Genomic DNA, 247,500 nt, shown 5'->3' with positions numbered 1-247,500 from the left:
GGCTGACTGGATTATGAAAATACAGTACTGAAATGCCATGGAGTCAGTTGACATATTAATTGAATCACTCTGTTGTCAGGTGTCTTTACTCTGACACAGTTTTAGATGCCAATTTGAGTTGACAGATTATAGTGGGAAGTGTCTTAAATAAGATGAATAATGGCATTGTCATTGAACTGATTTCACTTAATAAATCATCAACAGTACCTCTATATGGTGTTCAACCCATCAGTTTAGTTTATTTATCTGTTTAGGGGCAGTTCAACACAGACTGCGTTTTGGTTATAGCCTACTACATACATTTCTCAGCACAGAGCTAGTTTAGAGGCAGAAATCTAATTAGTAAAGCAAGTTAGCATACTTGATTGGCAAAGAAGTAACCCTGGTCAAAATATGAATATCAAAATATAAATAGCAATGATGACCTTCTTTGTTCCATTCAGTCTGACCATGGCATCCATGATCTTGGAGGCTCAGCAGGCTATAGCTAGTTTATGTAACCTAGCTACTAGTAGCCTATAGTGTTTCTATAAGTAGGCTAACAAGTGAGCTACACGTCATAACATTGTCTACCTCTTCTCTGCTACAAGCCAAAAACACTGTGCTTCTTTGCTCCGCCCATTAACTCAACCAGTAATTTCTGCCTCCAATTAGCTCTGCCTCTGACAAATGTTTGCTTAAAGCCCAATGTCCACCAGCTGCGGTACGGGTGCCGGAACAGACGCTCACCCATCATGTAATAGATGGGTAAGGCATGTGGTATAGGACAATCGACCATCAGCGTGACATCACGACAACATAAAAGTAGTTCCGGGTGCCACTGCAGCAAAAACTAGTATGAAATAAAGCTGAAAAGCTGTGCTAACAAACGTTAATATCTCAACAACTATACATCACATCACTTCTTTTGACATTGTGAGTGAGAGCAGAAGTAGCTAAAGGGTCCCATGTTTAATATGTGGTATTGTCGAGTTCCTGGCTCCATGTCCATAGGGTCCCATTATAAAGATTGAAAAAAGTATAAAACATAAACTGCGATTTCTCAACAAAACAAAAGATCAATTAAAGCTGAATTAAGGTGATAGAGTCCTAAAAGTGGTGACTTGTTTAAAGTTTGAATGGAGTATGAAGAAGTAGTTATAGTTCAAAGAGGGCATACATGGTTCCACAATGAACCGCTGTTTAAAATGAACGGCAGTTGCAAACAGTTTACAAACATGCTGATCCATCCTATCGGAAAAAAGACGCGCCTGTTCTATTTTTAGCGGATCCGCATGCGTCTGACAAGATGACATTGGTGGGTCTGTTGTGGCAGCTGCACGGAGCTGTGCCACAGCTGCACGGAGCTGTGCCACAGCTGGTGGACATGGGCCTTAACTCAAACTCTACTTCAACACATATTTGTTGCATGTGTACCATGAGACTAAAGTGTCAGGTTTTCATTGTGTCTGTGTTTGGCATGTCAGTGAATCAGTTCATTTCAATAATGCCTTAACGGCGTGAGTGTCCAAAATGAACAATCTGGCTGAAGCAGTTTAGCAGACGTACAATGTAGAGCAAACCAAACAACACAGAGAAATGGCATCACAAACACGTCTCCTCCACTCCTGCCTGTTGCTCGCCGCCCCCATCAGCTCCTCCATTCTCATGCCAGACCACTCCTTGATGTCATCAATCCAGCGTCTTGGAGGGCGCCCCCTTCTACTCGTTCCTCCAGTCATGCTACATGTTGCTGTGTTTATGAGGCGATGGTCGTCCACGACGCGACAAATGTCCCCAAAGAGACCCATCTTCCTCCTCATTCAGATTTGCCGCAGTCTACTTTCAGGTTTCACTCTGTTTGTCACTTCTGTGTTGGTCACCCTGTGGTGCCACTTGATGTTTAATATGCTCCGGTAGCATCTCATCTCGAAAGCATCCAGTCTTCTAAGATCGTCTTTGTCCCGAGTCCATGTTTCGCATGCATATAATAGCACACTAAAGACACAACTGTTTATTTTCAATTTAGTTCCTGTACTCATGTCCTTACTATTCAGTATCTAGTATCTTGTTGAAGCCAGTGAGGGTGCCCGAAGCCAGTGCAATTCTGCATCTAATCTCCTTGCTACAATTATGAGAAATGGCTAGGCTGCGAATATTTGGTTTATAATCAACAATAACTGAATGGCTGATTGCAATGAAAGCATCTGTCTGTAGTGTAGATGGCCCTAGTCTATTCTTCATCCCACTGATTGGAGATATATTAGCCTACATGTTAATAAGATGGAAATTGGATTACGCCTCCTCTTAGGGACTTGAAAGCGCTGAAAGAGAGTTTTTTTTTTTTATGCTGTTTCACTGCCCACCCGCATGTCTGTGATCGTGTTAAGAGGGTGTGTGTGTGTGTGTGTGTGTGTGTGTGTGTGTGTGTGTGTGTGTGTGTGTGTGTGTGTGTGTGTGTGTGTGTGTGTGTGTGTGTGAGAAAAGAGTGACATCTCCATCCGCTCTCTGCTATCCGGCTGCAGATAGAGTCATTAGCCTCCTTCCTCCATCTGTCCGTCAATACAGGCTCCATTAGGCCCAGCCACGGACGCTCACATCCATCACAGCCACAGACATTTCCTCTTTTTCCTGCACTCACACTTGTCCTTTCATTAGCTTGAGGCCCAGGTAAAACACACACTCTGAAAACAGCGGTCACTGGGCCGCCTGGTTGGACTACATGTGGGGGGGGGGGGGGGGGGGGGGGGGGGCTGTTCCCTGAATCCCTGCCTTCAAAGTCCATTCCTGTGATGGATTGGAGGTCATTGGCTCATATTTCATCACAGATTTAAGCCCTCTCATTTGTCGGTAGGACCAATCTCACTGATGATTGGGTTTCTGATGTGCTGCAAGGTCTTTAGTGCTTAAAATGATGTAGTGCTCAAAGATCTAAAGACTTTAAAGCAGTGATACTCAACTGGCGGCCCGCGGGCCACATGCAGCCCACGGGCGCCCCCTGTGTGGCCCGCGATAGAATTGCAAAAAATAATAATAATAATAATTTTACAGTGCACCTGAACGCAACATGCAAGATACCCGCTGAATAAGTGTCCAAATGTTCATGTCATTCTGGCCAATACTCCTGCCCAATACTTATATAGCATTTCAGTCTGGAATATGGAATATCTTTCAATAATCTATGATTTAGCTGCTAAATTGTCAAATACCGCCGTCTGCTCGCTACCCAGGCACTTATGTATGTACTTAACCTAACTAACTATCCGGTGTGCACAACATTGTCAGACTAAACTCCGGCTGACACCCCAAAAACCTACAATCCGCTACAATCTGATTGTTTATTAACTGGCCTCTGGCCTTCTATCATTTCACGAAAGTGGCAAGTGGCAAAGCAAGTTGAGTATCCCTGCTTTAAAGTGACCGTTCACCCCAAAATCAAAAATACACAATTTTCCTCTTACTGGTAGTGCTATTTATCCGTCTAGATCATTTCGGTGCGAGTTTGCCCGAGTTTTGGAGCTATCGGCCGTTAGGGTTGTGCGAAATTTAGAAAATGTCCAACCGGCCACCATCAGCCCATCAACCGGCCATTACCAATATATTCGCACATGTGCATAAGGTAAAAAAAAAGAAAAGGGGAAAAAAGTGGGGTATTATGCTTTTATAATCAGGTACAGCTTTTGAACCGATGATTTAGGAATTTACTTGTTTGCTTTTCTGCACCAATCGATCCGATAGCAACCAAAGATGGCTTAATAGACAGGTCGCTCAGCTGACATTTGAAAAAACTGAAACAATCTGATGTTCGCTTGCTCCTTCGCATTGATGCATCCAGTTAGGAAACGGTGTCTGCAACCCCAACCCGAAGCAACCTAAGACGGTAGGCTATCTGGCATTGGCAGGGTCACTCTTGGCTTTTAAACTCGTAAATGTGTTTTCTCTTGAAGCGGTCTGTGTTTCTGAGCTGAGCTGAGCTGTGCTGGGCACAGACAGCCACACACACAGTCACACACACACACCAAGTCCCCCAGCCCCTCCCCGCTGCTGCTGCTCTATCTCTCCTTTTTAACACCAGTTCCTATCCGTGCAAAGTTTATGGGAGTGGTCATTTGGGTTCAGCAGGATAATCTTCACAAACGTGAATCACTTTTATGACTTTTGAATGCGTTTTTTAACGCGACTTTTAGAAAACGCTTCAAAAGGCATAAAAGTGATTCACGTTCGTGAAGATTACCCTGCTGAACCCAAATGACCACTCCCATAACTTTTGTTAACCACAGACCTTATTTTATGCATTTAATTGAAATCCCCATTCTAAAACCCCATTGACTTTTCCCCATAAGATCCAGGAAGTCCGGGACTTCCGCCTTCCGCCTACAAAAATATGTCATCCCTGCGGTGCGGTACTTTATTGCTGTTTAGTTTTTCACATGTATTTTTTGGGGCACTTTGGACACCAAAGCCGAGTGCCACCCAGTTCCATTGTATTCAAGAGAAGGCAGACGTCTCTATGACAGTCTGATATCTCCAAAACTCGGCAACTTACACCAAAACGATCTAAATGGATAAATAGTAGGGATGGGCATCGAATTTCGAATTTTCGAATAATCGTTGTTATTATCAAGGTCGACTTTTATTATTGAAATTCGAAATTCGAGAGAAAAAAAAAAAAAAAAAAAAAAAAAAAAATTTGAGTGAAATGTTGCATTGTCTCCCCTGATTCTAAGTATAGTCAAATCGCTATAAGCATTTTAAGCAAGGTTTATGGAAAAATGAATGGCGGATGAAATCCCATGAAGAGGGAGAGGGGGTGACTTTGGCACCCCTTTGGCACTCAGACCTGAGCCTACTAAATATTTAATGAACCACAACCACTCATGATTGTCAAAACTGTTTTTTATTTTCGAAAATGTCAATGTAAAAAAAATTAAAAATGTAAAAAAAAAAAAAAAAAAAAAAAAAAATCTTTTTTTACATTTTTTTTTTTTTTTTCGAAATTCGAATTAAATTCGAATTTGGCCAGCGAATTTCGAATAGTGTTTTTGCTAGAAATGCCCATCCCTAATAAATAGCACTACAGGTAAGAGGGAAAATATGTATTTTTGATTTTTTTGTGTGTTTAAACTGTCCCTTTAAAAAGCTCTACTTCCTTCATTACAGCCTGAAATGTTAATGAGGGCTCTGTGTTTTGGTCCCATGCTGTCTTCATACAAATCACTTTTCATCATGTTCTCATCACTGCTGCATGGTTGTTCGGGGATGTATAAAAAAGATTTGTAGACCCTATAAGTCGATTTCGAGCATCTTATAACCAAGTTACAAGCTTGCTGCCTTGATGATGATATGCCCCTTACACAATCGTTTGCTGTGTGTGTGTGTGTGTGTGTGTGTGTGTGTGTGTGTGTGTGTGTGTGTGTGTGTGTGTGTGTGTGTGTGTGTGTGTGTAGCTCGTTGCAGGAGCAGAAAGAGGACCTGCGGAAGCGTCTCTCCTACACGACACACAAGCTGGAGCTGCTGGAGAGTGAGTTTGACTCGACGCGGCAGTACCTGGAGACCGAGCTGCGCCGCGCACAGGAAGAGCTCGACAAGTTCACCGACAAACTGCGCAGGTACAGTGGAGACGCACAGGGGCTGTTTAATGGGGCATTCCTTTTGTATTTGGAACTAGGGATATCCCAGTTGAGTGACGTCACACCCGAGTTATGTGTGTTCCATTTAAACAGTTGGAAAAACCAGCCAGGGTTAGCTCTAGCCAGGCTAGCCATTGTTAGCAATAACAGTTGATAAACAACGCATTTCGCGGTATTTTGCACTGATGTCCACAGATAGAGGTTAGACAGTAGGCTACTGTGTGTGACTGATTTAATGAGGCACAAATAAGACAGAAGTGCTAGTAATTATTTACTACCACTTTAACTACTGTTGAAGTGCGGACCTGCCATCTTGGACTTTGTGGTCAGGGCTGGTGAGGCTCCCCCGAGATCGGCGTAGGAAATATGAGGGCGGTATGGGTGCGTTCTTGACCTTTGAACCGTGAAATCCCCAGTTCCCAGTACAAAACGAATGCCCCATTATGGGCAGCATGGAACAGGCATCAAAGTGACAGACAGGGTCAGAGGTTAGGGAAGTGGTTTTGTGAAGGGACTCTGACTGGAGGATCCCTGGCTTCAGTCCCAGGATGGGTTTAGTTGAGAAAATGTGCAATGGTGAAGTGAATTTAGGGCTTCAGACAGTCCCGTGTCTGAGCAAGAGCTAGTCTCTCAAGCCAGTCTATCTCTTCAGGCGTGGACTGCATAATCGGGCACGTCGAGCAAATGCCCGGTGGCCTGGCCTGGCCTGGCCTGTAAAAAAAAAAAAAAAAAAAGTGCCCGCAGTCAGGCCACTCACTGAACAGCAGGCCAGGCGCCGCCTACTGGTTTACTAGTGGTTTTATTACTTTATTCAGGGTTAAAGTGGGTGCATCTCATTGTAAAATTGGACTCGGCCCAAATTGGGCTTCAAACGGCCCAAATCTGGCTTCAAACGGCCCAAATTGGGCTTCAAGCGACTCAAATTGGGCTTCAAATTGCCCAAATCTGGCTTCAAACGGCCCAAATTGGGCTTCAAATGGCCCAAATCTGGCTTCAAACGACCCAAATTGGGCTTCAAACGGCCCAAATCTGGCTTCAAATGGCCCAAATTGGGCTTCAAACGGCCCAAATTTTTCGCCGCCGCCCTTCGGATGCCGGCACGCGTGTCGGCCTGTATCGGCCTGGCCTGCTTGGTATAAAATGACCGGCCTGAATTATGATCCCAGTCCGCCCCTGTATCTCTTCCATAATCTTCAAATACTCCAGTCTGTACTTTAGCCCGTTAAAATTTGGCCAGAGGAAGTTGTCATCTTCCAAAGAAAAAAAATGCTTCAGACTGGAGGAAGTTTGATGGTATTCGACCAGTCACGACACATGTAAACAATGGTTTGACCCATAGACATAAATGATATGGACGTATCTATGCCATTAAATTTAGTTTTCCTGCCGGAGTTCAAACGGTGGGTGTCACCATCTAGATTTTTCGTCAGCAGAGTGGGAGGGAATGGGTTGAGTCCTTCCGCACCTCACGTGAGATGGGAGTTTCCCAGAGCCGCAGCTCCGCCTGCTATTGGTCCGTGATCGGCAAGCTGCATGATCACTGGACAGGCGATCTGTCAATCACCCCCTTCTCTATCATCTATTTTACTCCAAACGGGCGAGTTATATAAAAATCGCCCCCCTACAGTTGTTATGAAAAGGTGAAATTAGCTATATAGACCCAAACCGTGTTTCGCTCCTAACTGGAAAGATGTTTAATCATGTTACAAAGTGGGGCATTTTAACATGGGGGGAATGCCTACTGCCCCGACGCCTAGTGGCCATTCAAAGAACTACAGCTTTTCAATTCACTTTCGCATCATCAGAGGGAAGGGGGTGGGCTTGCCCACTGGTTTGACCAAGTAAAACTATTTTTATAAGCATTTTACAAAATGTCTATGGGAAAATAAATGGCGGATGAAAATCTCTGGTACCATGCTGAAGCAGTAAGTGACGTTCACTTTGGCTCTCTATAAGTTGTTCCTATGTGACTGAAGCAACAATGTTCACACACTCAATAAGATGTTCCCATGTGACTGAAGCAACAATGCTCACACTCAATAAGATGTTCCCATGTGACTGAAGCAACAATGTGCACACACTCAAAAAGATGTTCCCATGTGACTGAAGCAACAATGCTCACACACTCAAAAAGATGTTCCCATGTGACTGAAGCAACAATGTGCACACACTCAAAAAGATGTTCCCATGTGACTGAAGCAACAATGTGCACACACTCAAAAAGATGTTCCCATGTGACTGAAGCAACAATGTGCACACACTCAATAAGATGTTCCCATGTGACTGAAGCAACAATGTGCACACACTCAAAAAGATGTTCCCATGTGACTGAAGCAACAATGCTCACACACTCAATAAGATGTTCCCATGTGACTGAAGCAACAATGCTCACACACTCAAAAAGATGTTCCCATGTGACTGAAGCAACAATGTTCACACATTCAATAAGATGTTCCCATGTGACTGAAGCAACATTGCTCACACACTCAAAAAGATGTTCCCATGTGACTGAAGCAACAATGTTCACACATTCAATAAGATGTTCCCATGTGACTGAAGCAACAATGCTCACACTCAATAAGATGTTCCCATGTGACTGAAGCAACAATGCTCACACTCAATAAGATGTTCCCATGTGACTGAAGCAACAATGCTCACACTCAATAAGATGTTCCCATGTGACTGAAGCAACATTGCTCACACTCAATAAGATGTTCCCATGTGACTGAAGCAACATTGCTCACACTCAATAAGATGTTCCCATGTGACTGAAGCAACAATGCTCACACTCAATAAGATGTTCCTATGTGACTGAAGCAACATTGCTCACACTCAATAAGATGTTCCCATGTGACTGAAGCAACATTGCTCACACTCAATAAGATGTTCCCATGTGACTGAAGCAACAATGCTCACACTCAATAAGATGTTCCCATGTGACTGAAGCAACAATGCTCACACTCAATAAGATGTTCCCATGTGACTGAAGCAACATTGCTCACACTCAATAAGATGTTCCCATGTGACTGAAGCAACAATGTTCACACTCAATAAGATGTTCCCATGTGACTGAAGCAACATTGCTCACACTCAATAAGATGTTCCCATGTGACTGAAGCAACAATGTTCACACACTCAATAAGATGTTCCCATGTGACTGAAGCAACATTGCTCACACTCAATAAGATGTTCCCATGTGACTGAAGCAACATTGCTCACACTCAATAAGATGTTCCCATGTGACTGAAGCAACATTGCTCACACTCAATAAGATGTTCCCATGTGACTGAAGCAACAATGCTCACACTCAATAAGATGTTCCTATGTGACTGAAGCAACATTGCTCACACTCAATAAGATGTTCCCATGTGACTGAAGCAACATTGCTCACACTCAATAAGATGTTCCCATGTGACTGAAGCAACAATGCTCACACTCAATAAGATGTTCCCATGTGACTGAAGCAACAATGCTCACACTCAATAAGATGTTCCCATGTGACTGAAGCAACATTGCTCACACTCAATAAGATGTTCCCATGTGACTGAAGCAACAATGTTCACACTCAATAAGATGTTCCCATGTGACTGAAGCAACATTGCTCACACTCAATAAGATGTTCCCATGTGACTGAAGCAACAATGTTCACACACTCAATAAGATGTTCCCATGTGACTGAAGCAACATTGCTCACACTCAATAAGATGTTCCCATGTGACTGAAGCAACAATGTTCACACACTCAATAAGATGTTCCCATGTGACTGAAGCAACAATGCTCACACTCAATAGGCACTGCTGCCCCAAATGGTGCCTTATGTATCACCGCCTATGATCTGATCAGCAGAATGAGATGGGTGAGATTTGTTTGTGAAAACAGCTCTCACAAGTGCAATAAGCTGAAATCCTGGCATGTAAATGACTTCTGAATTGTATACTGCTGAGGCTGCAGATATGCATATTTTGTGTCTGGAGAAGTCTCAGTCAGAAGTGTATGTATGGACACACTATTGTCTGCAAGTGAGCAATGTCATTCTTTGTGTCCTTTAGAATACAAAACAGCTACTCAGCACTGCAGAGGATCAACCAAGATCTGGAGGAAAAGATCCACAGAAATGTAAGTGTTCGACTGAGACGTCTGTGTCTGTGTGTGTGTGTGTGTGTGTGTGTGTGTGTGTGTGTGTGTGTGTGTGTGTGTGTTTGTGTGTGTGTGGGGGGGGGGGGCTCTTTGGCTGTGAGGGGGGTAAAGGAATGGTTCACCCAAAAATAGAAATTCTGTCATCTACTCGCCCACATGCCAGCAAATCAATCCGCTGTAGTTCAGATTGTCACACAATATAGAGTAGGTCATTTTGGAACTGTGAAGAGTTGGTCACTGACTTCAGTTGTTTTGGAGAAGGCTGCTATGAAGTTGTGCTGACAACCTCCCTGTGTGTTATATGAACAAACTTCACCTGTGTTTTCAACTGGCATGAGGGGGAGTAGATGATGACTGTTGCTGAAGGATTCAGCAAAATCTCCATATTTGAGAGTAAACTGTTAGAATTCTACACACTGTATAATTTTCATGCAGTGAGAGTGCCCTCTAGGGGTTGAACCCCACTTTTGCAGTTGGGTCTGCCAAGTGGCTGATCTTCAGTTTATTTGTTTATTAAAAGGATCCCCATTAGCTGACGACAAGACGACTGCTAGTCTTCCTGGCGTCCAAACACATTACACATTACATTACAAGCTATAGTAAAATGCAATAGCAAAATGCAAGCAATAGTAAAATGCAATAGTAAAATGACAACAGTAAAATGATAAGAAAAGTTCAGTTCCGCTTACATCATCAAGAACCCCTTTCCCACCCAGAGTCAGAGCGGGTTGATAGGCCATGCATGTCCTCCAGTCTTGAAGAATGAAGCCAATGTGGAAGCTACCCCAGGTTGAGACTTTATTTGTATTTTTGTTTAAATCCCAAGTAGAGGCAGGTCTGCCAGAATTGTGGGGGCTTAGTTCCCATTTAGACCACCTGTAGACACAAAAGAAGAAGCACATAGCCTACCCTACAGTAAGCTAGTTCCCGTTTAGTCCATCTGTAGACACAAAAGAAGAAGCACATAGCCTACCCTACAGTAAGCTAGTTCCCGTTTAGTCCATCTGTAGACACAAAAGAAGAAGCACATAGCCTACCCTACAGTAAACTAGTTCCCGTTTAGTCCACCTGTAGACACAAAAGAAGGAGAAGCACATAGCTAGCTACAGGTGGACTAAACGGGAACTAGCTTACTGTAGGGTAGGCTATGTGCTTCTCCTTCTTTTGTGTCTACAGGTGGTCTAAACGGGAACTAACTTACTGTAGGGTAGGCTAGTTCCCGTTTAGTCCATCTGTAGACACAAAAGAAGAAGCACATAGCCTACCCTACAGTAAGCTAGTTCCCGTTTAGTCCACCTGTAGACACAAAAGAAGAAGCACATAGCCTACCCTACAGTAAGCTAGTTTGCGTTTAGACCACCTGTAGACACAAAAGAAGAAGCACATAGCCTACCCTACAGTAAGCTAGTTCCCGTTTAGTCCACCTGTAGACACAAAAGAAGGAGAAGCACATAGCTAGCTACAGGTGGACTAAACGGGAACTAGCTTACTGTAGGGTAGGCTATGTGCTTCTCCTTCTTTTGTGTCTACAGGTGGTCTAAACGGGAACTAACTTACTGTAGGGTAGGCTAGTTCCCGTTTAGTCCATCTGTAGACACAAAAGAAGAAGCACATAGCCTACCCTACAGTAAGCTAGTTCCCGTTTAGTCCACCTGTAGACACAAAAGAAGAAGCACATAGCCTACCCTACAGTAAGCTAGTTCCCGTTTAGTCCACCTGTAGACACAAAAGAAGAAGCACATAGCCTACCCTACAGTAAGCTAGTTTGCGTTTAGACCACCTGTAGACACAAAAGAAGAAGCACATAGCCTACCCTACAGTAAGCTAGTTCCCGTTTAGTCCACCTGTAGACACAAAAGAAGGAGAAGCACATAGCCTACCCTACAGTAAGCTAGTTTGCGTTTAGACCACCTGTAGACACAAAAGAAGAAGCACATAGCCTACTCTACAGTAAGTTAGTTCCCGTTTAGTCCACCTGTAGACACAAAAGAAGGAGAAGCACATAGCCTACCCTACAGTAAGCTAGTTCCCATTTAGTCCATCTGTAGACACAAAAGAAGAAGCACATAGCCTACCCTACATTAAGCTAGTTCCCATTTAGTCCACCTGTAGACACAAAAGAAGGAGAAGCACATAGCCTACCCTACAGTAAGCTAGTTCCCGTTTAGTCCACCTGTAGACACAAAAGAAGAAGCACATAGCCTACCCTGCAGTAAGCTAGTTCCCATTTAGTCCACCTGTAGACACAAAAGAAGGAGAAGCACATAGCCTACCCTACAGTAAACAAGCTATAGAGATGGCGGTGAAAGCTTTGAGAACCTATTTGAATATGAATGGCCTGCTGTTGGTACCACTGACATTAATTATGGCTTAGTACAATTGGCTGTCCTCCTTCCAGTGGCAGAGTGATAGCGAGCCCATTGTTTCCCAGTGCTCCGCGCCACACTTCATTTTGCTTTTGTCCGTGGAAAGATACAATTAGCTCCGCAAGGCAACACCATATGACCATCATGCATCTTTGCTCTTGAATAGACAGCTGAAAATATTCACCGACTGGGCATGTCGTCCTCGTCATCACAATGAGATGTTAGGTACTGATAGTAGGGAACTGAAGGTCGTCCGGCCTTTCATGAAAAGAAAAAAATGATTGTCGTTTAGAAATAAAGGCAGACAGCTTTTTTTTCTTCTGGTGAAGCGTTCCTCATCAGCTCTTATTGATTCATTTCACGTTTGCCTACTTCCAGGGTGAAAGAGTTTCCGAGTAAACTCTCTCTGTAATCATAAAGCTTGTTTACTCTAGAGTCCCAGCAAACTCATCTGACCTCCTGGCCCTTCACAACTATAGGGAGTGTAATTACAAGACAGATAAAAGCAGTGATATACTAAGGGCTAGCGCTAACTCACAACGCACTGTTCTAAGGTGCTGGCGGTGCAGTAAAGTTAGAAGAGATAAGAGAAAACTTTTGCAAGAGTTTTCTGTAAAGAATACAAGAATACAAAAGAATATTGGCCTGAATCACACACACACTCATTGAGACCCTGTAGATTTGCCATATCTCCCTAAATTAATTTCTAGTGTTGAGTATGGACACTGGCAAGAAATCTCTGAATTTAAATTTAAGAGCGATATAATAGAGCTGCAACGATTCATTGATTAGTTGTCAACTATTAAATTAATCGCCAACTATTTTGATAATCGATTAATCGGTTGGGGGGAAAAGTAAAAAAGAAATCTCTGATTCCAGCTTCTTAAATGTGAATATTTTCTGGTTTCTTTATTCCTCTATGACAGTAAACTGTATATCTTTGGGTTGTGGACAAAACAAGACATTTGAGGACGTCATTTGGGGCTTCTGACCAACATTTTTCACCATTTTCTATCTCACTATTACTACATACAACTACAATGAATTTCATTGGGAAAATAATCGACAGACTAATCGACAATAACAATAATCGTTAGTTGCAGCCCTACAAAACATCAAAGTGTCTCCTAAACAACAATGAGCACTGAGCAGCACTCAGTCCATAGCAAGCTGGAGTCACCAATGATGACTCAACAAAATTGAACCACCTCCACTCCTACCAGCCACTAAGAAGAGGAAATTTAGTTCAGATAAGTGCACAGTTTACTGACATCAAGTTACACGATTTCTGGAGAATTAAGTTGTCAAAACCAATTATCACCTCCTGCCACTAGGGGCTGCCAAAGTGCCTAATTGTTCATAACAGGTCGTTTTTTGTCATTGCCCTCAGTCCCAGCATCATGATGATGAGAAACGAGCTCTGAGCAGAGAGATCATCGTTCTCAACAACCATCTGATGGAGGCGAAGCTCACCATCGAGAAACTACAAGAGGACAATGTAAGAACCGCTGAAGGTTGATATGTTTAACTACAAGAGGACAATGTAAGAACCGCTGAAGGTTGATATGTTTTGAAGTTTGAAGGTTGTCAGAACCGCTGACGGTTTCCTTCAACTCCAAAATTAATTTATCTCTTTATTGTCATCTCCAGAGAACCAGACCATGCATTTCAGTTTCACATTGTTTCTAGACGGCTCTCCAACTGAATAAGACAGAACAAAAATGGAATTATGAATCAAAGCTGACACTGGATAAGCTTTTACTCATGCTTTACATAAGCGGTAATTGCAAAACTGATGATCATCACATATCAGCACTTCAGCATATCTTTGCTCCTAATTATGTATCAATTGATGCACAAAAGCAACCATTGTCACAGTGCGCAGCTAGACAACCTAGTGTAGACATGAAAATGTAGTTCTTTGGAGAAAATCTTAGACGCAAAGAAATTCAAGTTTCTGAAGGTGCAGGTAAAGTGATGTCATGCCAGTGGAGATGAGGGGGGAATTCACCAACACAAGTAGGATCTTTGTAACAATTGGGACAAGTAGTATTCCTGATGTCTTCTACTGGCCATGTTGTAGGCTATCTCAGACAACATGCTGAGTAGTATTCCTGATGTCTTCTAACATGGGCCATGTTGTATCTCAGACAACATGATACGTAGTATTCCTGATGTCTTCTCACGGGTCATGTTGTATCTCCACAGGAAGTGTACAGAAAGGACTGTAACCTGGCTGCTCAGCTTCTCCAGTGTAACAAGTCACTGTATGTGGCCCAGCTCTCTGAGGTGAGCCCTGAATCCACGCCATTCAGCTTGTATTCAGTGTTGAATTCAGTGCAGCTCAACTCTTCTCAAAAAATGCTCTGACCTTTGAATACCCATGTACGAGACAAGTGCTCGGAAAAGAAACTTGGCATAATAAAGGAGAAAATTATGTGGAAAGGTATGTGATTGAGGCGGAGCGGGGTGTGTGCAGAGATGCAGTTTTAGCTCATAACTGAAGATGGGGAGAGACTCGGCTATCTTGACTGCAGCAGGAAGGTCATTCCACCACCGGGGGGAGCCGGGAAGATAAGAGTGGAGCCCAGGTGGAGCGATGATGACTAGGTCGCTGCAGAGAAGGGCGATAGCAACTATTCTGTTATTTCCAGGCAGAGCTGCTATGGAGGCACAACTCATCTCATTGCTTAAACCTCAGTGCCAAAGTATCAGGTTTTCTAGCTAAGATGAAACTAACTGAAGCCACATTACTGTAAGTTAATTAGGTGAGCTAGTTAGCGTAACTGACCTTCCAAGTCTGACCCTTCTTTGCCATTCAAATTTGACAGTTGCTGGTTGCTAACTTGCCCTCCAAAGAATTGTGGTTCTTTGGCCCCGCCAACAGAGTTTTAACTCAACCAATGAGATTATTGTCTGCATTCGACAATGATTTTAAAACTGAAGTTAATATTTTTGATTTAATATCTCCTAGCTAGACTAAGGTACTAAACTAATAAGGGAACATCTTTACCTAGATTTTCAATACTGTAAGCAAACTTCCCATCCTGAAATCTCTTTGACAGGGGACTGAAATGAGATGTGGGTTTGCACTTCTGCTGACACCCAATCAGTACATCACCATGACATCACCATGACATCATCATGACACCCATCAGTACATCAGTGAGACAGTATTATAAACTAAGCCAAGGCTCAGGAGTCTTTCTCAGAGTCAGAGTGTAGTTTTTATACTGATCTGTAGCGGCTCATCAAAAGAGTTGGAAGATGATTAAGCATGCCATGGAATCTGTCAAACTATGTGACGGAATGCAGAGAGAGAGAGAGAGAGAGCGAGCAGACTGCAGCCTGGCCATGACAAACCTCTGTTGTTGCTGGTGAAGAGAGATGAGTGTCTTAACACCAGGGCAGCTTGGCTCCGCTTTCCGCTCTATCGGCCCTCTGCCTTGTGTCTCACCCACGTGACAAGACCCACTTTTAAGGCAAAAAAATGCCTCCACGCATTTCTCCCCATATAGCAGAATGGAAATATCCATGCAAACTGCATCAGTTGCGTAAGGCTCATAAAACAACCCCCCTACGCACAAACACACACACACACACACACACACACACACACACACACACACACACACACACACACACACACACACACACACACACACACACACACACACACACACACCCTCAAAGCATATTGGCTGCATGCGTGCACTCTTGCAGAGTGAAAAAGAGTGAGATGGCTCTGTAGACTTATTGCCAAACATAATGGGGGTCAGAGGCTATACATGCACTGTATGTCCAGGCTGCGGGTCACTGTATGTCCAGGCTTCGGGTCACTGTATGTCCAGGCTGCGGGTCACTGTATGTCCAGGCTACGAGTCACTGTATGTCCAGGCTTCGGGTCACTGTATGTCCAGGCTTCGGGTCACTGTATGTCCAGGCTGCAGGTCACTATATGTCCAGGCTATGAGTCACTGTATGTCCAGGCTGCGGGTCACTATATGTCCAGGCTTCGGGTCACTGTATGTCCAGGCTTCGGGTCACTGTATGTCCAGGCTGCGGGTCACTGTATGTCCAGGCTACGAGTCACTGTATGTCCAGGCTTCGGGTCACTGTATGTCCAGGCTTCGGGTCACTGTATGTCCAGGCTGCGGGTCACTATATGTCCAGGCTTCGGGTCACTGTATGTCCAGGCTACGGGTCACTGTATGTCCAGGCTGCAGGTAACTGTATGTCCAGGCTGCAGGTCACTGTATGTCCAGGCTTCGGGTCACTGTATGTCCAGGCTGCGGGTCACTGTATGTCCAGGCTGCGGGTCACTGTATGTCCAGGCTGCGGGTCCCTATATGTCCAGGCTGCGGGTCCAGGCTTCGGGTCACTGTATGTCCAGGCTGCGGGTCACTGTATGTCCAGGCTGCGGGTCACTGTATGTCCAGGCTGCGGGTCACTGTATGTCCAGGCTGCAGGTCACTGTATGTCCAGGTTGCGGGTCACTGTATGTCCAGGCTGCAGGTCACTAAATGTCCAGGCTGCGGGTCACTATATGTCCAGGCTGCGGGTCACTGTATGTCCAGGCTGCGGGTCACTGTATGTCCAGGCTGCGGGTCCCTATATGTCCAGGCTGCGGGTCCAGGCTTCGGGTCACTATGTCCAGGCTGCGGGTCACTGTATGTCCAGGCTGCGGGTCACTGTATGTCCAGGCTGCGGGTCACTGTATGTCCAGGCTGCAGGTCACTGTATGTCCAGGTTGCGGGTCACTGTATGTCCAGGCTGCAGGTCACTAAATGTCCAGGCTGCGGGTCACTATATGTCCAGGCTGCGGGTCACTGTATGTCCAGGCTGCAGGTCACTATATGTCCAGGCTGCGGGTCACTGTATGTCCAGGCTGCAGGTCACTAAATGTCCAGGCTGCGGGTCCAGTGAGTGGAAGGTAATCGAAAGCATATTGATGGATGATGCTGCAGCATTTTGAGAAGTGTAATGGCTCTCCAGCTCCTGAAGTAGCCAAGTCTTTTGTTTGGCTGCCAAACAAACAGAGAGGGGTACAGATATATAATGATGAGAGGGTATATAATGATGGGCTTGAATATGTGAACGCCACATAAAAGCTCATTGTGATCGGCTACAAAACAAGCACGCTGAAAAATGTGTGGACAGTAATTAAGTGGCATTTAGTTTGGTCAAAGTTGCAATATAATTGTTGTTATAGAATGTCTATTCAAGTTCTCTGTGTTAGCTTGGCTTTCTTGTATCTACAACGTTATAATTACGGTAGCTTGCTTCTCATTGCCATGCCAATTAGCAACAACTGACTAGATTCCTGTTGCTGATGTGCTGCAGTTGGCCTAATGCTTGTTGCTATGGAGAGGCAGAGACGATGGCTGGGGGCTTTTGAGGTTTTTGAGAAATGCTCAGAATAGAACAATGCCTTTCCCTTCTACACAAGGCTATTCAGTTTGCCTTCTCTGATGTAGCCTATCTCTGATGTATCTGCTTCTGTTCCTGAGGCTCTTGTTGTTTGCCATGTGAGAATGTCACTGACTGTTTGAGTTTCAGGTAGTCACAGTCAGAATCACTTCATTCATCAAGTATGGCATTAGCACATAGGAGAGCGATTTCCTTGACACACAGTACATAGAGGGAACAGGAGGACCTCTATGGAGTACAAAGGCACAATTCAATACACATGTGAGAGTATAGTACAGTATAGTATATACTCTCCTACAGTATAGTAACTATACCGTATAGTTACTATATGGTATCGCCCTACATGCATACAGTGTGGTAAGTATTTGCAGCTACATGTATAAAGATGTCGGGTGAGTAGTGCATTAGTAGTAGTAGAATGAAGTAGAATGAGATGCATTGAATAATTAAGGAGCAAGACCTGTATATGATTGGTGAGGCTGTGAAGTGACATAGTCATAGTAGCGTTTCCTCCCTCTCTCTCTGTCTCTTCCAGCTGCCTGCTGACTTCCAGGAGCGAGTGACCCTGCACATGGAAGAGTCTCCACTCTGTCACACCTACTCCGACTCCGTCCCCGCCTCTCTCATCGCCAAGGTGCTGGAGAAGCCAGATGAGGCCTGCAGCAGCAGCCAAGCCTCCCGCTCCCCCAGCCCCCAAACCCAGGACCACGGCTTCCTCCTGGACAGCATGGGCAGGCGGGGGCCCCTGGGCCTCCGGGCACCCTACAAATCGGACCTGTACAGCAGCGACACGGCCCTCTACTGTCCCGATGACCGGCACCGCGAACGGAGGCCTAGCGTGGATCTCCACGGCCAGAGGAAACTGCTGTACGGGCCCCAGATCTCCACGGACAGCAACCCGGAAGAAGGCTCGGTGGGTCTGAGGGCCGGCTTCTCCCAGGAGCACTTCGCTAAGTTCCCCCCCGCGCTGGGCGCCGGCTCCAGCTCCTACTCCAGCTTCAGCGGAGGGGGGTCGGAGGACAAGGGCAACGGGCCGCCCAGCAGCGTGGCTTCCTCCCCCCGCCACCACTCCCTCTACATGGAGTGGAGGGATGCAGGGGACTACGAGAGAAAGAGCGACTCGTCCTGGGAGGGAGAGTGCCCAAGAGGCTTTGCCGACGCCCATCCCTTTCAGCAGGCGGAGCTCAGCCACCAGCAGAACGGCAGCTCCCCCGTCTACAGCCGCACCATGTCCTCCTGCTTCAGCGAACCCTACGAGCCCCTCCCTCCCTCCTCCTCCCCGAGTGTCGCCTATGGAGACAGTCGTCGCGGCAGCACGCTGGCGCCTGAGGAGGAGGAGCTGATTGGCCGATGGAGGCAGCTGAGCGTGGAGGACCTAAGCGCCCACTCCTACCGCAGCCCCGGCCGGGCTTCGCCCTACAGCTTCTCAGAGCAGCATTTCTCCGTCCGGCCCGCCAAGATCCGACTCGGGCCACTGTACAGTAGCTTCCAGGAAGGAGCCGACTACTACCACGGTGTGGGCGTCGTGGACCAAGTGTGGGTGGCCACCAGCCCCAGTCCCGAATGCAGCCAGGCCCACCTGTACCAAGCCAAGGAGGATAGCCAGGAGTCGGAGCACAGCCTCTACCACTCAGGGAGCTCCAAAGAGAGGGAGGGCAACGTGGCAGCCAGGGGTCCCAGCCCCATCAACAGCTCCACCGAATCTCTGAACAGGTCCCTGGAGGACCTGATGCAAAGCCTGCCTGTACAGGAGCGCCATCTGGAGGACCTGATGCAAAGCCTGCCTGTACAGGCTCCGCCCCCACCGCCACCACCCCCTCCCCCCCCTCCTCCTCCGTACAACCACAAATTTGGCTCACTGGGACTCTCCAGGAAGGACAGTCTGACCAAGGCCCAGCTGTATGGAACACTTCTGAACTAAGAGACTTTCCACTCAGATATTCTTTGATAGAATAAGAGATCCAAGGTCCTGGTAAGGTCATGGTAGGTCAAGCTATACCTTCTAATAGCACGATGATTCATAGAGAACGGTTGAAATTGTAGCCAGGTGCCCTGGAAATACAATCAAAGTGACAAACATTATCATTCACATGTATTTATTGCTGATTTTCTTTTAGGTTTTGATTGTATGGCAATGGTTGGTAATGGTTTTCAGTATGGTTTTCAATGAATGTCTGAACAAGTGAGTCATGCCAAAAGAATCGGGGCAATAGGAAAAGGATAACATTTGTAAGAACGTATTCATTAATATGTATTTACATTTCAATTTCCAATGTACAAATATATACTTATAACTCTACAAATTCAGTGATATATTTTGTATGTAGCTGTTAGTAAGAAATACACCCAAAACAATCAAATGAATGCAAATCTTCTTCATGAACCTGGAACTTGTATATACGCAAATTGAAATGAGAGAAACTGCCAAGCCTATATGAAAGAACTCAGAGAAATATTTTAATTGAGAATTGATGCCCGTATAAACTGCACATTGATTTGTTTCAGTCATTTTTTAAATCACAGGCTGACACAGTGCTGCTGGCCATGTGAGGTTTTAACTATGAATGTTTTTAACATGGCAAGACAACGCAAAACAATTTGAAATGAACAATGTGGAACATACATACATTTTGTTTATCTTCTTTTGATTGAATTTAATCTATGGATGGGTGTGTTATTTTGTTATTGATGGAACTTTTTGAGATGTAAAAATCTTAGTTAAACGTCTTAGCAGTCAATATTCATTTGTTTTGGTTTTTTGCTCTGTATCCCATGGCGAGGTTTTCCTGCCCCATTCTACCTCAAATTTGGATGCCCACCCCATTAAGCCACTGCAACCCTGTTTCTATGACAATGCATGTTTATATATTTTTGTTGTTTTGTTCACTTAATAAAGCACAAATGATGCATATATGCTCAGAGCCTTGGGGGGAGTGTTTCGGTGTAGCTGTGTGGGGATTTAAACTGTGGATGTATGTCCTTATCAACTTGTTACATTCTATTTACTCGGGAAGTGGGCGGATTCAATGGTCTGGAACCAGGCAAAATAATTCTATCTATTGTGGCAACATCTGATCAGTAGTTTTATCCCAGAATTTAGGATTATTTTTTACATTTTTGTTCAATCTTTAGTGGAGACAGAAAAGACAATGTTGAGAGGGGTTTAGAGTTTAGAAATAGGTTAGTAGGTGAAAATTGTGTCAACATCAGCATCCTTAAAATGCAAGGTTATATGGCTACTGTAGTTCAAATTAGTCACCATCAGGAAAATACTAGCAGGGAAATGGATGCTGTGCAATAATGAGTTTGTGATATCAAACTGTCACACATAATCTCAGCTAATACTTCTAGATTCAATCTCAGCTAATACTTCTAGATTACATTTTAGCTAATACTTCTAGATTAAAGTGGTTATACCCCTATTTGTAAGAGGTACACTGAATATACAGTATGTTGTTGCACAAACACTTGATAGTGTTTCAACACGCCGCCTCTGTTACTACTGTATATATGAGTCAGGCTGTGCGTTATGCACTCAATGGGTAGGGCATTGGCGACTCTTTCTATTTGAATTTCCCATTGAAATTGCAGCTACAGCTAACTTCCTCCCTTCTTCCTGCTGAGATGAGGGGGAGCCACAGTGCTGCGGCACCTCACTGATCGCATTGCCATTGTCAACTTGAGTGTTCCTGCCTCTCCAGACACAGCAGAAGGCATTTACACTTCAAACGCATCAAGGGCGGAAACTGGATTACCAGCCGCCCTCCTTTCCACACTGCAAAATACATGCTAAACTATGCACAAGTTTAGCATTCAAATACAACTGCTGAACTAGATAGGGGTATACTTTTCCAATTCCAACCATTGAAGATTTGCACAGCACAAGCAATAATGTGACGTCTCAACAGAATGAAATGTGACAGCTCATTGATGAATGCTTCAATGCTACGAGGAGATCACCTCTCTCTTTGATCTTAATATGTGTGAGTCTTGGTCAGATCACTGTTAAAGAAAGCAGTGCTAATCTAGGTTTTCTAGGCCTATTTATACTCACAGCCCATCTGGGCACTTGCTGTGCACCGTCCAATGCTACTGGCAATCTCTTTTCATGTCTGTTTGCAATAAAACATCTACTGATGGCTAGCACTACACCATCTCACTACCAGCGCCTCCATCAGCATGCAATATTTCTAGTAAAAATAAAAGTGCCACACATTTATTAATCGTCCACCCAAGCTGCACTGATTCATAACCACATGGCTCTGACATAGCTCCTTCTAACAAGAATCTGTTCTGAGATGTGCATGCCATTTAGAGACCACTAAAAGACCATGGTGAACACCCTAAAAGAGGACTGCAGAGCTGCAACAACTGGGGAGCTGCGGACCCTGATGGAAGCACGAGACATGTGGAAGGTCCGACGCCTGAGTCGACTGAGTGAGTGGTATGCATCACTTTTACAACATCATTAGCAAAGCAGGAATACACTTATTTTAGCTTTATTAATTTGTACACAGTCAGATTCCTCTAATCTGAGACTCCTGCCTCTGTTAAACAGATCAGTGCATGTAGTTAATAGAAAAATAAAGTTTGTCTCCCGCAAAAAAAACCTTTGTGGAGAGTGGAAGAGAGCAAACCTTAAAAAATCCCACAGCAACACTGGTCTTTGTAGTAGAATTTTTTTTAAAAGCCTTTATTTTAAACATGGCTATAGATTAAAAAACACCAACATGTTTCTGCTCACACAGGAGCCTTCATCAGGGAGTAAGAGGACATGTGAATCTAAGACAGCCCTTATGTAGACAATCAGCAAGATTACATCATTGGATGGCCATCCAATCAGAATTCCACAATTATGCAAATAGGGAAAGAGAAAATAGTCATCTTGGTGCTTAAAGGTACAACAACCCAATACAGGTCAAGAACCATATAGAAAAGATCACATGAAAGTTTAAATAGGAATTGCAACAACATTTACAGCTGGCATCGACTTATACCAGAAATAACCAAAGCATCAGCACATGTGACAATATTTATCACTGAAACAGATGTTTAACACCAGAATTAGCCAAAGCGTCAGCATAGAAACAATGTGGAGCATATTTGCTCTTTTAGTCAAAAAGAATGGGTATCCAATAAAATAAACAAAAAATAAACAAAAATGGAGAACTTCAGACTTTAAGAAGAGGAGATCCATTTGGAAACTCCTTCAAAGGAAGGGGGAAAAGTCAAGATCATCATTCAGACCAGGAAAAGTAGTGGCTTTCAAAGTGACTATCCAAAATGTTTCTCTTTGAAGGAGGTGTTTGACTCTGTCTCCACCCCTGACAGACTTCGGGATGACTTCAATGGCCATAATTCTTAAAGAGTTACAATTAGCATGTCCAGCCTCTTTATAATGCTTGGCCATAGGATAATTAGGATTAAAGGTTCTTATTGCATATTTGTGTTCATGCAATCTGTCCTTCAGCCTGCGTTTGGTGCGGCCTATGTAGAAACACCCACATTCACATTCTAATCTGTAAACAACATGAGTGGTGTTACAGTTGGCAAAGCTTCTGACCTGGTAGGTTTTCTGAGTGAAGACATCTATGAAGCTGTTAGTTTTGACAATGTTATTGCAATGGTTGCAACCACCACACTTGTAGTTTCCCACAGGGCGGCGAAGCCAGGAGGACTCATTGGGAGCAATGGCTGGCAGGTAGCTTCTGACCAACTTGTCCTTCAGCGTAGGAGCCCGTCTGAATGACACTGCTGGAGGATCAGGAAACACATTTTTTAGGACAGGATCACTTTGTATGATGGCCCAATTCTTTTTGATGATGGTTGTGACACTATGGGCCATGGTGCTGTACTGGGTGGTGAAGTATATCCTGCCTGTGTTAGTGGGACGAGAGGATTTTTGAAACAGGTTTCTTCTTTCAAGTGATTTAGCCTTTAGATCAGTGCATGTATTCAGAAGTTACAGGACTGATGGCTGTCTATAGGAGACTTTTTTAATTACTATATTCAGTTTAACTCAAAGATAATATATGATATGGCTGCACCACTGCAAATTATTTAGCTAAAGCTAATATTTAGTTGTAGTTAATCAAACAATAGATAGGCTAGCTACATATGCCTTCACTCGCCTTGCCCTGCTAGGTAACAATTACATTATAATATTATAACATCCCGACAACACACAGGCTGCACAGTCTATATTAGCAGCTGAGAGGCTAAGTAGGGGAGGCTATCTGTCCGATTCGTTGCCACCAATCAAACACCTAGACTGAGGCTGAGTTTTGCATGTTTATTTTGCGCAGCAGTCCTTTGCATCAAACAATGCAGTATGCATACTTGAAACAATGCAGATTGTGTCAAAACAAAGCATGAAACAAAACAGAAAACAGAATAATAAGGACTCCCTCTCCCCTATTCCAAACTGCTGACTGACTTTTCAGCATCCTGCTACCAACACACACATGATCTGCCTGTATTATGCTTTGGTACTTGCTTTGTGTTTGTAAAGGTGGGATTCACCACCAGGTCTCCCATAAAAACACAAAGTAAAGATAAGATCCTTCCTCCCTCCTTTGATCTCACTTGAACATGCAGCTCCAGAGAGAAATGGCAGCTCAGATGAGAATGAACTGTAAGAGTTCAAGACAACAGTGATTTTCTAGGCTATGTGCTTTATTCTCTGGCGTGGGATTGAAAAATGTATGTCTGTTTTATATACCGGGAGCAAGGCGATGGCAGTAAATCACCAAACAAATGATTTAAGTTTGTTCAAAATCTGACCACTATAATAAGGCGGCTGGGTGTTGCGCTACAGCAACTGCACGCTAGAAATGAGCGCGTGAAATGACTAGTACAGTATATGTAAAAGCCCACATGGTTAAACATCATGATGGCAGGCTAACACAAATACTAAATAGGCATTTAGATTTGCTTTACTGATGATCTGAAAACGCAGTGCTTAGCCTTGCCTCCCTGTGTGTCTTCTCTAGGGAGCCAAAATGTCAAACACCCAACAGTTGATGAGGATGCTCTCTGTGAATCATCACTTTAACAGACCCATACTGTACCTGTCATTGAAGAACAATTCATCATCATCTCGCCACAATGTACACTCACTCTCAGCACTCTCACTCACAAACACTTCATTTATATACTCTTAATTTAAGAGTCTTAAAGGACCAGTGTGTAGGATTTAGTGGCATCTAGCGGTGAGGTTGCAGATTGCAACCAACTGAATACCCTTCCCCTCAATCTTCCCTTCCAAAGCGGATAGGAAAACTCATGAAAAACACAAAAGGCTCTCTCTAGAGCCAGTGTTTGGTTTGTCCGTTCTGGGCTACTGTAGAAAGATGACGGGCTGCATGGAAGAGGACCTGCTCCTTATGTAGATATAAAGGGCTCATTCTAAGCTAATAAAAACACAATTCTTATTTTCAGGTGATTATACACTAATTAATACATACTTGTGAAAAATAAATATACCATTTCTGCCAATAGAGCTCTCTAAATCTTACACACTGGTCCTTTAATGAAAGCCAGAAAAACATAATCTCCCATCACACCTTAATGGATTTCATTGGCATAATTTGTCAAACATAAGATAAATAAGGAGTCAATTGAAAAGTATGTCCCCGAGGTCGCAATGTGTCTTTTTTCCACCAGTGTCTCTCTCTGCTTTAGTATCTTGCTCCTGGATACCTCGGCACACTAAACACACCCACAGCATAAGGCTCTGCTTACTGAGTGAGCCCAACCATTCTCTCACTCAGGTCCCACAGTCTCTTGGCTGCCTGCTCGTCCATAGCTTTGGCCATCAGCTCCTCCTCCTCACAGTTGGCAAAACACTTCCCTGACTGTCCCTCCACCTCCGGGGAGCAGGCCAGGTAGAGGGGAGTCTGGGCCCCCTCCAACGGGCTCTTGAAAAAGGCCAATGAGGCGAGGTAGAAGAGGGGTTTAGCCAGCAGGGGGATGTGAACATGCCTGCCCAGCCTGGTCCTCACGATGCCCGGGGTGAGGGCGTTGACCGTGACCCCGGTGCCCTCCAGACGGCGGGCCAGTTCAAGGGTAAACAGCAGATTGGCCAACTTGCTCTGGCTGTAGCAGGAGGCCTTGTTGTAGCTATTTTCACTGTTCAGGTCATGGAAGTTGATGTGGCCATACTTGTAAAGCTTGGAGGAAACCACCACGATGCGGCTGGGGGCGGACGCCTTCAGGAGGCCCAGCAGCAGATGAGTGAGGAGGAAGTGGCCCAGGTGATTGACACCTAGCTGCATCTCAAAGCCCTCCTCCGTCTTGGTGTATGGACACTGGTAGATGCCTGCATTGTTGATGAGCACGTCAATCTTGGATTCCTCCTGATGGGGACACAGATTGAAATCAGTTAAAAACTCATCTGTCAATTTCAACTTTACAACATACCTACAGCACAGGTAACTAGAGAGCATTTGGGTGTGAATGTTTTAATGAGTTAACTAAAGTATTATAGTACAGAATATTACGTATAGTAGTAGTATGGTATAATATATGGATGGGATGGACAATATTTCACAATACAATGTGACAATATGCATCATGGGGCAGAAATATAATCTTGATATATATATCACAAATGAGACAGCTTGCCCCATCACGATTTCACAAACTCTACACCCAAATTATATTTACACTTTTAAGTTTTTACATTGTTAAATTGTTTACATTATATCAAGCCAGTGCCATTCCTAGAAAGATTTGCCGCTCAGACATAAACATAATCCAGCACAGTCAGACTTTGTTGTCATTGAACATTTATTTATTCCACTGTATTGTGGTTGCATTGAATCGTGTACCTCATCGACTATCGAATCGTGAGCATGTGGTCCCATCCCTGATGTAATACAGTACAGCAGCAAATATTGTGTTATACATTGATTATAATAGCAAGGGCAGGGTATCAACATTTGTCCACAGGCCACAATGACTCATAATTAAAAGAAAATCCCAAAAATTCAGTAGTTGTAAGCCAACTCAATTATATAGGACTGAATACAGCTTCGAAATTATCGAAATGATTTCTCCACCTCGATTTTAACCCATCACACCTATCCGAGTTGCTCCAAATGTCGGTAGCATTAGCTGTGGAGTGAGGGGGGTAGCTCTGCATTTCAGAACCACTGACAGCTCCCACGCAACTGAGGTGATCAACAGTGTCCTTTCTACTGTATGTGTGACAATGGCTGGAATGAACTAGAGATGGTCATTTCAAAAGCTGTTAACTGTTACAGCACAGCAGTAACTTTTAACACCTTCAACATAGCATCACCCTCTTAACTCACCTCACTAATTTCTTCACAGAATTTGCGGATTGATCCACATGAGGCGAGGTCGAGGTGTTTGATGACCACTTGGCCGTGCTCGGGCCCCGCTTGTTTCTGGATGTCCTGGGCTGCTTCCTCGGCGCTCCGCTCGTCCCGACAGGCCATGATGACCCGGGCCTGGAGTTTGAGCAGCTCCCCGGCAACGGCCTTCCCTATCCCGCTGTTGGCTCCGGTCACTATGACCGTCTTCCCCCGCATCGCGTCAGCTGGATACCGGAGCAGCTGTGCGGCTTTCTGCCGGGGAAACAACCGGCGCATGATGAGCAACACTCCACCGCCGACAACAGCGGCAAGAAGCACCGCTGTCGACATGAAGCAGGTACCAGTCAAGTGTAGTCAGCAGCCTGGGTACAGATATCACATGGGTGGCAGGACGGCGGCACGGAGTGAGATATTTACAACAGGTTTTGTGGTGTTTCGTTGTTGTACAGAATTACCCTGGAAGTACTTGATGATGGTAATGACGCTTCTTCTTCTTCTCTCGATTTAATGGCGGATCGCAAACAACTTAGGTGCATACCGCCACCTACTGTATTACTTTTTCTAACAATTTCAACGTGCCAACTAAAAAAAAAGTAAAAAATAAATAAATAAATGCTGGATTTCAACTGAATTTTCGACTAACTACTGTAAATAAACCAAATAATTCTCACCCATTCCCATTCTGCTATAACTTTTCTATTTCTTAGATGTTTGAGAGAGCTTAAAAGCATCTCTCAACAACTTCTGCACCGGCCATCTCCAGAAACCTCCACAACATCCAGAAATCTCCTCGCTGTATCCACTATTATATCAATTTTCTCAGACTTCTTTTCCACTCCAGCAGTGCAATTAATTATCATAGCCAAAAATGCCAGAAACTTCACTTGATCTTTACAGAAACATAATTCATCATGCCTCCTGGCTGCTTTGACCTCTTTAGCTCCTTGTCTCATTTCCTCACGCATAGGCTTCCTTCTTTGCCTCCTTGATTCTCTTTGGGCAGTTGTCCTCCCATGCTGCATGCTTACCTTTGCAAAGAAGACTATCTCCTTCCCACACTCTCCAAAACACTCCTTCTCTCCACACTTACCACATACAACAAACTCACTCACACATCGCTCCAAACTTCCAACCATTTTGACACTGTAGTGGCTTAGGAACAAACTCCCTCACTGGGTATGACACATGATCCCAAAAAGCTTTATCAGGTAAATACTCCAAATCAAAATGCAGTATGACAGATTTAGTCTCATACTTCTCATCAACTATTTTATCAAATCTTCTCATTCTAAAGGTATCTGTTACTACCTTACACTCAGTAAATCCCCATGTATCTACTCTACGGGAGACACCATCCACCACACCCTTTATTGGTGCTTTCTTGTTCAATCTGAAACAACTGACTGGAAAAATAGCCCAATCCCCAGACCTGAACCCCATTGGAAGCCTCTGGAATGTGATCAAGAGAAAGATGGATGGTCACAAGCCATCAAACAAAGCTGAGCTGCTTGAATTTGTGATGTGATGCGATGCGATGCGATGCGATGCGATGCGATGTGATGCGATGTGATGTGATGTGATGTGAAAGACTGGTGGAGAGCATGCCAAGACGCATGAAAGCTGTGATTGAAAATCAGGGTTATTCCACCAAATATTGATTTCTGAACTCTTCCTAAGTTAAAACATTAGTATTGTGTTGTTTAAAAATGATCATGAACTTTGTTTTCTTTGCAGTATTTGAGGTCTGAAAACACTGCATCTTTTTTCTGATTTTGACCATTTGTCATTTTCTGCAAATAAATGCTCTAATGACAATATTTTAATTTGGAATTTGGGAGAAATGTTGTCAGTACTTTATTAGTAGTTTAAACAAAAATGTTCTTTTTACTTTAACACATAGTAAAATCAGAGAAACTGATAATTTTGTAGTGGTCTCTTAATTTTTCACACACACACACACACACACACACACACAGTTAACAACTTTCTGTTAACCCTCGGGACACTTTAATTCATCATACACATTTAGCTTTTTGGACGTTTGTGTCCCACATGTCATTATGTCCGGTCCAAGTTGTTACTTCACTTCCTCTTAACAGCTTCCAGTTGGGTAATACCTCCCGTTTATTTCAGCCTTTGCTTAAGTTCCTGTTATTTTGTCAGCTAGAACAGAGGGTTAGTGGGAGAGAAAATCTGTGGTCGCCTACAATGTATTTCATAGTCTGTGATTAAAGACAGGGTAAAGGCCAATTTAACACATTTGACATGCGCAATTACGCACCTGGAGAGTTCATTGCTGTCCTTAGATTTGTATGGGCTGTGTCTTATACACGATAGGCTAATAATAGCCTTCATTGTGCTCTGGTCATACGGGATATTAGAATGTATTTGCTTCCAGTTCTGTGTATTCTCAACGAGATCCCAGCTTTCTATACAGGTAAATATATTTTTTTGTTTGTGGGTAAAGCAGACCTGAAAATGCAGATATAATAGCCTAATGCTGTGTGGCTGTATAAAAATATCAAAAATGCTTCAGGTTTGTTTTGGTTTCATTATCAAAGTTGCAGTGTATGTGTCGATGGGAGCCACGAAAAGAAAATAGCCCAATATTGTATGTGATAATTTAGAAGCAGATTAAAAGAGATTTCTTGGGTGTAAAGTGTCTGTTAAACAATTTGCTAGGTTTGAATTGTAATTTTATTTGGTTTGTCTCCTTTTGGGTACGTTACATTATTATTTTGTGTGCAGATCTCTCTATTAGTAGGCTAATAAATGTAGAATGATACCTGTTATTGCCAGATAATGTATTGAAATCAGTCCGATAATGTAATAATATTTCCTGTAAGATGTAATTATATTAACTGGTAATTAAATAGGTTAAAAAAAATCAACTGATGATGATGTGTCATATATATCAGAATCAGAATCAGAATCAGAAAGACTTTAATGATCTCCGGGGGGAAATTGGGACAAGTTACAGTTGCTCGCACTCCGGCATGAAATATCCACATAACACAACATGGCATAACACAGTATCACACAGTATCTCCCTAAACTTAAACCAGTCAATACAATAAAATGCAATAGAATAAAATAAAATAAAATAGAATAAAGTAGAATGTACAGTACGTGTCAAATTGCAGTTATTACACACTGGAATTAAATGAAATCAACTTGCACATTACGTGTGACGTAACTAAGGCACAGCTATCCTATCAGCTGACTCAGTCTCAGAGAGACTGAGTGTCTCCGAGGTGCTCTTCTTAGTGAGGCGTTAAAGAGTCCAATGGCCACAGGCAGGAATGATTTCCTGTGCCTCTCTGTGGTGCATCTGGGTGGTATCAGCCTCTCACTGAACGTGCTCCTGTGTTTGACCAGCACGCCGTGGAGTGGGTGAGAGTCATTGTTCATGATGGAGCGTAGCCTGGACAGCGTTCTCTTCTCCGACACCGCTGTCAGAGAGCCCAGCTCCAGCCCCACAATGTCCCTGGCCTTACGGATCAATTTGTTGAGTCTAACGACTCTAAACAACAAACTGAAAACTTCACCATCAAATTCATTTTGATGTTTTAATTGGTTTGGTGGATAATTCTTGCTGGGATGGTCTTGTTAACCTTACTTAAGTGATGTCCCCATGGGATGTACTGTGTTGTAACGGTCCGATGTGGTCCATGCCACGTCTTGTGGAGGGGACCTCCAATAAGGGGGACATTGCACTTACTGCTGGCCGCATGTTGACAAAGTGGCATTTGCAACAGGCGACACACCACTTCTGCAATCTGCACAAATGCCCACGCAGTAGAAGCAAACCACGAGCCTGTTGGGTGTCTTATGCTGCTCTCAGAGACCAGCTAGGTGTTTTCTCCTGCTCTCAGTGACCAGCTAGCTGTTTTCTCCTGCTCTCAGTGACCAGCTAGGTGTTTTCTCCTGCTCTCAGTGACCAGCTAGGTGTTTTCTCCTGCTCTCAGTGACCAGCTAGGTGTTTTCTCCTGCTCTCAGTGACCAGCTAGCTGTTTTCTCCTGCTCTCAGTGACCAGCTAGCTGTTTTCTCCTGCTCTCAGTGACCAGCTAGGTGTTTTCTCCTGCTCTCGGTGACCAGCTAGGTGTTTTCTCCTGCTCTCGGTGACCAGCTAGGTGTTTTCTCCTGCTCTCGGTGACCAGCTAGCTGTTTTCTCCTGCTCTCGGTGACCAGCTAGCTGTTTTCTCCTGCTCTCAGTGACCAGCTAGGTGTTTTCTCCTGCTCTCAGTGACCAGCTAGCTGTTTTCTCCTGCTCTCAGTGACCAGCTAGCTGTTTTCTCCTGCTCTCAGTGACCAGCTAGCTGTTTTCTCCTGCTCTCAGTGACCAGCTAGGTGTTTTCTCCTGCTCTCAGTGACCAGCTAGGTGTTTTCTCCTGCTCTCAGTGACCAGCTAGCTGTTTTCTCCTGCTCTCAGTGACCAGCTAGCTGTTTTCTCCTGCTCTCAGTGACCAGCTAGGTGTTTTCTCCTGCTCTCAGTGACCAGCTAGGTGTTTTCTCCTGCTCTCAGTGACCAGCTAGGTGTTTTCTCCTGCTCTCAGTGACCAGCTAGCTGTTTTCTCCTGCTCTCAGTGACCAGCTAGGTGTTTTCTCCTGCTCTCAGTGACCAGCTAGCTGTTTTCTCCTGCTCTCAGTGACCAGCTAGGTGTTCTCTCCTGCTCTCAGTGACCAGCTAGGTGTTTTCTCCTGCTCTCAGTGACCAGCTAGCTGTTTTCTCCTGCTCTCAGTGACCAGCTAGCTGTTTTCTCCTGCTCTCAGTGACCAGCTAGGTGTTCTCTCCTGCTCTCAGTGACCAGCTAGGTGTTTTCTCCTGCTCTCAGTGACCAGCTAGGTGTTTTCTCCTGCCTCTCAGTGACCAGCTAGGTGTTTTCTCCTGCTCTCGGTGACCAGCTAGGTGTTTTCTCCTGCTCTCAGTGACCAGCTAGCTGTTTTCTCCTGCTCTCAGTGACCAGGTAGCTGTTTTCTCCTGCTCTCAGTGACCAGCTAGGTGTTTTCTCCTGCTCTCAGTGACCAGCTAGCTAGGTGTTTTCTCCTGCTCTCAGTGACCAGCTAGCTGTTTTCTCCTGCTCTCAGTGACCAGCTAGCTGTTTTCTCCTGCTCTCAGTGACCAGCTAGCTGTTTTCTCCTGCTCTCAGTGACCAGCTAGGTGTTTTCTCCTGCTCTCAGTGACCAGCTAGGTGTTTTCTGCTGCTCTCAGTGACCAGCTAGCTGTTTTCTCCTGCTCTTAGTGACCAGCTAGCTGTTTTCTCCTGCTCTCAGTGACCAGCTAGGTGTTTTCTCCTGCTCTCAGTGACCAGCTAGCTGTTTTCTCCTGCTCTCAGTGACCAGCTAGGTGTTTTCTCCTGCTCTCAGTGACCAGCTAGCTGTTTTCTCCTCCTTTCAGTGACCAGCTAGGGTGACTACTTATACCGTAACCTGCTCCGGAGCAGGTTAGCCCTGCAGCATCCGTTAACATGGTAATCTGCCCAGATTAAAAGTGAAACACCTTCGTGAGACTGAAAAGCCAGGGTTGAACCCAAAGTTAGTCCTCGCTCCGTGAGATAGGCCTCTCGGCATATGCATTTACAATGGGCCTTTTTCACAGCCGCCATTTTGTGTCTAAAAGGCAGGAAGTAACACAGGTGCAACCAAACATTAATTAGGGTTTCCAACTCAACTTCCAATCCATTTAGGTGTTCCAGTGCTGGGGCCCTAAAATGATTTGGTTGCACATGTGTTTACCCTGCCTTTTAGACACAAAATGGCGAAATGGCACTTCCCACTTCTGCCCTTTTCCAAGGACTCCCAGGATATCCACACCTTTTTTCTCATTTGCCCTTCTTTTCTATCTGTGTTGTTTGTTTGTTTTTCTTTTTGGTTTGTTGTCCCTCTCACCCTCCTTTACTCTGTCTTACTCTTATTCTGTAACCTGTGACATGTCAGTGATGTCGTCTTTATGTCTTTGTTACTCAAAATGTGTCAAATGTTGTAATTGTTTATTGCACAGTTAAAAATAAAGAATAAAACAAGTTATTGCATTATTTTCTACAGGCCAACATGAGCAGACATGCAGTGTTAGTATTACCCCCAAAGATCCATACATTGAAATGGGATCAGATGTCAGGATAACGTGCCAGAGTCCCTGCAACCCCGGAAATATCTTCTGGACATTGAACACTGTCCGTATAAATGACAGCCTGTCAGAGACCATCAACTCCTCATATACGGTCCTGCAACTGAGGAATTTCACTCAACATACTGCTACATTGCTTTGCTGTAGCGTTCTTACTCAACACGTCCTGAAAGGGACCACCATCACAACATACTGTAAGAGAAGATTCTGCTACTTCTAACATATTCTGGCACTCGATATCATGCTCGATAAGGCTGTAGATGCTGGCAATGAGATGAGATCTGTGATTCGCTCTCATTCTGCTCTCTTTGTGCTTCCTCTGGTCACTTATACTGTAATTAGGCAGCAGAGTGTCTCCTTCCATTGTTACGCTGATGATACCCAGCTGTTACTCTCAGTCAAGCAGTTCAAATTAAATAAATTCTTCTTTGCACAACTGCTTAGTGGATATCAAGGATTGGATGGCAAAAAATATTTTACAATTAAACTCAGACATTATCAGTCCTGACTCTGAGCATGCACCAAACTCGACAGCATAGTAAAAAGCTTGTTGTGTCTTGTTTTTTCCATTTCAGGAACATTTTGCAAAATTAGATCCATCCTCAAATTAAGTGACACAGAGAAGATTATACGTGATTTGAATTAATCTTGCCTTGACTACTGCAGTGCTTTAACTTATAGTTGCCTTAACCAGAAAGTGTAATGCCTGCACAAAGTGTTCAGAATGCAGCAAGGCATTTAACTAAAGCTATAGAGATGGGACCATATTTCCCCCATCTTAGCATCTCTTTACTGGTTGCCTGTTCATTTTAGAATTGATTGCAACTTTTAATTTACATAGCTTGGCCCTGATTTATCTTTCTGAATGTTTGATACATATCAGCCTTTGTGCAGCCTGAGATCCTCAGACAGGAACCTTCTGACTGTCCCTGTGTGTCCAGGTTAAAGACTAATGCAGGTTTGACCTTTCCTGTGTCCAGGTTAAAGACTAATGCAGGTTTGACCTTTCCTGTGTCCAGGTTAAAGACTAAGTCATGCAGGTTTAACTTTCCCTGTGTCCACGTTAAATACTAAGTCATGCAGGTTTAACTTTCCCTGTGTCCAGGTTAAATACTAAGTCATGCAGGTTTAACTTTCCCTGTGTCCAGGTTAAATACTAAGTCATGCAGGTTTAACTTTCCCTGTGTCCAGGTTACATACTAAGTCATGCAGGTTTAACTTTCCCTGTGTCCAGGTTAAATACTAAGTCATGCAGGTTTAACTTTCCCTGTGTCCAGGTTAAAGCCTAAGTCATGCAGGTTTAACTTTCCCTGTGTCCAGGTTAAATACTAAGTCATGCAGAGACATGTGACATGCAGGCTTAACTTTCCCTGTGTCCAGGTTAAAGCCTAAGTCATGCAGGTTTAACTTTCCCTGTGTCCAGCTTAAATACTAAGTCATGCAGGCTTTTGGCAGTAGAGCTATGGGCTTTGGATCAACCTGCCTGAGGACTTAAGGCTGGCAGAGACATAAACATCTTTTAAAGCTTTTTTTTTAAATAATCTTTGGCTCTTATTGATTCATCTATCTCTGTGTTACTATTCTTGTTATTCACTCCATTTGTTGCATCCCTGTGGCCATTTATTTACGTTATTTTATTTCAATATTTATTGTAACTGCTTTACCTCATTGTCCTTCCATTGTATTGATCTGACTATGTCAGTTGCTCTTTGTCTTTTGTCTTGTCAGCATTTCATAACTCTGTTTTGAAAAGTTCTATATAAATAAACCTCAACACCTGTATTATTATTTCAATTTCCATCAACAGCAAAACCCAGCAAAATATCCTGCATCTTGCAATATAATAGTACTTCATGGCCAGATGACCTGACATGTAACTGGGAGCATCAGATCAATCCCCATTATCCCCCATTGAAAATAAACTACACTTTGCATGCTGGATGGTGAGTTTCACATTATCTTTAATGCTGGAACATTTCTTCTGCCCTTTATTTATTTATTTATTTGTTTCATATAAGCTGTGACTTCCTTTCAGTGTCAAATGCGAAAGCCCTATGAAGGGAACCTGCAACTCAACAACAACCTCATGCAGATTCAAGTATGGACCAATACTTACCAGGGAAACCAAAGTGATTGTGACTGCTAAAAGTGCTGTCTGGGAGGCTGAGTCAGACCCTTATACATTTTACCCTTATCAAATATGTAAGTTATGAAGAAACAAAATATTCCTTCAGTTCATTTTCAATTCATGGTTGTGACATTACATTCAATTACAGTACATTTTACTATCCTGCCATGCTTATTTTCCTTCAGTGAAAATTCCCCCTCCAGAGATACAGCTAACTGCACTGTCCACTAACCATCTACTACTGGTAGAGTGGGACCGACCTGCCCAAAGCCAAGAGGTCATTCATTGTGAAGTCAAATACAACAAGGTATGATCCCTCTTTGATCACCCTTTGTGCATCTTTGTCACTCACTATAGTAGAAACGTGACTTATAGGAAACAAGGTATTGTCAGCAACAATATAATAATGATAATCCTAAATCTAATAACATATACTTGAGAGCCAGATTAAAGAGAGCAAGTAAGATTTCTGTATTGCCTGATTTTTACTCACAATTATTCTGCCAGGAGCTGAGATTTCTGCCTTTTAAAACGTACGTTCTGGCCCGTTCTCCAACTGGAGTTCCAAGACAGAATCAGGACAGTCATCTCTATTGTGTAAATGTGTGACTTTATTGTTTGTACCAATTACAGGCCACCATAGTTCAAGGAGAAGAGGGGGGCTATGCCAGATACTTGTTTAGGAGGAGACAAGTTATTTCAGTGTTGTTGCAATTCCTACTGGTCGCCAATATAGATAGATAAAAGTCAGAGATGATCACATACATTTTTCTGTTTGCCTTTCTATTTCAAGGCTCTCAATGAAGGAACGCCTACGGTAAGGGAGACAACTTTTCTTTCCCTGAGAAAATATCACATTTTAATGAAGCGTGTTTTGAAACTTGTCAAATGACAAAACTGTGCTATTAGTATGAAGGATCACCCCTGGCCCTTAGTGGACCATCTATAGCAGTGGTCCCCAACCACCGGGCCGCTGACCGGTACCGGGCCGCAACGCATTTGGTACCGGGCCGCGAGCCAGTAAATTGTTTTTTTTAAATAAACATAAGCTATAATATTATAGGCTGTGTGTGGTAGTTGAAACATAGTTTCAAGTTGACGTTTATTTATGTTTGTAGTTAAAACAAAAACATAAATACTGTATAGGCTACATACAGTACAACACAAAAGGCTGTTATTTACCCTTTGTCGCCACCTGGTGAGGCCACCTGGTGAGTAAATATATATGTAACTAAAACCAGTAAAATTGACAACCGGTCCGCAACTTTTTTTTTCCATGTATCTACCGGTCCTTGGCACAAAAAAGGTTGGGAACCCCTGATCTATAGGACCTGCTCCTCTGTTCCTCCTACTACTACAAATTGACTGATTCTCACCAAAGTCTTTCTTTTTTTTCGATTTATTACCCAGTGGGTGCACAAGTCTATGAATGGTGAGGAGAGCAGAGGAAATGTGGCCATTGTGGAAGTGGAATCCTGCACTAACTACACGGTGTCAGCTCGCTGTGCTGTAGACAAGGGCCTCTGGAGCGACTGGAGCCGGAAGAAAACGGTCCTGTCCAAGCTGAACAGTAAGAACACTGAAATCCAAACTGCTTGCGTGTTGAAATGCTGGGTCTTAGGAGGATTTTGGATCATAGAAGTTCTTTGATGAGAAAACATGTTGAATAACAAGCATTTTTCCCAGGAAACATTTTTGATTTTAAATGTGTTCTGGTATCAACTGACTAATGTGATGGATATGGTTTATTTTTATGTTGCCCCATGGGCTGGGATTTGCTTGCAAAAGCCAGATGTACGAGCAAATTAAAAGCATGTTCTTGATAGACTGCCTGGATAAAAACAAGTGTTGGCTAAAGGAGATATCAAGCCACATTTCTATTCTTCTTTCTTTCTTTCGATTAGACCTGACGTGGCTAAGCATTTCATATTGTTAATATTCATGATACATTACGTGCATTTGTGCAATGATTCTAATCACATATTGAATATACTCTGATCCTTTATAGAGAGCACTCTCAAGTTGGGCCTGTGGAGAAAGGTAGCTGAACCAGACAGCAATGGATTGAGAAAAGTTCATGCCATGTGGAGGGTAAGAACACCATCCTCCAATTAACTAATCCCCAAGCTTCATTTCCTAATCTTCCAAACCGACAGGAGATGCTTCTTACAGTACTTCTGATCTAAAGTGCTTCAAACTTCTCATGCAGGAGATTCCAGCAACGTGCCAAGGTGAATTCCACTACACTATTCACCTGACTCCCTACAAGCAACGCAGATCTTTCATAAATGGAATGAATGACATGGCTACGTCTTGTGGCTCTTCATCTTGTGACATTCATGTGACCCGAGATGCACAGAGAATCTATCTCTCAGTCTCCAACAATGGAAGCCTGGTTGCAGAGGAATCCATTTACGTTCCGGCCATTGGAGAGAGTGAGTGTTGTGTATTTGTTTTCATAGTGGCCATTGGAGAAAGTGAGTGTTACTGTATGTACATGTATTTCTTTTCAGTTGTGGAATGTAGATTTTAATTTTTATGGAATGACGCTTTGTCCTGAAACATGAAGGCAATGTGGTTCTCTGCACCTGGTTTTGCCTGTGTGTGTGTGTGTGTGTAGGCCTCCCTGAGGTTAGCCACCTACAGATCACAACCCGTGACGGTGAAATTCAGGTCAGCTGGAAGGCTCTGGGTCAACCTGTCAGTGGCTACATGATCGACTGGACCCACGATGGAGTCCGGTACTTCTGGAAGGAGAGCAAACATAGTAACACCACACTGCTTGGTAGGCTGGAGAAGAGAAATGAAATGGTGGATGGTGGACAGAAAGAGGGAGGGTAGGATGAACGACCCTTGTGGTATCTGAGTCAACCCTCTGTTGATTTGTGACTATGACTCAACTCGTTTGACCGCCAGATCACTTGATATAATATCTTGTTTTCGACCACCATAATGAGCATGGAGATAAAGCGCTTTAAATGGCTGCACTGAAATAGACTTTTAAAAGCCACTGCTTTGTAACACCTGAGCTAGAAAGATTTGATTATCGTTGAGTCATCTTTGAAATTTGATCATTTTTGAGAACTCACAAGGCTAAAGAGACAGAGTGCTCTACCAGCTGCTTGATTCTCTTCAGCCAACGTAGATCACTAAGCAGCAGCACCAAGTGGCTTAAAATGAAGCTTTCAATGTGTTTTCACAGTCACGTACTACTTTAGTGAATTCAGAACAACAATCTGCCCTTTCTTACAGACCTCCTGGATTGTAAGGCATACAACATAACAGTAACCCCACTCTATGATAACAAGACGGGGCTTGGGACACAATATCTTGAGATCTGCTCCAGAGTAGGAGGTACACAGTTCCTCAGCAATTTTTTATGATTTTGAAGAACAGTATATATGTTTGACCAGTCTGAGTTTAAAAACATGGTCTTGTCTCCTTGTAAACTTAGCTCCAGATGCCATCTCCTTGAAAATTGTAGCTAAGGACAAAAGTGCCCTTGTGAGCTGGAATATGGAGTCACAGAAGCCGTGCAGCGGTGTAGTCATCAACTACAGAGTCACAGTCTTCAAACAGACTGAGGAAGTCCACAGTAAGTCCACACACAGCATCTGTTTTGAAAATGATCTGCTCAACAGGTCGATGACATTTCTTTCCTTTTACAATGTATTGACGGCAAACTATGATGTTTTCCTTCCTAGATGAAACTGTCAATGGCACAAAGCAGGAAGTCTTGTTGAAAGATCTGAAACGCGGCACCCATTACATTGTCCATGTCACGGCCATGGCCTCTACTGGAAATACCAGTAGCATTATATATTTTGAAACCAAAAGATATGGTGAGTAAAGTCTGATAGAACTACTGAAATATAAAGTCACGTTACTCATTGCAAGCCACATCTTGAGTGCACCTGGTGTAATGTGCTCATTAGAATGCTTTGCTCTAAACGGCATACATTTAGCATGCCTCACCAAGTTCCCATGAACATCATTGTATCCTCTGGTAGATCCCAGTCTCATCACAGCACTCGGTGTCTGTGGAGGGATCGTCATCTTTCTTGTGCTGTCTCTTGGATTAGGCTGCGCTGTTCAGTAAGTTTCAATCATTCATTGTCAATGATAAAATGATATGGATTGATTTGAAATGACATTTGGGACATTTCTTTAAGTTCCCCCCACAATTTTAACAACCCTGAACCCTATGCAGAATCCGAGCTGAAAGATGTTGTCTAGTGATGTTTTGAATCTGTTTCTTAGGTGGAAGAAATTCAGGGAGAACAGGGTGCCCAACCCTGGTCTCAGTTCTTTGGCGTTGTGGCCTTCCCAGAGATATTATAAGGTGAACTCAGTGATGCTTGGACACCCACATTCACTTGGCTGATCAGATTAATCAGTTATATAGGTTGTGGTAGGTAGGTAGCTAGTTTTTATTGTCCTCCAGAGGAAATTCTTTCCACTGTCAGGTGCAGCTAGGCTAGGCAACTTTGGTAAAAAAAAAAAAAGACAAGAATTTTAAAGTACACAACAACCTCCCCCCACTCCAGACAAGGCTTAGGCATGTGCATGAGAGGCGCAAACTGAATAATGCCCAAACCTTTTATGCAAAACACATCTCTGTCTGTTCTATCTAGTTGTAGACATTGCCATTATTCTGCAATATGCATGACTGACTGGTTTGAGCTGAAAGCTTCCCTACTAACCTGGTGCTAGCGACACCTACTGTTGTTGTCGGCATATTAAATGGAATATCCTTTCCTATCCCTCTACACATGATGCACGGGTAGGGGTTGCCCGCCTTTTTTTTTTATCTACAGATGACTGGAAGTCTTAATTGTCCACGTTTATGAACAGGGGTGTTGGTGTACATGGCCATTGTCTGCTTTTTACCTCCACAACCAACAGTTGCCATCTTTCTGGTTCACCCTCGCTGTGTATGTGCATGTTCACGTGTTCCCACAGGTCTTCCCGCCGTTCAGTAATCCATCCGAAAGCCTGGCCATCTGTGAGAGGGTTTACACTTGTGAGCCGGATGCTGCAACCGCGTGCACCGCTCCAGCAGACACAGACTGCAACGATAATGCAAACGTTAGCAGCGCTCCAGCAGACACAGACTGCCACGATAATGCAAACGTTAGCCCAACCAGTGAGCAGAGGGAGGACAAGACCCGCCGAGCCTGCCCCGCTGCTCCGGGCGCACAGGAGGAGAGGCCGGTCGAGCCTGCCGGAGAAAGCGCAGGGCTGCTGGTGTCAGGGAGCGGCCCTCTCAACCCCTATCGCAGCCAGAACGCTGTGCAAGGCAAGGCTGAACCGTTGCCTGCCTATGTGACTTTGGAAATATTTGAACAGGGCGAACCAGGGCAGGTGAAGGGCATGGAAAGAAACACCAAACAAACATGTTGTGTAGGTACGGATGCTAGCTGGTCAGTTTCAAATCACGTTTTGCAAATATAGAACAAAATCCGGACATGCTTTGCAAATACAGAGTACCGGTAATGTTAAAATACAGTAAGTTAAAATACACTAAGTTAACTTTATGGGCCCGTCATCCCAATTCCAAGGGCAATTTTACAGTTTTTGTGGGCAATTTGCCCTGAGCCCCCGCTAATTTCCTTCCCTGACTAGCACTATTGGCACTATTGGTTGTTACATGCCAGGGGCAGAGGTGTGGCGTTGCACCTAATTGGGAGTAACAATAAAGAAATGATAAGTGTTGTAGCTTAATCACTAATAGTGTGTAATAGTCTGTGATATTTCATATAAATATATTTCCATTTGACTACTTTCTATTGCCAATCAATAACAATAGCATCCTACAATAGCCAACAATCAAATCATCCAACAATCCTCCAACAATGAACAACCAGTTTACAACTTGCATCTTTATAGTCAAACCCTGTATCATAGCTGCTTTACTGGGTTACATTCAAAGGCTGATATATTATCCACATACTAAGACAGAGCTGTCATGTACGATAGCAACACTGGTTTCATTTAATTCAAATGTTCAAAGTCAATAAAAAGGATTAAGGATCCCCCCCCCCCTTTTTTTTTAAGCCCTGGTTTGTTTAGCAATGGCACTTTTGGTAAATGTTGAGGATGTGGTTTTGATGTTACAGATGTGTTTTTTAAAAACAGGTTCTGTATTTGTTATTAAGTTTCTGGTTTGTGTTAAATGTTAAAAACAGTCATAAACTGTTTGAATGTGGTATAAAAGCTGTGATGCAATTCAGATGTACATAAGCTAAATAGTGTATATGAAATGTTATCCAGCAAGTTATTAAATATGCCAAATGATAATGTATGAATGGGGTGCTAGTATTTATTGTGCAGCTCATTACATCAAACCATGTTCTCATATAGATGCATGATCAGCAAATAACTTTATAGTCTCAGACAATGGCTAGTTCGATAATAAGCTCTCCTTACACCTTGTTTTTTTTTTTTTTTTTTTTTCCCCGGTTTTTTATCCCATTTTATCCCCCATTAGTGCTCACTTGATTTCTCAATCCTGGTTGCTACTCCATCCTCTGCCGATCTGGGGAGAGCCGAGACTGGCTCCATGCTTCCTCCGAGACATGGGCAGTCAGTCAGCCGCTTCTTTTCACCTGCCAGAGGAAGCTTCACCGGTAGGACATAGCACGTGGGAGGTTCACGCTATTCCAACCAGTTCCCCTCCCTCTGAACAGGCCCCCTTAACGACCAGAGGAGGAACCACATTAGCAACCAGGATATTGCATGTTTTTGTGAAGGGGGTTCCTATATGAAGGAAACCCCCGGGAGGCACGGGGAGAACATGCAAACTCCACACAGAAAGGCCCTTTTGAGGACATGCGGACGGGCACGCATTCCTCGAACCCACGACCTTCGAGCTGTGAGGCGATAGTGCTTACCACTGCACCACCGTACCTCCTCCTTACACCTTGTTAAGACCAAATCTTTATTTGCATTTGATTTTTCCCCCAAAGCGGTTTTATTTCCAGCTCAAATCATAATACAAAAGTATACAAATTAAACTATTCGCAGAAATTAGCTGAGGTCTCTAGACCATATTTCAGGCAGAAGGCCATTCGTGCATAATCTAATCCGATCACCCCTGACGTCAGTCAAGTTCTAGTATGACGTGGTCAGTCAAAGTCTTAGTATGACGTCCGTAATGACGTCAGTCAATTCTCATATATATAGCAAGGAGCTATTCATGACCAAAGAAAGCCGTCTTGAATTGTGTATCTGCCGCTAGGTGGCAGTAAGACGCTCGTAAGCATCTACACTGCAGAGATCATTCATAACAAGAAGAAGGCTAGCTAGTGGCTAGTTTAGCCAGCTAGCGCGCTCGTTACAGTAATAATAACGTTATGCTAGCTAATTGCTGACATAAGGACAGAGAAAACAGACTCAAACGATAACATAATTTCTCGGGTGCTGATCTACTGGGAGTCATAACAACCTATGTTTGTAGTAATTGTTTGTCAGCCCGTCAAAAGTTTGATCGGGCCCAAACTTGCTGGATGATTCTCCTGAAATTTTAAGGCCCTGGATCCACGGTGCTTTGGTAAACCACAGCCGCGGGAGAGTATCGGTTATTGCGGTTTTATGAAATAGCAGTCAACGTCAACGATTCACTAACATACAGCAAAAACCCTTGTGGACATGTCACATACCGGACCCCCTCCTCGATGGCGGAATTGTCCCAGAAGAGGACAACCTGTGGCAGGTAGCGTTAAGACTAAAAAACTACCGTTAGCTAACGACCAGCTTGTTATGGTGTGCTGCGTTTGCCCTGCTGTGCTGTGTTCTTGTCACAATTTCACATTTAAATTGGTTTCGATGAGGATTTCCTCAACACGTTGTACAGTACGAACTAGGACTAGCAGCAAGCTCAAATTACATTACGTTAGATTTTTAATGGAGTTTGGTGTAACGCTCTCTTCATGAGTCAAAGAACGAGTGCTGTTGTTTATGTTGCCTAAACGCTAGCTAGCCAAGCAGGCTATGGCTTAATAGCTTAGCTAACTCTATGCGTTGCGTGTTTGTGTCGTTATTAACAGTAACATTAACTTGAAAGAGGATGCCCTTAGCGTAGCCGTGTCGTTTATTTTTTTCCTCCTTAAATCATTAGCAAAGAGCAACGACGTTACTGAGATAGCCCCGTTGTTGCATTGTCACGTGTCAAAACAAACCTGGCGTTAGCCAGAGCACACATCATTTTAGTTCGTCCAGATAGCTTTTCAGTTCCAGGATACTAGAGCTGAAGTCTGGGATCACTGAAGCCTGGACGTGTTAACGTTATGCTACGGTCTACAGGCACCTATGATAAATGCCGATGGGTCAAGACAGAGCTTTATTATTATTATAAGAAGTTACCTTGTGGCACTCCCACTCACAGAACATGTTCATATAGGGATAGACGATACAGCATCCTTCCAGTTGCAGCAGTTACTGTATGACCTGTGTGCTCCCATCCATGTACAAGATAGTCACTTTGGTTATGAGAAAATTAAACTAACTGCATCAACTGCTTTCAACATGCTTTCAGAGCCAACCCCTATACGAGGCATATAAAGTCATTGCTATGTTTATTTTAAAACAACCACAGCATGCACGTTAACCTTCATAATCTCTGAATTTCTTTCCAACCAGTCGAAAACAGGATTTCCATTTAGGCTACCTTACATCCAAACTATAATGTATATATGAAATTTGAGGTCAGACATTTTTGGAACTCTGCTGTCTCCGTCACCTTCTCTGACAGCTTTTAGGGTGCAGCTAAAGAAGGGACTGATTGTGGCTGGAGCCATGGGCTGATATGTTTATTATCCAATGATGGTCTATACTTTTTTATTATTATTATCTTCTCCTGTCCTTCCTTACATTTTCTCTGTTTAGAAATGTGCTATTTGCTTAGCAATAGTTTATTTTATTTCCTTCTGAACTGCTTATGATGGGAGAGGATCTGTACAAGCCCTCTAGGCTTCCATTCTCTCCCAGCACTAGCTAATATTCTCTGTACTTTTGATTGTTTTCTTTTCTGCTTGTGCTAAATAAACTCAACTAAATGCACACATTTAGTTGACTTGTACTGCACAGTCACGTGTATGTATTCCTTTTCTGAAAGGTTTTTACTTCTTAAATGTTAACCTAAGGTAGATATGTATTTTGCCACGGCACTCATCTGAGAAATGTACCCTTTTATATTAAATTAAATTTGGCTTCACATTATTACTGTCAATATAGGGTTTCTAATGATGCATTTTTGCTGTGTATTGTATTATTGACATGTAAATAGAGCCCGACCGATACTGGATTTTTTTTGGGGCCGATACCAATATTGGGGAGTAATAATGCATTTATTTTATATAGCGCTTTTCAAGACTCAAGACGCTTAACAGTAAAACAAAAGACAAGCAACAGGCAGCAGACACAGGCAACAGGCAACAGATACAGGTAGGGATGCACCGATATGAAAATTTTGGCCGATGCCGATAACCGATATTAACATTGCTGTTATGGCCGATAACCGATATTTACCGATGTCGATATGATCTGTATAAAACCACATTTTTATGATCATCACATTTTGTACATACTGAAAAACACATGTTAACACTGAATTTGAAAAAGTTATGCATTTCTTTATTTGCAAAGCCTTTGGAAAAGCCCATAAATAATAGATTTACTGCATTATTTCATATCAATGTGAAGAATTTGGCTGATAATGATAACCGATATTAACATTGCAACATCTGACCGATACCGATATGACCGATATGTTAAAAAATGACCAACATCGGCCGATACCGATATGATTGCCGATATATCGTGCATCCCTAGATACAGGGGACAGGTACAAATAACAGTGGCGGTTCAGGGCAAGGTTGTATGGAGAAGCAGAGGAGAGGAAGAGAACAGGAGGGAGGGGTGGGGCGGAGGGTGATGGTTTGGAGGAGGTGGTCAGGGGTAGGGGAGGTTCTAAGCTTGGGAGAACAGATAGGTTTTAAGTCGGGTTTTGAAAGTGGGGGGTGAGGGAGAGTCTCGGATGGTCTGGGGGAGGGAGTTCCAAAGTCGGAGTGTGGCACGGGAGAAAGCACGGTCACCAAAGGTTTTGAGTCTGGATGGGGGGATGATGAGGGTGGCAGTAGAAGAGGATTGGAGTGTACGTGAGGGGCGATGGGGGATGAGGAGGTCAGTCAGGTAGGGGGGGGGGGGGGGGCTAGGCTGTGGAGGGCTTTGAAGGTGAGGAGTAGTAGTTTGAAGTCGATACGTTGCTTGACGGGGAGCCAGTGGAGAGAGTGGAGGACAGGGGTGATGTGATCGCGGGACCGGGTGTGAGTGAGCAGGCGGGCGGCTGAGTTTTGGACCATCTGGAGTCTATGGAGGGAACGGGAGGTGATGCCTGTGAGGAGGGAGTTGCAGTAGTCGAGGCGGGAGGAGATGAAGGCATGGATGAGGGATTGAGCAGCAGGGGGGGAGAGGCAGTGTCTGACTTTAGCGATATTGCGGAGATGGAAATATGAGGTTTTAACAACAGAGCTGACGTGGGGATCGAAGGAGAGGGTGGGGTCCAGGATGAAACCAAGGTTGCGAGCCAGGGGGGAGGGGGTGATGGTGGAGTCGTCAATGGTGAGGGTGATGGGTCCAGTTTTATTGAGGGTGGATTTGGTGCCAATGAGGAGGAGTTCCGTTTTATCACTGTTGAGTTGGAGGAAGTTGTGGGTTAGCCAGGTTTTTATTGCAGTTATGCAGTTTTCGATGTGAGTGAGGGGTGGGTTCTGGAGGCATTTGGTGGTGATGTAGAGCTGAGTGTCGTCGGCGTAGCAGTGGAAGTCCAGGTTGAATTGACGGATGATGTGACCAAGGGGGAGTATATAACAGATGAAGAGCAGGGGGCCGAGGACTGAGCCCTGGGGGACCCCCTGCAAAACAGAGGAGAGGGTGGAGGAGTGACCGGAGAGGGAGATGAACTGTTCTACATGTAAATTAAGGAACCCCCCCCAATATATTATTTTGCAATTTCCAGAACATAGAAAACAAAAGCAGGCTCAGACAAAAAACTAAAACATACCTATATCATCAACATTCATGTTACAGCGTGGCACTACCAGCCGCGTCAAGTGCTTATGTGCTTGTGAGAGATGTGCGTGGGATCCCATTCAGGGGGTCCAGGAAAAGTCAGCTGAGCGAGTTACTTGTCGCTCTTAACCTCGTCTAATTAGGCTAGAAATGGGTCCCACTTAGTTGTGAATTTCTTAACACATTCACTGCCAGCCGTTTTTTCAATACTGTAGGTACCTTCTGCCAATGTTTTTTTTTTGAGGATTCTGGCTCATCTTTCAAGAGCCGAGGATTCTTTTCTGCTAAGATTTTGTGAACACAAATTATCTCAAAAGAACTAATAGAATGTGTGCTTTCTCTGTCTAAAATAGTTAGTTTGTAGAGTTAGTAGTTATGTAGGCATTAGCAGTAGAATACAGCATGGTTTCAGCGTCTGAAAATTTAAGCTGAGATAAATGGCTTTTTGTGAAATTCGATAGAACAGTCACTTTAACCATTTCTTTTTGGCGTAAGACGTCAGACATACAATAGTTTTGAACAGTAATTTCCTCCATAGCAGCAGGAAACCCCCCTCTCCTTCAAACTCCTCCCTCCGTGTGTGTTCTCCCTCTGTGGCTGCAGCGGTACAAGCGAGGCTCTGCCTGTCTGTGCTGCCTGGCTGCTGGCGGCTGCTCTTTGGGCGAGTCTGCATGGGGCTCGTTCGTTTCGGTTGTGAGCTCAGCTTGAATGAAGCTGCGTGCGATTGTGGGCTTTCTGCCGGTGTTTCAAAGTGTGTTGCACCCATAATCTATTATGCAAATTTGCAATCCCCCACCACCAGCTCCCAGCGCGATAATGCGCGAAAGCGAAAGCGTTTTCGCCAATCCATTTTACAGTATGAGAATGGTTTCCTCGCACGTTCCCCTGCAGTTTTGGCTTGGCTTTTTCTACTCTGGAGAGCACTGTCGCCACTTAGTGGGTCGGTGGAATGGGTTGTACACGTTCGGTGGCTCCCATATTTATATAGGAGATGTAAAGATCAACGTCCCACCGTCAAATTCTTTTTTTTTTTTTTTTTGACGAGTTGAGTCGTCATTGGCAGTCAACCGTTGGTTTCTGCTTGACGAGTTGACTCGCCAATGGCAGTGAACGTGTTAAGTGAATTGGTCCTCAGGAACCGGAGTCTCTCCATATGTATAACCGAGACCGTGTCCGTCAGCCACAGCTGAAAAGAAGGTGGAGAGGGGGACTTCCGCTCCTTCACTATGAGTCTCTTGGCGACAGTCATCCCCTGCATCAGAGACTGTTGTACAGCCGTAGGGAGGAGCAGAGAGGATTCTGAGCAGCCGAAGATGGCGAGTTCCGCCTCCGGCTGAAGGGCCTAAATTAAGGAACTGGTTCTTCATCTTGATAGCCATCCTTGCGGGTTCTTGAGGTTTGGATCTTGGATGCTAGAGAATCACTGTTCCATAATTATGTGTGTATCTATTCCCTGCTAGGTAAATTCCTGCCAATGAAAACAATGTTGGGTCCCAGATATGATGACAATGTTCCAGAGGAGAACCGGTTTCATCCAAGCATGCTGTCAGACTATTTAAAAAGTCTCAAGGTAAGTAACCCATGATGAAGACATACATACTTTGGCAAGTGCAGATCACCAACATTTAAAAAATGTCAAAACCATGTCACATTGAGGTGTCTGCTTTGTTGTCTTTCTTCAGGTGAAAATGGGCCTGCTGGTGGACTTGACCAACACTAGTCGCTTTTATGAGCGCGAAGACATTGAAAAAAAAGGGATAAAATATGTCAAGCTTGCGTGTAAAGGGTATGAATGAATTACCTCTCAGTTGGGTTTATAATAATTGCATTGTTCAGTGATGAGTTGCTGGATGAAATTTTAGGATATTTTCTGTCATTACAATAATGTCATCCAATTCAATCCCATGTGATTTCAGCCATGGAGAATGTCCTTCGACAGAGGTCACAGACAGCTTCATCAGGCTGTGTGGAAACTTCATGGAGAAGAATCCCACAGAGTTAATCGGTAAGGAGACCACAGCATAACCAGGCCTAGACCGTTCTGTGACCCAGTCACAGTATATGCATGTACCCCTTCTGTCCCTGTCACTTGTGTATGTTTGATTGCTTGTTAGGTCATAGGCTGAACAGGCATACCTTTTATGTCCAGCAGGGGGCACCCTTACTCCACAATTGGACCGATTCAAATAGCAGCAGGGTGGCATATTATCTTTTTAACCTTTATTTAGTTGAGGAGGTGAAGAAAAGTTGATGATTTTTCTATGGACCCTGCCTAATCAACACAGCTCTAGTTTGTTAGTTTATCTTGCTCATTATGCAGTGCTTTCTGTCTTCTCATGTTCTTTGTGTTTTATAACAGAAGAGCTAGAAAAAGAAAAGACATGCTCCTAAAGAGAAAATATTTGATTGTGAAAGTGTAAGACCCAGGTGCTACATTCCTGCAGATATCCAAGCATACAATGTAGATGTACAGACAACCTTTTTTACTTCTGCTGCCAAACACCCCTCAACTGCATTTAGTGCTTTAATTGTGTTGCTCTCAAATGGAAGCCCATTCATTTCAAATGGCACAATCTGTCACTGGTGATATGCTTTGCATTGTGCTGCAGGTGTTGACTTTATTTAACTTCAACATTGTGCTTACAGTATGCATGCTTTGGTAAGAGAACCAGGAATCCAGTACAGGAAGATATTATAGTACATCAGTATTGTTAACATTAAGTATCACTGTACAGAAATCTCTACTACACTGTGATCCTCCACTCACAATGAATGAGAGCTTGACTTTGTGGACTCTCAACATGGTTGCAATGTGTTATATATATTTTTCCTTAAATTTTGAATGGTGTTTTTTTGGGGTCAATATTACAGATAAAAACAGTTGGTCTGACGGTTGGACATGATTTAATGTCACTGGTTAGTAGGGCAGAATCTCTGTTCTCTTCTTCCCTTACTAGCCTGGTAACAGCGACCGGAGTAAATACGCATCATCTAATAGTGTTTTTCCATTTGCAAATTACGTGACTGACGAGCTTATAAGCCAAAAGTATAAAGGCACTCCAAGTAGACTGCATTCAGGATGCTTTTGAGCAAGTGTTATTTGGGCCTTGAATAGCATTATGTTCCCTTTTGACACCATTGATGGAAATGCTAATTTTCAAGCTAGCCAGGGGAACCGTCTAGACAGACTCATCCTGAAGCAGAAGTATAACTTATTCAAATTAGTGATTTTGAATGGCAGGGTTTGAATTATTAGATGATTATACTGCTAACAGAAGACATCATGTGTGTAAAGTTATGTATCTCTAGATAATGCTAATTTCCCTAATCATTGCTATCACTGCTACTGGCACACCCTCTGTCAAGGTCTCAACGCTATTCTGGCTCAGCCATAATTTTTTTTCTCTCTTGCTCTCTGTTTTCATTCAGCTGTAGGAGTTGGTAAGGAAGTGGAACCCAGCTGTCTTTCTCTTCCTTTTCAGTGGGACATGTTCTTAATGTTCTGCAGTGCCACCCAATGCCCTGAGGCAGCCTGGGGGACACCACCCAGGCTACTCGGGTCGCGCGTTCAGTTCACACACACATGGGAGAAGTTACCGTGGAAGGCTTTCTGCCAGAAAGGGGTGACGCAGAACAGAGGAATCGCCATGCGATTCTTCAAACATGGTCCATTGCATTTTAGTTTTTCTTTTAAGGATGTTGGTTGTTATGGTTAGGGCTAGGCAAGTAAAACAATTTGGTTAAGGTTAGCATTAGGGGTTGAAAATGTTCATCTCAATTTGTGGTTTGCGCCTGTGGTTTAATGGCTAAGGCGCTTGCCTTCCAAACTGAGGACTAGGGTTTGAATCCCTGTCAAGTCACGTACATTTTTAACAAGCGTTTTTCTTATTTGAAAATGTTAAATTACATCCCAAAGATTGGTTATTAGGGTTAGGCAAGTAAAACAGTTTGGTTAGGGTTAGGTTGTGGTCGTAGTTAAATACAGTAAGAAAACCCTAACCCCAACCTTAACCAAGTCCTTGCCTAACCATAACAACAAACATCCTTAAAACAAAAATAAAAATGTAATGAAACATTGTTTGAAGAGTTGTATTGGCGATTCCTCTGTTCCGTGTCATCCCTTTCCGGCAGAAAGCCTTCCAGGCTAACCTCTCCCATGTGCCGTTCACACTAAGGACAGCAGAGCGTGCTGTGATTCAGACCAGAGCAGCTGCTGCCCACGCCGCTGAGTTGTAAATTAAGTGTCATTTTAGCACTGTTGCTGCTCTGTGATGAGTCTTTGTCTCCTCGTCCTCGTCCTCCTCAAGCACAGGTCCAACTCCAAAGTAGACAGCTGAGGTCAATCCAGTGTTTCCCCTACCATTCTACAGGCCTGGCGGGCCCGCCAGGCCAACGACGCCCCCGCCAGGCCAAAAAAGAAAATAGCTGTTGTTTTCTGCTCTCCCCAAAATTTCAATAAAACTTTATGGCATATTATTACAATACAACAATACTGGTGTTGACAGTGTTGACAGTAATAGAAGATGCCAAATCATTCAAAAATATAAGCATTTTACTTTTAGGAGCATTGTGCCAGCGTGCAGCGCTGTTTTCCGAAACGTGTCAACGTGTGTCCGTGCCTGCGAAACGCACATCCCATAATACAACTGTTCACATTGCATCCCCCATAATAGTATCATGATACTTTGGATGCCATTGAGAACATAGATGCAAACAGGTTAGCTAAAAGTTTAGCGTTGCCAGCGAGGGCCCCCACCCTTGCGGTCGGGGTACGTTTCGAAATCCCTCCAGGCCTGACATTTTTTCTAGGGGAAACACTGCAATCTGATCACGAAAAAGAGAGCATTGCGCTCAGTGAGACTCCCCCTGTATAAATAAAGGTAAAAAAAAAAATGATCATGTTCTATACCACACAGGTCCAACTCCAAAGTAGACAGCTGAGGTCAATCTGATCACGTTCATCCGCTGACTGAAGCTCACTCCATCTTCATTAGTGGCATGGTGGCCAGACTAACCTCTCATGCTGCCTGCTGGTTGTCAGGGAAATGTACCAGTCGCATGCGTTTACTTTGTCGCCGCATTTCCAGAACACTGCTGTGCACCTGGTTAAGAATGCCCTGTCTGTGAGACTGAACACTGCTGTGCACCTGGTTTAGAATGCTCTGTCTGTGAGACTGAACACTGCTGTGCACCTGGTTTAGAATGCTCTGTCTGTGAGACTGAACACTGCTGTGCACCTGGTTTAGAATGCTCTGTCTGTGAGACTGAACACTGCTGTGCACCTGGTTAAGAATGCCCTGTCTGTGAGACTGAACACTGCTGTGCACCTGGTTTAGAATGCCCTGTCTGTGAGACTGAACACTGCTGTGCACCTGGTTTAGAATGCCCTGTCTGTGAGACTGAACACTGCTGTGCACCTGGTTTAGAATGCTCTGTCTGTGAGACTGAACACTGCTGTGCACCTGGTTAAGAATGCTCTGTCTGTGAGACTGAACACTGCTGTGCACCTGGTTAAGAATGCCCTGTCTGTGAGACTGAACACTGCTGTGCACCTGGTTAAGAATGCCCTGTCTGTGAGACTGAACACTGCTGTGCACCTGCTTAAGAATGCCCTGTCTGTGAGACTGAACACTGCTGTGCACCTGGTTTAGAATGCCCTGTCTGTGAGACTGAACACTGCTGTGCACCTGGTTAAGAATGCTCTATCTGTGAGACTGAACACTGCTGTGCACCTGCTTAAGAATGCTCTGTGAGACTGAACACTGCTGTGCACCTGCTTAAGAATGCTCTATCTGTGAGACTGAACACTGCTGTGCACCTGCTTAAGAATGCTCTGTCTGTGAGACTGAACACTGCTGTGCACCTGGTTAAGAATGCCCTGTCTGTGAGACTGAACACTACTGTGCACCTGGTTAAGAATGCCCTGTCTGTGAGACTGAACACTACTGTGCACCTGGTTAAGAATGCTCTGTCTGTGAGACTGAACACTGCTGTGCACCTGGTTAAGAATGCCCTGTCTGTGAGACTGAACACTACTGTGCACCTGGTTAAGAATGCCCTGTCTGTGAGACTGAACACTACTGTGCACCTGGTTAAGAATGCTCTGTCTGTGAGACTGAACACTACTGTGCACCTGGTTAAGAATGCCCTGTCTGTGAGACTGAACACTGCTGTGCACCTGGTTTAGAATGCTCTGTCTGTGAGACTGAACACTACTGTGCACCTGGTTAAGAATGCCCTGTTTGTGAGACTGAACACTACTGTGCACCTGGTTAAGAATGCCCTGTTTGTGAGACTGAACACTACTGTGCACCTGGTTAAGAATGCTCTGTCTGTGAGACTGAACATGCTTAAGAATGCCCTGTCTGTGAGACTGAACACTGCTGTGCACCTGGTTTAGAATGCTGAATGAAGTCTGTCAGACTGTCAATTTGTATCAACGTCAGGAGGATTGGTTTTCATAGCTACCTGTTGCTCTTTCTTGAAATGGGGAAAACAAACATGAGTGCATTTTTTGGTTTCTGCCCTCGGCGGTGTGTTTGGTCCCCGCAGGGATTCAGTCTGTGTTTTGCAGATAAGTTCTACTCATTTCAAATTCAAAAAGAAGACGAGTATCTTCCTAGCTTTTTGCTTTCCTGTGCGCTGCAGCCGCTGCTCGTCCCCTCTCCACCCCCCTCTGTGTTTCATCGCTCTGGGTCTCTGCGGGCTGCTGATGCCTGTGAGACAGATGCTTTTGACTTGGATTTAAAGCCAAGCCCCCCGCGGCACCCCAAAGAGAACTGAGTGTGCCTGGGAGACTGTTGAGTGTCTGACTTGATGCCCAGTATGCACAACAAGACTTCAGTCTCTCTCCAGTCTCCACCTTAGTGCATCTCAAAAGAGGACCGATGGATTTCGAAGGGGAGCACATCTGATAAGACGGTGCAAAATCACACAGGGCTGCTGAAATAATCATGGCTCCACATTATGTCATGTTAACTTGATTGCACGAGAGGCGGTGAGGATGATGGATGGGGGATGGAGGGCGTGGATGTAATGGAGATACTGAACGTCGGCGAAATAATCGAATATATAAAGTCTGTGCTTTGTCTCTTTGTTCCCCCAAAGGTGTTCACTGCACGCACGGCTTCAATCGGACAGGCTATCTGGTCTGTGCGTACCTGGTGGAGAAGATGGACTGGAGGTAAGGTCCTACACCCCCCTCCTCCCCTCCCCACATTAGAGACTGAGCCCAATTAAGTCCCGCCCACCCCGGAGGGGAAAACAATTCATTGCTCTCCATTGACTTTGCATTATGTTTATTTTATTTTATTTATTTATTTAACCTTTATTCAACCAGGTAAGTCATTAAGAACAAATTCTTATTCACAATGGCGTCCGTGGCATTTCCGTCTGCGAGCAAAATAAATGAAAATGCCTAAAAGCTGCTGTGTGTGGTGGGATGCACTACCAACAAGCTACAGAACCCTGCATTAAGCTGCTGTGTGTGGTAGGATGCACTACCAACAAGCTACAGAACCCTGAACTAAGCTGCTGTGTGTGGTAGGATGCACTACCAACAAGCTACAGAACCCTGAACTAAGCTGCTGTGTGTGGTAGGATGCACTACCAACAAGCTACAGAACCCTGAACTAAGCTGCTGTGTGTGGTAGGATGCACTACCAACAAGCTACAGAACCCTGAACTAAGCTGCTGTGTGTGGTAGGATGCACTACCAACAAGCTACAGAACCCTGAACTAAGCTGCCGAACAAAAAAAGCCTCAACGGAGACTAAGCTTGATTCTTAATGCTTAGTCTCAGATTCTCAGCGGTGTCAAAAATCCTTTGACACCTCCCCTGTATATCCACCCTACTTTTCCACACATGAAGCAAACACAAAAAATCAGTAGAGTGGATTGGAGTGTTGGCAGTAAGGATTTTCAACATTTTAGTGAATCAAAAACAACCACAATCCTAGTCAGAAACACAACAGCATTAAAATGCTATATATTAGAAGTCAAAATCCTTACTACCAACACTCGACTACTGTGCTGTGTTGTACTGTACTGTACTGTACAGTCAACCTAGTGATGTCATCTAGCAGCGCCCTAGTTGGCGAAAAGGTGAAATGTTGTTAATCTTTGTAGCAAAGTTTTTTTCGTATTGAAAATGCTATGCAATATTTAAGAATACAAACAGCCCGTCGTGACGGACAACACCCGTGGCTTTAGGGCGAGTATTGTATTTTTGGGATTGCTACATGTATAGAAACATAGGGTCGATATAAAGGGAGCAGTGGATGTGGCCCACCACAGCTACAGGCATTTTGTTAGAGTTTCAGCCCTTGGTTGTCTCTTGTCTCTATGGATCAGCCTCAGTGCTGGGCGTGTGTGCGCTTTCCCAGAGGCTGGATCCTTAACCCCACAATGCCCCGATAGTGCCGCGGTCTGCTCCTGCCGATAGATCCGACGTGTGATGCCGTGAGAAGTTGCGCCGTCAAGACCAATCAGTGCACGCTTCATAGGCACCCGCTGGATAGCAACCAATCAGGGCACGCTTCATAAAGACGCCCGCTGGATAGCAAAGGCTCAACTGAGAGGACAGAGGCACTGAATAATTCACAACCAGCTGAGCAAAGGATGAGAAGAGAATGTGTCTCGAGTCATAGGTGGAGCAGCGGAGGGAGTCTGGGAAAGGGAAGCAGGCTCTTCTGAATCCTCTGGAAGCTGGAGACGTGTAGGCAGGACGGACCCTCCCACCACCCACCACTTCCTCTGTAATGTTCTGAAAGCATCTTCATCTGGGTTAGGGTTATGTTATGTAACATTATATAACATCTGGCCCACGCTGTGCACTGTTATGTTATGTAACATTATATGAATAAGAAAAGACAACAATGGTAGACCTTTTCTTTTTAAAGGCCAGTGTTTGTCCCTGAAGAAATAACTACAAATCCACAGCATTATGGTAAACAGAACTTCACTGAGGTCAGCAAACCTGATGCACTGTCTGTAGTAGTTTGATTTCCATCATAACATAGCTGTAAAGTCAACTAGGGCATAGGATCAAATGAGCAGTACATACACCCAAGTATAGGGATGGGACATGTTAAAAGGCAATATATTGCAAATAGGGCTGGGAATCTTCACTGGCCTCACGATTCGATTCGATTACGATTCATCTGTCAGCGATTCGATATCACGATGCATCTCCATACTCTATACAAGTATTGCAGCTCCAAGTATCACATCCTCAATTTTCTATATTATTACTGCACATGGCTACTTTTTCATCAAGTAATACAAACAGTCACGACGATTTCAGAAGGAAGCCCGTCTTTATTGTCACACGAACACTTCAACACATGCATGCGGCCACAACACACACTCATGCTGACCATGGTGGCCGGTGAAATATGTCCTCTGCATTTGACCCAACTTCAGATGTTGTCGTCACTGGTCGGATGACGATCTTCTGCATGTTTTTAGTGGGGGGTTATGTACGGGGGAACCCCCTGATACATATCAGATACATATCAAATCCCTTTTTTACTTAGAAAGTGCTTTAAAATCTAAATGTCAACAGAAATTTAAACATAAACTGTCAACGATTCGATTCGATTCACACGTCCACATCGCGATGCATCGATTAAACGATTAATTTTGACACCCCTAATTGCAAAGCAAAAAGTGAAAATCTGTAACCTGCTCCGTTTCTGCTTTCTTTCTTGACCATCACAATTTCACAAGCTTGACATCCAAATTATATTATTTGCACTTTCTAATTAAATTTTTTAATTGTTGTTTACATTCTAGCAAGCCGGTACCATTGCTAGAAAGATTTATGGCTCAGAAATGTAGCATATCCTACCAGTGTACCTTTTGATGTCACTCAAAATGCAAAGGACCCCTCGTAAAAACGAGAGAAAATCAACATGTAAATCCTTTGAAAATAATATATTGCTAGCAAATCAAAAAAGCACTCTATGAGTCTCTGTTCTGTCTGTCTCTTATCAGTGTGGAGGCAGCTGTGGCTGCGTTCGGCCAGGCCCGCGCCCCGGGGATCTACAAGGCAGAGTACCTCAAAGAGCTTTTCCGTCGCTATGGCGACGTGGAGGACGCGCCCGCTGCCCCCGAGCTGCCGGAATGGTGCTTTGACGACGAGGACGACGGGGATGCGGATGACGACGACAACGTGATCGGCCAGGAGTCGGGGCCCAGCTCCTCGGGGTCAGCGCCCGGGAAACGAAGGAAGGAGAAGCTAAAACTGGTACGAGTTTCCGGGAGGGGCGCCAGGAAAATGGACTGTTAAGTAGGGAATCCATCGCTTCCGCTCCACAGGACGAGTGGTCTCACGCAGCGAGAGTGATGTAGGCCTTACGTCCTTCTAAATGATCGGCCTCTCAGATCATGCCCCTTTTCATCTCCTCACCCGCGATACAATTCTGATTAGGTTTTGTCATCTGTTTGTCAAAATCATATCAGCGCACAGAATGATGTTTAGTGAAATTAGAACCACTGAATCTTCTGTAATAATCCACAATTAGTTTTCCTGTTTTATACAGTATTTAGCTGATGCTCTTACCCAGAGCAATTTTCGATAAGTAGTTAAGTATCTCAATGAAATCAGCCTAAATACCTGTATCACCAGTAATACAAGCAGCCATTCTAGGAGAGACTACTATGGCAAAAACAACAATGCATGCAAAAGAAAAAAGGGCTGTGACACTGGAATATAATGTATAGCAGAAGTACATACATACCATGTATTTGTATGTACAAACTCTGGATTGAGCGACCATTCATATTATATCCTGATATAAAAGGGAGTAAGTAATTGGGTTCTGCAATTTTGGTCACTTTTTGGTGGTCACGTTTTTGGTTACACTCAAGCAATTGAGATGTCACTTGTGACTACATTGTGACATCATCTATGACATCATCAGTGATGTCACTCGAGCAATTGTTTTTGGTGTCACAATGATGATGTCACAATGTCTCTGACATCATCAGTGATGTCACAATGTCTATGACATCATCAGTGATGTGACTTGAGCAATTGTGATGCTTTTAAGGGAGAGGCAACGCGGGAGATAGCTCAGGATCACGATGGTATGTGGGCTCTCTCTGCCATTTTCGTCCGCGATCTCGAGCAATTGTGATGTGACTGATGATGCCACAATGTCTGGTCATTCAAGCAATTGTGATGTCATCAGTGAGTGATGTCATCAGTCCATCGAAGTGGTGTGCTGCGCCTGCCAATAGCACAGGCAAGGCCATGCAGCAGCCGAGCTGCGGGCGAGGCCTGCGTATCCTGCAGGGCCAGCTCGGCGAGCTGCAGGGCGGGTGAGCCTAGGAATGGAGCGAGATGCCTAGTCATGATTGCACGTAGCTTACCAAAACACTGAGTCATGATGACAGACAGGTGTAGAGGGAAGAGAAGAGCAGCAGGTCCTGCAGGCTGCAGTGCGTCTCTCATAAAGAGCATCGTCTCGGTTGAACGGTCCGTCCCCACGGCAGACTGGTCGGCATCCATTCGTCTGTTATGAGAGACTCGTCATTCATCATAAACCTGCTCGGATGATGAACCGTGTTTGAGTTTTGGAATGAAAAGTAAAGATGCTGCTCTGCAAATGTTGCTAGTGGATAGAGTGTGTCATTGTTCACTGAGGAGTGGAGTGGGGTTAGAACCGGTCTGAACCATGGCCGCAAAGTTCACTTTGTTGCATTTTTGTTTTTGGCTCGTCTAGCTTCACAGTCGCACTGCCCGATTACATGAGAAGACAGATCAGGAGAAAATTAAACTTGTTCAAGACCTGTCTCTGTCTCAGCAACACACTCTCGCAAGATTTGGCAACAGGAACTCATGTTAGGAGGGAGCGATTAGCTAAAGCTAAAGCTGAAGTTTGTTGATGTAGTAGCTAAATCTGTGACTAGCAAATGTATTTGTTTAATGAAATATCTTAGTTTCAACTGTATTGAGCTAACAAGGGCCAGCTTTGTGTTTATATGTGTGGTTTGTGTTTGCTTGCTAGGTCAGCACTAACCCTGCTGCGGTGAATCATCTATAGTAATAGAATATCTATGATGTCACCCAGCTTCTAGAAACAAGAGAGCAGGGGTGGAGGGGGGGAGGGCGGCTGAGGAGAAAGTAGAGTGCGGTAAGCCCAGGTAGAGGAACCCATTGAAGAAGGTGGATTCAGCAAATTATTAAAGAGGACAGCTCCATTTATATACCACTCCTGCCTGTTGTCTCTGCACACAGCGACTCATAAGGCAAAAAGCAGCTGTTTGGAGAAGTTGTGTGTGTGTGTGTGTGTGTGTGTGTGTGTGTGTGTGTGTGTGTGTAAAATGTTTCCTCAAATCCTGACAAATTGTGACCTTTGTCCTTTGTGTTGTTCTTTCCCCCAGGGGGCAGTATTCCTGGAAGGCGTCTCGGTGAAAGGGGTCACACAGGTCACCACACAGCCCAAACTAGCAGACATCCAAAGACGCTGTCAGGAGTTTGCGGAGTGGAAAAAGTGAGAGGCCCCTCCCTCTCCCCTTCTCATACGCCATCTAGGAAACTGTGTGTGTGTGTGTTGGTGGAGACGTGTGGGCGTGCTGTATTGTGTTGTGACTCATTTGTCCTGAATCACTTTTTTTTTTAAACTTGTATTTATTTTATTTTTTAGAATAGATTGTTTTTCTTTGTCTTTTTGGATAAATCTGCTGCCGCAGCCTTTTTATGAAGAGTTTCATAGAATGAGCTCTACTGCTGTCTTGTCATCACAGCAGGAACGCTGCAGTCATTATTCCTGCTCTTCTGGAGTATGTGCGCTGCGGCCATGTTTACTCTGTCCACAACAAAGTAACTGCCAAAAATGAACATCTTTAGGCGATTGGTTATTTTTGATGGTTAGATTTGAATTAGGGGTGTGCCATATTGTATCGTTATCGATATATTATCGTTACAGTTCATTATCATATCGTCAGAAATCCATATCGTGATATTGTGTTAAAGGAGAATTTCGTTTTTTTTTAACCTGCAGCCCTCTCCTCACATTAATTATGATCTGACGACTCACCCAGTGCTCTCCGCAGCGTTTTTGCCGTCCTAGGCGTTGTTTTGAGATCAATAGCGTCCAAGCCACTCCTAGAATGGAGCTCCGTGAGGGCCAAGTGGCAGCATGCTTTTCCTCCATTTAAATAGACAGTTTTATTCCCGTTTTCGACACATATCGTCATAAACTGTTCCCTAAGGAACGATCAGACTGCATTTCTCCCCCTCGCTCTTTTCACTAGTTACAGGCAGCCCATTTTTGCCTGTCGGGTCAGTGAGAGACACAACTCTCGTCTGGAAAGTCCCGCGAGACTGAAATATCATGATATTATTTTAGGGCCATATCGCCCCCCCCTAATTTGAATTCAGGTCAATGTATCTTGTTGTGGCTAGTCATGTAGGGCAGTGGTTCTCAAATCTTTTCACATGAAGGACCCCTAAACTGACCAAAATTAGACCACGGACCCCCATTTGATAGGATTTTGTCCCACAGTCCCCCATATGATAATAAGATTGATGCTTTTAGATGTTTTATTACAGAAAGTGTATAAAACCCATGACCAAAACAGTCATTGTGTTATGGAATTATAGCAGAAAAAAATGGCCCCCCTTTTGGCTGGGGACCCCCTGGAACCCCCTCAAGGACCCCTGGGGGTCCCCGGACCCCCATTTGAGAACCACTGATGTAGGGGATTCATACTGGGTGTGTGTTGACCTTTGTGTTGCAGGTCTGGCTTCCCTGGAGCTCAGCCTGTGTCCATGGACAGGAGCAACCTCAGCCTTCTAGACCGCAATCCATACAAAGTCAGCTGGAAGGCAGACGGCACACGGTGGGTCTCTTTCTTAATTACATGGAATCATTTCCTGTCCATATTTGCAGGTTCTTCTCCAAGTGCCTCTGATTGGATAGATGAAGTTTTCTCCCCATTCATTATGCTACGTTCTGAATGTTTAATAAGTATAGGGTCAGTGTGCGTTTGGGAGTGGTGATATCTGAGATGTTGGTTCAGGCTTTCCAGGCGTGTGAGGAATACTAACATTGTTTCTCCCCGGTTCCCAATAGGTTTTTAATCAGGCTAGCTTTTTTAGGGGGAAGCAGTCTTAGCATTCCGGTAGTCTGCTATGAAGCGCTGTCTCTTGCTGGTGGAAATGTTCACTGTGCTGGTGAATATTTCATGAGCGCAGGCAATTTCTGTATTTTACATATCAGTGCTTTAATTTCCTGTAAGAGTGAGACTTGCCGAGTAGAGATTTGGCCCCTGACCAAGACGTTGCTATTAATGCGTGTAATGGAATGCCATCATCTGCAAATGCTTGAAAGTGTTGTTGGAAAGCGGGAGCGCACTTTTCTCCCAATTTGCTTCTACATTCTCTACAGTGGGTGGTCTTTAGCACGTCTTTCTTTTCCTCTAGACCTTTAGCGCCCCAGCTACTTGAACATTCAACCAACATGCTTCCAGACACACACACACGTGCGCACACACACACACACACACAGACAGACAGACAGACAGACAGACAGACAGACAGACAGAGACACAGACACAGACACACACACACACAGACAGACAGACAGACAGACAGACACACACACACATACACACACACACACACACACACACACACACACAGACACACAGAAGATTCATCATGATATCAGGCTTCTCCTTAAAGGATGGCTTTACCTGTAATCAACCCACTTTGTATCATATCGAATCAGCGTGACGTCACTTGCCACCCAGAAATGCGGAACCCCGCGTCAGTTAATAGTATGAGTTGTGCCAAACCAACGTTAATATCTCAAAAACTATGAATCACAAATCACATCGCTTATATTTTGACATTCTGAGTGAGAGCAGAATTAGCTCAAGAGTTTGATGTATAATGCATGTCGTGTTAAAGTTGTGTGAACTGTCGCAGTTTTTAAAATGTAAACAGTTAGCCAGCTAGAGTCAGACACTCAAAGCCTCGCGCCACTCAGGCTCCATAGGGTTCCATTGCCGTTGCCACCCAGTGACGCGGTTTGTTTACCAAAATGCTGCTCGGCTGATCCCTCATATATAATCTCAGTAATATAAGCACATATGGGCAGTGTTTTGCCTTCTCTCTGTTTACCTGACGGAGAAAATGCTCCTGCTCCTGTCTGCAGAAACTCCGCCCCCACTAGCTGCAAGTCATTAAGGCTCGTTAAGGCTCTCCATGCAATTCTCCGCAGATGTGCGCATACTTAACAAATAAAAATAAACAGTAACAGCTGCCTCGGAGCACATTCCACATCTCCAGCAGAACTTCCGCAGCTCCTTTGTGACGCGTTGTGACGTAAAACGCGTCAGAACGGAGCGCTTTGGCAGAGGAGGAAATGGGAGATCTCTGTGAGGAAAACACAGAGAGGTAAACACTGCCTATATTACCAAGATTATTAATGATACAAAGTGGGTTGATTACCGGTAAAGCCATCCTTTAATTAGGCTTACTAATTGATATTTCTAAGGCAGATGGCTTTTAGATAGTGCTGCCGTGCCTTGGTGTGCAGATGAATCACAATGGCTCGCTATCTCTGCACAGCATATTCAGGCTCTGGCTTTGTTGAGGCCCATCTGTGTCACGACCAGTCCCACCCACCCACCCACCAGAATGCTGGAGACTCCCAGAACAAATTGTGCAGGGAGGCTAATTTATCTGCCCGAAGAATAATTCAATCAATGTTCGTCCCGTGTGTGTGTGTGTGTGGGGGGGGGGGATTGTGAGCTGGAGAAGCAAGGGTCTTTTGCACCTGATGCAGTCAGTAATGTCAGGTCTCCTCATGCCTGGAGCTGCTCTTTCCTGAAAACTAAGGAACATGATGTTAGGTTAACTTTTGAATGCTACAAGTTTCAATGGTTAATATATATAATGATGCATTAACTTGTTATTCTGGAACTGAGGTACAACATTGTGTCCTATATTGGTTATCATCAACAACAGATACGCATGTTCACATTGCAATTTAATTTATTCATGATGTAATTTATGCAAACTCAACATATTTAGACTCCACTACTGAAAGTTGGAGCTGCTATTCATTCTCTACCATAAGACACCTCCGAAAATATCGGAGGTGTATTCACCTTATGTTCAGACCTTACAGTGGACCAAATTCTTCCGGGTCCTTCTAACACTTCCGGCGGTCACGGCGCAAAATAAAAGAGTTGTTTTTGGAGCGGACAGTGAAGGGGTAAAATAAATAACGTAGCCTACTACTTTGAGCCGGTACACAGCAAGCAAGCGAGTATCCACTGTTAGCCAGGTCAGATAACGTTATCGTCGACAATGACGAGCACTTTCTTGTAAAACATACCTGGACTCCAACAAAGAAAGCTTCGGATAGTTTTCTCTCCTCCGAGGCAGCGCGATAGCAGCGCGAGCCATTAACGTCAATAAAGACCCGCAGACGTTAACGTAATTCCCTGGAATGCGAGACTTAACGAGCCAGTTACATGGCGTTGCATTCTTAGACATTGCCGTTTGCTTTTATTTGGTATGTTACATACAATTGGCTAAATTATTAGTTAATTCAGAGTTAGATGATATTGGAGCAGCGCAGCCATTTTTTATTTTATTTTATTATTATTTTTAGCCGGAAGTCGTAGGACGGCCACAGAACCGGGTCAAATGGGCGTGGCTACATAAGGTGAATAGGTAATTAAATATCAATGGAACGTCAAAACTAGATCTTCCTATTTACATGACAAAAGCTTTGGTTTGACAGAGGCAGCCCTATTGTCAGTAGAGCCATTCTGTCTCTCTTTTTGTTGCTTCTTACTTAAAAAAATCAAATATAATATCTGACAAAAATGTAAGTTCTTTACTCATATTTTTTTCTTCACTTTCCCTGTAAATAACTGCAATGTTGTGACGATGACTCACCCTCACACTTTCTGATTGGCACTCTTTAAGTTTGAAGTGCTGCACTTTCTTCCAAAGTCATCTCTAGACATATTGCTGTTATGTTATCTCTTCTACAAAAGACTGGCAGCCATCAAAATAATAAATAAACACTGGTCCCAGAATTTTGTTAGGCCAGGGGTTAGTCATAAAATCTGACTACTTCTGTGACTTTTCTGAATACTACTTTGATTGCCGTATTTTTCCGTTATCGCTGTCACACAACTTATGCTTAACTATTATGTCTGACACTGGCTTGAGGAACTTGCAAAAATTATTTATCGAGTGTCTTCTTCATGTGGATATATTTACATAATAATAATTACCTCCGCCACAGAGTTGTTGGCTAGAGGAGGTTATGTTTTTTCGCCCATTTGTCAAAAAGTTATGAACGGATTTGCACGAAACTTGGCAGAAAGGTTGGTCGTGGGCCAAGGACCAACTGATTAACTTTTCACGCCAACTGGCCAAGAGGAGGCATGGCAATGGGGGTAGCCATTAGCCAATCACAAAAATGCGCCTAAGTTCCAAACAGATTCACGTAACACGCTGCAGTGAAGGTATGCACTCTACAGAGGGCCCTCTATTTGTGGTTGAATGCCGATAATAAGGCACTTTTCTCATTTGGGGCAAAGATGTGCTTTATTGCTCCATGTTGACACAAAACACTCTTTATTTTCCCAATTGTTCTCATGCTGGTCTGATATTATCTTCCACTATTGAGCTGCAAACTGGATCTCCATTCTCCACCAGCTTATTCATGTCTCTTTCCTACATGTTTGGCTTTCATGTGAAATTCAGAGCGCTTAATATACCAAAAAGACCCCATGTTGATAGATGGTTTTGATTGGCGAAAAATAAGTTTGAAATGTGTAGATTCCCTGTGGGTGTGTGGGTCTTTATTAAGTCTGGACAGTATCTCTGACTCATGGACAGCATGCTTCTGGCTATAGGGCCAAGACAGATGGCAGTGAGCTCTCACAGCATCAACTGTCAGCGGATTCTAAACAAGCATCATATAAGGAGGAGGAGATTAGCTCTGCTTTTAATCACCATTGCCTAGCCTGTATTAATCCTAGAGACTCTGTAATGATGAATCAAGTATGGATCCTGAAATATGAGCCTTCACGTGCAGAGAAGTTATGCCACACATTAGATATGATAAATGAGATCTGGAACTGTGTTGTGCGTTTCCAGTGAGATTTACTGAATGCCATGCTGCAGCGTGATAATCTCTCATTCTCGCCATGCATCACACGGGCCGTGCAGAGAATATGAAATGTCCTACGTCCTAGCCGGTGGCATTTTAAAGACCTGAAATTGAGTTTTAATAGGACATTTGTCTCTTCAAGGTGGTCTGGGCACGTTTTCACTTTGCATATTTTCCGGAGGCCTTTTTGAAACTATTGCATTTTTCTAAATCCCTCCAGCTTTCCTTTGTTGCCTTAATGAAGATAAGAAAGTTTCCCATTCTGGCAGACCCCATTATTTAGTTTCAAAGTGATTAATTCCTCTCTTTTTTGCATTTCATTTAGAGCTTATTAAATCATTAATTTGTAGGATGAATTAAGCGAGCACTAGGGTTGGGCGATTTGGCAAAAAATATTAATCACAGTATTTTCTTCCATATTTATCAATATTTATCACAATATATAATTTGATAATGCTGCCAGTTTCAAGAGTATCTTGATAATGACTGATGAAACCTGAAGAAACCAGAGGGTTAATTAAACTTTGGAATATAGTTTGTTAACACATTAAGTGCCATAGACGACCTAACTCGTCTTACATAATCCAGCGCTTGAGTGCCAAGGACGGACTAACTCGTCTTACATAAAGATTTTTTTTTTTTGACGGTGGTACATCAATCAACCCCTTTTACATCTTCGAGATAATTATAGGAGCAAGAGCATGTGTGTAATCTATTTTACCGACCACTAAGTGGCGACAGATACAGAGAGAAGCCACAGCCACGGTACACCAAAAGCAGGCTTGGCGATTTTACAGTCAGGAGCCCGGAGACACACACACAGAACGGACAGAGATCCCCTCCCCCCCACACACACACACACACACACACGCGCGCGCACACACACACACACTCGAGTACCTTTGCGCATAAATAAGACCAGAATCGCAAAAGCTTCTTCAAAGCTCTCAGCCGACACCTCAAGAAACGAACGAGCCCGTTTTTACAGTAAGCCAGACTGCCCGAGAGCCGCCAGCAGCAGCAGCCCAGAGGAGCAGCAGCAGAGCGGAGTAGGCTGCCTCAAGATTGGAAGAAGGGGATCGCGAAGGAATTTCTCTCCCGTGTCTAACCCCCCCCCCCCCCTCGCCTCTCCTCTCCTCTCCTCTTCCCCGCTCCTGCGATTCCCTTCTCTTTTTTTAGGATCTGTGAGGCAACAGAAACTCGCCTGTGACAAAACACTGCAAAGCCACACCTACGGAGGGAGGAGTTTGGAGACACACACACACACACACACACACACACGCCCGCTGTTAGGAGGAAGGAGGAGAAGACACACGGAGGGAGGAGTTTGAATGAGAGGGGTGTTTCCTGTTGTTATGGAGGAAATTACTGTTCAAAACTATTGTTTAGAATGTCTGACGGTCTTACTGATGCCAAAAATGAATGGTTAAAGTGACTGTTTCACAAAAAGCCATTTATCTCTGAATAAATTTCCAGACGCTGAAACCATGCTGTACTCAACGGCTAATATCTACATAACTACTAACTCTGCAAACTAACTCTTTTAGACAGAGAAAGCACACATTCTATTAGTTATTTTTAGATGATTGGTGTTCATGAATTCTTAACAGAAAAGAATCCTCGGCTGTTCTAAAATGAGCCAGAATCGTCAAAAACACCCCTGGCACAACTTACCTACAGGAATGAAAACATGGCTGGCATTCAATGTGTTAAAATATATTTTTTTAATAACATCTAAAGAGGTGCAGAAGATTGTACTGTAATTTGATGTGCAAGCCAAAAACTGCCGACTGAATGGCTGTTTATTACCGCTGTGTGATGGGTTGTTAGATCTATCCATATCGAGTAAAACATGTCCATCATATCATCGTTTTCGAGTCTAATCCAGATCCCCTAACGAGATTGTTTTATCGCTCAGTCTTAGCGAGCAGCCATGTTCATTTTCAGGAAGATCCTCCTAATACTCTCACACAGTTAAGTAGCCACCGGGGCAGTACAGCAAGCAGCCACCGGGGCAGTACAGCAAGCAGCCACCGGGGCAGTACAGCAAGCAGTTCACTGTTGCTGTCTGCCAAAGAGGTTCTGATGAGTCCTGATTCATTGAGTCTGTCTGTAGATGTATTCACTGTTGCGGTCTGCCAAGGAGGTTCTGATGGGCTTTGGAAGGGACAGGAAAGTCAGTGCATTTGGCAAGAGGGCAACATGTAGCCTGAGTTGGGTTTGAGCTGTCCTGTTGCAGAGCACTCTTGTCAGGAATACATTGGTCTCTGTGCCCCAGAGGAGAACCGGATGAGGAAGAGCCAACAATGTCCCTGGGGGGCGTCTGGGTAGTGTAGAGGTAAAAGCATTCGCCTTACCACCGCAGAGACCCAAGTTCAATTCCCAGCAGCGACACAATTGTGAAGTCGGATTAAGGGTGTGTGTCCTGTTCACAAGTGCCTCCTCTGGTCGGTCGGGGCGCCTGTTCAGCTGGGGGGAATATCATGATCCTCCCACACACTACGTCCTGCCAGTGAAACTCCTCGCTGTCAGGTGACAAGACTGCACAGGTATCGGTGGAAGCATGTGCTAGTCTACAACTCTCCCCAGAACGGCAGAGGGTGGAGCTGCTGTTGCACTTTGGATCAATGAGTGCAATTGGACCGTTTGTCTTTTTCCCTCCTCTTAAACTCCTCTCTTCTACCCCTAATTTATATGATTATATGATTATATTACATTTCATTCCAAATGAGCAATCAATAGTCTGATGTTCCCTTTGAAATCCCTACATCTTCTCTCTGAAGGAGAGGTTTGCGTTTACACCATCTGTTTGATTGGTTATTGTCAGAGCATGATTACTTCGTAAAATGTAAACAGTCCCCGGGTCCCCCCTGGTTATTCTGTTGATTTATGATTTCTATAACTCTGCTGAGAGGGAGGGTACTAGCATTATTTGCGGTAGGATTTTTCTGTCTTCCTTGGAAAGGTAACTTTGAAAAAGCGGAACTTCAGTACCTAGGAATCCTGTAATGTGACAACAGTGACCTTGGCACAGCACTCTTGTGTTTCCTGACCCGGTTGGTCTGTGATCGCAAAAGATCAGGAGAGGCAAGAGATCTAAGGTTGGTGAGTCCAGCTTTGTCTGGACACAGCGCTGCTCACTGCTGTTGAAGCAACTTAACTCATACGTTTGGAGATACTTGCTGTGGAAGGAGAAGTGTCCGAACACCACAATTCCATTTGGGCAAATCTACCGCGCCTCAATTGGTCAGGATGGGAAGCCTTTCTCTATCGTTGCTGCCCCACTTGTCACTTAGGATGAATAAAACAGGTGTATTTTCAAATCCTGCTCTGTGTGAGCAAAATGTTCAAAATATCTATAGCTCGTATAGTTTCATTACGGGTGAGTTCGTCCCCCTTCTGGTTACTCCTAGGCTAAGCAAAAGCGCTTCACTTTGTAGTTTAAGACTCAACCGTTTTTTTCCTAAATGAGAAATGAAATGGGTCCTCCATGGGCAATAGGGAGGCAGCGCTGCCCGTGGCCCCGACACTAATGATGTGCAAAGCTGCTGGATTTGATCAGAGGCCCCCCGGGAGCCCATGCTGCTAACAGTCAGGCCGCGGGCCCCGGGACCACTAAAGCCGTCTGCGTCTCATTAGGACTAAAGCGCTCCAGGGACAGAGGCCCGAGGCTCACAGCACCTATCAAGAGGACCGGGGCGGAGAGGAGAGGGAGGCCCCTCGTCACAACAAAGGGACCTGCTGCATTGAATTATTCCAATCTGGCTGTAAGGGAGAATGCGGTGTCTGCCATTACCACGACTTCAGACCGAGCGAGAGGGAGATTTGAAGATGGTGGAAATGTGCCTCGTTCTCCACTGATGAAGATGAGCTCCACCGGGAGCGCTGCAGCGCTAACGGCCTTTGACGCCATTAGCCATGGCTAACGGCCTTTACGCCGTTAGCCATGGCTAACGGGCCAATTAGACGGCAGGCGGAACCACCTTGGCCCGCTGCAAACCTGTTGTGTCCTCGGCGGTCGGCAGGTCCCCTTCTTTCCTCTAGTGACAGTTATCTGTTTGATCTCCTCCGACATGGGTCCCACTCAGAGTCCCAAGATAGCAGAGTGGCTCGCCGCCGCCCCCTGTGCACAAGGAGATATCTTCCCATCTGTTCGAATTGTTATTTGCTCAAGCTCGGCTATCGGGGCATTTCCTGTTCCCTTTCTCATTCAATACCGCCTCCCCCTTGCCTCTGAGCCTTTTTAATACTTCCATTGTGTGTCTGCGAGCGCCCTGAGACTGTAGACTTAGCAGCACGCTTTTCTTCTCCTCCCACACTCTTTTCTTTTCCTCCTGCAATCTATCTCAAGGCTAGTTATTGTCCCTCTCTTCAGACATCGCCGCAAAACAAAAGTCGTGCTGCGAGAGGAGGGTCAAGCTTGTCTCTCCCCATTGATCTCTGGTGCGGGGGGCTATTATTGCCGCCACCTTCCACTGCCGGGCCGACCTAGAAGCATCTGACTGGAACAACGAAGATTAGATTATATGTCTGGCTTCAAGGTCTTATGTTTGTTATGGTCAGCCATCCATTACAGTGGTCTTGGAGTGCGTGCGACTGCGTTTTCCAGCTGACAGCTCGGAGATTGCCTCCTTCTTCCACATTCTCTCCTGCAGATGGTTTATTAAAGGCACCGCATTTATCAGAGATGGGTGTGTTTTGTTGTGCTTACTTTGCCATGCCCCGCCCCCATCCCCACCTAACCTCACTTGGGATTCAAACAAAACATATTCACCTATTCACTGTTTGGCCTATGTTTAGAAAGTGGTACTTTTTGGACTTGGTGTCAAGTTAGTAAATTAAAGCTTTTATTGCTGCACAACTAAGTGGGAAATAAGTTCATTCAGAAAAAATCTAAAATTAACTTTTTCCAATTAATTATGTAGCCATGATTCTCACCCATGATTTTTGTAAACTTCCAATTATATCCTTATCTTAACCTTATCTTATTGTCTTTACTCAGATGCCAAACTAGCATGGCATATTGAGCTCATCTTCTCAGACACGAGGTGAATCTAGAGGAAAACTGTGAACTCCATTTAGCAAACACAGTAAGAAAAGGATATCCGTGGGGTCTTGAAAAGTATTACAAGTTGATAAATCAATGTAGGGACAAATTAAGGCACTTAAAAAGTATTACAAAGTTTTAATGGCCATTTGATGAGGTATTCTATTCTGTAGCTGATTGTGTTAAATGGCCGTATATCATCTCATATTGATCGCAGATCCCTGAATTGAATCTAAATTGTATCGTGGCAGACTTTGTGATATCAGCAAATATCGGATCCTTGTCCAAGGAATCTATATAATATCGTATCGTGATGAACCTTGCGATTTACACCCCATATCGCTGATGTGACTAAAGTGGCATTGAGCCCTTAAAATATATTGAAAAGCTCTTATGAAGTAAAAAATTGGAACGCTGTATTTACCTGTCACTGCACCCCCGTGTAGAAAGACCTGAGTCCCCTCTCTGTCACTGCACCCCCGTGTAGAAAGACTTGAGTCCCCTCTCTGTCACTGCACCCCCGTGTAGAAAGACCTGAGTCCCCTCTCTGTCACTGCACCCCCGTGTAGAAAGACCTGAGTCCCCTCTCTGTCACTGCACCCCCGTGTAGAAAGACCTGAGTCCCCTCTCTGTCACTGCACCCCCGTGTAGAAAGACCTGAGTCCCCTCTCTGTCACTGCACCCCCGTGTAGAAAGACCTGAGTCCCCTCTCTGTCACTGCACCCCCGTGTAGAAAGACCTGAGTCCCCTCTCTGTCACTGCACCCCCGTGTAGAAAGACCTGAGTCCCCTCTCTGTCACTGCACCCCCGTGTAGAAAGACCTGAGTCCCCTCTCTGTCACTGCACCCCCGTGTAGAAAGACCTGAGTCCCCTCTCTGTCACTGCACCCCCTGTGTAGAAAGACTTGAGTCCCCTCTCTGTCACTGCACCCCCGTGTAGAAAGACTTGAGTCCCCTCTCTGTCACTGCACCCCCTGTGTAGAAAGACCTGAGTCCCCTCTCTGTCACTGCACCCCCGTGTAGAAAGACTTGAGTCCCCTCTCTGTCACTGCACCCCCGTGTAGAAAGACCTGAGTCCCCTCTCTGTCACTGCACCCCCGTGTAGAAAGACCTGAGTCCCCTCTCTGTCACTGCACCCCCGTGTAGAAAGACCTGAGTCCCCTCTCTGTCACTGCACCCCCGTGTAGAAAGACCTGAGTCCCCTCTCTGTCACTGCACCCCGTGTAGAAAGACCTGAGTCCCCTCTCTGTCACTGCACCCCCGTGTAGAAAGACCTGAGTCCCCTCTCTGTCACTGCACCCCCGTGTAGAAAGACCTGAGTCCCCTCTCTGTCACTGCACCCCCGTGTAGAAAGACCTGAGTCCCCTCTCTGTCACTGCACCCCCGTGTAGAAAGACCTGAGTCCCCTCTCTGTCACTGCACCCCCGTGTAGAAAGACCTGAGTCCCCTCTCTGTCACTGCACCCCCTGTGTAGAAAGACTTGAGTCCCCTCTCTGTCACTGCACCCCCGTGTAGAAAGACTTGAGTCCCCTCTCTGTCACTGCACCCCCGTGTAGAAAGACCTGAGTCCCCTCTCTGTCACTGCACCCCCGTGTAGAAAGACCTGAGTCCCCTCTCTGTCACTGCTGCACCCCTGTGTAGAAAGACCTGAGTCCCCTCTCTGTCACTGCACCCCCGTGTAGAAAGACCTGAGTCCCCTCTCTGTCACTGCACCCCCGTGTAGAAAGACCTGAGTCCCCTCTCTGTCACTGCACCCCCGTGTAGAAAGTCTTGAGTCCCCTCTCTGTCACTGCACCCCCGTGTAGAAAGACCTGAGTCCCCTCTCTGTCACTGCACCCCCGTGTAGAAAGACCTGAGTCCCCTCTCTGTCACTGCACCCCCGTGTAGAAAGACCTGAGTCCCCTCTCTGTCACTGCACCCCGGTGTAGAAAGACCTGAGTCCCCTCTCTGTCACTGCACCCCCGTGTAGAAAGACCTGAGTCCCCTCTCTGTCACTGCACCCCCGTGTAGAAAGACCTGAGTCCCCTCTCTGTGCTGACTTTCTGTCAGCTTGTCAAGTATTCTGCACACAAGCCTGTTCCTGGCAGCCCTCCAGCACTTTCACTTTGAACCAGCTGGTATTGATGGCAATTTAATTACCTCTAATCCATATGCGATAATGGCAGACAGTCACAGCAGGTATGAGAAATGCACAGCTTTGGCAGTGGAGAAGTCATTAATCTCACATCAGTTTCCCCCCAAAAGCTTGCCTCCCTTCAGTTGCTGTGTTATTTCTCCATCAAAGCTTCTCGGCCCATTTGCACTGCATGAGTGCCCTGATATGATGAAGTAGCCGGCTAATTTCCCTCCGTTCTTGCGCACATTGATTAGGATACTTAACCTTTGGAAATCGAGGCAGAGCGGAGTTGCTCATCAGGACTTGAGTTGCTTTTTTCACCACTTGATATTTGGTCATAAAGAGCAGCAGTCAGCCTACCAGGTGTAATCAGGTTCATCATAGGAGGCATGTAATGAAGCCACCAGATGGACATTTGCCAATGATACCGACCTGTTTTTACCATTAGGTATATTCATAGACTGCGGCACACATCTGAACATGGGGAGAACATCATTTCAAGGTGCGCAGGGGGAGACGTGCATTGAAACAGCCATAGGTCTATATTACTGGTGTATGAATATCGAGTGACGTGTTACAGAGCACTTTCTTATACTCCGACACCACACACCGCCACATACATGCATGATGAACACGCACATATTGAAATTACACTTGCTCAGATTAACCTCTGTGATCCCACACTAAAATTCACAGACAACAAGCCGAGCCTATCTACACATAAACACAGATGAAACAATGGCGAACAACAAACATCCAGTCCACAACCAAAACACATCCTGCTGCATGTCTAAATCAACATTATCATACATTATTATGACAATTCAGCACCATGGTCAGTGCCCAGGACAGACAGGCGGACACACACACACACACACACTGCACACACTGCACAGCTGCACAGTGAAATTAAAACTAGCAACACACAGTACACAGTAGCCCATCCATACCATAGAACGGTAGTCCCCAAACTGCAGTACTGGAGCCCAAAAAAGTTTGAGAACCACTGCATAGAAAATGACTGACAGTAATAAGGTCAACGTCAAGGTTTACTTGATTGGCCTGCTAGGGGAAATGAGTTTAGATATATGTATTTGTTTATTAAAGAGGATCCCCATTAGCTGACGCCTAGACGACAGCTAGTCTTCCTGGGGTCCAAGACAACATTACATAGCAGACAATGAAATAGAATACACAAAAAACATGTCTCACATAAGCTAGAGTACACAAATAGAATATACAAACACATGTATTAGAAAAAAACATGTCTCACATAAGAAAAAAGAGAGAAGAAAACAAGAGATAAAAGCTAATTTAGAACCAGATAAAACAATGTAGCAAGGTCCGCAAGCGATCAAGCTAGCCTGCGTACAAAAAATTTAACATTCAATTAGAACACTTCTTTCTTTTCCAACCTGTAATATCCCCTTTTTGGAGTTTCTTCATTGCTTCTCCTTATTTTTATTTGAATTGAAGCCAACACAGTGAAATATATCTGCCTATGTTTAATTGAGGGGATAAGTTGACCCGTTATATTTTCACTGCTTCACTGGTATCGATTCAAGTATGAAACAATGACATTTTTACAACATTCCTTTTACAACACCTTTTGGCCTCGGCTCGTCCAGAAGTTGAATTTGTGGGAGGACATGAAGAGGAACCGGAGGGGTATATTGTCACTCTAATGGTCACTTGTAAGTCTTATATCTCACCTGCAAATGCCGGTCAAGGCTTAGCTGGGCAGCCTTCCTAGTCCTGGAAATAAATCACCTGGCCCCTGGTGAACATATGCTATTTGGAGATAAAATAACCTACGAGTAAAGACTTGTTTTCATCCTGCATGTGCAGAGCCAGCCTCTAGAATGACAGTGCAACACCATGGACTTTGTAATGGGAAAGGGAATTGGTTTACCATTCATTTTAAGACTTTACATATTTTATTCATATGGCCTTGGATAGCTCAGTATTTCTGACAACCTAAAGTCATAAAGCACTGACTGAGCGTCTGTGGACTGTTTGTGTTATCGCTCCCATGCACATGTGCAGTTTAATGTAATAGTTATGTCGTTTCCAAACTAAGATAATGTAACCAATGTATTATGGCGAAATTCAAGCCTGGTGCAGCTGTCAGAGTGCCCTCTCCTTTCTCTTTCAGTTCCCTGAGCATGGAGTTGTATATCAGGGTGACATGACAGGTTAGAGGGCGGGAATAACTCTGGAGAAAGTTATTCCTGTTGTAACTCCCTTTACGCCCACTTCAATCAAAAGTCAATCTCTCGTCTTCAGCTTTAGGATCTAATATACCCATGCTGTCCCACCATCATCTGAGGTCCTCTGGCTTGTCTGAAGGTTCCTCAGTCTAGCTGACTAGGCATTTGCCATCAAGGCCACTAGATTGTGGGCGGCTCAACCTGCCTGAGGCACCCGGGCAAGCTCAATCAGTGTCATCTTTTCAATCTTAACATCATCTCCTCGCTTTTATGTATATAAATTTGTCTCTCATTCTGATTTCTTTATTCCTTGTGCTATTTCTTCTGTTTTTGTGTGAATCATTTTGTGAACTCTGATGATGATGATGATGATGATGATGGTCGTTATATGACCCTAGCTTTGGGAACATTAATGAATGTTAAGTAATTAGACCAAGCTATCAAACAGCATGAGAGTGCCATTTCAGAGAGATAATTTAGTTGGATTCTTCTCTCCGTACTTTCCTCTACTATGTTAACATGCTGTGCTAATGATAGCTTGGCAATGGCCTGAAATTTGGGTCTGACCAGAACCAGAGGAAAACCATGTTTATGTCCTGTAGCTTGTTGTTAGGCCGAACCTGAACTAAAGCCTGAAATTGATTTCTATGTTGGTACTGATTCCCTAACGATCAGTTGCAAATAGCAGTATTTTCAACAGCATCCGTGAAGCCTAATTCTACTAGCTTATTGCCTATTACTGAGAAAGTCGGCCCAACCTTAGCCGAGCACGGCCGCTCTCACTTGGGTCTCCTCGCATTCGGGTGTAAATGTCAATGAATAACTGGCAGGAGGAGAAAGGTCTGGTGGAAGCTGTACGTCAGGCAGGAGGAGAAAGGTCTGGTGGAAGCTGTACGTCAGTGAGACAACAAACCACACATCCACAGATTGTTTGAATCCTTTTCAGTCAGTCACAGTAATCCAGGGTGATGTTGAGAACATGGGGCTTGAGGAGCGTTGTTTTCTGTCTACCTGTCATGAGCTCATGGGCCACAGAGGACTGAGATACGAGCACAAAGCTGGAGCTGTGCTAGTGTGCTGGATGGATTTGTACCGTCAGTGTCTGTTCTCCAGCCCAGGAACATGAAAGATTAAATTAAATGGCGGTAGTAGCAGCAGCTGTTTCTTAAGTGTGATGCAATTCGGATGATTTTAAGTTCAGCACTTGAAGTTACACATTTGCATTCCGTGTTGCAGGTTAACGATGATTTGTATTGTTCTCTGGTCTTTGGATTTTAGCTTATTGTAACGTTGAATTATTGAGAGCTGAATTTCTTATACAATGCATTGCTAAAACAATTAGTCGATCAATGGTGTCATTACAAAATTAATACTTTGGGGTGAAAAAGCAGCGCTTGACCCTCCCCCATTACCACCACTGGTGCCTTTGAGCAAGGCCCTTAACCCCAACTGCTCCAGTGGAGCTGATCAGTGGCCAGCAGACCAGACTGTGGTGGTACTGGTCAGCTTCCAGGTGTGAATGTGGAGATGGAAGTTAAGTGATTACCCTGGATAAATAAAGGTAAAGAAAAATAATATAAAATGTGATGAGAGAGAGAGAGAGCTTTGATGTTCCTTTGATAAACATCGCCGTCACTTAAAATATGTGATTTGAGAGAGAGAGAGAGAGAGAGATCTGGCCCACCGATCTGCACCGATGGTTCCCGTAATGCACGGCTAGAAAAATGCAACTGGTTGCTATGCTAAGTCTTGTGTGAGCTCTCTTGTTTTCGCAGAGATAAAACAAACTCTTAAGCTTTCACCCTTTTCTTGTTTTATCTGAGTGAAATAGACCAATTTCCACATGAAAGCAAGAAGCACCATCTCTCTTTGGTTTATGCTGCTGACTGAGTGCAGCCTGAAACTCAAGTGCCGTGTTTCTCACAGCAATCAAGTCAACTTTGAAGTATGATTATTGATTACCATCTTCGATTCTCCAAAGCAAACTAATGAAAAGAAAGTTATAGACAGCATTGTTTGTTTGGTGGAGTGAAACATTGGCATCAAGGCATTTTTTTAGCTTCATTTACTTATCTTCTAAATTTGTCAGGTGTTGATGATTCTTTCCAAACTGAAACTGACTTTCCAAACTGAAATGAAAGGTCTCAGAATGTTAGATCAATAGTGTTCATTTTGTGCTTGTATCGCAGGTAGATAAATACTTGTCCAATGTTTGTACATCTCTAATTGAGAAGCAGTTGATGTAGCCGATGTGACCAAATTAAATTGAAAACACAAAAACAGGGCATTGTAACTGTGATGCTTTCTCCTCTGCCCCGACAGGTACATGATGCTGATCAATGGAAAGAATGAAGTGTTTATGATCGACAGAGACAACAGTATCTTCCACATAGCCAACCTGGAGTTCCCTTACCGGAAAGACCTCCGTGACCACTTATCCAACACACTACTGGATGGGGTGAGTTTTTCTTTTTCTTTTCCTTTTTTGCCCCTCCCCTTTCTTCTACTACTTTTGAGGTGTGTGTCACGGTGTGTGGCTTTGTTCTGAACATCCTACAAGTTGACCCTGTCCTCACTGCACTGTTAATAGTGCTGCAGGAATGAGCCTTAAAAGCAGGACATTAGATAGCAGCATGGGTTCTCTCATCTCAAAGTCAATGAGTTTTTTGAATGGGTGCGTGCGGAAGATGCCTGAAATAGGTCTATGGTTAACAAAAGTTTAGGATGCTTAAAAGTTTTGTTCAGCAAGGTAATCTTCACAAATGCTTTTATGATTTTTGAAGCGTAATCTGGCAATCGCATTTACGCTTCAAAAATTAAAGTGGGGTTCATTTCTGAAGATGATCTCGCTGAACAAAACTCGTAAGTATCATAAACTTTGCTTGCCGCAGAGCTTATTTTCTGCAATAATCCAAGATCCAATGGGAAAATCCCATTTACTTTTTGTCGAGGGAACCCAGGGCGATGCTAAGTTCTGGGTTCGCCTACAAATTCGTCATCGCTGCAGTACTCTCTTGGACAACCCCCCTCCTTCCCCGTCCTTGGAGCTCCTCCCCATGTAGCCTTGCTGCTCGGCCACACTGATGATTGATGGCGGTTGCCATCGCCCATCTGAGATCAAAGAAGAAGAAGAGCGCTCCCTCCGTCTGGCGGACAGGATTGACAGGAAAGCAGATAACTGTGTCAGTGGAAAAATAAGATGCTGTTATCTCACTGTGCTTCCTTTCTATAGAGACAGTCCGCATGTCTGAGAACGCCCATACAGGTTCTAGGAACGCCCACAATAGATGCTGGGTTAGCCTGGCGGCGGGGTCAGGTGGTGTAAATTCCCCCGTTCTATCCATTCAGCAAAGTTAGAATTTAGCTGATAGCCCAGCCCAGGCAGACACGATCGGGGATTTAACCACCGCAGTAAACGCACATCTGAGCAGACATCTTGTGTTCTGCTCTAGAACCCCCAAACATGTAGTTTAGAGCCGCAGCACCGTCTTTTGGTGAGTCAGCCCATGAGATATATAGGCGGTTTTACCCCACTCGCGCGCCAGCCGTTTAACATTTTGTGGGCGTTCCCAGACACGCGGACTGTCTATGACGAGACGTGGCCTCAACCTATAGTGTGTTGTGTTTTTTAGGGGTGGGTTCAGGTGATTGGTGACTTATCCTCACACTAATAATGGGCTTAGGCTTTTATTAGCATGTTTGCACTGCAGTAGAACACTGTAGGTGGCACAGGGCCGAGCAGCAGGTGCACGAGACATGAGTCATTATCACCCTCCCTAACAGGAAAGCCATGGCAAGGAAGCTGGCTGTGATTACAGACGTCCGGCCCTGCTTGGCGTACAGTACTCTGCTCACCGCGGGGGGACATGACAGAGATGTCCGGCCCTGCTTGACGTACAGTACTCTGCTCACCGTGGGGGGACATGACAGAGATGTCCGACCCTGCTTGGCGTACAGTACTCTGCTCACCGCGGGGGGACATGACAGAGATGTCCGGCCCTGCTTGGCGTACAGTACTCTGCTCACCGCGGGGGGACATGACAGAGATGTCCGGCCCTGCTTGGCGTACAGTACTCTGCTCACCGCGGGGGGACATGACAGAGATGTCCAGCCCTGCTTGGCATACAGTACTCTGCTCACCGTGGGGGGACATGACAGAGATGTCCGACCCTGCTTGGCGTACAGTACTCTGCTCACTGCGGGGGGACATGACAGAGACGTGCGGCCCTGCTTGGCGTACAGTACTCTGCTCACCGTGGGGGACATGACAACAGTCGTCCTCCTCGTTTTTCCCCCGCTCTTGTTTTCTCCGGCTCGAGCACTTTTATGCAAAGCAGTTGTTTGTTTCCTCTGGTCTTGAGAGCCGCTGATGGATGCCCAGGCGGGCCACGCGCCCCAGGCCCATTAGCGTTCCTTTGAGGGAGCCGTGGGCATGTGTGTTTCTATCGCTGCAAGGGCTGTTTTCACTGCTCTCTGTTGTCATTCATCTGTTGATGCCCCTGGCTCTGTGTTTGGCTGCTCACTGGGAGCCCCGCACAAGCCCAGCTGTTCTGTCATACCTTTAATTCTTAGCCCAAAGGAGCTGCCTATAGTATATGCTGATTTTTACTACAGTTTTATAGCCAGCTTTACATCAACTTGATATTGACACAATGTAGATTGTATTATTTTTGATTTGTGTTTCAATGCATTCATCCATCGCTTTGTGTCTGTGCGATGCTTCAGTGCAGCGCAGATGTATAATGATGCAGCCGCCCGGAATGACATCATTCGTTCATTCCAGCCGAGCAGCAACCTCCATGGTCAAAATGCCAAACTTGTGGCTTCAAAATGGGAGTCGATGAATTAATGGGTGACGTCACGGTGGCTAGGTCCATATTTTATACAGTCTATGGTTCTTCCAACCCATCCTTCAGAGTGGGACCGCCATTTTCTCCCTGCAAGCCAAGGGCAAGTGGGTGTTTATGTTTGGTGCATTGCCCTGTGGGACGACTGAGAAAGTACAAGTCACCTGACCATGACACCATCAGTATGCATTTGGTCAGTTTGGAAGTTGGATAAATACTTGATCCTTTTACTGACTTCTTGCCTGCTACCGCTTCATATGCCAGTTATAGCAGTTATGCACATTCAGCAGCCTGAAGAAGACAGTATTATTTTGATAAGACAGTATTTGATAAGGGGCAAGGGAATAAAATACCAGTCCTGCTTCATTCTCTTTTCTTTCTTTTTTTTTTTTTTTTACTTTTTATTGACAGATTATTATCAATACATACTTGCATTGTATACATTGTAAATATGTACTGCCATAGTTTTTTTTTTTTGAGAAATAAAAGAAAAGACAAAACCACAACAGCAACAGCAGCAACAAAACAAACAAACAAAAACAAAAGACAAACAAACAAAACAGGGAGTGGACTTTTCACTATACATTCATCTTGGATCCAAAAAGATAAAATCTGGCCTAATGGGTGTTATATATTGAACCCAGGATTCCCATCTTGAGGTAAATTGTTCTACTTAACAGCAGTTAGTCTTTCCATCTTATATATTTCCATCGTAATATTCATCCATTCTTTCACTTTAGGGCTTTCCTGTGATAACCACTTCCTGGTGAGAGCTTTTTACCAGCTACCAGCAATATATTAATCTAATATCTGTCTTCTTTCAACCAGTCTTCCGATATACCAAAATACATTGTTTTACTATCTAGGGGTATTACACATTCGAAAACATCCTGTATAGCTTCGTGAATCTGTTTCCAATAACCCCTGATAATGGGGCAGTCCCAAAAGACATGATAGTGATGTGCTATTTGACTTCCACAGTTTCTCCAGCAAGAAGATGAGTTATAATCATAGTGAGCTTTCTGAGATGGTGTATAATAAAATATCTAACGTTGCATTTCCATGTGAATTCCCTTCATATTTGTGATCTAGTAGACTTCCATTGATATCCCCACATTGTTGACCATTCTTCCTCAGATATAGCCATTCCTCCTTCATTTTCCCATTTTTCTCTTATGTCCTGCTTCATTCTCATACTGGGTAACACACATCATAGTTGTGATGCTCCTGTGACGTCGATAACAATATGCTTGTTCTGCTGCAAAAGCCAATCATGGGCCTGCCGGGCTACCTGCTTCTCAACTGGAGAGTCTTGCATAATGGATGTGCAGTGCTATTTCTGCTTCGTGTCCTTCTTCACTGCACCCATGCCACTTCACACACACACACACACACACACACACACACACACACACACACACACACACACACACACACACACACACCTCCCTAATTCCCTGCTCTGCTTCCCGGTGCCATAGGCATCTTCCCTTCCCTATAAACGCAGTCCCTTGAGAGCGCACACCTCCTACCGACCCGCTGCTGTTTCCCCTCCTGCGTCACCGCTTTCAAGCAGGAAACGTTTTCAACACGCTGTGATACAACCAGGGCCCAGATTGATGTTCATCTCTGTCTCTTTTCCTCACTCCCTCTCTCCATCTGTTGGTCTCATGACGAATTTGCCTTCTGTTTTCTCCCTCTGTTTCGGCAGGAGATGATCATTGACAAGGTGCACGGCCAGCCTGTCCCCCGGTATCTGATCTACGATATCATCAAATTCAATGTGAGTAGCCCGCTCATTGACACGTGTTGCTATGTTATATAGCTGTGACCTGTCACCCTTCAACACCCCTGACGATCTGCCAGATGAAGGTCTGGGGATAAATCAGCCCATTAAAACAACAGCGCTAGCACTGTCGAGCTCCATCAGCTGCCCCTATTGTCATCTCCTTTTTGACCTTTAGTGAGCGAGGGCTCAACAGAGGAAATTGTAATTCAGATAGCGCGTGGTCTTAGGCTGGCAGCAGTGAGTTAGATAGCATAGACAATCAGAGTGGAAACTTCATCCACTGAATGGAAATGGCTATCCTCAAACCTGAAGAATCAAATCCCTGATTGGGTTCCTAGGAGACGGCAGCAGGGCAATCACAGATGCACAGATATGACTTTGTCAGTTGTCATACTGGAGGCTGAAGGAGGAACATGGCTGCACCCTGTCAAACACCAGGGTTTGCTAAAGCCTGACCTTTGACCTTACACCCTGTCAAACACCAGTTTGCTCAAGCCCGGCCCTAACCACAACACCAAGGCTGACCTCTGTATGTCTGAGCCATGCTAAATCCTGACCTTAACCACACCAAGGCTGACCTCTGTGTGTCTGAGCCATGCTGCCCAGCATTGACAACTTGTGTCTTTCAGCTATCTCCACCTCTGAGATTGCTGTAGCTGAGGCTTGCTTCAGTATTTCTCATTCTCATAATTGCTCAGGATAGTGTTGATTTGCTCGAGTTGTATCATGAAATGTTGATGCAAACCTTTGATATTGCCAGGAGCCTCGTCATTGAATTGGGTAAGTGAAACTGATGGTTATGCTTTTGCTGCACACTATAAGTGCCCTAGTGCAACTGCATGTGTCAAATCTGGTCTACGGTAGTTATATATTTCTCCCGTTAGATTATTTCTACTCTGCCATTTTTTAGGACAGCCTGAGGACAACAAATACAAGGCTGTTAACTCATTGAATGCCATGGACGTCCTTCGACGTCCAATTAAATAGTGACGTAGAATGCCACGGACGTCCTTCGACGTCCAATGCGTTTTTTGACGGTGGGACGTCGATCAAAGCCTTCCGCAGCTCCTGTACAACTATAGTAGCTATTGGAGGTGTATAACCTATTTTACGGACTCATTAGGTGGCGACAGTGCTTGCTCGGTGCAGTCCAGATTAGAGACAGGTCCGAGAAACAGCCTAAAAGCCGTGGATCAAAGACAACCCGATGCATGCTCCCAGAGCCATTTGCTCTGTCGCGGGAGCTGACATTGGCTCCGAACAGGAGTCAATCCGCGCTCACAACTGAGCCCCTCTGTCCCTGTCTGTCTGTCTGTCTGTCTGTCTGTATAGTTTCTCCAACCGATTAGCAGCCAGGAAAGCAGCCCCTGACGCCAAACCATTCAGCAATCCGGGTTGGCTCTTCCCTGCTGTGGCGCTGAGAGCCGACAGCAGCACACAAACGCAGCACTCCGAAAATATAATGGTTGCGTGAGGCTGTGTGCAGTGTGGGGAGGAGTTTACGGGGGGAGGGGGGGAGGGGGGTGGTGCACGCAGGGCATCACACAACAACTACGTCACTACATCAGAAAATATTATCTTCAGACTCAGTGAATGTGCTTGAAATGCTGCATTTCACAAAAGGCGGATTATCTCAGCTAATAATTTGAAAAGCCTGAAAACGCTGAAAACAACCTATCTTCTCCGGCTCATAACTAAAGAACGGAAAATGGTATCAATAAACTTTTTTTTGCTGATGATACAATAGAGCCAGCTCGTTCTTGTGCGTGTTCGGTGTTTACATAGTAATATCACACAATATTCTGTGGGCCTCGAGAAATCACTGAAAACGCTCTGAAAACTCTGGCACTGGGAGCATCCGTTCTCCAAAAGTGGCTGGCACTGAATGAGTTAATTGCTAACACTCTTACCGACTAAATTAATTCACCCCTTTGGCCGATCTGCGTGCCGGTAATTGCAGGCGGGCAGGGAGATGAAGGAGCCTGCAGTCTGCCCTCAGCAAGCCTCCGCTGTCTGCCTTCTAAAACATGGATTAACACCAGGGGTCGGGGGGAGAGTGACTTCAACCATTATGTTTGTCTGTCGCCTCGTCTCTCCATCGATCAGAAGATCACACAAGCAAGTGGCTCAATAAAGGCTCCAGCGGCGAGGTGGACATCTTTGTGAAGCCGGCGAAGGGGTTAGCGGCTCCGCGGGGCGCCGCCAAGCCATCGCTAAAACGCTTCTGCATCCATCCCAGCTGGCCATTATTTGGACACCTCCTTTATCTGTGGTGGGCCGCTCCTCGGCACCGGGCTCTGTCCTCAGACTCGGCATGGAAATGCAGTGGGGCGGGGCGGGGGGTGGCGAGCTCCCGACCCAGTCCGCGGCCTGAAGTGACACTTAAAGGAAAACTTTACTCTTTTTCAACCAGCTTTGTATCATTACAATGTTGGTAGGATTATGCAAATGAACAATTGTTTCACTTCCCTCCATGTTGCCTGTACAGAGAGCTCCCTCCCGTTTGCCTGTCGGCAGAAACTCCGCCCCCACCAGCTGGTATGGCTCGTTAAGGCTCCTTAAAGCTCTTGCATGCACGCATACAAAAATAAGTATATACAATCTGTAGCTCGAATAACAGCCATGCGAACCGAACCGACGCAGGTCTGAGCAGCAGCAGATACTGAAGCCACGCCCCAGAGGAAGAGAGAGCAGATACTGAAGCCACGCCCGAGAGGCAGAGACAGCAGATACTGAAGCCACGCCCCAGAGGAAGAGAGAGCAGATACTGAAGCCACGCCCCAGAGGCAGAGCGAGCAGATACTGAAGCCACGCCCCAGAGGAAGAGAGAGCAGATACTGAGGCCACGCCCCAGAGGCAGAGCGAGCAGATACTGAAGCCACGCCCCAGAGGAAGAGAGAGTAGATACTGAAGCCACGCCCCAGAGGCAGAGAGAGCAGATACTGAAGCCACGCCCCAGAGGCAGAGCGAGCAGATACTGAAGCCACGCCCCAGAGGAAGAGAGAGCAGATACTGAGGCCACGCCCCAGAGGAAGAGAGAGTAGATACTGAAGCCACGCCCCAGAGGAAGAGAGAGCAGATACTGAGGCCACGCCCCAGAGGAAGAGAGAGTAGATACTGAAGCCACGCCCCAGAGGCAGAGAGAGCAGATACTGAAGCCACGCCCCAGAGGAAGAGAGAGTAGATACTGAAGCCACGCCCCAGAGGCAGAGAGAGCAGATACTGAAGCCACGCCCCAGAGGCAGAGCGAGCAGATACTGAAGCCACGCCCCAGAGGAAGAGAGCACAGATACTGAAGCCACGCCCCAGAGGCAGAGAGAGCAGATACTGAAGCCACGCCCCAGAGGCAGAGCGAGCAGATACTGAAGCCACGCCCCAGAGGAAGAGAGAGCAGATACTGAAGCCACGCCCCAGAGGAAGAGAGAGCAGATACTGAAGCCACGCCCCAGAGGAAGAGAGAGCAGATACTGAAGCCACGCCCCAGAGGAAGAGAGAGCAGATACTGAAGCCACGCCCCAGAGGCAGAGATAGCAGATACTGAAGCCACGCCCCAGAGGCAGAGCGAGCAGATACTGAAGCCACGCCCCAGAGGAAGAGAGAGCAGATACTGAAGCCACGCCCCAGAGGAAGAGAGAGCAGATACTGAAGCCACGCCCCAGAGGAAGAGAGAGCATACAAAAACTGTTGTTTTTCAGACTCTCCCGATTGTGGATAGATACAGAGCTGGTTGAAAAGCAGCAAAGTTCTCTTTGAACTTTGTGCGAAAAGCAGCGCTGGGATGCATGTGATTAGAATGTCATGAGAAGTAGGTGTCCTCTCTAGCCGTGAGAGATCATTTAAATACGCGTCAGGGAGGGGCTTTAATCCCTTCTGCAGATTCTTTCAGAAAGTAATGGGATATGTCAGTGCTGCTCATGTAGCTAAGACCCATTTATATTTTCAGTCATCCTACAGAGTGCCATCAGGGCGAGCTTGTGTGTACGTGCCTCTCCAAACATGAAATTGGTTGACCCTAACTATCACCCCGAGACTTTGAGTGTGGGTCGGATGCAGCTGCGGGGTATAAAATATATTTTTTTTTCCCTTCCGGAAAGTTGCTGCTTCATGTCATTGTCAAATCTGAGCAACAGCTTGTCAGTCACTGTCAACTCGCCCACTGTGAAAGGATGACAAACTCTGCTGTGATGAAGGAACAGCAATTACAGCAATAATGATCTTAAAATTAAACAGTCATCTTGGAGTTTTGCACTTGACATCACTTGACATCTTTCATGTTGCACAAATGATCACGTATTAGGTAGGTGTGGAATTAAAACAATTGGCTCAATCAGATTAACCACTGAGCAGAAACGAGTGCTTATAATCAACCAATCAGTCAAGCTTTACGGCACAGAATATAAAGAATAAAATAACAACAGAAAATACAGTGAAAGGGATAGTTTGGGTTTTTTGACGTGGGGTTTGTACTACATGCAGTAGAATAAAAAAGTAGTAGACCTGTCTGTTGCTGTGAACAGGGTCACGAGCAAAAATGTAACAGAACAACGGGGGGGGGGGACATAAATGTCACACCATACTGCTCAACTGGCCTAATCCAAGTCTCCACAAGCCCTGAGATGCCAAGTTGACTTGAACACCCTCTTTTTAGCTGAAGGCTGTTACAGGCTACAATGGAACGCGCCAGCTGCATTCTAGTGCATGTAGTACACTGACTGTCAGCAAGTACCTCATACAACCCCACGTCAAAAACTCAGAACTATCCCTTTAAGAATGCATGAAAATAAAGAGTAAAGTAACAATTAAAACAGTTCAAATAATAAAATAAATTGCGAGAGACTTCAGATAAAATGACAATAGCAGAAGTCAAATAACAGTTCTAAGAAAAAGCAATACTAAACAGTTACGTCTTAAGATTGCATTTAAAAATGTCTGCTATAGCATTCACTGCAGTGGGGGGAGGGGCTTATCTTCTTTACTTCACTTGAATCTTGGGAGGTTGGGTGGTGGCTATGCAGGGCTCTCCTCCCTACGAACAGTGTCTGGGCTGCATCATTCCTCCATCAGACCAATGGCAGCATCTCTCTGATCTGCAGTCACTTTACAGTGTGGGAGAGTTTAGCCTTTTGCACGCCATCACACCAGCACTCTGCTCTCGTCTAGTCTCGTTTAGCAATTCATGAGCCTCTTGTGATACCTACTGTGTATAATAGTGGTTACTGCTTCTCTTACAGTGGATGGTTGGATAGAGGTGATGTGGAGAATTCTCTCAATGACGTCACTTTCCTTAGAAATCCCAATGCCTCCAAAGTGCATCTAAGCTCTCTCTAGAGATTTCACTTTTCATCTGCCATTTTTCATGTTGGGTTCACTTTGACCTTGTTTCAGGTGGGAATACAAAGGTCACAGTGTAGATAAATGCTGATAAGTTTCATGCAGTGCATCATGGCAGGAGAGGTTTCCATTAAAGGATGGCTTTACCGGTAATCAACCCACTTTGTATCATATCATCTCAGTATTATAAGCATGTGGGCAGTGTTTTACCTTCTCTCTCTGTTTACCTCACGGAGAAAATGCTCCTGCTCCTGTCTGTAGAAACTCCGCCCCCACCACTGCAAGTCATTAAGGCTCGTTAAGGCTCTCAATGCTCTGCGGATGTGCATACTTAAAAAATTAAAATAAACAATAACAGCCGCCCTCGGAGCACATTCAGCCACACTGATACGGACAGAATTACTACTGGAATGATGTCTGTTTGGATGTGTGTTTTGGGATGTGTGTTTTGGGATGTGTTTTGGGATGTGGTTTTGGCATGTGTTTTTGGATGTGTGTTATGGGATGTGTGTTTTGGGATGTGGTTTTGGCATGTGTTTTTGGATGTGTGTTTTGGGATGTGTTTTGGGATGTGGTTTTGGCATGTGTTTTTGGATGTGTGTTTTGGGATGTGGTTTTGGCATGTGTTTTTGGATGCGTGTTATGGGATGTGGTTTTGTGTTGTTTGAATTGTGCCTGAGAGCTAAAGCACAAAAATGAGGCATAAAGGAGCAGGGAAGGTATGTATGCCTTACTTACGTAAGCAGACGGTTGTGATATAGCCATAGCCTCAGGCTGTTCACTCAATATTTTTGAACACAAATAACTTTCGCCCAAAGCCATAAACCTTAGAACTAAGAGCCCAGCTTGTGATGTTAGACAATGGGGAAAGATGGTGAAGTTGAGTGGAAGAGGAGAATGTCAGGTCCAACTCTGCTAACATCACTGGAGAATAAAGCTCAGTTAAGGATCAAACTCAGATATTCTGTAAGAATGAGAATCGTTTGAGGAAAGCTGCTGTGCTGCTCATCCCACAAATGCATGATCCATACAAATGGGGCATCTTTGTCAAGGGAAATATCCCGGCTTTCCAATGAGATAAGATGCAGTAACAGCAGAGATATGATCGACCAAACACTGAGCGGTTTCTATGGTCAACACAGTATGAGGCAACATACAAGGGGCAGCAAATGATAACTGGAGATATCAATAGGGATGATATGTTTCCCGGCCCTATGATGTAAACAGATAAACGGGACACATGGACATAAGACCATACATACGATATAGCCTTTTTGTCCTGAATATCCCAAGGGAAGCTGCACATGATGCTGCTTGTTGACTTGTTCCCAAGTCTGATTTTCTCACCTCACGAGTCACGACCGCCTAATGTCTTTTCTCACAAATGAGCCCAGACAGTCACAAAGCTTTCAACAGCATTCCCTCCCAGTTCCTCTCATCTTTCTACAAGGTGTTCAGTCCTTCAGACTCTTCAAGCCTTACCCCTAAAGAAGACTTCATTTCTCATTCTGCAGCTCTCTGGTGTATTAACATTTCATGCATGTTTATATATAGATTCTTTCTGCACAGGGTTACATTTACACATTAGAGAGCGGTTATGTAATACACTCAAATGTAGCTTGGCGGATTTGACACATTCTATAGCTTCCTTGCCACATTCTATGTTTCGGTTTAAGCTGCCTCCATCCTTTTATGATGCATGCAGCATATGTGTGATTTAATTCATGCTCCACGATATACAGGCCTATTTGTTAAGCTTTTAAGAATTCTCAGAGTAAAGAATATTACAACTGTGCTGATAAGAACCAGTATCGAAATGTGTTTTTCCCTATCATTTCTTCTGTGCATTTGCAGTGTTTGCTCAGTATTTTTTCAGCAGTGATACTACCACGACAATACTGCTGGAAACAGAATGTATTTAAAAAAAATAAAACGTTGAGAAAAACGTTGAGAAAGACTCTGGTCATTCAGACGGATTCAATTGATCCTCATTTCCAAGAGCATGGGCCTGAAGAGATTCTTGTCTCCTGTGCTTTCTAGTGCAGCAGACATGAACACCACATGCCTTGTCTCCTGTGCTTTCTAGTGCAGCAGGCATGGACAGGACATGTCCTGTCTCCTGTGCTTTCTAGTGCAGCAGGCATGGACAGCACATGTCCTGTCTCCTGTGCTTTCTAGTGCAGCAGACATGGACAGCACATGTCCTGTCTCCTGTGCTTTCTAGTGCAGCAGGCATGGACAGCACATGTCCTGTCTCCTGTGCTTTCTAGTGCAGCAGACATGGACACCACATGTCCTGTCTCCTGTGCTTTCTAGTGCAGCAGACATGGACAGCACATGTCCTGTCTCCTGTGCTTTCTAGTGCAGCAGGCATGGACAGCACATGTCCTGTCTCCTGTGCTTTCTAGTGCAGCAGACATGGACAGCACATGTCCTGTCTCCTGTGCTTTCTAGTGCAGCAGGCATGAACACCACATGTCCTGTCTCCTGTGCTTTCTAGTGCAGCAGACATGGACAGCACATGTCCTGTCTCCTGTGCTTTCTAGTGCAGCAGGCATGGACAGCACATGTCCTGTCTCCTGTGCTTTCTAGTGCAGCAGGCATGGACAGCACATGTCCTGTCTCCTGTGCTTTCTAGTGCAGCAGGCATGAACACCACATGCCTTGTCTCCTGTGCTTTCTAGTGCAGCAGGCATGGACAGGACATGTCCTGTCTCCTGTGCTTTCTAGTGCAGCAGGCATGGACAGCACATGTCCTGTCTCCTGTGCTTTCTAGTGCAGCAGGCATGAACACCACATGTCCTGTCTCCTGTGCTTTCTAGTGCAGCAGGCATGAACACCACATGCCTTGTCTCCTGTGCTTTCTAGTGCAGCAGGCATGAACACCACATGCCTTGTCTCCTGTGCTTTCTAGTGCAGCAGACATGAACACCACATGTCTTGTCTCCTGTGCTTTCTAGTGCAGCAGACATGGACAGCACATGTCCTGTCTCCTGTGCTTTCTAGTGCAGCAGGCATGGACACCACATGTCCTGTCTCCTGTGCTTTCTAGTGCAGCAGGCATGGACAGCACATGTCCTGTCTCCTGTGCTTTCTAGTGCAGCAGGCATGGACAGCACATGTCTTGTCTCCTGTGCTTTCTAGTGCAGCAGGCATGGACAGCACATGTCCTGTCTCCTGTGCTTTCTAGTGCAGCAGGCATGGACACCACATGTCCTGTCTCCTGTGCTTTCTAGTGCAGCAGGCATGGACAGCACATGTCCTGTCTCCTGTGCTTTCTAGTGCAGCAGGCATGGACAGCACATGTCCTGTCTCCTGTGCTTTCTAGTGCAGCAGGCATGAACACCACATGCCTTGTCTCCTGTGCTTTCTAGTGCAGCAGGCATGGACAGGACATGTCCTGTCTCCTGTGCTTTCTAGTGCAGCAGGCATGGACAGCACATGTCCTGTCTCCTGTGCTTTCTAGTGCAGCAGGCATGGACAGCACATGTCCTGTCTCCTGTGCTTTCTAGTGCAGCAGACATGAACACCACATGTCTTGTAGGGCTGTCAATCTCCCTCTATAATCAAATTCGAATTTCAGTGCTTTATACATTTTAATATTCGAATTATATTCGAATATTTTAATTAATTTTTAATTGAATTAAAAAAAAAAAAAAAAAAAAAAAATTGGTCTGAGTGAATTGTTGTCTTCTCTTATGTTATGTTCTGATTCTAAATATAGCTGAATCTTTGGGTTTGACCAAGTAAAACTTTTTCTAAGCATTTTACCAAATGTAGATGGAAAAGTGAATGGAGGATGAATATTCAAAATAATATTAGGCTTATCACAAATAGTCCAGCAATGATGTTTATTTAAGAAAACATGTTCCTTGTACAATGTACATACATTCATTGCATTAGAAAATAGGTCAGATAACCAGAGCTTAGTTAATATTCATCAGTGATGTATTGGTGCTGTCTGAAATGCTAAAATAAAATAATTGATAATAAAAAAAGACACAGCCTTTGTTTGAGCTCCTTATCAATAAACAAATAAGTAAACTTTGCCAAAACAACAATGAGCCATGAACAAAAAAAAATCAGTCACGTATTGCACTTAACTCATTGAGTGCCAGCCACTTTTGGAGGACGGATGCTCCCAGTGCCAGAGTTTCAGAGCGTTTTCAGTGATTTCTCGAGGCCCACAGAATATTGTGTGATATTACTATGTAAACACTGAACACGCACAAAGAACGATGAGACTCTATTCTATCATCTGCAAAAAAAAGTTTATTGATCCCATTTTCCGTTCTTTAGTTATGAGCCGGAGAAGATAGCTTGATTCATCCAGAAACAGCAATTTTTTTCTAGAAGCTGAGATAATTGGCCTTTTGTGAAATTAAACATTTCAAGCACATCACTGACTCTGAAGCTAATCTTTTCTAATGTAGTCACACCTCAAAAATAATTTCCTTCAATAAAACAGTGAAGGCCAGGGAATTCTGTTTGGCAGAATAATATTTTTTAGCTACAACCAGCAGCGCTGGCCCCTGCGTGCGCTGCTGGTTGCAGCTTCTTGCTGGTCTTCATTTGCTGCTGGTGGGCATCGGATATTCTGGCTTGCGTTTGTCAATCCTGTCCTGCTGCCTGGGTCTGTCTGGGTGTTGTGTGTGTGCTGCTCTGCGTGCCCCCTCCCCCCCCCCCCCCCCCCGCCCCGCCCCGCCTCGCCTCAACTGCACACTCCTCCTCCTGTCTGTGGTGGCTCTCTGCTGAGTTTGCTGTGCGCACAGTGAAGGGTGCTAGACATCCTGCTTTTTTACAGCGTTCCGCGTGTGTTTGTCACCGGCAACGATGCTTCCAGTTGAATAATAACAACTCCACGGTGTGGATGTGCGGATTTGCTGTCGCAACCGACACGGAGCGGCTCAATTGTGGGAGCAGATTGGCTGCTGCAGGCACAGCTGCAGTAACGTGCTTCAGCATATCGATGCATACGGATGCGATGCGATTTCCGTTTCCATAACGACTTCTTCTTTGTTTTTTCCTTGCCTTTCTGTTATGTGGAGAGCACTGTCGCCACCTAAGGGTTCTGTAAAATAGGTTAGACACATCCAATAGCTATAATATTTGTACATCAGAGGCAGAAGGCTTTGATCGACGCCCCACCGTCAAAAAACGCAATTGACGAACATGTCCGTCCTTGGCACTCTACGTTACTAATTGAAATGACGAACATGTCCGTCCTTGGCACTCAATGAGTTAAAGGCCGGCTTTACCGTGAATATATATGAATATATATTAATTCTTAAAAAATCTTAAATTTCGAATCCGTTGAAATTTTTGAAATTGCTTGTTCACAGCCAGAGAAAAAAATAAATGACGCCAGGTGACGCGTTTCGACGCGAAACGCGTCACCTGGCCCAATTTTTCATTTTTTTTTTTTTTTTTTTTTTTTTTCATTTTTTTTTTCTCTGGCTGTGAACAAGCAATTTCAAAAATTTCAACGGATTCGAAATTTAAGATTTTTTAAGAATTAATATATATTAATATATATTCACGGTAAAGCCGGCCTTTAAGAGCTACATGTTTACATTCAGTATAGCAGCTTCAACAGTCAACTTCAGTTAACAATGAATGAACATACATTTTAACACATTGAATGCCAGCCATGTTTTCATTCCTGTAGGTAAGTTGTGCCAGGGGTGTTTTTGACGATTCTGGCTCATTTTACAACAGCCGAGGATTCTTTTCTGTTAAGAATTCATGAACACCAATCATCTAAAAATAACTAATAGAATGTGTGCTTTCTCTGTCTAAAAGAGTTAGTTTGCAGAGTTAGTAGTTATGTAGATATTAGCCGTTGAGTACAGCATGGTTTCAGCGTCTGGAAATTTATTCAGAGATAAATGGCTTTTTGTGAAACAGTCACTTTAACCATTCATTTTTGGCATCAGTAAGACCGTCAGACATTCTAAACAATAGTTTTGAACAGTAATTTCCTCCATAACAACAGGAAACACCCCTCTCATTCAAACTCCTCCCTCCGTGTGTCTTCTCCTCCTTCCTCCTGGCTGTACAGCGGGCGTGTCAGAAGCGCTTTTGCTGCTGCCTGCCTGTGTGCCTGCCTGCCTGCTTGCCTGCGTGCGGACGCTCCTTGTGCGAGTCAAGATGGGCCGGGGAATGCGTGGGCGATGGGCAGATGTTGATTCTGGCCTTTCTGAGGTGTTTCAAAGTGTGTTTCACCTATGATCTATTTTGCAAATCGCTCTCCGCTCTCTGTGTGCTGCTGCCGGTGCGCGGCCGCTCTCAGGCAAGACAAGTCTTGAATGGATTACTGTAAAATCGCCACGGCATTTCCTTGAACGGCTTGGTCCCGCGGCAGTTTTTTCTTTGATTTCGGTCGTCTGGGGGAGCACTGTCAACACTTAGTGGGTCGGTAAAATAGATTATACACATTATCTTGCTCCAATAGTGATCTCGAAGATGTAAAAGTTGTTGATTGATGTCCCACCGTCAAAAAAAAAAAATGTTTATGTAAGACGAGTAAACTCGGCTCTGGCACTTAAGCGTTGGATTATGTAAGACGAATTATTTCGGCTATGGCACTTAAGGTGTTAAGAGCTACAGGTAGGTTTACATCAGTATAGCAGCTTCAACAGTCAACTTCAGTTAACACTCTTTTCTTCAAGTATGTTGTCAGAACTTGTCACTGTTCTAGTGTTCTAAAAAAAAAAAAAAAAAAAAAAAATCGTTAAAAAAAAAATTAATAATCGAATTTCGTTCATAATTATTCAATTCGAATAATATTCGAATATCAAAATTCGTTTCAACAGCCCTAATGTCTTGTCTCCTGTGCTTTCTAGTGCAGCAGACATGAACACCACATGTCTTGTCTCCTGTGCTTTCTAGTGCAGCAGGAATGGACAGCACATGTCCTGTCTCCTGTGCTTTCTAGTGCAGCAGACATTTTTTTTTATTTTTTATTTAACCTTTATTTATACAGGGTGTGCGCTTGAGAGCATGCTCTCATTTTCAAGGGAGCCCTGATTACAATATGCACACATACAGTACAGCAGTTACATGAATACAAACAAGAATAGATAAAAGAACAAAATAAAAAAAGAAGAAATATACAATTATATAAAACATCATAGAAAACAAGAGCATCTGTTGCATAGGGTACCCTCAATGAGCACTCTAAAAGACTCCAAGGGGACTAAGTGGTCTAGTTTTAAAAAGCTCTGGAGTAAGTTCCATTTGTTAGTGGCATAAAAGGAGAATGCAGTCTTTCCTAGCTCAGTCCTTACGCGGGGTACAGATAGACTGATGAGTGATTGAGAGCGTGTATGATAGCATGTGTTGTTCAGACTAATGAGTGAAGACAAATAAGAGGGAAGCTTCCCGAGCAAGGCTTTATAAATAAATAGAAGGCAGTGTTGTTCCCTTCGAGCCGACAGGGAGGACCAGCCTACCTTCTCATATAAAATACAACGATGTGTAAGAAATGTATCACCTGTTATAAAACGCAGGGCACTGTGATACACCGCATCAAGCGGCCTCAAAACAGAAGCTGCAGCATGCATATACACGACATCACCATAATCAAAAAGACATGAACACCACATGTCTTGTCTCCTGTGCTTTCTAGTGCAGCAGGCATGGACAGGACATCATTCACACATACGTCTTGTTATGTCCTGATGACAGCTGACAGATGGTGCAGAATGTGTGGGACATGATGCCAGTTGTTCCAGGAGAATGCAGTGCCGTTAGTCCCCTGCAGGCACACAAAATGAAATGGAAAACAAGTCCAAGAACATTTCAAATTTCACTCCGTATTCGATCCATGTCTCCACAGTCATAAATATGACTGATATCGACTATTTTGATCTCTGCTGTTTTACTACAATGCAGGATAAAGAATTCTGAATGTATCACAATACATTACGAAAGGCAACATTGTGCTCAGTGGGGATTTCCACCACTACTGAATCCATCAAGTATTAATCCTCTTGTTCTACAATCTTTTTCTTTTGATTTGAATGCCTTTCTTAACCATCTGCTGTGAGGGCTGTAGTCGCTAAAGTTCCCCTACCGTCTGAAAGCATAACAGTTCCATTTAAAGTGGAGGAGTAAATCTTCTTTTGAGAAACAAAACTCACTCCAGCTCTATTGATCCTCCCTCGCACCATCTTAAAAACTGCCATAATCGTGTTTGCTCTGATGAAGCCCAGGACTTCTAACCAGGCACTGCAATGTTCTGTGGTGACATAATGGAGACTAATAGTTGAAGATGACAAGCGTATGACATTACACTAGAGTTGCTTTAATGACAACATATACCCCAGCAGAGTGCATTAGACTGTACCTGGACTGTGTCACACAGAAGATTGACCCATTCCCTTAAGATTGCATACTTAAAGGGAGATTCTTGTCTTTATGCAATGCTTGCCAGCCCCATCACTTGGATCTAAACGCCCACCCTCTCCACCACTTTTCCTCCTCCCATGACCTTTGATTCCGCAGAAAGCTCTCGTGCTGCGATGTGGCCTTTACCTAACGCTAACAGCAGAATGTCAATGTCTCCAGGTCAAAGCTTCTCGCTCGCTGCCCATTTTTGGTTTATAGATTAGGGAATATTGATTCATGGGCGTAGGGTCACTACATGTGTAATTTTGTCACCAAGTAAAGGTCTAGTCTACACGGTTCCTCCACATCTCTTTCATCTGAATTTGACCTCCATCCCCCCGATTGGGTACCAGAAGCATTAAATGCCAAATGTTCGTCACCCATGAACATACTCCGTCTTCATCGGGCTGACGTTCCAGAATTCGCTTTCTTGTGCCTCAAAGGCTCTCTGTCATTTCTAGTGCTGAGAATTTTGAAATCTATAAGTCTTTCTTTTATAATTGCCTTGTCAGCTGAGCTGAGACAGTGTGGTTATTTTCGTTTCAGCAGCCTTCCATTTTGAAATAGCCTGCATATTATAGAACTCAATTATTGTACCAACTCAATTTTCTCCCAGCTCCTCTTGCACTTGAAGGCAGTCAGACAGACAGTCATATTGTTTAATTTGGCTGTGTTATTGTATCCAATCAGTGTCAAGGCTGTTCCCTCTTCCACCAAGTTGCTTTTAATGAGAAACTGGGGCCAGGAACTGGACTCAGGTGGGCTTGGTAGGCTGGCCGCAGTAGTCTGTGTTTCCAGTGTTACGCGGTTATACCGTTGTTTTTCCCTTTTTTTAATAGAGATGAAACCCATTTAGTTAATTTTCACGTATCGGCGCAATCTGCTCTGCCCGCAGCAGCAGATAGTCAGCAGATCAGTCAGATTTCACTCATCACGTGACGAGAGTAGGAGAGTTGACTGAAAGACGAGGGCAGAGGTGTCAACACCAAACAAACACACAAGCAGAAACACAGCTAAAAAACCTTGACGGATACACAGCTCACATTGATGGGCTAGCTTGTTTTCCGAGAGCAGTATAAACTTAAACAGGTAAATTAGAATGCTGCTGCAACGTGATGCCCCCACAAGAATAAATACACTTTGTGTGTGTGTGTGTGTGTGTGTGTGTGTGTGTGACGTGTGTGTGTGTGTGTGTGTGTGTGTGTGTGTGTTTGTGTGTGTGTGTGTGTGTGTGTGTGTGTGAGAGAGAGAGAGCTGATGTTCAAATATGACTGTCTAGCTGTCAACTCGAGGCTCACGTTATATATTTGATATTTGAAGCTTTAGCTCAACTAGCCCAGCTAATAGCCTGACATCACCATAGCCTGACATCACCAAACGCAAATGCGGACAGCCAGAACAAGACATGAGCCAGGTTCCCAGGCTACTTAACGTAGTAGTGTCCCGAATCCAGTCAGTAGGATGCTTCTTACTATCGATCATAAGTTACTTTTGTGACACCGTACAAACAACTGACCACACTAAAATTAAGTAATGTTTGACATTATTGACTATTTTAAAATAAAAAGAAAGTGATAGATTTTTGTTATTTTAGCGAACGTGTCACTTTTCTCTCTAGCGAGAGCTTTTGGGTACAGCCATTAAACGGCAGTTTGAGGCTAGTTTTGTTCTTCTCCGTCAGTTAGCAGGGTTGCAAGGTGTTATGGGATATCCTACCTCACCATTGCATGCTTCCGCAAAAAATTGCCAAAAATAGCTACCTAGAAAGGTTCCATATAATGTATCCTACCTGTTTCAGACAGCCTAAAACTTAAAAATGTCAACTTCCTAGTAGGACGTCCTTACCTATAAATGCTACCTATCCACCTTATTATTGGCGGCCATGATGCACCATGGGTGCTGCTTCCTTCTGCTGTCCTCTTCCCCCGTTACGTCTAGCTTGACACAACACAGCCCGTCTAATGTACCCGTCTGTAAACGGTGCAGCTGAGCTGATAAATGCCGACTTGTTCAACGAGCAACAGGTTAGCGGATGTGATAGATAACATCATTAGGCTACATTCCCAAAACGAGTGTTATTGTGTGACGAGCAAACTTTTAACGTCGGAGTTCGACAAGGAAATGAGATGCGAGGAGGCACACGCTGCAGTCATGGGCTGCAGTGCAGAGTACTATCCAGGCAGCGTCAAGCCAGCGTAAACACAGCTGCTCACGTTCTAGACTGGATATTGCTCCCAGAATTATGGGAGCCTCACAAAAATAAGGTGGATATAGGCCAATTCCTTGTGTTTCGTACACAGCCAGTGGAAGGAGCAGAATGGAAGGCATTGGAGGGACCTGTTGTCATAGTGACAAGGGAAAGCTGATTGCACTGTACATACTGTCTACTTCTGTTGTCATAGTGACAGGGGAAGCTGATTGCACTGTACACACTGGGTACTTCTGTTGTCATAGTGACAGGGGAAGCTGATTGCACTGTACATACTGGGTACTTCTGTTGTCATAGTGACAGGGGAAGCTGATTGCACTGTACATACTGGGTACTTCTGTTGTCATAGTGACAGGGGAAGCTGATTGCACTGTACATACTGGGTACTTCTGTTGTCATAGTGACAGTGGAAGCTGATTGCACTGTACATACTGGGTACTTCTGTTGTCATAGTGACAGTGGAAGCTGATTGCACTGTACACACTGGGTACTTCTGTTGTCATAGTGACAGTGGAAGCTGATTGCACTGTACACACTGGGTACTTCTGTTGTCATAGTGACAGTGGAAGCTGATTGCACTGTACACACTGGGTACTTCTGTTGTCATAGTGACAGTGGAAGCTGATTGCACTGTACATACTGGGTACTTCTGTTGTCATAGTGACAGTGGAAGCTGATTGCACTGTACACACTGGGTACTTCTGTTGTCATAGTGACAGGGGAAGCTGATTGCACTGTACACACTGGGTACTTCTGTTGTCATAGTGACAGTGGAAGCTGATTGCACTGTACATACTGGGTACTTCTGTTGTCATAGTGACAGTGGAAGCTGATTGCACTGTACACACTGGGTACTTCTGTTGTCATAGTGACAGTGGAAGCTGATTGCACTGTACATACTGGGTACTTCTGTTGTCATAGTGACAGTGGAAGCTGATTGCACTGTACACACTGGGTACTTCTGTTGTCATAGTGACAGTGGAAGCTGATTGCACTGTACACACTGGGTACTTCTGTTGTCATAGTGACAGTGGAAGCTGATTGCACTGTACATACTGGGTACTTCTGTTGTCATAGTGACAGTGGAAGCTGATTGCACTGTACACACTGGGTACTTCTGTTGTCATAGTGACAGTGGAAGCTGATTGCACTGAACACACTGGGTACTTCTGTTGGCGTAGTGACAGTGGAAGCTGATTGCACTGTACACACTGGGTACATTTGGCATTAATATTGGAGCAGCCATATTGGCTATAGAGGAGTCCTTATGTTCATCCTCCAGCCCATAGCTAGTCACATCAGCACTGTTGCCATGGCAGTGGATTGACTGCTCATAAGTCCTTCCATTATCTGTACATTTTTTGTCCAAAAGAGATGGGCATTCACTGCTGTTCTATATATTCTATAACCTTGGAGAAATAAGAAACTTGACTCCAAATGAAGACTATTCTAGAAAGTGTTCACATTGCTCATACGCATACAGTACATCTAAATGATAGTCCTCTTCCCAGGGTGCATTGTGAGATGACAGAGTTGTTTGTTGTTGTGTTTTGTTTCCCAGGGAAAGCCGGTCGGCCAGTGTGAATTCAACATCCGGTTGTTGTGCATAGAGAAGGAGATTATTTTCCCCCGGATGGAAAAGATGAAGACCGGACAGATTGATAAGACCAAGGAGCCCTTTAGTGTCCGAAACAAGCCCTTCTTTGATGTTCATTCAGCACACAAGGTAACGTACAAAGACCTCCTTTCTCTCTTTCTCCCTCTTACATTCATCTGACCTCCAGCCAAAAACCCATTCCTGCTCTTCACACGGATACATACAGATGGTCTAACAACCAAAAACAAGAACTCAAACTGACACACAATGCACAAAAATGACTTAGTTATTAGACATGAAATGTCTCAGTGATTAACATCCTTTCAAACTGTCTTCATTTGCCTGTGAAATATTGGTGTTCTCATCAGTGGTGGTTGACTTTTGCCTATGATAGAGATTGCTCTTGAAGGGCTTTGTAGACGTGTTAGTAATAGTGAAAGCATTTGTTTGATTACTACCAAGACATATGCCTTAAAGTTTCATCTAATAATCAGCATTTTTATTTGGCTACTGTGCTAGTCTCGCTGGCCTGCCTCCCCTCCCTACCGTGAGAGGAGATCAGTGGGAAGTTGTGTCCAGGCTGAGATCAGTGGGAAGTTGTGTCCAGGCTAAGATCAGTGGGAAGTTGTGTCCAGGCTAAGATCAGTGGGAAGTTGTGTCCAGGCTAAGATCAGTGGGAAGTTGTGTCCAGGCTAAGATCAGTGGGAAGTTGTGTCCAGGCTGAGATCAGTGGGAAGTTGTGTCCAGGCTAAGATCAGTGGGAAGTTGTGTCCAGGCTAAGAGCAGTGGGAAGTTGTGTCCAGGCTGAGATCAGTGGGAAGTTGTGTCCAGGCTGAGATCAGTGGGAAGTTGTGTCCAGGCTGAGATCAGTGGGAAGTTGTGTCCAGGCTGAGATCAGTGGGAAGTTGTGTCCAGGCTAAGATCAGTGGGAAGTTGTGTCCAGGCTGAGATCAGTGGGAAGTTGTGTCCAGGCTGAGATCAGTGGGAAGTTGTGTCCAGGCTAAGATCAGTGGGAAGTTGTGTCCAGGCTGAGATCAGTGGGAAGTTGTGTCCAGGCTAAGATCAGTGGGAAGTTGTGTCCAGGCTGAGATCAGTGGGAAGTTGTGTCCAGGCTAAGATCAGTGGGAAGTTGTGTCCAGGCTAAGATCAGTGGGAAGTTGTGTCCAGGCTGAGATCAGTGGGAAGTTGTGTCCAGGCTAAGATCAGTGGGAAGTTGTGTCCAGGCTGAGATCAGTGGGAAGTTGTGTCCAGGCTGAGATCAGTGGGAAGTTGTGGCCCTGCACATTTACAATGTTCAAAGTGTGTGCCTGTTTCTTCCTCATGGCTGACATCTCGCTCGTCACTCCTTGTCTTTGTACTGTGCAGAATGCGAAGTATGAATGTCTGGGTTACCTCTGGTCTAACCCTGTGCAAGCCAACCCCTCTAAGGGCCTTTATGAAGGATCACCCGCTACCCTTTTGGGGTATGTTGATGAAGATATTCTCCAAATGAAGTCACTGGAACTATGTCTGGTTCCTCACTTGCCTCATTGTTCTGCGTGGCGGCCATCTGCTCTCCATACAGCCATAGCTCTGTTGTATGGGATCTTAAAAGCGGGAAAGTGGGATCTGGCTCATTAATTCATAGCAGCACAGCACTCCACTTTATGGGCAGAAATTCCTTTTGAAGGATGTTTCAGTCACAGGCTGGAGTTGTATGACTGCTTTTGTCTGTTTTTGGCTACTGTTTTGTGTCTGTACCACTGACCACACCATGGCACCATTTCCCCTTCAATTGGGACCATTTATTTAGTTGTCTTCTTAATTTGAGCAACTGTCTTACAATAGCCTGTTTGGAGTACAAAGTGTGTACATTGAGACCTCTAGATAACGTATTTTTGGAATTTCCCCCTTCTGTACGTTGAATGAACTTGGCTGACCAGATGGGTTCTGAGTGGAAGATTCTGAATTGATCATTGAAAATAAATAATACAACTGTTGCCTGCATAATGTAACTCAGTGAGTGTAATGCTGCACACACACTGAGGCACATATGCCACGTTTGGCTCGGTGACTAGCTTGAAATCATGAAAAATGGCGCCATGTATTTGCACTGTAACTTGATTGTCAGGGGGTCAGACAGAACTGGAGTGTAATTACGTACCCGTATATATATACATTTTTATTTAATGGATAGCCCCTTGAGATGCACCATCTCGTTTTCAAGGGGGTCCAACACAAAAACGGAACAATGCAACATAGACAAACATACAACACACAGCACACAGAGGCTCCATTCACCGACCCACCCACACATTCCCGTAACCCACAACAACCTACAGAAAAAGTAAGAAGTTGATAGAGCGAGATAGTATTATGCATATTATACATATATATATACTGCCCTACAAATCATAACCGCAGTAACTACGCCAACACTGAAACTGAGAAAAATGGCTTTAAAGTTTTTTGACTGTCCAGCCAAATGAGATATAGGTTGAAAAGTGGCAATGCGCTTATTAAATATGTATACGTTAAAGTATTTTTTTGGGGCAAAACAATTATCAATTACTTGACCTATGACCCCAGAAATGCAGATACGGCACTCTGTCTGTGTATTACCTTAAACAAATGTGTAGGTAGTACAAGGGAAAAGCGCAGTAACTACAATCTAATGTGCTTCTCCTGTCTTGTTTTTCATGAGACAATTGTAATCGGTTTTGATTTCGATACCACATCATATCTGTATTTAATTGTTTGATTGTTTACATGTTTAAAACATTTAAATGGATGAGTAACAGATAAATTCAGGGAATCCTGAAGTGAGTTGATGTAATCTTCACCACTGCTGTTGCTTTTTGGTCATCATTCTGACACAATTAATTAATGAGCAAAGTTGTTTTATTATTTTTCTTTACAAATCAGATCAGCTTTTCAGATTGATAATTCATCCAAGAACATATAGCCTACACTATATTACATAGCATATTCAAATTATTTTGAATAAAATGAATTACAGACTAGGGCTGCACGATATTGGAAAAAACTGACATTGCGATATTCCCCACCCCTGCGATATATATTGCGATATGAAAAAATAGAGATTTTCACCAGATTACCAGAATAGCTCTATTTTAAAGAAAATAATACTTCTAGATTGATTTGGGTGATTTTGTAGAGGAGTCCATCTGATATTGTAGGGGAAATTATGTATTTTAATGTTTCTCAACCACTGGGCTGTGGCCTACTGGTAGGCCTCAGAGCACCATCTATCAGGGTTCATACACATTTTGACCAATGGATTTCCATGACTTACATACATGAAAAAGTGAGTGAGTTATGACATTCTACTTTAAAAATGTCACTAGCCTACATTTCACTTAGTGTACTGCAGCTTTTAAAGCCAGGGAAAGACAACATGTATGCCGTATCATCACCATATTTTACCATATCCAACATCTAAGACCATATAGTCTCATATCACAATATTGATATACAATTGATATATTGCCCACCCCTAATATTGAGTGCCAGAATCTACCGTTTCAATAAATCAACAATGAAACACCCCTGCCACTTTACACACTTGGTCTGACCCCCCGGAAACCCCCTCCAGAAACTACCAAGTGGTACACTCCGCATCTCTGGAGTTCCGGTTTTGGAGCGCACCGCAGTACAGACAGAGACGACGATTCACATGTAGCAGCACTGGTGACAAACAATTCATTCGTGAAAAGTAATAAATATACATTTAATTGCCAAGATATGTCTCTTGTCTTTTTATTTTCACTGAAATGTTTTGTGTAAATGAGTCGCTATGTATGATTAACTCAACCCAGGTCCTTACACATCAAGAGCGAATATATGGCACGAAATTGCGATGCGAGTTTTGACCCACCTGTCAATCACAGCCACAGATGTGTACACGTCGGAAGCGAACTACTGAAAAATCGACCGTGGTTCGAAAAAATAAACACCGCAATAACGCTCGGCGAAACTTCGCCGTTGGTATGCACGGTTGCATTGACTGATATAGGTTCGGATAATATTATTGACGTGCGAATTAATCGCACGAAAAAAACGCTCCCGATATGTAGGACCTGGCATCATCAGAGCCTGAGGGGGAGAGAGAGCTGCGGTGATACACGGACAACTTCTCAGTAATAATCACTTTAGCCTTCTTGTCATTATATTATGTTGCTGTCTTGCTTGTTGGTGTTTCAAGAGTAAATATCTCCACTCCACAGACATGTTTGAGTTACAGCAGCCAGCCTGCTAGTGCGCTGCAACCTGTGGACACATCCGCCTACGCAATCACATCGTTTACATCCAACGGGCTACTGTCAGCAACGCAACATAAGCAAAAATAATTCAATTTAGCTCTCTGTCCATTTTGTTGTGTTGAAGCTAAGCACTAAATGAGTGAGTACAGTAGTAGGGCATCTCTCACCTTTGAGAGAGACTGCATTTCACTCAGTAGGCTACCCCTAAAGTGAGAGTTTATCAAGCAAAATGACAAGTTAATTTACTTTTAACATCGCACGCCCTGCGATGTGACTATTGCGCATGCGCACATCGCGATGACGATGTGTAAACGATATATCGTGCAGCCCTATTACAGACTGAGTCTGAATGATGATAATTTATGCAGCAATTAAAAAGCTTGTCCTGATTAGCTAGGTAGTAGTGATGCGCGGGTCAGGGTTTTTTAAGGCCCGCCCCAACCCAACCCGTCATTGGAGCCAGCCCACCCCGCCCGGCCCATTAAAATATCTGAAAATTCCGAACCCAGCCCAACCCAGCAGCCCGCAACGGCCAATTTAATGTAATATGTCTCCGGACTCAGGAGGAGCACAGCAGAGCTTCCAAGGTGTGAAAAGTAACTAATAACTGTCTCTCCCCCCTCTCTCTCTCACACACACACAGACACTCACATGCTGCCTGTGCGACAACAGTTGTAGCCTACTATGCTGCTCTGGATGAGTTCCGCGGCTGCTTTCATGTCGGTCTTTCTTCAATTAATCCATGGTCTTCAGATAGCGCGACTACGCTTCCCCAAAGTGCGGATGGCGTGACCGCAGTGTTTCAAATGGAGGTAACAGGTAGAGGTAGGCACTAGGCAGGCTACAGAAACAGCTCTTATTCTTCCCCATTTCTTTTAATTACCTCATGCGTTCTCAATTGGCCATGTTGCAGTAGTAGGCTACTAAACGTAGTGCAGCAGGTGCGCACACGGCTTGCAGATACGGCCAGACTCGCTGTCTGATTTCTTTTAATTACCTCATGCGCTCTCAATTCTTCACAGCCTACTCACGTTGCAGTAAATTTGACAAATAGATCACAGTCGAGTCCACAACAGAAAATCTGCGGTGGCATTAGTTTTATGGACACTTCAAATAATAATTACAGCGAATAATCCTTCCAAAATGTTTGTTTTGAGAGCACATAGGCTACCTCATTGGAGCGTTTCTTTACTCCATGTAGGCTATAGAGAGTGCAGCAGGAGTCTGTCTGATTGTGTGTACCTACGTGTGAGAGAGAGTTCACGTCTTTAAGGTTAATTACTCTGTGTGTTTCACTGCTCTAAATTATTTAATAATGTTGCTTTGTCATGTTCTGAGCCTGCCCCGCCCGCACCCGCGATATTTTCATAATTTGCCAACCCAGCCCGCCTGCGGGGCGGCCCAGCCTGCCTGCGGGGCGGCCCAGCCCGCGGGACCCGGCGGGTTCTGGGTGACCCGCGCATCACTACTAGGTAGTGATACCAAACAATTATCACTATCTACAGCCAGATTAACACTTCCCAGTGGAGAACACAATTCCCTTCTTTATTGGATGATCTCTAATGGATTATTAGCTAGGAATACAGCATTTACGATTTTAAAGACACAAGACTCATTCATTAACAATTTGGACAGCTGTCAGCGCGCTCTCATTGGGAATTGACTGCATTAACTAAACAGATTGTGCCATTATGAGTGATTGATATGTTGGGCTTTGTTATGGAAAGAGCGGGAAAATTGCAGTAACTACAAAATCCAACCAAAAACCAGTCTGAACCGCAGTAGCTACACTTCAAAGTGTAGTTACTGCGTTTATCTCTGTTTAAGTCCAGCTGAAGCTCTGTGAAAGCAAATCAAACTGCAGTAAGTGTAGTTACTGCAGTTTTGTCTGGATTTTGGTTGGATTTTGTAGTTACTGCAACTTTTATACTGTGTTTTTTCAAATATAGAGCAAGGCTGAACTTAGAAAATTTGTCACATGATAAAACAGATATCTAAAAGTTCAATTTCAATAATAACTCAATTTTGACCAAAATTGTAGTTACTGCGGTTTTGATTTGGAGGGCAGTATACAATACACACATACTATACTATATATATTATATTTCAATCATGAGAGACCGGTCGGTAAGGTTTAACAAGAGACTTTATTTAGCAAGTGGCGTGCATGGCAAGTAGTACTTTGGCGTATTACTCCATTGCAAGATGGCGCTCCTCTTTAGGCGAGAGGGTGGCATCTATTTGGCCTAGAGAGAATCCCCCGCGACGCCATAAGTCACTAAGTCACCAAGGCTGGAGGCCAGGCCAAGTTGGGAAGCTGTTGGAGTCGCTGTAAGACACCAAGTTAAGGGCCAATTAACTTCTGGAAATTAGATCTTCCTTTTGGGGGATTCTTAATCTAGTCCTTAATCTATGCACTTTTGTCAAGAAGCTTCTAACAATTTCATCCATTTTGAATTCAGACAAAGTGTAACACCACAAAATGTAGAAAAGGTCAAGGGAGTCGAATACTTTCTGAAGAAACCTGTTATTATGAAGCATTGCATAGATGCTGGGTATTTTCAAGGACCAGTTGAATGGGTTTTAATACTATGGGTCACAAGTTAATTTGGCACTTCAAACAGTACTGTTGTATGCAGTATAAGACTGAAATTTGCAGTTAATTTTTACCGACTCACTAATAGTACACAGTACATATTTTTATGCCTCCGCCGGCGATAGCCAGGCCGGAGGCATTATGGATCCGGGTTGTCCGTCCGTCCGTCCGTACGATGTTTGTTAACGCGATATCTGAGGAACGCCTTGACGGAATTTCTTCCAATTTGCCTCAAATGGCGATTTGGACTCAAGAATTAACTAATGGCGGAGGCATAAGTTCACGTTGCGGTCGTTCTAGTTAATATTGTGATACGTGATTGTGTTATTATTGATGGATTATTATACAGAATAATTCCATTGCTCTTTTTTTACGCACACCAAACATATTTTTATTTTTTAGACAGTTCTGTGCACTGTAGTGCATTGGTTCCCAGACTATGGTCGTGGTCCGCGGGGCTCCGTCTGGTGGTCCGCCAGAGAATTGCTCTTTTCATTTTTTCATTTTTTTTTTAAACACACATTAACCCTGAGGAGTAGCCTTCTTTTCAGAGGCTGCAGCAGGCTCAGTTTTAAAGCCAGAGTGACCTAAGGACTAGAAGACCTAAGGAATCAATATGCCTTATATTGTCATTTAGCCTTTCTGCTGCTATTGCATGGGTAAATCAGCACACACACAAAATGCAGGGGGGTTGGGGGGGCTATACGCAGTGGAAGTGGTTCCTGTGAAATGAGGTTTGGTACGTAGTGGAAACGTTTGGGAACTCCTGCTGTAGTGCATTAGCAGTGGGGTGGACAAAGCACCACCATGAGGTGTTGCTTTGTGTGTTTGAATTAATTTACTATCCACACGTACCATCACGTACCGTTGTGTTAGGTTTGTGTAAAAAAAAAATTTTTTTTTTTTTTTTTTTTTACCGTTATTTATACACGGGGAGTCTCACTGAGAGCAATGCTCTCTTTTTCAGGAGCGCCCTGTTCACATTCACACACATTCATACCTGGAAGCTGACCAGTACAACCACAGTCCGATCTACTGGCCACTGATCAGCTCCACTGGATTGTGGAATTGTGTTAGGTGCTAAGTACAATTTATGCTCATAAAATGCAGCCAAAATAACCAAGGCTTTAAATGATGTAGCAGATATTTTCTTGAAATTATAAACATAGTCAATTCATCAGAGACAGAATGTCCCTGTTCCAACTAAGCACACCTGGCCTTGAATCCAAAATGTGATGTCGTTTGATCAAATGAGGCCTCTGTAATCCTCAATGGTGCAACATAATGAGAGCTGGCATGACACATGAGTGTATAAAAGTTGAAAATAGTTGGTGCTTTTCTCTAAAACAACAGGGGTTGTAAACATATCAGGATTTGCAGAAGTAATTCTGCATCTTACAAGAATAAAGTTGGCTGTTTATTGTGTTTCTTTCACCATCCTTTGTGGTATCCTATCATATTGAGAATTGTGCCAACTTTACACAGTATGTACCTGGTGTGTTGTCACCATGGCCTTGAACTACAACAGCAGGGTATCCGCGGGGTCTTGAAAATGATTAAAAGTTGATCAATTAATTTAGGGAAAAAGTGTTAAAAAGTCTTAATCGCCATTTGAGAGGTATTCAATTTTGTAGCTATTGTGCTTATTGTGTTAAATGAGCATATGATATCGATCGCAGACCCCTCAATTGAATCAAAATCGTATCGTGGCAGAATTTGTGATATCAGCAAATATTGTATCGTTGCTCAAAGATCTATATACCGTAATATCGTATCACAATGAAACTTGATGAAACACTCCTGTGTGCTATTCTCTGGAGCAATTTCTATGAAGAATATGTTTATGAGTAAAATAAGTAATTCCTATATATTATCCTCCTCAGATTATAGGAATAAGTATTACATTTCTGTTTGGGCCCGCAGTGACCTATGATTATGTTTTATTCAGGTTCCACAGAGACTGGGTTTAAAGAGGTCAAAACACTCATCCAACCCAAAGTCATTCTTATTACACTTGAATTTATGTCTAAGTAAGGCTAGGCTCAACTAGCCGCAACTCAGGCTTAAGTCATCATATGATACGTGTCAACAGTTTGTGCTTGTCGACGCTGATGATAATTCGCCAAATCCATAGACTTGGGCCTTCTGAAATGAGATGGGGCATGTGTGAGATACATTTTAATCATCTCTACCTCACTACACCTATCTGCTAAGCCTATTTTCTGTCACACCATCTTTCTGTAAGTGCCTCATTTTCACTGCAACCATCAAACAAGCTGGATGGCACACAGGGCTTGGAATGAAAATGCCTCTTAAGCCTCCCGCACATGATCCGCGGTAAAACAGCTCTGCACCCGCTGTGCCGTTGTTTCCCTATGCTGCCGGCAGCGCTACCCTTGGTGTCCCGCACCGCTCGAATCTTCCACCGTGCGCTGCGCTCAAAGTTCAAATTGCTTCAACTTTGACCGATGACCTTTCTTTCTCCGCTCTACCTCGCGGTGAGAGAAGGGAAGATGGCTTATCATGTAGAGGCAGCTTTAATGTATAAAGCTACAATATTTGAATGGAAGCACCATACAAGCACCTGGATCATTGCCTGTGTTGCTCTACGGCTGAAAGAAAATAAATGCACTCAACTTTTCCTACACACAATAACATAATGGCATTCTAACTACTGAGTAGGGATGGGCATTTCTAGCAAAAACACGATTCAAAATCCGCCCTGATTCTAAGTATAGTTGAATTGCTTGGTTTGACCAAGTAAAACATTTTTATAAGCATTTCACACAAGGTCTATGGACAAATTAATGGTGGATGAAATCCCATGGAGGGGGTGACTTTGGCACTCTATTGACGTTCCCTGACCCAGACTACGTTAGCCACGTTAGCTTAGCTTCCTGAACGAGGCTGAGATAGCCCATGGAACAGTAGACACACTGGCTTCCCATCTCGGCCCGCTTCAAATTCAAGACACTGGTACTGGCCTACAGGGCAGTACACCAGTCAGCTCCCCTGTACCTGCAATCTATGGTCAGGTTCCAAACCTCCCAGCGCTCCCTTCGCTCCTCCACCAGTGCAGGTCGCCTCGCCCCTCCTTCGCTACGGGGGCTCAAAAGTCGCTCATCCCGATCTCGACTCTTCTCGTCCCTGGCACCTCAATGGTGGAACGAGCTTCCACCTTCGGTCAGGATGGCTGAATCACTGCCGATCTTTCGGAAAAGACTAAAGACACACCTTTTCAGGCTCCATCTGGGCCCTTCTTGATCTAACTTCGTTCTCTCTCTTTCTTTATATATAAAAAAAATAATTATACTAACCTAAACTTGTACCACTAACCTAAACTTGTACCACTGTTCCTTCAGAAGTTGTAGTTGTCATAGACTGTGCTCCATAGTTGATTGCTCTATTGCGGACAAAAAATGTGTTATTGTAAGTCGCTTTGGATAAAAGCGTCTGCCAAATGACGTAATGTAATGTAATTATCATCTTTTCTTCATCCAGTAACGAGCCTTGAAACCTTTTCCTTTTGGGTGAGTGTTGATGTAATGTAGACACCATTTCTACGACGTTTCTACCATTTCTATCAAGGAGCTGCTGGGTGCCACTGTCTGTCGCTAATGCTCCTTGCGTGAGTGAGTGTGCAGCCAGCGGCTACGGCAACATCACATCGACAAACTTGCTGCTCTTAAAGAGACAGGCAGGCACCAGTAAAAACAATGGAAAACATACTTTTTAAGACAAGATTGTCGACTTTTAATAATAAAAGTCGATCTTGATAATAAAAACAATTATTCTAAAATGCATCATTGCCCATCCCTACGGCCTACTACTGAGTCTGTACATGAAATAGCTGCCTTTTGACATGAGCATTATGCACCTATTGACACATTCATTCAATTTTGAGACAGACGTAAAGCCTATTACTGTACCTACCTTGGGTTTCTTTCTGCTTTTTGTGCTTGTTTTGGACTTTAATGGACTTCATTAAATTGTTGTGGAGGTAATGATGAGTGCCATTAGATGCTATTGCTCACCTGGCTCAGCAGCATTGTACCGAGTAGGTGTAACCACATTTATTTTCTATGCAGTGGTTCTACCGCATTCACATGCAAATTGTCACTAGCTGATTTGAATGTTGTCAAAAGCCCCGAGGACTGAATTGCAGCATGCTTTTTAGTGCGTTGGTAGATAGGCTGAGTGTATGTCATCCGCCTTTGTTAGCACCCATCAAACCGTATTCCTTCAGACGCTTTTGGCTCGGCTCCTTATTTTCCCCATTTGAATAAAATTACATTATGTTACCGGTAACATACGCCTAACTGAATTTATAGGGCCGGTAACATGTGTCTAACTGAATTTATAGGGCCGGTAACATGCGTCTAACTGAATTTATAGGGCCGGTAACATGCGTTTAACTGAATTCAAATGAGCAACTTTCAGATGAGAGTAAACAGCGCTGTCATGGCAAATTTAATATTTTCCTATGTTTTATACTAATTTAATGTACTTGTAATAACATTCATACCTTTATATTGTATTACCTATCGTTAACATGCTAATATGTCTTTTATAATACATTTTAGCCATATTTGGTCATTTATTGAGATTATGCGACTGCTGACTCTTGAATATTGCTGTGCCGTCGATTAATTGCATTATCTCATGTGTATTGCTCTATTGTAAGATTTACTATAAGACACGGTCTCTGGCTTCAGTCCCTTGTCTTTTCCCTCACACCCAGACGCAGTCTGAGTGAGACTGAACTGACTGTCAGAGTACAAAAGATTGTACTCTGACAATAAAAACCCGCAAAGACACTTTCGCATTTTTTGACTTTTATTGCGTTTAGTGAAGATTCTTATTTTTCCGTGACAAGCGCTAACATGCGTCTTAACTGAATTCAAATGAGCAACTTTCAGATGAGAGTAAACCGCGGTTTCGTGTATTCTCAGTAACAGAAAGGAATGGCAGGCTCTGTTTGAGTAAGCCGAACATTTGTTCAACTTAATTAAATGTGACTCATGGTGTTTTTCCAAATGTATCCAGTTTTAATGAAGTCGTAATTTTGTCACTTTTTAATGAAAAATGGGAATTAGATGGTCCTAATCTTTCTTTGCTCTTTGTGAAACATTGTAATATCCAGAGGCCATTTATCAAACAGCTAAAGCAATTACTGTAGAACTAGTTGAATGAACTTCCCCCTAATGAGATCAGTATCACCATGTTGAATCTTGGACCTCAACCCTTCAGACTGACAGTACCGACTTCTCCAACAGGTGAATTGTGACTGAGAGATAGGCTTCAGTTGAAACTACTAGTTACAGACTGACACATCTACGAAAGTGCCAATCTAAATGGTGAGATACCTTTTCAGCTGAAAATTGAGTTTGCGTAGGGACCTGAAACGTAGTTACCGAGATACTTCGGCGAGATTGCAATCTTTCCCCGGAGCTCAGACTGATTGCCTAATCATGACGGGTGAGATTACGGTTTATCTTATGTATTGAATACAGAATAGCAGACAGAATTAGACCTCGTAGAGACTAGAAATGGCGATGTGAAGTCCACTCCGGGCCCGCTGAACCATGCCGTTATCGTTGATGTGCACAAGAGCATTTGTTTTGTTGGGTGGGCTGTTGTCTGTGGGCTGTTATTTTGTTGGGTGGACTGTTATCTGTGGTCTGTTGTTTTGTTGGGTGGACTGTTATCTGTGGGCTGTTGTTTTGTTGGGTGGGCTGTTATCTGTGGGCTGTTGTTTTGTTGGGTGGACTGTTATCTGTGGTCTGTTGTTTTGTTGGGTGGACTGTTATCTGTGGTCTGTTGTTTTGTTAGGTGGACTGTTGTCTGTGGGCTGTTGTTTTGTTGGGTAGACTGTTATCTGTGGTCTGTTGTTTTGTTGGGTGGACTGTTGTCTGTGGGCTGTTGTTTTGTTGGGTTGACTGTTGTCTGTGGGCTGTTGTTTTGTTGGGTGGGCTGTTGTCTGTGGGCTGTTGTTTTGTTGGGTGGGCTGTTATCTGTGGGCTGTTGTTTTGTTGGGTGGACTGTTATCTGTGGGCTGTTGTTTTGTTGGGTGGGCTGTTGTTATCTGTGGGCTGTTGTTTTGTTGGGTGGGCTGTTGTCTGTGGGCTGTTGTTTTGTTGGGTGGACTGTTATCTGTGGTCTGTTGTTTTGTTGGGTGGACTGTTATCTGTGGGCTGTTGTTTTGTTGGGTGGACTGTTATCTGTGGGCTGTTTTGTTGGGTGGACTGTTGTCTGTGGGCTGTTGTTTTGTTGGGTGGACTGTTGTCTGTGGGCTGTTGTTTTGTTGGGTGGACTGTTGTCTGTGGGCTGTTGTTTTGTTGGGTCGACTGTTATCTGTGGGCTGTTGTTTTGTTGGGTGGACTGTTATCTGTGGGCTGTTGTTTTGTTGGGTGGACTGTTGTCTGTGGGCTGTTTTGTTGGGTGGACTGTTGTCTGTGGGCTGTTGTTTTGTTGGGTGGACTGTTATCTGTGGGCTGTTGTTTTGTTGGGTGGACTGTTATCTGTGGTCTGTTGTTTTGTTGGGTGGACTGTTATCTGTGGTCTGTTGTTTTGTTGGGTGGACTGTTGTCTGTGGTCTGTTGTTTTGTTGGGTGGGCTGTTGTCTGTGGGCTGTTTTGTTGGGTGGACTGTTATCTGTGGTCTGTTGTTTTGTTAGGTGGACTGTTGTCTGTGGGCTGTTGTTTTGTTGGGTGGGCTGTTGTCTGTGGGCTGTTGTTTTGTTGGGTGGGCTGTTGTCTGTGGGCTGTTGTTTTGTTGGGTGGGCTCACTGGACTGTTAAACAGAGGCGTTTATCTTCTTCTCATAAGAGCAGCGCTGCCTCCTCGCTAGCAAATTACCTCAGTGCCTGAGTGTGGGCCCCTCGTGTTTTCAATACTGCATGGAATTCCTACATTCAAATGATAGAAAGTAACTGATTTCATTCAGCCCTGGGTTCATTCAGCCCTGGGTTCTAGGCATTCAGCCCTGGGTTCTGGGTTCTAGGCAATTGCCTCTCCAGACCTTCAAAGCGTCTCTCGTCTTATCTTGAATAGCCAAATGTATTTTTTGATGGAGACGGTGTTTATCACGCCTTTATCTACATGGAGTCATCCAGGCCTTATCTCAAATGGATTTCTGGATTGCTTATTGTCACCTGTTGCTGATGTTTGGCCCTGAATGCTGATTGCAGACGATGTGTCGAAAATACACCAAGCCTGTTTACCTTCCCTTGAAAATCCTTATTTGTAAAAAAAAATGGCCTTCAAAACGAAACTCCTATTGCCATTAAGCCCGGGCAGACGTGTCAAAGTGCTGTGTTTTGCTGTGGGAGTGCGTTCATAGCGCCGAGCTAAAGGAAAGTAAATCCTCCTCAACAGCATGTGTCAGGAGCACTGTCCGTCTGCCGGCTGCTTGCTGGCTGCTTGCTGGCTGCTCGCTGACTTCACACCCCTGTCAGCCGTTTAGTCCCCTGCTGTTGGAGATGGAGAAGCCAGAAGCCAGGTGTCTGTCTGCTCTATTTCATTTATCTAGGTTCTTTTATCTAGCTTTGGTATCCACCTCTGACCTGACCTGAGATGCTTCCACACCTATTCTATTACCTCAGCTGCTATTTTCACTTTCTCCAAAGTTAATTCCCAAAGATGGCCTGTCCAGGAGCCTAGAAATGCTGATGACAACACGCATTCCCGTAAAAAAGGACAGTACAGAACAGCAGCTTTTACCTTGCCAGTGGAGTATTCACACAACACTTGCTCTGCATGAGTGCTCTGAAGCAAAGGCTTTCAAACTTTGATTTTTATGCATTTTGTTTAAATACCCACATTAGCATTTTTTTCTTCTTCTTGTGACGCAATATTGAAGTTTGCCAGCTTATGGACAAGCTGGCTACGCAAAATCTACTCATATGTTAGTCTACTGTACTGCTGAATACAAGCCTACAGTATTTTATTCAGGCTAATTAGCATTGCAAGGACGTGGGAATCGTTTTGGCAGGATGACATGTGATAAGCTGCCTCCACATGATAAGCCATCTTCTATTCTCTCACCGTGAGGTAGAGCAGAGAAAGGTCAGCACAGCAGTGAGTAGGTCCAGAGTTCAAACAGTTTGAACTTTGAGCGCAGCGCAAGGTGGAATAGTGGAGTGGTGCGTGACAAGGTGGAATAGTGGAGTGGTGTAGCAGTATTGAGCTCATTTTATGTGTTGTTTGTTTCTGGTTTCTGCTTCCCCTTATGCCTTCCTTGATGTACAGACGGAAAGAACCTGGCTTTCTCTGGCTGATGTCAGCAGGTGTCAATCCTCAGGTGCTCTGCGGACTTCTGAGCTTATTCGATATTTCACCACCTTGTCTGTCTTTGCTCTGCTGTCTGCCTTGTTTCGCTGTATGACCCTTGCTCCCAGCATTGCACAGCCCTAACATCAAAGAGAACATATAAAGCATCCTCTGTGTTACCAGGGTTTATTTCATCAGCTGGTGTCAAGATTGGTGTGTACCACAGTTCTCTTTGATATGAGAGTCGTGCCAACAGACCAACACTCTTTTCACAGTCGGTGTTCAACCACAGCTTTCAGCAACAGCAACAAAAATAGGACGATAAGACATTATTATGTTTATTGGGTGTTTGGAAGGAACGCTTTGTGTTGTTGGTTCATTTGTTTGTTCATGTGTGTAGCGCTTTTTACAATTCCTTCATTACTTTGTAGGCCAAACACCGATAATGATTGATTCGGTTATAGAAAAGTCATATTTAAAATGCATTTGGGATTATGCTAAGTTGTATTTTGTATAGTCTGGAATTTTACATGAAGGCACAAAATTAAAATACCAGAAAAATGCAATTTGAAATAGTATTTGTAATAGTATTAACTACTTACATTGGACATACAGTTGGATTAAAATTCACTCAGGCGAAATTTGAAAACATTGCTCCATATGCTGCTCAGGAATCATCATTTAATTTGTTCTTACCAATTCTGGCATACCGGTATATCCTAACAGTCTAATATCCAGTCTCCCTCAATACAACTCGATGTGAATTTCACGATGCAGCCACAGTGAAATGCATGTTCAGTTATAGATGACATTCTGTCCTATATCTGAATTGAAAGACACAGTAAAATTGGATAAACGAAATGTGGAACTTACGCAATATTTTTCTTTGCAAACTTGTCATGACAACCTTTTATTTATATGCCAGCGAAACCACTTTCAACTCTCTTCAATACAGGTGAATGGTTAAGATCAGGGACAGATGCTGGTTCAGAGGTGTTGTTTTTTCAGCTCTGCTTGCCGCCAGGCAACAGAGGGACAATATCTAAATCATGATTTATTTCTTACAAAGGCTGAGTAAATACAGTATATGCCTGAAGGCAAATTACCTTTTTTCTGTAGTCGCTGAGAGTGTTGCTCTCAGAATATGCATTTGTTGGAAGATGTGGCAAGTTATACAACCTAAAAGAGGCTGTAGCCAATGTAAAGGAATTCTCATGAGATGGCATCAAACTGACTGACGATATATCTACCTGGCTCTGTTGAGCTGCAATTGGCAATTAGACTGTGTTTTTTTGTGATATTACCTGACAGTTATTTTTAATAATACCGGTACTTAGCATACACCACTTCCAGTCTTTCTAGAAATTAACCCTCAAAGATAATCTTAAGGAAACAGCCGAACGTACCTTTGGTGTGTGTTCATAACACGTTGGCAAGGGTTAGTGAGGGAGTGTGTGGACTGTGCACTGTGTGAGCCCCCCCCCCCTTTCCCAGTGCGTGACTGACTATTTCACCCATGCATAACGAGAAATAGCTCAGTGATTTTCGGACTGTAGCGACTGAGTGAATGAATGAAATATTTTGCTCAGTCATTCTCTTAGCTACAACAACACTGTGCTCCCACCGCACTTTGGCATCAACAGGAGTTTTTAACGGTAATGTCGTTTGACTCACTCCACTCGTGCATACCTCCCACCCTGCCCCTCCTCCACCCGAGCACATGCATACCTCCCACCCCGCCCCTCCTCCACCCGAGCACCTAGAGCCCACCCTGCTCCTCCTCCACCCTGCCCCTCCTCCACCCGAGCACCTAGAGAGCGATGGCGTACTTGTTCCTCCGTAGAAACCAAAGATGTGGATGTGCACCGCACACAGATGAACAAACATATGTTGTGGCGCACTCATGTCAATGATGCCACTGTGTGCAAAGAACCAGAAGTGCTACTTCACCGCTAAATGACACCAGCAAAGTTGAGTCCCTGTCTCACAGCTCAGATGATGACGTTCCCTGTAATAATTTCATGAGTTCTGTTTCCCCACCCTCCTGCAAACAGTGGCTGTGAATAGAAAAGTGCTGAGACACCTTGTGGAAATGGACAAAAGAATCTGGGTGGACTACCTTATGCCGTCTCTCTTTATTACATGCTGTAAACCTCCGAGGGTTAAGCACTGGCATGTCTCTGTGTATCTTTGGACTTTTCCTGCAGATAAATGTATGAAGGTGTAAACTAATTAGTTGATTGTTGATTGTTTTATGAGAGAACTTGTAACCATCAAAAGTAACCCTTCTTCAGAGACTGTAACCTTGGTTGACTCCAGGCTAGCCACACTAGTTAGCAGTCCTGCCTGCATCCTCTGATGTGGACTTTTCATTTAATGGGCGGCTTGCACAATGGCTTCAGAAGGCCATTCGTATTAGGCTTGCCTCCGGCCAGCGTCCTGCGCTCTGACTGGAATAACAATCTATCCTCTCCGCATTTTGATTGAGAAGCACCTAAAGCTTTTTAGAGCCGCGAGGATGAGCAGACAGCCGGAAAATAAGATGGCTCCAGGACAGGAAAGTGGATCATTTCAGTCCAGGTGCACCTAGGCAAACTGGAGATATGGATAAAATAATGAGTGCGTTAATGTGAGTGTGCTGTGCTGTGCCACCTGATATATATTGCCAGTGTATAAAGTGCCTAAAAATTCTAAATATGCACACTTCACTTAATGACTTTGAAAGTTTAGAATTATAGTGCAAAATCTGCAGATGTTTGTGCTGTTATGAATGGACATCAAATGTCTACATATTTCATACAATAATTTTGGTGAGCGTCTCTCCCAGTGATTTTCGTCAAATATGAATTCTATGAATTCTTGCATTGACAGCTCTGAGCTGTTTTTTATGCAAGTCTATAGGAGGAGGATATGCTGTCAGAATCTCAGATGCTATTCCAATCTTGCCCCGCAGACTTGGTTTTGAAACAGTTTATTATTTGTTTATTACAGATTTTCAATCGTCATTGAACATTACCTCTTAAGTGCTTTAAGAAACCCATTTCCTAGGCCATTACCCAGCTGTTTTTTTTTTACAATTTTTTAATATATTAAATGACTTAGAAAGAATGTAGAAAACTTTGAAAAGGTGGGTTTTAGTCATCAGACTTGTGTATTTAACATTACTTTTATTTATTTTTAGACAGTTGACAGTGTATCTGTAGTCATTCCTAGATCCTTCACTCCAAGTGTGAAGTATTTGCACATTGCTGCATCTCACCCCTGCTGTGGTGGTGAACTTAATTCAAAGCCTTTTGTTAATTGTGCATCAGGTAGTGCATTCCAATCAATATCTTCAAAGAAGCCTGTTTTCATGGCCGCCTGCTGCTGTCATCTGGGTGTCGGCCCTGCTGTCATCTGGGTGTCGGCCCCGCGTGATTTCTAACCCCACATAGGATAAGCAATAACCACGCCCTGTGGCACCGGGATTGGCCAGGAGCAACACTGGAGGGCACGCAGCCCAGCGATTTCATGAACCAACTGAATAGCTCTTGAGAGCGGACATTGAAATTAATTATGGTCACCTACCTTCCTTAGCATAGTAATAATAATAATAAGCATAATAATTGTAATCTACACAATCTACACAATCTACAAAAACATGCAATAATATAAACGGTGTTCACGTTCATAGCTCATATAATATAATGTATCGTTATTTTCAAGCTCAATTCTTACCCAGAGAAAAGGTACAGCACTGAAAATGTAACAAGCAATAGTTTTTTAAACATCTTTATTTTAAAAGATGAAAAACCCCAGGTGCTTTAGTCCCAAGCTTCAATGCTCCTGGCCAATCCCGGCGCCACAGGGCGTGGTTATTGCTTATCCTATGTGGGGTTAGAGATCACGCGTCGGCCCCGCCCCCTGCTGCGGCTGATGGGAGCTGGGAGTGGAAAGTCATTTGGTGTTCTCCTGTTGTGCCCACTGCAACCCAGCCATCTACTGCTGTAGACTAGCACATGCTGCTTGATGCTTCCTCCTCCCATACTGTACATGCCAGCTGCGTTCCACTTGACAGTGAGGAGCTTCACTGGCAGGGCAAAGTGCGTGGGAGGATCACGCTATTCACCCTGGTTCCCCTCCCCCGAATAGGCACCCCGACCGACCAGAGGAGGCACTAGTGCAGTGACCAGGAGACATACTCCATGGGCTTCCCACCCACAGACACGGCCAATTGTGTTTGTAAGAATGTCTGAACAAGCCGGAAGTACCGCTGGTGGGAATTGAACCTGGGTCTCCACGGTGGTAGTCGAGTGCTTTTACCTCTACACCACCTAGACGCCCCTGGAGGCGCTGTTACACAACTCTGGAAGTCGTTTGATTTGAATTCATCCTTATGGGAGTTCTACCTTTTATGTGCTTTCCCCTGCATATCAATATGTTCATGTTTCTGATCCATTATTGATTAGGGGTGAAAAAAAGGACAATCAGTGATTTGGTTTGCTAATGAAACCGCAACCATCGCACTGTGTTAGACAGACTGCACAGAGAGTGAGGCTGGGAGACATTCTTGATGTCATTTTGACATTCCTATGCTATCGCATGGGCTAGGTACGATTCATCATGTGTCATTACGTGAAATGAGCCAAACGTGAAACAATGGAGAGGAAAATGGCTGAACGTCCATCACCCTGACACTCAGCGCTCACCATGTTAGCTTGTTGGTTTTGTCTCCCCTGAGCACATCCCCTCTCTGTCTCTGCTGCCAAGTCTCCCCCGAGCACATCCCCTCTGTCTCTGCTGCCAAGTCTCCCCCGAGCACATCCCCTCTCTGTCTCTGCTGCCAAGTCTCCCCCGAGCACATCCCCTCTGTCTCTGCTGCCAAGTCTCCCCCGAGCACATCCCCTCTGTCTCTGCTGCCAAGTCTCCCCCGAGCACATCCCCTCTGTCTCTGCTGCCAAGTCTCCCCCGAGCACATCCCCTCTGTCTCTGCTGCCAAGTCTCCCCCGAGCACATCCCCTCTGTCTCTGCTGCCAAGTCTCCCCCGAGCACATCCCCTCTGTCTCTGCTGCCAAGTCTCCCCCGAGCACATCCCCTCTCTGTCTCTGCTGCCAAGTCTCCCCCGAGCACATCCCCTCTCTGTCTCTGCTGCCAAGTCTCCCCCGAGCACATCCCCTCTCTGCCTCTGCTGCCAAGTCTCCCCCGAGCACATCCCCTCTCTGTCTCTGCTGCCAAGTCTCCCCCGAGCACATCCCCTCTCTGTCTCTGCTGCCAAGTCTCCCCCGAGCACATCCCCTCTCTGTCTCTGCTGCCAAGTCTCCCCCGAGCACATCCCCTCTCTGTCTCTGCTGCCAAGTCTCCCCTGAGCACATCCCCTCTCTGTCTCTGCTGCCAAGTCTCCCCTGAGCACATCCCCTCTCTGTCTCTGCTGCCAAGTCTCCCCCGAGCACATCCCCTCTCTGTCTCTGCTGCCAAGTCTCCCCTGAGCACATCCCCTCTCTGTCTCTGCTGCCAAGTCTCCCCCGAGCACATCCCCTCTCTGCCTCTGCTGCCAAGTCTCCCCCGAGCACATCCCCTCTCTGTCTCTGCTGCCAAGTCTCCCCCGAGCACATCCCCTCTCTGTCTCTGCTGCCAAGTCTCCCCCGAGCACATCCCCTCTGTCTCTGCTGCCAAGTCTCCCCCGAGCACATCCCCTCTGTCTCTGCTGCGAAGTCTCCCCCGAGCACATCCCCTCTCTGTCTCTGCTGCCAAGTCTCCCCCGAGCACATCCCCTCTGTCTCTGCTGCCAAGTCTCCCCCGAGCACATCCCCTCTGTCTCTGCTGCCAAGTCTCCCCCGAGCACATCCCCTCTGTCTCTGCTGCCAAGTCTCCCCCGAGCACATCCCCTCTGTCTCTGCTGCCAAGTCTCCCCCGAGCACATCCCCTCTGTCTCTGCTGCCAAGTCTCCCCCGAGCACATCCCCTCTGTCTCTGCTGCCAAGTCTCCCCCAAGCACATCCCCTCTGTCTCTGCTGCCAAGTCTCCCCCAAGCACATCCCCTCTGTCTCTGCTGCCAAGTCTCCCCCGAGCACATCCCCTCTGTCTCTGCTGCCAAGTCTCCCCCGAGCACATCCCCTCTCTGTCTCTGCTGCCAAGTCTCCCCCGAGCACATCCCCTCTGTCTCTGCTGCCAAGTCTCCCCCAAGCACATCCCCTCTGTCTCTGCTGCCAAGTCTCCCCCGAGCACATCCCCTCTCTGTCTCTGCTGCCAAGTCTCCCCCGAGCACATCCCCTCTGTCTCTGCTGCCAAGTCTCCCCCGAGCACATCCCCTCTCTGTCTCTGCTGCCAAGTCTCCCCCGAGCACATCCCCTCTCTGTCTCCCCCGAGCACATCCCCTCTGTCTCTGCTGCCAAGTCTCCGCTGAAAGCTTGATCTCTTAATGGGGCCCACAGTGCTGCTGGGCGCGGCTTTGTCTTTTCCTTTCCTAAAGAGGTTTGCCATGGAAGCGGGGTCGCGGCCCCCTCTCCCTGCAGCATGGCTCGGAGGAACTTCCTCACTGGAGGAGGATGTGTCAGTTTGAGTGGAAGTCTTCTCTCTGCTCATCTCTCCATCCCAGGTTCAGCGAGCGTACAGTACGTGGGTGGGCGTGCTAAGATAGCGAGAGAACTGAAATGGAACTCCCAGATCTCGCCGCCTACATGCCGTTCCCTCATAAAGGCACCAGTTCTTTCTGCTCTGGCTACCTGCCTTCTCCACGTCGCTGAGCTCTCTGATCTGCTCTGACTCATTCATCAGTCTTTGAGAGCACTGATGTTGCTCTGCCATCTTGACAGATACAACATCGGCTGAGCACTTCCATGTATTTTGCCAGAATATATCCTGTGGAACGTCGCCATTTTTGCCATTAAACTGTTGACTTTTTAGATGTCCAGGCTCCTTGAGTGTTTCACCAAACACACATTGCTGCTAATTACTCCGCTGTGTTGCCTACTCGCATTTCAATGAGGTTTGACCCAGAGACTGTAAAGAGAGTTGATGGAGTGAGGTTTGACCCAGAGACTGTAAAGAGAGATGATGGAGTGAGGGATTTTAATACTTCCACATTGGCATCAATGCGACCAGGAAAGCCTGCCTCCTTGGTTTTACCTCATAACTTACATTTATACAGCACTGATAAAGGTTATGGCCCTCTGTTATGTTATGTTATGTTATGTTATGTTATATTATGTTATATTATGTTATGTTATATAAATAATACTCAGTGATCAGCTCAGTTATTGCCATGCTGCCAGATTGCATCAAGCTCTCTTAGGAGCCCAGTGCTGCTGTGCACGATCTGGTTTGCCGATCCTACATTAGGTGCAAATGTGGTAAGTTACATTATATCACAAGCTTTCTGCTATGTGGTTGGTGGACCAGTATTATGGTCGAATGCTACATGAGATATAAGGAAATTACAACTGATACAAAACAGAGCAGCACGAGTAGTACTCCATTGTAATTACAGAACGAATGTTGCTATAATGCATAAGAGGTTATCACTAAATGTGGTTACATTATATCACAAGCTTTCCGCTCTGTGATTGAGGTTATTGCTTTGTCTCTGTGCAGCGCTGGAACTGATGATAATGATATTCTGTCATCTCTGCATAGTGAATGTGTCTGGGCTCATCTAGGTTCTGGCGGTTGTTGACAGCCTCCTTATTTACTGAAGCTTCTCTGTTTTCTAGTCACAGACACACTATTGCTAAACCGCTGAGGTACCGGTAAACGTCAGGTTTGGACGTTTTGATTGGCATTGGTGATTTGAATTTAATTGTTTTTATATAATTGTTCCATCATTCAGTCAGGAGAGGAGATAGAAGAAGTTGTGACAGGCCAGCGGCCGCTGTAAGTAGGACATTGTTGACAGTTGTTCCACCTTTGTAATGCCTTTCTGCATTGCTTTCTGCTTTAGTTCATCTTGATGGGTTGGGTATGATACCTGATCTTCACTGTAGTACACTAATGCATTAGCTTTCTACCTTATTGACCAAGGCCATTTCCTGCCTGCTAACCTATATCTGCCCCCTGCCTGAACATAGCAAAGATCAGCTGTCAGGTCATCACTTGAAAGAAATCTAAGAAGTTGTCTCTAACAGATTGCACAAGTGAGACTGAGAGCTTGTTTGTTGATTTTTATATTCTTAGATAGGGTGGTATATACTGTAATGTGTGAATGTCATACCATATCAAGCAAAGAGTCATCCTCTTATATTGTTGCAGTGACTAATCAAATGTATGACATTTAAAGATATTTCTGACAGCTACTTTTCATGGCTTAATTTGAATTTATCAGACTGTTTTTCCAGGGTTTCGGAAATCAAGATTTTTGACCGTTCTATCCAAGATGTTTTTACACTCAATATTTTTGCTAAATTTCTTGTGTCAGAGGCACAATGAGTTTTTATGCCTCCACCGGCAATAGTCAGGCCGGAGGCATTATGGATTCGGGTTATCCGTACGTACGTACGTACGTCCGGTGTTCGTTAACGCGATATCTGAGGAACGCCTTGACGGAAATTCATCAAATTTGCCTCAAACATCAACTTGGACTCAAGGATGAACTGATTAGATTTTGGTGTCAAAGTTCAAGGTCACTGTGACCTCACAACCGCTCGTTTCATGCTCGTTAACGCGATATCTCAGGAACGCCTTGACAGAATTTCACCCAATTTTCCTCAAACGTCCACTTGGACTCAAGGACGAACTGATTAGATTTTGGTGGTTAAAGGTCAAAGTTCAAGGTCATTGTGAGTGTGACCTCACTAACCCCATTCCCAAGCTCTTTAATGCAATATCTCAGGAACGCCTTGACGGAATTTCTTCCAATTTGGCTCAACCATCGACTGGGACTCAACTCAAGCATGAACTAATTAGATTTTGGTGGAAAAAGGTTAAGGGCACTGTGACATCATGAACGACATTTTCAAGCTTGTTAACGCGATATCTCAGTAACACCTTGACCACATTTCTTCACATTTGGCTCAAACGTCAAAGTCTGGACAGACATGCTGACTTGTTGGCGGATGCATATATCTGCTGTTGTTCTAGTTTTTTATAGAACCCTGATCGGTTTCTGAAGCCTCTTTCTTTGGGCTGAAACCCCTTAAAAATGTTGGAGTCTGAGTGGGAGATAATAAGGCCATTTGAGCTTTATCTATTATTCAGTTGCACAACATATTGATTTGAAGTCCATGCATTTCACGAAATGAGACGGGGAGCAGTTGAAATGTCCTTGATCTTGATGCCTCCCTTTTGTTTGCAAGTATCACTGAAGATGGAGCATTGAGCTAACCTTGACACCATCCTGTTGACTGATAGTGCTCATGTTGAATAAACCGTCAGCCTCAGACAGTGCTGCCTGCCTTGTAGCCTGCAGCTGCTGTACTGAAGCTAACTGGCTGGCTAACAAGCCATGACATAAACAAATGGGATTAAAATATGTCGGACAATGATTTAATATGCGGGAGGCAAAGCTACATTCAACAGCAGCAGACAAGAGTTCTGGTTAGTGTTAGCAACGTTGCTAGCTCCTTGTGTTAGCTACAGCTCACTAGCTAGCGTTTGCATTGCTGCTAGCCATTTGTGACAGATCGCTAGCTGACAGGAGTCTCCACACACATCACATCACACACAATTTTCACCGACAGAAACGTTACACCGCACAGTGGAACTTGACAGCAAAACGACATGTGGTGTAGCAGGTTTAAGCTAGCTAGAGTTAGCTAGGATGAAACGGGAAGTTGGGCAGTTTTGCCTTCAGAGTTAAAGCATAGATTGTGTCACTTGTGAGAAAGATTGGAGAACAATGCTTTCTTGGGCTGTGCAGAGCAACATAAATGTTTAGAGAAGTATAATATAGTAGTACAAAGTATAATGTAATAGTATAAACACATCACACCACTGCCCTGTGATATAATAGGTTCCCTAGTCTTTTTTCTCTCTTTTTTTAACAGAACACACATGAATCCCTGACATGTCTGCAAAGCCACTGATCTCTGTCATTTTAATCAGTGGTTCTCAAACTTGTTTGGCTTCAGTACCCCCTTTCCCTGATTTCAGAATCCAAGTACCCCCCTCTACCCGACTACAACATTTTGCTTAGAAGACTGCTAGAGAAAACTATAGCATATTATGCAATGAATGAATGATTACCCACCTTTTGAACAATATAACATTACAAAATAAGAATTGAAGTGAAAGAGTTGCCTCCTGAGCAGATTTATTACATTACATTATTTATTGTAATGCTTCATTTATTTTCATGATTTATTCTTACATTTTCCCATTTTCCCCAAGTACCCCCTGTAGTACCTCCATATACCCCTAGGGGTATGCATATCCCAGTTTGGGAATCGCTGTTTTAGACCGGTGGTGGTTGATGTGCAGAAAATGTGCTTCTTCTGTATGATAGCTCTGCCTGATCACTGTAGGCTCATTTTTGCCTCCAGCAACTGTTTTTGTGGTCAGCGTTAATGGATGAGACTAAGTCTTTTCCAGTCATCAAGACCTCATTGACTCATTTGCTATTCTCGTCTGTAGCCCAGTCTGTCAAGTCGCAGGCATCCATTCTCTCTGATGCCTTATCAATCATGGCTTCTGCCTGGGCTAGACAGATGAAAACCAAACATCAGTTCCTGCTTTCAACTCTGCAGGATTTGATTGGTATTGGCCTTCCCACTATGTTGAAACTCAATACTTTGTTGTAGCTGTCTCCGACTTTATAAATCAATGCAATTTCTTGTTTCTCCGGCTAATCCTTGCTGTTACCTGTTTTTTTGTCATTTATTTATCGGTTTTGCTCAGCTAAAACTGTGTCCTCTGTTTTTTCACTCTCTCTCTCTCTCTCGCTGTGTTTCAGCTCCTGGAAGGCAGCTTCACATCCCAAGTCAGCCACGAAGTCGACGGGCTTATCTTCCAGCCATGCGGGGTAAGTTATTTTTCAAAGCTGCAGCCCTGTCAGTCGCTAGAAGTGATTGTCAGTCATAGGTTTTTCCTCCACTGACCTCGTCTGTAAAGAATACGACAGCTTGTCACTGCCACCCGCAGTTAGTCACGCTCCATGTCAGCGTCGCCTCTGCTCCCCTTGTATGTTATTGTGATGGAAAGGACACTCCTACTCCGACATGAATTTGCGGAGATGCAGGTCAGGCCTCTCTCCGTAAGGCAGTGCACAGTAAACAGACATGGCAGACACATGCCAGGGAATGCCCTTCTCTGTTAGAATGCTGATGATAGTCAACAGCAGTCTGTCTTATCTGTGACGGTCTCTTTTTCTTCTCTCTCAAAAGACCCAGAATCCACTCTTAACTGTGACTAGAAAATAGAAATGCTGTGCACTTCGCACGTTCATTTCTAGTGCCGCTCTGAGCATGCGCACATTGCGCAGTTGAGAAATTATGTGAAGCACCGAGCGGAGCTCCCCCCAGAGCTATTATATAGTTTTGAGATATACAGAATATCCTGTTACAGAACATTATTGCAGGCGTCAGATAGGTAGCTATTCTAGATACAAGCTTTGCTTTAGAAATATTTAAGGCATTTTGAATTATGGGATTCAACTGCGGCAACAATGCATGTTTTTCTAAGCTTTGGTAGGTATGAGGGATATGTCACTATACACGTGTTTACTTGTTTTGTGTCTTTAAAAGCAGCTCTGTACATCTACTTGTTTTTGTTTTTAGTGTGTTCTACAGCACTGTAGCAGAAGAGTGCATTTAACACTCGTCCTTTTTAATAACAGAAACCGACAAGCGATTCGAATTAATTTAGCGCAATCCAATTCCTTCGAAGTGATAGCCATGTTTCAGGTTGGAGTTTCAGCATAGAGATTGTTTGCAAATTGCAATGTTTCTTCCAAGCCGGTAGTGTCCAGCTCTGTGCCGTGGAAGACTTGAGTATGTGCATTTTCTGATTTCCCTGATAAGCAGAGAGCAATCAATCAGCGGAACAAGCTGCTGTAATGTTTGGTTGGAATGAGCAGACGTTTTGACATTAGACTGACTTCGAGAGGGAACTTTGGTTGTTAATATCATGTGTCTGAAGTTCTGCTTCAGTTTCATCTCCACTCTGGAAAGATTTGACATCTCTTAATAGGGATACTGCAGTCACGATCCATTATTCGGATCTCACTGTATTCACATTAAGAACAGTTGTGATTACCTGCAAATCAGAGATTATGTTCGATCCAAGGTGAATGCCTTTGAAGCGCTCGCCATCTTTGGCTTCTCGGAGCCCTCTCTAAACTTCCCTACAGCTGTGCAACAGTCTCTGTCACTGGGGACAATTGTTGTCAAAAAACTAATTCTGAAGGAATGGAAGTCCCCCTCTTCACCTCATTTTCAATTGTGGTTGATGGACATGATCTCTGTTATACAGATGGAGAGGCTCAGGTTCCTGAGAACCAACTCACTTAAACATTTTCTAACAATCTGGGACCCGTTTCTAGCCTACCTCGATGAGGTTAGGGGCGACGGGTGACTCGCCTGGCTGCTTTCTCATGGACCCCTCATGCGGGATCCCATGTACATTTCTTGTAAGCACATGTGCGCCTCATGTGGCTGGTACAGTAGCACCACGTTGTAATATTGAATGTTGATGATGTTTATATGTTTTTTCTTTCTTTTCTTTTCATGTGCCTGAGCCTGTTTGTTTTGTCTTATTTGTGTAGTGCTCTATTAAAAAAATCGAAAATAAAATATTGGGGCGAGGGGGGGGGGCAGTTGTGATTTCTAACCTACAGTATAACAAACAAGGAAACATTGGAGATGAGATTTTAACGATTAGTGTAATATTAGCATAACATGTCTCCAGCGATGACTGGTATCACCAAAATGTATTTAATACACAGTACATATTGATATTTTTTTGCTTATTGCACTTGTGTGTTATAATAGATATAGTAAAGAGATTGGATGGCCACACAAGTTACCGTGCATCAAATTAAAATGGACGATAGTTCTCTGTTGTTTCAAAGCAGAAAACAGCTGCCTCGACCAATGAAGGCAGATCTCTCTCTCTCTCTCTCCCCCCCCCCCCCCCCCCCCTCTCTCTCCCTGCTTTGTGATTTGTGGAGTAATTCAGTAATCATGGAGCGTATAACTGCGGCTCTGGCCGTGAGGTAGCAACAGGTTCCCAGGAGACGAGAGCTGCCAATGAAATTAGACGAGACACGTTTACACAGCTGCAGCCACAACATGGCCAGAGTGGATCTGCTTCTCTGAGCAGACGGCTCTCTGAGCCTTGTTAATTGATGAGTCACTTTCCCGATCAATATCATAATATTAATTCCAAAACAACTCACCAGTGTTTTCTGCCAAATTGCTTCTCTTCTTATACAACAATATCTCTTTTTCTCTCTCCTATGGCTTTTTCTCATATGTTTTGATTGTCAACATTGGATATTGTGTTTGTGAAAAGCTATTAAAATAAATTTTCCACTGTTGATTTGTTTTGAAAAACAGTGGGCGAAATCAGCCTATGAGGTGGGAAAAAGAGAATAGATTTTCTGTATCAAAAAAGACTGGTTAGTGGTTACTTAGTAGATCATTGGATTAATTTTAGCTACGTGTTATGCAAGTTGTTCTGGGGCAAAGGGATGTCATCATGGACATGAAATAAATAATATTTCTGGAAATACATGCGTTTCATGAGAGATGGAGGCGGAGGTCTTGCCTGAAGGTTTGTGATCAAAGTGTGTGAGCAATGTGGAGGAAGTGTTTGATTTGTTGTTTTATCAGTATTTAGTTTGAATTGGTGCAGGTTGATTGTGTGTGTGTGTGTGTGTGTGTGTGTGTGTGTGTGTGTGTGTGTGTGTGTGTGTGTGTGTGTGTGTGTGTGTGCGTGTGTATGTTGTAAGGCGTCTGGTCTTTAAAGTTGTATTGTCACTGTATGTTGTGTATAAGAAAAAATGACAATAAACAGATTGGGGGAAAAAATAATATTTCTGGAAAACTACATTTCATACATAGTCCTGACCCCTTTGAAATAGTTTTCCCTCGCCAAAATGTAACCTATGTTTGGAGCGTTATTTTGTTATTTTTAAAAATGAGTGGCCTTTTGGATGTTAGCATGTGCATCTGGAGTACTAAGCACCTGTCGAGCTAGCGGAGGAAAGCGCGCGACCTCTTCAGCATCTCAGTCATGGATTACGATGCATTGTCAACGAGTGTCTTTGATCTATTTTGGCAAGTCATTTTACAATTCCAAAATTATCGCTTTTCACCAAGTATCAATAGAACAGAACACCAATAGTCATTGAAGTGTGCAATTGTTCTGTCAGTAAGAAAACATTGTGTGGCTAGCTCGTCCTTCAGACAAGCCTGTGTTGTTGACAGGTCTTTCAACTCGTCCTCACCTTTGATTTGGATGGCAGCTCCACTGGAAGATGGAAGAAATTGTATTTATTCCAATTCATTTCAAAAGTTCTCACCCGAGAGAGATGTTGTTTTGATGTGTTCTGAGTCTGTACTCGTCCTGGAGAGATCAAAAGCCATGTCTTGCAGCAGTAAGGTCAATTTATCATTGAGGAGTTTTTTCACCTCAAGCTCAAACACAAGACGTTTTATTAATAAATCATTGCCACATTCATTTTTATTTTCATCTGGGCTTTTCACACTACACTTAGCCCCAGGTTAAGGGATACCTGGGGCTTACAGAATTCTAGTGAGCGATTAGCCATACACACCCATGGCATTCTGTTAGCCCAGGGCTAAGATGGCCCTTGGCCAAGAACATGCAATGTGAAAAGCACTATATAATTAGCATAAACAAACTAGACTGCTGAGAAGAAGACTTGTCAGCCTCCAATACCAATTTTTATTCCAGTTCTGCTATTCTAACTAACTGCATAGTTTCAACTTGACATTAGCTTACCTCATCAGAAAACATATTTGCTGGTATCTAGGGCTATTATCAGTGCTTATCCCTGTAATCTACGTAGTATTATGTGGTCTTAATTTTGAGAAACACAAAATGCTTGCACATAGCAGCATTAATACAAAGACTTTTCTCGCTTTGGGTATGGTGATACTATGGTCTGATTTGCATACAGGAGGAGGATGGCCTTGTGCTGTCAGCAGAAAGTCAGCCAGGCTCGTATGAGTGTCAGCAATAAGTGCATCAGTAGTCTCCTCGCCTCTCCTGGAGAAGGACAGAGGCACCGCCAGCCCCCCTACCACCTCCTCACTCCCCACATCAGTTTGACTAGGAAGGACTAACCGCACCGCTTGCATAACCAAATGCCACCAGATGCCTGGTGGGAGGAGCGGCTTATCGGTATTTTTAGTCCATTCCTGTCAGACATTAACCTGACGCTGCCAGATGGGGTGGTTTTGTTTTCACAAAACACACGCATTCGGCGCATGATCTCGTCAAGAGATCTCGCGAGAGAATCCAGCTGGCTTGCAGGGTTAGTCAGACATGGCTATTAACGAAATCATGACCAAATTACTGTTAGGGCTTTCACACCGGCAGGGCTCCGTGCCGGTTCCGGTTCCCGAACCCAAATTTGAACCGGCCGGCGCGTTCAGACCGAAAAAATAATTGGTTCGGAACCTGAAAAGTTGGTTCTCAGCGGAACAAAAAAAAAAATTGTTTTTTCCTTGGGAACCGTGACATCATCAGTGGGCGTGTCTCATTCTAGTCTGTGAAAATTAGCAGGAAGGAGAAGGCGGCAGTGACAACATAGAGAAAAATAATTTGCAGTGGTCTCCTGAGGAAACCAAATGTTTAGTGTCGATTTGGGCATCTACTGAATCTCAAGAAAAGCTAGAAAGCAGTACAAGAAAGAGCAAGTCGTATGCCGAACTTGCGGAAGAGATGGCCATGGCTGGGTTCAATCGAACGCCAGACCAAATAATTAATCAACTTAAAAAACTGAAGGACTACCGAATAATGTCCTCCCACTTTGGTTCTGCTTAAACTGGTGCGAACACAGGCTGGTTCGCCAGAAAGCACCAAGGTTCTGAGACTCCAGAACGGAGCCGTGTCTGTCTGAAAGCGGTATGTGTCATAGGAGGTCCCAGCAAAGCTCTGTGCCTGGAATCATGACTGCTAATCCATACATTATTGACCATCTTACTCATTACCAGAATGGTGTATCTTGCATATTAAGAAGCTGGTGTTGTCTAGTTTATGTAACATTTTTTTCACCTTTGGCTCATCTCTTGGGATTATTGATTGACACTATATATTGACAGTAAGAGGATATCGATTAAAAATCTCCCTGGCATAGCAGCCAATATGTGTGAAGATGCTGTGCTGTGGGAGGTGTGTTGGGTGGTAGGTGAGCTCTTAATGCTACCAACCCGACAGAAGCAAGACTTGACTTCTGTACTGCTCCATGTAGAAGCATATTCTTTCGAGGCATTGTGGAGGTGCTCAAACAGGCCATTTTCTTCTTTTGCAGTGTTTAATTGCTTTAATTTAGCGTAACACCATTAAATATTAAAGCAAACAGAGAGAGACACTTGCCTCCATGTTTTTGGTAGTGTTTTCCTCTTGCATGGGGGTTGCCAATTGGGCACCAGCCACCACCACTTGTCTGAGGAGTACAAGATGGCCCCTCTGATCTGACCTCAGAGAGGATGTGTTCTTCCTCTGATCTGACCTCAGAGAGGATGTGTACTGATCTGACCTCAGAGGACATGTTCTTCCTCTGATCTGACCTCAGAGAGGGTGTGTTCTTCCTCTGATCTGACCTCAGAGGATGTGTTCTTCCTCTGATCTGACCTCAGAGAGGATGTGTTCTCTGATCTGACCTCAGAGAGGATGTGTTCTCTGATCTGACCTCAGAGAGGATGTGTTCTCTGATCTGACAGAGGATGTCTTCTTTCTCTGATCTGACCTCAGAGAGGATGTGTTCTCTGATCTGACCTCAGAGAGGATGTGTTCTCTGATCTGACCTCAAAGAGGATGTGTTCTGATCTGACCTCAGAGAGGATGTGTTCTCTGATCTGACAGAGAGGATGTCTTCTTCCTCTGATCTGACCTCAGAGAGGATGTGTTCTCTGATCTGACCTCAGAGAGGATGTGTTCTGATCTGACCTCAGAGAGGATGTGTTCTCTGATCTGACCTCAGAGAGGATGTGTTCTGATCTGATCTCAGACAGGATGTGTTCTTTGCACACTGACTGGACCCACCAATCTGACTTGCTGGTGATTTATTGATTGTATTGGTGGGTTCAGTTATGCACAGCCTCAAACTAAATATTTGATAAGCGTTCAGCTCTCAAGCATGTTCAATGCCTGTAATCATCACAATGTACGGCAAATGCAACAGTAAAATAAGCCTAAATTCCTGTATTACCAATGATAAAGATTACAGGGGCCAATAAGAAACAATGTGTCATATTGAGGTTGTCTGAGATTTCCAAAGTCTATTCTAATCTAATCTATATAATTGGCCGGCCTTTACAACAACAAAAGCAATGGTTATCATATTTTCTTGTGTTAAAGAGATGAGGGTGTTGCTGCTGTTACTGGATGCAAATGCTGAAAAGTCTTTTAATGTGAGCCCCCAGTCACCACCGACCACAGCGCTCTTAAGTCTGTGGTCCGTGGGTGTATTATCTTAAGTTTGCGGTCCGTGGGTGTGTTGTGTTATCTCTTCCGACGCATGCAGTCTGTGGTCCGTGGGTGTGTTTTCTCTTAAGGTCCCAATTCGTGCAGCTGTAACCTCTTAAAAACGTGTGTCTCTGGTCCATAAAACATGATTCTGGATTAATTTGTCGAAAATATAGCAACCCCCTTTGTTGTGATGAGTTGTCACTTCCTCATCTCGTTGCGTCCCAAGAATGGTCTGTTTCTATAATATATTCAGAACTAACAGTTCCCATTGGCCGCTGAGGGAGAGCCTGCCCCCACGCCAATCAGATTAGCGTCTGTGGACCAGCACGCTAGGTTGTGTCCACAACTAACGCTATCGCTAACTTAACGTTGCTACGCTAAAGAGGACATCTCAAAATGCCTAGACTTACCGAATGCACCTCCGCAGTTGCTGGATCACGTACAGTTGGCGTCGCTCCAGCTAGAAGTGTTAATTTTGTGGCTATAGACAAAATGGTGCAGGTAGCTTGTGTGAGAGAGACCCGCGCAGTATGCGTGAGGAAGCTCGTGACGTCCTGATACCCCGTCTGGGAAACAGAGCGTTTGGGGGTGTGGCTTGAAGGAGACTGCAGGGGGAAGCTGGATAGGGACAAATCCAACTGTGGCAGTTCTGAGGTTGTGACCACTCATTACAGGGAGGGCTGACAGCAGTATATATGCATTTACAAGTAAAAACAGCTTTTGCACGGAATGGGACCTTTAAGTCTGCGGTCCGTGGGTGTGTTATCTCTTCCGACGCATGCAGTCTGCGGTCCATGGGTGTGTTATCTCTTAAGTCTGCGGTCCGTGGGTGTGTTAAGTCTGCGGTCCGTGGGTGTGTTAAGTCTGCGGTCCGTGGGTGTGTTAAGTCTGCAGTCCGTGGGTGTGTTATCTCTTAAGTCTGCGGTCCGTGGGTGTGTTAAGTCCGTGGGTGTGTTATCTCTTCCAACGCATGCCGTCGTTGGAATATGTTTCCTCATATAGGGGAAATAGGAAAGATGGAGTATTTAGAACAGAACCGTTGCCACAGATGGCGGAATTACTCGTGGGAGAAGGAGAACACTCCAGATGGTGATCTTTGTACAGAGCATGCAAAAAATATATAATTTTCCCTCTCTCTACAGTCTACACCATCTTTTAACTCTGATCGTTTTACCTCCACTCCAAAGGAAAACTCACTGGTATAGAACGTGGGACTCAGCTCAATTTGGTACTCGATGACGTTGAACCTTTTTGATTCATTCTTTCTTCTAACGAAGCTTATGTGCGTTTTTGTAGGTTATCTGCGAATGTGATGTTTCAGGTTTATCCTTTTGCATATTATGTTTGACCCTGTGTGCTTCAAATCAGCTTCAGTATCTTCAGAGTACGTAGGTGTTAGGTCTTATCTGCAGACCATTTACCTTGAGATTTCCTCTTACGTTTTTCCCTGTGTTGATTTGTGCTTAGCATGTACATCCCCAGACACATCTTTTGTACCTAAACAAAAACCCTATAGAATCCACACACAATGTCAATCCTCAACACACTTTAACAATAAGTCTGCATTGGAGCAAAGAGCTGTTATGCAAATGAGACTATTTGTGTGAAAAACCTTATCAAAGGACTCATCTTGATGCTTGCCCTCCCGGCGGGAAGCCAAGCAGATTTCCAGTGGGTGTTGTTTTTATATTTATATATATATATATATAATTTATATGTATGCATTTTATGATGCCTAGTGTGTACATTTTCACGAGCCGTAATGTAATATTAATGGTTGTGCAGAGATTGCAGGTGTACTTGTCATGATTCTCTATGGCCACTCATGACTCATTACTACAGTAGGGAGGTTATAAATGTTCACACATATTTCTCAAATGGAAGGTTCAAGTAATTGATCTGATCTAATAAGAGGTCCAAGTCAATCTGATATGGAAAATTATGTTAAAACCAATAGCTCATTGTATTGTACCATACACCTATTTGGCAATTTATTCCAAAGAAATCACAAAAACTATGTTTTATTGTATTTTATATCAAAGGCTCATCACGTTTACTTCATGGAAAGCAGAAGATCTTTAGCAGTGACCTCATTGTGTACCAGGAAGCAAATTCCAATTAATAAATCAACAGATTTTTGGCCCTGCCCCTCTACAGTACCCTTCCTATCAAATAAAACAGTCTCTCTCTTCCCTAACTGATATTTCATTGGTTTACCCTTTTGAAGTTAAATCCCACAACAGGAAACCCATCACGTTAAGGCTTTCAAAATGTCGTTTCATTGGGACTTTAAACACTAAGATGAGTGACATAAACTTCAACTGGAATTTTGTAGGATTCTACCGTGCAAGTGTCAGTTCCTTGAAGAAGATTACAGTTTAAAATCTTAAGAAAACCATAGCGCCATCCTTTTGAGTCTTTCTGCACTTCCTCGTGTCTATTTTGCAGTTTGTTCTGACAGTCACAGCCTCTGAATTTCTAACCTGAGACGGTTGGCAATTTATATTCAATGGAACATCATCAAAAATGAAATTAGTTGGAAGGGAGATGTGTGCCTGAACGCAAGGTCAGAATTGAAGGTCTGTTTTGCACTTCAATAAAGAAGCCCTGGTTTGTTATTTTGCACTTATTGACAAGACAATTGCTAATGAAAGAGAGAGTGTACCGGCGGCACTTTTCCATTTAGGAATCAAGCTGAAGGTCAGCTGTTTGTTGAATCAGGATTGGCTGCTCATCAGTTTGTTGCTAGGGGTTTGAAGGGTTAGGGTCAAGCTGAAGGTAACATGTTTGTTAGTGTCGCTGGCCAGCCTCCCCTCCCTACCCTGAGAGAAGTCTGGCGCCGCAGGTCTCCATAGTGGGATTGCGATGGGCGGCGCTTAGCGGCAGTCCCCTTGGAAAATAGTTTCCAACAATCCAACTTGCCGTTTTCAGCGTGTAGCAACGAGCTAGCTGCTAGCGTGTACTGTAGGTTTCTCCTGTTAGCTTGCTAGCTAGTTAGCGTTGTTGTTTTCACTGAGGCGGCAGGGCACTATTTACAGCGACACACAGGGAGGAGGGAGCGGAAGCCGCTCTGATTGACATGGTCGGAGGCTGAGCCAATGACAGAGTTTGGAATAAGCCCGGGAGCGGATATCCGGCAGCCACTGAAATAGTCGCTCCATTGGGGAGCAGCTGTAGAGCAGGGGAGGGCTTATCCCAGTTGCCTGTTTCCGTCGCTGGCCAGCGAGACTACATGTTTGTTGAATCAGGATTGGCTGCTCATCAGTTTGTTGCTCAGGGTTTGAAGGCAATATTTTCCTCTGGTAGAACATGTGGCTTACATATTTTAGCAGCAAGTAAAAAGCCTCAACACTGATCACTGCAGATCCCCAGGGCAGTGGATGCTCAGTGGGTTACCGTTCATGAATGTGTGGAGGTGTAGATACAATGTTTTACCACATTGAATACACTCACAAACCATACTAATTTGGCCATATTTTTTTGTATTCTCTGTTTTTATCCAGCTATTTTCTGGACTAGTTTAATCAACAGTTGTGCAGTACTTGATGATGATCACTAGCCAGCTGCTGCTATTTTGCCTTTTTTGTTGTTGTTGCCTGAATGAAGTCATCTCATTATTGTTGTGATGGTTGTAGGGTTTTCATCTTTGTTTATCTGACATGCAGCATAACTAGTCGTATTGAAGAATGTTCCTGTCTACGCCCACGCTCTCATAAGAAAAGATGTACTTGGAGTAGAAAGACATGCCCTCTTTCCCCGCTCTCTAGCTGACAGTAGTGAATAGACGTCGTGCAGAGTGCTGGTTTCAAAGGCGCGCGAAGGCCGCCTCCTACATGGAGGGTTCCGCCGGGGACGACAAAGAACGACACCCAGCACTTGCATTTACACAAAGGCAAAGTCAACCTACCCTTGACTCAGCCAATTTATAAAGCAAAGTTTGTCTCCCTCCCCAATTTGCAAGCTTTTTCAATTCACGGCAATGCACACACAGTACACAAAGATTTGGTCGTAGCAGAACGTGAGTAGCATCACTCAATATTAATCTGTACTGTGGTCTGTGTCGTTCCGTTAGGGTTGTGTCAACACTTTGGCTCTGATGCCAATATCACAATATAAACTCACATATCACAATATAAACTGTGTTTTAACTTGTGTTTTAATTTGTTCTAAGTAACTTTGTATTTATTTTATCCCCCTACCCCCTATCCCTCAAAAGGCTGTGCCTTCTGCCAGGTCGCCATTGTAAATAGGAATTTGTTCTTAATGACTTACGTTAAATAAAGGTTAAATAAAAATAAATAAAATAAAATCACCTTTGGTACCACGGTATCAATACCATATTGATACGAGGGAAATCACTCAAAACCAAGAATTTCCTATAAAAAGGAACATATCCTCCAAAACAAAATATGCAACACACACAATCAAAGATAAGAGATAAAGTTAAAAAAGAAGCTTGTAAGCTCTTCCTCAGTCTGCCTCTTGCAAGCGTGAAACGTGTTGCATAGTATGATACTGTATATATGTATGATATAAGCGTTTTGAGTTCATTTATGCTATGTGATCACATCGTGATGTCCATATGATTAGTACGTGACATATGATTAGTGTGAACACTAACTAGCTGCATAGAAATACATTTTCTCACAAGTTCAGAACACCTCAGGGCTCATCTAGACCTCTTCAATCTGGAATATTCAGGTCTGTTGCTATCCAAAGTGAAGGACTTTCCCATAGCTTCATGTCTTTAGAATTTTTTTTTGATTATGCAACATGAGGTCATATTTATTTATTTTTTATTTATTTTTATCCCCCCCGCCACCCCGCTATATCGATTCCCCCCCACCCCTAGTAGCATGTGGGAGGATCACTCTATTCCCACCAGTTTCTTACCGCCATGACCAGGCGCCCCGACTGGCTAGAGGAGGCGCTAGTGCAGCGACCAGGACACATACCCTCAATCCGGCTTCCCACCCGCAGACACAGCCAATCGTGCCTGTATGGACGCCCGACCAAGCTGGAGGTAACAAGGGGGGCGCGAACATGCGACCCTCGTGTTGGTAGACAGGGAATCTACCGCTACACTACCCGGACACCCAGGTCATATTTATTTTGTATATTTGTACATACATTGTACATTTTGTTATATTTACTACTGTTTATTTTATGCTATGTGTGTTCTGTGAGCGAGCTACTGTAACTTGTCCCAATTTCCCCCCGGGGATCATTAAAGTCTTTCTGATTCTGATTCTGATTCTACGTCAATTTCGGACGAAAAATACGGACTTGATGTGCAAAAGCCTGAAGAGATGATTGCTGAATCAAGAATAACCTTCAGAGAATAATTGCTTTAAACCTAAAGAATGACAACCTTAGCCTTTATACTCATGTTGAAGTATGTAGAAATGCGACGAATTTCATGGGCAGCCAATCAGAGTGACGTTGACCCTGAATTGCTTAAAAAACCTTTGAAACATTTGGGTGTCAGACTGCAAGGCCATGCCAAAGACCTTGGTGCCATTTCAGCAAGGCCAACAGCTTGCCAAACGGAGGCGCCAGGTGTCGTGGGTGTATACGTGTGTACGAGCCTCGATTAGATTTGAAGAGCCGTTTTTTTTCTTCTTTCTGACGGAGGTGATTCGATGTCGTGCCGTGGGAGGAGGGGTGGCTGACGGCAGGAGCCCCACATTTGTCATGTTACTCGGGAGTTAGCTTTGCTGTTACTGGGCAACATGAGACGGATTCTGCTCATCTGTTCCCGCCTCCACGCTCCATGCCTTCACATGGCTCGTGCTCCAGTATACTCGCTTCACGTCCTGCTATGTGTCACACATGCATTGCATGGATAGTCGCCATAGCGATGGAGGGAAGCATGTTGCTCACTATGTGATAAGTTGAGACACGGCAAAACACGGTAGTGGTATGAAAAATGTAATGATGCTAATCACTCTGCACACTATTTTCAGCCCATAATTAGATTTCCAGACCTGTTCTTATCGTCTTACCATGCGGTTTACAGTACCAATCTTACAATCAGTTCATTTCAAATGTAGTCCTCTTTACCTATCTCTTATTTTTTATGTCAAGAATGTATCTGCATTTATTGTGTGAACAAAAGAGCTTAATTTTTAACTTAGGATCAATTCAGTTCCATTATTTGGTGCTCTCCAGATAGTTAACTGTGTGCCCTAATGGCACCTACTTTGTATGAGAGTGCTCAGTATGAGAGTGACTGTGAATTAAAAATTCTGTTCCACTCAAAAATTACTCAACCATTGAGTTTGCAGTGTTATGGGCTTGTGGAAAGGAAAAAACACATCATAGTAGCATCATCAACCCTGTTACATGAAAGCAAAATGAATGTGGCTTCTTCCTGAACAAATTGCCCATGTTGTGAAGTGTTTGGGCATTCACTGATAATTGATGCTTGGCTCTCCCTGCAGCCGTACAAGCCCGGGAGATGTGATGAAATCCTCAAGTGGAAACCCCCCAGCCTAAACTCTGTCGACTTCCGCCTCCAGATCACCAAAGTCGGAGGAGAAGGGTGAGTCACTGTTGCCAGGGAAACGCTCTGCCTGATGATTCTGATAACACCTATTATTTTGTGACACATTGGAGTACTTTTCGAGACATTGGCACACCCATGTACAGCTTGTGTGTGTGTGTGTGTGTGTGTGTGTGTGTGTGTGTGTGTGTGTGTGTGTGTGTGTGTGTGTGTGTGTGTGTGTGTGTGTGTGTGTGTCTCCGCCATTCGCTTTTGAAGCATGTTTTGCGGCTAAGAGAAAAACATTGAATTTCTATGACATTAGCCTTCCCTTCCTGTTTTATCCAATTTTTTTTAACACATTGCTTATTTTCGCCTCGGGGTCCAATTCTATTTAACAGCGGCATGGCCTTTTTATTGCTACAACATGGATATTAGAGGTAGTTATATTAGAGGTGCTACAAGCACACAAAAGTACATTTCTGTCACCATGCTCCCCTAAATGCTCTTTGCCTCCGGTGCTGGGAAAAGTTGCAGTATGGATTTCCTTTTATTTGCCTGCCTATATGTGCAAATAAAAATGCTGCCATTCCTCTTAGCTCTCAATTTACGTTTGTTGTGATCCTCCGCAAATAAATTATTCAGATCCACCGGTTCTCATCCTAAGCCTCATCTTGGCAAACATTAAAATTCAGCATTTCTATCCAATTAGTGAAGACAATGGGTTTAGTGCAAGTAATTAAGGGCTTTGGAAGTTATGTATTTGAGGTAACTCTTCTTCTTGTAGAAATGATGTTGGTAAGTGGACAAAATCATGGTTAATCACAGGTAGAATACATTTGTCTTATTTTATTTATTTCATCACAGGTAGAATACATTTGTCTTATTTTATTTATTTCATCACAGGTAGAATACATTTCTTATTTTATTTATTTAATCACAGGTAGAATACATTTCTTATTTTATTTATTTCATCACAGGTAGAATACATTTGTGGGTTAGAGAACTTATTTGGCCATTTGCATCCAACATGCAGTTTTGTTCTTTTCTTCTAAGAGCATGCACATCTGTGTGGTGGCCTGCAGAAACCCTTCACATCTCACATGTCACTGCTGCACATTGTTCAAGCCAAAGAAGGTTGAAAATGAGTTTTGTGGGTATTTTGAGTGATTTGTTTACTTTCATCTCCGTCATGGTGAATAATTATTTTTCATAAAACAAAAGGAAAAGTATTTATATTTTTGGTGGAATGCACTCTAGAAAATACCACGTTGTCGAATGTTTAAAGCCATTTTTACTTTTAGACGCATAAGAGATTCAAATACTCATTTGATCTGAGAGAGCTATCTCAGTCATTCAAAAAGTTATAAATATGGGACAGTTTCTAATTTATGGAAATGTCAAAAAGTGAAAATGTCAAATTCCCACCATGTGAAGGGTTTTTGCAGAGCACCACTCACTCTTTGCTGTGATGTGTGCTGTGTTTGTGAGGCAGGCAGCAACACAGACTCGGGGCATTGCTCCACTGAGGGCAAATGGATCAGTAGTAGTGGCCACGCTTGGTGGACATGCTGCCTCTGCCTCCTAGGTGACTGCCCTGGCGCTGTAGCCATCAGCCTGCCGCCAGCCACACATGACTCACACTACTCTACAGCCAGCCAGCTCCTTTGTGTGGGAGAGCACAGGCGCTCATTGTTGCCCTGTGACTGACAATGTTCTGATATTTCCCAGAAAGACAAATTGGCTGGTGTAGTGGTGTAGTGCAGGGTATACGCGGGTATACGGTGTATACCCACTTATTGTTCAGACGGCTTTGCGTATACACACGTCTACTGGGAGATTCCACCAGGAAGCGCTGTGTGGCTGCGAGGCGGCTGCCAGAGCTGGTCGCAGCCTGTCTAGTGAATGCCTGTGTCCAAGCAGTACAGAGCAGATCAAGCTAGGCAGAAATTCATGACAGAGTAGCAAAATAAAACATCCTGTCAATTTTCAAAATAAAACCTGTTACTTACTGTATGTCATGGGACAGTCACAAATTGAGGGGGGGGAGCAATTTGTCAGCAGGACACCGCAAGAGCCTGCTTTCAATATAATATATATCCCTCAATTACTTGAATGCTTCCATTATTTTTGGCAGCTATAGGTTCCAATGAACGTAGTCTGTTTGAAATTCTTGTGTCAATGAACTAATTCAGTAATGTTCTGCAAACAAGCAAACAAGTGTTTTTTCATGATAGATAGAGTACTTTATTAATCCCCTGGGGGAAATTCTTGTGTTACAGCAGAAGCCAATGTCAGTGGGCAGCCCACACGATAGATCATTCTTGAGCACGTCTCTGTGCACCACAGAGAGGCATATAGCCTCGAAAGCTTTATTACCGTCACTCAAAACGAGGCGAGCACAGAGGCAGAGGCATGTTATTGGATGGCAGGCGGAGGCAGAGGCATGTTATTGGCTGGCAGGCGGAGGCAAAGGCATGTTATTGGCTGGCAGGCGAAGGCAGAGGCATGTTATTGGCTGACAGGCGGGGTGGAGACGTGGGAAAGGAGACTAGAGCAAGATGGAGAAGAAGCAATAGCTGAAAACATGCCAGTGCCCCTCCCAAGTGTGGAAATGAACAAGGTCTCTAGAACTGTATAGACCCACTTGAATTATGGATGAATTGAGACGGCGTCGTATCTGAAGAGGTTACAGCTAATTGGTACATCATCACTCATTTAAGGTGCACAGTGATTTGAAGGCCCATGAAAACACCTGCTGAATGGTAATGCCTATAGTGCCTGAGCGGCTGGATTGGCTCTGTAGAGAAAGGCATCACAGTAACCACATGCTTGTTTTGTTTCTATTTTAAAATCCACCTGAAATTACAAATCATGCATTGTTAAAAACAAAAACAAAAAATAATTCCATCCATTTTTCATTGTAAATTTTTTATAAATTTGTTAGTTTGTTCAACTAACTAACATTAGCTGACAGCAGGCGCAACAATCACTAATGAAAACATGAGGTCACGTACACTGTACGTGACCGCAAAACTGAATTACTGTACGTCGTATAGTAATTCAGTTTTCTCAATACAGTTAACATTAAGCATTTTCAAGCGGTATAAAGCAACTTACTGGTTTGCTGCAAACTTGTCATCCACTCTGAGCAATCATCCACTCTGAGCAATCATATGCCAGATACGGCATCCATTTTTTCTCTCTCTCTGTCTTTGGGAAGTTTATGCAACAAGCTGTCATTGCTACAGCCTGAAACCGAATGCACAAATGTGCAGATTGACATTCTGCAGTAAAGCTATCTCTCAGGTGGTTGTTACCTCTGCGGTTGCTAGCTGATGAGAGACACCACCTGACAAAGTTATTAGTTATGCATAGGGGAAGGCTATGATTGGCTGTACAGTATGTATTAACCACGGAATATATATGGATGACATAAACTGAGAGGGGTGACGGCCTCCTGAGTTTGAAAAACAATAAAATATTTGTTTTATTTTGAATGTTGAATTTCATTTCATTTCAACTGTGAATAGGGAATAGAGTTTGTATTACTGTCGCAAAGATTTACTGTTTTAAATCCAGCATGACTTAATAGGATCCCCATTACCTGTTGCCATAGCAATCTGGTCGTCTTCCTGGGGACTGTTGATGTAAAAACACCTAAGTTAGAGCTCTTATATTGAATGTTAACAGGTTCTCCTCCTTCACTGCATTGCCATTAGAATGCAGCTCAGCAGCACAGCACACACGGTGTTCATTATTAGAATGCAGCTCAGCAGCACAGCACACACGGTGTTCATTATTAGAATGCAGCTCAGCAGCACAGCACACACGGTGTTCACTTACCTACAGAGTCGAAAGATTCACGCCATTATCGAGATAATGCATGGCAGCAGGGAGCAAAATAAATATATAATTTAATGTCAGTAGCACGATACAAACAAGTGGTATTTAACCTTTAATAAGGTTAAATTTAACCTTTTATAAGTTGCTGAGCAGGTTTCAGGTGAGAAGAATATTGGACATGGTCTTCTGTATGGACACAATGCTTTCTGTGCTCTGTCCTCCTCTTGGCACTTTATGTCATTATGGCACATGATCACAGGAATCTGTTGCCTGAACTCATCCTTGTGTTTTATGTAATTTAAGCTCGAATTGTTCCACTGTTTGATGCGTTTCAGAGGTCCGTTATAATTATTTGGCATGTGTTCACAAGTGTCAATTTAAAATTAATTTGCAGCGTGCAGCACATGAATGGATATGTAAATTATTTTATAAATTGTTCAGCTGTGCAGCAGCGTGATGCTAGAAATATGGTGACATTTAACACTATCTTGACGGTTCTTTTTAAAAACAAAGAACATCTCATCCCTAAGATTCTGTTTTTGTCAACATTAAGTGCTTTAAACATCTCTCATTTAACTCATCTGTACCTAACTTAAGGGAATAATTGATGTTCCAGAGCATTTTAAGGCAGCGGGAAGCTGTCGGTTACACTTGAACATCAAATAACACATTCAGATTAGCGCAGAACATCAGCTTAGCGTCACAAACACAGGCGGGAAATTGAAGTGACTCTTGCGCAACAAAATAATCCGTTTTCTCTCCCAACTCGAATTCATTTTCTCATGAGGAGACTGACAACATCAATCCTCATCTGTTTTAGACATCGGATCTCCGTGACGTTTTCCACTTATTTTTGGAAGACGGTGTCAGCATCAGTAGTTCTTCTTGATTGCGCGCTCCATACATGTAGGTTTGGAGCTAGTGTGCAAAATACCTGGCAGACAACTTGCCAGTCCAAAATAATAATGGATGCCCGTTCTGCGACAGGGGGAAGGAGCTTGTTGCTGTGAACTCATAGCACCACGCTTCAGTTGTGTCGCACGGCTGATTGGCTCCCCTAATGTGTACCGCTGCTTCCTTCCTGCCTGCCTGTCCCAGCCATCATTACACAGGAGGGGGTGGAGAGGACCATCTCTCATCAAAACCCCCAAAGGCGCCGAATGAGGGGCAGAATGAGGGGCAGAATGAGGGACATAAGACGTGACCGAGCAACACGGCTCTCATCGACATCGCTCTCTTTAGCTCCCCTGCTGCGGTTTAGCCGTCAATTTGGCTCCTCTTATTTCCCACCTAACAGTTGTTCTTATCAGCTTAAGTAATGTGAAGCCAGCGGACAGTGTCCTCCAGCATAACAGTGGGAAAAGGCTGCGGCGGCATGCAAAGTATCTGGAAATAACCATTTTGAGAGAGGGGGGGTGTTTTAGTGGAAGGGGGTAAGGGAGAAGCATGCGATTAAGGCCATCTGTGGGGCGTGATCTCTCTGGGCTGACATCTGTGGGGCGTGATCTCTCTGGGCTGAGATCTGTGGGGCGTGATCTCTCTGGGATGAGATCTGTGGGGCGTGATCTCTCTGGGCTGAGATCTGTGGGGCGTGATCTCTCTGAGCTGAGATCTGTGGGGCGTGATCTCTCTGGGATGAGATCTGTGGGGCGTGATCTCTCTGAGCTGAGATCTGTGGGGCGTGATCTCTCTCGGCTGATATCTGTGGGGCGTGATCTCTCTGGGCTGAGATCTGTGGGGCGTGATCTCTGAGCTGAGATCTGTGGGGCGTGATCTCTCTGGGATGAGATATGTGGGGCGTGATCTCTCTGAGCTGAGCTCTGTGGGGCGTGATCTCTCTGGGATGAGATCTGTGGGGCGTGATCTCTCTGGGCTGAGATCTGTGGGGCGTGATCTCTCTGGGATGAGATCTGTGGGGCGTGATCTCTCTGAGCTGAGATCTGTGGGGCGTGATCTCTCTGAGCTGAGATCTGTGGGGCGTGATCTCTCTGGGCTGAGATGCAAATGCTGCATGGACACATGGAGGCGAGAGACGCACACATACAATCACACACAGACACTCTGGGACATGCACACCTGAGTTTCCTCGGGTACTCACCACGCAATGAAATAATAACCCAAAATGCTGAGAAACGCTCTTTTTTTTACAGACAAACAGACAAAGAGTAACCGAACTAACAGAGTATGACTGAAGTTACTTGCTTGTTTGTGTACAGCGCGTGCACTGTGTACAGGCAAACAAGGAAGTAACTTGAGTTCATCTTTGTTTAGTTCTCGGTGTGTGGATTTACTACGAAAATGACGTTTCACGTAACTATGGATTATTATTTCATCGTGTGGCGAGTACCAGAGTCACAACATGTACATAAAGGTTTTTGGCGCTGTTAGAATGTGTGTTTTTGGTGACTTTGAACAGCTGTACCGTTTCCTCCAATTCATTGGCGATACTAAGTAACTGGACGACTGTAGCTCACTGTATACTTGTATACTGTACGGAGAGTGACGGTAAAGGCATTGTGTATCTTGGTTAGGGATGTCAATTTTCGGTTAATTTCACTTTCGATTAACCGACGCTAATAATCGATTAACCTATCGGTTAATTCATAATTTTTTAATATTAAAAAAAAAAAAAAAAAAAAAAAAAATTGTGTCTATTTACTCAATGAACTCATGCCCAAACAAGGCGTGTCTATTTAGATGCTGAAATGTTAATGCTTTTTGTGTTAGAATTTCTAACACAAAAAGCATTAACAAGCATTAACAAAAAGCATCAACATTTCAACACAAATTCTTTTTGTGTTAGAATTTCTAACACAAAAAGCATTAACATTTCAGCATCTAAATAGACACGCCTTGTTTGGGCATGAGCTCATTGAGTAAATAGACCAAAAAAAAAAAAAAAAAAAAAATTTTTTTTTTTTTTTTTTTTTTTTTTTTTTAAATATTAACTGATAGACCGACAGCAATAACCGAACAACGACGTTAGCGACGGTTAATCGATTAACGGTTAACCGTTGACATCCCTAATCTTGGTTATGTATGGGCGATATGGCAAATGGGCGAAACTCCCAAAAAGTTGGCATATCCCTTTTAAGATGGGAAGTTTCTGTAATATGGCCCCAGAAGTGCTCGGAGAGCTGCAATCTCACACGTCTGCCATTCACTTAGGAGCCAGGAAATGGAAGCAGTGCAGTGTTTTTGGTCAAATATATTCAGCACATCTTGTGTGGAGACTCTGTAACGCTGCGGGTGTTAACCAGGCTCTTCTGTCTTTGCAGGATCGTCCCTCACATTGTCGGCTTGCTGTACGTCGGCAGCTATGACAGGCCCTTTGCACAGATGAAGGTGAGACAATCAATCTAGATGTGTTGCTAAATTCATGCTTGCACCCCCCCTCCCCATTCTCCTTCAGCAACGATGCAAGGCTTTTTGTCTTTTTTAAACAGCAATTGAAAAGAGTTGAAAGGAACCCGCTGACCTTTTGAGCAAATGAGCTTCTTGATCAACAGGTTCTGTTGTGCGACAGGAAGATTAGCAGCGGTTTCATCTGTGTCTTTTTAGCGCACTTCAGTGCTTTTCTGCCTTCCAGATGAATAATGGGGTGTCTGGGTACTGTGTAGGAGGTAAAAGCACTCCCTTACCGCCAAGGAGACCCGGCTACTTCCGGCTTGGTCAGATGTTCACAGACACAATTGGCCGTGTCTGCAGGTGGGAAGCCAGTGGGGTATGTAGCGCCGCCTCTGGTCGGTTGGGGCGCCTGTTCGGGGCGGGGGGGGGGAGGAACTTGTGGGAATAGCGTGACCCTCCAACGCGCTACGTCCTGCCCATGAAACTCCTGTGCTAGTCTATTCACCTTATGTAGCCACGCCCATTTGACCCGGTTGTGTGGTCATGTGACGACTTCCGGCTAAAAAGAAAAAGAAAAAGAAAATGGCTGGCTGCTCCAATATCATCTAACTCTGAATTAACTAATAATTTTGCCAATTGTATGTAACATACCAAATAAAAGCAAACGGCAATGTCTAAGAATGCAACGCCATGTAACTGGCTCGTTAAGTCTCACATTCCAGGGAATTACGTTAACGTCTGCGGTTCTTATAGGCTCGAGCTGCGCTCGGAGGAGAGAAAACTATCTGAAGCTTTCTTTGTTGGAGTCCAGGTATGTTTTACAAGAAAGTGCTCGTCATTGTCGACGATAACGTTATCTGACCTGGCTAACAGTGGTTACTCGCTTGCTTGCTGTGTACCGAGCTCAAAGTAGTAGGCCACGTTCTTTGTTTTACCCCCTGCACTGTCCGCTGCAAAAACAACTCTCTTCTTCATGACATTCTTTCATATTTCGCGCCGTGACCGCCGGAAGTGTTAACACGACCCGGAAGAATTTGGCCCACCCCCGCGTCTGAACATAAGGTGAATAACTCTCCCCAGATTGGCAGAGGGGGTGGAGCAACGACCCGGACGTCAGGGGAATTGGCCAAGAACTAATGGGGAGAAAATTGGTGATATAAAAAACTAATAAGGTGTATACTTCAAGCAGGAAGGACTAGAATGAAAGTTCAACTTGTTAATAAAAACAACATGATGAATGTTTGGCGTAGCTCCATGATGCACTCCTCCTGCGATCAAGTGAGTTGGGTATACTATGCATACTGTAGGATAGGATTGGAACGGATTTGTAATAATTAAGTTTATTCAAATATATAAATGTTTATATTCTGATTTTTTTTCCTCCCCTTAAATGAAGCAATTACTCTGTCAGTACAATCACTACATTAACATAGCTTTTAAGGCTTGATGATTAAATGTTATATTTGTTCTCTTTCTGTTTAGTTTTGATTGATTTTAGCTTCTGAGGGAGAGGGAGAGGGAGCTAGATGTGTGTTGAGATTCAGCTTGAGGGATTCTATGTGTGACATTGATTGTGTGCACATTCAGAGTCATGCTGTGTGTGATCACTTGTGTAATAATCAGACTGACACAACTCAAACATTGCCAACATCCCATTAGTTACACATGTAGTGCCACTAGTATGGACTATCCACAAGGGCTTAGTGTGCATCAGCCCACCAGCAGCCACAGCCAAGGTGTAGGAACACAGTCAGTAAGTGGTCCTCTTCCCTCTGATATAAGGTGTAGGAACACAGTCAGTAAGTGGTCCTCTTCCCTCTGATATAAGGTGTAGGAACACAGTCAGTAAGTGGTCCTCTTCCCTCTGATATAAGGTGTAGGAACACAGTCAGTAAGTGGTCCTCTTCCCTCTGATATAAGGTGTAGGAACACAGTCAGTAAGTGGTCCTCTTCCCTCTGATATAAGGTGTAGGAACACAGTCAGTAAGTGGTCCTCTTCCCTCTGATATAAGGTGTAGAAACACAGTAAGTGGTCCTCTTCCCTCTGATATAAGGTGTAGAAACACAGTAAGTGGTCCTCTTCCCTCTGATATAAGGTGTAGGAACACAGTCAGTAAGTGGTCCTCTTCCCTCTGATATAAGGTGTAGAAACACAGTAAGTGGTCCTCTTCCCTCTGATATAAGGTGTAGAAACACAGTAAGTGGTCCTCTTCCCTCTGATATAAGGTGTAGAAACCTAGAAACACAGTAAGTGGTCCTCTTCCCTCTGATATAAGGTGTAGAAACACAGTAAGTGGTCCTCTTCCCTCTGATATAAGGTGTAGAAACCTAGAAACACAGTAAGTGGTCCTCTTCCCTCTGATATAAGGTGTAGAAACACAGTAAGTGGTCCTCTTCCCTCTGATATAAGGTGTAGAAACACAGTAAGTGGTCCTCTTCCCTCTGATATAAGGTGTAGAAACCTAGAAACACAGTAAGTGGTCCTCTTCCCTCTGATATAAGGTGTAGAAACACAGTAAGTGGTCCTCTTCCCTCTGATATAAGGTGTAGAAACCTAGAAACACAGTAAGTGGTCCTCTTCCCTCTGATACAAGGTGTAGAAACACAGTAAGTGGTCCTCTTCCCTCTGATATAAGGTGTAGAAACACAGTAAGTGGTACTCTTCCCTCTGATATAAGGTGTAGAAACACAGTAAGTGGTCCTCTTCCCTCTGATATAAGGTGTAGAAACCTAGAAACACAGTAAGTGGTCCTCTTCCTCTGATATAAGGTGTAGGAACACAGTCAGTAAGTGGTCCTCTTCCCTCTGATATAAGGTGTAGAAACCTAGAAACACAGTAAGTGGTCCTCTTCCCTCTGATATAAGGTGTAGAAACCTAGAAACACAGTAAGTGGTCCTCTTCCCTCTGATATAAGGTGTAGAAACACAGTAAGTGGTTCTCTTCCCTCTGATATAAGGTGTAGAAACCTAGAAACACAGTAAGTGGTCCTCTTCCCTCTGATATAAGGTGTAGAAACACAGTCAGTAAGTGGTCCTCTTCCCTCTGATATAAGGTGTAGAAACCTAGAAACACAGTAAGTGGTCCTCTTCCCTCTGATATAAGGTGTAGGAACACAGTCAGTAAGTGGTCCTCTTCCCTCTGATATAAGGTGTAGAAACCTAGAAACACAGTAAGTGGTCCTCTTCCCTCTGATATAAGGTGTAGAAACCTAGAAACACAGTAAGTGGTCCTCTTCCCTCTGATATAAGGTGTAGGAACACAGTCAGTAAGTGGTCCTCTTACCTCTGATATAAGGTGTAGAAACCTAGAAACACAGTAAGTGGTCCTCTTCCCTCTGATATAAGGTGTAGAAACCTAGAAACACAGTAAGTGGTCCTCTTCCCTCTGATATAAGGTGTAGGAACACAGTCCGTAAGTAGTCCTCTTCCCTCTGATATAAGGTGTAGCAACCTAGAAACACAGTAAGTGGTCCTCTTCCCTCTGATATAAGGTGTAGAAACCTAGAAACACAGTAAGTGGTCCTCTTCCCTCTGATATAAGGTGTAGGAACACAGTCAGTAAGTGGTCCTCTTCCCTCTGATATAAGGTGTAGAAACCTAGAAACACAGTAAGTGGTCCTCTTCCCTCTGATATAAGGTGTAGAAACCTAGAAACACAGTAAGTGGTCCTCTTCCCTCTGATATAAGGTGTAGGAACACAGTCCGTAAGTAGTCCTCTTCCCTCTGATATAAGGTGTAGAAACCTAGAAACACAGTAAGTGGTCCTCTTCCCTCTGATATAAGGTGTAGAAAACCTAGAAACACAGTAAGTGGTCCTCTTCCCTCTGATATAAGGTGTAGAAACCTAGAAACACAGTAAGTGGTCCTCTTCCCTCTGATATAAGGTGTAGAAACCTAGAAACACAGTAAGTGGTCCTCTTCCCTCTGATATAAGGTGTAGGAAGGAACACAGTCCGTAAGTAGTCCTCTTCCCTCTGATATAAGGTGTAGAAACCTAGAAACACAGTAAGTGGTCCTCTTCCCTCTGATATAAGGTGTAGAAAACCTAGAAACACAGTAAGTGGTCCTCTTCCTTCTCCTATTAGCTGATGATGTCACTGTTGTGCCAAATGCCCATGCATCAGCCCTGGGCTCTGAGACTGAGTGAAGGTAGAGTCTGTCTCCTGCTCGCTCTCTCAGGGAGAGAGGCTGGACCCACACACCACAACCAGCAGACACACAAACACACACACACACACACACACACACACACACAGACATGTGCATACCTTATCAGTGATGTCACTCGGGCTGAGCATGCTCACTTAAGCAATTGTGCGTTGATGATGTCACAATGTCAAGGCTGATGACATCTCTCATTGATGACATGATTGCTTGAGTGAAATGACTAATGACATCATCACTGACATCATCACCACAGACATCATAACTGACATCATGGAGACTGATGCTGCGTTCCTAACTTGGAGGTTGCAAATTGCCACTTGCTACTAGCAAGTAGCAAAAATAAAATAAAATGCCACGTTAACTCGGAGTTCCTACTCGCAAACTCGGATATGATTTCTCAACCCCTAGTTGCTCCCAGCGCGTCATTTGACGTCATTTCAGCATGGCCATCCACGTTTGTATGAATTTAAAACCCATTTTTGATGAATTTTTATTTTATTTTCAACAATAGTAAGCTTTCAGAGTAATCAGCATACAATACAACAGCTGGTTAAACTCATACAATTAAACGTTAATGTTGTTATTAGCTGTTAGCTTCCAGTGGCTTCCTTGCCCTATTCAGGAACCACTTTGACAAAACAAATCTTTGCAAGAGCCACAATCCCAAAAAAAATCCCTTTCTTCCTTTTATTTGTTTGGATTATTTCTTTATTTTAAGTAGGACTTAAAAGAGACACAACTACCCATAAAGGAGCTGCATGTGGCTGTAGAGCCTCGGGTTGGGTATCACTGGTTTAGACAGTTAACGGCTATTAGTATCCATGGTTTTGCGACTTGAAGCCTTGAAGCTGTAATGCACGTAGGTCGTAGATGACGCGTTTGCCACTTGCCAAGTCTTGCCAGCTCCGGCCATAAACTAATGGAGCAAGAAGATGGCGCGGATCAAAGCCGCTGAAAAACGCACGCATGTAGTGTACTGTACGCATGCAGACACTATGCCAGAGAGACGGGAGAGAAAGGTCCAACCTGCGCAAACCTGCACAGTTTACTTCTCACCTGGGTATGATTTTCTTTCTCCAGATTGATCTGACATTCTCACTGTGTGTGTGTGTGCGTGTGCGTGTGCGTCCGTGCGTGTGTGTGTGCTGCAGTGTAGCACTCCCAGTGCTGGTGGCAGGCACGGTGGCACCAAAGATTTAATGCGAGCCCCCCTCCAGCTGCTGGCATGCGTCCCACTGCTGGAGCAGGAAATTAAACCAGCAAACTTTGTGTTATTAAACAAACCGCAACGCGTCCATCAAAACTTTTAATGAAAAATTGATTTTTCTGCGACAGCCGTGGCCGAGGCATTATGTTTTCAGGTTGTCTGTCCATTCTCGTTAACGCGATATATCATGAATGCCTTGAGGGAATTTCTTCAAATATGACACTAACGTCCACTTGGACTCAATGATGAACTGATTCAAATTCCGTGGTCAAGGACAGGTCACTGTGACCTCACAAAATACATTTTTGGCCATAACTCAAGAATTCATGTTAATTATGAAAGAATTTCACCAAATGTCTAATTGGATGAAATTAAGTGATGACATTTCGTTATTATAAAATTGCCTAGGTTGGCGGGTGGGCGGTGTCTTTCTCTTAGTCACGATTTTGGTCACGTTCATGACATGATTAGGGTCTGTGACATCACTGTCGATGTCGATTTCAGTCCCGATTTTGTGACATCACTGATGAAAATGGTAGAAGGGCTGTCTGTCACTTTCTTTTACAGACACCAAAATCCTTTAACTTGACCTAATAATCACATTAATTAATATATTAGTAGAGCAACTGAAAACTTGAGACTAAGACTAAGTGTGAAAAGCATGTCAGTATTTTAAAGGCGTGTAACGATTCACTGATTCACATCAGTCTGCCCTAACCCTAACCCACACTTAAGGTCCTTACACATCGGGAGCGTCTTTTTCATGCGATTAATTCAGTCAATGCAACCGTGCATACCAACGGCGAAGTTTCGCCGAGCGTTATTGCGGTGTTTATTTTTTCGAACCACGGTCGATTCTTCAGAAATTCGCTTCCGACGTGTACACATCTGTGGCTGTGATTGACAGGTGGGTCAAAACTTGCATCGCAATTTCGTGCAGTATATTCGCATCGCTCTTGATGTGTAAGGACCTTTAATGTCATTCTAATCAGTCTGCCACACTTAATGTCATTCAAATCAGTCTTCCACACTTAATGTCTAAGATACAGCTGCCTCAATTCAACCAGCTTGAGTCGGGCCAGAGCTGGAAGGGATCGCACTTACATTGATGCTTCTGTGTATCACCTGTCCGGTGCAGACAGGTGGATCTTGTTTCTTTGCCACCTAATAATGTCATTTACTCAGTAGTAGTAATCTGTCTATGGGACTGGCTATGGGAGAGAGAGTCTGTGCATCACCTCTTCGCTTGCAGCCAGCAATGAAAAACATAGCAGAATGCTCTTCCGCTGGTCCACTCGCCAACGGCTCTGCAGCACGCTCAAAATCCATTACTCAGGCCTTATCAGGAAGCCATTATTAATAAACAATGGCCTGTTTGAAAGGCTTATTTTTTAGTTGACCCGATTTCTGACCCGTTTTTTTTTTTTTTTTTTTTTTTACTATCAGCAAATGAGATTCCAAAAAGGATGCTATCTGGATGATGTTGCTTTGCAACCAGTGGTCAAACTATGGTAGAAGTCAAATGGAGCAATTCGTTTGATCGAATTGCATCATATCAGATCAGATCATACTGCCTCAAGGCCAGTCTGAATCATATCATATCATATCGACAATTGGCTTAGGTACCTCAAATCATTGAATCTGTATCAAAATGCATATTGAATCAGTCTGAGAAGGAGAGATACACGCCACTCGTACTTAACGAAGTGATTCATTCAACCATTCATATAATATGCCTGAGATCCAAATGTCTCTTCTTCTCTCCACTCATTGCAAGTTTCTCTGGATAAGCCCGCCAGCCAAATGATCAAATGTAAAGACTATAATTTAGATTTCAGCAAACATTTTTCCACTCTTTCTAACTTGGCAAATCCACAGTTCCCGATACTTTAAAAGCAGGTTTCGCTGTGAAGTCGCTCCTTCGGGGGCGTCCGCATTATCTCCAGATCTCACTTCTTTCTAGCGCTGGCGGAAATCGCTAAAGCCTGTTAGAGGTAATGGCTATTGATTCCCCATTTAGCCGCAGTCTCAGCGTTTGGCCGAGCAGGCGAGCGCGCTCCCTGTGCACAGCTATATGTGGCCGCTGAGTGTAAGGCGTTCATCATACATCATGTGCAGATGTAGTCACTAGAGGCCCAGATAAGAGCAGCACTCTGTGGAGAGGCTGGAGGCTTTGATGAGGCAGCGCGAGGCGAGCGTGCGCTCCACCTGCTGAGTGCTGAGAGGTCTGTCTGCCACTGTTCCTTTCACCAATCATTTCTAACTGTATGGGACTCCGTTTGGGGCGGCAATGTGGGCGTTAAAGGGAAGTTTAATCAAACCAAAGCACATAAATGAAATACCCACATTGTTCTTGTTGTTTCAAGGGGAATCATTGACAGTTGGGTTGCACTGTATTTTAATAGACTTTAATCATCTATTCATTTTGATGATCATTTTGAATGATTTTGTTGCTTACAGCCGGTGTGGATACTCTCGAGGGCTGGGTAGAGCTGGGTATCATTTAAAAAAAGACGATACATACAGTAGCAGTACCCTCAAAATGAGACCGATACCAATAAAGTACTTGATTCAATACCAACTCCGTCACATACACCCCGCTCGACTTCACCACCACAGACTGTATGGGCTGTAGCTGCCGCAGTAGTTGGCCAACGCTAATCACACATTTAATCGAAGAACGCTTGCAGTGATTGGCTGCGAGCAAAGGTAGATCTAGATCTGTGTAGTGTCCGATACCCTGCCCCAAAACAATACCCTCTCTAGACAAGTGAATGCATCACCTATGGAAGACTTGAGTGCAGCGCTCACATCAGCCTGCAGAGCAAAACAAACCGGAGTAGAGACAATAAAAGGAGAGCTTTAACCTGACAATGAAAGCTACTGTTCATTGAGTTTTCCCCCACATCTCCCCCAGTGTCACCATATTATTCACTTGTTTTTTCTCCGCAGTTCAGACGCGACAATCGATCTGACGGCGTGGGATAATGATCGGGATTGTACTTATTCCCCCGACGCTGACGTCATGTAATAGTAGCATGAAGACTCCCGGCGGGTTTGTCCAACTCCCATTTTCCTTGTTCTCTGACATGGCTATTAAAGGCGGCGGCACATAGAAGTAATGGATCCTAATTAAAATGCCTCGCTAAAACAGATCACAGAACAAGATAGGCATTAATAAAAGAGTAGGGTTAGTCTTGTATTTAGATTTGCGGTTTATAGTCCACGCTGTTCTGAGTCATCCTGTTAAGATGAATCCGCTCGGAACTCATATTACTAGGCAGACTCATAAGCATGCCTCATCGCACAGGCATCCAAGCTGTTCTGTTTTCAAGCTTATATTCAAAGATCTAATGTCGACTTTGATATTGTCTGTCAGATATGAAACCCTGCGAGGTTTGTTCACGTCCGTCCCGCTGCATCTTATAGCCTCGCCGCCCTTATATATTCTCTCATCTAGTTTCTCCTTATTAAAACGGACCCGAGTGCCACAGTGTGTCCGAGCCGCGGGCCACGTCTGATTAAGTCTGGACTGAAACCAAGGCAGGGTCAGTATTGAGGGGAGAACCAGCCAGAAGGTGGAAATTACACACTTGGAATGTTTACCCGTCTATATCGCCATCATAACACCGTATCCCAAATGCAACAGTCACCAGAGATGATTTGACAAAGCAGCAATTGGACTATCTAACACAGGATTATTGTGGAAGTCAGATATTGTACCATTTTGTAGCCATGGTGGTTGACTGGTTGGAAGTCCCAATTCCTGCTATAATGTAGCATTAATATCACTCTTATGTTGATGTTTTCTCATGTTGAAAGCACTCTGTTTAAGCGTTGGTCCTGTTGTACTTGCCTGTTTTTTTTTAGGACAGAATTGGGCTAAATTGTGTTGTTTTCAATCAGTGGTCACTTTTACTTTATTATTATTTTTTCTGTGATGGCCCACGACTGAGGAATAAATCAGGAGGAAATATCGGTGCACACAATATTGTAGACAGTGGCTCTGTACTGCTAAGTAGGCCTGTTATGCACTCAATGGCCTAACATACTGTAGACTCTGTAGACAGTTTTTTCTATTTATTCCAAACAAGCCACTGTTGTTGCTTCCATCCACCTAAAGCACATTGCATCCTCTGCATCTCATTTTGTGCAGGGAAACAAACAGCTGTAAGGATCAAAGAGGGAATATGTGAGCTGTGAAGATCGGCGTGATAGTTTGCACCGTTGTCTTCCTCGTTAGTGTTGTTTGCACCGTTTTCCTCCTTGTTGTATTGTTCAGCGCTCGTTTCGAATGGCTGTCGGAGAGTTTGACTTTGCCAAAGTCCCTGATACCTGGCAGCACAAGTGCACTGCCATAATGAGCTGATTTGGAGATTTGGATGGATTAGCGCCAAGTGGTGGTTTGCAGATTGCAGCCAACATGTCACGCTTCACGAGCAGGAAGGGATCCCAGCCTATAGCGGCGCTCGTCCCTGCCAGTGCCTCCCCTCGCTGTTTACTGCCAGCTTGCTGCGCTTGGCTTTAGCAAAGCTTAGAGATAGTCCCCTTAGATTGTCTGACTGCCGGTCTTCTCCAGCTACGTACGGCATGTGATTTGATTTACAAATCCAGTTTTGATCCCTAACTTGAGACCAAGCAAGATGTTTTGAAAATAAATTTAGAAAATTAGCAGTTGACCCCGTTTGTGATTTTGCTTTAGGCATGCTCATGAGTTACCACTGGTCAAGGTCATTATCTGAAGTGTGATCCAGAACTTAACGCCTTCTCTTCATTATGCATGCATGCTCTCCCTCTCTCTCTCTCTCCCTCTCTCTCTCTCTCTCTCTCTCTCTTTCTCTCCCTGTGCGTTTCCAACACTCACTGTGTGCCCAGATGCCCCGCACTCCAGGATCAGACAAGCTCTTACTTAGCGCCTTAGCGCCTGGCCAAATGCTGATGCTTTCCTGGCAGTGGGGCTCTCTGTCTGGCATTAGCTCATCTGCACCGTGCCTGCCCCGAAGCTCCTGCCCTGTCTCTCTCCAAAGCCTCCACAGCGTCTCGCCATGTTAGCGTCTTCTTTGCGTGCCTGTGTTTGTCCGTTGCAGTTGCACATTTTGGCTTCCTCGCAGCACTCTAGGATTTGCATTTTCCAAGTCTTGAGAATCCTCTCAGCGAGACACAGTCCCTCGGCAAATAAACAACAGATGCTCAAATGTCTTCTTTGACTCAGACTTGGTTTTTCAGTATCACATGCTGTATTCATATACTAGAACTGTGTTACAATGTGTTTCCAAAGCAGACTGTGATGTCATACTCTAAGTTGGTGGTCCCGTGTAGCTCAATATGTGAAGCAGGACAGTCTAGACCCCCATACTACAGGTGTTCAGATCCCAGAGAAGAGCGTCCCATCTGCACTATTTGGGATGCTCTAGATTCACTTGATTTGGCCCAAATGAAATTCTGGTGTCAACTGGCGAGAAATCCTCTCCGCTCGACACAAAGTGGCAAATTGAAAGTTAAGCACAAAATACAAACTTTCTCCTAAACTGCAGCCAGCAAGATCTCTTCCCTTTGGTATTCTTTGGTATAAATCATCGCAGCCCGGTGGGGTTGGTAAACAGGAGCAGTTTACTGACCTTACCCCGACAGGATTTATAGGTATTGAAGTTTTAAAGAAATGCAACAGCTGCCATTTGCAACCGCCAATGTGTGAAATCGTCCAGTTCATCTTTAAAGAAAAAGAAAAAAGCTTTCTGCCGCTCTTATCCCTTTGGTATAAAGCAGGGCTTCCCAAACTTCAGAATGCCGCAGCCCACTTTGAAATCTGACAATCTTCGCAGCTGGCAGATCTGGGTTACATCACCCAAGTATGTCGTATTAATCACGTTAGTTATGTTTGTTACAATAGCGTTAGCTCAATGCTAACATTAAACAGTATGTGGATGGAGAATGCTAACGCCATTACCGCCATATTCCAGGATGTATAGTAAAAATAAAAACACTGATTTGGGTGGTGTAACCTAGTTTGTTAGTGTATTATTCAAGCTTTCTAGTCAAGTACGGTTAATTTGGTAGTTTGCATTTGTCAACAACAACAAAATCACTTGCAGCCCACCTGCAGCAACCTCCATGGCCCACCAGTGGGCCACAGCCCACATTTTGGGAATCACTGGTATAAAGCATCACCTCTGTGCAGTTCACAGGTATCACATAATCACATTACAGGTTTTCTGGATATTACCGTTTTCTCCGACTATCCATTTGGAGCTGCCAGTGTGCGGATTTGCCTATTGCAGCTTTGAGCAGAAATACTTTGAGCTCTCTCTGTTGGTGAAGTACAAGCGTACCCAGCTGTGTCCTCTCCTCTCTTGTCCGCGTGCAGGCCACCAAGGAGCTGAAACAGTATGACAGCAAGATCATCGAGTGCAGGTTCGACTTCGTCAACCACTGCTGGGTCTTCATGAGGCAGAGGGTCGACAAGAGCTTCCCCAACTCTTACGAGACGGCCAAGGGTGAGCATCTATATTCATATCTCAAACCCCCTCTCTATCTGGGTCTCGGTCTGAATCACACAACCATATATAATTAAAGCATCATTTGATCCAGATTTCAGCTGTCTTAGATTAATTCCTGTGTTTTGACTTGCTGTGTGTGTATGGCAGATGTTGTTTTGCCTTTATTTAAACCTGAGGATCATTGAGGGTGACCCTCATTTTCAGTGACGTTAAAGGAGAATTTCGGTTTTTTACACCACGGTCCTCATTTCCAGCTTAAAATATTATGTTTTACTCAATGAAATAGTTTGGCTTCATTCAGATGCCCACGGAAGATTTTAGCTCCGAGTAGTCTCCTCAAACAGGCTATAACGAGAGCCTGCGGCGAGTGCGGGGCATGCTGCACACGCTCTCTAAATGACACTTTTTCTGTCAGATCACGGTTCATTATGGTTGTAAATATAATTATTTAGCTAATAGCTAGAAGCTAAGCTAACATCAACACAGCAGTCTGCGTTGATCTGCCCCGGATGGGGTTACAGTGCGTATCTTCCCCCTTCTGTGGTTCCGCTGAAGAAGTGTGGTTTCACAGAGGGGGAAGATGGGCACTGTAACCCCATCCGGGGCAGATCAACGTTGACTGTTGTGTTGATGTTAGCTTAGCTTCTAGCTATTAGCTAAATAATTATATTTACAACCATAATGAACCGTGATCTGACAGAAAAAGTGTAATTTAGAGAGCGTGTGCAGCATGCCCCGCACTCGCCGCAGGCTCTCGTTATAGCCTGTTTGAGGAGACTACTTGGAGCTAAAATCTTCCGTGGGCATCCGAATGAAGCCAAACTATTTCAGTGAGTAAAACATAATATTTTAAGCTGGAAATGAGGACCGTGGTGTAAAAAACAGAAATTCTTCTTTAAGCAAACAAAATATAAACTCATAATAAAAGATACAGGATCAAAGAAAAACAAGTAAACAAGCATACAGTTAATAAAGGAGAAAGGTACTGTGCGCTCAGCATTTTGAGCACACACAAACAGTGTGTCACCCAAACGGGTGTCCGTCTGGCTTTGCAGGAAGGAATAATGAACAATAGTCAAATGCACAATGACAAGGTAAAAATGAGATGCAGGAACACGAGATAATGCACTAAGAGAAGAATGAATACATACAATTAATTAAATAAAATGTCATGAACGACGCAAGATCAAAACGGGCAATAAAACCAATTGCATGAGAGCAAGTCTATAATTTCAACAGTGTTATTGAAGCACACTTTACAGGAGAGGAGTCCAAGTGCTGGAGAGTGGAGACTGTGTGGGAGCCAGGATGCCAATCACTGGCATATATTTTGGGAAGGCCCAGTAATACGTTATTTCTGCTCAGAGATGCACAAACATTGGAAGGCGTATTCAATGCAAAAATACCTTTCCTTTTTGACACTTTCTCCAGAGCACTTCAACAAATATTTATTTGGTGTTCTGATATCTGCTGGTAAGAAAAGCATCACTAGGCTTTGGCTGCTTCCTGACTCCCTCACAATATAGGAATGGACAGATATAGTTAATGAAATGTACATAATGGGAAAAAGTTACTTTTTCATTTCGCCTGCAACTGAATAGATTTACCAAGTTATGGTCAGAATGGGTCTCCTATGCACACCAGTCAATGGCCACATTTTAGGGAGTTAATAAATGAATAGATTTTGTGTTGTTGTTTCCCTCCCCACTATATGAAGACTCTCTGCTCTCGAATGCCCTCTTATTGCTGTTGTTGTCGATGACCAGTATTTTAGTGTGTGTATGTTTTGTATGATGTGTGTTTTTTATCCTGGCTGCAAACCATTTTCCCTGTAAGGGACAATAAAGGTACCTGACCTGTTCTCTTAACCAATCTTTATATTTTAAAACTTAGACAACTTACTGGATTATCTCCCAACATATTAATGCACCTCTTTGTTGCTGTACTACATCCCTCTTTCAGAATGTAAAAGACTTAGTGGAAATGTTGTGGCATACACATTGTTTAAAAAAAGGGGGCATAACGAGAAGGAAAGGGTTAAATTAACTCATGTTCATTTATTGTGGACTCCTAATGCTCTCTGTTACTGCAAGGCTATTTCTTTGATTCAACCTCTAAATAAAGAATCAAACTATCTCATATATTGAATTAGTAAGCCCAGGTTCTTCAAACAGAATACAAGGCTATTTCTTTGATTGGCCAATTGTTCTCAACCTCTAAATAAAGAATAAAAACATATTTATATCAAGGCTATTTCTTTGATTCAACCTCTAAATAAAAAATCAAATCATATTTAATATATTGAATTGGGAAGCCCAGGTTCTAAACGGAATACACAGCCACCAGTGGGACAATCAGATTTGCTAAAAGGTTTCAGACTGTTATAATCAACTGCTGGAAGAGCCTGTCACCATGTCTCTCAATAACTTCCTTCCCTTCTTTCTCTCTCTCTCTCTCTCTCTCTCTCTAGCTGTGTGTAACAGCATCCAGCATCCCGTCACTAAGGAAAACCTGTTGGGGTTTCTGGACCGTTTCACCCCCCAGGCAGTGCAGAACCAGAAACGCCCGCCGGACCCAGACAGCGAGCTAATGCCCCCTCCCCTTCCCCCGAAGAAACCCAACCGGGCCACCCCGTAGGCGTAGGGGGAGACATCCACGCCCCACAGCACCAGCCTCATCATCCTCTCCGCAGAAACCCAGACATTGCAAGGCTTTTCTTACCCCCAGCGTGTTCGTTTCAGCAGCCTGTAAAGACTTCCAAAAGCCCTTTTTTGATCGACTGCCTCTACACCATTAGATTGACCTTGTAGAGCTCATCGTAGCTTTAATTGCTGTCGTTCTTATTAAAATGGAAAACAGGATGCTCAGTTTATCTTTTTTTTTTTTCTATTTATCTTTTTTTTTTTTTTTTTTTTTGGTCTGAGCTACTTAGTGTTGATCAGCAGGGAAATTGTTATGGCTACCAATGCACCTGGCGTTGTGGACCTTGTTTATGTTTTGTCAAACCAAGTTGCTTGTTTGAAAAGAGAGAAAAAAAGTTGCTTGTTTGTCTTCGAGGAGGAGTAAACATCATCGGCGCTGTCCGCTATCTGCTGTCTTAATAATAATCATTTCCTGTACAATGAAGGAGCAACGTCCGGTGCGTTTCGGAAATGGGTTGCAGCATGAGAGATCTGATTGAGATCCCCATAGCCTATACTGGACGAACTGAAGTGAATATTGTCTTCATGACTTTATATCTGTCATCCAAGTGTGTTAGATCACTGATCTAACCTACTAAGATCAGGGCTTCCCAACGGCTTTCATATTCATACAGTATCAATAGCCCCTCAACAGAAATGGATCGGCCACCATCTGATCAGATTTTGATCTCAAGGAACCCCACAGAGTGGATTTTGTTGTATTTTTGTTTACATTGGATTTGGTGAACAAATTTAACTCGCCCTCTTTTAACTGCTAAGGAGTCAAATCAGCTGCTCCTCATTTTGCTGGGGGTCACCCTCGAGGACCCCTGGTGGGCCCCGGACCCCACTTTGGGAACCACTGTCTTCGCTTTTACACCGCTAACGTCAGGCTCGCAGAAATGACAAGTAATTGTGCAGATTTCGTTCGCCAACTTAAATGTAGCCTGTTGGTGTGTTTTTAGCTGCTTAACCTCTGTGTAGATATTGTAAGATGCTCTGACACACTCTTAAAGGAACATCAGTTTTTGCTGGCTTTTCAAGCTTCCACATCTCCATCAGATCTGTGAATGGACTCAATCAGGACTGGGGGGGGGGGGGGTAGTAGTCAGCGGTCAGACACAATTTCTTTGTTTTTGTTTGATTTTCTTAGGGAGGTGATACACAGTGCATCTTTTGGGCAGCAGGGTGAGCAAAGAACGTCGGGAGTCTGTCCTTAAACCGGAAGACCAGGGTTGTCCTTGAGCAAGACATTGAACCCCTACCAGCTGCAAGGACGCATGACCCCCGTGACCTCTGACCTCCCTGTAGAGACAATTTTCCCGCATGGATCAAAGAAAAACCATTCACATAATCCTCCTCGTCGCTCCTGTGCTGTCATCCCATAATGACATCTTGTTGCCAGGAGGCGGGACACATCGGAATACATTCGTTAGCCTGTTGCTCGCATAGTTGCCTGTTGCTAGGAGCGTTGCCCATCTGCACTGCCTTGTGTATCGCCAACATTAGTGTTTGTAGAATAACCAGATGATTTACTTCGGCGACTTCCGCGCAGAACCCGCCCAGACTGGATTTTGGCCGGCGCACTGAAATTCCTCTGTTGGTTTAGGCTACGAAAAGCAATGTGAAATGATGCATAACGATGTTTTCCATCTTTCTTTTGTGTGTTTTTTTTATGAGTGACGATCTGCCTCTTCACCAAGAATGGACGGAGCCAGTTTATGCACAGAAATGATTCAACATTCGAGGAATATTTATATCTTGTCTGTCTGACTTAAAGGTGTGCATTTCAGAAACGTTGTGTTTTGGAGTTTTTACAATTTGGGGGAAAAGGTTTCTTTTTAGGGTGAAGTGTTAGAATTTCTTATTTGGAGGTTCGGGTAGCGGTTGTGGTTGAAATGTTGAGACTTTAGGTAAGGAGTGCAGGAATGAATGTAAGTCGGTGGAGTCTAACACAAGGGTGCAACAAATCAACGCTGTGTGTTTGAGCCCCTGCCTGAGGCGACTGTTCTCCTTATAGCACAGATGGGTGAGCTGTACTCCCGGCACCTCCTCCCCTCTGGCAGTACATGAAAGCCTCCCTCACCTCTTTGTCAGGAAGGAGTTGCTGCTGAGATGTATTCATTCTCATGCAGCAGGTACACACACACACACACTCGTTTGAACTTAAAGTCCATTGAGTTAAATTCATCTTCTAATCTTCACCCCTAACCGCTCACTGCCTGATATAATATTAACCAAAGCCCGTCTCAATCTATATATCGGCCCCGGTGAAATGTCCGTTCTTTGGAGGATTTTTCTGCATCGTTCTCTTTGCGAGAACGTTGGGTCCTCACTAGGATGTGAGTTTGAGAATGTGCACACACACAAACGCAAACCCAGACACATCAATAATGCGTGCCGTTTTCTTTGGGTATGTTCATGCCTTGGAGTACAGAAACGACAAGGAGGGTGAGGGGAGCGGTGTCGACTATGGATGGGATCTCCAATGTAAACACACTGTGCCTCATCTGCGTGAGCACAGGTGGTGCAGTGGAGATTACGGGGCCAGCTCATGGCTTAGGTGCGAGCCTGGGGGCCACCGAGCTCCGCGCTGATAATAAATCAGCGGAGGAGAGACTTGGAGGCCATTTTCCTTTGGGGCATTATCTGCCTTTTGAATAATGCATTTGTACTATTCGCTCTCTGTGACCAGAGGTGCAGGGATGGGATTTCCGTGTAGCTCAAACACCCGGTGTTCTGACATTTTGTGTGTGTGCCCATGTTAAAGACCCCCTAAAGACATGTTTTAAGATGTATGTAAAATACTTTGAATAATAATTGGTTGTCTATGTTTTCATAACTTGACTCTGCCAGATGGTTTGTTTTCACATAACCATCTGGCAACAAGTCGCTCGGGAAACTTTAAAAAAAAAACTGGCAGGTGATTGGATGAACCATCTGTCTATCACTCTCTCTCGCTGGCGTCACACCAAAGTCCACTGCAGTTGTTTGGATTCAAACCAATAGATTGTAACGTGGCAAGATGGATTTGTTGTGTGTATGATCTCAAGGCTTTTTCCCACTTTTTATTTTATTAGCGTGTTCAAATCCTTGACATGACATCTACTCCCTCATTAGAGAAAATTCCACTCTATGAATCCTATGCAAACATATTTCACCTCAAAGGTTTTCCTGTGGGACACAAGATGCTTCCGACTTCACTGTAAAGCCCATTCTCACTGTATGTGAACTGGAGACTTCACGTTTCCACATCAAAAGTTGTGTAAGTTGAATATTGGACAGGGATTGGCTTCCAAATTATTTGTGATGTCACAAATCATGCTCGTAGCCCCACCCCCTAAAGATTGTGAAAACAGCCTTCTTTCAAGCATTATATCAAGTATTATGGGTAACATTTTTGGAGGTGCATCGTTTATTCCAAAATCTGCAGTTGACCAACTAACCAATAATCTGCAATGCACCAATCTTTAAAAAAAAGTAAGGTGATGGTGAAGTCCGGTGAACTCCAGACACCATCGTGAATCAAATCTCCATCGGATTCATGATTTGACTAATAAGGTTTGCTCTAATAATGAAGTCAGACAGGTCTAACCACATTAGCCCCGCTGAAATTAGACATTTAATTGCATGAATTTCTCAGTGCAGCAGTCGGGGAGGCATGGCCCACAAATCTATTATCGCAAATTCTCCCTCTCATAAGCTCATCTCAGGCGCAGCCATGTGGCAACAAATGACTCGCCGCTGTGGCTCTTCGTCTCCATCAGGAGCAACAAGAAGAGGGGCCCGTGCTGTAACAGCAGACAGGAAGCAGAGGGGCCCGTGCTGTGACACAGACAGGAAGCAGAGAGGCCCGTGCTGTGACAGCAGACAGGAAGCAGAGAGGCCCGTGCTGTAACAGCAGACAGGAAGCAGAGGGGCCCGTGCTGTAACAGCAGACAGGAAGCAGAGAGGCCCGTGCTGTGACAGCAGACAGGAAGCAGAGAGGCCCGTGCTGTGACAGCAGACAGGAAGCAGAGAGGCCCGTGCTGTGACAGCAGACAGGAAGCAGAGGGGCCCGTGCTGTAACAGCAGACAGGAAGCAGAGGGGCCCGTGCTGTGACAGCAGACAGGAAGCAGAGGGGCCCGTGCTGTGATGGCAGACAGGAAGCAGAGAGGCCCGTGCTGTAACACAGACAGGAAGCAGAGAGGCCCGTGCTGTAACACAGACAGGAAGCAGAGAGGCCCGTGCTGTGATGGCAGACAGGAAGCAGAGAGGCCCGTGCTGTGATGGCAGACAGGAAGCAGAGAGGCCCGTGCTGTGATGGCAGACAGGAAGCAGAGAGGCCCGTGCTGTGATGGCAGACAGGAAGCAGAGAGGCCCGTGCTGTGACAGAGACAGAAAGCAGAGAGGCCCGTGCTGTAACAGCAGACAGGAAGCAGAGATGCCCGTGCTGTAACACAGACAGGAAGCAGAGAGGCCCGTGCTGTGATGGCAGACAGGAAGCAGAGAGGCCCGTGCTGTGATGGCAGACAGGAAGCAGAGAGGCCCGTGCTGTGATGGCAGACAGGAAGCAGAGAGGCCCGTGCTGTGATGGCAGACAGGAAGCAGAGAGGCCCGTGCTGTGACAGAGACAGGAAGCAGAGAGGCCCGTGCTGTGACAGAGACAGGAAGCAGAGAGGCCCGTGCTGTGACAGAGACAGGAAGCAGAGAGGCCCGTGCTGTGACAGCAGACAGGAAGCAGAGAGGCCCGTGCTGTGACACAGACAGGAAGCAGAGAGGCCCGTGCTGTGACACAGACAGGAAGCAGAGAGGCCCGTGCTGTGACAGAGACAGGAAGCAGAGAGGCCCGTGCTGTGACAACAGACAGGAAGCAGAGAGGCCCGTGCTGTGATGGCAGACAGGAAGCAGAGAGGCCCGTGCTGTGATGGCAGACAGGAAGCAGAGAGGCCCGTGCTGTGACAGAGACAGGAAGCAGAGAGGCCCGTGCTGTGATGGCAGACAGGAAGCAGAGAGGCCCGTGCTGTGACAGAGACAGGAAGCAGAGAGGCCCGTGCTGTGATGGCAGACAGGAAGCAGAGAGGCCCGTGCTGTGACAGAGACAGGAAGCAGAGAGGCCCGTGCTGTGATGGCAGACAGGAAGCAGAGAGGCCCGTGCTGTAACAGCAGACAGGAAGCAGAGGAGCCCCTGCTGTGATGGCAGACAGGAAGCAGAGGGGCCCGTGCTGTGATGGCAGACAGGAAGCAGAGAGGCCCGTGCTGTGACAGCAGACAGGAAGCAGAGAGGCCCGTGCTGTGACAGAGACAGGAAGCAGAGAGGCCCGTGCTGTGACAGCAGACAGGAAGCAGAGAGGCCCGTGCTGTGACAACAGACAGGAAGCAGAGAGGCCCGTGCTGTGACAACAGACAGGAAGCAGAGAGGCCCGTGCTGTGACAACAGACAGGAAGCAGAGAGGCCCGTGCTGTGACAACAGACAGGAAGCAGAGAGGCCCGTGCTGTGACACAGACAGGAAGCAGAGGGGCCCGTGCTGTGATGGCAGACAGGAAGCAGTCCATCACCTCCTACCTGCTGCTGTGACGGCAGACAGGAAGCAGTCCATCACCTCCTACCTGCTGCTGGCCCATGCTGTGACGGCAGACAGGAAGCAGTACATCACCTACCTGCTGCTGCTGGCCCATGCTGTGACGGCAGACAGGAAGCAGTACATCATCTTCTACCTGCTGCTGCATGGAGCTCCCATGCTGCTTCCCTATGAACGGGACCCAAAGGTGAGGCAGAAGGAAAAGGAAATGCTCCCATGATTATTCGGAAGAAATTAGTTTTGCCTACTTTAGTAATGATTTGTGACATCATCAGTGATGTCATAAATCAGTGAATTGTGATATCAGTGATGTCACTTGAGCAATTGTGATGTCATCAGTGATGTCACCGGTGATGTCACTCGAGCAATTGTGATGTCATCAGTGATGTAATAAATCCTTCCTGGCTGAGGCTATAAGTGGTGGGACCCTATCGCAAGATTACTAGTTGAGTTAAAATACCCCAAACTATTGTTACAGGTTTGGATTAATGCTGCTGCAGTGCTTTGTCAGGCTCAAGGACACACCCAGTGGTGATGACGGGTAGATGTGATGTGATACCAAGCACCCTCCACTAGCCACGATGCAACTTGAATACACCCCATTGTTTGTTTTAAGCATCTAACTTTAAAGCTTCTTTCCCCGTAAGCGGGCCCCAGAGTTAAAACCATTTAGAAAATGTCAGTCCCCTATAAATACAAAGCAAAGCAAAAATTAATAAAAAAAAAATGTGACATTGCCTGGTTAAATGTTTCCCCCGCCCTGTAGCCCAGCACTGGCATTCTCATATAGCGGAGTTAATGGAGTGGAGAAAAGCATGAATCACAACTTTCACAACTCTCAACTTTTTTAATTTCCTTCCTTTAGCAGCTGGGGGGGACTTTGACTTTATGCAAACTTGGCAGAAACTTCTTCATAGGGGGAGTGGACCTTGGTTGCACCACATGACCGGACAAGTATTGTGTATGATATTCATCTGAGACATCTGGGGGGAAGCGGGGCAGTCCATGTCACTTACTTCCCTGTCATTGGGGGTCTAATGGTGACAGGCAGTGAGTCAATGATGCAAATGGAGGGAAAGTGGTAGCTATAACACCCTGCAGAATAGAAAGTTTTCAGAAATTGAGAAAAAGTTATTCTCTATCTCTCTGGTGCACATACTGAGCATTTGACAAAGCGTTATCGCCTTGTGCCACGGACATGACATGTTTTCTACACATAGGAGACAATCTTAGCATCAACTGCAAATCCACCAAAGCCTCTTGAGTTGTTCCATCTACAACGAATGGGAGTGTGACTGTGACGGCTTGGCAGTATGGGCCTTCTTTGTGGTCCTCTTCCTCCCTGCTGTTGCCATGGTAACCGACATGGCGCTGACACCCCTGTGCCGGGTGTCCTCCCTATGATGACCTTGTTCTGGACGTTACACCCGAGCGTCCTTGCCATGTTTATTCTGTGCATTTTTTTTTTATCCACTTTGGTATCAACATTTCATCTTCGCTTGCCCACCACTCTGCACAGCTGACCGTCCTTTGTGTCCTTCCTAAGGCTCCTTACAGTATGTTTTTTTATTTACTAATTGAGGTTTCCATGGGAGTCCCTCCTTGTTCCTATTATATTAAGGGTTAAAGGCTTGGGGGGGTGGGGGGGGGGGTTATTTTAATTTGTTCTTACCTCTGCCACGGAGTTGTCTGGGCCTGGTTATTTTTTTGCCTGTTTGTTTATCTGTTTGTCTGCAGGATATCTCAAAAGTTCTGAACGGATTTGCACGGAACAGAAAAGCAGTTCATGGGCCAACTTAGAAGTGATTCACTTTCCTCGACCACTGGTGGCCAAAAGGGCAATGGGGGACCCAAAAAAATGTACCAGCATACACCCCCAAAAGCATCCCCAGCCCTATCACAGTCAACCTTTCCACCTTCTTCTCCAGTTTACTCTATGTGGTTATACGGCACATTGTGGGCACATATGAACTGGTGGGACAAACACGTTCTCTCTCTTGAGACAAGCTGTCTGGCTTGCTGCATACAATAGGAAGAACAGAAAATAGGGAAACAAGTCTGAATGGTACGTCTGGCGTTTCCCCCACTGATCGCAGGGCTGCATGTCATTACAGCAGCATCATATCTCCACTTGTCAGCACATCACATAAATGAAGAGTGTGTGTGTTTGTGTGTGTTTGTGTGTGTGTGTGTGTGTGTGTGTGTGTTTGTGTGTGTGTGTGTGTGTGTGTGTGTGTGTGTGTGTGTGTGTGTGTGTTGTCCTCAGAAAAACCTAATTTCCCTGTTTTATAGATGCTGTCATCATAGTGTATTGTCCTACGGGTAAAACTCTACTTCCCTCTGCATTTGGCTGCCTGGCTAATATATGTATCTGTCATCTGCAGAGCCGAGTGCCTGCGTCTCGCATTTCTGGCCAGTCCTCCAGATGTAATCGTTCCAAACTCTAGATCTAATCGTATGCCAGCGCATACGACAGGCTCTCTCCATGACTGGGTTTTGTAAGATCCACAGATTATCATACTCCAAAGAGGTGGCACAGAGGTGTGGAGATGACTCCGTAAGTTGGATTCGGCACAGCAATTTATCAGGCGGAACTGCTCCGGGGCACTGTGCCTATGGGGCAGGGGGGAAAGCAGGTGACTCGTTGCTTCCTTGCTCAATAGGCATTTCTGTGGGGCACGGTGGCGCAGTGGTAAGCGCTGTCGCCTCACAGCTAGAAGGTCCTGGGTTCGACTCCCACCTGGGACGCTGTGAGCGCTGAAGGAGTGCGTGCCCGTCCGCATGTCCTCGAGTGCCCACTCCCCGGGTAGGGTAGTCAAAAGGGCCTTTCTCTGGGGAGTTTGCATGTTCTCCCCGTGCCCCCTGGGGGTTTCCTTCATATAGGAACCCCACCCCAAAACATGCAATATCCTGGTTGCTGATGTGGTGCCTCCTCTGGTCGTTAGGGGCGCCTGTTCGGAGGGAGGGGAACTCGTTGGAATAGCGTCCTACCGGTGAAGCTTCCCCTGTCAGGTGAAAAGAAGCGGCTGGCTACTGCCCATGTCTCGGAGGAAGCATGGAGCCAGTTTCGGCTCTCCCCAGATCGGCAGAGGGTGGAGCAGCAACCAGGATAAATACATTAAAATTAGCACTAATGGGGGATAAAAATGGGATAAAAATATTGGGGGCAAAATATTTAAAAAATAATAAGAAAAATAGGCATTTCTGTAAACTTTTGCCGTTTTCTTGGGAATCTGCCAGCGTAAAATGTCTGAATGTATAGACGGTTTCAACTTGGCAACATAAACATTCTAAACTGCCCCTAGCTTACTTCCTCTTGCAGGAAATAAGCTAGGTTTCAAACGCCGTAGCAACACAATTCCATGAAAACCGTCTATAGTCGTCGTTTCTCCACCTTATGCCATGCCACACCTCGTTATGTCCAGGGACACTGGGACATTATGCCATGCCACACCTCATTATGTCCAGGGACACTGGGACATTAAAGAGGCAGTGTGGGAGGTGTTTGGTGTGTGTCCCAACGGTCAGCCGTAAACCAAACGGGCTTCAGCAGAGGACGGCCGCCTTGATGACGGGATCAACTTGGGAGAAATGATCTGTCCAGTAACGATGTGTCCCCACGACGTCTCTGAACGCTCATTTTCACCCTCTGCCTCTCTGGGGTTCCTTTATGTGCCTTTTCATGGGCAAACCATGCAGAGACAGACCATGCAGAATACCCCTGTCTGAAAAGCAAGTGCCGCCCGGCTGGTGCACATGTGTGTATATATTATTACACAGATGCAGAATAAAAGGGCCGTAGGACACGTTAGTCATGGTGTCTTCTCATGCATCTACAGTAGCTCTCAGACTGGACTAATTGTTGTGTAGTCATCCCTGCTGTGCTTCATCATCACATCCTGTGCGTGTACAGTTGCCTTTCCATCTCACCCACTGTCACAGTCGACCATTTCAAAACACATTTACAGCCCCCCTTCCAGGGCTGACAGCCATATACCTGAGCTAAGTCGCCCCATGCCAGACAAATAGCCAGCATTTCAATAAAAGTGCCATTTGTGGCTGTGATGGCGCTGACGGATGATTCCATTCCAATAAATGTGTGCAGTGCGCAGTAACTGTAAGTAATCCACCAATATGAATCATAGTGGTCTAATGATCAACTGGGGAAATGGCAAAACTGCATCCAAAACATTACTTCTGCCCATAATTATCCTATTTACTATCATTCAGAGATTTGCCCATAAATGTCGAAGCCAAACTTGAGATATTTAGTCCATTACTGTAGAGTCTCTTTGCTTGGATTTTATGTTGATGAAGTTTGGCTTCCTTTGTCTGTTCAGCCATGGTGGCTATCGCTAGTTATGCTAACTACCCAGTCAGTTCTTCTTTTTATTCCAGACAAACCAGAAAGGTAAAATGCACCCCATTCACTGCCTTTGCACTGAGGGATTATTTTTAAGCGGTGTTGTTGAGTCACTTATATCAATCGGCAATAGAGAGTAGCAAAATGGACATTTATTTAGGCTACATGAACCTGTTGCAGGTAATTACTAAAGCCACCGAACATGGAAGCCTCAAATGCTATTGTTTGAACACATCCCTCCCACCCACTGAAGATGATGGTGTGAACTAGTGTCCTCTAGTAAGAGAGTGGCGTCAGCGGAGGACCAAAATGCAAGAATCATTAGCCAATGAACAGCCAGGAATGGGTCTCGCGCTACTTTTGCATGCTAAAATAAAGCAGATAATGTACAATTTGATTCATTTCAAGGGATGAAAAACCCTTTCAAAGTACAACACTGTCTATTTTGATGCAACTCGACAGTGCTGCTTTTTTTACTGAAGAGTTCCACTTTCTACTTCCTGGAAAAAAACTGGTCCATTGGAGTGAATGGAGATGTCAGAACTCTTCTATTATACGGCTCTGGTGTGAACTATCCAAACACAACAGCTGCTCCACTGCCCTCCTAACCCAAGAGCCTCCAGCACATGAGCGCGCACAGAGATTTATTAAACTGAGAGAGAGCAAAACCCTGTGACTCACATCTGGCTTCAGCTCCTCGAGCAATATCAGTGGGAGTCAGGAAAAATCCTCTCTGAATGTTCTATTATGACTGGCGTTGTGTTATCAGATGACTTTTCAGCCTTTGCTGCTCTGGTTCTGCGCTCAAGCCGCTAAACAGCCATCACTCACTGTGGTATGGTCGGCTTGTCCTGTGGGACTGGTCAAGGTTGGGGGAAACAGATGTTTTCTTATGAAGATCTTTATTGGCTCTTGTATAGCAGCCTCACCCTTGGTGGACCGGGAATGTCAAATCAGCCTTTGTATCATTCCCAGTTTTGTCATCCAGGCAGGCGTTGGTGTGGTTATCTACTCAGTGGAAGATTAAACCGGTAATAAGTAAGACTTTTATTGCCACAACACAAAATGAGCATAATATATCTGCAGGGGCTTGATTAGGTTGTTGATCAGAACCAATGACTCAGCGATTCTTTCACCAGGTTATTTTATTTTTTATTTCTTGCCTTCTCCGCTTCTCTCCTCTTCTACCTGGCTCGGTAGTCATTGCCTGACAGTGCATTTGATACCCAGGGGTTCAACAACGGGCCTGAAAATTCTAACCCGAATCCAACTGACCCGAGTGAAGTGAAGCCCGAGCCCAGCTCTCCGGCCGAGACCATCACAGTAGCTAATGTGCTGTAATATGCTGTACCGAAAGCAAATTCTGCCGACTTTGTTGTGCAGTCCTTAATAAATGAATCTGAATCTGAATCACCTACAATACAGAAAGTCGGTTATTGCCAGAAAAGGCAATTTATGTCCAATCACACAGCACAACGGGGTGTGTGTGAGAGAGAGAGAGAGAGAGGAGCAAGCAGAAACGCCACAAACTAGCTGTGTTTTTTCGCCGTAAAGTTACAGCAAACAGGAGATGTTGGATGACTAAAATAAATAGCGACATTCTAAGTGGAGAAAGTCACAATTGACTCCAAAATTAGCAATCAGCACCATGGACAGCACTAGGCGCTCACTGCTCACATGTAAATGCAGGAGCTTGTACTGTACTGTAAATACACGCAGACATTGTTTTAATTTGATTGTTTTTGGGGGAGTTTGAGCAGCCCGAGCCCGACCCAACCCGACCGATTAGGATAAGTACTCGGCCCTACCCCGACAGCTCGGGCTGAGACTGTGAACTTTGAACTCCCACTTCAAGAGGGGAAACTCCAAGCTCCCATTTAGCCAACTGCATCCTCCACTCCCGTCACTGCATGGTGTGCTTTTCCACACCCTGCCTGACTCGCACACATTCAAAAGACCTGTATGAGAGCAGCACCTGGCTGTGAAATAAAGAGTGATTGACGTGAGAATGAACACATGTTACATTGTGTCCTAATACTGTAATTCAGTCTGATATGGAAAACCCACATAGCGGTCTTTCTCAATGCTTGTTGGACATTCGAACAAATCTAAATCTATGAGTCACTCAAAGAAACATGATAGTAGTAATAGAGAGAAAATATGACAAATTGCTTTTCCAGAATCCATCCGCTGAAAGCACATTTGGAGAAAGGACGGTGTACATTTATGCTTCAAATAAGACATGCAGCCTAAGTGTCTGGGAGGCTATAGTGAAAAAAATATGTTGTAAATTGCACCCCAACTGCTATTTGTAATTATGTATTTTCGAAATCAAAGAGCGGAAAACTGAGCGCCGAATTTGATTGTAGTTTGAGGGGCTCTTTGTAATTGATTGTAGCTTGAGGAAGTGTTTGTAATTGTAGTTTGAGGGGTTCTTTGTAATTGATATAATGGAGGGGGGGGGCTTTGAAATGAAAGCTGTAGCGAGAGGCAGAGAAAAGCCTTTGTACACAGGCCCTTTGTCTGTCTGTGCAGAGGCGACACACTGATATGACGGACTGCTTTATTTGGTAAGAATTTAGGACTTTGGATTCCTCCCACATTATTGCTCCAGCCACATCAGAGAGCGCCCTATCTCTCTCAACAGCTACATCAGAGAGCGCCCTCTCTCTCTCTCTCAACAGCTACATCAGAGAGTGCCCTCTTTCTCCCAACAGCCGGAAAACACAGGCTCGGCGCTGTTCAGCATCCTCGGTGCTTCATTGTGGGCAGCAGGAAAGAAGGAATGTCTAATTTTTTGGGGGGGTATCTTCTTGGCACGAGCGGCTCCCTAAAGCAACAGCCAAATCCTTCAGATGATGAACCCGATGTCAGGATGTCCTCAGATCTCAGAAAGTACCTTCATACTGTTCGACAGCAGCACTTGCATTCTTTTTGGTGGTGGTCCAATATTCTCGTCCCAGATTATTTGGAAGGGAGAATACAAGAAGTTCACTGATCACCAGAAAGAGCATTGATGGAAAAGCACAGAGTTTGGTTCTCAAGATTCAAGATTCACTTTAATAGCCACAGTAAGTAATCAGATTACAAACGAGGAATTTGACTTTAAGTATGCAGCGCAGCGGTTACATCAATAGTAGAAGACAAAGCAATACAGAAAAACAATCACAATATAAAGTCCTTTAAAGTGACATACATGTATGATGGGGGAATAGGATGACAGTGGGGGGGGACCCCAGCCCGGCCGTTACTCAGGGGGCATGGGGGGAAGGGGGGGTGATGAAGTCCTTATTTGTGGGGGCTTTCGTTTGAAGAGGCGGATGGCAGTTGGGAAGAAACTGGGAAGTATTATTTTCATAGTAGCTTTTGTTATGGTGACATCCGTTTGTCATTCATGAGCTCATCTAGCTGTCAATCACTAGGCATTGTTGAATGAATGTGGACTTACTGTAATGGCAGTGGCTGTCAGCCACTGAACACCATGCTGGGTTGAAGAAGACTTGAAACTTGCGATGTGTTTGCTGAGGTCATAAATCAAGTGAGAAGTAGGGTCATTTTCCCATTGACTTCCATACAATCTGACTTTTTTTTGCAGCCATTGCTGGCCATTGGAAAGAATGCAGGTTTAAGGCACTTCCGCATTGGCTGAAATTTTCAGAACCGAATGTTGCCCCATGGAACCAAACGACACATACAGAACAAAGCACAGACTCTGGCCCTGAGAGTAAGGCAGTGACAATGTCATGTTTCATCTATTTAAAAGAACATTGCACACCAAGCACAAATTCTGGTGCAAAGACCATGCAGGCGTAACATTTCAAGGATTGACTTCATGTATTATTATGAGCTAATGCTTTGCACTCTGCTGCCAAACTTTCATGCACTACACCATTACCCCTCTACCGGTTTCAATTTATGAGACTGAAGACATTTTTCTCACTTTCAAATTGATTACCTGAGCTTTTCACACACAAGAATGAAAACAGCTGCATGAAAATGTTATCCCCAGACAACAATCACTAAGACAACTTCTTCCTCTGAATGCAAAATCAAGGAGGAACCAAGGCATTCTTCCTCTATCGATCTCTATTAAATAAATGAAGGCCTTTTATACCACTGGCATACTGTACCAACAAGGAAATCTGAAAACTCAGTTGAAATGCACAAGTAAAGTTTATTTGTATAACGCCTTTCACAGATAGAATCACAAAGTGCTTTTTAAAAACAATAGCAATGACACAATCAGCACAGTGCCATGCAGATTAAAATGACCTGCCATAACAGACAAAACGGGAACAGACACACAGTATAAAGGACAAAAGTTCAAAACACAGAAGAGGAAATAAACCCACAAGAGCAAATAAAATCAACATGGATCAAACGGCTGCAGGTTAACTAAAGGTCTGTCTGAATAAGAATGTTTTCAGCTGCTTTTTAAAGATGCCATAAGGATAAGAAACATCCCAATGACAAGAGGAGGACAAAACGGCTTGAAAAGCACGGTTGCTTTAAAATGAGTACAAGAGACGTCTAGTAGTTTTTGTTCAGACAAGCTCAGATTAGTATAAGAGAGAATAATGACAGCAATATGCTGGGGTGTTTGACCATGCAAGGCTCTAAACTTGAAAAGTTAGCAGTAGCACCACTACTTTAAAATGGATCCGGAAATGTATTGGAAGCCAGTGCAGAGAGGATAACATTGGCCTAATATAAGATCTCTTGTTTCCTGTTAAAAGCCACGCAGATGCATTTTGGACCGTTTGGAAATGGCCCAGAGATGTTTTATTCCAACAGGTAAAAATAGTGTTTACAAAAATCTAAACAGGAAGAAATAAAAGCATGAATAATCATCTCCAGTTCAACCTTTGACTGACAAATCTAAGTGTGGCTGATGCAGTGTTGGGCAAGTTACTTTCAAAATGTAATATACGCTATTGTACAGGCTGTGCAACATAAATAAGCATTGTTTTTTGGTGAAGTGTCCCTTTAAAGGTGCTATGTGTATGCATTATTTAAACTAGCTAATCAATATATCGATTGCTAATGGATTCTGACACCTCGGTATAATTACTGTAAACAAATAAACACCAGTACACAGTATGCTGTACAGGCTGTAGCCTACTGTACTGTATGCTGTCATTTCACATTTTTTATTCTCAGTTAGTTGTAGCCGGCTGCTACAACTGCTGCTGTTATTTTGCAAAGCCTTCAGATGCTGTAATCCAAACTATCCATTGTTCTATTGTTGAAATTGTCAGTTGTGTAAATTAATTAAATCCGCATCACTCTATTTCTGTTTTGTTTTTGTTTGATGTATCCGGTTACAGCAGTATTTGCCCGGCAGCAGCCCAGTTTCCCCGGGCGATAATCAAACTTTCATCCTATCTTATCTTAATCTGTGTGTTTTCCAGGGAGAGCAATGTGATTTCAGTGAGGATGGCACGCATGCTGCCAGCTGTAAAACGGACCGTGAACTTCAGCTTTTGTCTTTGAAGCTCCAATCATCCAGATGTTTCCCCCCACCACCAACACATCACAAATATACATCATGGGCAACAAAAGTGTTTTACTGCAGCTTCGCTCATGGCGACGATGATCCAATATGCTGTGTCAGCTTGCTCCATCCCCAATAACTGAGATGCTGTAGCAAAGAGTTTTAAAATCTGATATTGAACAGCATATTTTATTTAATTCGCAGCTACATCTGTGATTGTGTTTTTTTTTTACATTGTTTTCTTGCTTGTGGATTACAATTTACAACCCAAGCCTCATACATTGTAGTCTAGCCTCCTTGTCTGTGACTGTGGAGGACATCTTACTTCAATAGACACTCTGGCTTTCTGTAATGGCACTTAATGTCCTTGTGCATGCCCTCTCATAGCATATTCATATGCATCTAATAAGTCATTAGACTTATTGCTCCCTATGGAGCAGCTTTTGATAAAAAAAAAATCACTGGATTCCACATCATAAAGGTGTTTATTTGTTTACAGTAATTATACCGAGGTGTCAGAATCCATTAGAAATCGATATATTGATTAGCTCGTTTAAAGAATGCATACACATAGCACCTTTAAAGGGACACTTCACCAAACGGCAATGCTTATTTATTTTGCACATGATCTCACACATGTCCGAAAACTGTAAACCGTTTTGCAGACATTCATAGATTGTTTACACTTACTGAGAGTTGATTTGAGTTAAATTGATGCCAGTGATGTCTTATCGGAAGACTTAATAAAACCCAATGATTCAGTGCCGTCCTATGACATCACTGGCATCAACTTAACTCAAATCAACGGTCAATAACTGTCAAACTAAAGGAATGCCTGCAAAACTTTACAGTTTTCGGATATGTGTGAGATTGTGTGCAAAATAGATCAGTATTGGTTTTCGGTGACGTTTCCCATTAAGTGGCTGTAGAGGCAGGGATACCTCAGGAAAGCCTCCATGAGTGTTGGTGCTTGTCACCACCCCTGCTGATTATTGCCGAGGAGGATCCAGGCTGGTAGTCCTGGACAGAGTGAAGTCCCTTCAGAGCACACACTCCAGCTGGGATCAGCCCTCGATGGCCAGCTCTGTCCTGGAGCCTGCTATTCAGAGACGTGATAGAGCACACCAACATCTCATCTGAATGGCTTCTGTTGCCATGACACCACAGCTTCGCCTTGTTCACATGGCTGATGTTGACCTTTTTTCTCTTGTTTTTCTTTTCTTTCCACCCCCTTGATTTTCTTCCAAGAGATGTCATTAGGGATGCACGGTGATATCGGCACATCAGTATCGGCCGATAAAGGATTTCAAATAAAATATTGGAATTGAAATAAGCCCCTGGGCTTTATTTTGTTATCCTGATTTTGTTTGTTATGCAGGCCATGCCTTGGCAGAGCTACTGTACTTTGAACATGAACATTTTGAAAATCAATCGGCCCAAAGGGCACACTTCTCAATTTAAACTATTGATTTAAGGCAGTTTTGGATGGGGTAAAAGGCTGTCTCTGTATCCTTTGTATTGTAGCCCTGAGCCCTCACACACACAAAAAAAGCCTCCCATACATTTAGATTTTAATCAGACACACTTTGAGTGTTTTTAGATAGCTAACAATTAGAGACAAAAGTTATTGATTCTATAGAAAGGTTCGGGTATTCTCAGATCACCACCTAATCTGGTGCCATCACCATGGTCACAACTAACTTAATAACAACTATATACTTGTTATCTATTATTATCTACTTGTCACTGACTGGTTGGGGCCATATTTGGACATGTTTTTCCACATGGTTGTCTGGTAGCATGTACAAACTCTGGTGATTTTGAAATACGTACACATGAACCAAATAAACCTGTACACATGGTCATAGCATGCATAGCCAGAATTATTAATTAAGCATTTTAACAGTCTTTATTGCCTTGTTTCAAAAATTAAAACAAAACTGTAGGCACAAAGTGGGGACAAAAAAAATCACTCTTCGTCACGTAGCGTTGTGGATATTTTATGTCACCTGCTCGGTCATTCTTTTATTTCCCATTGACGTTACTTACAAACTTACACTTATTTTTGCCATTGCTGCTCAAAGTAAATTTTATTGTCAATTACTACCATACCATATGTACATGACATACAGAGCATCGAAAATTCTGTGTCTCTCAATCCACGGTGCATCAGTATACAAGTAGGAGACAACATAATGAGCATAAAATACTAGCATAAAAATATAAAACATACAATAAAAATAATGAGTTCATAAATTAAGACTGGACAAGGCACATAAACAAACACTATAATAAAAGTCAGTGCAAATAATGGCAGAAAGTGCAAAAAACAGAAGCAGCAGTGTATTTTGCGATGGGACTGGTGCTGAGTGTGGGTGTGTGTTCTGAGTTATCAGTCCAGACTGGGGGCAGAAGGAAGAGAGGAGAAAGAGTTTAGCATGTGGTGTGTTCAGAGTTATCAGTCCAGACAGGAGGCAGAGTGAAGAGAGGGGGGAGAGTTTAGCATGGGGTGTGTGTTCAGAGTTATCAGTCCAGACTGGAGGCAGAGTGGAGCGAGAGAGGGGGCACGGTGGCTCAGTGGTAGAGCTGTCGCCTCACAGTCAGAAGGTCCTGAGTTTGATTCTCGCCTGGGACACTGTGGGCGCTGTGGTTGTGTTCCCCCCCATATCTTCAGTGCCTACTGCCCAGGTGGGGTATCTCGTCGTAAGGGCCTTTCTCTCTGTGTGGAGTTTGCATGTTCTCCCTGTGCTCCCCCAGGGGGTTCCTCCGTATATAACCCCCCCACTAAAAACATGCAGAAGATCAGATCGTCATCGTCATCCGACCAGTAACGACAACATCCGAAGTTGGTCCCCGGGCGCTGTACGAGAAAGCGACCACTGCTCCTGGCCTGCCCCCCGGAGGAAAGGACAAGCCTGGATGGGTTAAATGCAGAGGACACTTTTCACCGGCCACCGTCAGCATGAGTGTGTTGTGGCCGCATGCATGTGTTGTGGTGTTTGTGTGACAATAAAAGACGGGCTTGTCCCGTTACGAGAGAGTTACGAGGGGGGAGAGTTTAGCATGGAGTGTGTGTTCAGAGTTATCAGTCCAGACTGGAGGCAGAGGGAAGAAAAGGGAGAGAGTTTAGCCTCCTGGCAATCTGGTGGACGAAGCTGTTAGCCAGTCTGGTGGAGCGGGCCCAGAGGCTCCGGTATCTTCTTCCCCCCCGATGGCAGTAGACAGAAGAGGCTGTGAGAGGGATGGGTGGGGTCACTCACAATGCTGGTAGCTTTGCAACCCAGGCAGGTGTTGTAGATGTCCAGGAGGAATGGGAGGGAGGCACCTATGATCTTACCAGCTTCTTTCACTATGCGCTGCAGGGTCTTGCGGTTGGAGGCAGTGCAGCTTCCAAACCTGTGATGCAGCTGGTCAGGATGCTCTCTAGTCTATAGTAAACCACACAGTGATGCAGCTGGTCAGGATGCTCTCTATAGTAAACCACACAGTGATGCAGCCGGTCAAGATGCTCTCTATAGTAAACCACACGGTGATGCAGCTGGTCAGGATGCTCTCTATAGTAAACCACACAGTGATGCAGCCGGTCAAGATGCTCTCTATAGTAAACCACACAGTGATGCAGCCGGTCAGGATGCTCTCTATAGTAAACCACACAGTGATGCAGCCGGTCAGGATGCTCTCTATAGTAAACCACACAGTGATGCAGCTGGTCAGGATGCTCTCTGTAGTAAACCACACAGTGATGCAGCTGGTCAAGATGCTCTCTATAGTAAACCACACAGTGATGCAGCTGGTCAGGATGCTCTCTATAGTAAACCACACAGTGATGCAGCTGGTCAGGATGCTCTCTGTAGTAAACCACACAGTGATGCAGCTGGTCAGGATGCTCTCTATAGTAAACCACACAGTGATGCAGCTGGTCAAGATGCTCTCTATAGTAAACCACACAGTGATGCAGCTGGTCAAGATGCTCTCTATAGTAAACCACACAGTGATGCAGCTGGTCAGGATGCTCTCTATAGTAAACCACACAGTGATGCAGCTGGTCAAGATGCTCTCTATAGTAAACCACACAGTGATGCAGCTGGTCAAGATGCTCTCTATAGTAAACCACACAGTGATGCAGCTGGTCAAGATGCTCTCTATAGTAAACCACACAGTGATGCAGCTGGTCAAGATGCTCTCTATAGTAAACCACACAGTGATGCAGCTGGTCAAGATGCTCTCTATAGTAAACCACACAGTGATGCAGCTGGTCAGGATGCTCTCTATAGTAAACCACACAGTGATGCAGCTGGTCAGGATGCTCTCTATAGTAAACCACACAGTGATGCAGCTGGTCAGGATGCTCTCTGTAGTAAACCACACAGTGATGCAGCTGGTCAGGATGCTCTCTATAGTAAACCACACAGTGATGCAGCTGGTCAGGATGCTCTCTGTAGTAAACCACACAGTGATGCAGCTGGTCAGGATGCTCTCTGTAGTAAACCACACAGTGATGCAGCTGGTGAGGATGCTCTCTATAGTAAACCACACAGTGATGCAGCTGGTGAGGATGCTCTATAGTAAACCACACAGTGTTGCAGCTGGTCAAGATGCTCTCTATAGTAAACTACATAGTGATGCAGCTGGTCAGGATGCTCTCTGTAGTAAACCACACAGTGATGCAACTGGTCAGGATGCTCTCTGTAGTAAACCACACAGTGATGCAGCTGGTCAGGATGCTCTCTGTAGTAAACCACACAGTGATGGAGCTGGTCAGGATGCTCTCTATAGTAAACCACACAGTGATGGAGCTGGTCAGGATGCTCTCTGTAGTAAACCACACAGTGATGCAGCTGGTCAAGATGCTCTCTATAGTAAACTACATAGTGATGCAGCTGGTCAGGATGCTCTCTGTAGTAAACCACACAGTGATGCAGCTGGTCAGGATGCTCTCTGTAGTAAACCACACAGTGATGCAGCTGGTCAGGATGCTCTCTGTAGTAAACCACGCCTTGATACAGCTGGTCAGGATGCTCTCTGTAGTAAACCACACAGTGATGGAGCTGGTCAGGATGCTCTCTGTAGTAAACCACGCCTTGATGCAGCTGGTCAGGATGCTCTCTATAGTAAACCACACAGTGATGGAGCTGGTCAGGATGCTCTCTGTAGTAAACCACGCCTTGATGCAGCTGGTCAGGATGCTCTCTGTAGTGCCTCGGTAGAAGGAGTGCATGATGGGAGCCGAGGAGAGGCTCTTGCTCTCTTCAACTTCCGGAGGAAGTAGAGGCGCTGCTGTGGTTTCTTGGCCAGTGCTGCAGTGTTGGTGGTCCAGGTAGGTCCTCACTGATGTGCACACCCACAAATTTGGTACTGCTCACCCGTTCCACAGCAGTACCGTTGATGGTCAGCAGGGGGTGATGGGTGTGGGTTCTCCTGAAGTCGATAACAATCTCCTCTGTTTTCTCCACATTAAGGAAGAGGTTGTTATCTTCTCTTTGCATCATTTATCCAGTTGGTTCACCTCCTTCCTGTAGTTTGACTCATCGTTGTTGCTGATGAGACCCACCACACTTGTGTCATCAGATCAGATTTGATGAAGTGGTTGCACAGTCATGGGTCAGCAGGGTGAAGAACAAGGAGCTGAGCACACCTTGCTTTCAAAACAAAAGAGGTTATGTTTGTCTATAGATGACACAGTAGTCAGTTTTCCAGCAACATCTTCCCTGGTACTTTAGTTGAACATGAGAGGTTTGGTGATAAGCATGCCGCCTCATCTGTGCACTTTTACGGAAGCCACGCCGACCTTGCCCATTGCCATTGGCTGCTCTCGGGAGTCTGTGACATCACCCTCTATATAATTCAACAGGTTCACAAACCACCACTCTTCACTATCGGGTGTCCACGTGTCAGGCTTCCAACATTTAGGTTTGGGGTTTAGTATCTAAGCACTGAGCACAACAGCTCATGTCCAACAAGGAGGGCTCCAATATGATTTCAGATTATCAGCAAGTGCGACCTTCTGTAGATTGCTGAACAGCAGCACCGCTGTGGCCAGGAGTGGGAGTGCAGGACCCAGCAATGTCTTCTAAACCACCAAAAATACAAAAAGGGAAATGTTCTGACTGCACTTTTAATGGCTTCTTTCTTAGAGCTGAGCAATATATCGATTTGAGATCAATATTGTGAGATGACACTACATATCGTCTTCGGTTTTGGATGTCATTAGATCGTGACATGCCCTAAGTGTTGTCTTTTCCAAGTTTTAAAGGCTGCATCTAATATGTCTGTCGGTATTTTGTGAAAGCACCAATAGTCATCTCTAGAATCTTGTTGCAATATCAATCCCTGGGTATTTAGTAAGGTAGGCTACAGGCCTTGTTTTAAGAAACATGCTTGTGATACCTCACATGTGGCTTGGACTTACCACTGAACATTTTGCCCACTTCATAGAAAATACTGAAATATATCATCTATCACCATTCGGCCTACAAATACAGAGATATGATTTTTGGGTCCATATCGCCACATGTCTGGTATGTAGAATGACAATTTCTCAGATTATTCTCGGGTGGGTCTACTCTAACATATCCACCACTGCAGCTCTGTTCCAGCACGCAGGTTACAGAGTTGACATTATCAGCTCTGTTCCAGCAGGCAGGTTACAGAGTTGACATTATCAGCTCTGTTCCAGCAGGCAGGTTACCTGGTATTCTCGTGATATGTAAAGTTAGAAAATACCTTGGCCACTTCTTTGCTAAGGAGGGCAAAGAAGGGTCATATAGGAGGGATGTTTTGGTTCTTGTTGGTTATCTTTTGTAGTTGTTTATTTGTGTTTATTGTTCTTAGAAAGCTATAGACCTTTCACGCATCATTCAGAGCAGCTACAGTAGCCCGTTCCCACTCCTGGCTGTCTCAAAGCTGCTGCTCAAGCTCCTGCACCCTGGTCTGGAGGCGGTGCGCCCGCTGTGCAACTACCTGCTTCTGGCATGTGAGCAGGTCCTCCCGTACGCACACTGCTGATTTCTACTCAGTATACTTATCATTTGTGTTAGTTGCCTGAGTTTTGGAGACATCAGCACTTGGCTTGTGGTGCTCAAAGCACAAAAAACACATTTGATTATTTCTGGAAAGAGACATTGCTGTTGAGTTTTTCAAATGTATTTTTTCAGTGAGAGTCCTCTATAATGGGGGGGGGGGGGGGGGGGGGGTATTAGCCAAAAACAACAATATAACCTCTTGCTTAACCAGATTTAATGTGTGGAACTTGATCATCCAAAGACTCTTGCACATCTGAGAAGTCTTGTGGCCAGTGCGTAGGTGGAGTAGATGCACTTAGAAGAGGAAGAGACACCCGCACACCGTCTTCACTTGCTCAAACAGGAATTTATTATACGTTTTCGGTACAAGACCTTTTTCAAGTATCCTTACATAAAAGGGAGTAAGTGGGTTCTGCAATTTTGGTCACGTTTTTGGTTACACTCGGGCAATTGTGATGCCACTGATGATGTCATAGACATTGTGACATCACTGATGATGTCTCTTCCTCTTCTAAATGTGTGGAACTTGCAAGACAAACTCCCAAACCACACTTAGGCAATGCTCCACCAAATGTGGCTCATTATACTCACCACAGTTGGCGCACAATGCTCTTTCGAGGTTTGGTGTGCGTGGCCTGATGGCTAAAGTCCAGTCCACCCATAAGCAGGTCCAGTCCACCCATAAGCAGGTCCACCCATACGCAGGTCCAGTCCACCCATAAGCAGGTCCACCCATACGCAGGTCCAGTCCACCCATAAGCAGGTCCACCCATACGCAGGTCCAGTCCACCCATAAGCAGGTCCACCCATATGCAGGTCCAGTCCACCCATAAGCAGGTCCAGATAAACAGGTCAGGCCCAACACTTTTCTCCTTCCTAGTTGTAAAAGGGGGAAAAGGAAAGGTCCATGTGTAAATGTGTAAAATGTGTTATTTGCTGCCCAGCTGAGGTCCATTTCAGTCTCAGTATAAAAGCTCACAGTGATCAGGTGGAGAGTGGAGTGCTCCTCTGTGTCTCCTTTCTCTCTCTCTGCCTTTGATGTGAATAAGCCTTGTGCATATTTTAAAGGGGCTATTCTACAATGAAAGAAGGGCTTTCTGCACACTTAAATTTGCACTAAAATTCACATTTATTGTGAGCTTTCGGTCAGCAAGACCTTCATCAGAGCAAAGGGGCTATTCTAAAAAGCTGAACTTTGACTACTACAGTGCTACAACAAAGGATACTCACCACAGCTCCTGGATAGATTTGATGTCCTCCTGAGCACACGATGCCCTTTCTTCCCCTGGTGCAGAGATAAGCCCTGCTGCTGGCAGGCTTTACACAGCCAGCAGCAGGGCAGGTTTGAGGTGATTGTGCAGAATCCCTACTAAGGATTCCTACTAAAAGAATGAGCCTAACCCCTAACCTATCAGTGACTGTGTGCACACCTGCAGGCAATTCCCCCCTTACCTGCAGCTGTCACAGTGATTACACACGTGGATCCACCCCATATCGATTAAAAAAAATAGAGAGAGAGTGGCAACATGTTGCTGGCTGCGATGAGTGCAGTGAGCGCGACAGAGGATAAAAGAAAATAAAAGTGGTCCGATTTGGAGATGGAGGGGGAAAAAAGGGATATTTGGTGTGATAATCAGAATGCCATGTATATTATAACATGTGTATTATTCACCTTATGTTCCAACACAGGGTCAGCCAGTTACTTCCTATTGTGTTTACACTTCCTGTGACAGTACAGTACTAGTGAGCAGGTAAAACAGACTGTGTTTTGAACAGGAAGTCATAACACAATTGGGTCAAGTGGGCGGGGCTACATAAGGTGAATAACATTGCACCAAATTTGCCCTGGTTTTGGTGGCTATTGTCAGTATAGACCTTATTCGCTAACCCTGGACGCACCATATTGTTGACATACCGTCCTGCGTGCACACAGCGCTGCAGCTGAAAACTAGTAAAAGCCTTATTGTCGTTTCTGTTCCATTACAAAATAGCGATGGTAATGACAGCAATAAAACCCCACAGTTGTTGTTTGTATGCTGCCGTTAATGCCTGTAATAAATAAACAAAAGAACGAGGTGAACAGACTTTGCTGTGAGGAGCTGTCAGAAAGTTTCACCTGTCTCTCCCAACTATCCACACACCTCTCCTGTGCTGCTGACGTATCCCCAGTCTCGCTCCCTTCACGTCTGTGGACGGTAGAGATAGAAACAAACCACGGGGACTTTATTGCTGTCATTACTACAGCCACGTGTAACGCAGGTCACCATCCGAACACAATTGGAACGATACAGATAAAGCTAACAGCGGCTAGCTTCCTATAAACGCTGCTCCACATAGGCTGTCACTTGAGAGCTGCAGCTTAATGTCAACAATATGGCGGCGGTGGGCGTGCCAGTACGTGAGTGACGTCAATCGAATAAGGTCTATTGTCTCATAGAGAGCATCATCAATGCGGTTTAAGTAGGATGAATCATACAGTTTTGTTTGAAAGAAAATGTTATATAAGTTTTAAAAAATATATCTTTTACACAACCTAAGTTGAAGTCGTTTCCTTATTTTGCCCAGTGAATGTGTACATTTTGAAAAGCATTGTATTTCTGTCTGCATCTGCCAGTGGGCCATTATGATGAGAGTAGGCATAAAAAATACAGGAGAGATTTTATGTTCTCTGAAATTAGGTGTGGAAAAATGTGTGCAGGTATTATCGGTATAAGCAATCGGCCAAGAGTTGTAAAATATCGGATATCGGCAAAAAAAAAAAAGCCAATATCGTGCATCCCTACAAGAAGGTAATAGATCAGTCATGCACAGTCTAAAGTGTAACACTTGTGGGATCTCTATGTGCCAGGTTGGAATATACAGTACAGGGTACACCCACTTCAGCCACCTTTTACAGAGCCCAGCATCCTTGCATCCATTGGCTTTGGCTGTCCCTGAGATAACTGGTGCAGAACATTTTGTTATTGCCCTGACCCTGTGGAGGAAAAAGATGATGTTCTCTGGCTTTGTCTGTGCTCAACCTTGGCTGTGTCATGTGACTCGTCGTTTCAATCCTCTGCGGTTGTCATGCCAACAGTATATCTAAGGCAGTCGTGCTACTTCAGTGGAGAGCCGGGATGCTCGCACTTCACTGACACGCAGATATGCTCACTGGCCAGAGTGACGGGTGCTTTCTGCTTTAGCTCTGCCACCCCTTTTGTTTTTGCCTGTGTAAAAGTATTCACTTATAGTCTATACATTTACATACAAGCTTCATGGTTTTATTATCGGGAGTAACCCAGTAGGCCTGCAGCTTCCAGTATAGTAATTCCTCCTCTTTTCTTCTCCTCTATTCCTCCTTGAACTGGTCGAACCTATAATAAACAATTCCATTAGGAAGTGATGGGTGTCAACATTTCTCCAAAATTCTAATGCACTTTATAGTTTGCAGTCTTGCAGTACACCGGTTCTTTAGGCCATTGTTTTTCAAAGTGGGGGCCGCGGCCGCCAGGGGGGCCTCAGCAAATTAATGGAAAATGCTTAAAAAAATACAATTATGATTTTTATGTAGAGGTAAAGGCTTCAAGTATATTTGTTAATACTACAGTATCATAAAAGAAAAATAATGGAATATCTTTCTAATTGCCTGCGAGTCAAAATGTCATCACATTCATTGTCAATGGGCACCTGCTAATGGTTCGCACCACAATGTTGCTGTTGCTGTGCTCTGGAGATTTCCCCCTAGTGTGGGTAATAGTCTGGAACAATGTTTATAATGGAAAACAGAAATGTTGAATGAAGAAATGAGAAGAGATACAAATGTAATTATTAGGCTATTACAGTAATAAAAGTAAGGAATATTCAGAAGTTGTATGGATGTGATTTATGATATTTGCATTCCCAAGTTCTACATCCAAATTACTGTATATTATTTGCGCTTTTATTTGAGCATCTTACAGACAAATTTATAGCAAGCTGCTCTTATTCAGTGAATTAATGCTGTTTGTCTTGCAAACCTTTTGACCTAGCATGTCTTTGAGACAACTCATAAGCAATGGCTGAATCCTGCTGTTGTATCCTTTACTGTCTAAGATATACAGGATCTCTACTAACTACTAATTACCCCTCTTTGTTGATTGTTTACTTTTTAAAGGAGTAAGACACTGTTTCCTTTGAATGCTTCTAACTTTTTTTAACCTTTATGTGAGACTTTAATGTCTTTGACTTTGAAAGTTGCATCAAAGACAGAAGAAAAGAAAATCTGTTTGGCCTATCCCATAATGTTACCATCAGCAGCAAAGTTAGTTACAGAGCTAATATACTTTCATATTAGCAAAAATGATTAAATGATGTATTTAACATTACGTGATATCATTATCCCTTTCTAAAGGTTAGCTGCAGCTTCGGATTATTTGGGCACTATTTCATTCAGATGCGTTTTTGTTTGTCATGAAATGGTCATCATGACCCGAGATGTTCTCTTGGGTAATTTTCCACTGACTGCAATGGCACAATACACAGACTCCATGATGACACCTCTGAGAACACTGGGTGCCGACATCCAAAAAGTGACACCAAGAAAATGATGGTTTCGCACTATGACAAAGATCCCCAGATGCTTTGAAGAACTTTTTGAAGAACATCTGTGTCATTGTGTTGTGTATCCATCTAATGTACTACATCAATGTAACGCTATATTCAGATTGGGGAGGAACTGATTACATACTGCGATTACTGTAATCAGGAAACAAAAAAGTGAACTGTAGCCCCTTACAGTTACAGAAAAAAAAGATGTAATCAAGATTACAGTTAGTACAAATTGGGATTACTTAGCAGGATTACATTTTAAAATAGATTCATTGTATTATTCTATTTATTGTGAATTGTGTATTTATCTAATTGGCTGTGCACTGTAAATATAGACTCTTCTTATTGTCTACTTTATGTTTGATATCATATGGTGCAAAAGCTAAGAAAATAATGACATTTTTGAGAAAAAAAACACACTTGGCTTAAAAAGGACCAGTGCACCCAAAAATAAATGAGTAGAAACCAGATCATATCAGTGCACTGTAATGGAATTGTTATTGTCATTGTATTATTATTATTTATGAGAAACAGGCGACACTAGATAGGTTGGCTGAAAGCCTGCTGTAACCATATGGTCTGAAATGAGTATTAGTTTTTTTGTTTTGTTTTTTGTTGTTGTTTTTTAAGTCCTCCTTAGGAGCATGCGCCCGGGCCGTAGTAGTCAAATGCAGGAAATTTGTTCCAAAGTAATCCAAAAATAACAAAGTAATCAGTTACATTACTTTCATATTGGGGTACTTCGATACATTACTGATCATTTTTAACAGGTAAATTAGTAATTGTATCGGATTAAATTTTTAAAGTAACTCTCCCAACCCCGGCTATATCAGATGACCTCATCACAATCATATAATGCATGGCACTGACTGGCTGTGTGATGTAGTTAATGTAGTTTGTGCATGTACAGACAGAAAATCTGTCAAAGTCTTTAGAATGTATTGATTTAGCAATGATAGTTATAGACCAGGCATGTCCAAAGTCCGGTCCGGGGGCCAATTGTGGCCTGCGGACCGATTTTACGCAGCCCTCGGCTTGTCTCTCAAAATATACGTGGCCCTCCACACAGGATTGGTTAGTTCACTTTGTGTTTTTTCCGTTTACCTAACGAGGACAGCACTATCATACAGTTTGTAGACAAGCACCAAGTATCATATGGTTACGCAGGCGGAACTAACGTTTTGAGATGGTAAACAAAATCCTTAGAGGACAATTGTATTCTATGTGATTTTTTTTTTATTTGTTAGTTTGAGAGGCAGTTTCTGTCTTCCCCCCTTTAAGTTTCAGTCTTTAGGTTTAGTTTTAGTTATCTATAATAAACTCAGACAATCCGTTGAGTGCTTTTCAACTCATGGAAAGCATCCACATCTGTCCACTGCCTGCTACTGTTTAGCACTGTGAGAGCTTAATGGTCTGCTGCAAATGGGATGCAGTTTGAATGTGGGCAGTGGGACAAGCAGACGGATGCCTCTCTTCCAATGCAATGAAAAAACGATCCCATACCGTAACACTGGAAGAGCGAGGTAACGTCTCACTGGGAGAGCGAGGACTTCTGATATTGCTGCAGTTTATTCTTAGGATTTTAGGATGTACATCAGTGTATCTGCATATGATGGAGAAGAGAACAAATCAGCGGTGCAGTTGGTGTGACGCTGCATTTCGGTTTTGATTGGGTTTTGTTCTTTGTGCGACTGTTGGTATTCAGTTTTCAGCGCAGCATGTTAGACCGTATTATTCATTTTGACTTATGATTCATAAAAAGTGCAGGAGGACGATTGCAAAAGGCAGTTTCATCAGTTCACACATGCACCAGGGGCGAGGGGTGGTTCATCCATCTGAGAAATCCTTACTTTATTGCTTTCCATATGAGTTTAGCTAAAAACAAATGCTGATTTGGACTTTTCCTGCTTGCGGTGTGTCATGTCTCATATTTCATGACCAGCCCACCTGTCTTCCCAGATCCATTTGTGTTGATGCATTACAGCTGGACGGATTACAACGGCACCGTCCTTCCGGGACGTGGCAGCCGACCACATGTCACCGGCAGACTGTCATCTCTTTACTTCGCAATTTCATTGGCAAGTTGTCAAATCTCTCAAGTGAAGTTTCAGCTAAGTTATTTTTGAAAGGCAACATACTTTGAATGATGGTGATGCGTATTTGTGTCTCTTTTTTTTACCACAGTGCTGGACCAGCTGGGGTCATGAGATGGAAAAGTCAGGACAGTCAGTCAGTCAGTCAGTCAGTCACGAGGGGGGAAAAGTGCCATGGTCTAAAAGGTTTGCGCTTGTCTTCTTCTTCAGTTTTGTCTCCAATTGTACTTGGCCAATTCCCCCTGCCAAGCTGTCCTGGTTGTTGCTCCACCCCCTCTGCCGATCTGGGGAGAGTTGGAGACTAGCACGTGCTTCCTCTGATACATGTGCGTGCAGCCGCCAGTCGCTTCTTTTCACCTGACGAGGAGTTTAACTGGCAGGACGTAACGTTATGTACAAATAACATCACTGGTCCACAAATAAACTCAGGAAAAATCTAAAACGTGTCACAAGGAAGCTCAGCAGGGCAAAAGCATGCATCCACAAATAAACTCTCAATAACTGTCAAACTAAATGAATGCCTGCAAAACTGTTTACAGTTTTCAGATCTGTGTGAGATTATGTGCAAAATAAATCAGCATTGTTTTTAGGTGGAGTGTCCCTTTAAGAAACCTTTTAAAGACTTTTAAGTACTGTTAAATACATTGATCTGTCTGTCCCTGTTTTAAAAGCACAGCCAAACTGCTTCTATCACACACAAAAATCTTCATATTAAAAATATCAGATCACTAAAAACATAAACAAGCCCAGTAGTTGGGTGACAGGGTAATGTTTGGGGCATCGCACTGTAATTACAAGGACTAACGATGGAAACATCCATCTATTCAGACTGAATGTCTTTGTTAATAAATTCAGACACACAAATAACAACAACTGACATCAACACAAACTTTAGCTGGACTGTGTCTATGTATGGATGCACCGGCTCCTTTGTCTCTATAGTTTTCTCAGCGTTTCACATGGGGCTAATTATGAGCGAGTGAGTGCAGCAGGTGAATAAGGAGCACTGAGCTTTGTTTTACTCCTTACCGGCAAAACAGCTTATATGTGGCCTACTTTGAAAGTCAGGGTTGGAATGTGACTCATTACTGCTTAACCTATTTTGTCAGCGTGAACTCTCAAGTTTGTAGGGGCGTGCAGCAGTTTTACAGGAATACTTCACCCAAAAATGAAACTTCTGTCATCATCTACTCACCCTCATGCCAGTTGAAACCATCGACAGTAAATAATATGGACAAAGCCTCCCGTTGTTTTTTGGACTCCTGTTTTGAAGGCTAGTGTAGCCTGTCGCCATCTTTTGGTCCTGGCGCAGCTCACCCGATATGACACAAGATGCTGGTTTTCTCTCCAGTTGTGCTGGCCCTGTGTGTTATACAGTATGGACAAACTTCACCTGTGTTTTAACTGCCATGAGGGTGAGTAGATTAGAGGGTGACAAGGGAGTGGTTTTTCACTCCTGTCCCATCCCGCGCTTCTGCAAAAATACTCCCAGCCCGTCCAAATCCCGGGTCAGAGTAAAAAATAAATAAAAAAAAGTCCCATCCCACTCCCATTTTTTCACACGTCATGTATGCATGGTCAGATGGCTGCCGCCAACCAACCAGCCACCACAGCAGACAGGAAAAATTAAAAATAATAATAATATAATTTCTTCTGCATGTGCATATTTATATATAAGAACTGGTCTATTGTTGTCATGATTCCTGCCCACTGCCGTTGACTTTATTCCTGTCCCGTCCCATGTGATGAATAATGAAAATGACCCCATCCTGTGAGAATTCCATGGGACTCCCGTGACCCACGGGACTCCTGAAAAAATGTCAGCCTCTCGAGTAGATGATGACAGAAGTTTCATTTTTGGGTGAACTGTGCCTTTAAGAGTCAGATGAGGGGAATAGCCGGTGGGAAAGCAGACTTTGGTTTATGCAGAACAGATTTTGTTTATTCAGCTTTAGTTGGTCCCCTGATATCAGAGAGGCAGTCGCTGATGCATGTTGAACAGTGAGTGAAGTATCTCAACTGACTTGGCTCCTGTAGAGCAAGGATGACCTGGGATGACCTGGAGGACCTGGAATGACCTGGAGTGAGAGAGCATACATTAGGCCAGTGCTAAATGCATTATGGGTACTACTGAGTGAACCCATCTGCCTCCTCTCCGTCCTGCATCATGGTAATGTGAACCCTGTTAGACCAGGAGCACTTAGCACTTTATGGCCTTACCTGTTTCCCCTGTACACCTCCTGCACAGTATGTTGTCTTGCTGGTGTTACATCTTGTATGTTGACTATGTGCTTATGAATTCATTTTGAGACCTTATGGAGGCAATATTCCTTTTATACATTTTAATATGTACAAATGTGACCTTTATTTAACCAGGCAGGCCAATTAAAGGAAAGGTTCGCCCAAAAATGAAAATTCTGTCATCTACTCCCCCTCATGCCAGTGGAAACATAGGTGAATTTTGTCCATATAACACACAGGGAGGTTGCCAGCACAACAAGAGAGAGAGAGAGAGAGAGAGAGAGAGCAAGAGAGAGAACAGGTCCCCATTGACTTCAGTGCAGTACCAGTGAAGTGTGTTATATACTGTATGAAGTGTGTTATACCGTATGTGTGTTACAGTATATGGGAAAACTAAAAAGAGATGGACAGAGTGAGTGTGATGTCACCCATTGGTTTGTGGACTCCCGTTTTGAAGCCTCTAGTTTGGCGTTTTGGCAGCCGCCATCTTGGTTCTCGCACAGCTAGCGCAAGACCAGGGCTTTCCCATAGAGCCGCAGCGCCGCCCGCTATTGGTCCGTGATCAGCGAGCTGCGCGATCACTGGCCAAGCGACGTGTCAATCACGGCCAAAACATATATTTTATGTCTAGTTTACTCTAAACAGGTGAGTTATACAAGAAAGGTGCAATTAGCTATAGAGACCAAAACCGTTTTTTGAACCAGGCTGTAAACATGTAAAGTCGGGCAAGCCATTTTAACATGGGGGTCTATGGGGAATCACAAAAATTTTCAGCCAGCCTCAAGTGGTAATTTGGGGAACTGCAGTTTTTTGTACTTCTCCATTGGCTTCATCTCTCCAGCAAACAACTCCCCCCTCGGTTTCTACTGGCATGAGGGTGAGTAGATGAGGACAGAATTGGACAGAATCTCATTGTTATTTACAGTCTGACTGCCGAGCAAGACGACAAAAGCACCTCTCCAAGGGGAAAAGAGGAGCGGGGAAAAAACACGCAAAAACAAAATGAAAAAAACAGATAAGACTATCAGACACAAATTACACATGCTGTAATACGGTAATTACGCTGAACAGGAGTCCTGACATTTAAAACTGAATGCCAATTATTCCACCAAATTACAGCAGGTCTGGAGATAACACTCTTATTGCAAGCTGTGACAAGTCTGTGACTTGTTTGGCATGCTAACTGAGGCTGAGCTGTAACAAGTCTGTGACTTGTTTGGCATGCTAAGACTGAAGGACTGTGGCCTCACAGCTCAGTCACAGGTTAGCCTGCCAACCAAGTCACATACTTGTCACAGCTCAATCACAGGTTAGCATGCCAAACAAGTCACAGACTTGTCACAGCTCAGTCACAGGTTAGCATGCCAAACAAGTCACATACTTGTCACAGCTCAGTCACAGGTTAGCATGCCAAACAAGTCACAGACTTGTCACAGCTCAGTCACAGGTTAGCATGCCAAACAAGTCACATACTTGTCACAGCTCAGTCACAGGTTAGCCTGCCAAACAGCATACTTGTCACAGCTCAGCCTCAGTCACAGGTTAGCATGCCAAACAAGTCACATACTTGTTACAGCTCAATCACAGATTAGCCTGCCAAACAAGTCACATACTTGTCACAGCTCAATCACAGGTTAGCATGCCAAACAAGTCACATACTTGTCACAGCTCAGCCTCAGTCACAGGTTAGCCTGCCAACCAAGTCACATACTTGTCACAGCTCAGTCACAGGTTAGCATGCCAAACAAGTCACAGACTTGTCACAGCTCAGTCACAGGTTAGCATGCCAAACAAGTCACAGACTTGTCACAGCTCAGTCACAGGTTAGCATGCCAAACAAGTCACAGACTTGTCACAGTCACCAGCAGTCAGTTTTGGCAGCTATATCTGCTGCATAAAGTCTAATTGACTAACCATGTGTTGGATATTGCAGAAAGTCTGGGATGAGCAGCATAAGCTGTAATCCATGTAGTTGATGAGACAACTATATTTGGATGTTTTGCTCTTGCTGAAGAAAACGCTTTAGGACTGATGCTTTTATCTGCAGCACTTTATGAATTGTTGTGACTGTAAGCTTGAGTTATATTCTATCTATAGATTAGATATAGATAGCCTAGATGAGGGGCTTGTAGACAACGTAATGCCACATTGAGTTTGAGAGCAGAAAACGTTTCAGCTATTAAAAGAATAAATGCCAGGTTTTGTCCTTCAGTCCCTCAGAATCACAAATTAACTCCTGGAATACATATCATATCACAGACTGATAGCCTATCTAACAGGGTATGTGTACCAAAAACTTACATATAAAATACATTGGATATCAGACTGATAGGGTACAGGGTACAGGGTATTCTGCTTTTCGGCTTAAAGAAGAAAGAAGATCAGCACAGACTGAATCACTATCTGAGATAATCGCAGCCTGGAAAGCCTCTGCTCAAAGCTGCACAAATTGCCTTTAATGTTTCCTAGAGCAAGGCATTTATCCCCCCACTGACTGTGGCAGAGCTAATCACTAATGAGAGCAGGTGGAGGACTTCCATACTGGCAGCTCTGTTTGCATCAGTCAGTGTGTAACTCGGCTTCTCCAGTTGTTCACTGCTCTAATAACCTGTCAATTTACCTGAATTAATAATGACTGATGACAAACGGCGTGGAGAGCATAACACCTATAATTGGTGCTTATAGTGAGAATCTGCCAGTGGTCACATTTGCAGCATTTGATTTATGCGCAAAATGAAAAAGTATAATAAATGGTGAGAACAAGAAGTCCAGAACTGTCTTTTATATTTGAAACATCTTTGCCATCGTTAGCATGATGTCCTCTGATGTCTGCTGCCAGCACACTGCTCATTTCAGAGCTAATGGAGAGTAGAACATAATGTTCATCTCTGATAGAGCCTGGGCAATATTAATAAGTGCACCTGTGATGCCGATAGAGCCGTAGCCTCATTTCAAGTGGCACAATGTTATGGCCTGCCCCCTGAGGACGTCTGTGGCATGAGATTGTTATGTCCCGCCCCCTGAGGACGTCTGCGGCACAAGGTTATGTCCCGCCCCTTGAGGACATCTGCGGCCACATGGGTGTCTTTGATATCAGCACCGTGGCTCCTGCCTTACATAACTGGCTTGCTGGGGAAGCTAAGCAGGTCTGGCTGTGGTGTTGGAGGACCCATTCCCAATGCCCAGGGCAGAGACAGGGATTCTGTCCTGTGAGTGAGCACCGTCCTTTGGATGAGGCGTTAAACCAAGGTCTTGACTCTCTGTGGTCAATAAAGATCCCATCTGCACTCTTAGCAAGACACTGTCAACCACCAAATGTTACTGTGTAAATTGAAGGCAATAGCCAATTGGCTACAGTCATACCTCTCCGACAGAGTCCAAATGGTAGAAGTAGGAGGTGTACTCTCTGAGCCCAAAAACCTTACCTGTGGGGTCTCTCAAGGAAGCATTATTGGTCCTTTATTATTTCTGTTGTATATTAATAACATGGAGTCAGCCTGTTCATGTCCTTTATTTCTGTATGCAGATGATTCCACCTTGTTGGTAAGCGGAGAGTGCTTAGAAACAGTTAGAACTTCACTTAGTAAAGAGCTTCATAGTGTAAGCACATGGTTATGCAATAATAAGCTATCGTTGCACTTGTTTTTGGAACAAAGCATAAATTAAGGGACCAACCCAGTTTTTCTGTTGAATGTAATGGTGTTAAGTTACAGGAAAAGTGTTGTGTAACGTATCTGGGAAGTCAATTGGATCAGTGTATGACCAGTGAATCTCTGTCATTGGGAAAATCCATTCAAAGACAAAATATTTGGCAAGAATATCCAAGTTCCTTGATAAGAAGACCATGAGGACATTAGCTATGTTGCTAATTCAATGTCACTATGACTACACCTGTATATCCTGGTACAGTGGTATAACTAAAAGATCAAAAGACACGCTCCAAAAAGCCCAAAACAAACTAATGAGGGTCATCCTTAACCTCAGTCCAAGAACGCACATTAGCCCAAACCATTTTAAAGAGTTAAATTGGCTCCCCATTGAAGGTAAAGTTCAACATATCATGTTGTATAAAATATTGCATGACCTTTGTCGAAAGTACCTTACTAAGTATTTCTAGTTTGTTCGGGACACTCATAGCCTGAACACGAGGGCTAGTGTAGCGAACTTGAAACTACCCAACCTAAAAAGCTAAGTTGGGAGAAATACATTCCTCTATATGGGGGGGGGGAAGGGGGGGGGGGGGTGGAACAAAATCCATAATGAAATTAAACCTGCTAATTCTCTGAATAGTTTTAAAAACCTCCAGAAAAAATTCATGCTGAGTAAGCTTCAGTAATATAGCGCAAACCTTTGAATGGTTTGAACTTGTGTTAATTTGTATCTCTTCTTTCTTATTCTTGATTGTTCTATATTGATGTTTGTTGTTTCGGGACCACAATGGACATAGGTTTTTTTATTATTTTTTTGTGTCATCCTGATGCATTATTTTGTACTGTATGCTTGTGGTGTACTGTATATTTTGATTTATCAAATTCATTCATTCATTCATTCATTCATTCATTCATTCATTCATTCATTCATTCATTCATTCATTCAGGGTGTAACCCCGGTGACCTGGCTAAATTCCCACAGAGGCCTTCCTTCCATCATGATCATCCCTCCGCATCTGATTGGCACATTCAGTCCTCTTCACTGTGATAGCTGATGTGTGGTGAGCGTTCTGGGCTCTGGCGCAAACTGGCTGCCGTGCATCACCCGTGGGTGGGTGCTACACATCAGTGGTGGATGAGCTGAGTCCCTCCCCCCAGTTCACACACACACACACACACACACACACACACACACACACACACACACACACACACACACACACACACACACACACACACACACACACACACACACACACACACACACACACACACACACTCACTCTAATATGTAAAGCGCTATAAAAATCTAATTAATTATTATTATTATTAAGCCATGTCTGCCTCTGTTCTGGTTTCATCTGTGAGCCGCTCTCCAGCCCTGCCTCCCTATATACGCACCACTGACTCTGCCATTGTGTGAGATGTGAAAATGTCTCGTCTGTGTGGATATTGCCAGATGAATTAAACCATTCATAATCAGCGGATTGAATCGGTTTTAAATTAAGGCCAAGCAAAGGCCAGAACTTTATTAGTGTGATTCGTAGGATCTGACTTGTTAATTTTGTCTGATGTGGAACATACCAGATTGAATCTGCTGATAACTAACCGGGGTTAGCCTGAGAATAAGGACATCAGAGTGCAGATGAAGGGTAGAATATAGATAGGAAGACATGAATGAATCATCTTACTGTCACCAGGGGCAGTTTTAACACTAGGCAAAGGTAGTCGACTGCCTTGCTCCCCATGCAGCAACCAGAGGCCCCCACAGAAGACAAGAATAGAACTAATGGAAACATATTTTTGTTACAATAAATCAGTGGTTCCAAAACTGGGGGGCGTGCCCTCTAGGAAGGTGCAGAGGAACTACTGATAAGCAATACTCCTGATTTTAGCAGGATTTTTTTAAGCTCAGTTTTTAGCTCAGTTTCCTAATCACACCTAATCATTGGTATCCATGTCATGCTAGCTTGTCAGAAAGGGGGCTAAATAACGCTCAAAAGTTAAATTTTTGCAAGGGAAAAAGAAAACATTTTCAAAGGGGTCCCTTGACCTCTCACCTCATATCTGAATGAAAATGGGTTCTATGGGTACCCACTGTATCCCTCTCTGTCTGTCTGTCTGTCTGTCTGTCTGTCTGTCTGTCTCTGTCTGTCTGTCTGTCTCTCTGTCAGTCACTCTCCCTCTCTCCTGTTACAAGTGGTGGTGACATTTTGCTTGCACTGTTCAATATTTAAAAAATAGGCTAATTTAAATGTGAAAATATATTCAAGAATGTTTCCAAGAAATATTTCAGAAAGCAATCTACTGTATCAAATCTTTTTGGAAGTTGATTTTATTTATTATTTTCACAGAACAGAGTTTATCATTGTGCATAATAATTCACAACTAATACAGTAAGCGATGGCACATTTGGGGTGGTGTGTGTGTGTGTGTGTGTGTGTGTGTGTGTGTGTGTGTGTGTGTGTGTGTGTGTGTGTGTGTGTGTGTGTGTGTGTGTGTGTGTGTGTGTGTGTGTGTGTGTGTGTGTGTGAGCCTTTAGCTCACTTTGCTTGCCACTTCACTGAGTTGGCTACCTTAACTGTATAAATGTGAGCCTACTCCACAGCATTGGGCTCCACCACGTTAATGAAATCCATACGAATGTGCAAGTTTAACACACAACAGCCTAAGTAGACACGTTATGGAAATCCACCTATAGTTAACTTCTTTCTTTATGCGTGGATCAGTTAACAAACTAGACAGACTGGCAGGAAGTGGATCAGTTAACATTAGGAAACTAGACAGCCTGACAGGAAATGATAACATTTATTAAGGGGAAGAAGGCATGGTGTGAATAATTGGGTTCAACCCCTCATCATCCATCCAGCTCAGCAGCATGCATGAGTCTGAGTCTACACTGCAGGTTCTCTGAGCGCAACACCGACCTGCCCTGATGACTTTATGCCAAATGCAAGCTAATAAATCATGGTGATCAAAAAACAAAGATACCCTTAACATACTTGGCCAGTTGTGATGTGAATAGGTTTTGGTGTAGTGCATGAATTGGGGGAATAAAACGCTTTATAATGCTTTAGTCCGGTTAGTCTGTCCGAACGCCCCGGTTTGGAGCGTTTTGGGAATTAAAATCAGATCCTTCTAGTCTCCCCTTTCTTATGCATTGCACATTTGCACTTGACGGATTCATGGGTTGGGCACATAAAGCTATGGGAACACGTGACAGGGCTTTGTAGGAGCGACGCCTCACATAAATATGAACAGAGACTGGAGACAGTGGAGCCAGCAGGCAGCAGCCCGCAGCGTCTGTATCCACAAACCAGGAGCGCGCACCCAGAGCGATAAGTCACTTTATAGCTAATAGAAACTTCCAAAACAGATAAAATACATATAAAAATACATTTTAAAATATGACTTCGTTCTAATGGTAAATAATGCACGCACCATTTGTCTCTTTCATATAAGATTTTTGTTTTGATGTTGCGCGTCTGACTTGGATTAACGCGTGGTCGAAAGGGGGAGATTCTGCGCACTTGGACAATTATGTAAGGTAAATAAAACCCTTTTTTACTCTTTAACACGGTTAATTTAGGCTTATAACAATGCTTCTCCTTTATATTAGCCTACTACTTTGCATGTACAAGCACGAATTAATTCGTAAAAAAACTTGTTTTCAGAATTCACTTGAAATTTGTTATTTTTATTGGCTTCATGAATTAATTTGTCCACTTGCGCCGAAATGACAGTCATATGCCTACAGCATTGCATAACTCATTAGGCTACACAATACCATATCTGAATGACATTTTGCACAAATCTAATCTAAATGATGTAGCCTAATAATAATTTGTGATATTCCGTTGTCATAATTTTGTTTTAATATGTGTAGGCTATGTCTAAACGGAGCATGTGTGAATATTTTTGTTCCTTGCTGCAGTTGTCAGGCAGGAATTGTATGCCTATCCGTAACAACTGTTTCTAGATCTGTTTGGGGGAAAAGAAGCTGTTTTAATTGGCTACATGTTGATATACAGTTAGCCATCTAGATTTCTTCTTCTTTAAAAGTTATGAGTAGCCTAGTATGAGGCTTCTGACCCAGCCCTCTATAAAATAATATATGTATGAAAATCACTCAAATCTATAAATTAACCTATAGAAACAAATTATATAATTGCATATTCTGAAAAATTTGCTATGGCTGTACAGTGTGAAAGTAATTTCCAGTTCATGTCATGTAATTTATGTATAAAAGATATAGCCTACTCAAATATTGCACTGCTGCAACCATACTAGAAAACACTTCTCACAGTTCTATTTTTCAATATAATGTTCAGGTAAAAAAAAATGTCTGAAATGTCTTTCGTTAATTTGTAGGTTGTCCAGGCATCATCTTATCAGTATTACCCTCAGACACAGCCATGAAGTCTGTGCTGGATGGTGTGGCAGACACCACCTTCCGGACTATTACCTCTGGCTTACAGTATCTGGGCTCCAACGATGCCAACTATGACGACCCCACCAGTGATGTGGACTTCACAAAGGGCACATTCTCCCTCCAGAAGCCCCTGTCTGCCTTCCGCAGCAACGCTTTCCCAGACAAAGTGCCTGCAGATGAGGAGCTGATCCTCAGGGGCATCCCCTTCTACCCCACCAATGCCACAGACCTGTTTGGCAACAGGAGCGTGTTTGGAGATGAGGATAACAGCATCCAGTGTGGGGAGAACTTCATGGACATGGAGTGCTTCATGATCCTGACCCCCAGCCAGCAGCTGGCGGTGGCTGTGATGTCCCTGACTCTGGGCACCTTCACGGTGCTGGAGAACCTGGTGGTGCTCTGCGTCATCTTGCAGGCTCGCAACCTTCGTTGCCGGCCGTCCTACCACTTCATAGGCAGTCTGGCTGTGGCTGATCTGCTAGGCAGTGTCATCTTTGTCTACAGCTTTCTGGACTTCCATGTTTTCCACAGGAAGGACAGCCCCAACGTTTTCCTCTTCAAGTTGGGCGGAGTCACCGCCTCGTTCACCGCGTCTGTGGGGAGCCTCTTTCTGACTGCTATAGACCGCTATATCTCCATCCACCGGCCACTGGCCTACAGGCGCATCGTGACGCGGACCAAGGCCGTCATCGCCTTTTGCATGATGTGGACCATCTCCATTGTCATCGCAGTGCTACCTCTGTTGGGCTGGAACTGCAAACGTCTCAACTCCGTCTGCTCAGAGTTATTCCCTCTGATCGATAAGAACTACCTGATGTTCTGGATCGGGGTGACCAGTGTGCTGGTTATTTTCATCATCTACGCCTACATGTACATCCTGTGGAAGGCACACCACCATGCCGTGCGCATGCTGAGCCGCACCTCCCAGAAGAGCCTGGTGGTGTACTCTGCGGATGGGAGTAAGGTGCAGACCACCCGGCCTGAGCAGGTGCGCATGGACATCCGACTGGCCAAAACGCTGGTGCTTATCCTGGTGGTTCTGGTGATCTGTTGGGGCCCGGTGCTCGCCATCATGGTCTACGACCTCTTCTGGAGCATGGACAATGACATCAAGACAGTGTTTGCCTTCTGCAGCATGCTCTGCCTGCTCAACTCCACTGTCAACCCAATCATCTACGCCCTGAGGAGCAAGGACCTGCGGCACGCCTTCCTCAGCTCGTGCCACGCCTGCCGGGGCAGCGCGGTGCAGCTGGACAATAGCCTGGAGTCGGACTGCCAGAACAGACACATCGCTGCCAACAGGGCTGCAGAGAGCTGCGTCAAGACCACTGTGAAAATAGCCAAAGTGACTATGTCTGTATCGACTGAAAGTTCTGCAGAAGCGGTCTAATTGGTGATGTGGGCAACTGTTGTCACCTTGTAAATGTCACCTTCTCCAAACAATGCCATTAAACAAAAAACAAAAAAGCAGAACTAAGGTTTACCAGAGAGAAACTCTTCTCCTGAAAGTACTGATGAACATCCTTAATTAGACGCTTCAGTGGTTAACTACTGCATTATTTTATGTTAGTGTATTCGTGTATAGTGTGCCAAAGTGCCAAACGGTCATGGAAGGTCATAGGAAGGACTCGGAATATGAAAGTGAAAGACTATCATAAGTCTGTTGTTTACCATAGACTTCATGATAATTAGTGAAGGCATATTATATTTTTGTACTGTGAATTCAGGTTTTGAAACAATATATCTTCATTTATGGGATAAGGGGCTACTGACATTTTTAATTAAATATGTTTTACTATGTCATTTAGACGTCAACATGTGTCTTGCACTGTCATTTTCGTAAATCCTTGCGCCTTGACTCTCTATACTATAGGCTTCATGTACAGTATATGTTGCATATAAACACCATTTCCATAAGCAAGTGAAAAAAATGTTTAATTAACTTTGGTAGTTTATTTCCCAAATTGGCATTAACCATGTCATCTTTGTATTCTTTTCACTTTTCACCAAATACAGTATTAGCAGATGACACTTGATGGGTGTTAAACGTGTAAAGAGAATTTGGGAAATGAGTGATTAAAAAAAATCTGAATATTGCTTGTTTGTGACAATCACCATTGCAAATAAACAATAGCCCATACTTTCATCTCTACCTGAAGTATAATGAGATGGAGGTAAAAAAAAAAATCACAATATGTGGCAAATAAAGCTGAAATCTGAAATGGCATTTTCTGTGGCAGTGACGATTGTCCCTGTTGTCCATTTCTTTACTCGCTAGCTGTTAGACATTTATAGTAATGTGTCTTTGTTCAAATGTATGCCTAGCAACCGTACAGTGTTTCTTGTAAAAAAAAAATAAAGTTGAAGAGCTCAGTTTCAGCCAACACAACAGGCTTTTGGCCAAAGTTTGAACACATTGATGAATTTGGATGCAGTGTGCGGGTCACTACTGTAACAAATTGAAGTGGTTTATGAACCTGGTTTAAATATTGCTGCTTTCATCAAATGTATGGATTTGACCGGATTCAGCCTTGTATGTTTGTGATACCTTGTGACTTGCTGAAAAGCCTTTGATCATTGCAGTGAGTTGTTTTAGTGCTATCTTGAGGGGGGTCATTTGGGAACATAAAAGCAACCCATGCACAGGCCTAGTGAAGTACTTTTAGCGTAACTCTAAATAAAAGTATGTCTCCGTTTGTGAATTGTATGCAGAATTGAAGACCTTTCAAAAGAATTCGACAACATGTACTTTTCTAAACGATGATGTAGTACTTTTAATCTAGACCGCTCACAACACAATTGTTCTGTAAGACATGTACCTTGATGTAAAGCTATCCAGACAGCTGTTTATCAGTATGCTTTGCTGCCTCTTGTATTGAGTATTGGAGATCAAATTGTCAACCGTTAAGTGGCTTCTGTACAGTGGTGGCATAACAAGGAGTCTAATCGCTCATGTGTTTTTAGTATTGCTGTTTTCAAACTTTTGAATAAAGACACGGCTGGTTGTCATCTTGTCTGCGGTTATTTGACTGATGCGCTGTGCTGGGGAAGTGATGATGAGTAACAGGAGCCCACAGCACTTTTAGCTTAATGCATCCGACTGCCAGGCCCAGACCAATTAGGAAGGAAGGAAGCCAAGCCCTGAGTTGAAGTGACTCCAAAGGCCTTCTTCAGTGATGTGTTAGCGCCCCCATGTGGAAAATCTATAAATTATTTTCAATCACATCAGCCTTTCTGAGGAAGGATGCATAGGCGGATTATGACATGACAGGCCCCTGGGCCTGGATGCATAAAGGGCCCCCCTCACAGCGCACATAAGCACAGAATAATAACTAAGACACACTCACCTGCATCTCAACAGGATTTACAGCACAGCCACCGGAACACTCAAAGCCAACAGCACAATAACAAGAAATAAACTCACCTGTATCTAACACAGGATTTACACTGCAGGTACACTCAATTAAAGCCACAAATTGTGTGTGTGTGTGTGTGTGTGTGTGTGTGTGTGTGTGTGTGTGTGTGTGTGTGTGTGTGTGTGTGTGTGTGTGTGTGTGTGTGTGTGTGTGTGTGTGTGTGTGTGTGTCCATGTGCTATCTGTGTGCACAGGCAGGCAGTGTGTGTCATAATGATGAGGATGATGAGAAGTAGATAGAGGAAGGAGAAGAGGCCCCAAAATGTCACAACTCATTTAACAAATTATCTCCTTTCTTTGTTCCTTCTTCTCATCCACCCTTCCTCTTCTAAATTCAACTCTTCTGCTTGAAACTCTCCCCCATCTGTTCATACTTGTCTTTGCTACTACCACCCTCTCCTTCCTACCTCCTCTCACATTTTCTTTTGCATCACAGGTTTCAAAAATGTATTAAACGTGGGTAATTTACAGCAGGTGATGTGGGAATTTAGGACTTAATCATGAGAGAGAGAGAGACCCCCTTCCCCCAAAAGGCCCTTGCTTTTTGTCAGGCTGCTTTTGTATATAAGAAATTGTTCTTACTTGCTTGCCTGGGTAAATAAAGGTTAAAAAAAAAAAAAAAAAAAAAGAGATACAGAGGAAAAGAGTGGAAGAGAGATACAAAGTATGGAGACAAGATAGGTGGGTTTTTATCCTCATATAGACTTGGACAACTATTTTGAGTACCATATCAGTGGGGTAAGATCAGCTCTTCCCAGGCCCTGTGAAGAGGCTCTGGGTTATGGGCCCCCTCAGCTCTTAGGCCCCTGGGCCTGGGCCCGGTAGGCCGGTCGGTAATACATCCCTGGAAGGAGGACCTTTCTACACAAAGTGCTTTGTAAGCAACATGGTCACTTCCTACAACCTTTGCCTTTTATGGCAAAATGCAAGGAATCCCCTACCACATTATCCCATGACAGCAGTGTCCGCTGTGTTTTGCTGCCATCTCTTGGCTTATAGGCGCACTACTACATCTGTTCACTCAGATGTCAACAAGATTATACATTTATCACTGTGTGACTACATTTTCCTCCAAATGTTATACCCCAACTCATGAAGAGTCAGTGGGCGTGTTTAGTCTTCCATGGGTGAAAGGCAGGGATTAAAATGAACAATAAGCAACACCTAAATAGTAAATACTAAACAGATGCAACAGTTTCCTATGGTCTGGTACTTTCACTTCTAGTATATTAGTGTGTGTGTGTGTGTGTGTGTGTGTGTGTGTGTGTGTGTGTGTGTGTGTGTGTGTGTGTGTGTGTGTGTGTGTGTGTGTGTGTGTACTGTACTGTACTGTACTGTACTGAAGCAGCATTCTATAGTAACAGGGTTTTGAGGAAATGTGGTCCTAATTTTGAGAACAGACATGAGATTCCCACCAGTCTTGTCCACCATGCTCATTTGTTTATGGTAATTATACTAACATAATATCACACTCCATTTGGAAGCGATATATTGATCTTTAATGCCACATGTAATATCTTTAGTTCAATATATCACTCAAGCTCACACTTAGCTAAATACTTTTTTCACTATTATGCTCTTTTCAGTATAGTCAGGTCCTCCGGGAATCTTGACCTTGAGAATAGCCTAGTCAGGATTTCCTCTGATCTCAGGTCCACAAGTGGGGCTGTTGTTGTGGGTGGCTCAAGCAGGGTGCACATGCTCGGTCAGGGTGTTCTGAGAAAGCAGCAAAACCCAACCAACAAAAATGCAAACCAATCCAAATTTGAAACAACATACCTCCATGATCCATCCAGGATTGGCTGAACACAGAGGAACTGGGACCACTGGCAGATTCCAGTTTCATTCCCTTCAGAGTTTTTTTTATATATATATTTTATTTTAAATTGTTTATAGAACAATATACGAACAAGACAAACAGACTCAGACACAGGAAAAGAAAGGGGGAAAAAACATACATACATCATTGATATTCAACAATACAACATAGTGCTATCAGCCGCATAAGGTGCTTGCTTATGTGCTTATAAGAGATATCGTGTACCTGGGATCCCGCCTAAGGGGTCCATGGGATACCAGCCGGGCGAGCCATCCATCATCCCCAACCTCAGTCACTTGTCATTCTTAACCTCGTCAAAGTAGGCCAAAAACGGGTCCCAGATATTTGAGAACCTTTTAAGTGCGTTGGTTCTCAGGGACCTGAGTCTCTCCATCTGTAGAACAGAGATCATGTCCATCAGCCACACCCGAAAAGAAGGCAAAGAGGAAGACTTCCACTCCTTCAGAATAAGTCTTTTGGCGACAGTTGTCCCCAGCGTCAGAGATTTTTGCACAGCCGTAGGGAAGTTCAGAGAGGACTCAGAGCAGCCGAAGATGGCGAGTTCTGCCTCTGGCTGTAGGGTTATTTTGTAAGCCTTGGAGTATCAGTCAAATATTTTGGCCCAGAATCCTGTTAAAGAAGTGCAGAACCAAAAGGCATGAGATAGTGTGCCCTCTGATGCCGGACACCTGTCACACAGTGGCGAGACAGAAAGGAAGATCCTGTGCAGTTTATGCTTGGAGTAGTGAAGATGATGAGCGACCTTAAATTGGATCAGCTGGTGTCTGCTATTAACTGAGCAGAGTTGTACCAGAGACAGACTCTTTTATTCCCTTCAGAGTTTTCAGGCACACAGTCATCATGAAAGTGCTAGTAGGGGCTATGTTCTTCCCTTTCATGCCCTATCAACTCAAATCAATGTAAGGTAACACCCAACAATAGAAAACAGTACAATGAAATTGAGGGCTATCAGGTGACCTAATCCATCCGTGGCAGCCATATTGGAAGTCAGGAGCTCTCGGCAACAGCTGATTGCATAAACTTAACACTCATCTCAACGGTATGCATTAGATCAGTGGTTCTCAACCTGTGGTGCGAGTACCACTGGTGGTACACGGGCTACTTCATATGGTGATCATTTTTGAAGTGGTACTTGGTGTAAAAACATTGAGAACCACTGTATTAGATATATGGCTCAACTCTGCTTTTTTTAGCTGCATGGGAACAGGTCATCACTGGTACATAGTAGTACAATGCCCAGGTTAGCATCTATCTCTATAAAGATAGCTGTTCATCCACAAACTGACACCAATGGGAAATATTGTATGTCCTCTGATTTTTCTTGTGTCTAAATATCTGATTTTACCCAGAGCCTCTGCTATCATCGTAGGCCTCTCCACACTGACGGACGGACCATATCCTTTATGGATCAACAGTCTTATAGATGTTTGAAGTGTGCAGCCAGTGTGAGTTTCTGATGTTTTATGGATGCACCAATGCTGTTCTTCAAAATGGAGAGCTTTCATCCTGCAGTGTAGACACGTTGCTATGGGTCAATAACAGAAAAATATCATTGATGATGATTGATTACTCTCATTATTTATATGAGAACCTATTCCTCATGGATTTTCTTTTTCTGATAATCTATTGATTAATGCTCTGGTAGTGCTTATTTTTCTCCTTTTAAAAATACAGATAAAATACTATGATGTTATTGTTTTCTCTTTAATGATTTTGAGCCATTGTCTATGTCATCCTCTTCTTCCGTGTTGATATTCCATTTTATTTATGTCATCATCTCACCATATTAATTATTAAATAAAAGTAGGCTACTTTATGGAAGTGAAACTTTGCTTCTTTTTTTCAAACCAAAACACATTTGAAAAGAGATACGTGTTGCTTTATGGGAAATGTTGTTTTCAAGCTTGTCTAATGATGGGTGCGATAGGGAAGGAAAACTACAAGTACCAACACGAGATCGCTTTCTTGCGCATGCGCAATAGCGAACAACTGTAAGGAATAAAGGAGCTGATCGAGCTGAGCCCAAAGGACTACTACTCTTAATTAGTAGAGCGAAATCTGTAATCATCTGAGTCCATACGATATTTAACCCGAATGTTTTCTTTCAGTTTATTACAAGTCGCATTCGGCCATTAAAGCTCTACAAGATTGGGTGGCAGAAAGCAACGAGAGGCCAGAAAAATCGGTATTTGTCTAAAGCCGGAATCGCTGCTGCCCGACATAGCTAGCTAGCTGCCAGACCGGGGCCCAGGTCAGTGACACCGCCAAAGAAACGTCAACTTTATATTTTTCATTTTTAGCTTTTTAGTTACCTTCTAACATAATGGCTTGCGGAGCTACTCTGAAAAGGACTATGGACTTTGACCCACTCATGAGCCCGAATTCCCCCAAGAGGAGGAGGTGCGCCCCGGTCATGTCTGCAGTGTCGTCCAGCTCCTCACCACAGAAGTATCTGCGCATGGAGCCCTCGCCGTTTGGAGAGGTGTCGTCCAGACTCACCACAGGTAGGTCGCATTTACATCAACCACCTGTTGAGTGTTTTGAAACCCCGAGAGGATCAACCGCTCTGAGTTCGAGGAGCAATGTAACGTGTGGAGAAAACGTCACGCCAAACCTTCCTTATGTAAACATACCTATAACATGATGTATGTAAGATTTGTTATGTCCACTTGTAAATTCGGTATAAGTGATTTACTATGCAATGCAACTTTGTCAATTTGTTTACACACCGCCTTCCACGGTGTTTGTTGATAGAATACAATTATGGTATAACAAACTATTTCTAAAAGTTTCAATATCACTGGCATAAATGCTGTCTTGTTTTGATGCTTTCCAAATTGTAGAGTGACTCATAGCCATTCATAAAAGGTGTAAAATCAAGGTAGTTTTATGATTTTACACCTACCATGTTTGCCGATGAGCAAGGCAACATTGTTCAGGTTTGCGGGGAGTTTGGGGTGACAATCCATGCAGTCACTGCCAAAAGTGTATGGGCTGTGTACAGTTGTCTGTTAGTAATGCACCCAATGTTTAACTTAATATGAATAATAATAATATGAATGCATTTTATTTATGGGGCCTTTCAAGGCTCTCAAGGACACCGTACAGACATGGTTAAAACAAGCAGCAAGAATCAAGGCATAAAATACAAATACAAAATATAATTTTAAAACAACAATTAACAACAATTAACTTGATTGTGTTTCAGAGGAAATTCTACACAACATCAAACAGGAGTATAAGCGGTTGCAGAAACGAAGACACCTGGACAGTACTTTGCAGCAGGCAGAAGGCTGTTGTCCTGTGGACCTGCAAAACGCTCCCAGTGGATCTGCCCTAGCAGGTACTGTAGCTACAGAGAGCTGTTCAAAGAAATGTGACTTTCTTTGTTTTTAAATGCAGTATCTTGAAAATCGTTCCCCTGTATCTCCTAGCACAGTGGTTCCCAAACTGGGGTGCACGTACCCCTAGGGGTACATGGAGCTACTACAGGGGGTACTAGAGAGAAAGGAGAAAGTGGGAAAATGTAAGAATAAATCATGAAAATGAATAAAACGTTAAAATAAATCTGCTCAGTAGGCAATAATTGCAACTCTTTCACTCTATTTCTTATTTTGTAATGTTATATTCTTCAAAAGGTGGGTTATCATTAATTCATTGCATAATATGCTATAGTTTTATCTTGCAGTCTTCTAAGCAAAATGTTGTAGTCGGGTAAAGGGGGGTACTTGGATTCAAAAATCAGGGAAAGGGGGTACTGAAGCCAAAAAAGTTTGAGAACCACTGTACTAGCACTTATAGGAAAATGATATGCATTCATGTGTCATGGAGGGCCAAGAGAAGGCAGCTTTTCATTCCAGCCAAACATGACACCAACTGATTTAACAGATTGGATCCAGTGCTTAGTGGAGTTACAGTATGTGCTCTTTACACAGCACACAGGGGAATACACTGTGTGCTCGTCCGGGTAGTGGTGCAGTGATTTACACAGCACACAGGGGAATACAGTGTGTGCTCATCCGGGTAGTGGTGCAGTGATTTACACAGCACACGGGAATACACTGTGTGCTCGTCCGGGTAGTGGTGCAGTGATTTACGCAGCACACAGGGGAATACAGTGTGTGCTCGTCCGGGTAGTGGTGCAGTGATTTACACAGCACACAGGGGAATACACTGTGTGCTCGTCCGGGTAGTGGTGCAGTGATTTACGCAGCACACAGGGGAATACAGTGTGTGCTCGTCCGGGTAGTGGTGCAGTGATTTACACAGCATACAGGGGAATACAGTGTGTGCTCGTCCGGGTAGTAGTGCAGTGATTTACACAGCACACAGGGGACTACAGTGTGTGCTCGTCCGGGTAGTGGTGCAGTGATTTACACAGCACACAGGGGACTACAGTGTGTGCTCGTCCGGGTAGTGGTGCAGTGATTTACACAGCACACAGGGGGATCCAGTGTGTGCTCGTCCGGGTAGTGGTGCAGTGATTTACACAGCACACAGGGGGATACAGTGTGTGCTCGTCTGGGTAGTAGTGCAGTGATTTACGCAGCACACAGGGGAATCCACTCCAGTGTGTGCTCGTCCGGGTAGTAGTGCAGTGATTTACACAGCACACAGGGGAATACAGTGTGTGCTCGTCCGGGTAGTGGTGCAGTGATTTACACAGCACACACAGGGGAATACAGTGTGTGCTCGTCCGGGTAGTAGTGCAGTGATTTACACAGCACACAGGGGAATACAGTGATTTTCTAATTGTAGCGGCTGTCAACACATGAATTAGATATTTTGCTCAGATTATTCATTACAAATGTCAACATAGTTTGACTCGCGAGTCACTCCAATCACTCATGCCTCCCAATCCCACCTTCACTTCAGCACCTAAAAAACGCGGCTATACTAGCGTGCCTTTGTTTTCATTTTGGCACTTTTTATGACAACGTTCCAACATCTGTCTGTCAATATGACGGGTGTCCTCCTGCTCTCCTTTCTGCCCAGCTTCACACAGGCTTAGCAAGCCTGGTGTGCTGTTGTAGTAACCCAAATCCATCTTACACACGCATTACTATAAGCGTTCCCACATGTTGCTGAAGGCTTCTTTAGTCATTTTGTCAAGGCTTGCTCTATGGGTCATTGTCCACAGACCTGCAAACATCAGCCATTTGCAAAACACAAAGGAAAAGTGAGAGAATGGGAAGGGCTAATTACCTTTTTTTCTTCTTCTTGTTTGTTTTGGTTGACATTGTTGATGACATAATCACGGCAGCCCTAGTTATAATGCTGTTGCAGTATCTAAAGTCATCTTCTAATATAATATAAATGATGACCACCTGACACGGTCATTCTCCTTACAGGAACGTCGGCCGGTGCCTCGTCTCCCACCAGAAAAGAGCAGCCGTTATTTTCCCTGAGACAGGTGGGCATGATCTGCGAGAGACTACTGAAAGAGAGAGAGGAGAAGATACGTGAGGAGTATGATGAGATATTGACGGCCAAACTTGCAGGTATGCTTTTAAATCTGTATAGAAGAGAGTTCACACTGGAGCCGTGAATCCTCTCCACTTGGAGCGCTAATAAATCTTCTTCTCCTCCTTCCCACAGAGCAATATGATGCGTTCGTCAAGTTCACTCATGATCAACTAATGCGAAGGTTTGGAGAGCAGCCTGCTAGCTGTGAGTATTCATTGTCTTCCTAAACAAGTATATTTTTGTGGGTGTTTGATGGCCTCTAGAGAGATTGCATCTCTAACTTTTTGCCTTTTGTAACCAATTGACACCTAACAATCTACATCCAGAGACTGTTTTTATATAATTTTTTATATACATTTAGGTTTTTACAATGTCATTGTTTGCCAACGCCTATATGGAAAAAAGGAAATGTATAAATATTTGGCTAAATTTACAAGTTACTCATGCACTTTTATTCATTATTTAAGTATCATGAATTTCTTTACAGAAGCCTATTGTTAAAAATGTTAACACTGTTAAAGCTCCCCTAAAGTGTATTTTTTAAGATATATCATGTGTGTGTCTCCCCCCTCTCCCTCCACAGATGTTTCCTGAGTGGGACCATGTGATCTGAGGAATAGCGTTTGCTGCTCCAGGGACTCAGTGCGTCTAGTTGGACTTGGACTTTTCTCCTACCTGTGCCATATCGCCTCTCTGTGGACACACTGCCTCAGGCATCAGTCGGTGGCATCCACGTTTGCTGTTGCAACTACCTGTAGTGTTAGGAGGGCTGTCCCCATGTTCGAGGCCCTCTGTGGCTGTCAGTGGCCTCTTAAACTGCCGTGTCAACATTTATTTGGCTTCTGATGCCTTTTACGAGGCCAACTGCCACCACACACTTTGCCATTTTTGGTCAGATTTGGTTATTTTGTAGAGGAGGTGTTACTAAGTTGTATAGCTACTCTACATGTACATTTTGAAAAAGGGATTGGTCACCCATGAGCAGACAAACCAAGGCAGCCTTTAGACTGGACTTCAGGAACAGGCATCTTGGCTTTTTTCAGCGATGTTTTAAACTGTACTGGCAATTACTGGTATTTGTACACTGTATTTTAAACTTTTTTTTCTGCTTTTGTTCCTTGTACCAAAAGTTCTTAATTTTATTTGCTATAGGTGTAACGGGGCTTTGGTTCAAGAAAAACTTAACGAATAAAGTGTTTACACTCAAATGTCTCTGGGTTGAATTCAGTTAATACAGTAGCAAGTGGTGTAACGTTGGTGATTTGAGAGACCATGCTTCACCTGGAAGAGCCAAACACAAACTTATTGCTATGTTTTGGGAAAGGGTATGCTTTGCAAAACCACACTAGGATGCTAACATATGAATGCTAAATGCTACACATAGCATAAGATAACATCCATGACTTATCATCCATGTCAGACGTATGGGGGGATATTCATATTCCACATTTCAGGGTGTCTGAAACTACTGGAAAAGTAAAAAACAAACAAATGGGCCTTTAAAATCTTTATCATTACGTATGACTCAGCTTTAGAATGAGTTATGATTCTAATGATTTTTATGAACTAAGTACAGTAGACCAGCTACATTCTGACAGGTCATGTGTTTCATATATTTACTCTGAAAAGTATTTATTTCTAACTCGCATTAATTACTTATTTGTTTATCTTTTATTGTATAAAACACTTTGAATTGTGTCTCTATAATGAAACTTGCCTTGACACTCACTTAACACCCTGTCCGCTGCAATGGATTGGATTGGCAATGTAATTTACTGTACGTAGTGAGTGGTGTGGGTGCACCGTTCTTTTAATACATCCATGGTGTGCACCAGGAGCAAAGGAGCAAATAATCAAACGGACCCCATTCTAGGCGGTGACGTCACCAGATGGAGCGCTTTGATTGGATGGCCAGAGAGGAAGCGCCGCCTAATGAGGAAGTCTACTCTAATGTCAACGTGAAAGGATTTATTCATCCACATTGCAGCATGAACGTTACTGTTTGACTTTATTCACCAAGTTTATATTTGGCGTGCATCGTGTCTACGCGCCTTCAAGCACATGGCTTGTTTCTTTAGAAGAAGTATTGCAGCGAAGGTAATTAAACAAAAAGCTAACGTGAAATGCCTTGACCCTGCCTGGAGACACTCAAACAAGCAGGAGGGTCTCAAAGTGCTAGACTGATCAGCTATAATCTATTAGCATTGTATATCGTCGTTAGTAAGGTCATATCTGGATTTAACTCTCTTCCATCTGTGTTTTTGTGTCTACAGCTGGGCAGGACATTGCAACAGTCTGAGGATGCCCTCATACCAGCTCTCTCAGCAGTTCCAGTTTTTAAGAAACAGTTAAGTGTGTGTGTGTGTGTGTGTGTGTGTGTGTGTGTGTGTGTGTGTGTGTGTCTGTGTGTCTGAGAGTGAGACCTACAGTATTTGGGTATGACCTCCCACCAGTTTCTCAAAAGGTCCCTCACCTTCTTCTTCTCAGGGAGTCTGCTGACTTCAGACTGTCAGTCAACACACTGCGAACAGAAGGGATTTTACCATCTAATGGAGACCTTCAGCTGCAGACAGAAGCCTTAGCCAATGAGGTTAGATCCATCATAAACTCAGGCGGACCATAATGGTTGAAATCAATATCATGATAGTAATGAGGATTTTTCTCGATATCAATATATCTCACGATATATGATTCATGTATGCAAAACCATGTTAAATAACCAAATTAATGTTTATCTTATTGAACCGAATGGTAATGTTAGGATTGATGTCAAACAAAACTGACATTTTCTAATAATATTCCTACCATACCTCATTTGATCAGTTTCAAAGTAAATTTGCTTGTCATCATTTTAGAAATGTGTCACGATATTAAAATATTGTCATATCATCAGGATATGATTCCACTGAAAGACAATAAACGATAATATTTAATTATTGTTCAGCTCCATCATAAAGACAGTAGCAAACACCAGTTAAACTGGCATGTTCATGTTCTACCATAACATAACTTTGAGCTCACAAGGAATTAAAATCCTAAAGTTGATGAAAGATCCTTATTGGGTTTTTTTTAGTGGCACATCTGTACACCTGCAGTGAACCACAAGTGTAAACACACCCAAGAGGGAAAACGATTGAACTAACCCACATATGGACTTATGGAGACAGTTTAAAATCTAAATGTAATCTATATTGGGTCTATTTGCATCAGTATTTAAGTGGTAACTTTATGAATAGAGATGTTATCGATCTCTTGGTTTAATCCTGAAATATATAGGACATGAGTGCTTGTAGTATTTGATCCAGGGGAATGCGCCTCCTTGCATTTCATTCACAATCTTTTCCCCCCTGCTTAGTTGAAGCAGGACAGCGTGGTGGAGGAGATATCTGCTGGACGTGGTGTCATTTACTTTAGAGTTCATCGCAAACTTCTTGTAGAGGTTTGTCATCTTCCTTGCGGTGAAAACAACAGACTTGAGTAGCCTCGTGACTTCTGCTGTTATAACCAGTATGCTGCTTTTACGCTGATTACTTCTGTTCTAGAAAATGCTGGAGCCATTTGCAAAGGAGGATAACAGATTTGGGCTAAACAGTGAACTTTTTAATAGTGTGAAGAAAGGAACTACATTGGTGGAGTTTAGGTATGTATTTGAAGTATTTGTGTATCTTGTTTTAAACTACATGCACAGTCCTACACTTAACGATGTAGGACAGATTAGAGTTACTGTTTTGTGTTGCAGTTCTCCAAATATTGCCAAAAAATTCCATGCTGGACACTTGCGCTCTACAATTATTGGTGAGTTTTTCTTCAAGTTAATTTATTTACCAGCAGAGGGCGCAATATGTTATAATTAGATGCTGCTTCCAAGGATTGGGCCCGGTTCACTTTCAATTCAGGAGGTAGAATGTCTTAAAAACATTTTAAACTGTTCAACTTCCTCGATAATTTTTTTACATCCAATTTCTAAAGATGTTTGCCGTTTATACTATGATTATGTGAAATACATTTCCAGTTTACATTTTAAATTTATAGTAAATTCCCCCCAAGGCTTCTGCTCTCACTTCACTGTTGTATATCAACTCTGTTTCCAGGTAACTTCATTGCTAACCTTAAGCAGGCCCTCGGAAACAATGTTATCCGAATGAACTACCTCGGAGATTGGGGCATGCAGTTTGGTGAGTGAATAATACAAACATGCTATTGTGCAAAATATCCAAGCCCCTAGGAATAGCGCTGGGCTGTGAAGCCTTTTGAACATGGTGGCGAAGCTCTGTATTGCAAGTCACGTGACGCCATGCAGCCCAGAAAGGAAAATTCCCATCCACTTGCATGGGGACCCTGGCAGCTATTAACACATTAAGTGCCAGAGACGACCTAACTCGTCTTACATAATCCAGCGCTTAAGTGCCAAGGACGAGCTAACTCGTCTTACATAAACATTTTTTTTTTTTGACGGTGGGACATCAATCAACCCCTTTTACATCTTCGAGATAACTATTTGGAGCAAGAGCATGTGTGTAATCTATTTTACCGACCACTAAGTGGCGACAGATACAGAGAGAAGCCACAGCCACGGGACCCGTACAGCCGCCTCCCGCGGAAATGGCTTGGCGATTTTACAGTCAGGAGCCCGGAGACACACACACAGAACGGACAGAGATCCCCTCCCCCCCAGAGCCGCGGAGCAACGCGCGAACACACACACACACACACACACACACACACACACACACACACACACACCGCGGGAGCAAGCCATTCAAGGAAATGGCTTGGCGATTTTACAGTAATCCATTTCAGACTCGTCCCCGCACGCAGGCAAGCAGGCAGGCAGGCACGCAGACAGACAGGCAGGCAGCACAACGCGCTTCTGACACGCCCGCTGTTAGGAGGAAGGAGGAGAAGACACACGGAGGGAGGAGTTTGAATGAGAGGGGTGTTTCCTGTTGTTATGGAGGAAATTACTGTTCAAAACTATTGTTTAGAATGTCTGACGGTCTTACTGATGCCAAAAATGAATGGTTAAAGTGACTGTTTCACAAAAAGCCATTTATCTCTGAATAAATTTCCAGACGCTGAAACCATGCTGTACTCAACGGCTAATATCTACATAACTACTAACTCTGCAAACTAACTCTTTTAGACAGAGAAAGCACACATTCTATTAGTTATTTTTAGATGATTGGTGTTCATGAATTCTTAACAGAAAAGAATCCTCGGCTGTTCTAAAATGAGCCAGAATCGTCAAAAACACCCCTGGCACAACTTACCTACAGGAATGAAAACATGGCTGGCATTCAATGTGTTAAACCCAGGGGAATTTTTTCCGGGTGTCACTCAAAGTATAAAACAACTTTTAATTATCAAATACTTTTTTATTGGGCATTTTTTCTTCAGAAGCCACTAAGAGCCGTATACGGGTATATTTTCTTCTTTTAATACATCCATGGGTGGGAGGGGTGGGAGACGTCATCGAATACGTCATGGCACACATGTGCACTTCGCCTTAGGCCGCATGGTCAGGAAGTAAAACCAGGAAGAAACCCCCCCCCTCCCCATGATGACTTGAATACATCCATGAACATATCCCAGAGCCTCCTCTGGTTTTACGCAAGTCTTTGTTTTCTTTGAGGAATCTATCTTTCTGACTATCTCTTTTGTTGACTTGGTTTTCAGGTTTACTGGGGGTCGGCTTTGACCGGTTTGGTTGTCAAGAGAAACTCCAGTTGAATCCCTTACAGCATTTATTCGATGTGAGTTGGCATAGTTTGGAGGAAGAAATTGAACCGCTGACCCTGCCAACAGATTGAGCTACGTATATGTATTCAGACCTGTTTGGCAAGTTGACTGTGCATGCCAACAGATTGAGCCACGTATATGTATTCAGACCTGTTTGGCAAGTTGACTATGCATGGGCGTGCCTTTACAATGCATCTTTATCTTGTCCATTCAAGGTGAGGCAAGTTTATATAGCATCTAGGGGTGTCACAATATATCGTCCCACGAAATTTCGCGATAGTAAAACGTCACGATATGTATCGTTGAGATGAAATCTCATATCGCAAAAAAATAGACTAAGAAACGTCTTTGTTCGTTGAAGTTCAATGTGTGGAAAGTAGTTCAGTTGAACAAGTCTCTGAAGAGACACATGAGAAGTTATACAGGAGAGAAACCATTCAATTGAGTTTCTGGCAAAACTGTTTACTTGACAGGAAAAACTGAAGATGCATAAAAAATAGATTTTAGATTAGATAGAAGAAAAGTCTTGTTGTTTGAGTTTGAAGAAAAACTGAAGATGCATAATGAGAATTTATACTGCTGAGAAACCTTTTAGTTCAAAGTAAATCTAAGTGACGGTGTAACTCATTCTATTTCAAGATAAGCCTTATCTCCAATCTCATGTTTTTTCTAGTTGTTATTGTAATAACAATTTCCCACAACAGCATGTTTTGTATTTGTGCATTTCAAATAAAATACTACTTTTCCAGTCATATATTGTCATTATTCAAGTTAAAAAAAATATTGTTAAAATCGTATCGTATCGTATCGTTATCGTGAACCCAGTATCGTGATACGTATCGTATCGTGAACTGAGTGTATCGTGACACCCCTAATAGCATCCTATAATAAGAATGTCTGTGTGTGTGTGTGTGTGTGTGTGTGTGTGTGTGTGTGTGTGTGTGTGTGTGTGTGTGAGCAAATTGTTAGGCCACAGCTATGCCATTTTACGTGTGCTGGCGCTGAATCTTTCAGGAAGTGTAAAGAGCAATTCGGTAATTAGGGCCAATTAATGGCTGAACTTGCGATGCTGCGTAATGGCTGCACAGCCTCCACCGTTCTGCATGGAGGCTACACTGGATGAGTATTCTGCTAATATTTAAGAAAGGCAAGTGCTTGACACCAGGTAAAATACATATTAGATAAGAAATACAGGATACGATTTAAAAAAAAAAGAATAAAAAGAGATATTAAATAGGGATGGGCATCGAATTTCGAATTTTCGAATAATCGTTGTTATTATCAAGGTCGACTTTTATTATTGAAATTCGAAATTCGAATTTTTTTTTTTTTTTTTTTTTTTTTTTTTTTTTTGAGTGAAATGTTGCATTGTCTCCCCTGATTCTAAGTACCGGTATAGTCAAATCGCTATAAGCATTTTAAGCAAGGTTTATGGAAAAATGAATGGCGGATGAAATCCCATGAAGAGGGAGAGGGGGTGACTTTGGCACCCCTTTGGCACTCAGACCTGAGCCTACTAAATATTTAATGAACCACAACCACTCATGATTGTCAAAACTGTTTTTTATTTTCGAAAATGTCAATGTAAAAAAAATTAAAAATGTAAAAAAATTTTTTTTATTTTTTTATTTTTATTTTTTTATTTTTTTTTATTTATTTTCGAAATTCGAATTAAATTCGAATTTGGCCAGCGAATTTCGAATAGTGTTTTTGCTAGAAATGCCCATCCCTAATATTAAAGTGTATAAGAAAAGAGAATGAATGCATAAAAAGAGAAGACAAACTTGCATAGGCAGTGCAGAATCTAAACGCCTAGTTTTGAAAGTCGGGGCGGTTCTGAGTTCTGGTCGTTTGCTCCAGCTCTAGCATAACTAAATGCTGCCTCACCTGCTGAGTGGTGCTTAGTTTGAACTGTGGGGATAGTTGGCAGACCCGTCCAGGTCTCCAGGCTTCATATGGTAAGATCTTCGTCAGAGATCTATTTTGGTCCTGAAGCAGAGTGGTTTGTAGACGACTAATAGTATTTTAATTTCAATGATTTGACAAACTGGAAGCTAGTGCAGATAACTGAGAACTGCTGTAATGTGTTAAGCTTTCTTAGTTGGAACTCTGTAGCTGCCTGAGACCTTTTTTTTTGCTAGACCCCCCAAAAATTACTATAGTCGAACCTAATAGAAGTAATGAAAGAGCTTTTCAAAGTCTTGTTTGGACATGCATCCATTAATTCTTGCTATATTTTTAAGATAAGAGTTGAGCTTTTTGATTGTGTTATTAATTTGATGTGGCTATCTGAATCCATAACACCTGGCCTGGTTTTTAGTGTGCAAAGAGAGATTCTTGGTGAGCACTAACCTTTGGCCTTTCTTTACTTTTTATTGTGTTATTTTGCCTTTATTTATACAGGGAAGGCTCTTGAGAGCAAGCTCTCATTTGCAAGAGCGCCCTGTTACAAGCAACATACAAGGGTTTTCAGACAGACAAGATGAGAGCAATAAGAACAGATGATAACAATTCAGCTAAAACGTGCATTCCTTGTGTAGAGTGCTCTGAGGAGTACCGGTACTTTAAACGAGTCCAAAGGGATCAATTGCTCCAGCTTTAGAGTGTCCTGGAGCCTATTCCATTCCATTCCTTTCCTTGTTCAGATCTCACACGTGGAATTGGAAAGCCTGAGGCGTGAGACCTTGAGCGTGTACAGGAACTGGTAATGTGAGTAAGAAGTGAAGACAGATACAGTGGAAGCTGTCCGACCAGGGCTTTGTAAATAAATAAGAGACAGTGTTGCTTTCTTCTAGCGGTCAGAGAGGGCCAGCACACTTTTTCATACAAAATTCAATGGTGAGTAAGAAAACAATCGCCCGTTATGAAGCGCAGGGCGCTGTGATACACAGCATCTTCAGAACAGTTGATGAGGCATGCATATACACAACATCTCCATAATCCAAGAAAGACAGTTCACTCACAATGTGCTTCTAAAAGTGGGAGTATTTGTTGTGTTATTTTATCTTTCTATTTTACTTGATTTGATTCTTTTAATTCAATGCATTTTGCTTTGCGCTATCTTTTAATTTGTTTTTTATCAGCCTTCTATTAATGTAAAGCACTTTGAGCTGCATGTTGTGTATGAAAAGTGCCTTGCAGCATGATATCACACGGATTCCATCTTGTCATCTTGGGGCCCGAATTCAAAACACATCACACACTCTAAGCTGGCTCCATAGACTCCCATTATAAAGGTTAAAAGAAAGTATAAAACTTAAACTGCGGTTTCTCAAAAAGTACAAAAGATATCAAAAAGCTGAATTAAAGTGATAAAGTACTATGAGTTACTATAAGTTAAAAGTTTGAATGGAGTTAGTTTGTAGTACATAGTATAAAGAATAGAAAGATGGAGTTCAAAGAGGGCATGGTTTGAACAGACTTAAACGGGTACTAAAAAGTTGTGTTACAAGATGGCCGACATTCTGTGAGCGGAACCCATGTGACGTCATGCAGCAAGGCATCCCATGTGACGTCATGCAGCAAGACATCCCATGTGACGTCATGCAGCAAGGCATCCCATGTGACGACATGCAGCAAGGCATCCCATGTGACGTCATGCAGCAAGGCATCCCATGTGACGTCATGCAGCAAGGCATCCCATGTGACGACATGCTGCAAGGCATCCCATGTGACGACATGCTGCAAGGCATCCCATGTGACGACATGCTGCAAGGCATCCCATGTGACGACATGCTGCAAGGCACGTATATTAGAAAGAAATGACCTACTAATTTCCCCTGAGGAAACGTGGTGTATAAAACAACATGTTTGTGTCTGCCAGGTCTATGTTGAAGTGAACAGAGCAGCAGAGCAGAACGAGGAAATTGGGCAGGCTGCCAGACACTTCTTTAGACAGCTGGAGCAGCGTGATGTCCAGGCCATGTCACTCTGGCATCAGTTCAGGGAGATCACAGTGACAGAGTATCAACAGGTTTACCAGGTACAGCCAACAGACTGGCAGCACTTGCTGTGAGGAATGCCCCACATGCCATGTCATGTTCAAAAGTTAAGTGAACCCTGAAATCTGATCTTGTGATGGGGGACTGCATCATTATTGAATCTGGTGTTCATTTTGTAAAATTTCAATCTTTCAGCGGTTAGGTGTCCACTTTGACATTTACTCCGGAGAGTCATTTCACCAAGACCAAGCCCAGGAGGTGGTTCAGCAGCTACAGAGACGAGGCCTGTTGAAAACCACTGAGTATGTTGTGTAACAGCCGTTAATCCAGGGGTTCCCAACCTTTTTTGTGCCAAGGACCGGTAGATAGATGGGAAAAAACGTCACGGATCGGTTGTCAATTTGAATAATATATATATATATACGGTATATATATATATATATATATATATATATATATATATATATATTATAGGCTGTGTGGTAGTTGAAACATAGTTTCAAGTTGACGTTTATTTATGTTTGTAGATTGTAAAAAAAAAAAATGCAACATTATGTTGCTGGATGATTTATTGTACCTTTGTACTTTGTATACAGTACTAGTGGACTAGTGGGAGTTGGACTGGCGGTCCAAGTTGTCAAGAACGCGGTATTAGACCGACCCAGTCTGACTCCCACTCATCCTTCATCTGTGATCAGTCCCTGTTCTGAGAGGCACCGGCTTTGCAAGGTTCGTCAGCTGAAGCGCAGATATTCCCTCTGTGTACTAAAGTACGGTAACCCCATTTTGAGAGGATGTAGGATTAGCTAGCATTCCACACAGTTTATTCACAGGATTCCTACATACATAGGTGCACAGCCTATAGAGAAAGATCTGGACAGTTCTGCTCTTAGAAAGTATGGAAAAACACACAAAAGTGAGTAAAAAGAGTGGGAACCCTTTAAATTGTTTACATTGTGTAAAATGAGGTCCCTCAAATCTGTCAGCTTAGTGACTTGATTTTATTCAATTCAAAATTATTCAATCTACAGGAATAACTTGGCTCTGTCATTGCAGTTGTGATGGATATACAGCTCTGGAAAAAAAATTAAGAGACCAATCCAAATGTTTCTTAAATCAGCATTAGGAAGAATGAGGTGTGCCTGTGACAGGCACACCTCATTCTTCTCCATTCTTAAGTGACATACAAAACAATGGCAACGTGCAGCTGGGGTGATGATGTGATGAATGGCTGGGTAGAAGCCAGCAAACAAAGAGAGCGGGGGGTAAAGAGGGGTAATTACGAGGAAGATGGCTGGTGACAAGCCATCAAACTAGCCGAGCTGCCTGCGTTTTTGTCCCAGGAGTGTCGTAAAGTCACCCGACAGCAATATAAAAGACTGGTGGGCAGCATTCCAAGACACATGAAAGGTGGAATTGAAAATCAGGGTTATTCCACCATATCAGATTTCTGAACTCTTGCTATTTTGACCAGTTGTCATTTTCTGCAAATACTCTGAATGACAATATATTTATTTTTAAATTTGGATCCATGTTGTCAGTAGTTTATATAATAAAAAATAGATATACTTTTACTCAAACAGATACCTATGAATAGTAAAACCAGAGAAACTGATCATTTTGCAGTGGTCTCTTCATTTTTTTCCAGAGCTGTATTGGATTTGATTGGACCGGCCCCACCCCTGGTCTGTCATTTCATTTAATTGGAGACTGATGTGTTGACAGGAAGGGAACTGGTGTTGTGGATCTCTCCCCTGCTGGAGACATGAGCAGCCTCTCCACAGTGCTCCGCAGTGATGGCACCTCTCTGTATATCACCAGGTCAGTAGTAGTATGTCATGTAAAGGTCAGTGATGACACCTCTCTCTATATCACCAGGTCAGTAGTAGTAGTAGTAGTATGTCATGTAAAGGTCAATGATGGCACCTCTCTCTATATCACCAGGTCAGTAGTAGTATGTCATGTAAAGGTCAGTGATGGCACCTCTCTATATCACCAGGTCAGTAGTAGTAGTAGTAGTATGTCATGTAAAGGTCAGTGATGGCACCTCTCTCTATATCACCAGGTCAGTAGTAGTATGTCATGTAAAGGTCAGTGATGACACCTCTCTATATCACCAGGTCAGTAGTAGTAGTAGTAGTATGTCATGTAAAGGTCAGTGATGACACCTCTCTCTATATCACCAGGTCAGTAGTAGTAGTAGTAGTATGTCATGTAAAGGTCAATGATGGCACCTATCTATATCACCAGGTCAGTAGTAGTATGTCATGTAAAGGTCAATGATGGCACCTCTCTATATCACCAGGTCAGTAGTAGTAGTAGTAGTAGTAGTAGTAGTATGTCATGTAAAGGTCAATGATGACACCTGTCTATATCACCAGGTCAGTAGTAGTAGTAGTAGTAGTAGTATGTCATGTAAAGGTCAATGATGGCACCTCTCTATATCACCAGGTCAGTAGTAGTAGTAGTAGTATGTCATGTAAAGGTCAATGATGACACCTCTCTATATCACCAGGTCAGTAGTAGTAGTAGTAGTAGTAGTAGTATGTCATGTAAAGGTCAATGATGACACCTCTCTATATCACCAGGTCAGTAGTAGTAGTAGTAGTATGTCATGTAAAGGTCAGTGATGACACCTCTCTATATCACCAGGTCAGTAGTAGTAGTAGTAGTATGTCATGTAAAGGTCAGTGATGATGACACCTCTCTATATCACCAGGTCAGTAGTAGTAGTAGTAGTATGTCATGTAAAGGTCAGTGATGACACCTCTCTATATCACCAGGTCAGTAGTAGTAGTAGTAGTAGTACTATGTCATGTAAAGGTGATTGAATTTTGTTAGTGAAAATTCAAATAAAGTGTGACTGTGGTTGTCTTAAACTGGTGATCTGGGTTGAGTTCAGCCCAGACAACATGTAGCAACACGTTTATTTCAACGGAAATGGTGCTATGCTGAACACCCTGCATTATGCAAGCGTTGGATCCACTGTGCGCAGTGCCTCTTAAACGACAGGGTTTATATACACATCGCTGCTGATTGGGTAACAACATACCTCAAAGAGCTTAAGGAAGCCTATTTGTATTTGTGTATTATTTGTGTATTTGTGTATTACAGGGATATTGCTGCAGCCATAGACAGAGAAGAAAAGTACCATTTTGATGAGATGATTTATGTGGTAAGGATACTGGTGTACTAAGTCTCTGCATTCACCTTTTCAGAGATTTAATTGTTTTGCTTTAAAGCCACGATGGAACAGTTGGGGCATCTTCCAGATACATGAAACACATGCATGCAGAATGTCAACTACTAACTCGTAAAAGAGTTGAAAACTTCACATCATAAGTGCTGATGAACTAATGGAGTTTGAATTGTAGACATCATTTTTAAATGGTGTTCTAGTTAGCAGTGGGCCATCCAGACACTGAGTGTGCAGCTAACGCAATAGTGTTGCTTCTGATCTTTGACTGTTTGCATTACAAAAGCTTATTCATTCTTACACTTTGCAGACAGCAGAAAATGCAGAATGTTAAAACATCATGGCTAATCATGGGCAAAATAAAATAACAATACAAAATAGATGTTTACGTTGTTGCTGACCCACATCATCTGAAAATGCACAGTTTGGATTGGGAATCTGGGATGCATGTGAACACTGCTACCCACCTTTCCATGTGCACAGTATAAGTGTGAGTGTAGAACTTTTTTTTTTTTTTTAACTTTCAAGATTGATTGGATAGGACAGTAGATAGGCAGGAAAGTTGGGGAGCGAGAGGGGATGACATGTGGCAAAGGACGACGGGTCGGATTGGAACCCAGGTCGGCCACGTGAAGGACTAAGCCTTAGTGGCACGGCCTCTACCAGGTGAGCCACTGAGACGCCCCATGAGTGTAGAAGTTACCTGAGAACAAAATTCAAGTTTAGTGAGCATCAACTCTTATGTTTGCCTGAATGCGCCATGATGGAAGGAAGTTGTGACTTCAAATGTTATGTCTTTGTGGCTTGAAATGTAAAAACTGTCAGTTGACTGTTGAATTCCTTTAATCCAATTTTCTCTTTAACTCAAACATATTGTTTTACTGTTGCATTTTTGCAATTCATTTCAGAGCAGTTGTTTCTTTTTTTCTTTTCTTTTTTCAAGACAGACAAAAGTCAAGAGAATCACTTCCAGCAGTTGTTCCAGATCCTGCTGGCTATGGGACATTCTTGGGCTGAGAGGTAAACCCTAACCCCACAACAGTGGTTCTCAAAGTGGGGGGTGTTGTGAGGGGGTCTCAGCAGGGGGTCCCCAGCAAAAAAGGAGTAATTTATTTTCACTATAATTCCCTAGAAAGTACACACACACACACACACATGCACGAATGTAACCCAAATAAAAACTAACATCTTTGATTTAGTTACACGATAATAAGTAGCAGCTCCTCCAAACACAGCCATCTCAATTATAAACGTCACTCTTAATTGACCGGACAATACAAAGCGCACCTGCAAGGGGCAGTGATCGGATACGTTTGTCTGACTAAGAGCAGGCAGTATTGGGAATACTAGCCATGTCTGCAAGTGACAGTGAGGTCTGATAATGACAGTGATGTCTGATAGGCATAATTTGATCAAGAGCAGCCGGTATTGGCGAAAAGTGCGTTTAGACAAGAAGATATAATTATTGAGAAAATATGCATATGAATTCACTCACGAAGTTAGAATATAAATCCTAATGAATATAAATATAAATGCTAATAATTATTTAGCATGTGACCTTTTGGATCTTATGTTTTACCTTGTAACACTTTTTTTTTCTCTCAATGCTCTTTTCTTTTGACCCGTTTTATGTAAAGCACTTTGAATTGCCTCTGTGTATGAAGTGTGCTATACAAATTAACCTGCCTTGCTTTGCCATTGAGATGCCTGTAGTCTGATGCAGTGTCTCTGCTTGCTTTGCCATTGAGATGCCTGTAGTCTGACGGCAGGTTCACACATACGCCTAGAGCGACGCTTTAGCTACGCCTACGCATATAGGCATCGCTTCATGCACGCTAGGCGCCTATTTGCGTTCACACAGTACGCCACACTGAAGCCCCGCTCTGCGCTACGCTGATCACATGAGCAGTGGTTTTTTACACTTTTCAGATCTGATTTATAGCATGGTGAGTAATATAAACCTCTTTTTTATTGTAATGTGCAAGTGACGATGTCTGTCTATTTCCTGGCCGGCTGTAATTGTTATTTTCCCTCGGGTAATCATGTGAATGAATTTGCGCTGACATAGGCTATAGCACAATGGAGTGGGTGTGGCTTTCGACTTGTGACAGTGTACTGGAGAAAAACACATATTCCCATGATGCCTTGTTTGTATACAAGTATTGAAATTGGCTATAATGCAAGTTAATTAAACGTTGAGTGGAAACAATCTTTAGCCTATTTAACTTCGACATGCAGTTTTAGAATATTTATATAAAAAAAATACCCTACAAAAGAAGTGACTATGAGTCAACACCATGAGTGATACATGCATTGAGACAGGGGGGGTATATATACATCTGACAGAAAAGACGTTAATATGGAGAAACACATGAAGGACAGCTCTCCTACTTTGCACTCGTTAATTCGCGCTCCACCCTCCCTTTTGGGCAAACTCGGTAGAAAATATGGCCCAAGTCCGTCAGAAACAACAGCCAACAATGTGATTAATAATATTTTAATTTGAAATTGGTTCAATTGTGAAGATAAACAGGACGCTCTTTGCCATTCTTGTTGCTCACTTCCTGCATAGCTTGACAGTTCAGCGTGCCTAGACACTGAAAAATAGAACAGACGCCTAAACGATAAATGCAGCGCAGCATAGGCGCAGCGAGAGCGTGGCTTCAGCGCAGCATGGCAGCGGTCTGTGTGAACGCTCTCATCTGTTAACAAGGACGCCTAAATTTTATGCGTTGCTTAAAGCGTCGCTCTAGGCGCATGTGTGAACCCGCCGTGATGCTGAGTGTCTCTGCTTGCTTTGCCATTGAGAAGCCTGTAGTCTGATGCTGAGTGTCTCTGCTTGCCTTGGCATTGAGATGCCTGTAGTCTGATGCTGAGTGTCTCTGCTGACTGCAGGTGCCAGCACGTGTCGTTCGGCCTGGTGCGCGGCATGAAGACGCGGAGCGGAGAGGTGGTGTTCCTGGAGGACGTGCTGGACGAGGCGCGGGCCAGGATGCTGCACAACATGAGCCAGGCCAAGAGTAAAGGCAGTCATTGGGAATGAGGCTTTGTCATAATTGTCGGCTAATTTAACAATGTGCCAATGCTCTCTCTCTCTTTATATGACACAATGCTCTCTCTCTCTTTATATGACACCAATGCTCTCTCTCTCTTTATATGACACCCACAGCAACAAAGGACATGGACAACCCAGAGGACACGGCAGAGAAAGTGGGAATCAGCGCGCTGATAGTTCAGGTGAGTTGATACAGAGTTCAAACATGACTGGAATTGACATTTCCTGGTATAATCAGCCGGCTGTAAAAACAGGCTTGATGTGGTTTCTGTTTGAAAGAGCCCTGTCATCACGTTGTCCCTTTCCTTTATTGGTTGCAGGACTTCAAAGGTCCCCTGCTGTCAGATTATAAATTTGACTGGGACAGGATGCTGCAAGCTCAGGGTGACACGGGGGTCTTCCTCCAGTACACACACGCTCGCCTCCGCAGGTCGGTCATCACCAACTTCCGGATAAACACAGAATATATAAATGAAATGGGAATTCTAGTACAGTACTTGATTTTTATGTGAACCCCTAATTCCAAAGCAGATCCGTTTTATATTTGCGGTAATGCTACGCAACTTGAAAGACAAACACCACACAAGTTAATTTCACCTACTAGTTTCCTCCACTCACACGGTTGAAGGTGCTGTCAGTGACATCGGCTGGTTTAGTGTCTTTGGAATGAAAACTTCCATACTGCTGGGTCATGCTGATGGCACATGAATGAGAATCGCTGATTTGTTCATGTCAACCAACACTACCTGTTCTAAGATATAGTAGTACTACACAGTAAATAGTAGTACACAAATGAGTTAGAGCTCGTTAATAATCCTACATTCACAGTGCAAAAAGTGACCGTCTCCTTTCAAGAGACTTGAGTGACAGTGTAAAGCAGCTTTTGTTGGAAAGAATAGTGAAGCAGTAAGATGGCGTAATGACTTCAAGTCATTCATACCAGAGCTGTGCTGTTGTTGTTATTACAGTTTGATATGGAAGAATGGAGATGTCACAGCAGGTGTGTTAGATCCATCACTTCTACTGGAGCAAAGAAGCGTCATCATTCTGCAGCACCTCCTGCGGTAAGCCCAGTTGATCCCTTTCATGATGTCAGAGTGTGGAATTCGAGACATTGACAGAACCAGTTGTCTAAATATATGATACCTGATGTGTGCTTATACTGTAGCTATGATGAGTCATTGTACCAGTCCGCCCAGGATCTGCAGCCTAAACATCTCGTCAACTTCTTGATGAAGCTGTGGTGAGCGATAGAATGTTTGGAATCTGTGTAATTGCTCACGGCATCTGGCACTTCCTTGATGTTTGTTTACATGACGGAGATGTTTCTCCCCTCTGTGTTGCAGCCACCTGGTTGCCTCAGCACACAGGGAGCTGCCGGTGAAAGGAAGCCCTCCGGATGTAGCGCAGGTAAAGACCAAACAGCAGGAATACCACTGCCATCATCAGTGACAGTGATGTCATCAGGGCAATTGTGCGCTGCACATGCCAATAGAGCAGGCGAGACCACGCAGCAGCTGAGCTGTGGGCGAGGGTTTCAGCCCCGAAGGGGGCAATACCCTAGTAATTACTATACTTGAACTATCGTTCAGCCCTATTGAAATTGCAACTGGGCTGATGCTGTATGCGGTCTTTGTTAGTCATTTATAATGATAGCTTTTGTCTGGTGATTTGTGTCCTCCGTGACGAGGCGCCAAGACAAATTATCTTGATGATTTACCTTTACTGCATGAGCATTAGGTGGGTTAATCTCATCACTCGTTCGAAGATAGATTTGTATTTTAATGTATAATGTATTTTAATCTTTACGTTTGGTAAAACACCCATATAATTGTTTTGTTTCATCATGTGATTTACAAGCTCGTGCCTATTCTCTCAATAGCCTGCAGCATAAAAATATGGAAAAGAAAGATGATCAATCTGCATAGAAAGTAACATAAGTATACTATTGAAGTACATTAGTGCTAAATTATTTTGTTAGTTTACTTTATTTTTCTGAATTACTCCATGCCAAGGTATGACAACTACCAATCCACACCCATGAACTAGTTGGGCCCTAACTAGGTCATGGGCATGGCTTGGCACAGGATTAAGGCATACCGGTCGTTTCAGATTCCTGGAGCCTGCCAACATCGGAAGATAATTGTTCACAAATTGTAAAATAAAATGCTTTCATCTGCAAAATTTAAATATTAGTTTTAAAGATTTCATTTCACAAATTTCATAACAATTTGTTGAAAATCAACAGGCAAGGTTACGGCTGTTCAGTGGAGCCTGTTCAGTCCTGGCCAGTGGGATGAGGATCCTGGGCATCACACCAGTTCATGCAATGTGATGAGGATCCTGGGCATCACACCAGCTGATCGAATGTCAATCCTCTCAAAGTCTTGTATTATTTTAACAATGTCATTTCATGGCTGTTGATGCCGTACTGTTAATTTTGCTGTAAATAAAGACCCTACATATTTTAAAAACATCTCCTTTGATTGAACCCAGTCCCTCACAGAAGTTATTTCTGTTGAGATGGGAATGAGGAAACGGTTGACATCAAGGTAAATACTACACATTCATTGTTGAAGCATCGCTGACAGAAATATAGAGCAGTCCACTGAGGAAGGCTGTCACTTCAACAGGTTCAACTGTTCATGTCACCGTCTGTACTTTGAAACCACAACTATGGAAGTTATTTTGAAAATCAAATTACCCTGAAATCAAATTACAATTTTGAAAAAACAGCAAAACACATGATATTCAAGCTCAATGTCAGTAAAACACCCACAATACTTCAATTCATATATTAAATATAGCGTTGAAACAGTCATGTTGTATATTGAAAGTTTTCACATTCTGCATTGAATATTCCAGTTAGTACATGGTCAGTATTATGTATGTTCTGAAAATAATTCAGGCATGGCAACTGTAGCTTTGAACAGATTTCCATTGACTTAAGCTTTTAATAAAAGCTTTTAAATGCCTTTCAAAAAGTAAATTACAGATATGATTAAAAAAAAAACACAACCACAGAATCAAGACTGGAGATATGCTACTATACATGCAGTCTGTTGTCCTCCCTCTGTCACAGCAGGCACATTCAGTACTGTGTGACATGACAATGATAAGACACTATGTACAGTTCAAAACGGCTTGAAAACTTCTAGCAGTTCAATTGCTATTTCTGTGCGCTCTACTCTACAATATACTGTACAAGTCTTTACTTCACGCTCCAGCATGACTGAAGACAAGTTACTATTTCAGTGATTGCTTAGAAGTTAGAATTATTTCCAAAGCTTATGAGCAGCTAGTTAACAGGGCCAGGTTTGTTGAAAACAGCCAAATAGGAGTCCTGTAACATCGCTTGAAAGATGATCTGCATCATTTTTTGGCAAACCAGTTGCCTGGCTCGAGGCGGTGGTGTGTGTGAAGCACAGGTTGTGCTGTGAGATGAACTGAATACAGTGCCCCGTTCCACCTGTTGTGTTTGAGAAATAACAGGAGGCGGGTCGCTCGCTGCAGGGGCTCCTGGAGGTCCAACACGGCTCGGCTCCTCCGCTGAAAGAAGCGTTTCTTGTGCCTGTGTTGAAGCCTCACACGGTGATCAGTTTCTGTCTGGACTCCCTGTCAGTATCTAGCCTGGGCAGCTTGAGGGTGTCTTGCTTTGGGAGTCCGTACAGATAGATGGAAACGCACACCAGCAGGGCTCCGGAGGCAAAGGTGACGGCTGTGGGACAGTGAGGGGAAAACAATGTGAGACTTTGACACCATTTGGAAAAGAAAGAAAAAAAACATTACGGAAGCAAACTGAAAAGCTTTGTGGAATCGGAAAACAATTGAGGATGCCGTCATCAGTTTTGAAATAATGAGGAAGCAAAAATTTTCTTGTTGGATGCAATGGTTATTTTGGCTTTCAAAGCTGTGCTGTTTCTATGGATTAAATGATCTCGTCATACAAAGAGCTCAGCAGGCCAGATGAATCAGATGGCTGAACAGGTCAAGCTGGTTTTTCTGTCATGGTTGGTTGTCAAGTTGACAAGATCAGCAAATGGCCGTATATTTAAGCAATATAGCATGAGAGCAAGTGTGTTGTGGCGAATATATCCCGCTGATAAGCTGTTATCCCACGAGGCCGCAGGCCGAGGGGGATAACTGCTCATCAGCGGGATATATTCCACAACACCATGCAGCTCGAGTGCTATATTGCTTTTATAAAACGGTTTCCAAGTATAATAATATAATAATAATAATACTATAAGTCCGACTGGCATGGTATTCTGATAGTCAGTTGAAACACTACTGTAAGGCGGGACCGCAAGAACGTGCGGGTGATTTGATTGGATCGTTCTGGAGACTGAAGTTGACATTGGCCAATCCTGGCGCTTGCTGAGAAGCTGAGAGCTTTCTGGAAACCCCGACAGGCAGCTCGAGCGCAGCGCTGCATTCTCAGCGCTTGCTGAGAAGCTGAGTGCTTTCTGCAAAGCCCGACACCAACTAACGTTACGGGGTTAAATGCGGGGTTAACAGCCTTTTTTTTGCAAAGAAGACATTAGCCCGCATCTATTCTTGTACAAAACATAATTTTCTGCGAAGTATTAGTAAAGTTATAAGCGAAGATCGATTCACAAGGATCTGACAGCTGTCTCCGCCATTTGTTTTTTTTGAGGTAACCAAAGGCTTTTAGTAAGAGAGTTGCCATGGCAACCAATAACCCATGGCCATGGGTTATTGGAGTGGGTTATTGGATTTATACAATGGCTGTGAACCAATCAGATTGCTTGATTTGAGAGAGCCGTTTTATAATTAAATATGAACTATACTCTCAAATCACTCATGAGTATTAACAGCATTTTATTTAGAAAAACGAATAGTCAGGTAGACACAATAGACAATAGTCTAAAAACAAATATTTTTCCATACTCTTCCTTTTTCCATACTTTTCCAGACCTGGAAAATACTAAAATCAAATTCCATACTTTTCCATACCTGCATAGGAACCCTGTCATATGTATACGTGTATGCCAGCCTACTAGAGAAAATCTTCAAAATAAATAAATACTTGACAATTCATTTTCTTTTATGAGTAACTGTCCATGATCTTATACCTAAAACACAACAAAGGCCACAGTGTTTCCTACACCACAGGCACATACTGTAGCGTGCACCCTGCCTGATCTTCAGTGTGTTATTAGTAGTCCAGTTGGTGCGCATTAACTCATTCACCGCCAAAGACGTCTTTGACGTCTTATCAGAAATAGCCATCCACGCCAAAGACGTGTTTGACGTGTTTTTGTTTTTATGAGTGCAGCGCGTAGTTGAAACACTTACCCAGCCTCTGACATGTCATCTGGTCCCTATCCTCAAAGGGTAGCCGACAGCACGTTATCAAACACATACCGCAGCTGTTGTTTGAAACGAGGAAGAAGGAGGAAAAGAGGAAAAACAGAGAAACGCGCTTCCTTGTACAGAGGAAAAAACGCCATTGAAATGCCTCTCGGCGCGCTGCACTGCTGCCTTGCTGCAGGGCGAACCTGGATTGCCTAGTCAAACCCGTGACGAACATGATCGATCCGGTTCCAGCAGCGCCTGGTCCCAAAGCCAAGCCGCGGACCCGTTCCTGTGTCGTGTGACTCGTGTCGCAGCATTCGTCCCACTCCCAGCCCGAACGAGAGGAGGAAAACGCTGATGGGGAAGGAGGGGGAAGGAGGTGCGATCTAGCTGCAGGCAGCTGTGGACAGAACTCTCTCTCTCTGTGTGTGTGTGTGTGTGTGTGTGTGTGTGTGTGTGTGTGTGTGTGTGTGTGTGTGTCTGTGTCTGTGTCTGTGTGTCTGTCTGTCTGTCTGTGTGTCTGTCTGTACACTCACTCACACTGAGCAAACTGTATTGTTGAATGTAAAAAAAGCACTTCATATATATATATATATATATATATATATATATATATATATATATATATATATATATATTTTGTCATTTGTGTCATAATGAATAATATTTACATGTCTGATGTCAATACAGTTCAAAATAAAAGAATTGAGAGCGAGTTCTGCATGATATTGTGTGCTGTACATAAATGCCATTTTCTGCAATTTCTTTTCTCAGAGAGACATTTTGGGTGAAAACAGGGTGTATATAAATGGCTATAAGTAGAGTACAGAACATGCTAAAAGCTCACTTTTTTTTTCCTGGTGAACCCAGAGACGTACATCTTCAGTTTGAGGTATTGCAAATCACTCTGGTGCTAATAGATAATTTACTGTGGGTCTTGAAAGATGACCAACAATTATGAAAATCTTTGGCCTGTGCTAAATATTGGCAGTCCTAAACTGGCGGTGAATGAGTTAATGTGGTTGTGAAACCCTGACGTGCTGATCTGTAGTCCAAACAAGACCACAGACACCAGAGATGGGAAAAGTACACACATTCTTTATGAAGAAGTAGTTACTGGTGTAAAAAAAGACTGATAAAAGCAGAAGTTGTGAACTTGTTTACTCAAGTAAAGTAAAAAAATAAATAAGTTTTATTTTAACTATTTATATGACTGTTTTTAAGTAACCCCTTTTAAGGTAACCTTTATTCTTCTCTTTTATTGTGTCTTGTCCTTAATCTGTGTTTTGTTTTATCTATCTATGAAAGGTACAGGTAGCACTACCTTCCAAACATGGCCGCTGACCTATTTTCCTTCCAAAAAGACAGATTATGTGCATGTTGGATTCATATTTCATCGTGTGGTGAGTACCCGAAGCACATGTATTTTGGCGCCGTGAGATGTGTGTTTTGGCAGATTTTTAACAGCTGTACCATTAGCCTCCATTCTATGGCGATACTAACTAACTTCACGACTGTAGCTCCCTGTCAACTGCGCCGACAGTGCCGGTAAAGGCATGGTGTATCTTGGTTATGTGGATGTGGCAAATGAGCTAAACTCCCAAAAAAGTGCAGTATCCCTTTAAGTACAGTAACAAAGTATTTGTACATTGTTACTTCAAGTCTCTGACAGACACGGACGTACTTATCTGTAGTCCAAACAAGCAGACAGACGCCACAGTTGAGAGAACGATGGCGGCCGCCGCAGAGAAGCCCTTCATGATGTTGTCCGTGTACTTCACCACTATAGATGTGTACAGACCACCCACACTGGCCAGGACTAACAGGGCACAAAAAAAAGACAACAAAATTAATGTACACACAAAACAAAGTGAAAACAAAGAAGAAGAGAATGTGGGGTTTGGCTTGACTTACACACTACAAAGCACACCCATGGTGTGTAACCAAAGAAGAAGCCTTTCTCCACCACCTGACTGCCATCAGTCAGGTAAACGCCAAACAGGGTGACCACGATGCCAGACAGGTACATCTGGATGTTCCTCACCCACAGGGATGTGTCAGAGCTCTTCAGGACCTTCTCAAAGTACACACCTTGACCAGGACAAACAAAACATCAGTTCACATTTTTTTTTTAAGTCTTTAGCCCCATTTGCTACTTACCAATGATGATGTTGATTGGTAGAGTTCTTTCTCAGCACAATCAATCCTGTTCCTCATAGTAGCTCTGGAAAGTTGGGCAAAAATGAATGCAAGGTGAATGGGGTCATGCGCTGTATGTACAAGCTGACTGAGGCTCACTGAAATGTCACCCACAGTGCACATGAAGTAAATTTCAGTGAGATTCAGTCAGCTTGTACATACAGGAGTGTGAACCCATTGACCTGGCATTTATTTTTGCCCAAACTTTTCAGAGCTACTATGAGGAACAGGATGGATTGTGCTGAGAAAGAACTCTACCAATCAATCAACATCATATGGTAAATGGTAAATGGCCTGCATTTATATAGCGCTTTTATCCAAAGCACTTTACAGTCAGTAGGTACATTCACCCATTCACACACCGATGGCGGCAGGTTACCACGCAGGGACCAACGGGAGCAATTTGGGGTTCAGTGTCTTGCCCAAGGACACTTCGACATGCAGACTGGAGGAGCCGGGAATCGAACCACCGACCTCTTTTATCCAAAGCGATTAGTGGACGACCCGCTCTACCTCCTGAGCTACAGCCGCCACATCATCATTGGTAAGTAGCAAATAGGGCTAGACTTTTAAAAATCTGAACTATCCCTAATCCCTGTAAGGCTCACTTATGCTCCCTGACCCTTTGTGTAGAAAAATAAATACATGCATTTCAACATCACTTCACAGATACTTCCAATACATGTACTACAATACATGTACTACAGGGCAGTAGAGAGTCAAAAGTGTGAGTGTGTGTGGTACTGCTCCATTTTGTCTGTATATTTCAGAAAATGTGCACAATTTTGCACGAATTGAATGCAGAGTATGGACAGAAGGCTCTGTCCATATCCGTATTTAACGGTGAGCGTATTTGAGCCTTTACAGGTCATATGAATTCAAAAATACTTCATATCTTGTGATCCGACAGCACCACAATTGAAGGAATACACTTATTTTGTGTCATCAAGTTACTGTTGTCTGACTGATGTGTGTATTTTAGGTCCCCCAATATTGGGCAAAAAGGTTAAATAGGCTACCAATCATTTCTAAAGGCGTTCTGATCGCACAATATTACCTGCAAATCCAGAGCAAACGACAGCAACAGCAACGGCCATGAACCCAACAAAAGGGTTTTGCTCAACCTGAAAAGACAGCGGTATATATGGATAAGGGCGGGGTGTAATAATCTAAACAAGGATGGAAAATTAACAGTAGCTACAAGGCAAGATGGTCAATATTGGCTGTGGGTGAAGGAAATGCAGGAAGAGTCTTGGGCTAGAGCCAGAGCCACGTTACAGGTAGTGAGCACAGGTCATGCATGCAAATTTACTGAGCCGGCAAGACATAGCTTTTACCATTTTAACACAGTGCAGACTGTGTTTCACGACAGCCCTACCTGGACTTTAGTGGCTTCTGCAGGCCTACTGTACCTGGACTTTAGTGGCTTCTGCAGGTCTACTGTACCTGGACTTTAGTGGCTTCTGCAGGTCTACTGTACCTGGACTTTAGTGGCTTCTGCAGGCCTACTGTACCTGGACTTTAGTGGCTTCTGCGGGCCTACTGTACCTGGACTTTAGTGGCTTCTGCGGGCCTACTGTACCTGGACTTTAGTGGCTTCTGCGGGTCTACTGTACCTGGACTTTAGTGGCTTCTGCGGGCCTACTGTACCTGGACTTTAGTGGCTTCTGCGGGTCTACTGTACCTGGACTTTAGTGGCTTCTGCGGGTCTACTGTACCTGGACTTTAGTGGCTTCTGCGGGTCTACTGTACTACTGTACCTGGACTTTAGTGGCTTCTGCAGGTCTACTGTATCTGGACTTTAGTGGCTTCTGCAGGTCTACTGTACCTGGACTTTAGTGGCTTCTGCAGGTCTACTGTATCTGGACTTTAGTGGCTTCTGCAGGTCTACTGTACCTGGACTTTAGTGGCTTCTGCAGGTCTACTGTACCTGGACTTTAGTGGCTTCTGCAGGTCTACTGTACCTGGACTTTAGTGGCTTCTGCAGGCCTACTGTACCTGGACTTTAGTGGCTTCTGCAGGTCTACTGTACCTGGACTTTATTGGCTTCTGCAGGTCTACTGTACCTGGACTTTAGTGGCTTCTGCAGGTCTACTGTACCTGGACTTTAGTGGCTTCTGCGGGTCTACTGTACCTGGACTTTAGTGGCTTCTGCGGGCCTACTGTACCTGGACTTTAGTGGCTTCTGCAGGTCTACTGTACCTGGACTTTAGTGGCTTCTGCAGGTCTACTGTACCTGGACTTTAGTGGCTTCTGCAGGTCTACTGTACCTGGACTTTAGTGGCTTCTGCAGGCCTACTGTATCTGGACTTTAGTGGCTTCTGCAGGTCTACTGTACCTGGACTTTAGTGGCTTCTGCAGGTCTACTGTACCTGGACTTTAGTGGCTTCTGCAGGTCTACTGTACCTGGACTTTAGTGGCTTCTGCAGGTCTACTGTACCTGGACTTTAGTGGCTTCTGCAGGCCTACTGTACCTGGACTTTAGTGGCTTCTGCAGGTCTACTGTACCTGGACTTTAGTGGCTTCTGCAGGCCTACTGTACCTGGACTTTACTGGCTTCTGCAGGCCTACTGTACCTGGACTTTAGTGGCTTCTGCGGGTCTACTGTACTACTGTACCTGGACTTTAGTGGCTTCTGCAGGTCTACTGTACCTGGACTTTAGTGGCTTCTGCGGGTCTACTGTATCTGGACTTTAGTGGCTTCTGCAGGTCTACTGTACCTGGACTTTAGTGGCTTCTGCAGGCCTACTGTACCTGGACTTTAGTGGCTTCTGCAGGTCTACTGTACCTGGACTTTAGTGGCTTCTGCAGGTCTACTGTACCTGGACTTTGGTGGCTTCTGCAGGCCTCCACTGGACGAGGGTGACGCCCCCACACAGCATGAAGACGGAGAACCACTGCAGCCGGCCGAGCGAGCGGTTCAGCATGAGCACCGTGCACAAGGCTGTGCACGGGATCTTCAGCTGATAGGTCACCTGCAGAGAGAAACTCAAGTCAAAGCTCAAAATTTCCAAACTTTTCGTAGGCTATTCTACGTTCCCAACCTGGGGATCCTGGTTTTGACCGCTTTTAGCGGAGGAATATGGTAGTTGTACAGTTGGGAGAAAAGGCAGTGCCGAATGCGATGGCTGTTTGGCAGAAAAGTAAAGCGCTGAAAATTGTCAAAATAGAGCATGCATGTACACAGATATCGATTTGTTTAGGTGGGCGTTGATTTAGGTGGCTAAATTACGTTTTAGTTCTTGACCCCGTGTAGTAGAGAGACAGAGCTGTGGAGGCTGTTGCTTGGAGTGCTGGATCTTGATAAACGGTGCGCTCAGCGCCCAGATCACTGTACCTATTTCAGTTAGTGTATGCAACTTGCTGATAGGACCCCACTTAAAACAAACCTAACTATCCCTTTAAGGGTAATACTGTAATAATTTATAAATATAAATATATATTTTTTTAATTTGATTGTTTATAATTCATTGGTAACTTCATCCCTAATAGCTCATACCAACATTTCATACCTATTCGAATTGTAACCCCTCAAATGCCAGTGTACAGTAAGTACAGTAAAAAAAAAAAAAGTACAGTAAAAAAAAAGTGATTTTTTTTTCCTTCCCATAAAGTCAAACTGGATTTGGGTCTGATATTATGGGCAGGTTGGGGTGTTTTACAAAAGTCACCACTGCAAGATGCCTAGTGTCAAAGATTGGCAGGAATGATGTCACAATACCTATGACATCACTAGCCTATGACATCATCAGTGATGCCATAAGATGATTTTGGTCAATATGTCACTGATGACATTACTGATGATTTCACAGACATTGTGACATCATCAGTGGGTTTTCATATTTTTTGTAAAAATAATATTTTTCATATTTTGAACCAAAAATCCAAAAAGCGCATGTTTTGGACTACCAGCCATTTTCCCCAAAACACACAAATGAGCTTTAGTCCAGCATCAGCAGTTATTGCATTGATGCGTTCACGAGTTGGGTTAATTGTCCTGTGCCGTTGTTGTTATGCATTGAATTGAATATAATATGAAATATATCCATAAAATGTCAGTTGGTCAGGGGTCGTCAGTGATAGAATAGGCGAACAACATGTTCATACCTGATAGACAGCTGCATCCAGGTTGCTTAGGGCAAGAAAGGCCATGTTGTTCTGAACTGCGTACACTACAGAGGGAACACTCAGCTTCAGCAGCTCTTTAGGACTCTGAAACACGTGTTCCACTATCGAGCTCTTCAGCCGACCGGGGCTGCCCGTTTCTCTGGAAGAACAAATAGAAATACACACTTGTAAAAAAGAAACCAGCGTGAATTCACAATAGCTGTGACCACATATGTGAGCATCCGAAATGCAGGACAGTGGGGCAGCCCAGCCTACTCTGCCTCTGCCATCCTGCATTTCGAAACTTGCCCACCCACTGTCACTGTCCCCCTTTTAGCCAATTGGCATGGACACAAACACACGCCATCATGCCAAATTTCACCCTCCTAGGGCAAAAACTGTTCCTGCTAAAGAGTGAACTTTTTGTGGACCAAGCAACCAACAGAGTGGCTTATAGAGCTGCTGGTCACAGGGTTACTCCATTCACTCAAATAGCACGTTAAGGCTTACTTGTGGTGAAGAGTCGGTGTCATCAAAATTGGCTCCAACAAGTAAAGAAAAAAGGTGTACCACAAAATACTAAATGCCTGCATGACTCAGTCCATGTTTCACATCACAAGACTGTTGTGAAACCAGTTCACCTGGTTCCTGGAACAGTAATCCATTTGTGAGACTAAACTCTGGCTGACACCCCAAAAACCTACAATCCACTACAGAAAAATGAATATTAATGTTTGTTTGTTTATTTATTTTTAATGGCAGGAGGCCAGGGGGGCATTTTGCAAAAGTGGCCCGCGGACAAAGCAAGTTGAGTATCCCCGACTTAGGTAAATAAATGACTGAAATGATCTGTATAGGCTAGTTCAGAGGGAAACTGAAAAACAGAATTAAAATGTTATTCGTATCATCTTGGTTAACAAAATGTTGCTCTCACAATAGAATCAAGAGGAGAAAAAAGGAGCTTCGTGGATACTTATCGATAGGTTTTTAATTCATGAAGTAAAGTACATGTCTACTACAATAGTTAATCAAACAATGTACATCTTCAATGAACAGGGGCACAAAACGCAACGCGTTTCAACCTCTCTGGTCTTCATCAGGCTGTATGGCTCGACCAGATGTGATGGAACGAATGTCACCAGGAAGACAGTTCCAAGAGACTATAGCCCTATAAAAACAGCCTTCCTTAAATAGTTAGACCTAGGTCACAGCACGGCACAGCACGTAACAGAATGTGAGTTGCCAGATCTGCATGAACTGTATAAACAGCGGTGCCTCAGGAGGTCCCTGAAGATCATCAAAGACACAAACCATCCCCACAACAGCCTGTTCTCCCTGCTACCCTCAGGGAGAAGATACAGGGTTCCGAAAGCACGCACAAATCGCTTGAGGAACAGTTTCTTCCCGCAGGCCACGAGACTCCTTAACATACACAAATAGTGTAGTAGCCGCACTGTACCGTACTGTAGCTGCTACCATTACGTATGTCTAACGTTTAATTGTATGTTTAATAAGGAATATGCTATTTGCACCTGTATGTCAAATACGCCGAATTTAAAATGCCGAGTTTAATTGTATGTTTAATAAGGAATATGTTATTTGCACCTGTATGTCAAATACGCAGAATTTAAAATGTTTAAGCACCTCTAAAGTATGCACCCGACACGTGCACCTATGTGCAGTGAATATGCCACTGTCTCTGACTTGTCTTATCACTATACTGCCTTATGCTTGTTGTGTCTCTTGTTGTTTTTGCACCCATATGCCCTGTTATATTTGTTATATTTGTACTATTTGCACTATGTTGTAAACGGAGTCCACAGCACAAGAATTTCACACGTGATACTTGTACCATGGAGTGACAATAAAAATCTTGAATCTTGAGGTCGGGGTAAAGTAATTTGTAATGGAACAACGGTAAGGAACACTTACTTTGCCAACATCCCCAGACTGAGTATTAACTTGATGACCTCAGTAATGCACACTGCAGTTGTGGAGAAATACAAGTCTGATGAAATAGTTCTTGTGTATCTCAAGGCCACTGTGTATGTTGCTGCCACCATTGTCATCACTGACAGGCAGTAGATCTTGAAGACCACGCTCACAGGCTCTGAAAGGACAGCAGCAGTACAGGGTGAATGGAAGGACAAGAGCAGTACATTAGTGTTACTAAATGCAATACAACATGACAGCAAAAGCCAGAGTAGCGCGAATGGCTGTTAAACCTAACAATGATGTAGATGTCTGAGGGGTTTTCAACGTCAGACTGTGCCCCCCCTCCCCCTCAAAATGCACCTATGATACCATTTTGATATGTCATCAGTAGTGCTGGGCCAAGATTGATACACTTTCTTCCTACTGTACCTACACTATCACTCAGCAATTTGCTGATCGCTGAGCTATCATTGGCTGTTGCGCTCTCTCGTAGGCGTTCTTAGCTCAAATATGCAGCTGGTCGCGTAGGTACCCTGCGGTGGATACATTTTGGTTTTCAATCTCTTTTTTCCCAGGCTTTATTGCTTGAAAACTGCTCGAAAAGTCCTTGAAATGATTACAAAACTGTGGCAACCCTGAAGTTGCTAAAGTGTAGTGTGTGTCTGTGTGAACAACAGCGCTGTTTGTGTGAGTGTGTTCTTCATTACCTTCTTCTGGCAAACAGCTTGCAGGTGCTGAGTGTGTTAGAGATGGAAATGGAAATTAAATTAATTTAATGTAAATAAAATTATCCAAATCTTGGGGGCAGTTTTTACCCCGTGATCACGGTTTTTAGGGGCATTCTGAGATTTCTTTGTGGCATTTTTGCCCTGGCCCCTGGCTAAATTCCTACACTGTGGGATCATGATTATGTTATTTAGGCCAACAATTGAGCCAAGAAAGCCTGATATTGCCGTTTGACTTCAGGCTATACCAAATACTTAAAAAGATCTGTCTGAAGGCATTTTTTTTTTTTGACTCTGGGAAAGTGGGGAAAACTGTTAATTCAACCAAACTACTGTTTCCCTGAACCAAATCTCACACATTTAGGATATTCTATGTGATCTCCTTTTGATAACTAATGTAACGTTAATATGTTTTCACTTCCATTCACTGAGCCTCCCCTGAAACTGCTTGGAGCCCCCCTGGGGAGGCCCGCCTCCCACTTTGAAAACCTACTAAGGACTGTGCAAAAGTCTGTCATATGTGCATAATTATGTCAAAGAAATCCATAAAGCGAAGATGCTTTCAAAACTAATACAATTAAGTTTCTGAATATAAAAAATGTACAATAAACAGCAGTATACGAACGCAGAAAATAAACATCGACTTCTAAGAAATGTATGGGGAAAAAAACGAAATAAAACTAACGTTGTGCCAAAGGAACTTTTAAACTGAAATAAGAGCGCAGCTAGTTTGTTACCTTCAGGTTCCTTTATTTTGTAATGTTCAAGTGATCACAGTGTAATAATTGAATCAAGTGGGAGCCCACAGAAACACACGTTTAGCCATAGTCGAATTGTCAAGCATGCTACAACGTTAGCCACTGCTGCCACTATTTTCCAACCAATATCACTTGTACACACATAAACATAAAACGCGTACAGCTCTAACTATACATTTTGGTTCAGTTTTGTCTATTGATGATTTTTGATTTTTTTTTTTACATACCGGGCCAATTGGGCCATTTTCCTCTAGCTTGCTGTCCAGGCAGCTAGCTAGCTAACATTAGCCATTCATGTTAGCCCCTGTCCTGTTCGCTGTAATGATTAAAAACTCACCGTTAGCCATGGTTATTGTGCTGTGTGTGTGAGTGATGAGGAAGCCAGTTATCCACTACATGTCTGTTACAAGTCACTCAGGGCCAGCTGCTGTCTAATTGCAGACTGACTGAGAGAAAGTTGCTCAGCCTGTAATTTAACAGCGACTGTCTATCTGATTTGCTTCTCCCAGAATGCAACGAGAACTTGCGAAGGGTCAGGTGTTGGCATAGATATTATATTACTATAGATGGGTCACCGCAGGCTCCGCCAATTCTAACAAATGGTAGCAGCAAGTCTCCTAAATTGTCACGTGACTCCAATAGACTCACAGACCTGCCGAAAGGAAGTGAGTTGAAGTTGGGCCGTCTTGCTTGAAATCCTATCGTCTTTGGTGGGCGTGCTCTGTAGCTACTTAGGGGGCGTGCTCTGTACTTAAAGGGGCGTGCTCTGTAGGAAACTAGAGGATAGTGGGCGTGCTCTGTACTGCTCCGGTGTTTTTCTTCTTCTTCTTTTGTGCTTTATGGCGGTTGGCAAGCCAACTTAAATGTCCATTACCCCCACCAACTGGACTGGAGTGTGGAACAGCGACGGGTGTGTTTGTTTCTCAGGCCTGTATATGCCGGCGGCGGGCATCTAAAATAAAAATGTCTAGTAGTTTGATCACATTTCCAATGGGGAAAATGAAAGGAGAAATGCTGCCTGGAACCAGCTTCTTTCTTTCTTTCTTTTCTTTCATAGTGAATATAATTTATTTCCTGGGTATATAATATAATTTAGACTTTTACAATGACAATGCACAGAACAGGAAGGACATAAGGCATCTCAATCATGCTGCTGGTGCTTGAAACTAATGATTACAGTGGATTATTGTCATCTTTATCCAGGTTGATGTAGACTTTGGGGTGGCCCAGGTGGCTCCTCATCACAGGACACCACCCTGGCTGTAATGTCAGTCTGGCTCCTCTGCTACCAACTTGAAGGCAAAGCACTTGTTCACTTTCTGTCTGCCAATTAATCTAGCCCTCTTGGGGGACATCAAACGCCTGTCCAGTCACTTCTTGGACTAAATCACCTACCTCACCACACTTGCACTTCAGTACACAGCCGCCCAAAATCAGGACTGGTTACACCACTCTGTTTAGAGCTGGCCTACACTGTATGTGTGTGTGGGGGGGGTTTACCTTTCGTTGGCGTTATATTGCTCGTTTACACCCCGTTTCACACACTTCTTACAATCCATGGCACACACACAGTTGTGCCAACACCTTTGTACATCCTTGTATCATCCATCTTCCTTCATCATCAATACATTGTTAAATGGCCCTTGGATGCTCATGTTTAAATGTTCTCTGATCCATATATACATCTCCATAAGACTTGTGCATACAATAAGCAGCTGGATCATATGATTCCAATTAATCATTTGCAGTTTCTTCAACCACATCACGTTCTCTATCTCGTTGGAAAATGCATGTTTCTCCTTCACATGGACACTAGAGGCCGTCCTACTAAACACAACAGTACTAGGTTTTTCCTTTCACCCGCTTTAAACATACAGTAGTGTAGACTTCATAATAAATAGGTCTAGTTCAGTCTACTATTGATATCTTTGAAACTGCCAATAGGCAATATTTTGTGCCCACATTCAATGTCTTTAAATTTGACCATTTTCATGCAAAAATACACATTTAGTGTTTGACAGAATTTCATTCTTGGAATGGTGGAAAAACAATTAGATCATCATGGAACACTAAAACCATCTGGGATCCATTAAGCCTTTAATGAAGACAGAATTAAAAAATAAAATGCACAGAGAAAATAATATGTCACTGCAGGTTTTCCATGCTATTTTTTGTAGCCCTAAAACCATCTGGGATATATTAAGCCTTCAAATGAAGACAAAATGAATAAATAAAATGCACAGAGAAAATAAGATTTCACTGCAAGTTTCCTGCTGTTTTTTTTTGTAGCCCATCTGTGGTCATAGGAACTTCTGTTATATCAGATGTGGATGACATGACAGGCAGATATATCCAATATTTAGTAAAAGGCCAATATGAGCCATATATAGGCAACCAAATATATTGGAAAACTCATATTAGTCAAACTCTAACCCTACCTTTCACAAACAGGTCGTTTTTTGTAGGGTTTTGGCTAACGTCTGTTTTGCATCCCTCTTGCATTGGCAAGCTGCAACCCTGGCAGTTGTTCTGACTATTCCAGCTCAAATTACTTTTGATGAGTCAGTACTAAATGAGTCACTTGGTCCTAAACACTGCCCAATAATAACAAAATCCAACGATTTTTTTCAGCATAGTCTAAGAACTAAGAACTTTATGCCATTAACAGATGGAGCAGCATTTAGCTATTTGTGTGATTAGGCCTAAAACATGTGAGTCACTTATTGGTTGCTGACCAATTTGTTGTGCTCTTCACCTAAGATGAATATGAATTTCATTCCACTAATAGCCTGTGACTGCATCATGTGTTTCAAAAGGGACTTGTTCTGTGCACTTATCAGGCTGCAGCACGTCCTGCACATTTCAAAGCTTCTGTGTGATGTTCCTCTGTGAAGATGATCTCGCTGAACACAAAGGTCACAGTTTCATAAACTTTTCTTAACCACAGACCTGATTTCAGGCATCTAACCAAAAATCCCATTGACTTCGAGACGAAGGAACCAGGCGATGCCAACTTTCGGGTTTTTGGATTCTTTCCTGCTGTGATGTTATTTGGGTGTGGTTGCAGCATATTGACGAATAGCAGACTGTCCATGCACTTGTTGCTGGTAGAAAGCTGCGGTAGGTATTTGAGGAGCACAGGTGGACTTCAGGGCGTGTCGGAGGGTACGTGCACAAAGCCCTCGCTCTCCCTCACCAGCGCCCTCTCCAAGATGACGCGGCCCTCCTTGTAGCGCTGGCTGTCCTCCGTGGCGAACTCATAGATCCAGCCCAGCTTGCTGTTGCAGTTCTTGCAGCTGACATCTCGCACCGTGTGCCTCCCAGTCAGCATGACGCGGTCCTGCACCTCGCTGTGCTGCAGATTCACCACCTGGAGGACAACATGGGTCATACATACAATCTGGCTCATTGAATCCACAAGAGTCTTAAGCTTTCCAGTCATACCCAATTCATGCAATTCCAAGACTGTTTAGGGACACCAGTATGCAGAAATATTCCAATAGAATAGGCAAAAATATATTTATACTGCATGCAAAACACTGCATGGTTTTTGCAAAAAACTGCATGTGATTAGCATAAAGTTCTCAAGTCAAAGAAATGATGTGCTCAACTCAGCCTTATAAAAGTACATCGGGTGCCGGCCCAACAAAGCTTGAAAAGTCACGTGAAACAGAGAAAAAGAATCCGCACACAGCAGCACTTCGGCTTTCCTCAGTGTTTCGCCTAAAGTGGGGCATGTCTGTAAAGGGGAGACTCGTGAGTACCCATAGAACCCATTCTCTTTCAGGTGAGAGGTCAAGGGACCACTTTGAAAATGGCCATGCCAGTTTTTCCCCTCACCAAAATTTTGCCTAACTTTGGAGCATTATTTAGCCCCCTTCCCGACAAAGCTAGCATGACATGGATGTACTGTACAGATGTCTTGGGCCTTATCTTCGAGTTTTCATGACAGGGTATTCACTTTAGCTTTAAAAATGAGCCTGCTAGCAGACACCAGTTGATCCAATTTAAAGTTGCTCACCGTCTTCACTATTCCAAGCATACCTTACACAAGTTCTTCCTTTCTGTCTCACCACTGTGTGACAGGTGTCAAGTGTCAGAGGATTCTGGGCCAAAATATTTGATTGGTACTCTTAAGGCCTACAAAATAACCCTCCAGCCGGAGGCAGAACTCGCCATCTTTGGCTGCTCGTAGTCCTCTCTGAACTTCACTACAGCTGTGCAACAGTCTCCAACACAAGGGACTACTGTTGCAACAAAAAAAAAAACATTCTGAAGGAATGGAAGTCCCCCTCTTCACCTTCTTTTCAATGGTGGTTGACGTACATGACTTCGGTTATACGGTTGGAGAGACTTACATGTAGGTTCCTGAGGACCAACTCACTTAAGAAGTTTTAGGCTGTCTGGGGGTGACAGGTGACTTGCCTGTCTGGTTTCTCATATACCCATTGCATGGGATCCCATGCATAATATCCCTTACAAGCACATAAACACTTTATGTGGCTACTAGCACCACGTTGTAATGTTGAATGTCGAATATACAGGTATCCATTGTTTTTTTTCTTCTTTTCCGGTGTCTGAGCCTGTTCTGTCCTGCTAGTGGATTGTTCAAACAAATAGAAAATAAAACATTGGGGAAAAAAGAGCCTGCTACAGACTCTGAGAGTAATATCAGCCGCAGATGCACATTTCAATTGAGTGTGGAAGATATGAAAGTGAGGGTGCAATGCATGCCCGTAGAAGCGTATGTGAGTGCTTTGTGTCCACCTTGTTAAACAGGAAGGCGCGGCCTGTGGCCCCGGTGAAGCGTGTGGAGATGAGCTCGGAGCGGTTGGTCAGGATGGTGTCACAGTTGGCACAGGAGAAGAGGCGGCTCCCACCGATGTGGTCCAAGAAGATGCGACCCATGTTGCCCCCGCCAGAGAAGAACAACCTTATGCAAAGACGGAAGCATGGTTAGACACACGCACACGCACACAGTAAGGGGGGAGAAAATGTTGGCAAATTGGTTTTGGGTATAATCACAGAGATATTGTACTGTATAGTAATGTACTGTGGTGTGGTTATATGACAGAGATATTGTACTGTATAGTAATGTACTGTGGTGTGGTTATATAGATTGTAATGTATAGTAATGTACTGTACTGTGGTTATATGACAGAGATATTGTGTCAACTGTTAAGAGAAGTCCCATTGGTAGCACGAAGAGATGGTACATGGCACGGCAGGACCACCAACACAAGATTGGCTGAAAATTGTGAATGGAAGATATGATATGGAACAGTTAACTCATACATAGGATAAGTTCAAGAGGAGCGATGTCAGGAGAAATGGGGAAAATGGACAAGGCTGACATCGATGGCAAGGCAAGACATTGGATGACTGAATATGTCACAGCATTAGTGGACTTTGTGGAGACCATGAAAGCTCCATGTAGGTGTTGTAGGGTGTTTAATTGTCCATATGTGATCACTGTGACTATTTACACAAGTGGTTCTCAATTTTTTGTCAAGGACCTCTAAAATGACACAAATTAGACCACGGACCCCCAGTTAATAAGATTTTGTCCCAGGGTCCCCCATCTGATACGATTTTTGTTTTTTGTTGTATTACAGAAAATGTATGACACCCATGACCAAAACAGTCATACATGTTGTCATTGTGTTATGGATTGTATCATGAAAATGTTATCCTCCTTTTTGTTGGGGACCCCCTGGAAGCCCCTAAAGGACCCACAGTTTCACTTTCACAGCATGGCAGTTTAATGGGGCTCGAGTATAATGAGCCCTTACTAATGACCAGTTGGGGGGTGGGCTGGGCACAACTGAGAGGGTACTGCGGTGGAAAACCAACTGGTAGCGAGTAGAGGCGATACTATGCGGTTAGGTCGAAATGTAGCGAAATGCGCAGTAGAGCTGCGCCACTTGGGTTCTACCCTACAGGGGACATTTTGTTATCATTTCAAGCAGGCCTCTCACTGACATGTTGATACATAATAACATAGGTAGGCAGAAGATAGTGATACAAAATAATGTCACCATGGGTTACATAAAGCTGCATAATCAGTACATTTTGTAGATTTTGCACGATTAGCGTTACCTCTCAGGAGTTGGTTCACAACGAAGAGCACACAGCAGCAGTGAACAGTCTGATGTTGACGACGCCTACCAAATTCGTCCCCTCGTCGATGACAGATTTCAAAGACTCGTATGTATTAGCTAATATATTTTTCGTTTAAATGTATTTATTCTCGTATTAGATTAGGTGCCTGCTGTTTCGTGTGTCGTCGCTTGCTGTTGTTGCCTCTGTCAGCACAGCAGAACAGCTTGAGTTCACGCAACGTTGGCTCAACCAGCAGCGTCAAGTTAGCTGGAATTAAAACGTACTTCTTCCGGTTGAAACCTTCAAATAAAACTCATATTGACGAAGATATTTTCCAGATATTTCCAATATCCACAAAGTACCGAAATTAATTTAAAGATTTGTTCAAACAGGAATATGTGGGTAAAAAAATATATGTAATCCCCCAAATCATTCACGGCCAAATTTTACTTCATCACTTCCTGTCTAGATGTCCCCAGACGCAGCTGTGTTCTCTGTTTCTCTACAGCTGTTTTCAGAATCACTGTTGGTCACCTCAGTTGCATGGGAGCTGTCTGAGGTGCTGAAAGGCAGAGCTGCCCCTCCCATTCACACATTTTGTCTCTAAAAGGCAGGAAGTAACACAGGTGCAAACAAAACCGTAATAAGGGCCCCGGCACTGGACCAGAAATGGATGGAAGTTGGAAACCCTCATTAATGTTTTGCTTGCACCTGTGTTACTTCCTGCCTTTTAGACACAAAATGGGTGAATTGGGTCGGAATCGAAAAAGGTGAATAGGTAGATCGTGATCTACCGGTAGATCTCGGGCCGCGGGCCATCAATAAGTAGCTTGCCAAAGAAATCCAAAACATATTTTATATTTTTTTATGCATAAACTAAATCACACTCATGTATAGATTCAAGATTCAAGATTCAAGTTTATTATTTGTCCCAGAAGGGCAATTTGTGTGCAAGCAGATATAAAAACATAGCGAATAGCCTACATGTAAAACAAAAACATGGACAAGTGAAACAACATGAAGCATGTGCAGCAGTTTTACAGCAGAATGGATTGAGTGAACACAGAAATAGTAAAAGTCACACCTCAAAGGATCCGTACAATGTACTTCAAAGTAGTAAAAGACACGTACAATGTACTTAAAAGTAATAAAGTCAGGGAGCTCGCATAGATAGGTAGGTAAAAGTAAATAAAATATATCTCTATTAGCTAACTTGGTATACAGTATAACATTATAACATTATGAAAATAAATATGATACTGTTAAAATGTGCTAAATATGTACTTGGGGGACAAGGGGAAAATAATTATCTTGTGACTAGTTTTATTTTTTGTAAGTACTACCTCTCATCCTAAAAAAGTGTGGGCACCCCCCCCAGCCTATAGCCTAAATAAAGTGTCAATTCATACCTGCCAACACTCCAGATTATCGCAGTCTCCCTTAACCCTTTCTCC

The 247,500-nt window shown here is 43.8% G+C and overlaps 10 protein-coding genes across 13 annotated transcripts in view; 7 read left to right on the top strand and 3 right to left on the bottom strand.

The window, feature by feature from the left end:
• LOC310782839 (brain-enriched guanylate kinase-associated protein) overlaps nt 1-19,463 on the top strand; it is a gene marked incomplete at both ends in the record, with an annotated part of 19,900 nt that extends 437 nt beyond the window's left edge. The window contains 5 exons of the mRNA XM_083643611.1: nt 5,427-5,588; nt 9,659-9,725; nt 13,503-13,610; nt 14,321-14,401; nt 18,078-19,463. Coding sequence (XP_083499737.1) covers nt 5,427-5,588; nt 9,659-9,725; nt 13,503-13,610; nt 14,321-14,401; nt 18,078-19,463 — 1,804 coding nt within the window. The remainder of the gene's footprint in view (nt 1-5,426; nt 5,589-9,658; nt 9,726-13,502; nt 13,611-14,320; nt 14,402-18,077) is intronic.
• A 4,733-nt stretch (nt 19,464-24,196) lies between these two features.
• On the bottom strand, nt 24,197-27,254 carry rdh14b (retinol dehydrogenase 14b). The gene is made up of 2 exons (XM_083642798.1): nt 26,860-27,254; nt 24,197-25,899 (listed from the first exon to the last, which is right to left on the bottom strand). Exons 1-2 carry the CDS (start codon nt 27,211-27,213, stop codon nt 25,282-25,284), a joined length of 972 nt encoding a protein of 323 aa, XP_083498924.1. The 5' UTR covers nt 27,214-27,254; the 3' UTR covers nt 24,197-25,281.
• A 1,858-nt stretch (nt 27,255-29,112) lies between these two features.
• Nucleotides 29,113-41,357, top strand: LOC310782576 (interleukin-6 receptor subunit beta-like). Of its 2 annotated transcripts, XM_083643256.1 has the most exons (16): nt 29,113-29,320; nt 32,930-33,205; nt 34,819-34,954; nt 35,047-35,213; nt 35,325-35,446; nt 35,933-35,956; nt 36,550-36,709; nt 37,148-37,230; nt 37,349-37,574; nt 37,760-37,924; nt 38,392-38,493; nt 38,594-38,734; nt 38,844-38,981; nt 39,150-39,234; nt 39,400-39,481; nt 40,102-41,357. In XM_083643256.1, exons 1-16 carry the CDS (start codon nt 29,266-29,268, stop codon nt 40,591-40,593), a joined length of 2,454 nt encoding a protein of 817 aa, XP_083499382.1. In that variant the 5' UTR covers nt 29,113-29,265; the 3' UTR covers nt 40,594-41,357. The 2 variants fall into 2 exon arrangements, with proteins under 2 accessions (XP_083499382.1, XP_083499383.1); XM_083643257.1 differs by lacking the exons at nt 29,113-29,320; nt 32,930-33,205 and having other exon boundaries at nt 34,816-34,954; nt 35,030-35,213.
• A 1,097-nt stretch (nt 41,358-42,454) lies between these two features.
• LOC310782495 (mRNA-capping enzyme-like) lies at nt 42,455-160,585 on the top strand. Of its 2 annotated transcripts, XM_083643168.1 has the most exons (16): nt 42,455-42,853; nt 47,670-47,779; nt 47,892-47,995; nt 48,126-48,214; nt 53,317-53,392; nt 56,206-56,458; nt 58,600-58,709; nt 59,959-60,060; nt 76,059-76,194; nt 80,295-80,366; nt 97,865-98,029; nt 123,889-123,957; nt 137,039-137,139; nt 144,204-144,270; nt 156,012-156,141; nt 158,615-160,585. In XM_083643168.1, exons 1-16 carry the CDS (start codon nt 42,790-42,792, stop codon nt 158,779-158,781), a joined length of 1,815 nt encoding a protein of 604 aa, XP_083499294.1. In that variant the 5' UTR covers nt 42,455-42,789; the 3' UTR covers nt 158,782-160,585. The 2 variants fall into 2 exon arrangements, with proteins under 2 accessions (XP_083499294.1, XP_083499295.1); XM_083643169.1 differs by lacking the exon at nt 47,670-47,779 and having other exon boundaries at nt 42,788-42,853.
• A 37,635-nt stretch (nt 160,586-198,220) lies between these two features.
• Nucleotides 198,221-199,639, top strand: cnr1 (cannabinoid receptor 1; the record flags this gene model as incomplete). Its single annotated transcript, XM_083642622.1, has 1 exon — nt 198,221-199,639. The coding sequence occupies exon 1, from the start codon at nt 198,233-198,235 to the stop codon at nt 199,637-199,639; it is 1,407 nt and encodes a 468-aa protein (XP_083498748.1). The 5' UTR covers nt 198,221-198,232.
• Nucleotides 199,640-205,524: 5,885 nt separating this feature from the next.
• Nucleotides 205,525-210,158, top strand: akirin2 (akirin 2). Its single transcript, XM_083643240.1, has 5 exons — nt 205,525-206,008; nt 206,713-206,847; nt 208,856-209,005; nt 209,103-209,174; nt 209,554-210,158. The coding sequence occupies exons 1-5, from the start codon at nt 205,828-205,830 to the stop codon at nt 209,562-209,564; spliced, it is 549 nt and encodes a 182-aa protein (XP_083499366.1). The 5' UTR covers nt 205,525-205,827; the 3' UTR covers nt 209,565-210,158.
• Nucleotides 210,159-210,928: 770 nt separating this feature from the next.
• rars2 (arginyl-tRNA synthetase 2, mitochondrial) lies at nt 210,929-227,282 on the top strand. The gene is made up of 20 exons (XM_083643322.1): nt 210,929-211,067; nt 211,244-211,317; nt 211,458-211,560; nt 212,326-212,409; nt 212,513-212,610; nt 212,710-212,765; nt 213,062-213,145; nt 214,647-214,723; nt 218,533-218,691; nt 218,846-218,952; nt 220,376-220,471; nt 221,765-221,825; nt 222,790-222,866; nt 224,742-224,866; nt 225,016-225,083; nt 225,222-225,331; nt 225,870-225,965; nt 226,070-226,144; nt 226,248-226,311; nt 227,150-227,282. The coding sequence occupies exons 1-20, from the start codon at nt 211,032-211,034 to the stop codon at nt 227,234-227,236; spliced, it is 1,737 nt and encodes a 578-aa protein (XP_083499448.1). The 5' UTR covers nt 210,929-211,031; the 3' UTR covers nt 227,237-227,282.
• A 638-nt stretch (nt 227,283-227,920) lies between these two features.
• Nucleotides 227,921-240,438, bottom strand: LOC310782635 (CMP-sialic acid transporter-like). 2 transcript variants are annotated; one of them, XM_083643323.1, is made up of 9 exons: nt 240,282-240,438; nt 239,169-239,195; nt 238,459-238,636; nt 236,527-236,686; nt 235,242-235,394; nt 233,477-233,543; nt 232,135-232,311; nt 231,905-232,039; nt 227,921-228,619 (listed from the first exon to the last, which is right to left on the bottom strand). In XM_083643323.1, exons 1-9 carry the CDS (start codon nt 240,289-240,291, stop codon nt 228,486-228,488), a joined length of 1,041 nt encoding a protein of 346 aa, XP_083499449.1. In that variant the 5' UTR covers nt 240,292-240,438; the 3' UTR covers nt 227,921-228,485. The 2 variants fall into 2 exon arrangements, with proteins under 2 accessions (XP_083499449.1, XP_083499450.1); XM_083643324.1 differs by lacking the exon at nt 239,169-239,195 and having other exon boundaries at nt 227,923-228,619.
• A 1,586-nt stretch (nt 240,439-242,024) lies between these two features.
• On the bottom strand, nt 242,025-246,284 carry LOC310782465 (protein yippee-like 5). Its single transcript, XM_083643140.1, has 3 exons — nt 246,044-246,284; nt 244,712-244,877; nt 242,025-243,314 (listed from the first exon to the last, which is right to left on the bottom strand). The coding sequence occupies exons 2-3, from the start codon at nt 244,850-244,852 to the stop codon at nt 243,093-243,095; spliced, it is 363 nt and encodes a 120-aa protein (XP_083499266.1). The 5' UTR covers nt 244,853-244,877; nt 246,044-246,284; the 3' UTR covers nt 242,025-243,092.
• Nucleotides 245,275-247,500, top strand: part of LOC310782318 (phospholipase B1, membrane-associated-like) — a gene marked incomplete at both ends in the record, with an annotated part of 38,260 nt that continues 36,034 nt past the window's right edge. The window contains one exon of the mRNA XM_083642989.1: nt 245,275-245,377. Coding sequence (XP_083499115.1) covers nt 245,275-245,377 — 103 coding nt within the window. The remainder of the gene's footprint in view (nt 245,378-247,500) is intronic.

Source organism: Poromitra crassiceps (assembly GCF_964638095.1).
Source record: "Poromitra crassiceps genome assembly, chromosome: 9".
Classification (NCBI taxonomy): Eukaryota; Metazoa; Chordata; class Actinopteri; order Beryciformes; family Melamphaidae; genus Poromitra; species Poromitra crassiceps.
Note: the sequence above shows the minus strand (reverse complement) of the source record. Positions and strands in the feature narration are given on the sequence as shown.

Bases quoted from the DNA above. Each gene is read 5' to 3' on its own strand.
- LOC310782465 (XM_083643140.1), bottom strand. From the start codon at position 244,852: ATGGGTCGCATCTTCTTGGACCACATCGGTGGGAGCCGCCTCTTCTCC. The intron at 243,315-244,711 runs GTGGACACAAAG...GTTGTCCTCCAG, and splicing joins GCGCCTTCCTGTTTAACAAG to GTGGTGAATCTGCAGCACAG.
- LOC310782576 (XM_083643256.1), top strand. From the start codon at position 29,266: ATGTATTTGCTTCCAGTTCTGTGTATTCTCAACGAGATCCCAGCTTTC. The intron at 36,710-37,147 runs GTAAGAACACTG...GATCCTTTATAG, and splicing joins GGTCCTGTCCAAGCTGAACA to AGAGCACTCTCAAGTTGGGC. The intron at 38,735-38,843 runs GTAAGTCCACAC...TTTCCTTCCTAG, and splicing joins ACAGACTGAGGAAGTCCACA to ATGAAACTGTCAATGGCACA.
- LOC310782495 (XM_083643168.1), top strand. From the start codon at position 42,790: ATGTCACATACCGGACCCCCTCCTCGATGGCGGAATTGTCCCAGAAGA. The intron at 56,459-58,599 runs GTACGAGTTTCC...TCTTTCCCCCAG, and splicing joins GGAAGGAGAAGCTAAAACTG to GGGGCAGTATTCCTGGAAGG. The intron at 156,142-158,614 runs GTGAGCATCTAT...CTCTCTCTCTAG, and splicing joins CTCTTACGAGACGGCCAAGG to CTGTGTGTAACAGCATCCAG.
- LOC310782635 (XM_083643323.1), bottom strand. The intron at 233,544-235,241 runs GTACAGTAGACC...CTGTCTTTTCAG, and splicing joins CAGAAGCCACCAAAGTCCAG to GTTGAGCAAAACCCTTTTGT. The intron at 232,312-233,476 runs GTAATATTGTGC...GTCCTGGTCAAG, and splicing joins CGTTTGCTCTGGATTTGCAG to GTGTGTACTTTGAGAAGGTC.
- rars2 (XM_083643322.1), top strand. From the start codon at position 211,032: ATGGCTTGTTTCTTTAGAAGAAGTATTGCAGCGAAG. The intron at 211,561-212,325 runs GTTAGATCCATC...CCCCCTGCTTAG, and splicing joins CAGAAGCCTTAGCCAATGAG to TTGAAGCAGGACAGCGTGGT. The intron at 218,692-218,845 runs GTACAGCCAACA...TCAATCTTTCAG, and splicing joins AGTATCAACAGGTTTACCAG to CGGTTAGGTGTCCACTTTGA.
- rdh14b (XM_083642798.1), bottom strand. From the start codon at position 27,213: ATGTCGACAGCGGTGCTTCTTGCCGCTGTTGTCGGCGGTGGAGTGTTG. The intron at 25,900-26,859 runs GTGAGTTAAGAG...TGTCCCCATCAG, and splicing joins TCTGTGAAGAAATTAGTGAG to GAGGAATCCAAGATTGACGT.
- akirin2 (XM_083643240.1), top strand. From the start codon at position 205,828: ATGGCTTGCGGAGCTACTCTGAAAAGGACTATGGACTTTGACCCACTC. The intron at 206,848-208,855 runs GTACTGTAGCTA...TTCTCCTTACAG, and splicing joins CAGTGGATCTGCCCTAGCAG to GAACGTCGGCCGGTGCCTCG. The intron at 209,006-209,102 runs GTATGCTTTTAA...TCCTTCCCACAG, and splicing joins ATTGACGGCCAAACTTGCAG to AGCAATATGATGCGTTCGTC.